At 52.2% G+C, this 262,025-nt stretch overlaps 91 protein-coding genes across 91 annotated transcripts in view, besides 108 other annotated features; 48 read left to right on the forward strand and 43 right to left on the reverse strand.

Moving 5' to 3' along the window:
• Positions 1-2,132, forward strand: part of gta1 (glutaminase GtaA) — a gene marked incomplete at both ends in the record, with an annotated part of 2,502 nt that extends 370 nt beyond the window's left edge. Inside the window, 7 exons of the mRNA XM_001270721.1 lie at positions 1-177; positions 230-672; positions 741-1,324; positions 1,379-1,581; positions 1,634-1,777; positions 1,871-2,006; positions 2,054-2,132. The exon at positions 1-177 is cut by the window's left edge and continues 116 nt beyond it. Coding sequence (XP_001270722.1) covers positions 1-177; positions 230-672; positions 741-1,324; positions 1,379-1,581; positions 1,634-1,777; positions 1,871-2,006; positions 2,054-2,132 — 1,766 coding nt within the window. The remainder of the gene's footprint in view (positions 178-229; positions 673-740; positions 1,325-1,378; positions 1,582-1,633; positions 1,778-1,870; positions 2,007-2,053) is intronic.
• A 383-nt stretch (positions 2,133-2,515) lies between these two features.
• cps1 (Gly-Xaa carboxypeptidase) lies at positions 2,516-4,323 on the reverse strand (the record flags this gene model as incomplete). Its single annotated transcript, XM_001270722.1, has 3 exons — positions 2,516-2,574; positions 2,625-3,928; positions 3,983-4,323. 3 exons carry the CDS (start codon positions 4,321-4,323, stop codon positions 2,516-2,518), a joined length of 1,704 nt encoding a protein of 567 aa, XP_001270723.1.
• Positions 4,324-5,766: 1,443 nt separating this feature from the next.
• ACLA_035010 (WSC domain-containing protein) lies at positions 5,767-6,507 on the forward strand (the record flags this gene model as incomplete). The annotated part of the gene is made up of 2 exons (XM_001270723.1): positions 5,767-6,058; positions 6,125-6,507. 2 exons carry the CDS (start codon positions 5,767-5,769, stop codon positions 6,505-6,507), a joined length of 675 nt encoding a protein of 224 aa, XP_001270724.1.
• A 534-nt stretch (positions 6,508-7,041) lies between these two features.
• Positions 7,042-10,141, reverse strand: ACLA_035020 (telomere repeat binding factor family protein; the record flags this gene model as incomplete). Its single annotated transcript, XM_001270724.1, has 4 exons — positions 7,042-7,174; positions 7,243-8,367; positions 8,421-9,660; positions 9,910-10,141. The coding sequence occupies 4 exons, from the start codon at positions 10,139-10,141 to the stop codon at positions 7,042-7,044; spliced, it is 2,730 nt and encodes a 909-aa protein (XP_001270725.1).
• Positions 10,142-10,795: 654 nt separating this feature from the next.
• Positions 10,796-10,821: a microsatellite.
• Positions 10,796-10,822: a microsatellite.
• Positions 10,823-11,017: 195 nt separating this feature from the next.
• Positions 11,018-11,053: a microsatellite.
• Positions 11,054-11,137: 84 nt separating this feature from the next.
• Positions 11,138-12,845, reverse strand: ACLA_035030 (UPF0016 domain protein; the record flags this gene model as incomplete). The annotated part of the gene is made up of 3 exons (XM_001270725.1): positions 11,138-11,208; positions 11,270-12,167; positions 12,234-12,845. 3 exons carry the CDS (start codon positions 12,843-12,845, stop codon positions 11,138-11,140), a joined length of 1,581 nt encoding a protein of 526 aa, XP_001270726.1.
• A 994-nt stretch (positions 12,846-13,839) lies between these two features.
• On the forward strand, positions 13,840-15,804 carry ACLA_035040 (uncharacterized protein; the record flags this gene model as incomplete). Its single annotated transcript, XM_001270726.1, has 1 exon — positions 13,840-15,804. One exon carries the CDS (start codon positions 13,840-13,842, stop codon positions 15,802-15,804), a length of 1,965 nt encoding a protein of 654 aa, XP_001270727.1.
• Positions 15,805-16,773: 969 nt separating this feature from the next.
• Positions 16,774-22,256, forward strand: ACLA_035050 (putative MFS transporter; the record flags this gene model as incomplete). Its single annotated transcript, XM_001270727.1, has 8 exons — positions 16,774-16,885; positions 16,939-16,989; positions 17,049-17,062; positions 17,115-17,242; positions 17,306-17,941; positions 19,874-20,106; positions 20,166-21,998; positions 22,069-22,256. The coding sequence occupies 8 exons, from the start codon at positions 16,774-16,776 to the stop codon at positions 22,254-22,256; spliced, it is 3,195 nt and encodes a 1,064-aa protein (XP_001270728.1).
• A 710-nt stretch (positions 22,257-22,966) lies between these two features.
• Positions 22,967-23,001: a microsatellite.
• Positions 23,002-23,622: 621 nt separating this feature from the next.
• Positions 23,623-23,650: a microsatellite.
• Positions 23,623-23,651: a microsatellite.
• A 122-nt stretch (positions 23,652-23,773) lies between these two features.
• Positions 23,774-23,871: a microsatellite.
• An 841-nt stretch (positions 23,872-24,712) lies between these two features.
• On the forward strand, positions 24,713-28,837 carry ACLA_035060 (putative sensor histidine kinase/response regulator; the record flags this gene model as incomplete). The annotated part of the gene is made up of 5 exons (XM_001270728.1): positions 24,713-25,083; positions 25,180-25,324; positions 25,407-26,704; positions 26,780-28,518; positions 28,587-28,837. The coding sequence occupies 5 exons, from the start codon at positions 24,713-24,715 to the stop codon at positions 28,835-28,837; spliced, it is 3,804 nt and encodes a 1,267-aa protein (XP_001270729.1).
• Positions 25,088-25,109: a microsatellite.
• A 272-nt stretch (positions 28,838-29,109) lies between the features above and the next one.
• Positions 29,110-29,151: a microsatellite.
• Positions 29,114-29,147: a microsatellite.
• Positions 29,152-29,265: 114 nt separating the features above from the next.
• Positions 29,266-29,303: a microsatellite.
• Positions 29,304-29,938: 635 nt separating this feature from the next.
• On the reverse strand, positions 29,939-31,518 carry ACLA_035070 (NAD-dependent succinate-semialdehyde dehydrogenase; the record flags this gene model as incomplete). Its single annotated transcript, XM_001270729.1, has 2 exons — positions 29,939-31,320; positions 31,404-31,518. 2 exons carry the CDS (start codon positions 31,516-31,518, stop codon positions 29,939-29,941), a joined length of 1,497 nt encoding a protein of 498 aa, XP_001270730.1.
• A 56-nt stretch (positions 31,519-31,574) lies between these two features.
• Positions 31,575-31,605: a microsatellite.
• A 161-nt stretch (positions 31,606-31,766) lies between these two features.
• Positions 31,767-31,790: a microsatellite.
• Positions 31,791-32,010: 220 nt separating this feature from the next.
• Positions 32,011-33,545, reverse strand: ACLA_035080 (uncharacterized protein; the record flags this gene model as incomplete). Its single annotated transcript, XM_001270730.1, has 4 exons — positions 32,011-32,518; positions 32,599-32,978; positions 33,050-33,123; positions 33,419-33,545. The coding sequence occupies 4 exons, from the start codon at positions 33,543-33,545 to the stop codon at positions 32,011-32,013; spliced, it is 1,089 nt and encodes a 362-aa protein (XP_001270731.1).
• A 35-nt stretch (positions 33,546-33,580) lies between these two features.
• Positions 33,581-33,606: a microsatellite.
• Positions 33,607-33,810: 204 nt separating this feature from the next.
• Positions 33,811-33,842: a microsatellite.
• Positions 33,843-34,530: 688 nt separating this feature from the next.
• Positions 34,531-36,550, forward strand: ACLA_035090 (FAD binding domain protein; the record flags this gene model as incomplete). Its single annotated transcript, XM_001270731.1, has 2 exons — positions 34,531-34,982; positions 35,065-36,550. The coding sequence occupies 2 exons, from the start codon at positions 34,531-34,533 to the stop codon at positions 36,548-36,550; spliced, it is 1,938 nt and encodes a 645-aa protein (XP_001270732.1).
• A 440-nt stretch (positions 36,551-36,990) lies between these two features.
• On the reverse strand, positions 36,991-38,511 carry ACLA_035100 (putative glycosyl hydrolase, family 18; the record flags this gene model as incomplete). Its single annotated transcript, XM_001270732.1, has 4 exons — positions 36,991-37,336; positions 37,420-38,026; positions 38,091-38,383; positions 38,435-38,511. The coding sequence occupies 4 exons, from the start codon at positions 38,509-38,511 to the stop codon at positions 36,991-36,993; spliced, it is 1,323 nt and encodes a 440-aa protein (XP_001270733.1).
• An 830-nt stretch (positions 38,512-39,341) lies between these two features.
• Positions 39,342-39,361: a microsatellite.
• Positions 39,362-39,399: 38 nt separating this feature from the next.
• Positions 39,400-41,009, reverse strand: pigc (phosphatidylinositol N-acetylglucosaminyltransferase; the record flags this gene model as incomplete). The annotated part of the gene is made up of 2 exons (XM_001270733.1): positions 39,400-40,595; positions 40,661-41,009. 2 exons carry the CDS (start codon positions 41,007-41,009, stop codon positions 39,400-39,402), a joined length of 1,545 nt encoding a protein of 514 aa, XP_001270734.1.
• A 383-nt stretch (positions 41,010-41,392) lies between these two features.
• On the reverse strand, positions 41,393-42,610 carry ACLA_035120 (uncharacterized protein; the record flags this gene model as incomplete). Its single annotated transcript, XM_001270734.1, has 2 exons — positions 41,393-42,539; positions 42,600-42,610. 2 exons carry the CDS (start codon positions 42,608-42,610, stop codon positions 41,393-41,395), a joined length of 1,158 nt encoding a protein of 385 aa, XP_001270735.1.
• Positions 41,777-41,804: a microsatellite.
• Positions 42,611-43,551: 941 nt separating the features above from the next.
• Positions 43,552-43,576: a microsatellite.
• Positions 43,577-43,646: 70 nt separating this feature from the next.
• Positions 43,647-45,337, reverse strand: ACLA_035130 (pantothenate kinase; the record flags this gene model as incomplete). Its single annotated transcript, XM_001270735.1, has 4 exons — positions 43,647-43,959; positions 44,015-44,519; positions 44,588-44,870; positions 45,074-45,337. 4 exons carry the CDS (start codon positions 45,335-45,337, stop codon positions 43,647-43,649), a joined length of 1,365 nt encoding a protein of 454 aa, XP_001270736.1.
• Positions 45,032-45,063: a microsatellite.
• Positions 45,035-45,058: a microsatellite.
• A 1,867-nt stretch (positions 45,338-47,204) lies between the features above and the next one.
• ACLA_035140 (DEAD/DEAH box helicase) lies at positions 47,205-49,379 on the forward strand (the record flags this gene model as incomplete). The annotated part of the gene is made up of 9 exons (XM_001270736.1): positions 47,205-47,536; positions 47,591-47,648; positions 47,705-47,840; positions 47,893-48,253; positions 48,303-48,376; positions 48,424-48,581; positions 48,632-48,825; positions 48,881-49,029; positions 49,087-49,379. The coding sequence occupies 9 exons, from the start codon at positions 47,205-47,207 to the stop codon at positions 49,377-49,379; spliced, it is 1,755 nt and encodes a 584-aa protein (XP_001270737.1).
• A 693-nt stretch (positions 49,380-50,072) lies between these two features.
• Positions 50,073-51,528, forward strand: ACLA_035150 (polysaccharide deacetylase family protein; the record flags this gene model as incomplete). Its single annotated transcript, XM_001270737.1, has 3 exons — positions 50,073-51,010; positions 51,062-51,147; positions 51,203-51,528. 3 exons carry the CDS (start codon positions 50,073-50,075, stop codon positions 51,526-51,528), a joined length of 1,350 nt encoding a protein of 449 aa, XP_001270738.1.
• A 392-nt stretch (positions 51,529-51,920) lies between these two features.
• On the reverse strand, positions 51,921-53,360 carry ACLA_035160 (glycosyltransferase family 31 protein; the record flags this gene model as incomplete). The annotated part of the gene is made up of 2 exons (XM_001270738.1): positions 51,921-52,238; positions 52,368-53,360. The coding sequence occupies 2 exons, from the start codon at positions 53,358-53,360 to the stop codon at positions 51,921-51,923; spliced, it is 1,311 nt and encodes a 436-aa protein (XP_001270739.1).
• A 658-nt stretch (positions 53,361-54,018) lies between these two features.
• On the reverse strand, positions 54,019-55,248 carry ACLA_035170 (phosphopantothenate--cysteine ligase CAB2; the record flags this gene model as incomplete). The annotated part of the gene is made up of 1 exon (XM_001270739.1): positions 54,019-55,248. One exon carries the CDS (start codon positions 55,246-55,248, stop codon positions 54,019-54,021), a length of 1,230 nt encoding a protein of 409 aa, XP_001270740.1.
• An 850-nt stretch (positions 55,249-56,098) lies between these two features.
• On the reverse strand, positions 56,099-57,566 carry ACLA_035180 (multidomain presynaptic cytomatrix related protein; the record flags this gene model as incomplete). Its single annotated transcript, XM_001270740.1, has 5 exons — positions 56,099-56,847; positions 56,910-56,966; positions 57,025-57,213; positions 57,338-57,422; positions 57,492-57,566. 5 exons carry the CDS (start codon positions 57,564-57,566, stop codon positions 56,099-56,101), a joined length of 1,155 nt encoding a protein of 384 aa, XP_001270741.1.
• A 719-nt stretch (positions 57,567-58,285) lies between these two features.
• On the forward strand, positions 58,286-59,170 carry ACLA_035190 (putative esterase/lipase; the record flags this gene model as incomplete). The annotated part of the gene is made up of 1 exon (XM_001270741.1): positions 58,286-59,170. One exon carries the CDS (start codon positions 58,286-58,288, stop codon positions 59,168-59,170), a length of 885 nt encoding a protein of 294 aa, XP_001270742.1.
• Positions 59,171-59,874: 704 nt separating this feature from the next.
• Positions 59,875-59,921: a microsatellite.
• A 406-nt stretch (positions 59,922-60,327) lies between these two features.
• On the forward strand, positions 60,328-61,939 carry ACLA_035200 (uncharacterized protein; the record flags this gene model as incomplete). The annotated part of the gene is made up of 2 exons (XM_001270742.1): positions 60,328-61,224; positions 61,283-61,939. The coding sequence occupies 2 exons, from the start codon at positions 60,328-60,330 to the stop codon at positions 61,937-61,939; spliced, it is 1,554 nt and encodes a 517-aa protein (XP_001270743.1).
• A 447-nt stretch (positions 61,940-62,386) lies between these two features.
• On the reverse strand, positions 62,387-63,409 carry ACLA_035210 (uncharacterized protein; the record flags this gene model as incomplete). Its single annotated transcript, XM_001270743.1, has 2 exons — positions 62,387-63,279; positions 63,340-63,409. 2 exons carry the CDS (start codon positions 63,407-63,409, stop codon positions 62,387-62,389), a joined length of 963 nt encoding a protein of 320 aa, XP_001270744.1.
• Positions 62,641-62,660: a microsatellite.
• A 793-nt stretch (positions 63,410-64,202) lies between the features above and the next one.
• Positions 64,203-66,017, forward strand: ACLA_035220 (SD08430p; the record flags this gene model as incomplete). The annotated part of the gene is made up of 2 exons (XM_001270744.1): positions 64,203-65,596; positions 65,678-66,017. The coding sequence occupies 2 exons, from the start codon at positions 64,203-64,205 to the stop codon at positions 66,015-66,017; spliced, it is 1,734 nt and encodes a 577-aa protein (XP_001270745.1).
• Positions 65,602-65,645: a repeat region.
• Positions 66,018-66,488: 471 nt separating the features above from the next.
• ACLA_035230 (uncharacterized protein) lies at positions 66,489-66,965 on the forward strand (the record flags this gene model as incomplete). The annotated part of the gene is made up of 2 exons (XM_001270745.1): positions 66,489-66,575; positions 66,660-66,965. 2 exons carry the CDS (start codon positions 66,489-66,491, stop codon positions 66,963-66,965), a joined length of 393 nt encoding a protein of 130 aa, XP_001270746.1.
• Positions 66,966-67,007: 42 nt separating this feature from the next.
• Positions 67,008-67,047: a microsatellite.
• Positions 67,008-67,048: a microsatellite.
• Positions 67,049-67,141: 93 nt separating this feature from the next.
• Positions 67,142-71,643, reverse strand: ACLA_035240 (putative ABC multidrug transporter; the record flags this gene model as incomplete). Its single annotated transcript, XM_001270746.1, has 2 exons — positions 67,142-68,576; positions 68,624-71,643. The coding sequence occupies 2 exons, from the start codon at positions 71,641-71,643 to the stop codon at positions 67,142-67,144; spliced, it is 4,455 nt and encodes a 1,484-aa protein (XP_001270747.1).
• A 546-nt stretch (positions 71,644-72,189) lies between these two features.
• ACLA_035250 (uncharacterized protein) lies at positions 72,190-72,651 on the forward strand (the record flags this gene model as incomplete). The annotated part of the gene is made up of 2 exons (XM_001270747.1): positions 72,190-72,513; positions 72,619-72,651. The coding sequence occupies 2 exons, from the start codon at positions 72,190-72,192 to the stop codon at positions 72,649-72,651; spliced, it is 357 nt and encodes a 118-aa protein (XP_001270748.1).
• A 1,172-nt stretch (positions 72,652-73,823) lies between these two features.
• Positions 73,824-74,504, forward strand: ACLA_035260 (Yae1 family protein; the record flags this gene model as incomplete). The annotated part of the gene is made up of 1 exon (XM_001270748.1): positions 73,824-74,504. The coding sequence occupies one exon, from the start codon at positions 73,824-73,826 to the stop codon at positions 74,502-74,504; it is 681 nt and encodes a 226-aa protein (XP_001270749.1).
• Positions 74,505-74,940: 436 nt separating this feature from the next.
• Positions 74,941-74,964: a microsatellite.
• A 1,429-nt stretch (positions 74,965-76,393) lies between these two features.
• ACLA_035270 (uncharacterized protein) lies at positions 76,394-78,130 on the reverse strand (the record flags this gene model as incomplete). Its single annotated transcript, XM_001270749.1, has 1 exon — positions 76,394-78,130. The coding sequence occupies one exon, from the start codon at positions 78,128-78,130 to the stop codon at positions 76,394-76,396; it is 1,737 nt and encodes a 578-aa protein (XP_001270750.1).
• Positions 78,131-81,094: 2,964 nt separating this feature from the next.
• Positions 81,095-82,048, forward strand: ACLA_035280 (radical SAM domain protein; the record flags this gene model as incomplete). The annotated part of the gene is made up of 1 exon (XM_001270750.1): positions 81,095-82,048. The coding sequence occupies one exon, from the start codon at positions 81,095-81,097 to the stop codon at positions 82,046-82,048; it is 954 nt and encodes a 317-aa protein (XP_001270751.1).
• A 534-nt stretch (positions 82,049-82,582) lies between these two features.
• ACLA_035290 (uncharacterized protein) lies at positions 82,583-83,188 on the forward strand (the record flags this gene model as incomplete). The annotated part of the gene is made up of 1 exon (XM_001270751.1): positions 82,583-83,188. The coding sequence occupies one exon, from the start codon at positions 82,583-82,585 to the stop codon at positions 83,186-83,188; it is 606 nt and encodes a 201-aa protein (XP_001270752.1).
• A 370-nt stretch (positions 83,189-83,558) lies between these two features.
• ACLA_035300 (ABC1 kinase family protein) lies at positions 83,559-85,602 on the forward strand (the record flags this gene model as incomplete). The annotated part of the gene is made up of 2 exons (XM_001270752.1): positions 83,559-84,331; positions 84,390-85,602. 2 exons carry the CDS (start codon positions 83,559-83,561, stop codon positions 85,600-85,602), a joined length of 1,986 nt encoding a protein of 661 aa, XP_001270753.1.
• A 361-nt stretch (positions 85,603-85,963) lies between these two features.
• ACLA_035310 (uncharacterized protein) lies at positions 85,964-87,996 on the reverse strand (the record flags this gene model as incomplete). Its single annotated transcript, XM_001270753.1, has 3 exons — positions 85,964-87,124; positions 87,177-87,697; positions 87,864-87,996. The coding sequence occupies 3 exons, from the start codon at positions 87,994-87,996 to the stop codon at positions 85,964-85,966; spliced, it is 1,815 nt and encodes a 604-aa protein (XP_001270754.1).
• Positions 86,156-86,188: a microsatellite.
• Positions 87,333-87,353: a microsatellite.
• Positions 87,997-88,019: 23 nt separating the features above from the next.
• Positions 88,020-88,078: a microsatellite.
• Positions 88,079-88,213: 135 nt separating this feature from the next.
• Positions 88,214-88,472, reverse strand: ACLA_035320 (uncharacterized protein; the record flags this gene model as incomplete). Its single annotated transcript, XM_001270754.1, has 2 exons — positions 88,214-88,397; positions 88,432-88,472. The coding sequence occupies 2 exons, from the start codon at positions 88,470-88,472 to the stop codon at positions 88,214-88,216; spliced, it is 225 nt and encodes a 74-aa protein (XP_001270755.1).
• Positions 88,229-88,251: a microsatellite.
• Positions 88,473-88,999: 527 nt separating the features above from the next.
• On the reverse strand, positions 89,000-91,550 carry ACLA_035330 (uncharacterized protein; the record flags this gene model as incomplete). Its single annotated transcript, XM_001270755.1, has 2 exons — positions 89,000-91,439; positions 91,504-91,550. The coding sequence occupies 2 exons, from the start codon at positions 91,548-91,550 to the stop codon at positions 89,000-89,002; spliced, it is 2,487 nt and encodes an 828-aa protein (XP_001270756.1).
• An 883-nt stretch (positions 91,551-92,433) lies between these two features.
• Positions 92,434-93,646, forward strand: ACLA_035340 (t-SNARE syntaxin; the record flags this gene model as incomplete). The annotated part of the gene is made up of 4 exons (XM_001270756.1): positions 92,434-92,689; positions 92,752-92,933; positions 92,989-93,558; positions 93,611-93,646. 4 exons carry the CDS (start codon positions 92,434-92,436, stop codon positions 93,644-93,646), a joined length of 1,044 nt encoding a protein of 347 aa, XP_001270757.1.
• A 360-nt stretch (positions 93,647-94,006) lies between these two features.
• ACLA_035350 (uncharacterized protein) lies at positions 94,007-95,126 on the reverse strand (the record flags this gene model as incomplete). Its single annotated transcript, XM_001270757.1, has 2 exons — positions 94,007-94,643; positions 94,711-95,126. 2 exons carry the CDS (start codon positions 95,124-95,126, stop codon positions 94,007-94,009), a joined length of 1,053 nt encoding a protein of 350 aa, XP_001270758.1.
• A 933-nt stretch (positions 95,127-96,059) lies between these two features.
• Positions 96,060-98,346, reverse strand: ACLA_035360 (Zn(II)2Cys6 transcription factor; the record flags this gene model as incomplete). Its single annotated transcript, XM_001270758.1, has 4 exons — positions 96,060-97,277; positions 97,333-97,794; positions 97,855-97,882; positions 97,931-98,346. 4 exons carry the CDS (start codon positions 98,344-98,346, stop codon positions 96,060-96,062), a joined length of 2,124 nt encoding a protein of 707 aa, XP_001270759.1.
• Positions 98,347-98,672: 326 nt separating this feature from the next.
• Positions 98,673-99,641, reverse strand: ACLA_035370 (uncharacterized protein; the record flags this gene model as incomplete). The annotated part of the gene is made up of 3 exons (XM_001270759.1): positions 98,673-98,871; positions 99,068-99,358; positions 99,421-99,641. The coding sequence occupies 3 exons, from the start codon at positions 99,639-99,641 to the stop codon at positions 98,673-98,675; spliced, it is 711 nt and encodes a 236-aa protein (XP_001270760.1).
• A 903-nt stretch (positions 99,642-100,544) lies between these two features.
• On the forward strand, positions 100,545-100,724 carry ACLA_035380 (uncharacterized protein; the record flags this gene model as incomplete). Its single annotated transcript, XM_001270760.1, has 1 exon — positions 100,545-100,724. The coding sequence occupies one exon, from the start codon at positions 100,545-100,547 to the stop codon at positions 100,722-100,724; it is 180 nt and encodes a 59-aa protein (XP_001270761.1).
• Positions 100,725-100,773: 49 nt separating this feature from the next.
• On the forward strand, positions 100,774-101,103 carry ACLA_035390 (uncharacterized protein; the record flags this gene model as incomplete). Its single annotated transcript, XM_001270761.1, has 2 exons — positions 100,774-100,863; positions 100,915-101,103. The coding sequence occupies 2 exons, from the start codon at positions 100,774-100,776 to the stop codon at positions 101,101-101,103; spliced, it is 279 nt and encodes a 92-aa protein (XP_001270762.1).
• A 412-nt stretch (positions 101,104-101,515) lies between these two features.
• Positions 101,516-102,476, reverse strand: ACLA_035400 (M50 family metallopeptidase; the record flags this gene model as incomplete). Its single annotated transcript, XM_001270762.1, has 4 exons — positions 101,516-101,725; positions 101,775-101,819; positions 101,879-102,241; positions 102,291-102,476. 4 exons carry the CDS (start codon positions 102,474-102,476, stop codon positions 101,516-101,518), a joined length of 804 nt encoding a protein of 267 aa, XP_001270763.1.
• A 610-nt stretch (positions 102,477-103,086) lies between these two features.
• ACLA_035410 (DUF1275 domain protein) lies at positions 103,087-105,879 on the reverse strand (the record flags this gene model as incomplete). The annotated part of the gene is made up of 4 exons (XM_001270763.1): positions 103,087-103,427; positions 104,286-104,642; positions 105,029-105,538; positions 105,600-105,879. The coding sequence occupies 4 exons, from the start codon at positions 105,877-105,879 to the stop codon at positions 103,087-103,089; spliced, it is 1,488 nt and encodes a 495-aa protein (XP_001270764.1).
• Positions 104,593-104,613: a microsatellite.
• Positions 105,880-107,389: 1,510 nt separating the features above from the next.
• On the reverse strand, positions 107,390-109,387 carry ACLA_035420 (potassium channel family protein; the record flags this gene model as incomplete). The annotated part of the gene is made up of 3 exons (XM_001270764.1): positions 107,390-109,058; positions 109,113-109,225; positions 109,277-109,387. 3 exons carry the CDS (start codon positions 109,385-109,387, stop codon positions 107,390-107,392), a joined length of 1,893 nt encoding a protein of 630 aa, XP_001270765.1.
• A 773-nt stretch (positions 109,388-110,160) lies between these two features.
• On the reverse strand, positions 110,161-112,300 carry ACLA_035430 (putative pH signal transduction protein PalI; the record flags this gene model as incomplete). The annotated part of the gene is made up of 3 exons (XM_001270765.1): positions 110,161-110,647; positions 110,707-112,051; positions 112,111-112,300. 3 exons carry the CDS (start codon positions 112,298-112,300, stop codon positions 110,161-110,163), a joined length of 2,022 nt encoding a protein of 673 aa, XP_001270766.1.
• Positions 112,301-113,444: 1,144 nt separating this feature from the next.
• Positions 113,445-113,470: a microsatellite.
• A 2,534-nt stretch (positions 113,471-116,004) lies between these two features.
• Positions 116,005-118,524, forward strand: ACLA_035440 (glycoside hydrolase family 55 protein; the record flags this gene model as incomplete). The annotated part of the gene is made up of 6 exons (XM_001270766.1): positions 116,005-116,110; positions 116,179-116,262; positions 116,322-116,743; positions 116,806-117,171; positions 117,226-117,702; positions 117,772-118,524. The coding sequence occupies 6 exons, from the start codon at positions 116,005-116,007 to the stop codon at positions 118,522-118,524; spliced, it is 2,208 nt and encodes a 735-aa protein (XP_001270767.1).
• Positions 118,525-119,016: 492 nt separating this feature from the next.
• Positions 119,017-120,920, forward strand: ACLA_035450 (putative DNA photolyase; the record flags this gene model as incomplete). Its single annotated transcript, XM_001270767.1, has 2 exons — positions 119,017-120,370; positions 120,433-120,920. 2 exons carry the CDS (start codon positions 119,017-119,019, stop codon positions 120,918-120,920), a joined length of 1,842 nt encoding a protein of 613 aa, XP_001270768.1.
• Positions 120,921-121,064: 144 nt separating this feature from the next.
• Positions 121,065-121,110: a microsatellite.
• Positions 121,111-121,537: 427 nt separating this feature from the next.
• ACLA_035460 (DUF3433 domain-containing protein) lies at positions 121,538-124,129 on the forward strand (the record flags this gene model as incomplete). Its single annotated transcript, XM_001270768.1, has 2 exons — positions 121,538-121,583; positions 121,737-124,129. 2 exons carry the CDS (start codon positions 121,538-121,540, stop codon positions 124,127-124,129), a joined length of 2,439 nt encoding a protein of 812 aa, XP_001270769.1.
• Positions 124,130-124,956: 827 nt separating this feature from the next.
• Positions 124,957-126,678, forward strand: ACLA_035470 (Zn(II)2Cys6 transcription factor domain-containing protein; the record flags this gene model as incomplete). Its single annotated transcript, XM_001270769.1, has 4 exons — positions 124,957-125,016; positions 125,072-125,662; positions 125,723-125,863; positions 125,923-126,678. The coding sequence occupies 4 exons, from the start codon at positions 124,957-124,959 to the stop codon at positions 126,676-126,678; spliced, it is 1,548 nt and encodes a 515-aa protein (XP_001270770.1).
• Positions 126,679-126,998: 320 nt separating this feature from the next.
• On the forward strand, positions 126,999-127,598 carry ACLA_035480 (uncharacterized protein; the record flags this gene model as incomplete). The annotated part of the gene is made up of 1 exon (XM_001270770.1): positions 126,999-127,598. One exon carries the CDS (start codon positions 126,999-127,001, stop codon positions 127,596-127,598), a length of 600 nt encoding a protein of 199 aa, XP_001270771.1.
• Positions 127,504-127,551: a microsatellite.
• Positions 127,504-127,552: a microsatellite.
• An 11-nt stretch (positions 127,599-127,609) lies between the features above and the next one.
• Positions 127,610-127,630: a microsatellite.
• A 142-nt stretch (positions 127,631-127,772) lies between these two features.
• ACLA_035490 (putative G-patch domain protein) lies at positions 127,773-130,403 on the reverse strand (the record flags this gene model as incomplete). The annotated part of the gene is made up of 7 exons (XM_001270771.1): positions 127,773-128,813; positions 128,868-129,214; positions 129,266-129,326; positions 129,382-129,584; positions 129,636-129,711; positions 129,852-130,174; positions 130,274-130,403. The coding sequence occupies 7 exons, from the start codon at positions 130,401-130,403 to the stop codon at positions 127,773-127,775; spliced, it is 2,181 nt and encodes a 726-aa protein (XP_001270772.1).
• Positions 130,404-132,172: 1,769 nt separating this feature from the next.
• Positions 132,173-132,200: a microsatellite.
• Positions 132,201-132,240: 40 nt separating this feature from the next.
• Positions 132,241-132,970, forward strand: ACLA_035500 (peptidylprolyl isomerase; the record flags this gene model as incomplete). Its single annotated transcript, XM_001270772.1, has 4 exons — positions 132,241-132,280; positions 132,372-132,541; positions 132,609-132,715; positions 132,796-132,970. The coding sequence occupies 4 exons, from the start codon at positions 132,241-132,243 to the stop codon at positions 132,968-132,970; spliced, it is 492 nt and encodes a 163-aa protein (XP_001270773.1).
• Positions 132,971-134,622: 1,652 nt separating this feature from the next.
• On the reverse strand, positions 134,623-136,017 carry ACLA_035510 (uncharacterized protein; the record flags this gene model as incomplete). Its single annotated transcript, XM_001270773.1, has 5 exons — positions 134,623-134,667; positions 134,736-135,079; positions 135,130-135,321; positions 135,385-135,471; positions 135,522-136,017. 5 exons carry the CDS (start codon positions 136,015-136,017, stop codon positions 134,623-134,625), a joined length of 1,164 nt encoding a protein of 387 aa, XP_001270774.1.
• A 1,948-nt stretch (positions 136,018-137,965) lies between these two features.
• ACLA_035520 (isoamyl alcohol oxidase) lies at positions 137,966-139,934 on the forward strand (the record flags this gene model as incomplete). The annotated part of the gene is made up of 3 exons (XM_001270774.1): positions 137,966-138,697; positions 138,752-139,687; positions 139,749-139,934. The coding sequence occupies 3 exons, from the start codon at positions 137,966-137,968 to the stop codon at positions 139,932-139,934; spliced, it is 1,854 nt and encodes a 617-aa protein (XP_001270775.1).
• A 1,025-nt stretch (positions 139,935-140,959) lies between these two features.
• Positions 140,960-141,876, reverse strand: ACLA_035530 (uncharacterized protein; the record flags this gene model as incomplete). The annotated part of the gene is made up of 2 exons (XM_001270775.1): positions 140,960-141,669; positions 141,798-141,876. The coding sequence occupies 2 exons, from the start codon at positions 141,874-141,876 to the stop codon at positions 140,960-140,962; spliced, it is 789 nt and encodes a 262-aa protein (XP_001270776.1).
• Positions 140,966-141,411: a microsatellite.
• Positions 140,966-141,439: a microsatellite.
• A 2,050-nt stretch (positions 141,877-143,926) lies between the features above and the next one.
• Positions 143,927-144,542, reverse strand: ACLA_035540 (uncharacterized protein; the record flags this gene model as incomplete). The annotated part of the gene is made up of 2 exons (XM_001270776.1): positions 143,927-144,389; positions 144,457-144,542. The coding sequence occupies 2 exons, from the start codon at positions 144,540-144,542 to the stop codon at positions 143,927-143,929; spliced, it is 549 nt and encodes a 182-aa protein (XP_001270777.1).
• Positions 144,543-146,783: 2,241 nt separating this feature from the next.
• Positions 146,784-148,661, forward strand: ACLA_035550 (glycoside hydrolase family 13 protein; the record flags this gene model as incomplete). Its single annotated transcript, XM_001270777.1, has 3 exons — positions 146,784-147,258; positions 147,311-148,070; positions 148,133-148,661. 3 exons carry the CDS (start codon positions 146,784-146,786, stop codon positions 148,659-148,661), a joined length of 1,764 nt encoding a protein of 587 aa, XP_001270778.1.
• A 293-nt stretch (positions 148,662-148,954) lies between these two features.
• Positions 148,955-149,551, forward strand: ACLA_035560 (molybdopterin synthase catalytic subunit; the record flags this gene model as incomplete). Its single annotated transcript, XM_001270778.1, has 1 exon — positions 148,955-149,551. One exon carries the CDS (start codon positions 148,955-148,957, stop codon positions 149,549-149,551), a length of 597 nt encoding a protein of 198 aa, XP_001270779.1.
• A 169-nt stretch (positions 149,552-149,720) lies between these two features.
• On the reverse strand, positions 149,721-150,782 carry ACLA_035570 (SCO family protein; the record flags this gene model as incomplete). Its single annotated transcript, XM_001270779.1, has 3 exons — positions 149,721-149,842; positions 149,899-150,223; positions 150,309-150,782. 3 exons carry the CDS (start codon positions 150,780-150,782, stop codon positions 149,721-149,723), a joined length of 921 nt encoding a protein of 306 aa, XP_001270780.1.
• Positions 150,783-151,166: 384 nt separating this feature from the next.
• Positions 151,167-151,193: a microsatellite.
• Positions 151,194-151,295: 102 nt separating this feature from the next.
• Positions 151,296-153,008, reverse strand: ACLA_035580 (uncharacterized protein; the record flags this gene model as incomplete). Its single annotated transcript, XM_001270780.1, has 1 exon — positions 151,296-153,008. The coding sequence occupies one exon, from the start codon at positions 153,006-153,008 to the stop codon at positions 151,296-151,298; it is 1,713 nt and encodes a 570-aa protein (XP_001270781.1).
• A 403-nt stretch (positions 153,009-153,411) lies between these two features.
• Positions 153,412-153,435: a microsatellite.
• A 3,172-nt stretch (positions 153,436-156,607) lies between these two features.
• On the forward strand, positions 156,608-157,801 carry ACLA_035590 (MBL fold metallo-hydrolase; the record flags this gene model as incomplete). The annotated part of the gene is made up of 3 exons (XM_001270781.1): positions 156,608-156,835; positions 156,892-157,039; positions 157,092-157,801. The coding sequence occupies 3 exons, from the start codon at positions 156,608-156,610 to the stop codon at positions 157,799-157,801; spliced, it is 1,086 nt and encodes a 361-aa protein (XP_001270782.1).
• Positions 157,802-159,127: 1,326 nt separating this feature from the next.
• Positions 159,128-159,150: a microsatellite.
• A 3,530-nt stretch (positions 159,151-162,680) lies between these two features.
• Positions 162,681-162,705: a microsatellite.
• A 1,717-nt stretch (positions 162,706-164,422) lies between these two features.
• Positions 164,423-164,459: a microsatellite.
• A 224-nt stretch (positions 164,460-164,683) lies between these two features.
• Positions 164,684-164,718: a microsatellite.
• A 2,590-nt stretch (positions 164,719-167,308) lies between these two features.
• Positions 167,309-167,335: a microsatellite.
• Positions 167,309-167,336: a microsatellite.
• Positions 167,337-171,031: 3,695 nt separating this feature from the next.
• Positions 171,032-171,064: a microsatellite.
• A 431-nt stretch (positions 171,065-171,495) lies between these two features.
• Positions 171,496-174,601, forward strand: ACLA_035600 (plasma-membrane proton-efflux P-type ATPase; the record flags this gene model as incomplete). Its single annotated transcript, XM_001270782.1, has 3 exons — positions 171,496-171,886; positions 171,965-172,188; positions 172,250-174,601. The coding sequence occupies 3 exons, from the start codon at positions 171,496-171,498 to the stop codon at positions 174,599-174,601; spliced, it is 2,967 nt and encodes a 988-aa protein (XP_001270783.1).
• Positions 174,602-176,686: 2,085 nt separating this feature from the next.
• Positions 176,687-177,880, forward strand: ACLA_035610 (putative pectin methylesterase; the record flags this gene model as incomplete). The annotated part of the gene is made up of 4 exons (XM_001270783.1): positions 176,687-176,983; positions 177,030-177,287; positions 177,340-177,479; positions 177,514-177,880. 4 exons carry the CDS (start codon positions 176,687-176,689, stop codon positions 177,878-177,880), a joined length of 1,062 nt encoding a protein of 353 aa, XP_001270784.1.
• Positions 177,881-178,008: 128 nt separating this feature from the next.
• Positions 178,009-178,638, reverse strand: ACLA_035620 (uncharacterized protein; the record flags this gene model as incomplete). The annotated part of the gene is made up of 1 exon (XM_001270784.1): positions 178,009-178,638. One exon carries the CDS (start codon positions 178,636-178,638, stop codon positions 178,009-178,011), a length of 630 nt encoding a protein of 209 aa, XP_001270785.1.
• A 536-nt stretch (positions 178,639-179,174) lies between these two features.
• On the reverse strand, positions 179,175-180,089 carry ACLA_035630 (transcription elongation factor DST1; the record flags this gene model as incomplete). The annotated part of the gene is made up of 1 exon (XM_001270785.1): positions 179,175-180,089. The coding sequence occupies one exon, from the start codon at positions 180,087-180,089 to the stop codon at positions 179,175-179,177; it is 915 nt and encodes a 304-aa protein (XP_001270786.1).
• A 1,299-nt stretch (positions 180,090-181,388) lies between these two features.
• On the reverse strand, positions 181,389-182,651 carry ACLA_035640 (GTPase-activating protein RNA1; the record flags this gene model as incomplete). Its single annotated transcript, XM_001270786.1, has 1 exon — positions 181,389-182,651. The coding sequence occupies one exon, from the start codon at positions 182,649-182,651 to the stop codon at positions 181,389-181,391; it is 1,263 nt and encodes a 420-aa protein (XP_001270787.1).
• A 462-nt stretch (positions 182,652-183,113) lies between these two features.
• On the forward strand, positions 183,114-183,529 carry ACLA_035650 (copper metallochaperone COX17; the record flags this gene model as incomplete). Its single annotated transcript, XM_001270787.1, has 3 exons — positions 183,114-183,141; positions 183,260-183,321; positions 183,389-183,529. The coding sequence occupies 3 exons, from the start codon at positions 183,114-183,116 to the stop codon at positions 183,527-183,529; spliced, it is 231 nt and encodes a 76-aa protein (XP_001270788.1).
• Positions 183,530-183,945: 416 nt separating this feature from the next.
• Positions 183,946-185,858, reverse strand: ACLA_035660 (dolichyl-P-Glc:Man(9)GlcNAc(2)-PP-dolichol alpha-1,3-glucosyltransferase ALG6; the record flags this gene model as incomplete). The annotated part of the gene is made up of 3 exons (XM_001270788.1): positions 183,946-185,329; positions 185,382-185,544; positions 185,618-185,858. 3 exons carry the CDS (start codon positions 185,856-185,858, stop codon positions 183,946-183,948), a joined length of 1,788 nt encoding a protein of 595 aa, XP_001270789.1.
• A 926-nt stretch (positions 185,859-186,784) lies between these two features.
• ACLA_035670 (putative nucleolin protein Nsr1) lies at positions 186,785-188,440 on the forward strand (the record flags this gene model as incomplete). Its single annotated transcript, XM_001270789.1, has 3 exons — positions 186,785-187,417; positions 187,473-187,744; positions 187,801-188,440. The coding sequence occupies 3 exons, from the start codon at positions 186,785-186,787 to the stop codon at positions 188,438-188,440; spliced, it is 1,545 nt and encodes a 514-aa protein (XP_001270790.1).
• Positions 186,809-187,423: a mobile genetic element.
• Positions 186,890-187,291: a mobile genetic element.
• Positions 187,487-187,515: a microsatellite.
• Positions 188,261-188,362: a microsatellite.
• Positions 188,267-188,300: a microsatellite.
• Positions 188,330-188,354: a microsatellite.
• A 1,007-nt stretch (positions 188,441-189,447) lies between the features above and the next one.
• ACLA_035680 (uncharacterized protein) lies at positions 189,448-190,947 on the forward strand (the record flags this gene model as incomplete). Its single annotated transcript, XM_001270790.1, has 2 exons — positions 189,448-189,595; positions 189,704-190,947. 2 exons carry the CDS (start codon positions 189,448-189,450, stop codon positions 190,945-190,947), a joined length of 1,392 nt encoding a protein of 463 aa, XP_001270791.1.
• Positions 190,948-191,554: 607 nt separating this feature from the next.
• Positions 191,555-191,587: a microsatellite.
• Positions 191,588-192,108: 521 nt separating this feature from the next.
• Positions 192,109-192,137: a microsatellite.
• Positions 192,109-192,142: a microsatellite.
• An 8-nt stretch (positions 192,143-192,150) lies between these two features.
• Positions 192,151-192,182: a microsatellite.
• Positions 192,183-192,526: 344 nt separating this feature from the next.
• Positions 192,527-192,554: a microsatellite.
• Positions 192,527-192,558: a microsatellite.
• A 212-nt stretch (positions 192,559-192,770) lies between these two features.
• Positions 192,771-192,799: a microsatellite.
• An 841-nt stretch (positions 192,800-193,640) lies between these two features.
• ACLA_035690 (uncharacterized protein) lies at positions 193,641-194,128 on the reverse strand (the record flags this gene model as incomplete). Its single annotated transcript, XM_001270791.1, has 3 exons — positions 193,641-193,723; positions 193,818-194,028; positions 194,099-194,128. 3 exons carry the CDS (start codon positions 194,126-194,128, stop codon positions 193,641-193,643), a joined length of 324 nt encoding a protein of 107 aa, XP_001270792.1.
• A 2,316-nt stretch (positions 194,129-196,444) lies between these two features.
• On the forward strand, positions 196,445-197,274 carry ACLA_035700 (uncharacterized protein; the record flags this gene model as incomplete). Its single annotated transcript, XM_001270792.1, has 2 exons — positions 196,445-196,529; positions 196,619-197,274. 2 exons carry the CDS (start codon positions 196,445-196,447, stop codon positions 197,272-197,274), a joined length of 741 nt encoding a protein of 246 aa, XP_001270793.1.
• Positions 197,275-198,299: 1,025 nt separating this feature from the next.
• ACLA_035710 (acetyltransferase, GNAT family) lies at positions 198,300-199,526 on the forward strand (the record flags this gene model as incomplete). Its single annotated transcript, XM_001270793.1, has 1 exon — positions 198,300-199,526. The coding sequence occupies one exon, from the start codon at positions 198,300-198,302 to the stop codon at positions 199,524-199,526; it is 1,227 nt and encodes a 408-aa protein (XP_001270794.1).
• Positions 199,527-199,552: a microsatellite.
• Positions 199,527-199,553: a microsatellite.
• Positions 199,554-201,735: 2,182 nt separating this feature from the next.
• Positions 201,736-203,256, forward strand: ACLA_035720 (argininosuccinate lyase ARG4; the record flags this gene model as incomplete). Its single annotated transcript, XM_001270794.1, has 3 exons — positions 201,736-201,790; positions 201,855-202,685; positions 202,748-203,256. The coding sequence occupies 3 exons, from the start codon at positions 201,736-201,738 to the stop codon at positions 203,254-203,256; spliced, it is 1,395 nt and encodes a 464-aa protein (XP_001270795.1).
• A 321-nt stretch (positions 203,257-203,577) lies between these two features.
• Positions 203,578-204,854, reverse strand: ACLA_035730 (uncharacterized protein; the record flags this gene model as incomplete). Its single annotated transcript, XM_001270795.1, has 2 exons — positions 203,578-204,227; positions 204,293-204,854. The coding sequence occupies 2 exons, from the start codon at positions 204,852-204,854 to the stop codon at positions 203,578-203,580; spliced, it is 1,212 nt and encodes a 403-aa protein (XP_001270796.1).
• A 1,259-nt stretch (positions 204,855-206,113) lies between these two features.
• ACLA_035740 (succinate dehydrogenase [ubiquinone] flavoprotein subunit) lies at positions 206,114-208,370 on the reverse strand (the record flags this gene model as incomplete). The annotated part of the gene is made up of 6 exons (XM_001270796.1): positions 206,114-206,333; positions 206,397-207,785; positions 207,848-208,011; positions 208,068-208,141; positions 208,203-208,257; positions 208,329-208,370. 6 exons carry the CDS (start codon positions 208,368-208,370, stop codon positions 206,114-206,116), a joined length of 1,944 nt encoding a protein of 647 aa, XP_001270797.1.
• Positions 208,371-209,159: 789 nt separating this feature from the next.
• rpt1 (proteasome regulatory particle base subunit RPT1) lies at positions 209,160-210,651 on the reverse strand (the record flags this gene model as incomplete). The annotated part of the gene is made up of 4 exons (XM_001270797.1): positions 209,160-210,039; positions 210,095-210,324; positions 210,376-210,490; positions 210,557-210,651. 4 exons carry the CDS (start codon positions 210,649-210,651, stop codon positions 209,160-209,162), a joined length of 1,320 nt encoding a protein of 439 aa, XP_001270798.1.
• Positions 210,652-211,015: 364 nt separating this feature from the next.
• ACLA_035760 (chaperonin-containing T-complex subunit CCT4) lies at positions 211,016-212,948 on the forward strand (the record flags this gene model as incomplete). The annotated part of the gene is made up of 6 exons (XM_001270798.1): positions 211,016-211,060; positions 211,120-211,171; positions 211,224-211,246; positions 211,303-211,362; positions 211,464-212,036; positions 212,094-212,948. 6 exons carry the CDS (start codon positions 211,016-211,018, stop codon positions 212,946-212,948), a joined length of 1,608 nt encoding a protein of 535 aa, XP_001270799.1.
• Positions 212,949-213,556: 608 nt separating this feature from the next.
• Positions 213,557-214,303, forward strand: ACLA_035770 (uncharacterized protein; the record flags this gene model as incomplete). Its single annotated transcript, XM_001270799.1, has 1 exon — positions 213,557-214,303. The coding sequence occupies one exon, from the start codon at positions 213,557-213,559 to the stop codon at positions 214,301-214,303; it is 747 nt and encodes a 248-aa protein (XP_001270800.1).
• Positions 214,304-215,054: 751 nt separating this feature from the next.
• On the forward strand, positions 215,055-217,949 carry dapB (dipeptidyl aminopeptidase dapB; the record flags this gene model as incomplete). The annotated part of the gene is made up of 3 exons (XM_001270800.1): positions 215,055-217,413; positions 217,488-217,757; positions 217,834-217,949. The coding sequence occupies 3 exons, from the start codon at positions 215,055-215,057 to the stop codon at positions 217,947-217,949; spliced, it is 2,745 nt and encodes a 914-aa protein (XP_001270801.1).
• Positions 217,950-218,219: 270 nt separating this feature from the next.
• Positions 218,220-218,250: a microsatellite.
• Positions 218,220-218,260: a microsatellite.
• Positions 218,261-218,460: 200 nt separating this feature from the next.
• Positions 218,461-218,496: a microsatellite.
• A 26-nt stretch (positions 218,497-218,522) lies between these two features.
• gtb3 (glycosyltransferase family 4 protein) lies at positions 218,523-227,296 on the reverse strand (the record flags this gene model as incomplete). Its single annotated transcript, XM_001270801.1, has 3 exons — positions 218,523-227,009; positions 227,070-227,159; positions 227,228-227,296. 3 exons carry the CDS (start codon positions 227,294-227,296, stop codon positions 218,523-218,525), a joined length of 8,646 nt encoding a protein of 2,881 aa, XP_001270802.1.
• Positions 227,297-227,340: 44 nt separating this feature from the next.
• Positions 227,341-227,379: a microsatellite.
• Positions 227,341-227,380: a microsatellite.
• Positions 227,381-227,608: 228 nt separating this feature from the next.
• Positions 227,609-227,675: a microsatellite.
• Positions 227,612-227,674: a microsatellite.
• A 194-nt stretch (positions 227,676-227,869) lies between the features above and the next one.
• Positions 227,870-227,912: a microsatellite.
• Positions 227,913-227,919: 7 nt separating this feature from the next.
• Positions 227,920-227,945: a microsatellite.
• A 736-nt stretch (positions 227,946-228,681) lies between these two features.
• Positions 228,682-228,710: a microsatellite.
• Positions 228,682-228,711: a microsatellite.
• Positions 228,712-229,228: 517 nt separating this feature from the next.
• Positions 229,229-229,256: a microsatellite.
• A 533-nt stretch (positions 229,257-229,789) lies between these two features.
• Positions 229,790-229,834: a microsatellite.
• Positions 229,810-229,833: a microsatellite.
• A 365-nt stretch (positions 229,835-230,199) lies between the features above and the next one.
• Positions 230,200-232,336, forward strand: agd3 (putative extracellular serine-rich protein; the record flags this gene model as incomplete). Its single annotated transcript, XM_001270802.1, has 2 exons — positions 230,200-232,002; positions 232,070-232,336. The coding sequence occupies 2 exons, from the start codon at positions 230,200-230,202 to the stop codon at positions 232,334-232,336; spliced, it is 2,070 nt and encodes a 689-aa protein (XP_001270803.1).
• A 938-nt stretch (positions 232,337-233,274) lies between these two features.
• Positions 233,275-233,304: a microsatellite.
• Positions 233,305-233,784: 480 nt separating this feature from the next.
• Positions 233,785-233,810: a microsatellite.
• A 79-nt stretch (positions 233,811-233,889) lies between these two features.
• Positions 233,890-233,916: a microsatellite.
• A 343-nt stretch (positions 233,917-234,259) lies between these two features.
• Positions 234,260-234,293: a microsatellite.
• An 8-nt stretch (positions 234,294-234,301) lies between these two features.
• Positions 234,302-234,327: a microsatellite.
• Positions 234,302-234,333: a microsatellite.
• Positions 234,334-235,141: 808 nt separating this feature from the next.
• ACLA_035810 (endo alpha-1,4 polygalactosaminidase) lies at positions 235,142-236,122 on the forward strand (the record flags this gene model as incomplete). The annotated part of the gene is made up of 1 exon (XM_001270803.1): positions 235,142-236,122. One exon carries the CDS (start codon positions 235,142-235,144, stop codon positions 236,120-236,122), a length of 981 nt encoding a protein of 326 aa, XP_001270804.1.
• Positions 235,315-235,342: a microsatellite.
• An 881-nt stretch (positions 236,123-237,003) lies between the features above and the next one.
• Positions 237,004-237,028: a microsatellite.
• A 502-nt stretch (positions 237,029-237,530) lies between these two features.
• Positions 237,531-237,581: a microsatellite.
• Positions 237,535-237,580: a microsatellite.
• A 508-nt stretch (positions 237,582-238,089) lies between the features above and the next one.
• Positions 238,090-238,116: a microsatellite.
• Positions 238,090-238,117: a microsatellite.
• Positions 238,118-238,165: 48 nt separating this feature from the next.
• Positions 238,166-238,189: a microsatellite.
• A 1,168-nt stretch (positions 238,190-239,357) lies between these two features.
• On the reverse strand, positions 239,358-240,546 carry ACLA_035820 (spherulation-specific family 4 protein; the record flags this gene model as incomplete). The annotated part of the gene is made up of 3 exons (XM_001270804.1): positions 239,358-239,678; positions 239,921-240,278; positions 240,470-240,546. The coding sequence occupies 3 exons, from the start codon at positions 240,544-240,546 to the stop codon at positions 239,358-239,360; spliced, it is 756 nt and encodes a 251-aa protein (XP_001270805.1).
• A 512-nt stretch (positions 240,547-241,058) lies between these two features.
• Positions 241,059-241,111: a microsatellite.
• Positions 241,067-241,111: a microsatellite.
• A 344-nt stretch (positions 241,112-241,455) lies between these two features.
• Positions 241,456-241,483: a microsatellite.
• Positions 241,456-241,484: a microsatellite.
• Positions 241,485-241,988: 504 nt separating this feature from the next.
• Positions 241,989-242,015: a microsatellite.
• Positions 242,016-242,042: 27 nt separating this feature from the next.
• ACLA_035830 (NAD-dependent epimerase/dehydratase family protein) lies at positions 242,043-243,329 on the forward strand (the record flags this gene model as incomplete). The annotated part of the gene is made up of 1 exon (XM_001270805.1): positions 242,043-243,329. One exon carries the CDS (start codon positions 242,043-242,045, stop codon positions 243,327-243,329), a length of 1,287 nt encoding a protein of 428 aa, XP_001270806.1.
• A 2,657-nt stretch (positions 243,330-245,986) lies between these two features.
• Positions 245,987-246,812, forward strand: ACLA_035840 (mitochondrial 54S ribosomal protein mL54; the record flags this gene model as incomplete). Its single annotated transcript, XM_001270806.1, has 2 exons — positions 245,987-246,461; positions 246,559-246,812. 2 exons carry the CDS (start codon positions 245,987-245,989, stop codon positions 246,810-246,812), a joined length of 729 nt encoding a protein of 242 aa, XP_001270807.1.
• A 352-nt stretch (positions 246,813-247,164) lies between these two features.
• ACLA_035850 (glutathione S-transferase family protein) lies at positions 247,165-248,053 on the reverse strand (the record flags this gene model as incomplete). Its single annotated transcript, XM_001270807.1, has 2 exons — positions 247,165-247,919; positions 248,002-248,053. 2 exons carry the CDS (start codon positions 248,051-248,053, stop codon positions 247,165-247,167), a joined length of 807 nt encoding a protein of 268 aa, XP_001270808.1.
• A 181-nt stretch (positions 248,054-248,234) lies between these two features.
• Positions 248,235-248,267: a microsatellite.
• Positions 248,268-248,783: 516 nt separating this feature from the next.
• On the forward strand, positions 248,784-251,044 carry ACLA_035860 (putative phosphoinositide-specific phospholipase C; the record flags this gene model as incomplete). Its single annotated transcript, XM_001270808.1, has 4 exons — positions 248,784-249,173; positions 249,329-250,118; positions 250,198-250,801; positions 250,879-251,044. 4 exons carry the CDS (start codon positions 248,784-248,786, stop codon positions 251,042-251,044), a joined length of 1,950 nt encoding a protein of 649 aa, XP_001270809.1.
• A 121-nt stretch (positions 251,045-251,165) lies between these two features.
• Positions 251,166-251,201: a microsatellite.
• A 153-nt stretch (positions 251,202-251,354) lies between these two features.
• Positions 251,355-251,379: a microsatellite.
• Positions 251,355-251,380: a microsatellite.
• Positions 251,381-251,587: 207 nt separating this feature from the next.
• Positions 251,588-251,636: a microsatellite.
• Positions 251,637-251,718: 82 nt separating this feature from the next.
• Positions 251,719-251,746: a microsatellite.
• A 154-nt stretch (positions 251,747-251,900) lies between these two features.
• Positions 251,901-251,924: a microsatellite.
• Positions 251,901-251,925: a microsatellite.
• A 208-nt stretch (positions 251,926-252,133) lies between these two features.
• Positions 252,134-252,163: a microsatellite.
• Positions 252,164-252,250: 87 nt separating this feature from the next.
• Positions 252,251-252,278: a microsatellite.
• Positions 252,279-254,225: 1,947 nt separating this feature from the next.
• Positions 254,226-254,245: a microsatellite.
• An 852-nt stretch (positions 254,246-255,097) lies between these two features.
• Positions 255,098-255,124: a microsatellite.
• Positions 255,125-255,908: 784 nt separating this feature from the next.
• Positions 255,909-255,930: a microsatellite.
• Positions 255,931-256,186: 256 nt separating this feature from the next.
• ACLA_035870 (uncharacterized protein) lies at positions 256,187-256,596 on the forward strand (the record flags this gene model as incomplete). The annotated part of the gene is made up of 2 exons (XM_001270809.1): positions 256,187-256,281; positions 256,377-256,596. 2 exons carry the CDS (start codon positions 256,187-256,189, stop codon positions 256,594-256,596), a joined length of 315 nt encoding a protein of 104 aa, XP_001270810.1.
• A 92-nt stretch (positions 256,597-256,688) lies between these two features.
• ACLA_035880 (putative transporter) lies at positions 256,689-258,654 on the reverse strand (the record flags this gene model as incomplete). The annotated part of the gene is made up of 6 exons (XM_001270810.1): positions 256,689-256,737; positions 256,820-256,903; positions 256,960-257,078; positions 257,127-257,967; positions 258,019-258,347; positions 258,406-258,654. 6 exons carry the CDS (start codon positions 258,652-258,654, stop codon positions 256,689-256,691), a joined length of 1,671 nt encoding a protein of 556 aa, XP_001270811.1.
• Positions 258,655-260,140: 1,486 nt separating this feature from the next.
• Positions 260,141-261,561, forward strand: ACLA_035890 (TauD/TfdA dioxygenase family protein; the record flags this gene model as incomplete). Its single annotated transcript, XM_001270811.1, has 6 exons — positions 260,141-260,340; positions 260,397-260,602; positions 260,659-261,113; positions 261,168-261,204; positions 261,258-261,391; positions 261,445-261,561. 6 exons carry the CDS (start codon positions 260,141-260,143, stop codon positions 261,559-261,561), a joined length of 1,149 nt encoding a protein of 382 aa, XP_001270812.1.
• Between the last annotated feature and the right edge of the window lie 464 nt (positions 261,562-262,025).

Genomic DNA, 262,025 nt, shown 5'->3' on the forward strand with positions numbered 1-262,025 from the left:
AGAGCATCTTCACTTTCAATGTTGGAGATGCAGTGGAAATGAAAGTGACATTTTTGTCTCCCATTACTCCCAATGATCTGCGCAGGCAGTCGCTGGTGTTCTCTTACCTCCATGTGGAGATTTCGTCAATCGATGGTGACTCCCACGACGTGCAATTGTATTCCGATATCGCGGCTGGTAAGCTCGTCCGTCCACTATACTTAAGCTCACTTGGCTGACTAGGTTGTAGAATGGGCGTCGGGAGACCGTGCTGCTGTCGCAGAATGGGATTACGGTGTCACCAACGATGGTATTGCATATCACAAGGTCCATCGTCAAAACCAGCTTCTGTTCTCCGAAGCCAAGGAACAGGCCGAATGGGGTAACTGGTACTGGGCAACCGAGGATAACGATAATCTGACATACCAGTCTGGCCCTGATGTCGATGTCCGAGGCGCATTCTCGGCCAATGGAGTCTTGAGCAACTCGCAAGATGCAAACTATCGAACTATTTCGAAGAATTGGCCAGTGTTCGGCTTTGCAGTGGACCTGGGTGACGTTGGCTCGTCTCCAGTGGATACACTTTTTACCATTGGCCTCGCCCAGACCGAAGCCATCCAATACAGCAGTCCCAAAGGCACTCAGGCAGTACCCTCCTTGTGGACAAGCTACTTTGATGACGATCTAGCGGCTGTGAGTACATTCCTGTCCTCATGTATATCGCCATCTCTATCCGGCTGTTCATTAACGCCCGTGATTAGCTCAATTTCTTCCATTACGACTATTCAGAGGCAAATGAAATATCCTCGGCTCTGGATCAGAAGATCGCGAGCGACTCCATCCGGGCAGCTGGCCAGGACTACTTGACGATTACGTCCCTTAGTGCTCGCCAGGCCTTTGCTGCAACACAGCTGGCTGGTACAAGTGAGAATCCATATCTCTTCATGAAGGAGATCTCATCCAATGGCAACATGAACACGGTGGACGTCATCTTCCCTGCTCACCCCGTCTTCCTGTATACCAACCCAGAGCTACTGCGACTCCTGATGAAGCCTCACTTCGAACTTCAAGAGTCCGGTCAGTACCCCAACGCATACGCCATGCACGATATTGGAACCCACTATCCAAATGCTACTGGCCATCCTCAGGGCAACGATGAACCAATGCCGTTGGAAGAGTGCGGCAACATGGTGATCATGGCTCTCGCGTACGCGCTCAAATCAAAGAACAAGAAATATCTTTCAGATCACTACTCCATGCTGGAGCAATGGGCGACATACCTTGTTGATGACGCTATCTACCCAGCAAACCAGATCTCGACGGATGACTTTGCTGGTCCCTTGGCGTAAGTGATGATCTCCAGCTTGACTTTATGATTTTCCGTAACGAAACATTGCAGGAACCAAACAAATCTGGCTCTGAAAGGAATGATTGGTATCGAGGCCATGGCAGCCATCAGCAATCTCACCGGTCATGCTGATGCGGCTGCTAATCGATCCGCCATTGCCCGCGATTATATCAATAGATGGCAATATTTAGGCGTTGCACACGATGCAAATCCTCCACATACAACATTGTCATATGGTTCAAATGAGTCTCATGGTCAGTCCGCTCTCGTCGCCCACCATTGAGAACAGTGACTGACTGGAAACAGGTCTTTTATACAACCTCTTTGCTGATCGTGAATTGGGCTTGAACCTGGTCCCTCAAAGTGTCTATGACATGCAGAGCGAGTTTTACCCAACTGTCAAGCAAAAGTATGGTGTTCCGCTAGATACACGACACCAATATACCAAAGGTAATTGCTGGAACACCTCGCACGCCCTACCTTTCTTGCTATGTTTATGACTCTCCTTCGCCCCTAATGGATGGCCCACTAACAAGCATGCAGGTGATTGGGAGCTGTTCGCAGCAGCCGTTGCCTCACCGAGTACACGAGACATGTTCATCCAGTTGCTTGCTAAATGGATCAATGAAACGCCTACAAACCGCGCCCTGACTGACCTTTATGATACAGTTAGCGGAGAGTAAGTTCCCACGAAATTCCCGAGAACAAACATCGCTAATTATCTAGCTATCCCGGGAATGTCTTCATCGCGCGACCCGTCATGGGGGGCGCTTTTGCCCTACTGCTGTTGGCGGAAGGTCTTTGATCAGGCTGATACTCCGTCGCCTACCATTCTGTCTGACTTGGAGATGGAGAGCTTATTCTTGTGTATGAATTTTGGATATGTCTATTTTTATGCCATTCTTAGACCCCGTCTATGTCGCCGCTGGCTGCCTCCTGACAGCGAGCCTTCCGGAAGATCATGGTGCACATATATAGCTGGACTTGCACCCCGCAAGGTTGCAAATATACCCCGTTTTACGTCTGCAAAATGAGATAAGGGTACGTAGATTTCGTAAGAGTCGAGGTTGCCATTAGATCTGGATATGGGCGCCGTTCTCCTGCCCATTTTGAGCTCATAACAGTCTGGATGCAGAGATACTCTTGTATTGGGATCGCGAAGATACAGGAGCACTAATGAGCTGTGATTTAGAGATCGGCAACAACCTCGGCGGAATGTTTCCAGCTATCGAAGGATCGAATAAGATCTATACCAGTCAGCTCGGGTTCTACCTCCCGAAGAGTTTCATCAACTTACTGTAATACAAAACCATCGCTTCGAGATGGGCATCAATCGACATGCGTTCGTCGACGGTGTGGATATTGACGCTTGCGTCCTTGCGCGCTGGGCTCCAGCGATAGATATTGCGCGACAGAGACCAGTAGAAGCGCGTGTCCGTGTTCCCACCCATGATATCTCCGCTGACCACGACAGTCTTGCCCTTCAGGCTAGGGACGGACTCGAAGGAGGTGCGCGCGACGCCGGCGAAGCGGGCCCAGACGGCGTCGGTGCTGACGTTGGTCGGGCTGGTGGGCGCGGGATCCAGGGGGGTGCTGAGGATGGATAGGGCGAGGTGGTTGTTCCTGGGGGCAGGTTCTTCGTTGGCGGTGGCGGGGTCTTCGAACGCGCTCCAGGTCAGGTTGTGTTTCTCGGCGATGGGGCGGATGATGTCGATGGCGCGCTGTTTGACGACTTCGGGGGTCTGGTGCAGGGCGACGCGGTAGTTGACGAGCGCGGAGATCTTCTCAGGCAGGGCGTTGGACTTGATCCCGCCGTGGAAGATGTCGGCGGCCTGGGAGGTCTGCAGGTTGAAGCGGAACATGTCGCCGCGGGCGACGGCCAGCTTCTCGGCGACGGCGGCGTGGTCTGAGGACCTGAGGGCGGACGCGAGCCACGGCTCAACGTAGTCTGGGGAGTAGCGTGCCTGGCACTCGAGCTTCCTGCGGGAAGGGTGCTCGTCGTTCAGAACGGGGACGAAGAGGTCCTGGCGCTCGAGCGTGTAGATGATCTCCGACATGATGCCGATGCCCGTGTGCGGGGGTGGAATGGAGCTGTGGCCGCCCGTGACATCCAAGGCGAAGACGATGTCTATGTATCCCTTTTCGCCGACTCCGGGGAGCGCGTAGATAATATCGTCGTTGTCGCCGAGGGTCTCGAGTCCCATCCCACCTTCGTCGAGGATGAATTCGAAGCTGTCACGGCCGTATCGCTGCTCTAGGGCGGCGGAGAGATGGCCGGCGCCGAGAAAGCCCTTGGATTCCTCGTCGAAACCAAACGCAAGCACAACTGTGCGGGCTGGTTGCCAGTCCTGGTGGAGCAGGTCCTCAATGACGGACAGCAAGCTAATCAGAACGTTCTTGCAGTCGCTGGCGCCACGACCCCAAATGAATTCACCGTCGAAGTGGCCAGCAAACGGCGGGTATGTCCAATCCGATGGATCATTGATTGGTACAACATCCTGGTGAGCCATGAACAACAATGGCTTGAGTGAGTCATCTGTGCCGTTGACAGTAAAGAGAAGGCCCAATCTGTTGACGTGATCTACGCGAGCACGCGAGTGGCTATTTTCGCCTTAGTATTTTATCGCATAAGTTGATCGGATATTATAAGCATACAGAAGTGGGAAAAGTGATTCGAGAAGTTCCTGGAACTCGACAAACGGGGCGAACCCCTCGTCGTATGGATCGGTCATGTAATCATTGACTGTGGTGGGAACCTGAATAGCTTTGGAGAGACGCTCGGCCTGTTGCGAGCGAACAGCTTCGTCTTGGACAAATCGAAGAGCAGAAAGCAGTCCATCCTCTGGAAAGCTGACCTTGGATGCCTGCGGACAGATTTCGTTGCCGGTACCTGAGAATGACTCGAGGATCTGCTGCGGAGAAGGGATGCTGAATGACATAGCCGATGGTATCCCAAACCCAACAAGGGCGGGGATGATGTGTGCAATTGAACGCATTTCTATTGTTCTCGAGGGTGAGGCCTGGAAGAATAACACAGTAGTGCACCGAGAAACGAAAATGAAAGACGAGCGCCGTCGGGGCAATCCGTCTTATCACTTGTGGGAGTTGCTGTTGACGACAAGATCGTCGCAGTCGTCTTCTCCGCACACAATTCCGTCCGTGCCTGTGCAGAGTTTCCGAGCCGATCTTTGATAGGTCAACACTCGGATAAAGCGGACTGGGCCGTTCGCCGATAACAGGTCCTTTTCGATATACGCTGCTGTTAGAAGCATCTTTGTTTGGATATCCGGCTCATTGGTCTCAGTCATGTTGCTTTGACTTTAGGAATCCCTGGTTGAGCGTTTTCTCAAACTCAAGCATAGTCGAGTTCCTTTCGAGAGGCATCACCAAATCAGGGATGTATAGATGCAAACCTTTCGATAGATTCTTGCTATGAAATTTTAGCAGAGTTCATCGAATTCTTGGTTCGGTTTAGAGCTGCATGGTGAGTTGTGCATCGTTCATTGATGGCAGGCTTAGATGCAGCCAGAATGAGTGAGTGGGTAATTGGTAAATAAAGCATCCAAGATAAGAAGAAAGAAGAAGAAGAAGAAGCAGAGAAAACAGGATGCGAAGAGATGAAGTTGTACTCGGTTTTCTCTTTGATCAGGTGCAGTCTCGTGACATCGACACCCTGCCATACCAAGAATCAACTGTTCATCCCATCTATCCTATTCCCATCTCACATGTCTCAGCATCATCCAATTCCATGATAAATGGAACCAGACAATAATGGATAATCAATAGTGATCATGTTGGTGGTCTCAGAAACCAATAGTGTGTCGATCCTGTACATCATCCACTGAGACCAGCCCACTAACGAAGGATTTAGTTCGGACTTGCAGGCCAAACGAGTCAAACGACGCTAAAAAAATGCCCCGAAACTCGACGGACGATCTTAAGCGACGGCGATTTGACACAAAGAGCAATGAGAATGCTATTTTGAGGTTGCAAGGGGATCGTTGGGACGCCCTGCCCGTCTGCCACAGTGCCACTTCCCAGAGGTTGAGGCTCGTCGATCAAATAACTGGCAACGAACTCTTGCGGAATCTGGAGAAAGGGAGCATCGGGATCATCATTCTGGTGGTGTTTCAGCATGCTGACATCTGCCTCAGAAACTGGAAGGATTATCTGATCGATGCCTCCATTCAAGGCGTTTGTTTAGCTCGCCCCCATATCTACAAACTGGGTCGTATTTAAATAAACCAATGGACCCTTTCCCTCTCGGATTTATCTTCAACAATATATTCTTCCTCGAACACCCACTCTTCCTTTCTTTTGCTGCTTATCTTCCGGCAGACTGTTTTGTCTTAACATTCGTTCGACCTACTACCTATTTCTCCGCATCCGGAAAACTATCTTGAAGAGCCTCCCTCTTTTGCAGAACCACATCGGCCAACATGTCCAAGAACCTTTTAAATCTCGCACTCATCTCCCTTGCGACTCTCTCGCCCCAGGTTCTCGCTTCGTATAACCAAACAGGATGCTTCTCTAGCCCCGGCGATCTAACACTGGCCGCTACCTTTGCATACATGTCCATCGGATACTGCGAACAACAATGCGGAGCGAAGAATTCCGTGGCCGCCGTCCAAGGCAGTGATTGCTACTGCGGGAAGAGCCTCCCCCCATCTGATACCCGGGTGTCCGACAAAGAATGCGATATGGCTTGCCCAGGCTATCCCGCTGACTTCTGTACGTTTACGAAAATTCCGCAACTCTCCCCCTCCGAAGATGAGTAAGAACTAATCTTCGCCCCAGGCGGCGGCTCCAAAACCTGGACTGTCATGGCGGATCGCACCCTCGTCTCCAACGACGGTAACTCCAAGGACACCACCTCCCTGACCGTCAACCCGACCGTCGTGCAAACAGCGACCGCTATCCTCCCCGGCCAGAATGGGAAGGGCATGGATTCCACCGCGACTATTCCCGCCGACATCCTGACCGCGCCGTCCGCCTCGTTCACGAAGCACCCAGGCGTCGCGGACGCCACACCTGCTGCGTCCTCGTCGACAGCTGCGTCCTCCAGCTCTGCCCCATCCAGTGCAGCATCGCCATCCGCTAGCTCTGGGGCCGCAGGGATCCTAGGCGCTGGCTCGGTTTTGGGGGCGGCTTTGGTCCCATTGGCTATGTCTTGGTTCTAAATCGATGCCTTGTTACCCACCCTGCGTGCGTAGCAGCGAATGAGAACCACCGAGACAAGTGTCTTGACCTGTGAATATGTGACTGTTCCGGGAATTCCATTACCTTTGCCTGCTCTAGATACTCGTCTGCAGGATCTGAAACCGTTGACCTCAATTCCCAGTGCGGAGTCCTCAGTATCCTATTTGTTTCTGGCGGGGTTTTTCGGTGTACATGATGTAAGATCTTAGACTACGAGAGTAGATACTGGATTTTCCTTGCTGCGTGCGAACTGGGAAATCGCTGGTCGATTTCAATCTGGTTGCTCATTTTTCTACAGATAACCATATCATGGCTAGATGATACCCTTTTGAAAACATTCCTTTAAATAAAGCCAATACCACGACAATTAAGAGTGGTGATCTATTAATGTATATGAAATTCAATGGCCAATAGTCTATCACTAGGAGGCAAGGGTATAGACCAAAACGGATCTAGGAGAAACGAAAGATATTAATACAAAACAAAGGTTCACTGGTAAGTCGGTCGACCCTTCTTCAAGACTCTGCGGATGGTTCTAGAGATTCTTGCCGAAGATTCGGGATTTTGATGCCTTTCTTCTCAAGCGCGGCATAGTCTTTATGGCCCATAGTCACATTCCAAAAGTGCGTGGGCAGTGGCAGTCCTTCCCTACCGCCGAGTGTTAGTAAAAGACAACACCAAGAGGAGGTCGAATTGCCAAGCAGGGAGAGACATACCTCAGGTAAGCAATTTTGATATTCCGTGCCCGATCCTTCAGCTGGACTTGTGTGCGGTCTACGAATTTGGCCTCTCCGTCCAGCGGGGGCTGACATTCATTTTGCCGCCCGATTACTGCCCATTTGCAACCGTATTCCTCAATCAACCGGATCAGCCGCGCGTCCTCGGCTGGCGTCCAGCGCGACCTGGGATTGTATCTCGAAGGTCGAAGTATCGTCCTCACACCATAATCACTGGTTCTGGACGGCTGTCCGGCAGGCGACGCTGCATCCGGGGAACGGGAATCATTCAGAGGAGCCGTGGAAGGCGGGCCTTGCGCTTCCTCACCTCGAGCAGTCTGCTCCAAGCCATGCTGCAATTGAGAAGCAGACTCGTCAGCGTCTTCTTCTTGTATTCTCTGGCGTTTGTGTCGCTGCAGCTCCGCCTTTTCTTCACGCTTGCGGCTGATGTCAATGGCCCGGCCGTAGCTTGAGAAATCATCGTCGCTGTCTGTTTCTTCGTCCTCAGATACTTCACGGGCCCTTTTCCTGGAGGGTGGTGGCTCACGCCGTCTTGAGGCACTCAGGAGGTCTCCTGCCTGACTGATTGGTGAGACGCGCTCCGCATTATCCTGACGGTCAATGAAGGCCGGGCGGATATGTGGATTCATGCGCTCGACTGGTTGGCTGGGAATAGGAGTTTCCTGAACTGCTTTCAATATATCCTGAGTGGAAGGAATAGTAGCCAGTCTACTAGGTGTATGTGTCCGCTGGCTGAAGATAGGCTCTCGGCTGACTCTGTTAACTGGAGGACTATGTGATCGCTCCAGTCCGGCACCGATGTGCTCGCTGATACTCAACTGGGAATCATCAACAGTGAGGTAATCCTGATCGTCGGGTAGCAGCGTTGGAGACCCTTCGGGGGACGCGGATATCTCACGAGGTTCAGCCTGCGCTTCCTGCCTAGGTTGCAAGACTGCAGGCAAAGTTTGTCGACGGTTTTGCGAGGTGAACGATGTGCTCTCATGATCCACAGCCGATGTGACAAAGTCTGACTGTCTCCGAATTTCTGGGGCCTCAAGCGAGAAGCGCAACCGCCGCTTTCTTTGCATAAGGCGCTGAAGCGATGTGGGGTTGAGGAAACTTCTAGAGCAGGGCTTAGCATATGAACTGCATAGAGAAGAAGGCTAGGCACTTACGGTTTTGACTTTCGTCGCTCCCGGTCTTCTGTAGTCGCCGTAGTAAGTCTATTTTCTGCTGCAGGAGCAACTGATTCGCGCTGCTCGACCCGTGGAGCAACGATTACTGGCGTTCTGTTTTTCGCGACAGGAGTGACACTGGGACGGGGAGTACCAGTGACACGCTCAAGAGGTTCTGGTTTCGCAAAAAATTCACTGCGCACAACCTCTGCGCTCTTCTGCACTTGCAAATCCGCTGCAATCTCTTGGATTCTCTTGCGCACCCATTGAGCAGCCCGTAGAACGAATTTTTGCCAACGATAACCGCTTCTCAGCTCATCAACAACGGCCATCCCGTCCTCCGCATCTAGCAAGTAAACCCGAATTTCGTTATACCGGTCACAGATCGCATCCCTATACTGCTCCGAAAGATGGCCATCCGAGTCTTCCCATTTAGCAAGGCCGAAGCCGCGCAGCGGGGCTATGCTGCTGTCAAATTCGTCTTCGTCATACACATCCATTTCGAAAAAGTGATCCGTCACTATAGCGTTAGGATCGAATTCTGGTTCATGTTGTTGTCTCTCCAGGTCCAATATCAAAGACTGTGTCCGAATCTCTAGAGCCAGATCGAACGTCTCCTTATTGAGAGAGCTCTCGCCAGCAGCCTTCTGCTCGTTGCTATCTGCAATGCCACTCATGAACGGCAATGGAAACATATCTTCCAAGTTCTTGATGGCTTGCTTGGGTGAATTCGTGCCAGCATTTGCCAGCAGGACCTCGAGCGCGAATCGCGCACAGTTAGCCTGATGAAGGACCAGATCTGGCTTCCAGCCCTCTCCGACCTGTGCATCCTTCTTCTCGAGAGCTGGCGCGAGCAGCTGGTTGACCAGCTTAACGTCGATGTATTTCTGGTGTCCAAAGTACGCGGCTTCACGAGCCAGATTCGGCACAGCGCGCTGGAGCCGTTTGCTTTGCGTGTTCTTCGGGTCCGCCAGCCTTTTAGCAGCATGGACGATACTGACGGGGTCTCCTGAGCTGGGGATCAGATAGTCCAAGACATTCTGAGCTGTCCGCTGAAGATCTGGCAGTGTCTCAATCATCATATCTGGATCTAGGTTGGTGTCTGGTTCAGACGGAAGGATAGTGGTCCCGGAGATGTTCACTGTATCCTCTTGGGATTCCCAAAACGATCGGTTCCCAAAGGCATGACCAGATTTCCGGGGTGACTGAACAGTCGGTTCTTCGACCACAACGCCTAGGCCTATTGAATTGAGAATACATAAGAATCAACGACGCAAGAGTATACAACAATATGACATGGCAAAAGTTGAGGAATGGTGGCATGACGAAGCTCATATGATCAACCATGGCAGCCATTTGCGCTTCAGAAGTCGAACTTGATCAAACAAATTCCCGAACAAAAATAAAATTCTTGCACAAAGAAGGAAGAAAAACATTGTAGGATAATAATGCATTCAACGAAAGACAACGGAAGCCGCTCCCGACTTACTCATTCTGCCTTTGTTTTGCCCCCACCGGCGACGGGAGCTATCCCCCGGCATTCCAGCAGAGCTGCCAGACTCACGCTGCTCCGTAGACTCAAGCTCACGACTTTGACTCCGAGTAATACGCATCCGCGGCGCACCAGAGATCAGCTCTTTCATCGGCCCAACTTCTTTCCTGCTCCCAACCGCCAGGGCATCCTGGGCGGCTGATGTAGAGCGTTGTCGTGGGCGCGCCATCCTTGGGTCCTGAGGCGGTCAGCGGGGCGGCAGCTCCAGGGGCGAGCTCGAGTGTCTTTTTGAGCGATATCGTTGTATAAACAGTCGATTTTTGGTCAATTTTGATGAGAAATGATGACTGGTGGATGGAAAGGCTGGAGATTTGCGTTAGGATTGTTTTGACTGAGGATGTTGAGGGAAAGAAGCCAGTTTGTGGGAATTAGGGTGCGGAAGGGTTTCGGTTGATTTAGGGTCATTATGTAATCAAACTCCGATGCTTGAGGCGATTTTATGCAGTATCTAAGCAATATTTATGCAAACCCTATTCTTAACCCTTACCCCTTACCCCCAAACCCTCAACCCTATACCTAACCTCAACCCTAGCAAACTGTCTTGGCGCCATTTTCGCCTATAATTCCGCAATAATTTTTTTTTAGCATGTATAGGTTAATTTCAGGTCAATAATGGTTTCTATACCTTGTTAAAGGACATTTTCGTCATATATATGGGTATACAAGGCTATCATGGAGAGTGGCTGCGAATGGACTGCTGGATGTCGATGGACAGTTCAAAGCTCCAGGCGGTCAGAATGAACGGACAAATGTTATTCCCATGGCCCCACAATGCGGAGAAATTTGCTATCTTATCTCTCTTCTTTCAATTTTCGGCCATGTCTTTTTTTTTTTTTTTTTTTTTTTTTTTGTCTTCAAGAATCCATAGTAATAGTAATAAGCATTGTTTTTACAAGGAGTCCGCCGTTATTCCTATGACAAATGGCCTGATTTCATACCCCGCAACAGTAAGAGATGGTATGAGGGAGAAATTATGATGGTATATTAAGTTCACTGCTCCCATAAAGAGAAAAGCTCTGTGGTTGTTGTACTTTTGTCAACGCAATCCCTACTATATTACAGCTCCCTACTACATTACAGCTATAGAAATAAACCAAAATCATCAATCGAATTCAACCGTTTAACTGGGCGTTTATCGTGAGATGATCATCTCATAGGATTCTCTCTAGTAGAAAAGAGCTTCGATCAAGTAAATGACTCCAAAGACCAAGAACGCCGCGGCACCACCAAGAGTTACTGCGGAAAATGTTAGTTCGAGTTCTATAAACAGTCACGAAAAAAATGATAGTGCACATACCGACTCGCATACTGACTTTGCCAGCAATAGCGGCACCTCCAATGACCGCTGCGGCGGTGCAGATACCGTGGCCGCTGATGGCGCCGACCGTCACCCACCAGTAGTCCTGTCCCGCGGCCATGGCGATAGTCGCGATCTGGCTTCGATCGCCCCATTCGCCGAGGAATGTCATCACGAAGGTCTGGACCCATGCGGGACTGAGAAGAAGGGAAAAGAGATTGTTCATTCCGTTCAGCGTGTCGCTCCAACGGCGACCAGCACTAGGGGAAGATGCCCGCGAAGAAGACGACGAAATGCTCTCGGGAGGCGACGGGAAGCGGTTGACGGATGAGCGAGACTTGCGACGGCCGCTGAGACGGCCGGATTCCAAAGAATGGGGAGTAATGGAGGAGCGGCGCCGGCTTTTGCGTAGCTGCTCCTGTTCTTTCTCCTCGAGTTCCATCTCAACCTCCTTCATTTCTTCACCAACACCCTCATCGGGCGACATTTCCCTGCCTTCCTTGAGCATCTTCAATCCGAAAACGAAGAAGAGTATAGCAGCCAGGAATTTGGTAAAATATTTGGGAATCAGCGTCGGTACTGCATGGCCGAGGATTGCTGAAAGCACAGTCATGGCAATAAGAGCAGAGTAGGCCGCAGAAAAGACAAGCAGGCGCGGATGCCGCATAGCCATGAGAGCAGCAACCAGGAACGTCTTATCACCAATTTCAGAGACGACAATCATTGTGAAGGAGAAAAGAAGAGAGTGGAAAGCCGAGCTTCCGATTTCGTCCTGTCCCGATTTACCGCCGGTCTTTGAGCTACCGTCGGCATTAAGGCCGAGAGGGTGATCATTCACAGCCGCTGGCGATTTAGGAAGGGGAATATCGTGAGGTTTCTCCGGCAAGTCATCTGGTTTCTATAGAGCGATGTTAGCGATTGTCAAAAATCGAGATCAAAGAGGATCAGCGGCGTGAGAATGTACCTCAAGAACTCCCAGATTCGCGCTACCAGTCGAGCCTTTCCCCTCTGTGCTCTGCTCGCTCTGATCCGACGTCGGAAGCTTCTGCTGCTCACTATGAGGCAGAGGAGGCGCTTCCTTAGGACCATCGGGGAGTTTTTCGCCGGAAGAGGTAGTACCCTTCACCTTCTCCGACACTCCGCCCTCCGTCCCCCGAGTCCCCTCCTTGGGACCTGTCCTGTGCCTATCATCCATGACACCGTCATTCGAGTGGGGGATGGGCTTGCCGTCGGGGCCCGTGTGTTGATGATCTGCCGAAGGAGTCGCAATCTCTAGTTTGTCTGCGCTGCTTGCTGTACCCGACTTCTTGCGATCCCTTTCGGCGTTGGTTTCGACCCACGGACCAGCGTGCGGCCGACCATCTTTCCCATCGAACGGAGCGTCCAGCGTCCCCTTGGGGGTAGCCTTGGGGGCGAGTCCATCTATGGCTGGAACGACCAAGTCGGGGGTTGTAGAGTCACGTTGAGCGAGAACCTGATCAGTCGCAGCTCCATTGGTCGGGAGAGAGTCGGCGACTGTCGTTGAAATGACAGGCAACAGTAAGAGGACAAGGGGCGATGAAAGAGAGAACCGCATCGTCGATGGGTGCGAACGCAATCGCTGATAATTATTTAGACGCTTCGCAAGGACAGTATGAGAGAATCAGGCTTCAATGCCCACGATGGGCTGGGAGAAGAGTCCCTGGTTGCAACGATATCGAGAAACAGGCGGGACTGGGAATGAACGACCAGAAGAGGAATTGATCACGATTATTATATGAGCGCAAAAGAGAATAGAAGCAAAGAAATGGATCCGAAAGCAAAAATTTCGAAGAGTACGAAGGGAAAAGAATAAAATATTAAAAAAGGATGGGGAACAATAAGGTATCTCGAAAATCATGGAGGTTTCTTCTGGAAAAAGACTGGTTGCCTTTTCTGGCCGCAAAGGGGGCGATACCCCTGTCACGTGCTCTTCAGGATAATCCTCCGCAAACGTCTCGACTACGGAGTACTATGGTAAGGAACTTCATGAGGGGCATGCCTCGAGACGCTTTTGAGGCTTGGAAGCCCCTACTATCGTTCTGTGTGGGAGTAGGGCATTCTCCCCCCATCTGATGTATCTCTATGCAGTTGCTGTCTTCTGTCCAGGAATCTTACTGGCAAGCCGAGACACGGCTGTCAAGTATCATCGTGATCAGTGATCCGCCTTGAATAAGCATGACACGTTCAGCCTTATGATCTAGCTGCCTTTGACATGCTTGACATTATGAGAATAATGGTTTCGAGCCTAACCTTTCGAGGGACCAATAAGCATCATGAGAGGAGTATCTTTTAGTTGCATCTGTGCATCCCCAATGCAAGTAAAGATAGTTACACTGAATGATATCAGTTATGAGTGTACTAAATAGGCTATAAAGAGAACTAAGTGAGGAATCAATAGAACAGCTTGTGACATAACTGCTACACTTAACAACCATGAACACCAGCAGCATTCACGAGGGACCTGCTTCCTCTCCATATCCCACAACGCTTCAATTTCTCTTTCAACCCCTCATCATCCTTTCTTTCTCCTCGATATTACAGCTCACGGAATGTATTTCTTCCCACATGCTAGCTCCCCCGCGTTCGAGCCTCAGAAGCTCTGGAAACGAAAGAGTCAAAGTCCCAGAAAAGACCTCTTCAGGACAGAAACTGGCTCTCTTATTAGTTGCAACAATTCTTCCACAGGCATCTCGATCCAAACAGTTGACCCCAAAGTCATACCCATTTGGCTCAGTGTATTCTTTGGAAACCCCAGCGTACCGTCTCCTCAGCTGGACCATGCACGGTTTAACGCTAAGGCATCAGAGCGCGTGTTTGAGCTCTCCCACACTCTCGCTGACAGCCCCTCCAAGGCGTCATTCAGAACGAGCGTGTCGAGTCGCCTCTCCCTGCCGCGTTCTGGCCTATCTGACAATGCCCCTGTGTTTCAAGCGATGACCTCCCTGTGCCGTGAATTTGAAGATGAGATACTCAGTTGTGTTACAGGATCCTGCACGGTCTGTGGACAAGCCCCAGCGCAGGCGTTGGTCCATCGTCCTCTGTGCGCCACGCGATATGGATATGTCGAACTATCAGATTTTGTGGAAGTGCATCAACTGGTTACGACGGTGGCGTCCCACACAGCGCATTTCACACGGCGAGATGAGGTCGATTGGAGTGTTGGGGGTGTGATGAGTGATCGACCATATATTTGCTTGGTGGCGGTGCCCATCTGTTCTTCGGGGGAAACATGTCACCAGTCTGCGACGCAGATGTTGCAAACATACGTTGAGAGGATCCGGGATGGAACGATCCGACCTAAGGAACTGGAAGAGGGTGACGAGGCCCTGAGAAAATCACACTCACAGACAAGTCTGAGCTTGATATCTGCACGCAGTCCGAAAAAGTATATCCCAAGGACCGAAGCTGGAAACGATAGAAATATCTACCTGAGAAGCCCGTCTATGGCAGCTGGGTCCCCTAGCACCAGCGTTCATACCATCGGTGCTACCGTATACATTGGGAGACCGAGCCTCCAACTTAGCGAGGCCCCGCGACGCGGTCAGCTTACTTGTTCGGTTTATGCTTCGACCTGGCCAGGGTCGGTCCTCCCCGGTGTTGCTATGAATGAGGCAGATGATGCGATCTTTTACTGTCGCATTGCGGGCTTCTATGAGCAATACATACTTGATTCCGCGGACTATCGCTGTGCCATATGCTCGGAAGTTGTCTCTGCAGAGAGCCTAGTGCACCGACCTCTGCTCTTTGTCCGAACGAACAAAACAGGCCTGATGAATGAATCTGAGCGAGGGTTAATAAAAACACTTTCGCAGTTTGTCCAAGGCCGGTGGTCGTATCCGCAGATGACCGCAGTCATGGGAGGCACAAGCGACGCTCATATCTTTGATTTTGTGGTACCGATCTGCAAAAGCAGAACACTTTGTGAGGAAGTCGCTCGGACTGCTGCCCGCGAGTTCATCAAACTAGTGCTGCCGCGAGATATCAAGCTGGTATTTCCCGGCTTGGAGCCTGACACTGATCTCTCCTTGATGGAGTCCGAGGCTGTAGGAGAACCTGCATACAAGCCGGAAACTGCAGAAATCCTGCTTCACAAGGTTGGATACGAATCGATAATGACGGACGGCAAAGAGCGAGACGAGGACCCCATGGACTGTTGCTTAACCATCACAAAGCTCCGACATTGGTATGAGCTTTCCTTTGAGGAAGAATGGGCGAAGCGCGACTACCTCAGGGAAATAAAGTACAAGCGAACTGGTGATTGCAGTGAATCAGAGAGCGACGACAGTGATATTGACGAAGACGTTGTATGGGTATATGCTCGGAGCGATCTAGAGGTGGCCTCTTCGCATCAAAGCAGCGCTCGACCCTCGAAGCGAGACACGTCGAAGCAAGAGGCTGCAATCAGAAAACTCGAAAGAATTTCCCTTTTCCAGCCCGTGTTTAATTTGGATTTCTGGCTCATATGTGAAGCGATGCAAAGGGTGGGCTCTAGTCATCAAAGAGAATCACATTAGTTAGCCTGATGGCTTTGGATGCAATAACATGAACAAAATCCTCTCCGTATCCTTAACACGAATTCAAAATTAGCAGAACACGATGTAATGATTGACCATGGACTAACATAGCCTCCAATAATGACTGAGGCCGGAGGTGAACAGGAGCAATGCGACGGGAGCTGGTGGCCTGAGCCACCCACCCTTTGAGGATATTTTGAGGAACGGGCCATGAACATCAGACTCTAGTCTAGAATCATGGGTAGTGTTGATCCTCCTGAGAACAAAGGGCTGAAACGAGTCATCCGTACCCGTGAGATCATGCCGGAGTGGTTAAAACTGAGGAAGAAAATAGGTACGAGACCCAATCTTTGTAGAAGGCTGACTAGATGTCCACGAGAAACAAGCGACAGGGCCCCATCTTGCACATGTGTAGTTGACCCGCATCGTTCTATAGGAGGCTCTGAACTTGTTTTCCCCTTGAATCGATTCTTCATGAGCAGTTCTCAGCCTCTTCGTTAAAACCCAATGGAACACTAAAACGGTCTTCGAGTTGGGGGCTGTTGGGAAGAACTGCCCCCAATGCTGACAACTAGGATGACTTGGGGGCCCGGCGATGGCGCGCAGGTTTCATGGATCCGCAATGTGTTACAGATTATGATTTCTGCATCAGATCGTATACTCTATCGACTAATGCAGGTGCATTTCCAGCCCGTAATGGCGTTCCTGGCCTCGTTGAGATCTTTTGACAATGAGGGTCGTTGCAGTCAAAGGACGAGGCGCAGCTCGGGTTTCGAGTATGCCGTGGGCGGACCTGAATAGATATCCAACAAAGATTCCGTTTCAGTGATACCGAGATACTCTATAAAGGTCTGTATTCCGACGTCTGTATTGTTTGCTTCAGGATTGTGGTGGACGCTTGGTGCACTCATACTCCACGCTGGCTTCTACGCTTCTGTAGTTGGAGAGTTCGTGGCAAGGTCCCCGAAGATGTTTTCTTATACAACCCTGTTGTGCTCATTAGTAGCCTTCGCTGCTCTGTTTCACGATGTATACTCTTTTTTGGATACCAGTTCATCATCCACTGTTGCTGTGTATTGGGGTATGGGCCTCTAATTGTGTCTTCTGAGACGAATGCTGACGCTTTCTGTCTAGGTCAAAACTCGGGGAATACAGGTCAACAGCGGTTAGGGTTCTATTGTGATAGTAAGATATACTGGAATGGGCTGAGTGGGCAGGAGCAAGTGCTAATGACTACTTCTTAGATCCGAACATTGATGTATGGCAGTCGAGTCCTATTCTGGTAATATAGAAATGCTAACAGCCAGCAGGTATTCCAAATATCATTCGTGACTCGGATATCTGGCGCTGGGGCTCTCCCCGAAGTCAACTTTGCCAACCAGGAAGCCGGATGCACGGTCTATCCTGGCACGAATTTGCTCAACTGTCCCCAAATTGGGTATGTCGCACTTCTAGGTTGTGAGTGCTATGCTGGTGCACTAACCAGACCAATCAAATCCAGGGAGGATATCAAGCAATGCCAACAGAAAGGCAAAACCATCCTTCTTTCTATCGGTGGAGCCACCACATCCGAGCGCGGCTTCGCATCAGATGCTGCTGCTATTGAAGCCGCGAACAAAATGTGGGAAGTCTTCGGACCCGTTCAGGCAGAGCGCGCCGCATACCGACCGTTCGGCGACGCCGTCATCGACGGGTTCGACTTCAATTTTGAGACCACAGTCACCAACATGGTCCCCTTTGCCAATCAGCTGCGCAGTCTAATGGACGGAGCCGGGGGCAAGAGATACTTCCTCACTGCAGCGCCACAGTGCGTCTTCCCCGACGTGGCCGACCAGGAAATGCTGAACGGCGCAGTCGCCTTTGATGCGATCTGGGTGCAATTTTACAACAACTTCTGCGGCGCGAATGCGTTTGCGTTTGGCAAGGCACCGCAGGGAGCCTTCAACTTCGACTTGTGGGATGGGTGGGCCAAGAGCCAGTCGAAGAATAAGCAGGTCAAGGTGTTCATTGGCCTGCCGGCGAGCGCGGGTTCAGCTAGATCTGGCTTCGTCGCTGCTGCGCAGCTCCACGAGGTTGTGCAGTGGAGTAAGGCATTCTCCAGCTTCGGAGGAGTGATGCTCTGGGATGCAAGCTCGATGTATGCGAACCAGGGGTACCTGGAGTCTGTGAAATCGACGCTTTAAGGGATGGTGACCATGATTGATTATGGTTTGGCGAATGCTGTACATAGAGGTCTTGTTTTTGTATATGTATAGAGCACAATGTATAGATGCCTCTTTCACAATGAATTTCGGTCTCGGTCACTATAAAAACTAGGGTCATTGAAATAACACTTTTCCCCTCACCCACAATGCAGAGAATCATGCATGCGTCCAAAACCAATGACCTTGTGACGACGATTGTATTGGATTTTTCCAGCGGCTCCGGCGTTGGTGAAGCAAAGATCTGAGACATCATCACTGACTTGACATCGGCTGATAAGCCAGTTTATACCTACCCCATGACAGAGATACTATTTCCCCAGTCTCTCCCACGGATCACTTGACACTCAATGAGCCTATATTTTACCTTCTTGAGCCCTCCGCGCGGAAACCCTCTGCAAGATGACGACAGTGTGCAGCATCGGCCGTCGAGTCAGATTAATAGACGTCGATGTGTGTGTATTGACTCGACACTCGACAGGCTTCTTGCATGTCGCTTATATGCTTCATACCGGAACTTGCAGGCCAAGCCGCCAAACAGAATAATGGGTTATGGGACAGCACAGGCGCGCATATAGCAACGTGTGTGCGGCATGTTCCTGCTGGCCCTGTCTATACTTGAGACAGTACTGCCACAGAATTGGTATGATGAGTGAAACCCGTCATCAACAGAAGGAATCAAATGCCTGAGAGGATCTTCTCAGCGTAGACTGTTGACATCTCATCCTACGTGCCAAGCGGTATGGCTTGATGCTTTGAGTTTTGGAGGACTGAAATAGCAGTGCCACCATCAGCCGAACATTTCTTGCATTATCATTGGGATTGGCTGAATGCATTGCCCCTCAATCGGTTCCAAGACCAGATTGGATGTTGACAACTTGACAGACGGAAAAAAAAAAAGGAGCCAAAACGTCTCGGAGGTTCTTTCGTGCTGTATATGTGGGAATGTCATGGAGGGCTGCTAGCCTGCTACATACATGCCGATCCCTGTCTATCCTCCCCTTCCATGGAGTCCGTGGCCTGGATGCCTTATTCACGTATCGCTCTGAGTGACATTAGGCGGTAAACTTTAAGTTGATCTAAGTGTTACGCCCAGAATACGCCAAGGTAAGGTATAGTCTCAATCATGTAACCTCTTTTCCCTCTCGAATTTCTGGTGGTCTGATTGTACCCCCGCGGTCCCCGACACTCACCGCCCGAAAGATATACTCGTACGATACAGAGCAACCAGGCTAACAGCGATCATGGCACTAGTCCACTCTGTCATCCGCCTCAGATTTGCTACTTGCAGAACGCCATCATCCACTCCTTCATCCGCGTGATGGTTCGGGCATGGAGCTCCGGCCGTCTTCTGTATTCGAGTTTTACTGACTCCCCAAGTCCGCCATTCTTTTTCATCTTTATCTCCGTCGCAGTCCATCTTACTTCGGTCTTCCTTTGTGCTTCTTACTCTTCTTTAAATCCCCCGACCTCTGCCTGCCGCTCCCGCTCCCTGAAAAAAAAGAAAAAAAAATGCCTGTCAGCAAGGTCGCGCAGGTGATTTCTCTGGTCTCGTCTGGCAGATCATGATCTAAACCCTAGCTTCAAAGGGGAAAGGGGGTCTTGCTTTTTCGCATTTTCGAGTCATTCAAAACGTGATTCTAGAGCTACCCATCGAGGCGGAAATTTAGATTGTTGCAGTGTGCAGCGGTTTCCTGCATTCTCGTGGCGCTTCTACATTGTCTAGATTTGGCTGCCACCAGAGAAATCCTTGCAGTGACAGGTGCTTATAATTTTGTGGGATTGTCCCCCTAGCTGTTTTTTGCGATTTTTTCATTTTTGAAAACCCAAGTAGATGAATCAGGATTAACCATGTGTTTTTGCTTCAGAATATTCAGATCCAAGCCCCAGGGGCGAAAAGAAGAAGCCTCCGCCGTCCATCCGGTGAAGATGGTCGAGGAGGAGACCGAGCCTGGCTCGCAGCGTGTGCAGGGGCAAGGCTGGTGGCGCCGATCGTGGAAAGGGAGACAAATGGAGGATCCCGAGTCTGTTCGTAATCAGAACTATCGTGCCAAGTCAACGTTGGGGATTCTCAGCGATAAGCACACCGATGAAGTACCAGGTATGCGCGCAGTTTCCGCTCGTATAAAGTGATGTGCCCGAATTCTAATCCGGCCCCAGGAACGGTACTTCTACTATCTTCAAACCGCAATGAACCGCTCGGGTTGAGACACCAGCCGCAACGAACATCGGCGTCGTCTCTGCCAAACTACCCATCGTCTCGGTCGTCCTCGCGTACGGTAGCCCCCGTACCGAAGAAGACTTCGGACGGACAGATCGTCCTGAATCCTCAGCCAGATGATTCGGTCAATGATCCGCTGAACTGGCCCGTATGGCGGCGGGACGCTGCACTGCTTTCTTTAGGCTTCTACTGCTTGATGGGAGGAGGAATGACGCCAGTACTGGCTGCTGGGTTTAACCAAGTCGCGGAGAGTTACGGTGTTTCCACCCAAAAGGTCGCCTATACTACCGGACTGTACATGTTGGGACTCGGGATTGGCTCCGTCATCATGTCCCCGACTGCGATTCTATGGGGAAAGCGACCGGTCTATCTACTCGGGGCCACGCTTTTTGTTCTGTCGGCAGTGTGGTGTGCTCTGTCGCCCAACTACCCAAGCTTGGTGGTTGCTCGAATTTTCCAAGGGATCGCTGTGAGCCCTGTGGAGTGTCTTCCCTCCGCCACGATTGCGGAGATTTACTTTTTGCATGAGCGTGCATACCGTATCGGTATCTACACACTTCTTCTACTGGGCGGCAAGAATTTGGTGCCGCTGGTCAGTGCTGCCATCATTGGCAGACTCGGTTGGGAGTGGGTGTTCTGGATTGTCGCCATTGTCGTTGGGTCTTGTCTTGTCTTGCTTTTCTTTTTCGTTCCCGAGACATTCTGGGATCGGACACCGCGTCCTCGTCGCCCGCATAAGCGGCCCCACGTGATACAGAGCGTCACGGAGTTGATGTCCCATGGTCTCCGTGGTCGGCCACCGCATCAGCGCTTGGCGGATGCTGTGGTCGAGGATGATGCAGTCTCGCCCGCGCCCAGGAAGTCTAGGAAACTGGCCCATGTCGGCTTCGTGGAAAATGAGGATGAGCACAAACATCAGTATGATGAGAAGGAAAGGAGATCTGAGGACCGTGACCAAATAGTAGCGTGCGAAGCGGCTGCAGTTGACGACCATCCCACGGACGTGGCTCCTCTGGCAGTGACCGAGGAGACTGATACGTCCCTTCCAGTCCCGGCACCGGCAGTCGTACGTGAGACGGCATCGCCGAGTGTTGATCTGGAACGTGGTCGGCAGGCCGGTCTGTCCCGGACCCGGAGTGAGTCGCTGGATCCCGTGGGACCGCTTCTCCCAGCGCAGCAGTATACCAACCGTCTCCGAGAGAAGCCTCAGGTCCCGTTCACGCACTACCTCCGACCGTGGAACGGACGCATTTCACATGATAAGTGGTGGCGAGTCGCGGTTCGACCTTTTATTCTATTTGCATATCCGGCAGTTCTCTGGTCGACCGTGGTGTATTCGCTGTCGGTTGGCTGGCTCATCGTGCTGTCCGAATCGGTGGCGCATCTCTACCAAGGCGAGGACGCCTACAACTTCACTCCGCTGCAAACGGGCTTGATCTATATCTCGCCATTCGTGGGTGGGCTCCTCGGGACGGCGGTGGCTGGCAAGGTCTCGGATATCATTGTGCGGTATATGACTCGGCGCAATGGCGGTGTCTACGAACCGGAGTTCCGACTGGTAATGGCCATCCCTATCGGGCTGTCGACGACGGCGGGGTTGATGGCGTTCGGCTGGAGCACGGAGGTGAAGGACTCGTGGATCGTGCCGACGATTTTCTTCGGGCTGATCTCGTTTGGATGCTGCCTGGGCAGCACGACGTCGATTACGTTCTGCGTGGACAGCTACCGGCAATACGCAGGGGAGGCGTTGGTGACGTTGAACTGGAGTAAGAGTGGGTGATCCATCTGTTCCTCAGGGTTGTTGACATTTGAACGGAATCTAACTGACTGGTTTGAATGCAGACGTGTTTCATGGGCTGGTGTTCTCCTTATTTATCGTCGACTGGCTGGACGCGAATGGCGCGCGGACGGTGTTTCTTGCGTTGGGAGGGATCCAGCTTGGCTGTTTGCTATTTTCGATACCGATGTACATCTACGGGAAGCGGGCTCGCATGTGGACGGTGCGCACGCGCCTGATGGAAAAATTTTGACGGCCATGGTATATACATTTCTACAGGAGATGACCTGGACATATTGCATTATATTTTATGATCGATTCTTTTATTTTATGTACCGAGGTCGCTGTTTATGCAGACGTCCTGACCATGGGGGTGTTTGCGTCAGCCTGACTGCCAGTAGGGAACTCGCCACAGCACACGCCCCCGATTAGTCATCGGAATTGTACCTCCAGTAGTCAACTACACAGTAGGTAGAATTGACTACGGAGTACTCCGTACGGAGTACAGAGTACAGAGGTGTGGACCGTGTGGTGCAAAAAGTTATCTGGCAGACCCACACACCTCCAGCCAATTATCATTCAGGAATTGTATGTACAATATCACGTGACTGTCGTATACTTTTACACCACACCTTCGTACTCCGTAGGAGATGAGATTTAGATAGTTCTCCACCAGCATATGGCATCTGTAGTACTCCGTAAGATTCTCAACTTTTTCTGATAAACTATTCCCTCGTCAGAAAGAAAAAAAAAAGGGCAAAATGACATGTCATTTTTGTCATTTTGACATTTTGATTACCACCCCTAGCTCTGGCTCATGTTCTAAACTACATGAAGCAGGGACTAGATAGACTCCTAATTATTCACTACTGTGTACAGAGTAGGTACCCAAATCACAAGGAGAGGCGTACAGTATCCGCAGTCCACATTGGGACGTGCTTCACAAATGGATCAGAAATTCCGCAGTGAGCCAGTAAGCCAGTAAGCCAGTAAGCCAGTGACACTGACGACCTGTCCGATGTTAGCGTGGCAGAGAGTGTCGATCATGACTAGCAGTAGTCTAGTTAGCAGCATTAGATCATCATGCATTGGGCTGTTGATATGTTACCATTGGAATAATCAATACCTAGGTATTCGCCTCCCCAAGAGTCAAGACTCAAGAGTCCCAGACTGGATAAGCTCCGAGCCCTTGATCCATTGTCCTGGAGAAGTGTCTTATGCACTTGCATGGACTTACTTTAGTGTCATTAATCATTATGAATCAAAGCTGCTGAGTCAGGACTCAGGGGCCAATCAAAATAGGGGAGAAGCCCCACAATCCACCCAATGCGTCGTTTGATTCGACGGGCGGCATCGTAGACCAATCAAAAGGCTAGGGAATTTTTCCGACGGGACGGGAGGAACCCCCTTGTTTACCCAAAAGGGAACTAGTCTGGGGAAGGAAAACAGGGAAATCGTGAAGTTGGGATTTGGGTCGGGTTGGGGCGGTTTGTGATTTGTGATAGACTGATAGGATTAGATTCATAGGAGAAAACTGGAGAGAGAAAAGGCAAGAGAGATGATTTAGATGGAATATTAATAATGATTAATGTCTCGAAATCTCTGTTATTACGACGGAGTACTACTACTACTACTACTACTACTACTAGGTACGATACTTCTACCTTACGGAGTACAAGGACTAGAAGTAGTACGAAGTAGTGACTTGTCGTCGTCTTTCCCTGTCTACTCGCAGTCACTGGATGGAATTTGGACCAGGCATTCGGCAGGTTATATCATATCAGATCATAAGGCATCATATCTCCCATACCTTACATAGTACAGTATCCTCTTAGGATACCGCATCGTATCATAGGATATCATATCATCATACGTACCTATCCTCCGTAGTACCGCCCCCCGTCCCCTCCGATTCTTAATCAGCTTCATTTCCCTTGCCCATTATTAACCGTCCAGTAGTAAGTACTCCGTAATGTCCTCAAGGAAGATCAACAGCCACGACCAAAACTTGAAAGCCTGGATGAGCCAGACGGAAAGAGACAACGGGTGGAGTTGCTACATTGCGTTGCGAATTCCCAGCCGAAAAAAAAAAGAATCTCCTAGAGAGAATCTCTCTCACTATTATCTGATACTCATCCTTACTCTCCTACTAACTAGGTAACTACTACACCGTCCTCATTACGAGTCCCGTCCAGTATTTGAATTCATAATAAAAAGTCGTCGTGTTCCTTTCTTTTTCAGAGTCGTCATATGCACGAAACCTCCTCTACACTATTACCACTTACTCTGCTTTGTGATCAAGAGAAAAGAGGGAGAAAAAAAACTCGCCTCTTCCTCCATCCCACCCGCATCTCGGCACATGCCACCTAACTAGGAGATTCAGCGTTGAGGACTCTGCTTTCGTGGACTCTGTTCCTACTACTATTCACACCTTTGCTCTTCTTCTCTCATCCTTTCTCATCAAAGTACTCTCCTTCGACTCTCCCACCATCGTCCTCATCCTCCTCCTGCAGTCCAAATCCTGTTGCCACACTTTATCGCCCTGACTAGACAATCCGAGCGACGCCAGCAGCCCCATCTCCCTCTCATTGGGCCAAAGGATGGAGCTTCACTCCCTATTGCTATCGATGGAATAACCTTTTCCCTCGCCTTTTTTATCCGATCTCTCCTATGATATCACGGGATCCCCGATCCTCATTCCACTGAGTGATGGAACGACCATCGACCTCTCGCGATGACCATAGCGCCGGTCGTAGAGCTCGTGAGCTCTATCGCTACTTTCAACCCGAACGATTAACTCCTCTAGAGGTGAACGATGCCCCTCTCGCCGACAATGTCCTCCCTCCAGCCGTCGCGCAAGCTCTCGATGCCTCCATCCATGCATCCTCCGCACCACCTCCACCGCCGCCCCCACCACAACTCTCACCACCGCTTGTCACAACAGATGTCCCCTCAGACCATTCCTCTCCCTCGTCGCCAGTTGTGCCGGAAACACTCGTTCTAGGCCAGAATAATGCCACCTTGACATCCTTCGCCCATCTGGCAGCTCTGCGTTTAAATGTGGAGCGCGTCATCATCAGGTACTTTTTTTTTTTTTTTTTTTTTTGGTGGCTTGAATCCGACAAGAGCTTAATGGCTGGTGGCTGACACATTTTACTTTATTCCTACCCCTGCAGTGTGTCAGATCGAGATTCACAATTTATTCTCGCACAGGCGAGTCAGTCCCCCATCGGCAGTTTCGCTCGTGAATATGAGGCAGGCGGAGATGGCGTATGGGACGGCTGTTCCACTTTACCAGCCAGCGCCTGGACAATGTGTGAGGTATGTTCTTCTTTGGTTCTGCCCCGTGAAAATCAACCCTACCTGTAACCACCGAACCTGTTCTGATGGGTATCGCTTCTAGTCTACCGTTGCGCTTCCGCCATCGTCGAGGGATCCCCGAGAATATAGTTTCTTAGTCGTCAACGATCTCCAGGACAGCCAACTCTACAAAAATACCTCTTTCGTCGCCGAAGGGCCTCAGTTTCGGTTCTACGCAGGTACACCGCTGACCACCGAGACGAATATCAACATTGGATGTTTCTTTGCCTTGGACACCAAACCCCGTGAGGATTTCTCCGACTTGGAGAAGGAGACGCTGGGGTCTCTGGGCATGCTGATCATGGAGTATCTGCAGGTGAGCCGGCAGGCCTCCGAGGGAAGACGTGCCGCGCGATTGTCTCGAGGTCTGAGTTATTTCGTCGAGGGCAGCTCGAGCTTTGTTGATCCGCCTCCCTCCTGCTCCGGTAGTGCGGCCACCACCTTCAGCACCCCCGCGTCCTCAAATGTGCGCACCAATCACCTTTCTGGCGACTCGTCCCAAAGCTTCGAACACCCCGGTAAACGATCCAACAGCGTCGATGCACGCTCCTTCAGCTCGGTCTCGGACTCGAAAGTCGACCAGGGCGATCAAAATGTGTCGTCCGGCCCGGACACACCGCTTCCGGATTGGTGGGCAGGCAGCCGGAAGAAAGGGTTGAATCTGGATGAATCACATGGCAACTCCTGGGCGTTCCGAAGGGCAGCCAACCTCCTCCGAGAGAGTCTCGAGCTGGATGGGGACGGCGGCGTTATGTTTCTCGAGGTCAACAACAGGCATATGCTCGATGTCGATACAGGAAGTGATTGCTCCGGGGACAACAATGGTCCACCCGCCCCGGTGCTCGCCATCTCCACCAAGGACGAGCCCTTTGCGCCGGGACCCGGCTCCGCGGTGCTCTATCCAGCGGCCAACTTTGACAGCGGATTCCTACACCAGCTGCTGCGTCGATACACCAAGGGCAAGCTCTGGTCATTCCACCGGGACGGCATCCTGTCCAGCTCGGACGATGAGAAAAAGCCCAGCCGGAACCGCTCACGGGGCACGAAACCGGCGGATGTGCCCAGGAACAGTGGCAGGCGTTGGAAACAGTCGGAGAATGCGATGCTCAATTTGTTCTTCCCGAATGCAACGCAAGTAATGTTTATTCCTTTGTGGAACGCCGCGAACTCTCAGTGGTTTGCCGGTTGTTTCTGCTGGAATACCATCGAGACACGAGTCTTCAGCCCCTCGGTCGAGCTGAGTTCGGTGCTGGGCTTCGGCTCGTCCATCATGGTTGAATGCAACCGAGTCCAATCGCTGATATCCGACCGCCAGAAGGGCGACTTCATCGGAAGTATATCGTAAGTATCTAGCGCCATGTCTCGCAACAGTTCTCCTCGCCAGATCATAATCATTGACGAAATCGATGTCTACAGGCATGAACTTCGTAGCCCCCTCCACGGCATTCTTGCTGCCGCCGAGTTTCTGCACGGCACGGAGCTCGATGAGTTTCAGCTATCACTCCTCGAAACCATCAACGCGTGTGGTCGGACCCTGTTGGACACCATGAACCAGGTTCTGGATTTCAGCAAGATTGTCTCCATCGAGCGGACCTGGCGCCAGCTCAAGCGAAACAAGGCCTCCGCATCGGAGTTCAGGGACATGGACAAAGCGGCGGCCCATCTGGACACGTACGTGGCCACCGATCTCGCCATTTTGGCGGAGGAGGTCGTGGAAGGCGTGTGCTTGGGCCACACCTACGGTCAGAAGTCTATGGCATCCTCGGATCAATCCGCGACGTTGCCCAAGTCGGCCGCCACGTGGTCGATTCCGCGGCAACAAACCAAGTCTGACAATGTGTTGGACGCCGAGGTAGAGGTGGTGATGGACATCGCTCAAAACGACTGGATGTATCGGACCCAGCCCGGTGCTTTGCGGCGTATCATCATGAATGTTTTTGGTAATGCGATGAAATACACCGACTCTGGCCGCGTCTCGGTGCACTTGGGGATGACGGAGGCATCCGAAGGTCGTTCGCGGCGACACGGTGTGGAAGAGCTTGTCACTCTGACCGTCTCCGACACGGGCAAAGGGATCTCGGAAGAGTTTTTGCGTGGGCGGCTGTTCACCCCATTCGCGCAGGAGGATACGCTGGCAGTGGGGACGGGCTTGGGCCTCTCCATCGTTCGGAGTCTCGTCAAGTCCTTGAATGGCACGATTAACATCCACAGTCAACCGGGAGAAGGAACGACTGTCAAGGTGTCTCTACCGCTGACACGGCCTGGACCGGAAGAATACGCCGAGGACGCACTCCTTTCACCATCGATTCCAGCGAGGGAGGATGGCGTGATGAACGAGGCCTTTTCTCTTCGTGATAGTCATGGCGGCCGACGCGTTGCGATCTTGGGGGTGGAGCCCGCTGAAGCCGCTAAGCATCGCTTCTGGTCCATCATCGTCCGGTATCTCACCGACTGGTACGGTCTGAAACTGGTTTCGTGGTCGTCCCAGGAGCCCATCGACGTGCTTCTTGCGGATGAAGCGTGTTTGGCCATGAATCCCAAGAAAGATATCAATGGTATGTTGCCGGCACTCCTGATTCTCTGCAACAAGTCGATAGACTACAGCACCATCCGCGGGGAGTGGTCTCCAATTGCCGCGTTTGTCGACATCATCCGCCGCCCATGTGGCCCGCACAAGCTCGCCCGGTGCATCAGGAAGTGTCTTGACAATGTGCAGCGGGGACATTTCGTACCCCGGCGCATCGAGCTTCCCAGCCGGCCTCGCCTGTATGATAGCAGTCTCTCCTCGGCCGTGCAGTCTCTGCCCGCCTCGGAATTCCCTACTTCTGAATCCATACTCGATACTTCGGACGCGGCAACGACGCCACCGGAAGGGTCAAGCGGGTCACAAAGCTCGCGTGACGGCGGCGGCGAAACCTCTTCCACCAGCATCTCCTCTGCCTCACCGCTGCCCACGCCACCCGAAATGGCGGAATCCAAGCTTGGCGAACGCAGAACGCGGATTCTCGTGGTGGATGACAACTCGATCAACCTGAATCTCATGCTGACGTTCATGAAGAAACGGGATCTGGCGGTGTTGGACTCTGCCGAGAATGGCAAGTTGGCCGTGGACGCGGTGGAGAAGATGCAGCAGGGCTATGACCTGATTTTCATGGGTATGTCATCCTTCCCCCGTTGTCCTGCCCCTCGGTTTTGGAGTCAAACAGACTAACGTGTTTTCAAGATATGTCCATGCCGGTCATGAACGGGTTCGAGGCGACACGGGCTATCCGCTCATTGGAGAAAGAGCGCGACGGCTGCGGACCGGCGACGATCATCGCGCTGACGGGTCTCAGCAGCTCGCGTGACGAAACGGAGGCGCTGACATCGGGCGTGGATCTCTTCCTGACCAAGCCGGTGTCTTTCAAAGAAGTCTCGCGACTACTTGATGAATGGAAGGAACGCAAGTCGTCGGTGGCGGCGTCTCCTTCCTGATCATGGACAACGACAACGACACGTGATCAGATCGGTATGTAAATGACACGGCACCGATGGCTGTTCCGGCCGGCTGCATATTACGACTTGGTTCGGTCACTCATCCAGTCCAAAGGACGGATTGACCACGATATTTTGCATTCTTTTGATTGTCTTGATATTGGGATTACTCCTCCGTATACGGTTTAGAGGTTTATACACGTTATACCCCATATTGTTAGTTTAGATGCATTAGTTTTACGGCCAAGATGGTGTTGCAGTTCCGCAGATCTTGAGATGACATGATATGATATGATATGATATGATATGATGTGGCTAAGTGTATGTGTATGTGTGCGTCCTGCGTCCCATTTCTGGCATTCCCATTTCCTGTGAGGTATTCGTAGGAGCTAGGCATTCTGTCCGGCCTCCTCCAAAGACGGGCTTCTGCCCAAGCCCAAGCCCAAGCCCAAGCCCAAGCCCAAGCCTATACAACCGATCCGAATTGTAGAAAAGGATATTTGCAACGGCCATCTTGGCCTGAACACCTAGACCCGAGAATGGGCATTCAGTACCGTCCCTAGTAGTCCGTACTCCTACTCCTACTCTCCTTCGGGCGGGGGGGGGAACAATAAAAAGGTAGGAAGGGGGAATACCTTCTCCAAAGCCCCAGGGTGAGTGAGGGTGAGGGCCTCGCGGACGAGCCCGTCGTTGAGGGGTTTGTCGGCGGTGGAGCGGTAGGAAGAGCCATGAATGATGGAGTAGGTCATAGAGTCAGACGTGGTCCGTGATTTGAAAAACAAAGAGGAGGAGGAGGAGTTGGAGGGAAGATGAGGATGAACAATTCAACAGAATGAATCCCTGTGAATGCTGAATGCAGCGGAGTCGAGTCGATGATGAGAGAGAGCACTTTCGGGACATCATGATCAGAACATAGAACATCTCAGGACAGAGCATTGAAAAAAGTGAATAGAAAACCCGATGTACTTCGACTAGGTACCTATGATAGCCAGACGAGGTAACGAGATTGATTTTCATGGCATTCAAATGGTCTCGTTTCCTACTACTCAGACCTTTCTATATCCACCCCCCCCCCAAGGTAGCCTTCACATCGCCTGCCGTTTAATACTGTCCCTCGATCGTGAATGTCCCCGTCTTGGTGATCAGATACTCATTCACGGCCACATCCTTGCCACTCTCCTTGCCATAGCCGGACTCCTTGATGCCGCCGAATGGGGACTCCGCCGCCGAGGAGTTGCCCGAGTTCATCCCGATCATGCCGGCCTCCAGGTTCTCCAGCATGCGCCACATGCGGTCGACGTTCTTGGTGAAGGCGTAGCTCGCCAGCCCCATGCTCGTGTCGTTGGCCAGGCGCACCGCCTCCTCCTCCGTCTCGAATCGGTACAGCGCCGCGATCGGGGCAAACGTCTCCTCGCGCGACACCAGCATCTCGGGCGTCATGCCTGTCAGGATGGTCGGCTGGAAGAAGTAGCCGCGCGTGCCGGGCACCTTCCCGCCGCCCAGGATCACGTCGGCGCCCCGCCGCCGGGCATCCTCCACGTGCGCCAGCGCCTTGTCCACGCCGCGCGGGGTCGTGACGGCGCCCATGGTCGTGCCCTCGCGCGCGCCGTGCCCGACGACCAGCGCCTGCGTGCGCTCCTTGAGCATCTGCGCGAACCGCTCGTACACGCCCGCCTGCACGTACACGCGGTTCGCGGTGATGCACGCCTGGCCGGCGTGGCGCCACTTGAGCGCCATCAGCTGGTCCAGCGCCTGGTCGAGGTTGGCGTCGTCGAAGACGAGGAAGGGGCAGTTGCCGCCCAGCTCGAGGGTGACCTTTTTCAGGCCCTCGGCGCAGTGGGCGGCGATGAGCTTGCCGACGCGCGTTGATCCCGTGAAGGTCACCTTCTTGACGAGCGGGTGCTTGCACAGCGCCTCGCTCAGCGACGGCGTGTTGTCGAGGTCGGTCGTGAGCACGTTGAACACGCCCGCGGGGATGCCCGCCTGGTGCGCCAGGTGGGCCAGGGCCAGGGCCGTGAGCGGCGTCTCCGGGCTCGGCTTGACGATCATCGTGCACCCGGCCGCCAGCGCGGCGCCGGCTTTGCGCAGCACCATCGCGATGGGGAAGTTCCAGGGCACCAGGGCGGCCGCCACACCGATGGGCTGTTTGATGGTGAAGACGCGGCGGTTCGGCGCGGCCGGCACGCTGACGGAGCCGTGGATGCGCTCCGCTTCCCCCGCGAACCACCAGGTGAAGCCCGTGGAGTAGTCGATCTCGCCATAGGACTCGGCCAGGGTCTTCCCGGTCTCGTGGGTGAGGATCTGGGCTAGATCCGAGCGGGCGGCACGGATGAGCGCGTCCCATTTCATGAGCCACTGCGCGCGTTGCCGCGGGTTGGTCTTCTTGTAGGATTCAAAGGCGGCATGGGCGGCCTCCACGGCCGGATTCACATCTTCGACGCGATTGGCAGGGCAGCTGGCCCAGGGGGTATCGGAGCCGGGGTCTATTTGACTGGATCTGAGCGCTCGTTCCCTTGGTCTATCGACTCGATCGTCTGGACGGAGGATAGGGCAGGGGAGAACGTACCAACGACCTCAAAGCGCTGCCCACTTTTGGCGGGAACCCATTGGTTTCCCACAAACGAGTCGAAATGCAGAAGACTGGGGTCTTCCAGCTGGAAGGGAAGGTTGTACTCTGGCATTTTTTTTTTCTTTCACACCACGGTGCTCCTCGTAGTTGATAGAAATCCAGAGGGATGAAGAAGAGAAGAAGAGAAGAAGAGAAGAAGAAGGAGAGGATGTTAGTTTGGTTGATCTTCTCCCTCACCCCCGCCTCACTCGGCATCTCGGCTGTACAACTGGCTTCTTCTTCTTCTGTCATCAGTCATCATCAAATCAACTGCAGATCCCACCAGCCGATCACATTTGTGGTGTAAGGGATCCATGGCGGCCACTGTGATTAACCACTGTGATTACGGCATACAGCACGGCCCATCGATCGTGGCACAATCCTCTCCAGGCTATCGTGACTACGAACGGAAGAGTCCAAAGACGAGAAGAGGCGGATACCAAGCTGGATGAGCTGATCGACTAGATTCTAGTGTAGTTGGTTGGTGAGCCGTCGCGGTAGATTTATCCTACTCCGTCCGTACACAGTCGACCTCGATCATGGAGTCCACGGGATCGGATCAACATCAAACGAGACGATCAATACTTCCCGTCTTTTGCTCCCCATCGCGGGTATACTGCACCGACACATCGATCGTCTGCACGATCCCCGCCAGACCATCTTCACTGCTCCAACTCAGACGGTCTCCCCGTCGCGGAACGGTCTGCAGATCCCGTTCCGCCGCCACCACACGCGTCTTGACCTGGACCGGATCCGCCAGTTCGATATCATCCTCGGCCTCCCGGTGGGACTTGGTCCGCGAATACCCGGCGTCGGATCGGAGCCGGTGGCTCGGATTCCAGCTGCCACTGGCGCCGTAGCGGGACCCCGAGACGCCCTTGGACGTCCCCAGGAGCCGCGGCAGGTACCTGGCGAGGAGGACCTTGGTGGACGGGGCGCAGGCGGCCATGACGGCGACATTGACCTCGATGGCGGAGCTGCAGAAGTTGATGTTGTAGGTCGGGTCCGGGTTGGGCGCTACGGAGAAGAACTGCGCCAGACTGATGATGCGCCAGACGCCGATGGCGGTGGCCCTGAGGGGGGTTTGGTTCGTTATCTTTTGTCCCGGTAGGATCGGGTGGGGAGGGGGGAAGAGGACAGAGAAGAAACGTACACGCCGCCAAAGCTGAGGATGATGCAGACGGCGACCTTCCGTCGCACCGGCATCTGCAGCGACCAGGTGATGAGGATGGGGATCACGAGCACCAGCAGGTCGGTGAAGAGGTTGGTCGCGGCGGTGGAAACGTAAAAGGCGGCCTGGTGGATGCAGGAGCCCCCCTCGATGGTGGGATCGAAGAGGTACGCGACGGGCGTGCATTGAAAGATATCAATGAAAAGGACGATGACGAACAACAGAACGGTGACGACGATGGAGGACCAGATGAGGAGGTTGACGACGGTGGACCTGGATTCGAGGCGACGGAGGAACAGCAGGATGGAGATTTTGATCATGGTCAGGCAGGGGTTGTAGACGAGCTGGTTGGCAAAGCTCCACTAAATAATATCCCACGAGCGTTGAGCCTCTCTCTCTCTCTCTCGGTCTCTCTCGGTCTCCAGGCACTTACGATCATGCCGGACTTGATATCGCGATCCTGGGGGACTTCCCAGATGTGAATCCCGACATAGTTGGCCTTGACGTCTGGGGGTTGAGAAAGGACGACCAGTCAATATAGAGATACGAAGATCGCGAGAAGATGGCAGAGACTCACAGTACCACGAAGTGATGGACTGGACGACGGCGAGAATCTAAAAGAAGACCAGACCAGACATCCCCCGGATCAGCCTCTGATCTCCCAATGAAGCCTCCACTCTCGCGGAGATCGATCGACATACATATCCTAGCGCGATGAACAGATCATCTTCCATCCAACGCCGATGTCAGTCTTTTTTCGTTTTTTTCTTCCTTTCTTTTCCGTCTATGCGATTCGACTCACCTGCCGCAAACGAGGTTTTGGACAGGAAGCGACTCCAGTATCGCAGAATCACGGCAATGCCTCCCAACACAGGGAAGGCCACAATCACCCCCAAGGCAGTCTTCTGGTGACTGTCATCGATGACCATTGTACCGTGACTTCATCGTCGGGTGTTGTTTGAGTGAAAGGAAGGGAAGGGAAGGGAAGGGCAATGGCATCTCGAGAGGAGAGTAGGAATTTCGATAGTTCGATCGTGGATGATTGAACCGCCCGTCGAATTTCCACCGGAAGGTTCGAAACTGGAACAGAATACGAAGAATAAAAATAATAATAATAATGCTGTCAGCCTGTCACTGTCAGTTAAGCATCAACATGTCTCTCCAGAGGGGGTCAGTGCCTCGAATTAGTCCCGGACTAAGTGCAACTAAGTGCAACTAACTGCAACTCCCTGCGAGCTAGAACCATTCGCTCAGTAGTTCGTATGGAGGAAAAAATCTCTCCCTTCCTGAACCGGACGATTGGGAATTGGGGATCCCTCAAGCGAAAAGCGAAAACCCACTGGCTGGTAGTCTTGAGCCTGTGCAGAACAGAACGGCCAATTAAGACCTGAAATGATGAAACTATTAGTGTCCCCCCCCAGTGGAGTAGAAAAAAAACAAAAAAAGGTGGGCTGGAGGCTTGACTATGGATTATGGAAAGAGATAGTCCATTTTTCACCAGCTGGCTAACACTCCGGAGCTCTCCAGTCCATCATACGATCCTCTTGCCTTGGTATCTACCATGGAGGCCAAAGAATGTCCTCGATGCTCGCGTATAGAGGCTCAACCACCATCCTCGACGGGACATCAAGACTGACGACCTGTCACGGATCAGAATGGGAATTGACTACACCTGATGATATGATGATATCCCGGCAATTGAACTGCCGGATTGGAAGACTCTGAGCACTACGCTTTTAGTATGCAGTAGGGCTGGAACTACTACTGCTACTACTGTTGCCTGGTGGACAATCCCCCCAACCCACCTCAATAAAGCAATACCGATCGATCTCGTATAAATATCATTAATCGCTCCTGCAGAGCATCTCCCTCTCCACCTTCGTCGGTAGACACGTACATAGTAGGACATCCAACATGGCGCCTGGTCGATCCGTCGTCCTCCTGGCCACGCTGGCCCTCACCACCCTGTGCAAGGCCGACACCACTGCGTCCAGAGTGGCAGCCGAGCCCGTCGACGCTGCATCCACCGCTGCAGATGCCTCGCTCTTCCCGGCAGAGACCCTGCAGTTGACCGACTCGCTGCTGGCCCATCTCGCCCCCGTGCTCGCCAACCAATCCGATCTCTTCGCATTCGGTGATACCGCCTCGTCCGCGAACCTCTCCGTCCGCGGCTTCAATGTCTGCAAGACCTTCCCCGGCGATTGGTTCTGGCCACCTCCCGTGGTCTGGAGCCTCGTGGACCGACTCCTGGGCGGGGCCCTGATCAAGACCGTTCCCCTGGCCGCCCCGTGCTACTCGTCGTGGCCCGAGTATAATCCGACCCAATGTGCCGCGGTCACCTCCAACTGGACCAACTCGGACATGCAGTGAGTGCGCCCCCCTCCTCCTCCTCCCTCCTCCCTCGCTCGCGGAGTGCGGCTTTCTGACGAAAGGGGGGGGGGGCGATAGTGCTGCGGATCCCGCCTCCGTCATGTGGCCGCTGTATGAAGGCCGGACCTGTATGCCGACCAGCGACCCGTCGGGCTCCTGCACCGTCGGCGGGTACAGCAGCTATGCCGTCAACGTGAGCACCGTCGCGCAGATCCAGCTGGCCGTCAACTTTGCCCGCAACATGGGCCTCCGCCTGGTCGTCAAGAATACCGGCCATGACTTCAGCGGCAAGTCCACCGGCGCGGGCGCGCTGGCCATCTGGACCCACCACCTCAAGGACCTCGCGTACCTCCCCAACTACCAGAGCGCCCGCTACACCGGGCCCGCCGTCAAGATGGGCGCCGGCGTCCAGGCCGAGCAGCTCTACGCCATGGCCCAGCAGCTCGGGTTCACCGCCGTCGGCGGAGAGGGGAAGACCGTCGGCGTGGCCGGGGGCTACGTCCTCGGCGGCGGCCATTCCCCCCTGTCGAGCCGCTACGGCCTGTCCGCGGACCAGGTGCTGGCGCTGGAGGTGGTGCTGGCCAACGGCCGGTTCGTCACCGTGACCGAGGAGACCGACCCCGATCTCTTCTGGGCGCTGCGCGGCGGCGGCGGCGGCACCTTTGGCGTGGTCACGTCGATCATCTCGCGCGTGTACCCCCCCGTCGGGGTGACGGTGTCGACCTTCGCCTTTGGCACCGGCCCGACCGTCTCCGCGGACACCTTCTGGGCCGGCGTGCGCGCGTACTTCGATCGCTTCGCCGCGCACGCCGATGCCGGCACGTACGCCTACTTCTGGGTCCTCCCCACGGGGCCGCGCGACTTCCGCTTCCTGATGAACCCGTTCTTCGCCGTCAACCACACCGTGGCGCAGTGCCACGCGCTGCTCCAGCCGTGGTTCGACGAGCTCGACGCCCTCGCCATCCCCTACACCCCCAACACCACCTACTACCCGACCTTCCACGCCGCCTGGCAGGCCGGCTTCCCGCTCGAGTCCGTCGCCCTGTCGACCATGATGACCGGCTCGCGGCTCTTCCCGCGCGCCAACTGGGAGGACCCGGCCCGCCTCAACCAGACCTTCGCCGCGCTCCAGGCCACCATCCGCGCCGGCCACCCGCTCCTCGCCTTCAACCTGAAGGCCGAGCTCGCCGCCGGCGCCGCCGCCAACGCCGCCAACCCGGCCTTCCGCTCCACCCTCCTGCACGCCATCACCTCCACCAGCTGGGCCGACGCCGCCTCGCCCCGCGACATCCTGCAGACCATGCAGACCTTCGCCACCGAGGTGCTGGACGGGTGGCGCCAGACCTGCCCGGACGCCGGCGCGTACATGTCCGAGGCCACCGTCCTGGAACCGAACTTCCAGCAGTCGTTCTATGGCAGCCACTATGCGCGCTTGTATGCGCTGAAGCAGCGGTATGATCCGTTCGGCCTGTTCTACGCGCCGACCGCGGTGGGGAGCGAGGACTGGGTCGTCCGGAGCGCGGACGGGCTGCCGGATCAGAACGGTCGTCTGTGTCGGGTTTAACGCTGTCGATCGTGTCAATGGCCCGGAGTCATTAGAGGTGAAGAAGGAAGAGGAGAGGTTGTTTCATGGCGGTAGTGGCAGTGGCAGTAGGACTGGTTGGAAGTTGAGACGTTTGCAATGCATGAATTCCGCGACCGAGGAAGCAGACAGAGCCCTCTCTGAATTTATGGCTGAGCGAGAAGGGAGCTGTCTGTTGTGATGGTTGCGCGGCTGATGGACGCCGGTCAAAATACCCCCGTGCTGTATGCCGCAACCGGATTGCTTTGGATCCGTTGATGGTTTGACGTATAGATTAGGAAGATACACAAACAACTAGGTAGTCAACGGTATGTACCGGGGGGTTTTTTTTAAAAAAAAAAAAAAAACAAAACTGATAAAGGCATGCGATTTATTCTCTGGCTTCTCTCTGTCTACAAAAGTACATACAAACGAAGACGATTTCAACGGCACTTAGGCCCCCCGACGCGAGCCCCGGTGTTGGCATCAACCCCCTTCTGCATCGCCTTCAGATGTCCCCAGTCCAGGCTATCTTCTCCCAAGCTCCAGGCCATCACGCCGCCCAGCTTCTCGGCGTCCACAATGTCCGTGAACTTGCGCTCGATCAGCGCCGGTGTGTCCCACGTCCAGAAGAGATGCGTCTCGCTGTCCCAGTAGTACTGCCCGCCGGCCTTCTCGTCCGTCTTGCCGTCCTTGAGCGCACGGCGCCAGGAGTCGATGACCGAGATGCCTTTGCATTCGCCGTAGTCGGAAAGGCATCCTGCCTGGCAGAAGTCATTGCCGGTACCGCTATCGATGATGATGAAGGGTTAGTGAATGGGACTTGTAACAACACCGGGGCAAAAAAAAAATGAAAATGAAAATGAAAATACCAGCTGCCATATTGACTACAGCACGACCCAGCCGGGCACTTGGTGCCCTTGGCAAAGCCGCAGGTTCCGTCCGTAGACACCTTCAGATCCGCCGGCGCCGGCGACATGGTGCTCTTCTCAAACGTCAGCGCGCCGGACGTGCCCGCGTCCGTTCCATCCGGGTTCTCCAGGGTCGCGACTGCACACCCGAGCGCGTGATCATTGCAGTCCGATCTGGGATCGGTGGTAAACCATTTGGCGTAGTACGCAAAGCCCAGATTGATCTTGGCTGGGTCGAGTCCGATCTCCTCATACGCCTTGACGGTATCGAGCGAGCCGGCGACGCTGGTGTGGTGGTTCGTCACGTTGTCCCGGCGGTTCATCAGATCATACGACATCACGTTGACCATATCCACGGACGGCCAGATCTTGGGACCTTGCTCCTTGGTGAAGGCGATCATATCCCCGCGTTTACCGGGGACCGCGATGGAGAGGAGCTTATCCTTGCCGATGGCCTGGCGGAGCGCCTGCAGGAAGAGCGGGAAGCTCTCAATCTCGCCGGTCTTCCCAGAGTTGGGGTTCTTCTTGTAGTCGTCGCCGTTGCCACCGGGGTATTCCCAGTCAATGTCTACTGGTTGTCAGTATCATAAATCAAACTTGCTTACTCCATGAAACTGAAGGGAAGAACGCACCGACTCCGTCAAACCCCAGGCTGTTAATCATCGCCGCAACGTTCTTCGCATACCGGCTGCGAGACGCTTCGTCCTTGGCTCCCTCGGAGAACCCAGCGGTGTCACCCCATCCTCCAATGGCAATCATAACCTTTGTATCGGGTCCGAAGCGCTTCCGCATGGTGTCAACGGGTTCGAAGGGCTTGAATTGGGCGGGAGAATCAGAGTTAAACAGAGTCGACTTGGCAAAGGCCATGATCGCGTGGGTGATACCCTGAGTCTGATCACTGCCTGGGAGATCAACGGTGTGATATCTAAGAGATCAGCATGTTGCTCGTTCTGATAGTATGGGGACCTTGACTAACTCGTCGATGTACATGGCGAATCTCATCGCCAGCACGGACTGGGCAGCCAAAAGGCTGAGAAACAGGAGTTTGAACATCTTGCGTTCTAAATCCAATAAAAAAAATCAAGGAAAGTGAGACGTAGGTCGTCAATAGTAATAGAAAAAAGACAGCAGCAACAGCGACAAGATATACCCGAACCGCAGCCCCGAAACTAGAGCGCAATTAGCTCTCTCTGTCTTTGGCCCTCTGAAATACAAATAGAGACTCAAGACACAAGAGGAACATTGCGCTTAAAAAGTAACACCCGGCAGGCATTCTGAACAATGGGGCCCCTTTCACAGTGGCAGTACTAGCCGCCCCGATCTGCCAACCGAGCAATAGCATCGTCAGCATTCATGACGGAGTCATCTTCATTCCCTACATGAAACAGTGGGGGGAAGCAGAATGCCTTGGCCCAGGCAGAGACGGGATACGGCCCCCAGTTACAGGGTCCTGAAGTATGCTGGATCGGACTAAATAAGATGGATGACAGAGGAGAGCAGCAGTCTGAAGCCCCAAACACAACCAACGAGAATCAGCAGGCGAGGCGCTTTCAGCCCCCAACTGCCGCAGGTTGAGTCGGCCCTGCTTGTTTGAAGTTGGGGGGGGGATAAAAAAGCTCTTTGCAGGGATCGTGAGGGCCGGCGTGTAGTAGCGACGGAATAGTGCTATTGTTGGCGAGGTGGAAACTACTCACGAATCCGCCTTGTGGCATGCTGGGTGAATGATGAATAGTGAATGGTGACAAAAAAGTCCCATACATTCCTGATTGCATTCCATGATCGATCACTCATGGGGACCAAACAGGCTTTGGGTTTTGGGTTTGGGTTTAGGGGAGTATTTGGGGGGTTGGGAGTAAAATTCATGACCGAACTGAAGAAGTTATAAAAAAAAAAAAAAAAAAAATGTATATCTCTACCCAAGTAACGCAACGCTTGGAGTGTCTAGTCCCATTGTCGTCGGATGATCGGCCGTGCTGGGTCCCAGGGGCCTGTCACCACATTCTTGTACTTCTGAAGACTGATCAACCACCAGCTGCATCCTCCCATCGCGAAGGCCGTCAAGATACTCCCCAAGATCGATCCGACCACGGCAGCGGTCCATCCTCCACGCAAAGTCATCCCGACCGCACCGCCGGCCACCATGACCAACGCCAGCGTCAAGAGCACATGTCCCGTCCAGGAGAAATGACGCAGCTGTCGGCGAAAAATGGGGAACAGTCCAAATACTTCGATGGAAAACAGCATCAGGCTGAAGACATGGGTCGTCGAGGGCAGGCGGGACGCGAGCACCGTCGACGCCATCACGGCCGCGTTGGTAGACAATGAAGCAGGAAACTTGGTGGCGCCGGCGCCCTCGCCGCTTCCGTAGTCAAATGAAAATATGTTCATGATCAACAACCAGCAACTCATGGCCCAGATCGAGTCGCTAGCCGTAGACTTGGTGAGGGATTTCAGGATCGGACTCAGCCCCAGCAGCGAAAAGTAGATCAGAAACGCCGACTTGACCGTCGAGAGTCGTTGGCGGTTGCGCGAGGAGAACACGGCCGTCTCATCATTCTCCTGCGCCAGGTACCCGGGATGCACACCACCACCGCCGGGAGCACCGTTGGCTTGACTCAATGATGCGCCGGGGTCAGCCAAGCCGTAGGTGTCTCCGCCGAACCCCGTGCTTCGTCGCCGAAGCAGCTCACCGGACTCATTGGGAGCCATGGTCAACCCTAGCCCGTGCACCTGGCCATGACCCTGACCCGGGCTAGGTCTCGGTCCGCTCAGCGGGCCAGGTCCAGACGAGGACGGATGCACCGAGCTGGAGACCGAGCTGGAGCTCGAGCCATCGTCTCCCTCCGTAGCGCGCTCCGCATTCCGCGATGTTTCCGCGTGGTGCTCTCTCCAGACCCAAGAGTCCCACAGAATCCAGCCCACCGCCGTCCCTACACTGCCCCAGCAGACGACCGAGACAGGGCTCACCCGTCCCTTGACGATGCCCACAAAGCAGCAGACAAAGATCGCCACCGAGCAGACATGCTGCACGATCACCGTCGAGTCCGCCACAAGAGGCCAGAAGTCATAGGGCCGCACGCGCGGGTTCCGCTGGAGATGGTCCAGGAAGGTTTCGGTGTCGGTGTAGTTGTCCGGATCTAAGAGATCTCGCATCAGTTGGACTGATTCAAGTTCACGGGGGTAGGGTTCCTGGTCCCCGTACATGACTGTTTCACCCAGAGAAGCTTCTTCCACGCGCCCTTTCGCCGTCTCCGTCGGCTCGCTCCTCTCCGTTTGCGCGCCTCCTTTCGGTCCGCGTCGGAGAAGGCGGGCGGCGGTCGCAACCCCGCGGCGTTGCTGCTCAGCGCTCGGAGCGAGTCATCGTAGCTTGCCGTCGCAGCTCGACCTCTTAGATGAGCCGATGACAGATATGCATCTTCCGGAGCCAGTCGAGTGGGATCTGGGAGGGTTCGGAGGTGTGACGGTGGCTTTAAGCTGCTTGTTCGGTTGGGGTGGGTTTCGACGGGGACCGGTGGAGGGATGGGGGGAGGTGAGTCGGGTGGAGGAGGCATCGAGCAGACGCAGAATTCATGCTTGGAGCATGGCTAAGCTATTTCCTGGTCGAAATTCTGTAGAGTCCCTCAGGGGAATACAAAGATCGCGACGACGCTCGAGTTGAATTGGCCGGAAGCGCCCAAGCCCACGTGGTGACTTAGTCATCTGGCCAGGGCTATAACTACAAAGAGATGGTACATTCGATAACTAGATGCAGCCTTTAAATTAACACAATATACATATTATTATTCAAGAATGCAGATATGTTACAATTACACTTAAGACAATGGTATCCATATATACCTTTCCCGCCGCTTTGCGCCTTGATCCCGGGGAGACTCCTCTGACTCCTGGGTATCCAATCACGCCTGATACGACAATAACCGAATTCCTCAAGCTCTCAGAGCCCTAGGACATGATTGACCTCGATGGTGACCAGCCCATCATCTGTGCTACTGATGCCCTTGGCACGCTCAACGAGGAGATCAAACTCGCCTTCGCTACCGTCGAAAAGATAATGTTGCATGCGCTCCGGCGAGATCTGACATGAGAGGATCTTCACTTCGACATCTCTGTCAAACAGCCGGAAGAATGTCTGCGCTTTGTGGAAAAGATCTTTCCCCGTTTTACATTCCTTAAGGGGAAAGGCGCGGATGGCGCCCGATTTGTACGAAACGAGTTTGACTGTCACTTTGGCCGAGTTGGTCGTCCTGGGAGACTTCACCGGGGCATTAGAAGACTGATGCTGAAGCTTGCGTTTCTTGGCAGTTGATGCAGCAACGATCTCCTCCTCCTCCTCCTCCTCCTCTTCCGAGGACGACGACGCAGTGTCTGAAAACTCGTCCGGTGACTCGAGACTATTCCCTGCATCTGCCCTGTTTCTCACAGCCCGCGAATTCCTGAGAGCCCTTTCCTTCATCTGTTCGCTCCTTTTCTTCTGTGCCTGCCCCCTCTCACGTTCTCGGCCCCGGTCCTGTGGCTGCGTCTGCGATATCGCCTTCGACAGCGACGTTTTCAGGCCTTGGCCCTCTGGATCCAGGTCCGGGAAGTTGTTATTCCAGACTTCTTGCGTGTAGACAATTTCCTTCGTGCTTGAAGCGAACATGCGAATGGCGCAGCATTGAGCTTCATATCCTTTGCTGAGGCCCAGCCATGCCACCAGATAAGTTCCATGCTTTGAACCGTGCGGCAGACGGCTTCTTACCAACATCTCGGGAGAGTCGGATGGGTGGAGGACAAGGACTGAATATGTACACGGACTGATGATGTCGTATTTAGAGAGTTGTATCTGTCTGCCTTGGCGGTCAAAGACCTTCCACTGCTGAACGGGGCGAGAACTATTGTAAGATCCGCATGGCGGTAATCCCTTCCTCTCCCGGTGCCACTCTTCGAGGATATCTGCGAGGTGATCTGGTATGGGCCGCTTGGGACCATATTCAGGTTCGGGGCTGATTTCTACTGTCCGCTGAGAAGGCTGCAGATCCTCATCGAGTGCGGACAGCGATGGTTTTCGGTCCTCCTCATAGCGGACACGAATCATAACATAACTGAGATCGTGTCCATGTTAGCGTGTGTCAGGACATGCATGCCATTTGATAGATACATACTTGTCACCCATGTCTGCGGCGCAGCTTAGCTCTGTGAGTTTAGATGCACAGAAGTGGGCTCTTTTTGATATAAAATAGAGAAGGGTAAAGGAGAGAAGAGTCCATTGAGAGCGAGAAATCAAATAAATCCTTGCAACAGGACAAACGCCGTGATTGCAATCGCCATATAGCGTCTTCAGTGGAAGGGAGGTGCATTGGCACAAAGAAAATAACATTATACGCGTCTCGATTGGCTGGAGGTTGATCTCGACGCGTTCAAGTGGGCTTATCGACTACCTAGGCTCATCAGCGTGGTCTAAGGTCTTGGGCATTTCGATTTTCGAGATCAGCGATATGAACTACCTAATTCTCTTGAGATGTTATAAATTACATTAAATCTCCAAGTTGTACAGAAACCCGTCTTCCTGGCTTCAGGCATGCCTCTCCGAGAGATACTGCTGTGTTGCCCTCTTTGGGACACAAAAAGCCGCTACTATGCTATCAGACATATCTAGGAACAGAAGAATGAGCACACTGTGGGAGGTGCTTTAAGAATATCAAGTATGGTCTATTATTACTTATCGATAGAGATACCGACTTTCTAATCGTAGTGTGAGAACGCCAGTTAACAATGGATGAGACAGAAGTAAATATCAAGACCGATAGGAATAGCAAAAGAAGGACCGGGGGCGCTTGTGATGCCTCGACGAGGAGTAAATGAAAATAGGTAGATATGAAAAGCATGTCGAGTCAAATTCTGGTGCAAGGTTCATGAAACCTCGGTGAGAAGACTCTGGACGTAGGGCAACCGATAATGTACAGAACGCTCAGGGATGATGGTCAACGAGGAGAAGAAGAAGCTCCTGTCGCTGCAATTGATCACTTCGAAGGGGGACAAATGAAATTCGAAGCCTCCAAAGCGAAAGGAATTGGTACGCAATATGCAAACGTCAACAAACGGGTATCAAGATCTAAAAAAGAAAAGAAAAAAAAAAAAACGATGAACCAGCGGATCATCGGATCAGACCAGCGTGACGGTACTAGTCGTGCTGGTTCCTCTTCCAGCCATCACGAGCTGGAGGGATCTTCCTTTTTGGTTTGAACAGCCTCTTTAGCCGCCTGGATCGCAGAAGGTGCATCATGGATGCTGTTTCTGCGGCCCCAGTTCTCGGGTTGTCTCCTGAGGAACGCACCGACAGCGCCGAGGTAGCCTTCATGTCGCAAAAAGTAACCCTGCTTCTCACCCTTGGACCAGAATCTAATGGCATATGATAGTGTATTCATCGTCTGGTGGTGGCCGCGGATGAATGAGCCGCCAAAATAAATGTGCTTGACTTGGTGCTTCTCTGATTGCAGGTATGCAATTTGCCCGATGTTGTTACTGTGGCATGTTAGGAGCGCTGTCATGTGTCTTTGGGGTCGACATGCAAACATACCTGATGGCATACAACAAGCTTCGTCCCATGTCCTCAGGGCTGAACTTGACTTCGCCGTTTGTTTGATCCGATTCATGAACCGAGAGGCCCACGCCATCCTCTGCGCGCCGCTCGGCAGTATTCATCATCCGGAAAACCTTGCCAAATGTGCTGGCAATGGCAGTGCTCTTGAGCCCGATCTTACCGTAATCCATGCCGTAGATGTCGCCCACCAGCATGTCCACCCCACTGTTGTCTCCTCGGTCGGCCATCGCCAGCATGTCGTCAAACGTCCGGGCACCCGTGAGCAAGGACATCAGACCCCAAAATGTGCCCCCGCCCAGGTGCGTACCACCTACACGCTCGAACTGCTTTGGGCCTGATACCTTAATCATCGATACGCCAGAGCCGATGTTCACTAGTAGGTAGGGATAAACATCCGGTCGGGCCTCGGCAAATTGCATCGGCTCGGCTTCGCTATATGTGAACACTTCGTTGGGGATCTCGGTAATGAAGAAGTCGAGACCTGTCGGAAGTTCATGGGTAAGTGAGTTTTATCCAACACGGACAGTTGAAGAAATTTTTGGCGCGTACCAGTAATAAGGCATTCCATTTCATCCTCCCGTATGATGTTCACGTTCAATGCCTCCTTCAACTTGTCGTAGTACTTGTATGCCCCGCCCCCTGTTGCAATAATGCACAACTCATCTTCAGAGGGACCATTGAGCCTCAGATGCTCCTCCTTCAGCTGTCGGATAAAGTCAATGCACAGTTCTATGCGGTGAGTTTCGAAGTTGATGAAATTGAGACGACCGCCATTATCCGGGGAGTCCAGTTCCCGGCTGAAGTAAACGAGTTTCGCGAGCGAGCCACCGATCTGAAGATAGTCGCCAAAGAAGGTCTAGTCAGTGATTTTTCTTTTACTGTAGCGTCATGTATGTGCGACAACTCCCCTCTCTGGTGGTGTTGTTTCTCTCTTCTTTTTTGATATTTCGTCGCGTGAGAATTGCGGGGTGAGGATTCTGCGGGGAACTGCGGAAGAAAAAAAAAAAAAAAAAAAAAAAAAGAAACAGGACTCACATCGACAGCGACATGGCTCACTAGGCCAGTATGATGAGGAAGACGAATATCTTGGCTCTCGTAGTATACGCCATCAGTAGAGGATGCAGGACTCTTCGATCGAGGTTCTTCATCGACAATGAAAGCCCCTTTGACGTTGATCTTGACGGCTCCGGGGTTGGTAATCGCTCGTTCTAGGCGACCCGTTCGCTCTGTGAAGGCACTGGTCGCACGCTTCGGAGGGACCGCATCTGCCCCGGTGGAATTGGATTCTGTGGAAGACATGATGAAGTCGCAACGACCGTAGAAAAGGGGTATGTTTGGAAGTTCAATCGCGCTCACCTCAGGAGCTCAGAAGATGCGCATTTCGGAGTAAAGGGACACCGTGATAACCCCTACTGCGTATATTTCCTTCTGCCCGCTTTTGCTGAGTAGTGGAACCAAAGCGTACCGAGATAGGGTGGTACCTTTGACGGGGTGGAGCATTCCCGATCCTTACTTCGGTGGAGAGAAAGTAGTTAATCAACCTCGGCGGTGGATAGCATCGGAAGAATATGGCTCATGGAGGAACTACATCGGCTTACCTAGCAGCGAGATCAATTCTGAAGATGAATATCAGTGTGCTCTCTGGTGATCTGAGGATCTCAACTCCGCCGCATGACGTCTATTGAGGCAGGCCTTGGATGCCTGAGGCATTCGTTTCATGTAAGCATGCTTCTATATGATATTGAGGATATTATTTGGACGGTGATAGAGCTTACCTTGATTGAGCAGGACCATGGTGTATTCAATGGCTTTTTTTTCTGTGAGACAGATCGTCTCAAAAGTCCCATCCTTCTTCCACTCACTATGAGCACATCATGATTGTATAGATATATTTTCACCTACTCAACTCAAAAAATCATCACCGCTCCAAAATGCCAACACTACTTTCAAGCAAAGTCGGGCCTTTCTTTATCATCTCTCAGGCATCTTCACTGCAGGGAGGGATATCCCTGATGGGACCAAGAGAATGGAGATGAAAACAGCCTATCGGACAAGCACCGCGGTTGGGCTTGCTCCCTGTTTGATCAAACGACAGTATGATCCCGATAAGACACCAATGGCAGTGGGAGATCAACCCTCTACTTTGAGCGGACATGAAGATGAACAGGCAGGTATACTAGAAGGAAGGAGAGTACTGTCATTCACTCATCAACAAGAGGAAGGCTGAATGCATATCAGCTGCAAATGGTGATTCGTTTATACCTGCTCAGGTGCAACTGCTCTTCGTTCACATCCGGGATAGAGCCCATAACTACCTGATCAACCAGACAGCAGTTTGCTCAGGAGAAGGTGACCATGAATGGTTCAGTATGTTATCAGCTGGCGGCTGCCTATGAATGCTGCTCCCATGCATGATGCCATGTTCAAGATATCCTGCGATAATGATTCCGCCCTTTGAAGGATTCTTCATTCAAGATTGAGAGGTTCAGGAGACAGCACACTCTTAATGCAACAAGACAATAGAAGCCTGGCTTGAGAGCATAGTTAGCTATCAACTATGAGGTTGCTCCTGACAGAACACTTACAACTTGGGTGACATACCTTTGCCTTGAAGAGCATTCTAAAGAACATCAGTTACCAATGAAGTATTATACCCAAGATCATTATTTCTTTCGACATAGAGCAAACACATCACTTTGGTAGACATAGGCTCTCAGAAGGAAGAAGGGACCGTGTCAGGTTGGGTGAAGAACTGCTTAGTCGTTGCCTGTATCCCTCTACGTTTCCGGCAGATTCTGTTGCTCCTCTCGTTTGTTTTGGCTCTACTTCTCTCTTCCTTTCTTTCTCTTCTTCTATTTCATCTCCTGTGCAGAGATAACTTGGGTGCTCTTCTCTTCCCATGTGGATCAGCATCACCCTCTTCATCACTGCACTCAACGGCTTTTACTGACTGGCATCTTTCTCTTCCAAGTATGTTCTTCCCATCCCATCTTCTTTCTTCTGTCACCAGTTTTCTACACTGTACTCAGTGTGATCCCTCTAATACTCTCCCGGTGTTAACCTTCTCCCATCTCAATTCCAACCAGACACTACATTTAGTTAACTCCATCCACTCCGAGTATATTAGACAGCTTTTCTTTCACGTCCAGGCCATTCGTCCTCCAAGATGGACAACTTCGATGTCACAGACATGAGCAATGCGCTCGAAGAAGTGACGGCTGACCAGACCAACAAGAATGCCGAAGCTGTCAATCTCGCTCGTGAGAAGGGATGGGCGCCTCCGGAGCAGTACAACTACGCCAAGTACAACACTGGCCCCTCCGAGAAGCCAGAGGAGTTTGCCGACCCTGAGCAGAGTGGACTTCCTGAGTGGGCTGCCAATGCTGCAAAGTATGAGTGGAGTGATGAGTTCGGTGACGTTGGCCCTGCCAATCCTGAGCTTGAGGAGATGTTGTTCCGTAACGAGTTCATCAACCGTACTGGCCTCAAGATTGCAAAGTGAGTAATGTCTCCTCTCCAGATCGTCAAAACTCTACCACTAACATTTCGAAGTTTGCAGAAGATTGATGTTGTCGCTGAAAGTAGAGAACGCCCTAGCCCCGTCAGAAACGTAAGCTGTCATTGTCTGGCATTACCGTGTTCGTCCCTGTCGCTGACAATTTCCAGTTTGATGATGCTGGCCTTCACCCCTTCATGCGTGAAAACATTCGTCTGTGTGGCTATGAGATCCCTACTCCAATCCAGGCCTATTCGATTCCCGCTGTCCTCACGGGTCATGATCTCATCGCGATCGCGCAAACTGGCAAGCACTGAACTTGAGGTTCAAAGGGCCGAACAGCTAATTGTCTGACTAGGTTCCGGCAAAACAGCTGCCTTTTTGATCCCAGCCCTTTCCCAGTTGATGGGAAAGGCCAAAAAATTGGCAGCCCCTCGTCCAAACTTGGCTAATGGCTTTAATCCGTCCGTCGATGCAGTTCGTGCCGAGCCTCTCGTCTTGATCGTTGCTCCTACCAGAGAACTTTCCACCCAAATCTTTGACGAAGCCCGTCGTCTGTGTTACCGCTCGATGTTGCGCCCTTGTGTTGTCTATGGTGGTGCTCCGAGCCGTGAACAACGTGAAGAGCTTCAGAAGGGGTGCGATATACTTATCGGCACCCCGGGACGACTGCTTGACTTTATGGACAAACCTCATGTCTTGTCTTTAAGCCGCGTCAAGTAAGCCATAGAATCCTTGCCTCATTTGCCCCCAGACTAATCCTCCAAGGTATACCATAATTGACGAAGCCGATGAGCTCCTTCTCTCCGACTGGGAATCCGATTTCACCAAGATCATGTCGGGTGGAGGTAAGCAAGTCCGTTGTCGCTTTCCGAAATGCGCTGACAAGTAGAAGATGTGAATGAAGATGCTGATCATCGTTATATGATGTTCTCGGCTACTTTCAACAAAGATTGTCGTCGCCTGGCCCGCAAGTTCCTTGCCGAAGACCATGTCCGTATTCGCATTGGCCGTCCCGGCAGCACTCATGTCAACGTGGATCAGAACGTAAGTCTCCGATGTCCATGGTCGCCAAAATTACTGACATGTCGGCTCAGATCATTTTTGCAGAAGATCACTTGAAGAAGCAGTGTCTCTACGACTTGCTGTTGGCCATGCCGCCTTCTCGTACTTTGATCTTCGTCAACACCAAGACCCAGGCAGATTTCTTGGATGATTTTCTGTACAATATGGGACTCCCCAGCACTTCCATCCACTCTGACCGTACTCAGCGTGAACGTGAAGATGCACTGTAAGTTGGATCTTCTTTCCTTGGAGGATGAGCGCCAGGACTTATTACTCTTCAGGCGTGCCTTTCGCACTGCTAGATGCCCTATCCTGGTGGCCACTGGCGTTTCTGCTCGCGGCCTGGATATCAAGAACGTCATGCACGTTATCAACTTTGACCTTCCAAGTGTCATGCATGGTGGTATTACTGAATACATCCATCGTATCGGTGAGACCCACAGCGACTTACTTACTACAGAGAAGACGCCTTGCTAACGGAGGACAGGGCGTACCGCACGCATTGGAAACGAAGGACTCGCAACCTCATTCTACAACGACAGGAATGCTGAGCTTGCCCCTGATCTCGTCAAGATCCTGATCGAAAGCGCCCAAAAGATTCCAGACTTTTTGGAGTCCTATAAGCCTGCCGATGACGTGGTCAAATTTGACGATGACACAGACGATGAGGGTGCTGAGAATGAAACTGTAAATGACAACAATGACACTGGAACGGTCTGGGCCGGCATCCCTATGGAGTCTTCCGATGAGCCCGCCCCTGCTGGCGACGGCTGGGAGTAATGGGATATGCTCGATCACCCTAGCTTGTCCGACAGTCAGCCGGTAGACGGTTGATGTCCTTCAGACCTTTTGACAGAGCAGGCTTCTCTGAGTGTCGCCAGGTACTTCCGCTGTCTCCCATCGCGGTATGCTAGTCCACCAGAGACGATGGATACAGGCAGGCTGTCTTTTGGGACCTTGGTCAGGCCAGAGAATTTAGTAGAGGGTCAACTGGATAAGTCGTCTTTCACCCTGGTCTTAGCAAGGATGATGAGGTCTAGGTCTTTCTCGGGATTCTCAAATGACTGAAGGTAGATGGCTAGCTAGTGTCTTATGTTGGTATGGACATATTTAATGCGTAAGGAGACTATCTGATTGATTCGAAACTTTTCTCTTTTTCTCCGAATAGCTTGGATGTTCAATTTTGTATGAGATGAAGAACGCTGGCAAAGGTCAGGATGCGCCTTCCACTTGGGAGTCATCGCTTCGCTTCCTCCCACGTACAACCGACTTCCTGTCACTCCCCCCCTCCCTTTAGCAGAGATGCACGCTGCTCCGAGCTCTGTCAGTCTTTCGTTGTATATCATCAGATTCATCAAGTTCAGTAGTATTCCCCTCTGAACTGTATAACATCCCTCAGATCCTCATTTGCATTCTTACCTTATTATAGATCCGCTTGTGTATCACTTCCGACACCTAAGTGTTCAATATACCATGGCAGCGATCGTGGCAGTGTATCGCCTTAGGTGGACCCGGCTCGTGGGTATACTCTCATTTCTCTGCCTCGTCGTCGCATTTCCATCCAACAGGACCACCCAGAATGGCACCTATATCCCTATACTTCCGTTTCACCAGCACTCCACGCCACCATCAGCCGGCACCACTCCAAATTGCACGAATATCTCGATCCCCAATGGCATGGACTTCCATCCAACCGTCATGATCGACACTTTCCACGACACATACCGCAATAATCTCGGGTTCTGGCACGGACCAGGCGAAGATCTTCCCGTGAAGTATGGCGGGAGCTATGTGCGTTTCTTCCCGTCGGACCCGGACCACAACTATCACACACAGCTAGCATCGGAAGGGTGCTTCAGTCTGCTTCCATACCAAGACCAGTACCTGCATGTGGAGTTCTCTGGAACGAACAAGTTCAGCATCTCTCTGAATCAGAATAACAGGGAGTGTGACGCGCGCCGCAAGCCGTACCCGGAGACGTGGGACTCAGTCGAGGCGGCCCGGTACGCGCTGGGCCATCATATATTCGTGCCCCTGGCGCATTTCCACATTGACCTGTCGAACGTCCTCTCCGTATCATTTAACGGATTCTACACTGGGGAGACGCTGACACTGCACAAAGTGGAGATCGTTTCAGAGCTCCCCATGAGACTTCGCTTACCAGACAAGTTGGAAAGCGGGAGCATGGTACTTAGATGCACGAGGCCCAACTCCTTTGCGTTCGGTATAGATGATGGGCTGCCGCAGTTTGCCCAACAGGTCATGGACATCTTGGAAAAGGAGGGGATTCTAGTGACCTTTTTCGTTGTTGGAGCGGGACTGAGGAGCGAGGATACCAATTTCACTCAAGTCTACCGGGAGATGTTGAGAAGAGGACATCAGATTGCCCTTCATTCGGACACTCATCGCAAGTATGTTTTCTTTGCTATGGGAGTACTTGAACGATACTGATAATGTGAAAGAATGGAGGGCCTTGAGACCATCGAAGACATCGACAATGAGATCATCAAGAACATACAGACGTTCCAGGGTTTGCTCGGAGTCGAGTGTACGTGGCTTCATGGTTTGTACTCATTCGGACACACCCAACTAACCCAGTGCAGCTCGCTATTTTCGGCCACCGTTTGGGACGGTTGGTGCAAGGCTACGTCAACGACTGGCGGCACATATCACGGATCCCCAGATTGTCAACTGGAGTGTGGACATCGAAGACTGGCTGTGGGCCGGTACCGAGACGCCGGAAAAACAGCTCGAGGCCTTTTATCGCGATGTGAGACAAGGGGGCAATCTCGCTGTGATGCACTACCTCAGTCCGAGCACGGTGCAGTATTTTCCCGAGGTGATCCGATTTGTCAAGGCGAGGAATGCCACGATCATGCGGATCGACCAGTGCCTTGAGGATCCTGCCAGTCCTCCATTGACGGGCTGAATTTTGTTCATGGCCGGCCTCGATTCACTGCAAAGGATGGGCCTGAATGTTCAGTTCAAATAGGGTAGTGCGGCATCTATGCCAATGGAAACAAGTTTGGACTGAAATCTTCCAGTGTGATGATCGAAGTTTGTATATTGTAAACCTCTTCTGATGCCCAATGCACAAACCCATAAAACGCCCACCCAATGTATATCCCGCAGCTCTGTCCATGAATAATAGCCAAGGGACAGCAGCAACCGCAGAGCAAAACCGACATCAGCATCTAAAAATACATGACATGCAGACCGGAAACCCCGGCGATGTGTCATCCCTCACGACCCGTTCTAAGATGACAGGTATAATAAATATGGTATTATTATGATTACTTTTCGCTTTCGGATCCCGGGAAATCAAACGCCAAAATCGGGCTTCGGACACGACGGCGCCCCGGCCAACATCCGCTCGACCCGCTTCATGACCCAGCCGGACCGCACCTGGGGCCGTCGCACGCCGAGCCGGGGAGACTTGCCGGTGAAGCAAGCGCCGTCGCGGAGGGCGAACTGGGTGCAGGACAGGTCGTTGAGGCAGAGGGATTGGCATTCGTGGAAGGAGGTGGCGGAGGGTTGTTCGTCGCTGGCGAGGTTGTCCCAGCCGTCGCGGACATTGGAGAGTTCGGGGTAGATGAGTTCTTTGAAGATGTCGGAGTGGAGGAGGAGGCGTTTGCGGGACTGGACAGGTGGGATTGCTGTTAGCTTTTCTTTTCCCTTTTTTCTTTTCCTTTCCTTTCCCTCTGTTCCAAGGCGTTTTTGTTTTGTGTGCTGGAAAGGGTTGATAAGGGAGGGGGAAAGGGATCTCACCTTCCATCGGCGCTGTTCAAATTGCCACAGGTTCCGGATGTCCTGCGGTAAAAGGTGGTGTAACGCGACAGCAGGGAAACACCAGGGCTGCCGGTAGAAGCCTTTGGTGAAGGGGTCAAGTTCGCCAACGTTGGAGTTCTGCAGAATGGGCCACGAAAATGTGAGCGGGACGCCGGCGTCCAGCAGGACCTTGCCGAGGACGCAGTCGCCCGCCCAGTGGCCGTCGGTAAACATGTCCAGCTCGACGGTGCGGCCGGCGTACTCGTCGGCGGCGAGCTGGAGCGCGGGCTGGGAGAGGACAAAGCCGGAGCCGCCGTGGGCGAAAATGACGTCCGCAATCTGGGTCTCGGTGCCGATGTAGAGCGCTTTGGACGGGTCGTAATGCGCCAGCCACTCAAGCAGTGTGGGCCAGGAGTAGTACGTATCCGCCTCCATGAAGACGTACCATTTGGCGTCGGGCTTGTAGCGCAACGTCTCCTGGATCATGGGTAGGAACTTCCACTTGTCCAGCTTCCAGCCCCGGTTGTTGGGCTTCCCGATGGCGGAGTTGGCCTCGTCGGCGAAATCCTGCGTTTCCAGGCCGGGCCGTCCGAGCTTCTGCAGCCGATTGTAGAGATCGAAGTCTGGCACCGTGCGCTTCACCTCACTGTCCATATTGCGCAGGGCGTCGTGCACGCGCACGCCCGCAATGTCCTCCTCGAAGTCAGAGAAGATCACGTAGTTGGGGACGCAGCGCAGAGTGGTCTCGAAGTGCACGGGGACTTTGTCGAGGGCTTCGGTCACGCCGGTTTTCATTACCACCAGGACGTCTTCGATCCCAGGAAGCGACGGACACTCCGGATTTTGTGATTGCTGCTGGCGCCCATTGCTGCGGATGGCGGAGAGCGGTCGTTGCAGGTCCGGTCGGATCGAGACGAAATGGTATAGGAGAAATAATCCGAGCAGCGCGAGGATAACGGTGATACGTCGACGATAACGAAGGGGAATAATCATCCTCGCGAGCGAAGTAGAAGCTGGACGTAGTTGTAAGGAGCGTCGATGCGGCGGAGAGGATGGGGAGGGCGGGGAGGGGCGAAACAGCGCGGTTAAAATGGATCCTCCAGCTTGACTGCAACGCTGTTGGGCATCGTCGTTAGGTTCTTAGAGGGATTCTTAGATATTCCTTGTCACAATTGCATATTATTGTCCACAGAAGTGATGGGTTTGAAGCTGGAGAAAGTCGTGGGAGGCGCGGAGGAGGAAGTAGAGGAAGGGAGAGAGAGGAAAGAAGCAGGGTGTGGAATTGGGGAGATCGACACAGGGATAAGCGGCGGCATGACAGCCTGCTCTGGGGGGCTCGATTTCCAGAAAGCAACTGGACCGAATTGAATTTCAGCGACGTAAGTGAGGACGATCTGGCCCACCGACAGAGACCGAGAGAGGATCTTATAGAGTACGCGCGTCTGGAGAGCTGTGTGTCTCTGGGTGGGTTCTCTGCCTCAATAATCATAACAGAGTGTCTGTGGGAAGACTGTCAACACAGGCCACCACGCCAAGCATTGCACAAGAAAATACTGATTGTTATTAGAGAGAAACGAGGGGATCTATGAGTATGAACGGATGAATTGCAGAATAGGAATATGCTTGATTCTTGTCGCGTTGGTTCTACATGCTACTGAATCACTGCTTGCTTGGTTTGGTGTTTGGCGATCATGTTCGAGTGCAGCTTCACCAACTCGGGAATGATCAGACTCTCGATCTCCACTCCGTCCTCGGGGCTACTGCTTCCTTGCCCCTGTACATCTTCCCCTCGGGTTTCCCCACGGGAACGGTTCGTCGAGTCATCGTTGAGTTGCTTCTTTGCCTCCGCCAATCCCACCTGATCTTCCGCTCCGGAAATACTCTTGCTACGCCTCGACTTGGGCACCCGGATCCAACGCTCATAGGGAGGCTCCGGGGTCACAAAGACAACCTCCCACTTTCGTGTCGAGAGGAGATTGCCGATCACCAGGTGGTGCGCATACCGCTTCAGCGCCGTCTGAGCCTTGTAGACCAACAGATTGGGATCCGTCTCCAGCTTGAACGAGACAATCATGCTTCCGTCAGGCGCCCAGCCATCGACCAGCTGGTGCAGGAACTTGGGGACAGGGTCCAGATCGATCACGAGTTTCTTACTGTGGGTGGGTGGTTGGGCCTCGATTCCGCCGGTGTAGATATCCGATCCCGCGACTGCATGGGAGCTATCCAGGGAAGCGGGGAGCTCGGATGACTGGATTTTATGCTCGGCCATCCGCTCGCGGGGGATGAAGAAATCGCTGACCGCAGCGGCAAGGTAAAACAGCGCATTGGGGCCCAGGGGTTTCATCAACTGTGCCAGCATCCGCAATTCGAACAAGTACTCGGAGACCGTGGTGAAAGGCAGGAGCAGCAGCAGGTTATTTCGTTTGGCATAGCGATATTTCCGCAACACATCCCGCATCTCGTCCTGATACTCACTGCGCACCACGATGCGGCCATGGTCGGTGTCCGGCGATTCCGCCTCATCCATAAAATCCAAGAAACAGTTGGTCGAGTGGCTGTAGTGTCGCGAATACGGCAGAAGACTGTATTGCCGATGCAGGAAGATCACGGCGTATCCTTCCTGGAGGAAATACTCGGCGGACGTCGCACCTCTCGTTCCGGCGGAGAAGTTATCGATGAATCGCACGGTCTGGTTTTCCAGAGGCACCGTTGTGCCGCCGGATGTCACAAGGACAACCCGTCTGTTCGCTTCGGTATGATATTCAATAAAGGCCCTCGCGAGGGCTTCGTGTTTTGGTAGGTTCTTGGGTGGAGGGTAGTTGCTGAAATAGACCGACTCTTGCTGCGCAGGCGTCATCTCCTCTGTCGTTGCCGCTGCCATTGTGAATAGCGCGGAGGCACCTGGCAGTAGGTGTGGGTAGGGGGGTTTTCTTTTTTGAAGGTATTCCAATCGCTTGAGGATCGACTTGTACTCGACCAATATGCGATGACTCGGAAACCAAGAGGACGAGCAAATAGATATGTTGTACAGTCGAGTGATCTAAAGATGGACAGGAAATATCGCCAGCAGGAACCTAGAAGCAATATCGTATTATATTATTAACCACTGCTGTTGGGATCTGCTTCTCAACCACCGAGGAAATCAGTTAGCCCATTCCGTACGGAGTTGCAGCCCCTCCTCCATTGAACCGACGTCAACCGATAAGAGCGAGAAGTACCTGGTGGGAAAGCCCTCCTCAACACAACAAAAAAACCGAATTGGCGGGCGTCCTTACAGGACAACGATTAGATACAGGGATAGGGATAGATGCTCATGATGGAACTTACTTGGAGTAATGCCGATGTTCAAAACAGCGATCGAGATACTTCATCGGCCTCTCTGCTGCTTTCGCCGAGGCTTCGGGGTTTGTTGGATATTGTTCACCGCCTTTGATAGGGGGCTGACGTCAAAAGCAACTGAGTATTCACGTGATAATTACATGGTGCGACAGCAGATCAGATGTGACTGAGAGAATCATAGTCTTCGGTATTGAAATGTCAAGACCAGCATCACATCGCAGCGTGCAGGAAGTAGCCCCACCAGTCCGATCCAGCCATTCTCATAGATACTTGCTACGTAGCGCCTGGCTGATAGTACTCATCCGACTCGCCATGCCACCGTGTTGCATGTTACTGAGCAGAGCTTCTTCGAGCGCCGATTGCGTCACACTAGCATCTGCTCGCACATGACATTAGTCATCTGGATGTGCATTCTGACGGACAATCTCCTTACCGTCTAAATCGCCGTAGCTGCTGCCCATGCTAGGCGTATCGCTCGCGTCGTTTCCAGACGCAACCGACTGCCGTGGGCTTGACCGCGCCAATTGTGCTGTTCGCCGGGGACTGAATGTCCCACTCGGCGGATGGGAACTCCAGCGGTCGTCTACTTGTCGGAGAGGGACAAGTGCCCCCGAACTGACAGAGCTCGTCGAAGATTCAGTTGTAATTGACCTTCGTATCATGGGTTCCTGCTGTATGGGGCGTCTTCGTTGCGCAGCCTGCTCGGCTTCTAACCGAAGCGTTGCATTGAGATCCTGCCGGGAGGAGTCACGTAGAATCGCGGCAGGCTCTCGAGTTAAGGGCAGAAAAGCAGGGGATTCGTCTTCGTCATCTTCGTCATCTCTCAAGCCAGGTCGATGGGTGGAGAACTTGCTGAAGCGCTTGAACCTAGGTCCCGTTCTGCTCATCATGATATCCTCGTCCGAATCAGACTCTTCTGATGAACCAGAGGAAGGATCTTCTTCCTCGAGCGTCGGGGATCTATGAAGCGGAGGCGGCAGAGCCTGTCTGCTCTTGTTGATAGAAGGCTGTCGGCCGTGGCCATTTCGTTTCGCGTCTCCAGTCTCAGCAGCCACCGTCTCGGGCTGGGGTGGCTTTTCTTGACTTCTTATCTGGTTGATAGTTGTTGTAGAGCTCGTACGGCGGGGTCCAGGGACTTCCACTTGTCAAGTTAGTAACAGATTTGGAATTTAGCCCCAATCATAGAGGGCAGAGACGACTTACTTCGCTGGGGCAATGCATCTTTCTGTTGCGACGTAAGGCGGGATGGAGCACGCGGGCCTTTGAGACAACTTAGCTTGAAAGCTTTGAACATACTCAACAAGAGGAAATAGAATACCAGCGCCAGGGATGCCTTTGATAGGTTGTCCACCAAGAGCTGTGCTCCCAGTCATTGAACCGGGAGCTGGAGATGGCGAGTTCGAGTGAGGCACCACTCTACGCATTTGGGCGCGAACTTGCGACAGTTGCCGGTCATATAGCCAGGCTGCTTGCTGCAGAAGGAACTGCAAGGTCACATCGAAGCTATCTGCGCTGAAGCGGTCAAGTCGTAAGCATGTTGATTTTGTGTCTTTGTGAGTCGCCCTGGAAACATACAGTGCCTTCCCTGCAAGAGAGTCAGTATCACGTTAGATTTGAAGAAGACTTTAGACAGTACATACAGTCTATATCGTCTCCTTTCGAAGGACGGGAAAGGATATCCCAGAGGGCTTGGTCCTTGGCGGCGTTCCACTCAACCTGTAGCTGTTAGTAAATGGAATAAGAGGAAGTTTAATCCGCATGGCCACTTGCAGGGGGCGGATCTACAAAGTCGCCTCTGGGAAATGGAAGGCGGATAAAGACTGTAAACCTAGTATCGCCGGCATGGTTATGGAAAGTCATTGTGCAAGTATGATTCTTCTAGTTCACTGATCCCAAGGGATGATGATCGAGGGTAAGGGTTGATTGTGAGTTCATACGACGACCATTCATCAAAAGTCCAGTCAGATATTAAGTTTCCTAAATGTTTGAAACTCTTGTAGACCAGTGATCAACAGAGATAGAACGACGTTGTGGACAAAGGCGTGATCAAGCAAAACAGTCGAAGTGATGGAAGTGTCGCCATTTCCATGTAGTCAAGGTGCGTTGCAGTGTCAAGCTTAGGGCGTGTGCTTATATCTCCAATGGGGATACTCTGGTCTTGGCGCTAAATTCAGCCCTATTTCCACAACCCATGATAACACAGGCAATAGTGATCTAATTCGAAGCTGTGCTACACCAAACACCATAGTAATCAGGAAGAGAGAATCCATGTAGATGTCCAGTGAAGCTTCGAATACTGGGCTATGCGTAGCTATTCAAGTTCAATAGGCAATGCTGTAGCCTCAGAGACTCCCTTGTCCTAGTGGAGGTTGGTCAGGGACTCAGTAATGAGGGTAATTGCACTGCAACATCAGACTATTTAAACATTAGATGAGCGCGAACTCGCTCTCCATGGTGCTGTTCCCATCAACAATCAACAACTAGTTGACACTCCTCGCATCCATCAAACCTTCTGGTCACTCTCTTCGCGAAGCTAGCTATGATCCACTACTTATCCATCTTAACACACAGTTGAAGTTATGTCTTCCTTGATTTACGTCTATCGGAAGATATTGGCCGTGTTGATTCGAGCAATCGCGACTCGTGGAAAGCGCATTCCTGCGACCCCGGATGGTCTCCTTCAGATAAAGTCGAGAGAAGCGGGCAGATCTATCAAAACACATGTCTATCAACCACCAGGAACTGCAGTATCATCTCCAGCCCCCGTCTTGGTCAATTTCCACGGCAGCGGGTTCCTAATACCGCTCCATGGGAGCGACGATGAGTTCTGCCGACAGATTAGTCGCGAAACAGGCTACACGGTGTTGGATGTTCAATATCGTCTGGCCCCAGAGCATCCGTTCCCGGCGGCGCTCCACGATGTAGAAGATGCGGTGAACTGGGTGCTCCAGCAGCCGGACAAATTCGACCTATCCCGAGTGGCGGTCTCGGGGTTCAGCGCTGGAGGCAATCTCGCTCTCGCGGCTTCCTGTGCATCATTTCCTAGAGAAACGTTCCGCTCCGTCCTCGCGTTCTACCCGCCGCTCGACTTGTACACAGACCCGGGGTCCAAAAGCCCACCGGATCCTGCAGGAAAACCCCTGCCAACGCTCGTGACTCGGTTTTTCAATAAGTGCTACATTCCTTCCCCCTTGGATGCCAGAGATCCCCGCATCTCCCCTTGCTTTGCGCACGCCGACCGCTTCCCCAACCGCGTCCTTATTGTGACAGCAGCAGGCGACAACCTTGCAGTCGAAGCAGAGAAGCTGGCAGCACAGATAGAGATGTTGCCTGACCGCCAAGTCGTATCTCAGAGGATGCAAGGATGCAACCACGCCTGGGATAAAAAAGCTCCACCAGAAACCATTCAAGGCGACGCAAAGGACAAGGCCTACGCCATGGCAGTTGCCATGTTATTGCGCTAGTGAAGAGTGGTTTTCACCACGTGGTAGATATGATCCACAGTGTCATTTGCCTCCCCCTGAAATCTGCGAGTGATAAGTTCCGGCACTTGGGTTTAAGCCAAAGACGTCGGAAAATTTGCGGGTTGGGCTCAGGCTCAGGCAATACGGAGTAGGCGATGCGAAGATGGCTGCAGAATGCAGACAGGCGAGTTGGCCCACGATCCTTCGAGAAAAATCCTTTTATTTCCCCCTGGAAATCCTCTTCAAGTGATGGAGTCCAATCATAGGGTTTGACTATTGCTACCTTGATCATCTGGAACGACGGCGATGGAAGACGACTGTCTGGTTTCAAGTTCGACTATTCTAATTCACCAGGAGAGTGGGCCATTGAACTATTCTGAAGCCGCGTTGTCTGATCCCAAGCTATGGTGAAGCAGCGTGGCTGAAACAGTAAAACAACGGGCCCTAAACCCTAAATGCCCAATCAGGTAGTGTCTACGGAGTACACCTCAGATGTCAGGCCGAGAAACCATAAGTCCATAACAGAGGTCGAGGAATAACGGGCGTATTAAGATTACCAGCATACTGGTTGACCCTGGGCAGACAACAGCTGATGTGCCTGTGCCGTGGTGTATCCATGGTGTATCCGTGCTGTAATCAACATGGCGCGTCCTTCAGTCAGGCGGGTCGCTGACTCTCTTCTCAGTCGTGGGTCGCCAGATACAAGCCTGAGAGCCTGAGAGCCTGAGAGCCTGAGAGCCTGAGAGTCTGAGGGGCCCCCGGATAATAAATCAGGTCATCCTATTGTGTTTCGCTCCGGTCGGAGTCGGTGTCGATTTGTCTCCATCACGGCCAGCCTGATAGATTTTAGTGCCTTTTTCCCGTCCTTCCTTTGGCTTTGGTTCCCTCCTGTAGACTATAAGTCCTGTTCTTGCTTGTTCCCGTGTGAAACCCACCCCGCAAGTCGGATGTTGCTCTTGAGCGCTCCTATCTCGTCCACCGTGCTTCTGGTACTGTGGACGAGTGTGTTACTATCTTACCCCGTGCGCCCTTGACCTCGGACAGGAGTACAAGGGAGAAAAAATAGTGTGGAAGGGAAAGGAGATTTCACGGGTCGGTTCCTGTGGGGGTTCTTTTTTTCACCCCCATATGTACCAGAGAACAACAGTGGCCGCACCATGGAGCCGATAAAGTCGGTCGGTCTCGACGAAGACCAATACCGCAATGAGGTTCTTCTTCTTCCAACAGAGGATTCAGAGACCTCTCGGGATCAACAGCTGGCCGATGAAGCGCATGAGCTGGGATTGAAAGTGCCGGAAATCGAAGTGACCGCATCGCTGGCCGCATCGATCGCTTCGGGAATGATCGATCTTTCTTCGCCTGTCCTATCGTCTGGCTCATCGACCGACCGCAACTCGATATGTGAGGTCGCACCACCCCACGACACTCCTGCACTCGACCAGGTCGCTTCGTCGCTGTCGGAACTCACTGTATCCTCCGATACCCCCAAATGCGGGAGTACCCGGTCCATCGCCTCGCTCTCCACGCGTCCCACGTCGTACAGCTCGAGTGAAGGAATAGTGGCTCACAGTCTGAATGGGATCTTCGCGCGTCCATCCAGCCACCGGAGCTCGTTGTTGAGCATCTCGTCGTCCGACAAGAAGGAGAAACGGAGATCAAGCCTGAAATCCGCTATCGGAAAGATCCACTTCAGAAAGAGGAGGACGCCGTCTACAGTTCTGCTGCCACCCGCGGCTGAGATCATTGTCGCGAAGGATGAAGGAGGGGTGGAGAGGGTATATGTGGAGGCCCAACCGAGCGAGTCACTTAATTCTAGCGCGGCCGAGGAAGAAGAAGCTCTGAAGCTCGAAATACCCTTTTACCACAAGGAATCGCTCGACAGGAGTCTGGAAAATACGGAGTTGGCCCAGTTACGTGATTCCCACACGTTAGAGAGAGACCGCCACCTTGCATTTCAAGACGCATTTTTGATCCGACTCCGCCGCAAGCAACAAGCTCTTGTTGTTGACAGACTATCGGAGAACAAGGCCGCGGAGGAGCAGAAACGGGAGAAGGTCAGGCTCCACGATTGTCTAAATGAGGGAGGAGCAAGTAAGCTAATGAAACCAACAGAACGCAGCAGATGCGGCGCGCATGGAGGAACGACAGCTTGCCGTGGAGATCGACCAACTGCGCGAGTTCGAAAAAGAGAAGCAAAATTCCCGCACACGAATCAAATACATGGAGGGCTACTTCAGCAATGCCCATCCTCCACCAACATCCGACTCCGAGTCGGTATCTGACACCGACAGAACCCCCCCTGCGCGCACATATACCAGTCAGCAAAAGGCCCAGCTCGTGCAGGAATATCATGACCACGAAGGCATGGACCGGCTTCACACGGCCAAAATCAAGGTCCTGCGGGACCGACAGGAGCTCAGACTCCAAGTAGCCGTCGCGCGCATGGAAAGGGAGCTTGACGCGTTGATTGACAAGCATGCGCTTGAATTTGCCGAGCTCCAAAGACAGCATCAGCAGGAGGAGTCGCTGGCACTGCATACCCTCGACGCAAAGAAGGCCAAATTGCGGCGTCGCTGGAACCTGGAGGAAGCGGTTCTGCGCACAAAACTCGAACTCCAGCACGGACAGCCTTACGGCCCCTTGCCTCCACTGTCCTTTTCCAATCCGACTTACGAGACGCGGGATTCTGCCATCTGCGTCTCAGAGACCACCGCCAGTATAGGCGGCGACGAACAGACGCATCCGAAGGAAAGTGGACTGGTGCATTGATTTATGACGTGACGTCTCACAGTGATACCCTTTCTTATCCCCGAATATTCCCTTGCACATACATTGCAGCCGCCCCCCCCCCTCCTTGATCCATTGCCATGGCGGAGATAATGTGTTTTATATCCCTCTCCCGCCATGGTCGATCCATATTTTCTTGTAATTATGTTGATGTCTTTTTTTCTTCTTGGTTTTACCCCAGACTTCTCTTCTCATTCTTGGACAGGCGGGCATTTTACATACAGCTGGCGGCATTGTGGACCTTGTGTATAATTTTTTTGGACATGACAGGGGTTGTTATACCCTTAATAGATATGTTAGCTTCGTAGAGCGCATTAATAGATCTTTGTTGTTGTTGTTATGTGATATATCCTTGTTTCAGTAGTGCGAAATGAACTTCAGTAGCTCACTCGCTACAAAGCACCGAGTATTGTCTCATGCATGCACGCATCATGGTTCGGACAGGACATGCCCCCGTAGCCTTTCAAGCAGCGTTTCCACTCTCCCATTCCCACCCGTAAACACGCCCTCCAGTTTCCTATCCCGCCCACCATCACCAATAACCACAGCACGCTCTACAATCCCCGAGCTGGACAGCTTGAACCGCCCAACCCGCCCATCGTCCCACTCCAACCGAACATACGTCGCCTCCCGCGCCGTAGGCGCCATCGACACAATGCCCAGATCGTTCGGCTCCAGCCGATCACCACCACCACCACCACCATCCAGCCCATCCACACCCCCCAGATCCTCCTTCAACATCTCCACCGCATCCAGCCTCAAATGCCACGCAACCAACTGGCGGCGCACCTCGCGCACCAGACCCCGCAGATCCTGCTTCCCCGCCCGGCGCTTCCACGGCTTCAACGCTGTCTCCGCTTCCGCTTCCGCGTCGCCGCCGCCGCCGACTTCGTCGACATCTGAGCTTGGCACAGGGAGGTAGACGCGCTCCAGCTTCTCGAGCGCGATGAACGCGGGGATCGTGTGCCGGTGCACGCGCAGCCGCTTTTCCGCGCCCGGTAGGCGGCGCAGGAGGATGTAGTACGGTTTCGCGAAGCGGCCGTCGCGGCGGCAGATGTCGATGCGCACGCCGAGGAGGTTGGGCTGGTCGGCGTGCGGGGAGGGGTCTTTGAAGGGGAAGGTGGTGGTGGAGAAGGCGACGCGGTGGTGGTTGGATTGTGTGTGCTTGGTCGCGGCTTGCACCAGGGGGGAGACGTCTTCGGTCAGGGAGGAGAGCGGGGTCGGTGTGGAGGCTGCTTGGTGGGCTTTGAGGCGTTTGTGGAGGTTCTCTGAGGAGAGGAGGCTGGATGTTAGGAGGCGACGGCGGCGTTGGAGGTTGCGGACTGTGCTGTTGGTTAGCCGGGTTGTGTTGTCGCAATGCGAGTAGCTGTATGAGGACTCACGTTCTCGGCGGATGGAGGATATCTCCGAGTCGAGTTGCTCTTCCACCTGGTGGCTGTCTGGGGAATCCATTGTGAGTGCAACGCTTGGAGGCTGTTGCGCAGGAGGAATCTTTGTTTATTGCGCGCGTGAGACGAGAGAACTGCGGAGTCACGTGGGGAGTTGGGCTTGAGGTGTTTGAAGTGACACGAGAGACTCGAGAAGACAGAGAAGAAAGCTCCAGAATCGGGGTGTATTTTGAATAATAAATCGAGTTAAATAGATCGAGAAGACTTGCAACTATCCCCGTCCAAGTCGTTAGTCGACCAGTTAACCCACTGCTAAGTGCTAATAAGATAAGCTTCGCCCCAAACTCTTTCCAGTCATTCTCTAACTAGCTCTCCCTCTCTCCCCTTAAGGCCAGCTTGCCTAATCCACTCTCAAGCTTCAGGACTCAGGACTCAGGACCCTGAGAAAAAACTACCTACCGAGTAGTGCTAATAATAATACCGTCTTCTTATTATTAGTATTCTTTTTCCTCCACTCTGCTGTCGCCACATGAGAGACCCTGAGTAGATGGATGCAGGATTCTCCCAGTCATCGTCCTGCCTCTCATTCCAGTCCTTTCCATCCTTCCTCCTCCCTTTCTTCTACCTTGCATCACCGCGACCAACACCTTCCTTTACCCACGCACACTCCCGGCGAGGTTGAACTTGAGCATCTAGCATGCAATAGCAGAGTTGAAAGCGATCGCGATAGACCTCATCCCCAGCAAATCTCCTTCTCTCCCCCTTCCAACCTCGACCACGACTCCGACTCCAACAGCGCAGACAACACGCCAGACACGCGACTTCTTGACGACCCTCGCGGACGACGTCGTATACAGATGAAGACCAAGGGCCGCACAGTCTCCAGACGTCGCTCCAAACCGAGCTTGACTGTGGCAACCGGCAAGCAGAACGGCAATGCTGGCGGCGAGATGCACTCCAACATCGAAATGCGCAAGAGGGACACCTCCCTCGAGTCCTCCGCCTCCCGGGCCTCCCGGTTGATGTCCCGACAGAGCTTCTCTCTGAATGATGACCCGCCGATCACCCCGCAGACGCCGGCCATGGTGAATACAAGCTTCGCCAACCTGCCGGCCTCCGATCGGCGGAACTTTTTGCTGCTGTGTGTGTTGTATTTTCTGCAGGGTGTACCGATGGGGTTGGCCACGGGGTCCGTCCCGTTCCTGCTCAAACCCTACCTGTCCTACGGCCAGATCGGTGTTTTCTCGCTGGCGTCCTATCCGTATTCGTTGAAGCTGCTGTGGAGTCCCATCGTCGACGCGGTCTGGAGCCGGAGGTTCGGTCGACGGAAGAGCTGGATCACTCCCGTGCAGGTCATTGCGGGCCTGGCGATGATCTACCTGGGCACCCAGATCGAGGATATGATGGTCCAAGCTGGCGCCAATGGCGGTGCGGGTGTCTGGAGCTTCACCTGCTGGTGGTTCCTGCTGGTGTTCTTCTGTGCCACACAGGATATTGCGGTGGATGGCTGGGCCATCACGTTGATGTCGCCGCCCAACATCTCCTATGCCTCGACGGCTCAGACTGTCGGATTGACGGCGGGACACTTTCTGTCCTACACGGTGTTTCTGGCGTTCAACTCCAAGGACTTTGCGAATCGCTGGTTCCGGGCAATTCCTGGGGAGAACGGTCTCCTGTCGTTGGGCACGTACCTGACCTTCTGGGGCTGGGCCTACCTGTTCGTGACTGTCTGTCTCGCTCTCCTGAAGAAGGAAGACAAGACGAGGGAACGGGACAGTATTATGGACGTGTACCGGAGCATGTGGAATATCCTGAAGCTCAAGAACATCCAGACGATCATTGTGATCCATCTCATCGCCAAGATTGGGTTCCAGGCCAATGACGCGGTCACCAGCTTGAAGCTGCTGGACAAGGGATTTGGCACGGACAACATGGCCCTGGTCGTTCTGATCGATTTCCCGTTCGAGATCGGCCTGGGATACTACGCTGGGAAGTGGTCGACGGAGTATACCCCCATGCGACTGTGGTGCTGGGCTTTTATCGGACGACTGGCCGCGGCGGTACTAGCTCAGGCAGCCGTCATGGTCTACCCCGCTGGCGACGCCGTTCCATTCTGGTACATCCTGGTGGTGATTGGGGAGCATGTGTTTTCGACGTTTATGAACACGGTCATGTTTGTTGCCGTGTCTGCGTTCCATGCGCGCATTGCGGATCCTGCCATTGGCGGCACCTACATGACCATGCTTGCTACGTAAGTTTTTTTTTTTTTTTTTTCTCTCTCCCTCTCTTTCTTTTCTCCTGTGATGGCTCCCAGGATACTAACCTCTTTCAGCGTCTCCAACCTGGGCGGCACATTCCCGCGCTATTTTATCCTGAAATTCGTCGACTTCTTCACCGTGGCTACTTGTATCCCTCCCGCCGTGGCGCCTGCAGCCGAGAAGCTCAAGGGTGACTTGGTCACGTCTGCGTTCTCGTGCGCCTTGGAGCCCGACAAGAACCGCTGTCTGAATGGCGGTGGCGTTTGCGAGACCAGCCGCGACGGCTACTACATCACCAACGCCCTCTGCGTGCTCCTTGGAACCGTCACCTTCGTCATGTTTATCAGGCCGGCGGTCCTGAAGCTCCAGAATCTGCCACTGAGGGCCTGGAGATTAAGCAACGGGAACCGATAGAAGACACCACTAGACACCAATAGCTTTCCATATAGAATTTACAGGGCTATGAAATCCCTTTTGCACTTCTGCAGGCGCTCGTATTCTGCCCTCCAGCCTCAATTTTGGGCGAAAGATGAAACAGCGTCGCACCAATAGTTCTCCACCGCGCTACTGCTCCCAAGCTGCAACATCCATGATCCATGACCCCTGAAAGGTGATCTGTCATTCGCCATGTTCCTGATCAGCTGCAAGACTTCCTTTCTGCACCTGTCGTCTCTCCATCTTGTCACTCCGCAGTCTGCAGCCATCGTCACTTTCGATCCTCTGTCTTAAGCAGCAGTATTAATACGCTCATCGTCTGGGCCTGAGCCCATTCCACCAGTCGCACTTCTTCTCCTTCTTCCACTCTCAACCCCTCCCTCCCATCCTTCGAACCACTCCCCCTAAATCTAAAAACCACAACAACCACAATCAAAAGCCAGAGCCAAAATGCACCTCCTCACCCTCTTCCTCCTCCTCCTCGGCACCGTAGCCGCCATCCAAGCCCCGACCCGCGACGCGCTCAAACCGCGCAACGTACGTCCATCCCATGACCCTTGCCCTCCGTCTTCGCAAACAGCGGAATACTAACGAACTCACCCATTTGCCGCCGACACACAGTGGGACCTCCGCCTCCTTGGCCCCGGCTGCGACCCCAACGACTCCAACATCGACATCTCGCTCTTCCACCGCTCGGGCTTCGTCGGCGCGTCCTGCGAGGCCGTCGACACCGGCGAGTTCAACACCACCTCCGTCAAGAGTATCTCGTGGAAGAGCCCCGGGGAGGACCGGTATGATCTGTGCATCTACGGGAATGCGGGCTGCAGGGGGGCGGCGGCGGATGTGCTGCGTAGCGGGTGGGAGGTTTGTTATCCGTTTTCGGGGTGGAAGGGGTGGAAGGTTGTTGCTGCGGATGTGGCGTGTTGAATGATGGGGAAGGGGGGAGGGAGGAGAGGTGAAGGTGTAAATTGTATGTATTTAGTGTATGTATGTATGTATGTATGTATGTAAGGCAAAGGAAAGGAAAGGGAGATATATTAGTCTATGGATATGGATATGGATATCACTATGGGCTATTGTCTTAAGTCTGGTGTTTCTATCATCTATTGCTTCTTGCTGCTCTCCTTCTTCTTGCCCTTGCCGAACGAGAAATCCCACTTCTTCACCCGGAAGCAGTAATACAGCAGCACCGCCGCGGCGATGTCGAATACGATATACACCCAGAAGATCCCGAAGTTGCGCCACCGCTCGTCCCAGTGGATGCTCACGCTCGACAGGTACTGGTCCGCCACCGAGACCGAGCAGTACTCGCACGACGACGTCGCATTCGGGTTGTTCAGGTAGCCCGGCGCCACGGACATGTATTTGGCCAAGTACTGCTCGCAGGTCTGGCCGGACGGCGGGTTGAAGACCGCCGTCTCCGCCGCGTTGCACTGGACGGCGCGGCCGTGCATCTGCGTCGCGACCACGCCGCCGACCCAGTATGTGAACGGCGAGGCGCGGTACATGAAGATCCAGAAGCCCGGGAGTGCTTCGGGTGTCTGCATCACACCGTTGAATGTCAGGGCCATGGAGAACAGCAGGGTCACGATGGCGCCGGCGGTTTCGGCGTCCGGGAGGGCGGCGATGACCATGTCGGCGAAGGTGCTGGCGTAGATGAAGAACTGCAAGCAGAACAACAGGATCAAGCCCTGTCGGTCCGACGATTGGATCCCGTCCACCGCATAGTAGTAGCAGCCGAACACGATGACGCCCATCACGATCTGGTACGGGATCTCAACGACGATGTTGGCAATCATGAACGCCTTCCACGAGTAGGTCTTGGACGGCCGCTCGCGCACTTCGTAGAGCGCCCGCTGAGTGATGAAGAGGGGGATGATCTGCTGCACGAGCGAGGAGAAGATGGCACACAGCATAAACACCGAGAAGATCGCATTCTGCATGCCCTGCAGCGAACTATCGGCGTTGAAGAAGGAGAAACCGATAAACAGCCCGGCGCACAGGCCAAGCATCATCTTGGCCACGATGTACATGGGCAGTCGCCAGTACTGCTGGAAAACCCGGGTGGTGACAATGGGGAGCTGCTGGAAGAACGGGATGGCAAACTCCTCGAGCTCGCGGTCATCGGGGTTGGCACTTTCGCTGCCTGCCCCCTGCCCGCGTTTCGCCTCGTGGATACGATCAATCTCGGCCTGCACCTCGGCGGCCTCCTTGCTTCCCTTCCACAAATCAAACCAGTTTTCGCCTTGCGGGTTGGTGCCCGCATTCACAACTTCAAGCATGTACTCGGCCGGGTTCTCCTGGTCGCCACAAGGGGGGGCGCCGTGGGACTCGAAGTAGTCAAGCAGCGTCCGGGAGTTTTCTCCAATGGGGCCGAAGTACACGGTCTTGCCGCCACGTGCCAAAAAGAGCAAACGATCGAATTGCTCGAACAGAATGGCGCTGGGTTGATGGATTGTGCACAGGATGGCTTGGCCTGAGTCAGCCAGCTTGCGGAGGAAATTGCAGATAGCCCAAGAACTCTGAGAATCGAGACCACTGCACAAATTAGCACTCGATCCATAATCGATCAAGAATCAGCTTACCTGGTAGGTTCATCCAAGAACAGCAACAGCTTTGGCTTGGCCGCCAGTTCCACTCCGATGGTGAGCAGCTTGCGCTGCTCGACATTCAGACCTTCGCCCGGAACACCGACCACGGCTTCCGCAAACTCCTCCATGTTGAGCATCTTGATAACCTCCTCCACATACGCATACTTCTCCTCCTTGGACACAGAGGCGGGCTGACGCAGCATCGCGCTGAAACGCAGACTCTCACGGACCGTAGCCGTCTCAAGATGCAGATCTTGCTGTTGAACGTAGCCCGTCTTGCGTTGAAAGCTCGAGTCCAGTGTGTGTCCGTTGACGAACATGTCGCCGGTGATGACTCCCATCGTGGTTCGATGTGCCAGAACGTCGAGCAGTGTAGTCTTACCCGCGCCACTGACACCCATCAATGCCGTCAACGTACCTGGCTTCACCCAGCCTGAAACGTGGTCAAGCAGTCGGCGAGGCTCGCCCTTGATTTCAATGTCGTAGACCACATCGCGCCAGGTGAAGATATCCTGTTGAGGGGGGATCGACGAGATCCCCTGGTCCTGCTTGTTTTCCTCACCAGCCGATGAGACGGTAGTTCTTTCGGAGCCTGCTTCTTCATCCGCGCTGGGCTCCTGTCCGTTCTTCAGAGAGGCGGGCTCATGGCCCCGGCGGAACACCAGGACCTCAGCCGTACTGGTGGTCGACGAATTGAGTTCGGTGGCCACAAAGTAGATTGTCATGAAACCGATGAGGAACGCCATGAGAATACCAAAGTTTCGCCAGACATGTGAGTAGCTGTAGTTGAAGGAAGCCTGGATATAGGCATCTCCGCTGACAGTCCGACGACCAGCGACAGCACCTCGCGCGGAACAGATGAAGGAGTCGCCCGTGAGGTCGGGATAAGCCGGGACAAACTCAGAACAAGTGAATTCCCGGCCGTGGAACTCGTTGGCCACTAGAATCTCAAAAGCGTAGAAGATGGGATTGAGATAATGAATCCACTTGAACCACGGCTTCATATATCCAACAGGCACGACAAACCCAGTATAGACCACCAGCGCGAGGATGAGAATACCGGCTAGTGTCATAGCTTGAGATACAGTCTTGGTAATCGCGGCCATGGTCCGGAAGACAGCACTCATGACGAACATGATGATAAACGTGATGAGGAAGTAGATGAAGAACTGGGACGCCTCGCGACGAAGGTTGCTGAGGAAGTACAGGATGATGTTGAACGCGACTGCCATAAGGAATTTGACCGGTATATCACTGACCACTCCTGCAATAGCTTCGGTGGCGGGATGGTAGAAGGCAAAGGAGGCATGTTTTTCGACGATGGGTCGCTGGGAGTACAGGCTGTTGATTTCGGTCATTGCGGTCAGGGCATTGAGCAGCACGGCATAGAACAATGTCGCACCCTTGGCGTAGAATCCCGCAGTGGCCGTGGGTGTACCGTAGAAGACAGAACCAACGATCAAGGCGAGGATACAGTTGCCGATGTATGTAGTGATAGTGGATGTACGTTCATTCCACACCCGTTGGTAGGCCCGTTTAGTATTGAGCTTGATCTGCATGGGGATACTGATGAGATATGGGGACTTGGCACGGGTATGGGAAGCCTGCTCCTCGCGCTTCTGCTGCTGGAACTCGAGGAGCTTTTCCTGGGATTGCGAGAACACTTCGCCTTGATAAACGGCCATCTCACGGTGAAGTGCTTTGTACTCATCGGACTGGTGCCAGTAGGCCTCGAATTCGGCCGCGGTACGGGGCACCTTTGACTCCATGCCTGGCCGGGCTTGTCGTTCCACAGGGTTCGTCACCGAGGTGAGGAAATCACCAGAAGTCTGGCGGGGAGGGCAGAACCATCCTTGGCGCTCGAAGAACGCCTTGGCCTTGCTGGCGGGGCCAAAGTAAATCTGACGTCCTTCGTACAGCACCACGGCCTTGTCGAACAGGTCATAGATAGCCTGACTGGCTTGATAGATGGCTACAGCGTGTGCAGAGCCGCCCAGGTCCGCAGCGAGTCGCAGGGACTCTACAAACTTCAAGGCAGTCGCCGAATCCAGACCACGAGTCGAGTTGTCCCAGGCAGCCAGAGGAGCACCGGCCAGGGCCATCTCTGCGATACTGACACGCTTGCGCTCACCACCCGACACACCTCGGACAGTGTCGTTTCCGACCTTGGTGTTGTAGGTGTGGCTGAGGCCGAAGACGGCCATAACCACTTTGGTCATCAGCTGGGCGTACTCGGCTCTGGACATCCCGTGCAGTCGTTTGGCTGGGGTGCGCACTGATGCAGCAAATTCCAACGTCTGGCCGACTGTCAGATGGGGGAAGTGCTTGTCGACTTCCTGGTTGTAGACGACTTCACCCTTGAACTCTTTGATCATAGTCTTCTGCGGGATGCCACTGTAGTGCAAGACTGTTTTCTCATCGACATGCAGGCCATTTAGCTCTCCCGAAAGAGTCTTCAAAAAGGTACTGCATCCGGAGCCGGGGCGACCCAGCACGATTAACAGCTCCCCACTGTGCAACACCCCATCAAAATTATGGAGAATGGTCTTGGGGGTCTTGCTTCCAAAGTTGAAGGTTTCCTTTGGTCGAAAAGGGGCAGTAAAGAGATCTGCCACCGTCTGCTGCAGCTGCAAGGCTGCCCCGGTTCCCGAAACACGGAGGTGCTGGAAGAAGATGCTGGCTTTTTTCCGAGGAACGCCCTCCTCGTTGAGGACATGTACCACTTTCCGCAACCATTTGTACAGGTCAAAGTCTTTGTTGTCAGGGTTCAAAGCCGGATCATCCAGTGAGATTTCCGCTAAGGTGTTGACTCGCGAGACTGCATTGTCACGACTGGCCAACTGAGTGAGATAACGGGCTTCGTCGGGGGCAACGGAAGCGCGTCGGGTCACTACCGGAGCCAGCTCGGTCAGGGTAGCATTCCGGCTATCGTCTCCAGTTTCTGTTGAGGAGCTGACAAGTGATGGGGATCGGCCATGTCGTTTCTCATGACCGTCCAATATGGCTTCCGCCATTACGCAATTCACGAATGGGACCGAGGTATATAGTGAACGAGAAGGATATGGTTGATTTATACAAGGTCTAAGAAAAGAAACGAGAGCGCTTAATCGCCATTCAGGACGAGGAGATTGAAAAGAAAAGGGAAAAGAGAGACAATATAAACGAAGGACAATCAGTTGAAGGTGACAGTTAAAAAATCCCGAACTGCTGTCCGACAGGGGAACCCAAATAAAGCCTGGAGTCAGCGTGCTGATGGATAAGGCGTACCAGATCTCGGACAGCCCGACAATCTTCGTTTGGAGCCTGTTATGCAATGCATTCTGGCGGTATAATGCCTCCTAGGGGAGTCCCAATAATAGCAAACACAAGCAGGAATAATGCAATAATGCCGAGAGTTGGGGTGTGGAACCGGAAGTAAATACGACGGAACCTGTCGGCGAGCAAACAAGCCGACTCCGTCGAGCCTAACCTCTGGGTATTATTGAGTCATTGACAACCAGATTCGTTTTCTCAGGCCCACTGATATTCCATTGGTTCCGCTGACAGAGTTCGGAGACCTTATGGACCGCCCGGATGATGTTGTGATCCAAAGGCCGACGTGGCGATGGCTGAATGTTCGGTTGGCGAATGAAGAGATCTATAAGGTCTACCCGGAAGTGCTGGACACTCGTATCAACAGCAGGAGAGTGGCACATCAGACACCAACGGTTAGCGGAATGATATTTCATCCGAAACAGCCTGCTATCAAGGTTATCAGCAGCTCCGAGATGGATCGGGGTGGATACCTTCAAAATCCCTGTTTCGGTAGTCGATGCGAATTAGCGCGTGAAAGAAAGGAGTCCAGCCTTGAGTCTCAGGGAGCAGCCAAGAGTTTGCGCGTGTGTGTGTGTTCGGGTATCTCTTTCGAGACTTCCTAGCCCTCTTCTTGCATCATCCGTATGGAGAAGCTAAACCGTGATTACAGATTGATGATTATTCTATCATTCCAGCCCGCTGCAAGTGCCAACGATGATGATGAGTGATCAACGCTGGCTCTCAGATCATCGGGTTAAGTTAAAATCTTGGCTCAAACAGCTCGACTCAGCGACAGCGGGAGGCTGAGCAAAAAGTGACAACACCAGCAATGCTGATGCTCATAGTCATGGGTCATGGCTCGTTAGTCGTCCGTCACTCGTCATGTTAGTCTGACCGCAAGATGTTGAGCTAGCTGACGTGTGTTGATGGGAAAAACCTCACATCATCTCTTTGGAGGCTTCTTCATTTCAGCCTCACAGCAGGGAGAAGAACTCCGGCCCGATGGTTCTTCCGGGTTAGGGCTGGCTGTTAGGGCAAATCACCCCGCCGCGCTTGAAGAGTCTCGTCCATTATTATTATTATTAGGATAGAGAGAGTATCGCTCTTGAGAGATACAGTCCCTTCAACTTCGACATAATGCAGCATGGGCTCCTCCTGATACCGCCTCAAACCTCGCAGTATCCGTCTTCACTTCCATGTGGGGTCAACGGTAGATAGGAGACAGCGCACTGATGGCCATATGGTACCAAACCAGGTAGCATCGCATCTACTGATTTTTCCCATACTTTGACAGCACTTTGAAGCTCTTTCACCATATTCATGCACCCTGATGGGACATCCGCCCGTTCCAGATGCGTCTCCTCGCTACCCATACGCTGTCAGTCAGTCATAGTACAGGTAGTGGACGCGGCGGAAGGTAGAGCAGTTAAGGAGGCTATGTCCAGGCCACCTCTTCGACGATACTGCCTAGATGTGTAGCTTTGTAGAGTCTTCTGAGATAAAAAAAAAAAAAAGAGGTCAGTATATTGAAGTGTATAATAGAGCATCTGTTACTATTCTCATGGTGATTTATGGTTGGACTCTGGCAGGATGTATGGATATATTGCTGCTCAGTATTGCATGAATAACCTGCAGTAATAATACCCACCAGACAATTCAAATAATTCAATCCGTATATACTAGCGAGCTGCATCATATACTCCCTCTCAGAATATAAATACCACGTTCTGTCGACCCTATACAGCACCTTCGATCTCTCCCCGCTGATCCCGAACCGCTCAATTTTTCTTCCCCCGCACATCATGATTAATCCGCCGCATAATCCTTCCATCTTCCACCAGAGCAATCAAGAATCAACATAATCCCACACAAAAGCCACAATTCATACAAAATCACAATCATGGCAACAAACACCCACAACTCCCTCGACGACATCTTCGGCTCCTCGCCTCCCCACGAGCACGAGCACGAACACCACCAACACCAAGACCTCCATCCCCAACCACCACCGACCCAAGCCCCCGAACCCTCCGACCTCCCCTCCCTCCGCCGCCAGCACGTCACCGCCGGTTACCGCGACGGCATCTCCGCTGCCAAGGGCGCACAGGTGCAGCGCGGCTTCGATGCGGGGTTCCCCGTCGGCGCACAGCTGGGGATGAGAGCGGGGACGGTGCTGGGGATCCTGGAGGGTCTGGTGCGCGGGTACGAGGGCCGCGGGGGCGTGAAGAAGCCGGCGCAGCTGCAGCGGGGGAAGACGGCGTCATCTGCGACGGAGGGCCAGGGGGAGGGGGACGCCGAGGCGGCGGAACGGAAGGCGAGACGAGAGGAGATTCTCCGGCTATATACCCGTGCCGTGAAGGAGTTAGATGTGCGGGCTGTGTTCTCGGGGGTGGATGGGGCATTTGCTACGGAGGGGGATGAGGAGGAGAAGCCAGAGATCCTGCTACGGCAGAAGGGCGATGGGGTGGTCTCGCGGTGGGAGGAGCGGGTGCGTGTGGCGCACTGGGAGGAGAACATGGATGCGCTGGAGCCGAGGGATAAGGAGGAGGAGGAGGAGAAGGCGCTGTCTGAGCAGAGCTGAAGATCTTCTTCTCATGCCCTTTTCCTTTTTTTTTTCTCAGCTCGATCGCCGGATCGCTTTTTTTTGCGCGTTGCAGCAGAAAAGCGGTCGAGTGCGTTTTCATTCGTGCCTCCCCTACTGCCTATACGGCGCCCTACTGCTGCTCTTCCTCTTTCTAGCAAATGCAAGACCATCCCGTCCCTGCAGAGGTGGGCGGATGCGTCCGTGGTCGCCTGTGTCCCTGGCAGACCTGAGACGCTGAGCGACCGGTCCGTGTCGGCAGCGCAAGGAGCTCACGAGCTGTGCAGCGGGATGCTGGATCCATGGGTGTGAGCACGGGATGCATCCTTTCTGCTTTCGTGGCAAGAAAAAAAAAAAAAACATGCAATCTCATCGGTCGCACTACAGGGAACGCTCTGGGCACAGTATGACTTGCGGGGACAATGATCCCTAATGATCCCAGTGACTGTTCCCAGTGACTGGGACACAGCAGAGCTTCGACAGATTATCAAATAAAGCTCTCTCAAGCAACGATGGACATTAACACCTACTGCTTAGACACACCTAGCTAGCCAAATGCAACAGTACCAACCAACAAGGGCGCCCAAACCTAGAGTCTCATGGTTCCATCAACCTGGATCCCTTACACCGTAATCACTGCACCTGTACCTGCACCTGCACGTCGATGCAGGACATAATGAAAATACATCCTAAAAAAAACAAAAAAGCCAAAGACATTGCACCGCACGCGCATATGCCGACGACCAAGGAACTGGCCACACGGGGAAGCAGCTTTCGAAAACCCGGGATCTAGACTACTGCATATTCGATTTCCTCAATCTTTGCTCTATTTAGGCATATGCATCGCATCTATTGAGGAGAACCTGGTCATTCGACCACATCCACACATCCTGTGGCGCAAAAAAAAAGGGACGAGATGCAACGATCTACGACGAGCGTATCTTGGTTGGATCTCCATTCCGAGAAACAAATCCATCTGGGATCTACGAACAAGGGATAGAATGGCGAGGACCAAGTGGCTGCGAAAGCGGCTGTTCCAGTCTTCCCTATATCAAGGGATGGACCGATGCACAAAGTACCCCAAAGGAGCTGTGTTCATTCCTGCATACGTGTGCATCAGCATATTGGCCTGGTTAATCCTGACATTCCGCCCCAGGCCGCTTCTTAATTCCTCTTGTTTTGTTTTGAATTATGTCTGTTGAGGGACCGCACGAGGGGAGGTAAGTTGGTTGATCATATTGGTTCGCTGAACTTGGTATAGAATGAGACTCGGAGCTGAGGAGACAAAACTCAAAAGATAGCTGAGAGTGAGATAGTGAGAGACAAGAAACGGTGATATGCGTATGCAGAAGGGAGAGATGAGGACATATGGCGGACAAGTAGGAAACATTTTGAATGAACGTAACGCAAAGCTGCAATCATGAGGCGCACAGAGAATGAAAAGAAATTCAGAGAATGGCGAGGTCAATGATATATAGACCGGAAAAAGGAGGGAGCATGGCTCAGCACTGGCAACCAACTCGATAACTTCATACGTTGCTCATTATTCATACAAAGGACGTATGGCCTTCGTGGGATATTGTAGTATTTTGTACCAAATAGCAGGCAAACAAGCGACAGTATGCACCTGCTCGTTAACTCATGGAAAATTCTTTCCCTCTCATCCTTTCACATATTCCATCGTGCATTGCATTCAGGCATTCATAGGCTCACATCTGAGGAACCGGCATGTCGGTATAGATATATCGTAAGACATCATTTCAAAGAAATTCACAAGTGTAACGCCCAACCTCATCAACGTGGACCACCTGAAATGAGGGGCTTCGAAACACCAACGCCTGACGCCCACGGCTGCTGTTGTACCAGAACCAAAAGAAAGGAGGAATCAATCAGATAGGCTTGCGCGGCAGTGACTTGGGAGGAGTGATATCAGCATGACAGCCCAGCAGGCGCAATGATTCCCACACTCTCTTGTATAAGGGTGGTCGACCAAGTGTCAGGCTGTGATGTATCGCCAGATCAGATCGCTCTTCCCTACAGAACGTGCATACTTTCTCCCTTTCGGTTGAGAGTAAAGTCGCCGGGGAGTCTGGCCGTTGCTTCCGTCTGGACTTGGCCTGCAGCGCGGCTGCAGCAGATCGATCAAAGTCATGATTTCGAGGCTCTCCCCTTTGCTGACAGTGCTGGCCACTGTTCTGACGAGATCCAGGAGTCCGAGGCCTGACAAGAGAAGTAGTGGATGGGGCGACGAGTCGGAGGGTTTGTTGGGCAGAGGGTCGAAAGACTTCGTGGCCTGACGACGTCGGGATCATGGCTTTCACGGGCTCCCCGAATGGTCCCTTTAAATGCGGTTCAGGCACCGTCGGAAACCTTTCTAACGAAGGGGCACTTGGTTGACTGGATGTGGAATTTTGGAGCTTCGGAGCAGACTTGGCGACACGGAGCTGTACGCGACTGCGTACTTTCTTGAGCGTGTCCATCGGCTTTTTGGACATGGACTTCGGGCCCAACGACTCGGAGTCAGAATCGGATTCCCATACTGACTGTTCACCGCGGACCGCCGAGGGGGAGGTCGATGGTCTGTTCTTGGTTGAGAGAGTCGGAGGGATGAGAACATTACTGATGGCGGTAGGAGAGGGCGGACCACGACTAGGGACAGGACTGGGACATTCATTGGCGGGGATAAACATGGCTTGGTCAAAATGCGTTGTATGTGGTTCCAAGGTCACTGGATTGATGAGGCATGGGGGTGAGATCATTGAGGGTTCGATCGAAGGCCGACGGCCGGAACTGGTACCTCGCTTGCTAGAGATCCCGCTACCATGTCGCGGGTTAATAGGAAGAGAGGGAAGCGGTTTTCCCCGACGGGATTGGAGGTCCTGTTCGTCTGCCCGTGGCATGATCAGGGTTTCCGTTGAATCTTTGAAGCCGATATCGCGCGCTGGCGTCGTTGGGCGGGTGGACAACGCCGAACGAGAACCACTCCCAGGGGTCGACCAAGTTGGTCGAGAGCGCTCAGAAGATCTGCACGAGGAGCTTACTTGGGGATATTCGGAAGTTTGGAGTCCACTGTCCGGGTAGATGGGGGAGGAGTAGTTTGATGAGAGGGAGCTGCTCGGAGTCAAATCCGGAGTTGTGTCGCTTTGCACAGAGCTGACTGAGCCCTGGGTTTGATGATGCGGGTATTTTTCCCAATGCGCAGTTGCAACTTGTGGGAAGACGTGTTGTTGATGTTCGAACTCGACGATAGACAGTGTTGAACGATTCAGGTGGTTGGGACGAGTTCTCACTGCATCACCTCGCGCTGGTTTGGAAAAGGTCGATTCCTTTTTGTTGTGATCCGTAGAGGATGGTATGAAATACTGATTAGCTTCTTCGCAAAACCGAACATCGCGAATGGCCCGTCTGCTACGCCCCCAGGTGCCAGACTCCCCCAATGATTGTTCGAGGTAGAACGGGTCGGGGCTGGCGTCTTGTGTAATCTCCGGGCAGTGGTCTGGGTAGAAGGGCGAGGAGCGTTTCTTCGCAGGTGAGAATGCAGGCAAGTGGGTTGTTGGATGAGCTCTGGTCCGGCAACTATACGAAGCGTTTAGGTCGCCGGGGTGGAAAGAATACGTGTCAGCCATGGGCTGTGGTTGCAAGAGCTAACTGGCTTGATACACTGTTCTCAGTGATTCACGGCGAGTGATGGTGACCATCTAGTCCTCAAGTTGACGATAGACAGAAGACCTGAGAAAGATGGCAATTGGCAAGAACCCGAAGGGGTGAAGGGGGTTATGTTTATACATATCTCCCCCAAAATAACTTTTCAGCACTTGTCTCCCCCTCCTTCAAGATCCAGTACCAACCCACCGGCGAATCGGTGGTGGCTAGGCCGGGGAAGACCACAAAGACGTAGGTGCATGCATGCCAGCGGGATATGGTATAAACAAAGCTCGATGATCGGAGTGCACGGACTTTAATGACCTATCAGGCCTTACATCGCCTGCCCCCCTTCCACAGGGATGGAAAGGCTCTGCAAGGCAAAACGGCCATCGAGCCTGGAGCAAGGGAGATCACCGGAAAGCGATCCGCAACTGGGCTGATGCGAAGCTATGAAAGTCAGATTTCACTCATGACTCTTAAATTGCCAGTGCCCGAAACAAATGATGTAGAGATGCAGTATCAACCTTACTGCACTGCATCTCTCGAGTCCGGCGTTCTAATAAGCTTTGAGGCGCTGGAGTGAGTCTTGCACCATGTTCAGAAAAAGACATCACATGGAGTAAAAGCCTTTTGTCTCTAATAAACCAAGCAAGTTTCCACACACAGGCTATGTAACTGCATGGCGGAAGCCTCAAAGTGGTGAACCCGTCAAGCAGCGGATGTGGGAGGTTCTTTTGATCTCTTGACATCATGCATAAGTTGCGTGCATCTCTCCGTAACAAGATACAGGGCTGGTAGCGAACAAGTATCAAAAGTATGGTGCAACGGGTCCAGATTCTATGAGAAGGCTGAAGCGTTTCGACATCCTCGGACTTTTTTGATTTGTGGTCGGAAAGACAGAGAATGTGAGATATCAGATGCAGGATTGGTAGCGCTGGGACATAGTTAAGCCCGCGGATGGCTTCCAGGATTCCCCGCTAAACCCTGGCCCGAGTTCTGATTGCAACGGTAGCTGATCATGTCGATCTCTGGCTAATATCCTTCAGGAAGTACGGAGTAAATAATTACGGTCCTCGTAGCTCCCGAGTTCGGGCGCCACCATTGTTCACAGAGGAGGTTCCGAAGGGGAAGTCAGACAGCGGCCCTGATCAAGTCAGCCACAAAGTCTCATCCACCCCCAGCATCTGACGTCGGACGTTCTGTTAGATGGTTGATACTATCACTGACCCTTCGACGAGACTAGTATTTTTTTATAGTTCAGCCTGTCCAGCCAGTCAATGCCATTCTTGCATTGTGCAGACCCGCATTCCGGGCTCCTCCCAGCTAGCTTGTTCCAGTTGTTGTGTAAATCAGGCAGTCTAAACACAACCAAGCAGTGTCGCCGATTTGACAGCTAATATCGTTCAGAATTGGGTACTTGCGCCAGCCTAGATCTGCAGGAACAGAAGAAGCAGGGAGTTAGTTTTTCTGAACACGCCACCTAACTCTGACGTGCACTGAACAGCCTGGCTGGTCAAGCTGATTTAAGTGACCAAGTCCCCTGTTCTTCTTCGAGGGCAGATTTTATCGGTTTAAGATGGATATGAAGACTAAGAACGGAAGGACCAAGCCGGGGGATTTGTCAAACCGGTCATCAAAGGAGTATCACTAGCAAGTAATTAGATTCTGGCCCCTATGACTGGTCCGAAGGAGGCCGGGCAAAAGTACTTTCCATGCTGTAGCAAGTGAGTGCAGGGGCCTCGCAGCAGCCACGTTGACGTCAAATCAATCATTGACGGACTGGTAACCTCTCCTGATGCTTCCGAATCTGGAGATGTGGCTCCATATATGTTACGAAGGGCGTGGGGATGAAACCCGGGTATATTTGCAAATCGGAGCGGAAGTAGGTCGATCTGATCTCCTACCGTGAAGAGAACGAGCACTTGTATCACATGGAAAGCAGAAGGTCGATCATTGACAGGATCACGAATTCACGATCTGATCTCATTTTCGGTATCCTCTGGTAGAAGTAAGGCATCCCATTGAAAGTCATCATATGTCTCACAATATCCAGATTTCCTTGCGATTGTTAGGCAATTACCGATTAGGTACATCGAAAGGCCCTTCTAGAAGCACATGGTTAGTATGACATAGTAAAACACCATCAAGGGGAATGGCGCGACTATGGACTTACAACGATCGAAAAGCATTGTCAACCATTTTGTCAATTTCTCATTTCGACGAGCCACAATTGTCTCCTCATCGGGTTGTCCAGTCACTGCCGTTATTGTGGGCTATTGTTCAATCCAGTTGACGGGACCCAGCAAAAGAGGTATTGACTGCAAGCCATCCATTCGAACCGAAGGGGGATAAAGGGGGGTTTCATATTGGACGAGCCCGTGGTCTTCGGAGATTGCTTCACATGATGCTCGAACGATGAGGATCCGGACTGAGCCAGTATCGCTCCACCTGGATGTTGAGTTGGAAAGCTGGAAGAATAAGATCGCCGGTCAGCAGCTTCCTTCAGTGACATAAAAGCAGCGATACAATGGGATCAGGAGGAGATGCCATTACACCTTTTCTTTAAGCTCTTGAGTGTCAAGAGAAAACATTTGACTTGATGCACGAGACTGACGAAGGTAAGTAATCCCGATGAGGTTGATGAAGCGACGAGTACGACTCGAGGAGGGAAGATTGTCTTCTCCTTGGTCACAGCACCGAGTTCTAGGAGGAAACGGCGACCAGCATTTGCTTTCCTGCTGGGTGTTCCGTGTTGCTTGGATACACGCGAAGGAAAGAAAGTGCAGAAGAAATCATGAGAGAATAAAGTGAACGAAGGTATATGTCGCTGGTCAAACAACGAGAATAATAACCCACCAGCAACATCTTCCATTTGCCTTCGCCTGTCTTCGAGCTATTCTACCCATTCAGACATACCTCATCCTACTATACCCTTCATTGCCGCTATGGTTGAGTATTTGATATCCTGCATTCACAGGACAAAAGAGTATCTGCTGGAACTGGTGACTACGCTGTGGTGGGCTATCATTGCCATCGCATTGTCCAGTCTCTATCGCGAGGCGATTAAAGACAAATTGTTCGGGCAGCTCATTCGGAAGAACACCACCATCATCCCGGTCTCGGTTAATCTATGCTTCATTCGAGAATGCAACTTCGAATGCGGATCTTTCCACACGCAAAAGACCTCCCACCTAAAATCTTATGAGCAAATCCAGCGCGGTCTGCGCTTGTTGCGGGACGCAGGGATGAAGAAGATTCAGTTTACCGGTGGCGAACCGTTGCTCTACCCGCAGCTTCTCAGTAAGATGGTCGAGTATTGCAAGGCGGATCTCAAGCTGGAATCGGTGTCTATCTTGACCGACGGCAGTAAGCTCACGAAGCGCTTCATGATCCGCTCTGCCAAGTATTTGGACTTTATTGCCGTGTCTTGCGATTCCTTTGATGAAGGGGCCAATGTCCACATTGGTCGCGGCACGAGGGCGCATGTGGCCGACGTTCAGGACGCAGCTCGACTGTGCTGCAAGTACGGGGTCAAACTCGAGATTAGGACGGAGATCAGTCGGTATAACTTCGAAGACGACATGGCCGTGCATATTATGGCATTGCAGCCGTCTCGATGGAGAGTCTTTCGAGTTCCCATTCGCGAAGGCAGGCATATCTTGAACAAGCCCGTCCATGACGCACGTCGTTTTCAGATCACCGTGTTGGAGTTCCAGCAGTTCTGCGCCCGTCATTCGCACTTAGATTGCTTCGTATCCGAAGCCCACGGGAACACAGACGCCCCATCGCTGCTCGTTGACGAGTATTTCCGTTTTCTGAACAGGGGCACTGGTGACTCGACCGAATCAATCTTAGACGTTGGCGTTGAACGAGCCTTGAAGACTGTCTACTGGGTATGAGGGCTTGCGTCCGTGCGAGTTTGAATATGGCTGCTCGACGCAGTCCATGCAGTAGATGTTTGGGTGAATAGAAAAGAGTTCTGGCGATTTGGAGCGTGTATGCATTTGGGACTGTTCTGATGACTGTAGCCGCACATCATGTCTCTTGAAGTCCCGAGAGAGTTGAACCACATGTGATCGTGGTATATCTGGCTCACGGAGGTCCTTGGAATAGTAGATAGAATGGATCAGCGTGGCTCTGTTTCCTTTGACATTAGTGTCTCAACCGATGAACAGATGACTTGACCTTGCTTCATCGTCATCTCCCGTCAGTAACTGTTCCCACCATCAATCACATCCTCACATCCACACCAATTGTGCGGGGGAAATGAAATGAACCTGACGATCATTTCTCGAGTAAGGAAGAAGTGGTTTAAATGATCTAGACTGACTCTACAGTCCAGCGACTCACCATTTCATCAACATCTCCAAGAGTCTCAGGGATTCTTTAGCAATTCTGCCATCTCCTATCCTTAAGAGACCTGCGTTCCTACAATGCGCTTCATTCTGCTTCCTGTGATCCTCGTGCTCCTCCTCGGCATCTCCGACACCACAACCGCCAAAGTCGGCCCAACATGCTTCAAAGTCGTCGCTGCGCTCGTCAGCCGACCAGGCGAGCTGTTCGATAAATTCCAGCAAGAAATCTGCGACCAGGGCTGCCAGCCGACCGTCTCCCACTGGGATCTCTGGACCCGCAACAACACCTTTCTCCCCGCCGTCCGCAGCGTGATGAAGCGGTTGAACGTGCCACAGCAGGAAGAAGCGATGGTAAAATTGGGAGACAACGCCGCGACGACCATCAAACGGCGTTGCGGCCCGATGCTTCGGGGGACACACATCTGCGCGGATCCCGAGATGTTGGCGGCGTTTGGGAACTGCTTCAAGAAGAACTTTGTGCGGTCGGCCGTTACGAATCTGCCGACGTTGTTGGGGATGGTGTCGGAGACGCTGTGCCAGGAGCAATATGCGTATCTCAAGGACGAGCAGTTGTGGGAGGAAACCATTCCTCAGAATATGAGGAACTACGCGGCGGTCTGCCAGAGACTGGGAGGTTTACCACAGCAGTTGGGGGAGGAGAGATATGACAATGATGAATTATGATCTATACTGCTCCTAGACTTCTTATCTAGATGTACTTCTCTGTCAGTAGCAAAGCAATAATAATTGATTCAAGAAGAATGGCACGGAGTTATCGCACCGGATGCTGGCCTCAGACTTCCCAATCTCCGACTCCGATGACGAAAAAAAATGCAGCCTCAGTCAGCAACGGTCAGCGGCCAGAAAAATCGTCGGTCGATCGGATCTTCCATCATTTCCCAGCTTTCCAATCATCATGGCATTGCTTCCATCTCATCGAGATCTTTGTTGAACCCCCCACCCCCCGGCATTATCGTCATCATCACTATGAGAAGAAACTGCTTGTCCTGATGTATGCAAGCCCCCGTCCTGCTGATCTCGATCTCCCATCCGAATGGCGTCGCCAGTGACGTCCGTTTCCCGCTTGATGCGGTCAGCTCCCCTCTGTGTCCATCATCGACGCCTTCCTGCGACCACTCTACGATTTCCTCCTCGTCGCTTGGTTCATCCAGGTCGATACGAGCCATTTGTGCCGCCGTCACCCAGTTCGCTCGGCAAACCCACTCCCGCAAAGACCTACACCCGGACCCGCAAATGGCTCCGACGGCTCGGATACCTTTCTCTGGCCACAGGCGTTGTCTATGCCATCGATAACCAGTTCTACGCATCGTCGCTCACACGAACAGCACGGACATTCTCAGTGGGTCTGCTTGTTGCGCTCGATTACAAAATCAATTTCGGCCCGAACCCGCCTTTCGCCAGCTCGATTGCGGCGTTACATGCCCGCAATGCGGAACGGCTTTTTGACCTGCTACGGCACAATGGCGGCCTGTATCTGAAGATCGGACAGGCGGTCGCCATGCAGTCCGCGATCCTGCCGCCGGAGTTCCAGAAGATGTTCGCGCGGATGTTTGACGATGCGCCGCAGAATGACTGGAAGGACGTGGAGCGGGTCATCCGCGAGGACTTTGGCAAGTCGGCGGAGGAAGTCTTTGGGGTTTCCTTCTCTGGGGATCAGAGCAAGGGAGTCTTGGAGCGCAAGGCCCGTGCGAGCGCGAGTGTAGCGCAGGTGCATTGGGCGAAACTGGCGGACGGGCGTGAAGTGGCCATCAAGATCCAAAAAAGGGAGATTGCGCAGCAGATCCAGTGGGATCTGTGGGCTTTTAAGTATGTTTTTGCTTGCATTTCATGGTTCTTTGCGAGGCCGATGCTAATAGTATTTCAGGGTCGTGACGGACGTTTATTCCCGCACGTTTGATATACCGTTTTCGAGCCTGGTGCCTTACATCACCGAACGCCTGTTCCTGGAGACGGATTTCGAGAACGAAGCGAACAACTCCGAGACGATGGCCGAACTGGTCGCCGGGGAGCCTCGCCTACGTGATCGTGTCTACATCCCCAAAATCTACCGAGAGCTCAGCTCGAAGCGCGTGATGACTGCCGAGTGGATCGAGGGTGTCCGGTTGTGGGATAAGGAATCCATCACCCGCCCCTGGCAGGGTGGCTGGCGTCAAGGTACCCCGGGATGCCATGGCACCCCGCTGGATACCCCTCAGATGGAAGATCCAGTGGCCAAGGCGGCCCGGAACCCCAACCTGACCCACACCAAGCCGGAGCGCGAGCAATGGCGCGGGTGGAACGGCAAAGGCGGCCTGGGCCTGTCAGTCAAGGACGTGATGACGACCATGGTCGACCTGTTCTCCGCGCAGATGTTTCTTTGGGGATGGTTGCACTGCGACCCTCACCCGGGCAACATCTTCATCCGCCGCAAGCCCTCGGGCCAGGCTGAGCTGGTGCTGATCGACCACGGCCTCTACATCCACATGAACCCGAACTTCCGGCACCAGTACGCGCGCTTCTGGGAAGCGCTTCTGACCTTCGACAACCGCGCCCTCGGGGAGATCGCCGCCAGCTGGGGCATCAAGAACTCGGACATGTTCGCCTCGTTCACGATGATGCGGCCCTACGGCGGCGGCGACCTCTCCACCCGCCGTCACTTCCAGGGTCTCAGCCGAACGGAGCGCGGCAAGCGTCACTACGAGGCGCAGCAGGCCGCGCGCAAGGCCATCCGTGAAATCCTCGCCGATGAGCACAAGTGGCCCCAGGAACTCATCTTCATCGGTCGCAACCTGCGCATCGTTCAGGGGAACAACCAGTTCCTCGGCTCGCCGGTCAACCGCATCAAGATCACGGGCATCTGGGCGTCGCGTGCGCTCGCCGAGTCGCCGGACCTGCCCTGGTCGGACAAGATCCATAATCTCGGCCGCTACCTCCTCTTCCGGGCGGTGTTGTTCAGCAGCGACGTGTTCTTCTACTTCACCAAGGTGCGGCAGCTCCTGCACCTGGGCGGTGGCATGGAGGACGACATTGAGAAGCAGATGAAGGTGATGGCCAAGGATATGGGTGTGGAGTTGAACCAGGGCGTTTTCGAGGGATAGATTTTTTTTTTTCTTTTTTTTTTCCCCCTTGTTTTCGGGCCGTGCAAGTGCAAATGAAGAGTGGTAGATTCTCTCCTCCATTGTATTATAGTCATAGGTATAGACGGACATAACACCATCTCGAAATTAGAAACCCCCCTATCTAAGATGAAAAAAAGAAATAGCACCCCGAAAAAGCCGAAAACAGTCACCAGAAGTGTTATATACGCCGTGTCCCATTCCGATCCCATCCCAAACACCCAACCCAAAACCAAAAAAAAAAAAAAAATCTCATCATCGTCATTATCATAAAATGTACCGTGCGAATGATTGATTATTCACACCTTCACAAACCAGCGACCAGCGACCAGCTGTTCAGAATTCAGAATTCCCACCCCGACAGCCCCAGCGGCCGCCACTCCTGCCCGGGATACGCCGTACTCGACATCCTGATCTCCTCGCCCGTGTCGTCGTCCCCACGCACAGGCAACTCCACTGGCGCTGCAGTCGCATTGATGGCCCGCGCCTTCTCGCCGCGGTGCGGATGATGCTGGTCCCCCGGCCCCAACGCCTGCCCCGACCCCGACCCCGACCCCGACCCCGGCCCCTGGGGCTGCTCATGCTCATGCTCTTGCTCATAATGGTCACGATCATGCGCTTGCCCCCGACCCCGACCTCGACCTCGACCCCGGCCTCGACGCTGCCGCACGTCCCCCATCTTCTCGCCGGCCACCACACCCGGATGCCGATGCACGACCTCATCTTCTGTATAAGTCGGCAGACGCGACGACTGCAGCATGCACTTCGTGGTACTCGCGAGCCAGGCGCTGCGGACCGTCACCGTCGCGGTGCCCTCCTCGTCCTCGTCGCTGGGCAGGGTGAGTTTCCAGGGCAGTTCCTGGTCACCGATGCGGCTGGTGCGCGGGTTCGAGCGGAAGGTGCCCAGGTTGTGGGCTGGGTCGGAGGTGTCGGTGCTCGGGTAGGAGGCTTCCTCGGGACGCGGGGGGAAGGCCTTGGGGCTGCGGGAGCGGAGGTGCAGGTCTTGCGCGTAGGCGCGGTCGATGGTGCGGCCGCGGGAAGGTGGGGTGCGGGGGGTGGGAGAGGAGGGGTTTGGGGAGAGTTGTTGGTCGGGGCTTAGGGGTGGTGGTGGTTGTTGTTGTTGTTGTTGATGATGATAGCGGTACTCGGTGTGCGTGAAGGAGCCTGTGGGCGAGGGGAGTCGGTCGGGTTCGTGATCTGGCGACGGTGGTGCCTCTGGGTGTTGTGGGTTTCTGGATCCGTCCGGGGGTTGTCTGAAGTGCGAGAAGGACTCGGGCGCGAAATAGCCTCCTGGCGGTGGTCGTTGGCCCTGGAACGACGGGTCGTTTTCCGCATTGGACCGGCATCGGCTGCCCTGGTCGTCCGAGTGATAGCGTGCGTGTCCTAGGGCTGGATGCGAAGAGGCGGGTCGAAGCCACTCGATGGTCTGCGCGACTGAGGACTGTGAAGTTACTTCGATCCCTGCAGCTTGACTCTGCTGATTCCGGGAACGACCAAACCATCCCTATATCGTTGTCAGATATGATTTTGCAAGATGAACACAGGGTCCAACTTACCCCCAGCCTATCAAAGGTTCCCCGGCGCGGCTGGCCCTCTTTGGGTACCGTCTCGTCCGACATCGACACTCCACGGCTGCGCTTGAAGATATTCAACTTCTCCATGGCCGATCTGCCCTTAGGAGATGGGATCGTGAGTTGCGGGGGGGACCGGCGAGCAGCAGCAGCAGCAGCAGCCACATCGGGGTCGAACAACTCATCCCGCGAAACGGCCGCGTTGGAGCGCGTCGGCGGGCTGTTAGAGTCACTGGAAACGCCAGGCGTCACTGGCCGACTTGGCGAGACAGAGGAGCGGCTGAGGCCTCTTGAACGAGGCCGCACGCTTTCAGCCTCATCGCCACTCGAGCGGCTCTGCGCCCGAGTCTGACGCGCATACCACCGCCTGGGCATCGCTGGATTGAGATTCGCAGCCGGACCGGGCGAGTCCGTTGCGGGATTAAGCATGTTGCCGGGGTCTGGAGGAGTCTGGCCAGTAGAATGCATGTCTGGCGAGCGAGAGACTGCAGAAGGCGATGTCCGTGCTGGGATAGTCCTGGTCAGCTCGTGTTCGTGAGTCGAGTAAGTAAGGCGTAGGAGCCCATTCATTCATCAATTGTCGAAAAACACAATGACTTTTGGAAACAAACAAAAACGAAGTCCAAGCAGATGAATAGATATAAGAAGAAGGAGGGGAAAAAAAGGACTCACCCAGTCCCGGCGCAGACCCCAGCTGCGGACGCGAATACGCCTCCTGTGCGCCCAGCGATGAGACAGGATGCGTGAGGTTGAAGATGCACACTCTCTGGTGGCGGTGCTTCTGCAGCTCGCATTCTGGCCTCATCGTCTACTGCATACTATCTGGACTAATACTAATAATTAATAATAACTAAAGTATAGTAGTAGTAATAATAATAATCATAATATTTGGAGCGTCGCTGAGTCGAGTTGTCATCGTTCATCGCGCCGTTCCCTGGTTTCCGTGGCTTAGCAGTTGCTTGTTCACCCTTTTGGCCCGCACGCTTCGCATTCGCCAACTTGGCTGGCTCTTTCACGGGCGCTCAGCGCTTAGCATCCGTCGTCGTCGTCGTCGTCGTCGCATGCCCTGGCTTGTCAGCATGGTTTGAGCCGGGCGCTGGTCGATGCTCCTGTTCCTGGAATGGTGCACAAGAGGCACGGTGGTCTCTGATTTCGATGCTTGGTTCGGACTGGGAGAGTGGCAGGAATAGAACAGTCTGCATCCACCTGTCGCCAGGCAAAAGGCTTGCGATTCACGCACCTCGCCAGCGGCAATCCCTCTGGATCATGCAGAGTGGGCATGTTCATTCCACCAGCGCTGATTCTACCCTCCCTGCTGGACGACCGGGGCTCTCGGTCGCGGTGGACGTGCGTCAGGCCCGGGAATCCGCCAATATTTAAGTTAGGAAGACTGCCAAAGTGGACGGTGTGCCGTTGGTTCATACGAGCGTCAGATTCAGGGTCATCTATAGCAGTTGGGATTTCAAAATCGGAGAGCTGGATCTCTCTGCGATAACCACGTACGCGATGGAAACCCTACACGGCATAACTCAATTAGAGCGACGAAGAAAACAGTAAATGACCAGTTCGGAGGTAGGAGAGCATTCATCATGTCCGGTTTTCACACTGGGACTGCCATTCGTTTACATCCATGGTATCAAAAACAAAAAGAAGAAGCAGAAGACGTAGAGCACAGGCACGCGCAAAGGCAAAGGCAAAGGCAAAAAAAGCAAACGAAGGAATGGAGAATGATATATAGACCATGAGCCTCGCTCGTATAAAATAGATGGCCTGCAAACTTAAGAAAAAAAAAAAAAAAAACCAAGAAATCAAGCATCTACCTTGTCTGATCCTCCCCCTTTCAGCTTATTCCTTCCCTTGGCGAATAGGCCCTTGGCTGCCTCGCCTGCGCGGCCGCCCAGGGCCCCCGCCGTATGCAACAGATCCTTGCCGCGTTGCTCGACCTGTTGCTTGTTCATGATAGAGCCCAGGGGAGCCGATGGACGCCTCACGTGGCCGGACCCGGATGGAGGGCCCTCCTGGTGCGAGACGAAGTGTCCGAGAGAAGACAACTTGGGGAATTTCCTGTTCGTCACCGCCGCTTTGGGACCACTGGAAGACGCCTTCGTGCTCTGTTCGACGACATCCATGTGCTCCGGATGTGCGCGAACCACGATCTGAAGCCAGTTCTGCAAACCAGTGTCGATCGTCGCAAATTGGTCGCGGGTCCGATCAAAAGCGCGTACACGCTCATCTGAGGACTTGATCCCGAGAATGTCCCGGAAGCCTAACAATGTCGGCTCGACGGAGGGCGAAACTTTGAGAATGGCCGCAGGGGACCGGGGCACCTCCGTGCTCTGGCGATCGGCGACCTCGGGAAGATGCCCGTCAAACGCGATGCTGCTGTCGTCCATGGCGGCAGGCGGCACTATCGTGAGCTTGGGCTTCTCAGGCGTCAGCTGATGGTCCACCGGCTGATCTCGATCCAATACGACCGCTTGTGCATCCGGAACAGTGGCTGAGGCTAACTCCGTTGTACTGTCGTGCGCCGGGGGGAACTGTCCAGGGACAGGCACGGCCGACGGGGATATAGACTGTAAATCTACGGCAGGTACTTCGTCACCCGAAGATGAGGTTTCCCATGAGAATCGTCGTTTCAGTTTTGGTTGGGAGTCGAGCTGGGCAGCTGGAGCCGGTGCTGGGGCGATCATAGGCGAACTGGCATACAGATCTTGGGACGTATTCTCTGCATGACTGTAACCAGGAACTGGTGGTCGTAACTCTTGAGGGCTTGATTCTGCTTGTTCGCTCCAGTACCTCTCATACTCGCTAGGAATCAAACTGTCCTGCTGGCTGATTTCCGTATCCTGGCGCGTAGCCTGGGGCCTGAATCCCTCGTCTTGCTGCTGCGGTTCTGCACCCGGTGTATTTTCCCGACTCAGTGAGCGAATAATCTCTTTCCGCAACCGGTCGCTCTCGGTGTCCTGGGGTGAGTTCTCGGTGCTGATTGAGGGAATGATGACGGGGACTCCCGGCTGTTGCGCAGAAGAATCCAGGGTCTGGGTGCTGCTTATGTTGAGAGGCGCAGGCAGAGCGGCAGCCGGAGGAAGTTGCACAGATGCCCTATGGGGCAGCGGCTGGTGAAACGACGAAGTTGAATCGGTCGGCGTCTCCGAGGACATCTCTCCCAGCATCGATGGGGCAGTGGTCTCCGGGGATGTAATGATAGGCTGCCTCGAAGGGCTGTTATTCGGGCTAGGAAGGCTCATGTCCCAACGATGACCGGGTTTGAAGACCAAGTTGGAATCGGGTGCGTCTCGCGGCGTCGAGACCTCACCCGGCTCTTCCACAATGGTCGGCGTCTGGTCTTCATTCGGGCCACGATTGCCGACAACCAGGCTTATTACCGATGTGCCATCACTATTCGAGCGAGCCACGCTGTCAACAGTGGAAATAGGAGTCTCTGGAACGTCAAAGGCCTGGTGTACGACTGAGCGGAATCCTAGCGAAGGATTGTGTTGCAAATTATGATCGTCTTGCGGGGTGGCTTCAGCATCCCGTCCGTGTGTATTGGGGTCAGAAGCCACGAAGTCAGCGTCAAACCCAGACAGGCGCTTGACGTTCGGAAGTTCGAGGGTGGGCGTATCATTCTCGGTTTTCGGAGGCACAGTAGATGCCACGAGTCGGTCGTCATTGGCATGTTCACTCCCATGCGGTCTGGCCTCTTGAGTTTCGGGCAGTCCCTGATCGTTACCAGGCGGTGGTGACTGGGAGATGGGCTCGGTTTGTGAGCGGGCGAAATGGTGAGAGCTGTCCTGGCGACGGCTCTCCTGCATGCGTTTGTATAGATCGGCCGGGCGCACGAAAGGGAGGGATTTGTCAGAGGCCGCGCTGTCCGCAGGCGCCTGGGCAGTGTTTCCTTCCACCGAACGACTACGACTTCCAGCAAGCCCTACTCCGAGTATCGCTACATGATCCATTGAGCGCGACCGATCCATACTAGGAAGCGGAGGCCTGGCTGAGTTCCGAGGAACTACTTTGGAAAGGTCATTGGTACTTTGGCTGAAGCTTGAAGCTGGGGGGACCGGCAGTGGCTCGTCGTCGTCATACTCCCCGTACTCGTCGTCACCCCAATCGTTGCCGTCATACGAGTATTTCTTTGCTTCAACCCAGCGCTTTGTCTTCGATCGATTAACGTTTGTTTTGAAGGACACAGGGGTTTCGCTGCGGGCAAAGGGTGCGCTTGGGCTATTGGTACGGGGGGAGGAGCTATAGATGACATGGCAAGTTCCATCAGCTTGGTGCATCATATTTCATTGCTAGGTGCACTCACAGCTTCTCAAACTCCGGCTCATAGGGGGTCTGGAAAGGGCGAGCCATTGCTACTGTACAGACACGGGGGTATGGGGGGCGATGTGGCTAACGTCAACAGATTGGGTACATAGGTCGCGCAAGCTCTCTGGATCAGAATGTCGACATCTCAAACTCGGCAAAAAAACAAAGAAAAAAAGACTCCCCGTTCGAAGATCGGTGTTATTCTCAGCGCAGAATAAAGAGATGATCAGGGGCGTAATGAAACCGAGGTGCCTAAAGTGGAAGTGCAGGAGGTTTCACTGGGATGACGTGGGGGGTGCCGAACGATTGCGACAAGCGGCTGATCCTCAGCCTGGTGGAATGCCAGGCAATCGAGACTCTCCAGCGATGACCAGAATATATAGGTGTTCGAAGCAGCTGCGGATCATGAGCTGTTCCCAATATGCCCCGATTGATTGTTGATCTCTTTTCCCCTAAATGGCAGACCCTGGTGTTTAGAACACACAGTAAGTTGCGGCCTGGGGAATCAAGTGTGGCTAGTAGTTCTGGTGTGGCTGTGACGGTGGCGGGCCCATCACGTGGGGGTGTCATCGCGCTTTCCCCCTTTCGGACGGACACGAATCCCGGACAGACAGAGCGACAAGACGCAGACGTCTTCGGCCAGATCTCTTGCTCTCTTGCTTCTTTGTCCATGTTGTCTCTTCAGACCGGTGATATGGCACTCTGTATATCTTCATAGCCCTTTGTCGACCCTGCATCCCAAATTGAACTCCAGCCCGCTGCCGAACCCACTTCCTTGACCGTAACCAACCTTCAACGCTTGCCTCCCCTTATCGATTAGCTCACACCCCCCCAGCATTCTACCTATAATTAACCGCTTCCAACGTGAGTCGTTCGAGGACCTAGGTACTACGTTTTTAAACGCCCTTATCTCACTCTTGCGATCCAAATGGCCGGTCCATCGATTCAGGATCGCACAGGCGAGTTCCACGCCATCCTCGGTCAAGCCCAGAAACGCCTCGCGACTTCCAAGGTCGGCTCACAACGCCAGGCGTTGCTCTCGGATTCGCAACGGAGACAGGCACATGGAGATCCAGATGGGCAGGCGCATGGCAAAAGATCCCGGTCGGAGTTTGCCAAAAGAGCAGCGGAGATTGGACGGGGAATCACAGCGACAACGGCCAAGTTACAACGATTGGCTGAGTGTAAGTGCTGTCGATCTGTTGAAGTTTGTCATCCGTTGAGACTGACGGGAAGGGGGGAATAGTGGCCAAGCGAAAGACACTCTTCGACGATAGACCCGTCGAAATCTCCGAGTTGACCTACGTCATCAAGCAGGACCTGGCGTCACTGAACCAGCAGATCGCTTCTCTGCAGGCGCTCACATTATCGCAACATCCAAAATCCAATCGCTCAAAGGCAGATCAGGAGGGGGAGCACAATGACAACGTAGGTTGACACATCGGAGATGAACTCATCGCGACAACCTCTAATGGGCGTATAGGTCGTGGTTTTACTGCAGGGAAAGTTGGCGGATGTCGGCGCGAATTTCAAGGAAGTCCTCGAGGTGCGGACGAAGAATATTCAAGCGTCGCGATCCCGGACAGAAAACTTCGTTTCATCGGTCTCGTCAAAGTCTCAAGCCTTAGAACCGCAACGGTCCGATTCTCCACTGTACAACCCCTCCGGGCGTCGGACACCCCAACCCGGCTTCCAGGGCGGATCTTCCGACCTCCTAACCCTTGATCCCGCAAATCCCTCACCCCTAGGGCGGCCATCTTTCCAAACAGATCAGCAGCTATTGGCCATGGAGGAGGCGCAGACAAACAACACGTATATCCAAGCCCGAGGCGAAGCGATCGACGCCATCGAGCGCACCATCAGCGAGCTCGGTGGGATCTTCGGCCAGCTCGCGCAGATGGTCAGCGAGCAGTCTGAGATGATCCAGCGCATCGATGCCAACACGGAAGATGTGGTAGATAATGTTGAGGGAGCGCAACGGGAATTAATGAAGTATTGGAGCCGCGTCTCGGGTAACCGATGGTTGATCGCCAAAATGTTTGGCGTCCTAATGGTGTGTGCTGATACCCTATCCTGCAAGAAGACACAAACTAACGTGACGATAGATTTTCTTCCTTCTTTGGGTGTTGATAGCAGGATAGATATACCCTTTTTTTCTTCTTCTTGTACTAATGTAACAATATCTGCTGGCTTCGCCGTTGTATGCGCACTGGACGAATTATGCATCCAATCTCCTTCAGCACGAAGACGTTCTTTCTTCTTCTACAGGCGATGTGACTAGATTTCATGATGCTGTGTATTTCTTTCTTCGAGTAGATGGGCTGTGCACATGCGATCTGGTATGTACGTGCACTGCTTTTCTGCTTTCTGTCATCCAGATCGTGTACACCCCTACCGAACGTCTCTCATGTTGAATGACACTTTTTTTTTCAGAAATGTCTATATCATGGCTTAATATCAAGGCCAAGTGGCTATCCCACAAAGACTATAGAAGGCACACGTCATTCATCATTGCAAAATTCACATCGTAACCTGACAGCTGAACCATGGAGGATGTGAACTGAATCCTCGCTTCGGTGGGGCATCACACCGCGCCGGTACATCTCCTTTTCGGCGGCCTCGAACCAGACCTGTCGCAGTCCAGGCGGTGCAATGCGATTATCCTCATAGCCAGGATGGGCTCCTTCTGCGGAAGCGAGGTATTCCTCCCAATCTGCTCGCATCTGCAGGAGAAAGTCTCGTCGTTTTGTCCAGCTGGAGGATACGGTCTTCTTATGCGTGTGCTGGGTATGTGGGTTAGGGGAAGCATGCGAGTTACGTGGTTGAGTAATTTGATCATGTGCGGCGGCGACAAAGAAGTCGAGGATGCGTTCGAGGGTCGATGTTGTCAGGAGAAGACTGACCCAGCTTCCGGCTGAGGAAGAGGGAATCTCGGGTACCATCATGTGACGAACTGAGGAGCAAAGGAGATGCATGCAGTGGTGGGTAGAAAGAAGAACCTCGGTGGTGGTGAACGGGGGCCTTTGGAGGATGGAGAGTTGGTCTTCTAGAGCGTGATGCAGGCGAGGTGGTTGTCCATGCTCCGTTGATGTGGCACGACCTGCAGCGTGGGTCTCGAGGAAGAAAGCAAGATATGCTCTACGACACGGCATTAGTACAATGCAACCTAGACCAGAGAATCCAAATCACTCCTCAGGAAACGTACATTGGATATAGTAGGCGGGACTGGAGCGTGCCCACGCCCTTACTGTAGACCACTTCCTTTTCAGTCTTGCAAGACGACCATAAAGGTTGAGCATCGGAGTCAGTCTGTAGGTGATGCCGAACTACGTAGTCGGCCAAATAGTATGACAGTCTGATGCAAGTTACCCAGCATCGGTTGAGATCCGCCAGATAGCCGAAGCAATACTCGGGTAGATCATCATGAGATCCGGTACCTGAGTACTGAGGGGGGAGCGGAGGGAACAAATCCGAGATGAATGTCAGATCGTCTCCCGGAGAGATGTCACTGCTCTCTTTCCAGTAGACAAGTGACCGTCGCCTGCGATGTTCCAAATATTCGCGACAAATGGTGTACTCCTCTCGGTGTATTCGGCGGTTCAGCGCGCGGCAGGACAGCATCAAGTGATAGATATCCGTCAGCGTGCAGTGTGCTAAGATACGAGTAAGAATATCAACAGGGATTCTCTCCCAGACAGTATGCTTCTGGCTCGTGGAGTTCCTGGCAAACGCATATCAGCTAGAGGCACTGGTTGTTGCTATTTGTAGACCTACACGGTCAATCTCCTGGGCGTGCCAGAACGCCTTCGTTTTGAGAAAGCATGCCGAAAACGATCTAGAACGGGATGGCTCATGATTGTCTCGCGCTGCCGAAAAGAGGGCTGGCTAACTACCAACACTTTCTCGTTCCTTCCTTGCTACTGGGAGAGTCCGATCCAGATATTGTCGTGGCTCGACCACCTGGTGCAGAAGGCATCAAAGACAACCGCGAATTCGCATGAGGAAATAATGAAATAATCGCACAGATCGTCAACAAACCGAACTAAATCAGGTTATGTCTTGGCTCAATCTTGTTCATGTGGTCCCAGTTCCACCTCCGGACTGTCAGATCATACCCAATTAGTCGATTTGAGTGGATCAACTATAATAAGGCTGGAACAGCCCATGTGGCCAATGTATCCACCTCGAACACTGGTTGAGCCGTTGAGGTACCTTGTTCCTGGACTGTTGGCGACGTGGGATCCCAGAGGATCATTTGAAATAAATGATGATAATCTCTTCCTCGCAACAAATATGCTAAAATAAGATGTCGATGCCTCAAAGATAGGTGAATTCGGAGGAGGCTTTGGCAGCCGTGAATCAGTGGTTTCTGATCTTAAGTGTCAGACAATGATGCCTGAAGCCTGGTGCCAATAACCATGAGGTTTTCCCGCGGGCTTCTGCAAACAGCGGTTCGTTTAAATCAAGCAGTGGGAACGAAGTCGGCTTATCGAATGGAAAAGAATTAGTCCGAAGTGGATGCAGTACATAGGCGTTTTATGGCAGCCGTGAAAGTTACCAGAAGACTTCATCATCCGTCATGCCTTGATCGAACTTTGCCAGCAAATCGTCCCAGGTACCCCAAGGCATGGCATTGAAGTCAAATGTGCCAAAGTCTATTTCAGAGTTCCCGAATGAAGCAACTGACGTATTGACCGTTTCCTGGAGATCACGCTGAGTATCTTCCGCCATCATATCAGGCTGAGAAGAGGATTCTGTGTTGGAACAATGAGATTCCGATGTTATTCTTCTCCCTTTTATAGTACTGACTGTTAAGGGGCATGGCAAAGTGGGAAGACCCCGGTGGGCGCGCTGCTGGCTATGTGTATCCCAAGTCTTAATCAGAAGGCTCTGCATTGCTAAATGCAGTGGGCTTCGAGCGCTCTTCCTCTGCCGTTGATATTGTCGGCTGAACAACTTGTCTATAACACACCAAGCTCTCTGGATCTGGTCGCCTGAGATGCGATGCTGTAATTCATACAACATGTAAATCACGGCGTCCCAAGGGATGTGGTTTTCTGCGTGCCATGAGTATCGGCGTGTGAGCTCCTCCGCTTGAACAGCTTCTCCATTCTCTGCTACTTGAAGACAGATAACGAACAGTCGGTCCCTTTCATTTTGGGGAATGCTAAGTGAACGCTCACTGTACTGACGAGGGTGATGCGCAATGAATTTCATGAGACTCACAATGCTGTGCCCCATGACCGTGGTCATAGAGTGCAGAGGGATTGACTTATCACAGTGTTGCAGGTACTTCGTCTTCATAGCAGTTTCCAATTCCTGAATTGCCGTGTCTTTGTCTTTCAATGACAGAGATGATGAGGTCAGGAACTTAGGGCTTGGGAATTCAGTTTGATTGTTATTGGTACGGGACCAGCGCCGGAGCCATTCGCCATATTCATTGCGGGTCAAGCAAAATATCATCTCTGTAGGGCCCGAATGTTCACGAGGGGCCTCCTTCATTCGTGGATCAAGATCGCTATCGTTCACGTTCAATGGAGTCTGAACATCAGTCGCTGCAAAGGGGATCTGCATGTTGATGCCAGAATGCCTTGCGACTGTGGCATCGAGAATTACCAATTGCAACCAGAGGCGACGCCGCATCTCTGTTTCGAAGACCGAGAGCCCCATTTGGCTACCATCTCGATGGAGACCAATACGCTGAGCGATGCGCATTGCTACCCCACACAAGGACCAGACCGAATGAGGATCAGACATTGCACGCATGGAGAGCTGATGTATCCGGACACGTCAATGATTGTCTTTCTCCAAAATGATCACCACATACCAAGAAGATAAAGAAGGCCTGGAGTACTATAAGATTTGATGTGCGCAGCAGGTCCGCATTGCTCAAAGCAAGTCGCGCACCTTGCCTATAGTTTGACAAAAGCGGTGCTTTGGGTTTTCCAAATGCTTTCTCCACATCCTCGGCGCTCATTGAAACCAAGGCGATACAATAGATTGAGAACATCAGTGCTTCTGTCTCTTTTGGTACCGAAGCTAGATCGCCCATGGCTTCGAGAATCCGCTGCTGTACAGTCGGTGCATGGAGTACCTTGACGAGTGGGTTGACGTTCTCAAGGAATGTCTGCCAAAGCCTAAAGATGTGGACCGTTGTAGGGTGTAGTCCAAGAAGACTCTTTCGAACTGAGGACCGTAATAGAAGAGATAACTCCTCATCTATATCCTTAGATGAGTGATCTGAGTCGTTGTCGGACATGTCGCATAAGGCCGCTTCAGCATCTGGGAGCTATTAAGACGGGGTCAGACGCGAATGGTTCGTAGTAAATGTATAATTACACGCTCATACCTCATCGCGCACGCTTGTCCATACGTTGCTATACCAGTCAGTAGGTATTCAGTGGACTCGGATGATTCAGACATACTCATCGACATAGACCGCATTGCTGCCGCTGGTGAGCAACATTCCCTGCTCTGGCTTAGAGGTCCTTTGATGCGAGGTATGATGAAGCCGAGGAGGTTCTTTATCATCCATGTAATTTAACATCCCATCCCTAGGGCTCCCGGCACGCCGACGAGAGACGACACGAATTTCGGGGCTACTCGCGACATTGCTGGCACGCCTCTTACCGCGGCGCGGAGGGAGTGGATTGCGGTACACACATTCGACTCCATGTTTTGAGCAGGACGAGCAGGGATTTTTTCTGTCGCATTTGACTTTTCTCCTGGAGCAGATAACGCATGAGGGTATTTTGGCCGTTTTCCCTCCAGCATTTGTTGGTGTCTGTTGGTCATGGTTGGGGAGGTCGGAAAGGTCCACCATGACTGGCGTTTCCGTCATGGTTAGAAGCTCTCTAACAAGATATAATAATATTCTAGTATCAAAGCAAATTGTATTGGAAGAATTGTGATGGATGATGCTCTTCTTGTGGATGAAAAGGGATGATATCGATGTTAGCGAGACTGGATTGATTTGGCGGAGAAGAATGAAGTTGCGGATTTTGGCGCTGCTCTTATTCTTCCTTCATCCACCTTCTTTACTCTTATCCGCAAACGTACAGATCGATGCAGGACAAATATATCTATTTTGCCAGACATCTATCTTTTCTAATGGTTCAAGTCTTCCGTCCGTTTCTCTCTCAACAGTCAAATCTGGTTTGGACCTGATCAGCATCCAGTCGGCTTCCAGTCGTAGTCGAAGAACTCGGCATCCTCTGGTTCCACGGTGATTGGGCCGTGCGTCTCTACAACTCTTCTTCTGACCTCCTCCATCACTTTGTCGATGCGGATGACTGCTCTTTGGTTATCCTTCAGGGGGTCATCGTACACCTCGGTCTCCTCAAAGACGTCAATGTCGGTTGCGTACCTGAACCCGCGTTAGTATATATTCGGCCATGTTCAGACTCACCAAGCATGACATACACTCGCTTCGTCTTTGGGTCAAATTTGAAGAAGGAGTCTACACCTCCATATTCAAGACCATGCTCGTTGAACAGTCTGCCGGCCAGAAGGGCCAATGTCAAATTATTTCATATCAGCCAGGTGCCTTGGAGAGGACTTACACCACCATATCACGCAGCTGCTTTTCGATGAATGGAAGGTTTGATTCGTACAGCCATTCATAGGCCTCCTCCAAGCCCACAAATGGATAGCGCCCCTGGGCAATCAGATGCAGGTATCCTCCAGGATACTCGAACGTGCTGTCCTGAACCAACTCCGCGGCGCCAAAGAAATCGGGGGTATGGCCTGAACCCGAGAGGGCTTCCCAGACGTCGCATTCGTATTGAAAGAGCTCAAGCGCACGGTGTTTCAACTCGTTCCTGGGGTCTGGCCCTTTCTGGAAGGGGTCTGACCTAAAATCCTCCTGTGATTAGCAAAAAAACTGGACCAAGGTGAGGCAGGCAGCGAGACTTACTGCACCCAAATCGTGACAAATACTGGCTTCTTCTCCCCGACAAGCTCGGCTTCGAACATGGCTTTACGTTGGGCGAAGCCATAGTCATAGTGTTCCAACACAATCTCTTGGAGGAGGACGGCATGGTCGCCAACGTCCCAAGTGGTGCCTTGGAGCTTCCGCAGGACGCTTCCACCAGGGAAATTCTTGTCATAGTAGCCACACTCGCACTCCCCTTCCATCTTGAGGTTGAGAGAGCAGGATGTAATGGATACGAAGAGTGGGAGGAAGGAAATCTATGTTTTGATATGTCTGTGGCTCACGTGCAGACTGAGGACGGTGAATGACAAGAAGTCGTGTTTCTCTAAGCGAGGAGTAAGTCAAAAATCCAGGAGAGAAAGCATTTTATCCAGCACAGAATCAGTTGACCAGGGAACTATGTGTATTATACAACAAGGAGAGCAAGATGCGCTTGTGAAGGCTTGAGTATTGCCCGTCTCTCCAACATCAACATGACTAGGGCTGCATGAGCATGGTATTAGATGGACAAACCTGAAAATAGATCACTATGCTGTGTTATGCTAAGTAGTCAAATCTTTAGGTGAGTGAGATTATATCCCTATAATATCATAGAAACCAGCATTAGATCTAAGCACCAGGTACACCACATTTAACGGATTCAACATTACATCCTGCCCAAGAAACATGCTTCATGATCACAGGCAGGAGTTCAAGATAACCCAATGATAATATCACCATCCAGCTGAGCTGAGCATCCAAATCCAATTTCACTTTTGCATGGAGGTTCAGGTGGATTTTGATATTGATGCTCTCCTTCTTCACTTCTTCTGTCTTTGTGGTCTCCTCGACGACTGGTTTCACAACCACGATGGTGCCTGCATTTGATTCGTTTGAATCTTTTAATTCACGTTCAATTTCCTTGGGAGTACTAGAATACCATCAGTGACTTTACATCAGGCCTCCACAGCAGCGTTTAGCTGGCAATTAATCATGGAATTGCTTCTACTTCCATTCTCTTGAGACCTCTCAAGGAAAATGTCACAGTCCGCTCAGATAATCGAAGAGCGAGACAATTGTTGACCTTACAACACCCTCAACAAACCCACTCCACAAGAGCCATCAACATGATTATAGACCTCGCCTTGATGGGCGTCATGGCCCCAGCCATGATGGGCACAAACCAAGATTCCAAGAGTGCTGAAGGTCGTCGACAACAAGCGAAGCGGCAACGAGAACAGCTCCATAATGCACAATTCTACCTCGAACAAGACGGGAAGGTATTTAACCAAGCACCTCCTAAGTAGGAAGTAGTTGACGAGCTAGGTATACATAACCAAGCACCACTCGCCAACCATGGCCCCCTTCGACGGGCATTTCTACACCCACCCCGACTTCCAGCCAAACAATACAGCCGGATTGATTGCAGTGACCGCGGAAACACCCGTACGAGCGCGATGGGTGTATCTGGATGCTCACACAAATGAAATGCGGTAGGGGGGTCAAGGCGAATCTCAAGATCATATACGCGGACTGTTCGATCTGACAAATGACACGGAACGATGTACCACACTGAAAGGACGGCAGCGCTGGCTGGCGGTAAAGCTCCCCGAGCAGCAGCAGAAAGAGAAGGAAGCAGCGGAGCTGGGGATTACAGTTGCAGAGGATGGAGTGCAAGGGTTGTGAGCTTTATATTTTGATCGGGATGAATATGATCTGCCGACGGGGACACAATGGGTCAAGCTTCGGTTGGAGCATGTCCCGAGGGTTGATAAAGGGTAGAAGAGAGCTGGTCTCGCAAGAGATTGAGTTGGAGTAGAGATTCCGTGCCTACTGCGCGAATCATGTCGATGAGAGGGGATGGAGTAGGTCCAATATTTGGTGGTTGCTTGCACTGTGTATAGATAATCTTATTTCTCAACAGCTATTTGATTCGGGCAGTATATAATAAGCAATAATCGTGGGTATCAACAAACTAGAAAAGTACAGCCCTCTCCTTCTTTCCCGTAAGTTACCATAAACTGAAACAACTCACCCGTACCTCAAAAAGCTAAGGGAATCAAACATAAGTCATCGCTCATCTTGAAGGCTCATCGTCTCATCTAGTCGGAATAAAATGCTTGGATTGCTCCTGCTGCTCGCTAAATGACTTGGGAAACGCGGCAATGCCGGCGACTATCCCCACGGCCATAAAAAGCAGCGAGATAATGGACCAAATGACACCCCAGCATCGGGAAGAACCGCCATATCTCTGCGCAAAGACACTTGCATCAGAAGTGTTCACTTTCCTAATGATGAGATCGTCGCACTATGCACTGTTAGTCGAGTCAAACAAAATGGGAAGAGTGAAAGCTTACAATATCCCAGACACTGTAAAGCGCAGACATGACGCCAATAAAGAGCTAATAGGGCTAGTCGGCTATGTGCACATTATATCAAGTCGAGAAGGGGAAGCACTCACCACAACCCATCGCAACGCCTCTCCATGCGCAATAAACCAACACGCCACCAGCAAGCCCACGGCCAGCAAGACCGTCAGAATGGTCAACCAGTCCCTGCGCGCCCACCACAGAGTAAGCAAGAAGCACACCCCCAGAACAATACTGGCAACTTTGCTCGCGACGATGTCGAATCCAGCGAAGATGAGCAGGGCGCCGATGATGGATGAGCCCAAGTATCCTGCAGGCAGGGTGACGGCACTGATGCCGCCTTGCATATGTGTGACGCCTCCCTCGTGAGGATCCAGCGAGATGGACTTGACTCTGCCGCCTGTGCAGCATGCAGTTATGGCATGGCCGAATTCATGGAAGGCGATGACCAGCATCTGGTTTGTTAGTCGGATTGCAGATTATGATGGATAGATTTCCACGCACCTTGAAGGGCCAGAGTGACCAGCGAACGTATGGTAAGTTCCAAAGTAATGCAATGATCACGACGTAGGCGCCCATTACACCCAACGTGACAGCCTGGGTGTGGTTGACGGTGAGGTCGCGCTTGAATACATGGGGCTGTGTCGCCTCGAGGGCGCTTCTTGTGAGAAGGGCAGTGTACGGTGCCATGTTGATTATGCTTTGTCGGACGAAGGAGCTGAGAAGTTGAAAGGTTTACAATGTATAGTACGGAGTAGGTAGAGTAATTATTATTCGGCTGAGAGAAATGTCTGTTCTATCATCTCTGTACGGAGTATGTCAGTGGCTTGTGATCGCTGCCTACGTGTTGCCCAGTAAATACCTTGCTTAATACGGCTAGCGTGTGGCTGGGATAGATTATTTTTAGCGTGGTCTTGTGGATACCAGATTCGAACCAATCAGAATAAACACCCGCCCTCCTCAAAAATGGCGTCCAGGTAATTGTAATCTGATTGGCTGGATGGAAGTATGGATGCCTCAGTCACTCCCAAATACTATTGAAAACTTCCATCACATCTTCAGACGTCTTTTTCTCCCTGAAGAACTCGACCATCATCCTCGATGGCTCACTCTAACCGCCCATCTGAGACTCAAAAGCCTCTTCAAACGTAGGGATTCCTGCGGCAGTCCCCTCGTCCAATCCCAGCTGCTCCCACTGGCGCTTCAAAAGTTTCTGGTTTCGCACAGCAAGCGGGCCGTTCTTCTCCAGCTCCCGGATCCATGCCTCCACCGCCGCGTCCAACGTTATCAAGCGGCCAAGCTATGGTCGAGTTCCACAACCTTTTCGACTAGTCCCCATCGCAAACCTTCTTGGGCGGAGACACTGTCGACCAGAATCAACAGCCGACGCGTACAGGCTACAGACCCATCCGATGAGTCCAACTAACAGCGCCGCCTCGACAACACTAACACTGGGAATCCCAACGCGTACCTCGGGCATGCTGAATACAGCTTTGGCGCTGGTGACGCAGAAGCCGCATGATGCAGCCCCCGTGAGACTCGCGCCTAGTGCGTAGCCCTTGATGCGGCCGATGACCGGTACGGGACAGTTGCGGATGTTGGCGCAGGCGCAGTGGACGCGCGTGATGAACTCGCGTGCGGCTCAGGGAGAGTCTAGCGCGGCGATCTCGGCGAGGCTGATGCCACCGATGAATGATTTGGAGCTCTCGCTGGCGAAGATAACAGTGAGGAGGTTTGGGTGCGTTTTTTCGAAGACTTTGGAGGGTTTGCGGGGAGTTGTGTGAGGAGGTGCGAGTTGAGACTGTTGAGCTTCGTGGATTGGGAGATGGTCACTGTTGCGACGGTGCCGCTGAGACGTCGGACGAGGTTTGTGGTGATGTCTAGTGTCCCCTCTGCTTGAACTGTTTGACACGGACATCGACACTTCCACAATGCTACTGAGCTTTACATCGGTCGACTTCCCCTGCTCGATGAACTGAGGTGAGCTAAACTACTGGTATTGGGAATTGCACTTGATTAGATTTTCATAGCTTCGTGAAAGTGAGTCAACAGGCAATCGATCCTACAGCTTCGACTGTTTGAAGTGTCCATGCCTCCCCTCACAACCGCTAAACCTCGCTGCCTCCCTCACACTCTCCACATCCAGCACTCGCGCCCCATGTGCAAACTCCCTTCTCAACGCATCCTGCATCGAGCTCGCCCCATACGCACTATAATAGCGGCTCGCCCGATCCACATTCATACAGCCCTGCAGAAACGCCAGCAACTACCTCGCAAGCTCTATCGCCAACGCCTCCGCCGCACCCACCGGCTGCCCCGTGAGAATCATATCCAGCGCGCGTCCCAACCCCACAATCGCCTGCAGCCGCACTGTCCCGCCGTCAACGAGCTGCATACCCCGCCGCCGGCAGAACACAGTACACACCGAAGACAGCGTCCTCGTCGACGACGCGCAGGTCGCACAGCAGACTCAGCTCCAGACTGCCCGCAACAGCATACCCTGCGACCGCAGCGACAAGCGGCTTGGAGGCCTGTAGTCGCCACGGGCCCATCGCGCCCCGGCCATGTGTAAGATCCGCAGACGCCGTCTTCGTCTTCGCCTCCGCCTCTGGTATGGGCTGGAGATTTTCCTGCGGGCCCGTGGCAGTCCCCACCGCCATGGCGTGGAGGTCCGCGCCGGCGAGAACGTCTCGCCTATTCCTGTGAGGATGCGGATCTTCTGGGCCGGGTCGGCTTCGAAGGCGAGGATGTGTGCGTAGAGGGCTTTGGCGGTGGGCGGGTCGACGGCGTTGCGGCGGTGGGGGCGGGTGATGGTGATGGTGATGGTTGTGATGCCATCTTCGGTGGCGGAGAGGACTGTTTCCGGGGTCATTTTGTTGAGTTTGGCATATACCTTATGTAGGGAATGTGGGATTTGGAGTGCCGTTGGTCGTTTCATGGAGGGATATGGACCGAGGTAGCGTAGGCTTGGTCCCGAGGTGATCGCCATCGTAGTGAGGGGGGAGTCTACGAAGTACGGCTAGAGAGGGTTCAGATTGGCAATGGGTTCAATATATATCATTCTTGAACTTGATATAAGTCATCATAAGGCATAAAAGATACGATAGAATCCAGGACAACCAAGTAGAACCATTACACCTCCCCCTTCCTCCCCCTCCTCCTTCCCTCAGCCCTCCAAACAAACCAAGCAATCGCAATACTCAACTTCAACCCCATCGCCAACCACAGACTTGCCGCCATACCCGTCACCTTGCTCAACCCGCCCGCCGTCATCGCCCCCAGGAACAGCGCCACGAATGCTCCGGCACGCCGATTCCGCTTGGGGTTTGACTTCCAGCCCCGCGCCCACAGCTCGCGGTCAACAAGCAGATCACACAGCAGTGTCGTTAGCACCACTGTTGGGATCTCGTCGAAGGCGAGGATACGCGAGGTCACAATCTGGCCGGCGGCCTGAAACGAGAGTAGAGAGATGGGGAGGATCTGGATCCATTGGATTGGGGCGCGGGGGTCCTCTGGTTTGCGGCTGACGGTGCCGGTCTGCACGAGAAGCGCCGCGGCGAGGAGGGCGAGGGTTTGCGTGCTGAAGGAGAAGATGAGGGTGGAGCGACGGCGGGGCGAGAGTAGGCGGTAGAAGTGGATGAAGAGGAGGTTGGAAAGGATGAAAACGGTCACGGCAACGAGGGATTTGGCCCACAGGTAGGCTGGGTATGCGGGTTGCCCGCTTGCGCCGAGGGCGATGAAGACGGTGTTTCCTGGTAAGGAGATGTCAGTAACAGGATCTGATTAGGTGCTAGACGGAAGGTTTGGACTAACCAGTTTGCATGCTTGCAAAACTGCCCCATGCATTGAAAGAGAGGCCGTCGACGAGACCGCTGACGAATCCGCAAAGGACGAGGATGAGGTCGGTGTGTGTAGTGTCGACATCCGCGGCGAAGTGACGCTTGAGCGTGGAGAGAAGGGTATTCGAATCTGAGTCTTCCGGGTCTGGTTGGAGGGAAACGGTGGTGCTTTGCGCCGTGGACCAAAGACCAGGCTGGTCATTCGGGTCGTCCGAGTGGGGAGGTATAGTAAACACAATGTTCTGAGGATTCATCATGATATTCCTGAGGGTGTCATAGATGTTTCCAAGGCTGTCGATGTGGAAACTGATTGTTTCGCCATACCGGAAAGTATGATTATCCTATTTATACATCTATCAGATTGGTAGACATGCCCAGCTGGACTTTGACGGATCCAAACGCCAAGACTGCGAGGAGATGTGCTGAATCCTCGCGGCCAGGATGATCCCTCTCGTAACCGCCCTGCGAGTATATCATCACTGGCTCATCCCACGCGGTCCTCGTGGTTCGGAAGCACACAAGAGCATTGAATGAACAGAAGATGGCGCAGGGTTACACCGCTGAATGCCAGAGGACGGCCAAGCCGACATCTAGATCGCACTCTTCGATACGGTCATAACGCCTCTTCTGTGTCAGATCCAGCATCCTCTGCAACTGAACACGTCCATATGAGCAGTCTCGTTTGTGTACAGCCTCCGTGCCAACCACTCTGGGAGAGATAGCGAGCATCTCGTCTTGGCGCCGCTTGGCACGAGAATACCGCAAAGTTGAATTTTCGTTGTGCTCGATCTTCATCTTCGACCAAGAAATCAGGCAGGCAGTGCTTTTGGGCGCCCATCATTGGGAATGCCAAGGGCTCAGTTCAGGCATCCTCGTTCTCTGTTTCTGAAAACAGAGACTGGTTGATCATCTAGAGACGTGATGCTGATGCTGTTCGTCTTGGCTTGGGTTGAATTGCGAGCGATCAGAATTCACGGGCGGTGGCATTGAATCTAGATCAGAGACCTAACATTCCATCTAGAGCCAAAATCTGATGGAGTGCCGGCCTAGATAGTGGGTGAGTAGTACGGAGTATGCTGCTAACCTCCGCGTTCTAGACAACAAGTTGACTGCCAAGGAATGATCGCCATAAGATGGACCGCTAGCATAGATAGTCGTGTTAGCGAGTCTTGTCGCAATCTCAAAGAGTATCATATGCACACAATGCAATCTTTGAAGCACAGCCTCAGCCATGTGCTTTTTCTGAATCCGGTCACAGTGATCAGCCTGAAAGATAAGAATGTATCAGCCTATCCTGCAGCCAAGAGTCATGTGGCCAGAATGAGTGCAGGTTTTTGCCCGCATTTGCTGCTTTGGATGACTGCTTGCTGTGACTGGGGAAAGGGGCCCTCTGATCCGACTGGACAAGGCTCGTCTTATCTCTGCTGCTTCGTACCAAGGCCAATTATAAATAACCTTAAGGCACTGACAGTAGGGGATGAGCCAGTCCGTCAGCCACCCGATCCGATAGTCAGGACCTCAGAATCCAGGTGCTGATTGGGCAGAAACGACGACATCACTGCCCTTGGTTTCTGATTGCCGATGACATTCCCGAAATATCGATCAAGCTGTCAATACGAATGAGAGTAACCATTCCGTCAGGCCTCCAGTTTCAGATGTGCAGGGTGTGCCTTGCTCGTTGAACTATGACACAACCAGATAGGTGTGATGCTCGAGCGATAGACCAGTCGAGACCATGGGATATGCCGGCGTGGGGGTTCTCGCTCATTGTTCAGAGTCACTCGGTTCAGGCGAATGGTATCCCCGGCTCGCCTTCCTCAACTCTCTCTCCAGTGCCTCGGTCAGCGCCTCCAGTAACCACTGGACCTCAGTCTTCTGTCCTAGCAAGGGGCTCTTGTAACTCGTCCAGTTCAAATTCGGATCCTTGCTCTGCCCATCCGATACATCTTCGTCATTCCCAATGAGCTTCAGAAAATACTCCCACTCGTGGTAATCAAATTCCTTGTGGAGATTGCGTGTGGCATAGTCTATCATCCTGCGTACTTCACGAAACAAGAGGTAGTGGTGGTGGTGAGTCTCCTCAGCCGCGACGTCGCCCCGCGCCCGAGCCGACTCCTCCTTCTTGTGCTCATCGGCCTCGATCGCATTGCGAGCTTCTTGTTCATCTCCATCAGCTGCGGTATCGGCTTCGGCTGCTTCGGCTGTCGCAGCGGAATCTTCTACGTTGTCCTCGTCTGGTTTTCTGTCCTCGACGGACTCGGCGAGAAATTTCTCCTTCCAGGACACCCGGAACAGATCCTTGAACAGCTCTCGAACCGGTTTGTCACCAGGCAGAATGGTCAGCTCGCCAAGATAGATGGTAATATCGCGGATCGTCCGCACTATCGTGTCGCCGACGTTGGCAATGAGCAGCGTCACTGTCGGAACAGCGAGCAACGTCCAGAAGACAAAGAACGATCGCTCCCAGTCTGATGTTGCATGGAAGTCTCCGAAGCCAATTGTGAAAAGTGTCGTGTAGGCGAAATACAACGCCTCAAAGTACGTCAACTTTTCGTTCTGGCCGGGAAGCCAGAAGGCGATTGCTCCCAATAACCACAACATCATCCATACTATTAGCGAGGTGACAAGCGAGATCCACTTGCGCTGAAGCGTGGAAATCTGCCGTACGCGTCGCATGAATTGGAACTCGCGTCGCCGTCTCTCACGGTCGCTTTCCTGAGACGTTTCCGGGCGCAAGCTTGGGCTCACATCTCGCAAAGAACCCTGGCCTAAGGCTGTCCCACGAATCAAGAATCTACGGGTTCGCTCCGTCACAGCCTCGGCCATTTTCTGGCGCCCCTTCTCGAGCATCTGCGCGCGAATCGAGCTAATAATCAGACCCAGAATCAAAATCCCGCCGACTGCATACGGGAACAATAGTCCTCTGCCTAAGTGCGTTTTGGGAGCGAAATCCCCAATTCCGATAGTCAGAAGCGTAAAATCTGCCCAATATACTGCCTCGAGATACTGCCACTTCTCAATTCTGGCATAAACCGCCGCTCCACCAAGAAGATAGACGAGGAAGAGGATCGTTTGGAGCATCAGGCTCCGCTGGTTGGCCGTGAGTCGATATTCGCGGCTGTAGTGACCCCGATAGGCCCCATAGACGGTTATCGACAGAAGCGAGGATATCAGAAAGTAAAGCCCGGCAGCAAAGATCCCAAAATAGTAGGCTCCGGTGAGCCATCGGCCAGTCCCAGTGCGCGATCCAGAACCATTTCTGGAAGCAGAGAATATTCCGAGCAAACAAATGAGTAGGATGGATGAGATGTACCACCCGATAATGATAATGGGTTGCGCAACCACGAACGAGATCCTCCGTGCCATGCTCCACAGCAGCACGAGGTTTGATACAATCGCACAGGCCAACGATACCGCATTAACCTCGATTACCCTACAAATTAGTCTCAACACGACGTCTTCGCAATGAGGTCTCTGTTAGCCATACCAATCTGGATCCGGGATCGACTTAATCCGACCGTTGGCAGTATCAAACTCCCTGCTCCATGTCTCGGATAACGAGCAAATATTGAAGGCGCTCGCCATTGGCCCGAGTGTGCCCTATGGTTTCCGTGTCAGTATCAATTTCCGGCCTTTGTTTGGGCTACGTACTGCTAAAAGAGGGTACGCAGTGCTCGAAAGCCACCACCAAGGGGGGAGAGCATGGTGGGGGATTTCCTCGATAATATTCCGTGCATCGTCATGGGGGCCTCGGTCGGTCATGCTGCTAATGCCAGAAGACCTGCGCTTTACCCCTAGCCTCCGCTGGTTGGCTCGTAATCATAGTAGTCCTTGAGGAGCAGACGTCCACGTTCAACGACACAAACTGGAACATGGTTTCGTGAGCCGATTATTATAAGACAAATAATGAAACATGCTGCAGCAGGCTGCTACGCGAAGTATCTCCGTCATTCGGAAGTCAACACCGGGAATTCCTGGGATGCGTAGGTCACGTGGTGGCCACTTTCAGCCAAGTATTTGCCCAGGCATGCGTCAACGAGGTCAAAAAGAAAGACTTGAGTGATTCCAAGATTTTTTAATTCGTGTATACACACTCACTCGAAGTACCATGAAAAGTACCATAAAGGAACAGATCCAGCGACTATCGTGGAGAAAACAAGAGAAAGGAGAAAAAAGCCGATGAAACGGTGAGCAGGACAGTTAGACATACAGGCCTCATGATGTCGCAAAACTCATGAATGATCCGACATGACACTCAGGTCATCTCAAAATTGTGCACGACCCCACGTATCCCAATGCGATGATGGTGTCGAAACAATATGGATTATATGCAGTGGCACATGTGTGGAGGACAGTGTGAAGAAAGGTACCTAGAAAGGAGGGGAAAAAGAGAGAGAAAAGAAACGTAGAGGAGGCAAGGTGGACCAAGGAAAAACTCCAAAACTCCATCAACTGCAAATACCTTGTGCAGGGCCGTAATCGTATGGCCAGAGTATAATGAAATCGAATCATTGCAAAACACTTATCAAGGACGTTCATGGTAGAGGGTATCTTGTAGGTTCTCGAGGAGCCGACAATGGCGGCATGCGTCCTCCCACGCCAGCTGCACCGGCTCGTAGATCAAAATCGGGGTTGTTCTCCAGCAACACATTTTGTCTGTGCTGAGCAGGAGGAGCAGGAGGTGGAGGCGGACGCCAACGTGGGTTGATGGGCCGCTCAGAAATGGAGGTGAAATGGCTTATCTCGCTAGTAGTAGGTGAGCCAGGGGCCTCGGGTGTATCAGCCATCGGTTTGGGTGGCTCACCAGCACCCGGTGTCAAAGCAGACGGTATTGCACGGTTTCCTACCGGCGGTAATTGAGGTTCAGCGAAACGAGGGTCTACGTCTTCGTAGTAATCATCACCAGTCTTGGGGCGAGCATTGGGTGAGGCGTGAGTAGCTCCATGGGCGTGGACTGGAGATGGCGAGGGTCCAGCGCGGAGGTCCGCTGGGGTCCAACCAGCACGCGGTGGCACATAGGACCTGGAACGTGTATGATCAGCATGGAAAGGTAAGAGAAAGGAGAAGAGTGGAAGCCTTACGGCGTTCGACTGTAGAGACTCGCGGGGCTGACGGGTTCCGGATATCCATCGTTCGAAACCGCATGTGGCTCATGTGCGTCCGATACAGCAAGCGGTTCCGATTCAACAGCACCGTTGTGTCTGGGTTGCGGCATCATTTCGATGGCCTGACCGATAGGCCCTGCATCCGGAGATGACACGGCCATTCCGATAGGGCCAGGTGAAGGCTGTCGCGCGGCCGAAACGGGCGAAGGACCGCGATAATCATAGCCATCTTCAGCGGGGCGAGGCGATAACCGTGGGCCGGGACCGTAACCATACGCATCGTAGCCGTGGCTGGGACCACCAGAGCCGGGACCATAACCGGCAGGCGATGGTCCCCGTTGTCCTCGTCCCATCATCATTGCTGACGGTGCCCCGCGCATTGGACCCATTGGGGCCATTGGGCCGCCCCTGCCATTTGGAGGGGATGCTCGGGGTCCTCCGTAAGGCCCTCCGCGACCATAACCTCCGCGAGGCGGGTACCCACCCCGTCCACGCGGCGCAAAACCTGGAGGAGGAGGTCCCCGACGCGAACCCATACTATTATCCGAATATTGAGGGCGCAAGCGGGGATCACAGGGATCAGGGTTTGGTCGGGATCCCGGGCCGTAGGCTCCAGCATATGGTAAGTTTGCAAGTTCGTCTCGAGACCCATTGGGAGGCATTCCATCGGCACGTCCTGACAGAGACCGCTGGACATCTGGCAAAGAAACGTCGCTGGGGGTTACATGGGAGTTCAGGGGCGCTCGATCATCGTCGCTTTCGTGTGTGGTAGAGCGCAGGCTAGTGAACATAGGAGCCGAGTCCGAATTAGGCGAGGTGGTGATGAGAGCCTCTTTCGCGTCGCCGTTCAAAGCTTCGGCCCTTGGGCTGGTGAACCCGTTGACCGCACCCGCCGCGACGGCATTCTGGCGGTTATAGTAATTTTCCCCACTCATCTCAGCATTTTCCGCGATGCGCCTCTTCCTCGCCTTGCGACTGACCAGAGTCCGGCGCATCGCACAGGTAACCACACCGCTGATGACCAGCAGGATGGTGGCACCCAGCACAATCCAACCGCCCCATCCCAGACGCGGAACGAACAGTAGAATATCCACCAAAAAAGCGAGGAGTGAGACGAGGAGCGTCGGGAGCAGGAGAATCAATAATGCCAGAAGATATCGGGGCGAATGCGACGGAGCGTGCAGATGAGCGGCGGCGGCGAGGCAAAGGCAGATGAGCGTGAGAAAGGCGGCGACCGGATGAACAATCAAAATAGACGAAAGCGATCTTCGCGTGCTCGACGGGAGGTTAAACTCATTGTTATCGGTACTGGATATGTCGTCTAAGAGCTGTCAGCTGTTGCGGTCCACCACTCTGCCCCATGCACAAGAAGCTACGCACCGGTCGTGTATCCAATGTGAATATTAGTGCATTGACCAGACTTGCAGTACCCGAAGACTCCATAGTCGACATCATTAAAAGTCGCCAGAGGTATACCCTGGATAATCGGGGTCGAAAGAACGGAAAGAAGTAAGAGGACAAAGGCGGCCAGGAGAAGGATAGTGAGGGGCGTCGCGGGCTTAAGCAACATGGCGCGAGGGGCCGGCGACGTTCGCCGTTAAAACAGGAAAAGACTGTGAGATCAATGCAAAGCGATCAGGAAGAAAAAAAAAAGATGGTCCAATTCGAAGAAGATAGGAATCAAGATGACAGCCAGCGACACATGTGATCCAAAGACGAACTGGACAAGTTCACAACGTTGACCGTGACATTGCTTTGCTTTGCCTGGTTTGTCTGCTCTTCTCCTGAAACTCGAGACGGGAGATACAGTGAGTGGAGTGGATACGATACGATGATGACTAGAAGAGATTAGGTAGGAGAGTCTGTTCGCAATCGAACCTCACTAGATACTGACTCTTCTTTTGAGAAGGAAAATTAGTATTAGTATCAACTTGAAATGAGAAAAGAAGTTGGAAAGTCTCAAGTGCGGTTGAGGGAGTGGAAAGATCTGAGTCTGACAGACTGTTGTTGAGTGAGTCTGCTGGGTTTTTAGTTCCAATTGCAATAATAATAATAATGCGGGGAGGCGTTTTATTTCCTCTCTCTCTCTTCTTCTTCTATTTCTTCTGCCTTTTTCTCTCTCTCTTGCTTTCTTTTCTTTCTTTTCGTTTGGATGCCTTCGAAGCGAGCGGGTGGCTGCCTTAGGTGTCGACCCCATCGCCACCTTCTCCTGTCAAAAGTCATCCAAAGCCAATGCTGTCACACTCTGTCTCATCTGTTGACTGTCGCCATCGACTTCAGTTTCAGTTTCCAATCCAATAATAATTCTAATCTACCTTACATCGGAGGCTCCTAAACTATTGCCTCCGTGTCAGTATACCGGTCTTGCCTGGATACCAATCACCAACCCAGTTGCCTAAATTAACTAGACTAAGTGTTCCCTCCCTGACTCTGGTCCTGGTTGTGGCTGAGTCGTCATGCTAATGGGAATCTCTCGCTCCTGCAATAATTTACCTAGGTAGCATATCCTTGTTTCTAGGCAAGGCTCCCTGTTCTTATTCGCTCTACCGCTGACACCATTCTGGTGGATAAAGCTCCACGCACCGAGTGAACTTAGCCGGTCCGCGAAATTACATCGAAGGTCACACAACTCACAAGGAATGCGACTTTGGTCTCGGTAGTGTTGGAAGTTGGAACTCGGTCCTTCCAAGCTTTGGAGTTGGGAAACTCCTCCGCTATCTATCTATCTTCCTATCTATCTTGATGGTCCTGCAAGCGCTGTTTTGCAGAGAGGTCATACCTTCCAGATTACTATTGACTCTCGCATTCGCCTTTAGGGCTAGAAATTCCCGTCCTATGGCAGACTCTCGACTTGCGGATAGACCAGACCAATGCCTACCTGAAGGTTACTTGATGGTCAGCATCATGGCATAGATAATCGATGAACAGATTCGCTGTTGTTCAAGTATCCAGCTAATTGTTCGACCGGCCCTTCTAGTTCTAAGCTCTTTTTCCTTGGTATAAGAGCAAAAAGCTTTCGCGATTAATCATAGCCTGGCCCATCCTTCCCTGGCGCTCTTGACTGGACTGATAGATTTGAGACCACATATTTACGAATGGCGAGTATAAGCAAAGACCTGGAATATTAGAGTGATCTCCTCATTCCTTTGGATGTTTTTAAACTTGTATACTTTTGGCAGAGTCCAGAGCCCAGACTCACAGCATGAAGCTCCACCAAAGGAGTCCTAGTGGAGTTGGACTCCGTACTCCGTCTTCATTATTGGATTAACGGGTCATTTGATGGTGGATCTTCTCCAGACTCCAAAGAATGGGGTCATTCATATCCAGTTGACTCTGACACTACTCGAGAGATGGGTTGCGATCACAGTGTGAAAGAGAAGAGGTCAACTGATCATATATTTCAAAGGATCTTGTGAGGTTTAATCAAATCCCCTGGAAAGAGGCTGTCTAAGAGACTGCGCCGCGGTGCAATATATCTGGCGTCAGTCTTTCATACTACGCAAACATATACAGAACCATCAAAGTGTAATCACTAGCCAGCACTCAGTCAATCTCGTCTTTAGCGCAGCTGGTGTGAACGTAATGATCAATCCCGTCGCATTCCTGTAGGAGCTGTAGGAGTTGGGGGGTGTCCCATCATTATTGACTCGAGACAGAAGCACATGTACAGAATACACTAAGTATGAGGGGTAGACAGACTACCCATGTGACTGTAGAACAAGCACTGACAACTTCATCCTCCGACTAGCATTTGAGCAAATCATAAGGGTGTTACAGCCCGCATCCAAGGCTCGGTTCATTCGAAAGGTACACCAACTGTGTGCATCGACACATCGACACGTCGGACAGCATAGATATATATCCCCGCTGATTTGCCTATTCCTGTCACGTTGACTCCTTTCACGGAAGATAATTATCACCACTCGACCATCTCAGCTTGGCTACACAGACTCGTTCTGAAAAAAGCAAGCAAACTAGATTGAGACTATTACTTTCAAGAGCGAATACCAATTGCCTGCACGCTCTCGACATGCTTGGCTTGTGGAAGGCGTCGTCTTGGCTTCGATCCAGACACGCCTTGGAAGAAGACCAACATCTACTCCTCCCGAAAGAGCGAGATTACAACCTACAGCTGAAGTCAGATAGTTCTTCGGACAGACATGGACGTGCAGCAGAGAGTTTTCAACGACAACGTTACGTGCACTTTGGCATTGGTGGTGCTGGGAACACCCAGAAGTCAGGCATACCTTTTTGACTTCTTTCTTTCCGTTCTGTACCATCGCTATCAATTCTATTGTCTTTGTGCCTCAGCGGATGGATAACATGCATTCTGAACTATACTAATCCCGCGAAATGCAGAGTCTCCCGGCTCGATGTCTGATGAACACGGTCCGACTTGCTTCGCAGCCGAAGGGTCGACGGTTAGCGCAATGCAAGGGGTGCATTCGGGGGCCAGCAAGAGAGACGCACGGTTCAAGGACTGTGTCGAACTTGCTCGCTGACAAACATGAGAGATCAGCTGGCGAAATGAGTTGGAGAGGGAGAATGTCGATTGGAATCGGGGGAAATTGCCGTTTCGTCGATAAGGTAAACATATCAATCGAGAACCTACAGCCGATGGTGTTGTCTGCCCAGGTCAGATCTTGATCGTTGTTTCACAACATCCCATTTCGCAAGCCCAGCTATTCGCCAAAGATTCCACGACCCTGTGCTTGCCTGGTCAGCGTTCTAGATCTACGGATTCCAAATCGAAATTCCAGGTGAATATGGCTGTCGCGATAGCGGAATCCAAACGGCACGTTGGACCCGCATTCAAATATGTTCGACCAGCCTGCATGGTTGGAAGAAACAAACAAGTAAATTGACATTTAATGACGAATCTGCAATAAAGCATCTTCATGGCCATGTTCATTTTGAAGGGTTTCGTTCTAGGAGCTCCATACCCCGACAATTCTTCTTCGTTTCTCTTTATTTTTCTTGTAGTGCTGGTTTGGGGGTGTTTTCCTATGCGGCATGGAAAATAGTAACGAGACTTGCGTGTATCTGTGGTCATCTGTTTGAAGATAAGGCTGCTTGAATATGGCTGTGTTACTCTGTATAGTTGCACTATCAATTCTCTCTAGACATGTTTCGGCAACCACGGGGGGCACAAACTCCAAGGACTTCTTCTTCCCCTCATTATCATATGTCCCTCAACTGCTGTAAGTCTCCTGCGGTCTTGTTAATCTCGCCATCCGACTGACTTCAGCAGAGGGCTTCCATTTCCCGCCCAGGATGACACTCCGCAACCATGGCACAATCCACATACAGCCGTCACTCATCAGCCGGTCCAACAGAGTATCTCCTGTGCAGCTGCAGGAAGCGGATCCTCGGGCTTTTGGTACGAGAAGATAGAGCACAACGGCCAGTCCTCCTTTTTGGGCGTCGATATGAAGAAAAACTATCGAGTATTCCGCAACGTGGTAACGGACTTCCACGCAGATAACACTGGCAAGGATGATTCGGCTGGTGCGATTCAAAATGCGATCGAAGGTATTCCAGTATCCAGGGCAATAATACCGTCAGAACGAACCATGCTGAAAACTAAACAGCAGGAGCATCGAACGGCCCCAAGCGGAATTCTCGAAGCATGGGCACAACAGGCCAACCGGCCATCATTTATCTTCCAGGCGGTACCTATCTGATGCGGAGCAGTCTACAGTTCTACGTGGGGACAGTTTTAGTTGGTAATCCAAAGAACCCACCTGTCTTGAAAGCTGCGCCGGGGTTCTCCAATGATCATATCATCTATGCGAAAGACCCAAATGTGGAGGGTACCAATAACTTCTATATTGGCATCAAGAACATCATCATTGATTCGACCGCGCTGGATCCAGCGCAGAATATCGCCCTTCTTGATTGGACTGTCAGTCAGGCAACACAGTTGGCCAATGTTGTGTTCAACATGCCGACTGGTTCCACTGCCCATATTGGACTGACCACGCAATATGACTATAACAGCAATATCATCTTTGTATGACCGCCTCTGTTTAGATTTCGAATCTTGGGACTAGCCGACTTGCTGACTGGCTGCAGAATGACCTCCGCTTCAATGGCGGTGCTATCGGTATGAAGTTGAGTGGGCAGCAATGGGTATTCAAGAACCTTACCTTCAGTGGAACATCCACTGGCGTGGTGGCCGGAGGAACCAATATTGTCTTTCTGGGATGCCGCTTTGAAAATGGCAATGTTGGTATCGATGCCAGTGGGACATCTGGATCGCTGACCGTTATCGACTCGATTGGTTTTGGTCTGAATGCATTCGTTGTATCCGGCGACTCAGGTAGCGCTGGAAACGCGATTATCTTAGAGAACATTAAGAATAGTGGCGCGACTGTCCGAATGGGCAACAATACAGTGCTCAACGGAGACATGTTGCAGACTTGGGTACACGGTGATATGGTAAGGACTATCCATATTGATGCACTGGGTGGGTGTGAGCTAACAGGATCCGAGTATTCACCTGGAAACGCAAACAAACAACGAGCAGAAGGACAAAGCGTGTCAACGCGAAGAACAGCTGAGCTGTTGATGGGCGGGCAGGATTATTTCACCATGGCACCTCCGACATACAGTGAATACACTGTGGAGCAAGTCCTCAATATCAAGAGTGTTCCAGACAAACCCGTCTACGGCGATGGTGTGACCGATGATACTCAACACATCAATGAAATCCTGGCACAGGCTCGTGACTGCAAAGTTATCTACTTCCCAGCCGGTACATACATCGTTACAGACACCATTCTCGTGCCTGCTGGTCTCCGCGTTGTCGGAGACGCTTTTGCGTCCACCATCAGCGCATCCGGCGCCAAGTTTGCCGATGCCAACGCAGTACGGGTTATGGTTCGCTTTGGTTATCCAGGAGATGTCGGTATTCTCCATGTTAGTGACCTGATGTTCACAGTAGCCGATGTGCTGCCGGGTTGCCAATTAGTGAGTCTGCCGACGAGAAACGGTGCATATCACTGAAGGCTGGGGACATCCTGCTGACTAGTATACTAGGTGGAAGTGAATATTGCAGGCAATAGTCGGGGAGACGTGGGATTCTGGAATACTCATTTCCGCATTGGGGGTGCTGCTGGCAGCCTCGTGGAGACCAAATGTCAAGGCGGACCGGCGGAATGCAAGGCCGCCTGGGGCCTGCTCCGTCTCACCAGTACGTCCTCAGCATACATTGAAAACATGTGGGGATGGACAGCAGACCACGACCTGGACGGCAACCGCAACCAGACCATCGCTACTGGCCGCGGTCTGCTGGTCGAGGCCACCAAAGGCACCTGGCTGGTGGGCACGGGCTTCGAGCACAACACTCTCTACCAATACAACTTCCAACGCGCACGCAACGTCTTCTCTGCCCTGCAGCAGAGCGAGTCGCCCTACTGGCAAGGACCAGGCAACATGCTTGCTCCTGCGCCCTGGGACCAGAGTCTAGTCGCAAGCGACCCGGATTACTCGCATTGCGCCGCGGACGATGCGACCTGTCGCATGGCCCTGTTTGAGCTGATCCAAAACTCGTCCGATCTCTTTCTGTATGGGGGTTGCAACTGGGTCTTCTTCAACAACAAGCAGAATTGCCAGGGCGCGTGTCAGCAGAATGCCATCCGCACGCTAGATTCATCGTCGCTTTTTCTGTACGGGACAAACACGAAGAGTATGGCCAATATGGTTATTAATGGAAACACACCCATTGCCCGGGAGAGTGATAATGCCGGTGGCTGGGGAGGAGTGATTGCGGCTTATTTGTATAGTTCGTGAAAGAGGGGATGTATGCATAATAAGTATGGTATGAGATCGAATCGGAAGATGGCTGGGGAATAAACCGAGTTCTGGTCTGTTAGCTCACCGATACATAATATCACGCCCCTTGACGGAAGTTAGATAGGTAGAGCTGTTAGTTCCTTTCCGTTGTGCTATTTAATGATGCAGCGAAGCCAGAGAGGCAGAACAAAAATCACCGATCACCATCACGATCAGAACATGCATGGACTGCAAAAAGTCTACATCTGGATTTCTTATGGCTCCAACAATGCCTCGACTTTAGAACAAACGCCCTGTTCCTTCATCCCAAACCGAAACAGGTGGTGATGTCATTTAAGCACAGATCGTGGATCAAACTTCATCTCCAGATCGCGATCTCGATCGATACGACCCATCAAAGATCAATAAAAGGAAGCACTTTCAAACCAAAATGTCGCGACAGTTTCACGACAGACTCCCCGAGCCGAACTCCCGACTCCATCCCGCACAATGAAGCCTGTAGTCCTGTACTGGCATCGCACCGACCTCCGACTCCACGACTCGCCCGCCCTCCACGCAGCTCTAGCCCTCAACCCATCCATCTTCATCCCCATCTGGACCTGGGACCCGCACTACGTCTACCGGACCCGCGTTGGGCCCAACCGCTGGAAATTCCTCTTAGAATGCCAATCCGACCTCTCCGCCGCCTACACCACCCTGAACCCCAAGCAGCGACTGTGGGTCGTGCGCGAGGCCCCGCAGTCCGTGCTCCCAAAGCTCTGGAAGAAATGGCAGATAACGCATCTCGTGTTTGAGCAGGACACGGATGCGTACGCGCGGGATCGCGACGAAGCCGTGCTACGGATGGCGCGCGACGCCGGCGTCGAGGTGATTGTCCAGATGGGCCGGACGCTCTTCGACCCGGACGAGCTGGTGCGGAAGAATGGCGGGAAGCCGACGATGAGTATCGCGCAGGTGCAGAAGGCGGCGGAGAAGATCGGGGATGGGACTCCTGCGCAGCCGCTAGAGGCGCCGCAGAGCGTTCCCGATCCCTGGAAGTGGGAGAAGATGGGTTTGGATGGGTTGGGCCAGGATGTGGTTGATGCGCGCCCGGATTTGAATGCGCCGTACCGGACGAGCTCGGATGTGCAGTATAGCGCGCTCATGGGCCCCGGGCGGGACTTTGCTGTTCCTACGATGGAGGAGATTGGGATTGATGGCTCACTGGCACGCTCGCCGCATCGCGGCGGGGAGACGGCGGCGCTGCGCGTGCTGGCGGGTTACATTCAGGACGGGGAGTATGTGGGGACGTTTGAGAAGCCGAAGACGTCGCCGGCCGCATTTGAACCGCAGGCGACAACGCTGCTGTCGCCGCATTTGCATTTCGGGTCGTTGTCTGTGCGGAAGTTCTGGTGGGATGTGCAGGGTGTGTTGCAGCAGCGCAGGAAGCAGAAGAAGGCCAATGCGTCTATTCCGACGAACTTGCCTGGTCAGCTACTGTTTCGTGATATGTACTTCGCGGCGCAGGCGGCAATTGGCCATGCATTTGGCCAGACGCTGGGGAATAAGTACGTGAGGTTCATTGATTGGCATTTGCCGACAAACTACATCACCACCGAGGAGGGCAAGTATCAACCCGACGGGACTTATACCGTCGATTCTTCGGAGGCAGAGAATTGGTTTCGGCGGTGGAAGGAAGGACGCACGGGGTTCCCATGGATCGATGCCCTGATGCGCCAGCTGAAACTGGAGGGCTGGATCCATCATCTGGGGAGACATAGCGTGGCGTGTTTTCTGACTCGGGGCGGCTGTTACGTGAGTTGGGAACGGGGGGCGGAAGTGTTCGAGGACTGGCTGGTTGACCGTAAGTTCTGCTATTCTGTTTTTTTTTTTGCGACAGAGGAAGCTCTTGCTGAGCAGCCATAGATGAAACAGCGTGCAACGTGGGTAACTGGCAATGGCTCTCATGCACCGCATTCTACTCCCAATACTACCACTGCTACTCACCCATCGCGTTCGGCAAGAAATGGGATCCCGAGGGTGAATTTGTTCGGCGATATTGTCCAGAGCTCGCCAATTTCGACAAGAAATACATCTACGAGCCGTGGAAGGCACCTCTGCCTGATCAGAAGAAATGGGGGTGCCGGGTCACAGGAGACGGCAGTGGGAGCGATGATTCGAAGCACGAGGGACTAGCAGTATACCCAAAACCGATGTTCGATTTCGACGAAAGAAGACGGATATGTCTGGACGGTATGAAACATGCGTATAGTATCGGCCTGCATGGAGACGATCCAGAGGTGAGGGATGGGGCATGGAAGGAGATGTTTGGAGTAGAAGGTGGCTCTGGAGATATCAAGGATATCATGGGAGGTGGCAAGCTGAGAAAGAGACAGAAACTAGATGCCGACTGAGCTGTGCAAATATGAACTAACTATATTACTCGATATCTACCTTGAACTGTTCTCCTTTGTGATCTTGTCCATCATCCATGCTGGCTCAGGCCGCAATCCATCTTGGGCGGAGACTGCAGTGTTCGGCTTGAATAATCCCCAACTCAACCTCAACCACAACAACAACAACAACACCACCACCACTAACAGCCGACCTTTTTGAACTAAACCATCATGCAAGTTCATCATCCAACCGGATCCAACCATAAAATTCCAAGATCCCAATCATCTTCAGCCATGTCAGACTCGAATCAGTTGTTCCTGATCGACTGTTTCCCGAGGTCAAGTCACACCGTCCAGGTGGCTGGGATGAGGAGGCTGGGGAGTCTTTCTTTGTTGACTCCGAAAGTCCAACCACCCAAGCCGATACCCAATATCCACAGTACAGACATGACAGCCTCCTTGCCCCATGGCAATCTTTGATTAATTGTTCTCCTCCCTCGCGTGGGTGTTATTCTTTGCCGTTGTCAAGGTCGAGTCCCTGCGTCGTTGGACCGCCCCAGGGTGTCTCACTGCCTGCGAGTGCCAGTTCACCGCATATATACCTTGACTTGGTTGTCCAGACGGGTACAGGCATCATGAATTTTCCGGGCTCTGGGAATGTGAGTCTCAGAACCGTCAGTTGTAAGTAGATAAAAACCGAGAGGCAAGTGAGATGTATCATATCTCATGTTTCACAACCTTGTCTTCTCTTCCTCACCAACCCTCTCATTATCTCATATTTCCAATCGGTCAAGTAGGATAAAGAGGCTGCGGAATACTGACGGTTCCTCACAGCAAGCAGACCACAATTGTTTCGGACCGAGTCTCAACAGTCTATTGCTGCATCGGACGATTACTATTCCTTCTCGGATCGCACGACATCCTCCAGTTCCAGATCTCCAAGTGCGGGTAGTCGGCTTACCGTTCAGCGGTATGCCACACCGAATTCACACCCTGTCTCGAATTCATCGTCTCCCGCGGTCTCTCGAACGCATCTAGGCCCCAATATGGCTGGTTCTCGATCGCAGCATTCCATTCTGGGCCCATCTCGGGGTAAGAATGTGCCCTCCACCACTGATATGCCAGCTGGGTCAACTCGACACCTGCCAAACGACAGTTATGCCGGTCGCTCCCCAACACCTGGAATGGACGACTCGCCTTACATCCGTTTCGCTATCAACCAACTCTCGCGAGATGATGAGCCGAGGCCTGACTCAAGGCAGAGTTCCATCACCAGTGTTGATTATCCAGCACAGCCGCTCATGTGGGATGAAGGCTTGGGCCAATTCACTCGGTCGCCCAAGCCAAAAAAGAGCTCCCTACGGCCGTCAGAGGAGCATTTACGTCCCGACAGATTTCCTTTGAATTCAGTCGATCCAGAAGCATTTGTTGCGGTCGATTCTCCAGATGATAGCCTGCTATACCCGTCCCTAACCTACATGCCAGTTGTATTACGGCCGTGGGCGCTAGCTCTGATCATTCTTTGTTCCCTGCTCATGATTGCTGGTGTTGTCTTTTGCAATGTCTGGTCCCAGCGACATCAAGGGCTCTGGGATTACAATGGACAGGGAGGCCCCCGGTATTTCGTCGTGCAATTCCTCCCGCAGATACTGGCAGCTCTTATTACGATTTGGACCTTTGTGATCCAGGCGGCTGTGTATCGTGTGATGCCTTTTCTGATCATGGCCGCTGAGAAACAACAAGATCGCGTGATACAACGGCTTCCAGTCCTGTCGCGGAATTTCCTGCTTCCGGACCTGTCCTATTTCAGCCACGGGGAGCCCTTGGTTGGGATTTCTCTGTTTGCAATCTGGCTGTCCAATCTGATCACGTTACCACTGCTAGGCTCTTTCTTTCAAGCAAAGTGGTATCGGATTGATGGGGAGGGACAGTGGCGGTGGAATGCAGTCATTGCTGTGGGGTGGACACTCGTTGCTCTGTACGGGGTGCTAGTTATCGGCCTGATGGCGCTCCTGGTCCGCTTTGTGCGGACATGGTCGGGGTTGATGTGGGATCCTGTCAGCCTGGCTGATTTGATCCCTATCATCCAACGATCGAATGTTCTACACGACTTTGAACATTCCGAAACGGTGACGGATGTTGGCGAGACTCTTCCCCTTAGAGTACTCAGGCTAGGATACTGGCGAGTCTCGAACCACACTGAAGCGTTCTATGGGATTGGCGAGGTCGACGCTCCAATCCGGAATCCATCCCTGCATCACACGGAGAAGACCCGTGAGAAACAGCCGCATGGGCTTTCAACCGTTGCCGTTGATGTCGAGAGACAGAACTTGCATGCGGGCGATAACCCCGAACATCAGTTATATTCTCAGGCCGTCCGTCATCGTTGGACACCTTGGTTTTTGAAGGACACCTGTGTGGTGGCGTGGACAGTCATCATTGGCGCGCTCTTCATTGCCTTTGTGCTCGTCAGCTTTATCCATGATGCCATTCAAGGTGGATTCCCTCCACGCTTGCCAACGCTACCATCGACAGGCGCCTTCTCGTCCTCCAATTTCCTGTACAGTTTGGTTCCTGCATTTATCGGAAACATTCTCTTCCTCGCCTGGCAACCTGTCGATGTCTACTTCCGAGCATTGCAACCATTCGCTGCTCTCTCCTCTCCAGATGGTGCGCGTGCAGAGCAGAGTCTGCTCCTCGGATACCCTGCCTCCTTCCCTCTCCTGGTAACTGTGCAGGCCGTCCTCAACAAACATTACAAGGTGGCTTGGATCTCTTTGATGGGTATCGTCTCGGCTGCCCTTCCAATCTTGGCCGGGGGCGTCTTCATCGCTCTTTGGTATCCTTCTCACGACGAAGTGAGGATTGCCGCGTTGATGCCGGCTTTCTATGCGCTGGTTGCCTTTTGCGCTTTATACACCGTCTCTTTTCTGTGTATTTGGCCTCGACGACGCCGCCATCTCCCCCACGATATCAGTACTTTGGCCGACCAGATGAGCTTTGTCTACCAAAGTCCCCTGCTCGCGGATAGCTTACTTCGAGAACCTAGGAGCAAGGCGGACCTTGTTACTCGATTGGTCACAGCGGCCCCAGGAGATCGCGAATATCCATTATACGGCTTTGGGATCTACGTTGGCCGCGATGGAAAAGAGCATCTTGGAATTGATCGATTTCGACGACCAGGTCGATCCGATATGCTCATTACAACAGGGACAGTGAAACACTGATCTCATGTTTCCGTCTCAAATCGCCCCCACCCCTTGGCCTCGAATTGCCTGATCAAGATCTTCTCCCACCCATGTACTCTTCTAGCGACATTTTTGTGCAACAAATCTTCTCTTCTTCCGACGGTGTTATGGCTTCTCTATGATACTACGACTGACATCTGATGTATGGAATGTTCCTTACGAAAACGACTGGATGCACTGATGATAGTGACGATATATGTTTTGATATGGTTATTTGCTCTTTGCTTTCTCCTATTAGCGATGTTCTGGTGTTTCTCTATCTGTATACAGTCTACTCCAACTTTTACCCCTGTCCTTTGATGAAGCACGACCCCGGGATTGTCATTATGATAATGTTTTCAATATGGGATTATTGATCAGCAATGGGCTGTCAAGTGCCATCGAATAAATAGATTTGGTCAAATGATATCATGTGATTGTATCTTATCTTGATAAGATCTGGACACGTGCTCAACCACCACGATTAGGATGTTTTAGGATTAGTCGACAATTGACTCCAAGGCTCCCAGGGTCAACTTATCCAGAGTCCATCGGTTTACTCGTATAGCGGCTAGAAGCTTTCAATATGACCTTTCATGTCCTAGCTATTCTGTAACAGTACTGCATATCTGGGAGACTGTCAGAAGCCTAGAAATGGATCCTCTTACTTGCTACACGGACTTGAGCTTGGCTACCTTTACACCTATCAACCAGACTTAACCTTGATTCGCCGACGGCTTGCTCACTCTATTCACGTAATCGGCATCTGTTAGCTGGAAATCCTGCCCATAGACGCCCGGTAACCCCTTATACTGCGACCAGCAACTATGGTATATGGCGGGAAACCAAGCACAGGCTGCCAGAACTGTCGACAACGACACATCAAGGTATGCATCATGCCATGCTATCCTTGTGCAAACCAGAATCAGCTAACTGCTGTAGTGTGATGAAACGCGCCCAGCATGCAAAGCTTGCCTCCGGACAGGCCGGACTTGTCCGGGATACAAGCACCCGTTCGATGTCGTGCTGCGAGAGCGCACGGCCTTCCAGCGCAAGAAGAACAATGCCGCTGCAGGGAAATCCTCCGATAGAGCCGGGGACAACGCAGCGGTGCCAGCCCCATCGCCGTCCTCATCAGCCCCAACCGGGGCATTACTACCTGCGGCTCCAATCTCGCCTGTCAGGCTCAATCCTGGGATTCCGCGCCGGGTGAACCCGCAGCTGGAAGCTACGGTGACTTCGCTATTCTTCGGCTCGTACATGTATCTGCCCAAGGATCCGCAATTAAAGATCGGCTTCATGGAACTGGTGCCGCTGTTCTACTCGACGACGAACTTCGGATCGCATTTGCACCTTGCCTCGTTGGCTGTCGCGTTCCGCTCGGTTGCTGCGTGGACGGGCCATCGGCCTTTGCTGCACTATTCCGAGCAGTTCTTCGTGAGAGCGCTGGCGAGAACTCGTGTTGCTCTGCAAGGAGTAGAGGAGAATCCAGATGCGATGTTGATGACGGTGCTGTTGCTTTCAACGTTTGAGGTGAGTACGAACGCTGTATCTTTGGATGGTCGTAAATGTGGTCTAATAAAGAAATTTCAGCAACTCGCTGCCTTGAAAGAACGGAGGACACCAACAAAGGCTCACCTGGCTGGAGCCATTGCCTTGCTGAATACCCAGGGGGCTCAGCGGAAAGAATCTCCTTTCTATGCGGTTTTGTCGCATGCTGTTCAAACTCAGGTTGTAAGTTCTTGGGTTTGAGGTCTGGTTGCGTTGTTTCTATAAAGCTGACTGGATCGTAGGTCAGATCAGCCATGGGGCTGGGGCACCCGATGATCCAAGTCCCGGAGCGATGGCCTCGGTTATCCTCTACGGATCAAACTGGCCCATGGAAATTGACCGTCGCGGCATCGGAGATTGTTGGTCTCAAAGTGGCCTGGGAGGGACTTGCATCATCCCCGAAAGCGCACGACCACGATGAAATCCGCAAGGTCCTGTCTCTAGCCATTAGAGTGGACTCCCAACTGGCTGCTTGGCCCGACTCGGTTCCCCCACGCTGGACTCCAGTCCCAGCATCTTACATCCCGCAATCCGTGCGCGAGGCAGGCATCTTCCAAGATCGATGTGACTGCTACCTAGATATCTGGGTCGCCTCTACCTGGAATCTCTACCGCGACTCGCGAATCGTGGTGCATAATACCATCCTTGACTGTCTCCGCTTACTTGTCGGAGATGAAGCCGACGAGACCCAGGCCGCACTCGCAACGATCCAATCGCTCGCTACGGACATTTGCGCATCAATCCCGTTCTTCCTGGGCAACCAGACGAAAGCCGTCGTGATGGATCCCCTCAGAGTCGAGTTTCCCGGGGTGGATGGAAAACCTGCATCGTTATCGCACCGAAAAGGCGCTCCCCTGCTGGGCGGATGGTTTGCCATGTCGTATCTGTATAATCTCTGCTCACCGAGACTTGGGTTGCACGGTGACCAGTTGGCGTGGATTAAAGGGCAGATGCAGCGGGTTATGCGGATATACACTCATGACGGGCGTCTTTTCTAGTTAGTCATAGCAAATAATAATAGACACCGTACTCCGGTACCAAACTAGACGATATCATTGCTTAGAAATCATCTCGACGCTCAAGCGCCCCAGCACTGACACGAAAAGTCACATGACTCGGAGCAAATGTCTAACTCCGAGATATCTCCAACCAAGAAGCCCCAGAATCAACAGAGCCTGAATCACATCAACATCTCAATCTCATCCTTCTATAATCTATCCACTCTTTTGTCCACACGTGCAGCAGACCATCCTCACAGTCCCCCTTCAAGACCCAATCAAAACACCAAAACCCAACATCCTACCAAACAAACCTCCCAATGCTCCTCTCCTCCCTCTTCAACCGGGCCGCAAGCCCCAGCGCCGACCCCAGCGACACTCAAAACCCACCTTCCTCCTCACCAACAAGCACAACCACAACCAACCCACCCCCGAACCTCCCACGGCACTACACGAACCTCAAACTGCTCTTCGGCGGGGTAACGTTCTTCGCGCTCTCTGTGCTCGTGACGCGGCGGGCGTTCACGAAGCGCGTGCTCGCGTGCCGCCCGCCGTACTACACGGCGTCCGTGTACCACCAGCCGCCGGCGAACGGGGCGGGGGATGCATTTGAGGCGCTGAGCCTGGCGACGCTGAATGTGTGTTCGTTTGCGATGATGGCGACGGGGGGCGTGCTGTATGCGCTGGACGTGGCGAGTTTGGAGGATATGCGGCGGTATGTGAAGAAGGAGATGGGGGAGGGGACGGTGCGGGATGAGGCGGTGGAGAAGGAGGTGGAGCAGTGGGTTGAGAAGGTGCTGGGGGAGAAGTTTGGGGTGGAGTTGAAGAAGGAGAAGGAGAAGGAGAAGGAGAAGGAAAGGGCGAGGGAGAAGGATGTGGTTGTGAGTGAGAGTGAGGGTGGAGGGAACGGGGAGAAGTAGATAGTTTTATGGGCATGGCATGGCATGGCATGTCTGTGTATAAAACCCGTGCATGTTGAATTCGTATCCTCTACTCCTGTATTATAGTCATCTCATGAGTCATGAATTACCACTTCTCATATCATTTGTTCCGTTCAAGGCTATGGTACATGAGACAGTACTCCCGAGTTCGCCCTACTTGTCCAGTTGCTCGTAGCGTTGTCGCGCCGTCTGTCTCGTCTTCTCTAAGAATTCGTCGTACCGATTGCGTGTGTTGCGTCCTGCTTCCTCGACTGCATCGCCCAGCTTACTTCCCTGCGCCCCCAGTCCGACTCCCTGGGCGTAGATCTCGGTGGCAATGGGAGCAGTCACGCCAGTACCCTGCGCACCCAGTCCGGAGCCTGCAGACCAGCCCATCTTACTAAGGAGCGAGGCGCCCTTCGATGTCGTCTCCACCGCCGGTTCATCTTCCTCCTTCGGGGCCGCGGCCGGCTTGCTCTTCGCCGTCGTCCGAGACCTGCCAAAGGCCTGTCGCCGTTCCTTCGCACGGTCTCTATACTCTGGAGTAGGCTGGACAATGCCATGTTTGATGAGCTTGCCCATTGCTTTGGTCTTCAAGTCCTCATTCTGGAGGTTCTCCCGATGCAACTGGCTGAGTCGTTCGTGTCTGTTGACATCTGCAGAGCTCTTGAATTGCCGCATGCACAGATAACAGCAGTTCCTATTCAGATCCGCGTATGACTGTGCTGGGGGTGCAGTTGATTCAGCAGGCGATCCATTGTTTTCCAATGCGGTTTCGCCCCCTTTCTCATCGCCCTCTTTGCGCTGGATACCATGCAGCTCAGCATGGCGATTGCTCCAGAACTGTAGGTGTGACGGTACTGCAAGTTTCTTAGGCGCTGCACTCGCTGGAATCTCCGCCTTTCGCTTCTTGGCCTTGTCCGCATCCTTTGCGCTCTTTGCATCCCTTTCAGCTTGACCTTGGCCAGACGAACTCTGGTTGCCATCTAAATCTTTGGTTGACACTGTTAACTCCGACACATATGCTTCTTCGTCCCAGTACATAAGCTTCAAGGATGGGTTGCTGAGAGGACTAAAAGTGAACTGGTCTGTGCTCGCCGAGGGATTGATAACGGGCACAAATACACCAGCGTGAATGTAGCTTACAAGCACAGGCTTAGACGAGATCGTAAACTTCTCAAACGAATGAAGTCGCGCAACGGCTGCTTGGGCGTCCTAGGTGACTGTCAGTATGCTTTAGCAATTGAGGTGAAAGACAGGTTCAAGTACCTGAACAGTAGCGAATTCGGCAAATCCATAGCGCCAGCTCTCGTTGCTTCGACGGTCTCTGACCAGCAGCACACGGCGGATAGAACCATCTCTAGCCCCCAGGTTCGCGTCGCCGGTTGTAGATGCCACCTTAGCCCCTTTCTTATGAGTCCCTGAAGAGCCATCTGCATTGGGAGAAGGCCTGTATAGCTTAGCAACGCCCTTGGCTAGAAGCTCTTCTGTGACCGAGGGCTCAAGTCCTCGGAATAGAAGAAATTGTGATGGCTGATTGTCCGCAGCTGCGTCATTGTCGCCATTGTTCTCAACCTTCGGCGCAGCAATTCCTGGGGGGCCCGCGGGACCAGCCTCTACTGCTTGTCAGAAAGACAGCATCGATTGGGTTGACAAGGAAGACCTACCGGGTCGAGGTGCTTGGCAGCGAAAACACTTATAGCGAGTCGAGTAGTTGACAATAGTGCACTGCAACCACCCACATTAGCTCAGTCCGCTGGGCGTTACCCTGTCTGCTACTTACCATCTTGCATGTCCAATCACCCTCAGCCCTGGCACGAGTGCGATCTTCCCGCTCACGGCTATATGCAATGCGAACTTTTGTGCCTCGGTCATTCTGAGTAGCATCCGGTCCGTGTAGATAAATGGAAGGAAAATTGCGTTCTAGGAAGTCGCGCGAAAAGTCGAGATTCCGGAATCTGAGGAAGCCGAGTTGGCGAGATTTTTCTAGAAATGTCAGAAAACTTATCGAACCAGAACTCAAGGACGCGAACCTACTGGTCTGCCGATCACGAATCACTCGAACTTCTTCCAGCCCTTCGACATAATAAAAGTCTCTCAACTCATTCGATATCTGTTCAACACGTCGACCGGAGGACACCCGGTGACATGCATATCTCAGCCTCTTGCCATCAAGAACGAATTTATAGGATGAAGCGCAGCGCGAAAACTCCAGATGGAAGAATGCTTCAAGAGGGGAGGGAGTTGTCCAACGTCTTCTTCCACCATATCCACCGGCAATCCGTCCATCATGACCTCTCTGCTTTCTTGACCGTAGTATGGCTGGTGACTGCGCCGAGGGCTGCGACTGCGGCTGCGACTGTAGCTTCGACTTGGGCTGTACCCCGGCGAACGGTACCCTTCCCGATCGCGATCTCGGTAGCCTGGCCTGCCTCGCCGAGGGGGGGATCTTGACGATCGCCGACGATACTCATCGCGGTCGCCCCTTCGATAATGAGATCTAGAATCTAGTTGATCTCTGGAATGGTCGCCTCTTCGATCCCCGGCCGGGCCTCGCGGAGGAGAATACTGGTGTTCTATTGTCCCCAAGCCATGTCAGCCACATATTCTTCTATCGAAGATCTCGGTCGAAGAAGAATCCAGTCTGTTATCCGTGCGGGGGAAGAGAGCGTTACCACCAGGCGAACGAGATCGGGAAGGCGTACGGTCATCGTACATCCGGCCGTCCCGATCATCACGGCGGGGATAAGGCCGGTGTGGCGCTCCAGGGGGAAATCTGTTCTCGTCCGGATTAAGATGAGACATGATGACGCGAGCTAGGAATTATGATGGTGGTTTGGAGTCGGATTGATGAGATGCGGACAATTGATACAAGCAATCGGCAGAATAATAGACCGCCTTCTGTCTTTGAAAATCGTTCGAATTACATGATCGGGGCTGGTTCGTATAGAACTCCCATTTGAGTGACGAGCTCTTTTCCCTAGTCTATGTATGACATTGGAATCCCGACTTGATCGTGTAGACGATTGCTAACGTCCTCTGTTGCAGAGCGGGCTTATCTTTGCACCCAAACTACCTTGATGATTACAGGATTGCCATTTCTTGAGAAAAGCATGTGCCCTGCGGATTGACTGTGTGGAAGATGTCCAATCCTATCCTAGTATACCTTGCGCGACAAATTTGCCTGCGGCTACTGAGTTGCTCACATCTAGCGAGAGGGTGATTCAACCCATATATCAGTGGTATTGGAAGCTTGGAAGACGATGGGCAATGAAGCCGGCGCGGGTTGTTTCTTGTACAACCAGAAATGAAGTGAAGTACAGATTCAGTGAGTCACTCCCCACACATGGACAAAGATCATATCAATCAATGAGTTGGGAGGTCGGGCAGAGAAGCGCCAAACTGAGAAAGCCTTGTCTGCCTTTTTCTAAAATGGTTAGACATTGAGAGAACTGTAGGGGAACCGGCTTTTATCTTGATCACTGATACGAACATTCAGCTAAGCAGAAGACAGTCAATAATTTGATAGGCTTAGTTTAGCGATACGATAGATCGCGTTGGTTTCCACATCAATCCCAGCTGTCTACAACAGAGCGCCCGAGAAAATGGGTATGTGACCAAGAGTAGGGATTGCCCGAGCGATTGTTTCCTACAGAATTTGAGTCGGGAGAGAATGAGCGAGCAAGTCAGATGGAAGATTGTAGTCGAACTGCCACCAGGCGAACACTCGCGGCACGGCTGGGTTCTCTGGAGGAACCTGATTCTTGACAACGTTGACTTAGTGTTGACAGTGGCTTGGTGGCTTAGCTCTGCGTATCAAGCTGATGGGTACCTGACAGTCAGGCACATGATTGTGGATCGACGTTGGGGATTCATTGCTTTTTCTTCTGCATGCCATTAGGCACATCAGGTACGGCCGTACGAGTATTGGGCTAGAGCTGCTAGCAGCTCATGGTTGATCAGGAACCAAGCTCGACCACCTTGGTTTGCAGGGATTATGGTAGGTCCAAAAAATACCGCGGAGAAAATCAATTGAATAAGCACCAATCTACATGCTGCAATGACAGAGAATGGAGGTTGTTGTTAGTGTGCTGAGAAAGCCGTTTGAACCACGATCTAGACACAAGTGGAGGTGGAATGATGGGAGCTTCGGAGAGCTTCCAAGAGCTCGCCAGCTGATTTCCTAGTCGGGAATCGTAAGCGAGATCACGTGCAGCTGGTCTTACGTTACGCGGCATCAAGGCAGCAACGGCCGACCACATCAAGTCGATATCAAACTGATTCCACTGTAGATCCAAGTTAATTCAATTGATAACCAACGCCTGATAGACGATCTCTCTATCCCCGGCCCTAAGTGACTGTTTGTAAATACAGTGTCAACTGCTGCAGATGAGGTGAATGCGGAGAGCTATGACGTAGCGGACTGGCGGCGGGCGGAAGTGGGAGAAGAAGAGACGGGAGGGGAGGGGTGGCTTGGAGATCTCTAGCCTCGACGCTAAACTAAAGTCATACGTCGGACTCTCAAAACTGCCCCTCCTTCACATTTTTCCTCCTCAATCTTCTTTCTCATCCTCATCTATCTATCTATCTACCTATCTATCTCTCACCTTTCCTCCATTCACTCTCCACCACATTAGCAACCATGGGTGTCAAGACTTTCTTCGATATTGCCATTGATGGCGGTATGTAGTACTACTTCCTGTCTCTGTCTGTCCTGATGGAGGGGCACTGTCTAGTTGAAATGCTGATTGCTGATGACCTCTATCCTCACAGCCCCCGCTGGCCGCATCACCTTCAACCTCTTCGATGATGTTGTCCCCAAGACCGCCGAGAACTTCCGCGCTCTCTGCACCGGCGAGAAGGGCTTCGGCTACAAGGGCTCTGCCTTCCACCGTGTCATCCCCCAGTTCATGCTCCAGGGTGGTGACTTCACCCGTGGCAACGTGAGTTCCTCTTAAGCTTCCTCCGCAATCGATAGATAGATAGCAGAAAACTAATATATGGAAACAGGGCACTGGTGGCAAGTCCATCTACGGCGAGAAGTTCGCCGATGAGAACTTCACCCTGAAGCACAACAAGCCCGGTCTGCTCTCCATGGCCAACGCTGGCAAGAACACGTACGTCACGGGCCCCTTCCCCGCTTCTACAAAACCAGATTGAGAGTCGGGACAAAGCTAACACAAATCTCTTCCAACAGCAACGGCTCCCAGTTCTTCATCACCACCGTCGTTACATCGTGGCTCGATGGCGCTCACGTCGTCTTCGGCGAGGTTGAGGACGGCATGGACCTCGTCAAGAAGATCGAGGGTCTTGGCACCTCGTCTGGCACTACCAAGAAGAAGATCGTCATTGAGAACTGCGGCCAGCTGTAAATGAGCTTTCGTGTCTGCAGGGCTGCTTCGGATTAAGTTACACGTGTGGTGCTCCATAAAGATAGCTGGATAGCTTAACGAGTGCTAGTAACTGGTCTTGAAAACTTGGTGTTCCTGTAGACCTGTAGATCCCGTTGCTGAAGGGACTTCGAATCCTACCCATGGCCGATGGGAGTCTTCAAAAAGACTCTTAACGAACGGCAGAATCTCTGTTCTATCGCCAAATCTACATCAAAAATCAAAGGGCAAGAAAGATCAGATAAGATAGGGATGCGGTCCCCTTCACATGTTACACAGCATTCACCGTACCACCTTCCAAGACAGTAAGACTAAGAATAGAGTGAAAATTCTCTACGCTTTTCACACTAGATACAATAATGGCCGTCTCAGCCCAGTGAGTACACAGAACTGACTAACTTGAATACTCCCTTCCCTCTCCTACGCCATCTTCCTTCTTCAACCAACACCTCCTCCTCATCGTCAGCCATGCTCTACACCAGGTATAGATGGTGTCGAAACGGTATGAGCAAGACACCAGTGCCATTGTTGACGATTTTGATGACCTAAAGCAGAACCCAACAAGCGATCGAGCAAATTTGGGGAATCCTCAGGTTTCGGTATAGATGGAGGAGCAGCGTGTAGGGGCCGCTGGCGAGCTAGTCAAGCCATGACTTGGTACTAGCAGCCAAAGATCTCATACCAGATGAACATTGTTCTGTAAGGTGTGACGGAGCTTGAAAATATCTTGCGCGAGTGGTGGCGGCCACCTGCCGGATGGAAAGTCTTCAGGCTCGTCATTCCAGGGCAACGCCAAGGCTGTATTGAGATGGTCAATTCAGCACTGTCCTTCGCAATATGTTTTGAGCTTTCTCGACAATGCGAGACAGAATGGACAGCTTGTAAGCAGACCACGCCCACTAGCAGCTTCATGCGCCAGCATCGGCTGTCACCTAAGACATACTCATTCATCCGCACGAGGGGGTTCATGAGCACAGTGCGACCAGCGGTGGTAGTGCCTCGACGCTAAGTGTCACCCACCAGTGTTTCATTATACAATCATCCGCTCTGGTCCTCGATCTTGGCTTCTGGGTATAATTTTGACTGGATGCAATGAGTGCTTCTGTTGAGCCATGTGAGGCTGTAAGTTGTCCAACGAAATACGGGTGCATAGAGGAACATAGTACGACTCAAAGCTTTGAGTTGCGATATTCCTCTAAGACCTCATACCCGTCTGTTTCAGTATTTCTGACGTGGAGAGGGCGAAGCGGGATCGTGGTATGGCTCTCTGTTTCAACTAGAGAGCAGAAAGGGAAAAGAGTCATGTGTAAAGACTTATTGTCCATGTGCGAGGCGACAGACGTTTGCTTGTAGCAGATAAAGCATAGTATATGAGTGATATCTTGGACAAGTAAAAAATTGAGACTATTACCCTTAGTGAAAAAGTTGTGAGGAGAGGATAGCTGCTAGTGCACAAGCTGTCGAGAAGATAATAGGCGAAGAATCTACATCACTCAGGTAAGATGACATATATATGCCAGATTTCCTTTGCTCATTCGCAGCAACCGATATTTAGATTAGATAGTGACTGCTAGATTCTATATGAGAGCCTTAGATCGTTTCTATTACACCCATTATTGCCATCTCTAAAACATTCACAGACTGACATTCAAAACATGCTTTATTTTGAGGTTACCACACTCTGTGTGAATAGGTCAGTCAGTCTTCTACTCATTTCGATCCAATTCAGAAAGAGAAAAGCACTTACAAACTCCTTGACCATTCTAATTTCATTATGTCCAGACCCATCCTCCGATATGCTCAATCGAGAGTGGTCTGAAGGTGAGACACCTCCCGTGACGATATGCACATCATTCTTTCTTTGTGCCCCATATTCCAGGTTCTGGTATGTATTCCGGCTTCTTTCCTGCAGGGGTATAGGCAATTCACTCCAGCTGCCCGTGGTGACAGAGCGTCTCTTGATTCGGGCGGAGGAGCGATCGTAGTTGTTCCCAGCAAGCCTTGACGAGTTATAGTTGTAGTTGTAGTTCGCGCTGCTGTTATTTCCAGAAACGAAGGTCTTGAAGGGGGGGAGGCATCCAACGATCATTGCTATGCTGGTTAGCTCCTTGTTTACTCCGTCAAAGCGACGGTATACGTACAGATGGAAGATTCGGCGATACTCCAGACGGACAGAGCGGCCTGATCCGAGTATGACTTGCCGGTGATAGCGACGGCGCGAACAATGGACGCAGCGATGATGATAAAAGCGAGACAGAAGACGGTGGCCAGACCGAGTTTCTGGCGGAGGTTCATCTTGGTTTTCCACAGGATGCGCAGAGGGAAGTACATGACTATTGCAAACGGTCAATATTCTGACAAAAATCTCGCTGGACTCTCAGCTTGCATGGACATACTCATCAAATCAGTGCTGATATCAACAGCCGTGCTATAACAGATTGAGATCAACGAAGCCTGGATATCGATTGGCTTGGTGCATTTTCCTAGAACTTCCATCAACTGACAAACCTCACCCGTGATGCGATAGCCATACCAAGTTTGAAATAATTCGAGGGAGGATGACAGTTCAGCACCGAGCCCAGCCAACAACCGATGTACGTCAACACCGTAAAGATCGAGATCCCCCACCACGCGCACCGATACTGCGGCAGTCCATCCGAGATTATCCAGAACAGCGCCAGGAATGAGCCCTTGATACACCACAAGACCGACCAGAAGATACCGATAATCACAAACTCGTAGCGTATGTACAAAGTGGCGTGGTAGCGCATATCAGGACCTCCTTTGTTCAACAGCATGTAGTAGAGATGCGGCGCCTGTACCGTCTGGAGAGCTGCGTTGGTGATGAGGAAGGCGAGAGCCGCAAGGACAAAGTAATCGTCGGCGAGGAGGCGTTTCATCCGTCTGAGGCGAATTCCTATGCGGACACTGGCGAAGACGACGCCCAAGACAGCACCAACCCAAGTCACTGCTATCAATCCATTCTCAGAAAGTCTCTTCGCAACGCCCTGAGGGGCTAAGGTGCTCATGATGAAAGACGGAGGCGCATGGACTGAAGGTGGAGAAGAAACCACTCAAGTATCTAGGAACAAGGATCCGCAAGACACCCCAGACGATAGTTAGAATATATCTCGACAGGGTATGTATCTAGTTGTAATATGAACGTGACCATAACAGGAGTACGAACTGATGCTACTACCAGCCTACCTTAGTATGGGGAGCGAAGGTCAAGGATTCGAGACTGTCAGACTCAGGCGAACTATCTCCCACAAACTAGTAACAGGCTCCTTCTTATGCATAGTACCGATTTGGCTTTTTGTTTGGTGATCTGGACGGAACAATTGACCAACAGCAAGGAGAGAATGCAAATGAAGAAATATTCTGCTTCCAAGGGTATCCAGAAGGCGAAACCCACTGCGTCTCCATTCCCCATTTCTTTTACACCGTTGCATGATACTGGCCATGGAGCAGTTTCAGCACCCCCGTCGGTGCGTTCTAGTCACTGGTTGAGTGGTTGGCTTCAATCCCCAGCATCCATCGATAACTAATAAGAATATATTAACACTCAGCTGGCTAACCGTCAGCAGGGGTGGACATTGACTAACTACATAGCAAGGATTTAGTTGAAACTAGACAGGGTCACTCTGCTGCTTCGGGCCCAAATATGAACCCCAATACCACATGGACGGGGCGAGGTTGATGAAGACCAGAAGAACAAAAGACCGGTGTTTCCATCCCCTTCCCAATATCTCATCTCTTGCAATGTATGAAGTCAATCTCTGACGGGATCTATACTCATTAGATCGAATAATACTCCATATAGCGATCATGATATCGATGATATCGACGATCACGCTGATCAACAAGATCATCGCACGCTCAAAGACCGACGCATCGACCGCGGAGGCACGGACGCATGTGGACTTGTGTCTTGTGGAGTGTCCAGCCCCAAGTCTAATGCCGCACTACAGTCTAAGCGAGGTAACGGAAATGAAGTAACTCCCGAGGAGGAAATGAGAAGGAGTAATACAGACACTAACACCTGGAGTGGGATCACTTCGATGCTGCTCGTATCATATCAACGCTCTCATCGTCCTGGGGCTGTCGTTTCGTGCCGCTGTCCATTCAGATGGCATCTCTAAATGAACTTGCCTCTAGCTTCAACTAGGATTGTTGGCTATCATACTAGTATCTCCGTCCTCTCCTCGGTTAAGTCTCGTCGGGTCGCCTCTGGATCCACTACGCCAAATAAGTGGACTGTGGAAGTGTGGATTTGTTGGCAGTCTGGCAGGTATGGATCCTCGGTCCACTCCATAGATAGACTACTATCTTCCTCCCTGGGTCTTTGAGTTTTGAGACTTTGACCAACTCCCAAGTGACACTGTGGTTCTCATAGTACCAAAAAAGCTCGGATCTAGATCCCATACTCTGTTCCATCGTCCTAACCGGGTTGAACAACACCCATCACTTCACACAAACGGTCCATTTAAGCCATCCCGCTGAGGACCATCCGGATTGTCCTCCCCGTTCACTAGGCACCGTCGCAAAGAAAAAATAAAACTAAGCAGCTAGGGGATGTTACCTATTTGCGACTAAAACGCGGCATTTCAGGACTGGGATGGAACCGACAAACCGAGTGGTCGCCACGACGGAAATAAAAAATGCCATTACTTTCAACAAGAGTCGTGCACTTGGTCAGGGCTTTCAAGCATGACATTTAACATGCATAACTCTATCAGATCATTGTGCCATGCGGGTTGTGAAAATGCCCCCCAGATTGGCAATACTACTTAAACATGGGCCTTCGACGTTCTCCTCGCGGGGTTGATGCTCCTTCTTCTTCATCGTCTGTCACTCACTCATTTCCTTGCTTCGTTCTTTGACCTTCTTTTACTATTTAATCTGTAATTCCGCCCACTCCTGTATTCCAGATGGGCTCCACGCTCCTTTCGTTGCTGGCCCTATCGGGGCTCAGCTATGCTACCTTTTTTGTTCCCTCGTGCAAATGCGCAAGTGTCCCCTTTGCTCTGGAATGGCTCTTATATCGTACTTGCTAATCTCTTCCAGGTACCAGGTGATTCCTGCTGGCCTTCGATCGATTCATGGAACTCCCTGAACACTACGGTCTCAGGAAAGCTCATTCTCGACACGCCACCTGCCATTTCCTGCTATCCTGGCCCCTACGAGGATGCGGAGCAATGCGCCTATGTTCTCTCTCAGTGGCGCAATTCCACTTTCCAGTCACTCTCACCCGTTGGCTACGTCTACCCCACGGTCGACTCATGTCTTCCCGTAGCGGCAGGCCAGACGCCTGGAAACTGCACCCTGGGACAAGCGCCGCTGTATACCGTCAACGCAACGGAGGTTAAGGAAGTGGCAGCGGGTATTTCTTTTGCAAAGAAGAATAATCTGCGCCTGGTTGTGAGAAACACAGGACATGATATTCTGGGCAAGTATGTGCTTTCATGCTCCCCCGCTAGATATACAAGTGCTGACGGAACTAGGTCGGAAGGATACGGTGCCCTTCAAGTCTGGATGAAGTATCTCAAGAAGGGTATCACATACCACGAGACCTACCAGCCCTCCGATGGCTGTGCCAACACCAAGTGGAGTGGAGCTGCCTTCACCGTGGCCGGTGGCTATGTTTGGGGAGAAGTGTACGCTGAAGTTTTCAAGCGCAACATGACCATTGTTGGTGGTGGGGACCCGGTATGCTTATTCTCATAGGCGTTCTCCAGCAGTACAGTGCCTAACAAGAACCAGACTGTTGGCGCCATTGGTGGCTATCCTCAGGGTGGCGGTCATTCCCCTGCCAGCCGCGACTATGGTCTCGGAGCCGACCAAATCCTCGAAGCTCAAGTCGTCCTGGCGGATGGCAGCATTGCCATTGCCAACGCTTGCCAGAACTCTGACCTCTATTACGCCATCCGTGGTGGCGGTGGTGGTACCTACGGTGTGGTCACCTCCATGACCTTCAAGGCCTATCCCACTCTGCCAGTCGTCGTCCAATCGCTCACCATTGCCCCCATCAATGGCGATCTCGATGCTCTCCTTGAAGCCGTCACCGATATCTACGGCCAGTACCCCGCTCTCTCTGACGCTGGCTACTCTGGATACGGTACCTGGGCTGTCAATGCCCCCATGACCATCTTCGGCAACCAGAACGTTGGTTATGTGCACGCCATCGCGACCATGGGCAAGTCCCTGAGCGCCTCCCAAGCCGCCTTCGCCCCCCTGATGTCCAAGCTGCAGCAATACAACGGTACCTCTCTGTCCGTCAACGTCGATTACTTCCAGTTCCCTACTTATGCGGCTTACTACACCGCCATGTCTGGCGTGCACCAACCCGCCGGAACGGCCAACTCTGCCCTGACCTCCCGCATGTTCAGCAAGCTTTCTCTCACTGCCGACCGCGCCAGTCTCCGCAAGATGATCGGCGTCATCGCCGGCTCTCCCCAGGAGTACACCATCAATAGCATGGAGATGGTTGGCGGTGGCAAGGTCCTCACCGACGGCTCCGACCCTTTTTCCAGCGTCAATCCCGCCTGGCGTTCTACCTACATCGTGCAGGTTGTCGCTCGCGGCTGGGCTGCGACCTCCAGCGCCGCCGTCGCTCAGTCCGTCAAGGACGACATCACCTACGTCAAGGGAGGAGCCATGAGATCCCTTACCCCCTTCCTAGGAAGCTACATGAACGAGGTACGATGCTAACCGCCCTTGTCTTCATTAATCTGACGAATTCATAACTAATATTGACCAGGCTGACCGCAACGATCCCCTCTGGGCCAGCGACTTCTTCGGCATCAACTACATGCGTCTTGCGCTGATCAAGAAGAAGTACGATCCCCAGGGAGTCTTCTACTGCCCTAAGTGTGTGGGCAGCATGTTCTACTACCAGAAGAACCTGGATGGACTGGACTACGGCCCGTTGTGCTCTCTCCTGTAGAGCGTTGTGTGACCCTTGATCACCCAACGCCTATTGTATATATACCTGTCATTATATCTCCTAGATAATAATAGATGCTTACGATACCGTGTTGAAGAGCCTACTCTCGTCCCGGCACCGCTGCGTTGTCATTCCTCGTATTCTTGGCTTATCCTTCGTTGATTCCTTCGTCACACTCCTTGTAGCCCAGCTACTGCTTCAATACAAACACGCATGTATAGACAGAGTTATGTGTAGCGTTAAGCCAAAAAAAAAAAAAAAAGGGGATATCCTACAAGACGGCCCCTCTCATCATCACAAAGGCTAAACCAGAGAGCATCGGAAAAGAATATACGTATAATCTTATGAACTCTCTGTTCGACCAGCTGTCGCATCCGAGGTGTAAGCAAGCATAGATCGGATGGTTTCTGCGGTTGCCTTCTTATGATATACCCCGGTGGGAAAGTGAAGCTATTGGAAGAGAGCTGGAATTTGGATGAGAGAGGAAGTTGATTCCCACATTGCAAGTTCCTGTTTGATCTATGAGCGAGTTACTTAGACGAATTGTCTGTCGACAGTACCAACTACGACTACGACTAAACTGGTATAGCCATAGTCAAAACAACGTCGAAGTCTATCTGAACCAGCTACGACCAATACTCTCAACTTAACGAAGTCGACCGCAAAGCAAGATGAAGAAGACAAGATAGAAATCAAATACTTTCATTAATCTACTCAGATGACTGAAGTAGAAAGTAAACTAATTGCAAAGCCAGAAATTCGTTAATCATCATCCCCCAAATTCAACAGCCCAAAGAACATCAAGCCACCAAGACGATCCAGATCATCCACCGAGCCACGTTCACCATGAGCCAAGAAAAAGGAGAAGCAGTGTGTCAACATCGAAGGGCGAGAGTGACAAAAGAGCGTTTAGTGCTGCTGTAACCACATCGTTAGCAAAAAAAAAAAAAAAAAACCATGTCAATGAGAATGAGAAAAGACTCACCAACAACATCCAGTTGTGCTCAGCCAGCTCGAAGAACCCTTTACTGGGGAGGATCAGCAACGCAGATACCGCGATCGCAGTAGCCAACACCACAGTCAGAATGTTTGCGACAGACAGGGTCGGCATTGATATCACGGGCAAGCTTGGGAGGATCAGCGACACAGATACCGCGGTCACAGTAGCCAACACCGCAATCAGAATGTTTGCGACAGACAGGGTCAGCGTTGATGTCGCGGGCGAGCTTGGGAGGATCAGCGACGCAGATACCACGATCGCAGTAACCAACACCACAATCGGAATGTTTGCGACAGACGGGGTCGGCGTTGATGTCGCGGGCGAGCTTGGGAGGATCAGCGACACAGATACCGCGGTCACAGTAACCAACACCGCAATCAGAATGTTTGCGACAGACGGGGTCGGCATCGATGCCACGAGCGAGCTTGGGAGGATCAGCGACGCAGATACCACGATCGCAGTAACCAACACCACAATCGGAGTGCTTGTGGCAGACTGGGTCGGCGCGTTCAACCTTCTGATTAACCTTCGAAACATCGGTGGAGGGACCCTCTCCAATACCAAAATGGCAGATACCATCAACGCAAAGACCATTGAAGCAATCCTTGTTATTGCCGCAAGGAACGTTAGAAGCATCATCGCGAGCCAGCTTGGGGGGGGTCAGCAACGCAGATGCCGCGATCGCAGTATCCGACGCCGCAGTCAGAATGCTTGTGACAAACGGGATCAGCAGAGCTGACAGGAGCTATTGATGCAATTGGTATGTGTCAGTTGCATGAACTCGAAGGTTTAAAACATGACAGACAAAAGAAAGAGCACCCTGAGCTGACCCAAGCCACACAGAAGGAAAGGAAGGAGCATACCTTGACCGTTATCAGAAGGGATAGCAGCAGAAGCCACCATAGTGGCGAAGATGCCAAGGGCAAGAGTGGAAAGCTTCATTGTGATTGAAGACTTGACTTTGTAATCACAAAGAAGAGGCGTGCTTGTATGTGGAGATGTTGTTGATCGAATGGAGAATAGTAACTAGGAGGTAGCAAGAGAGAATCGATGGGAGCAAGGTGAGGAGAGAAAGGAAGAAGAAGAGCTGAGGCAGAGTGAGCCAGGTAGCTTTATACCTGGGCAATATGACGCTAGAGATAGCCTCAGAATCAGACATCTCGCTTAGTTGTCGATGGAGTGAATGTCAAGTGCAGAGAATTCTGCTGTCGTCACTGCTGGAGGTGGATATGATGGGGATATGACTCTTTTGGGGCCTATCAAGCGCGCTAACAGCATAGCAAACAAGGAAATCAGGGATATTCTCTCTTCTAGCGCCTTCAAGAGGGTGTCAACAGTGAATAGCTTCACAGAATCTGCCTTTGTCCACATTAGACTAGCCTATTGAGTGGCCTCTAGTGGCAGCCTGCGTCATTTCTGGATTCGGAACAGAGACTTCCAGATAGGACGATACATGATACAGTGAATGAAGCTGTCGTCATAGAGAAAATTGGACCGTCGCCAAAGGACGGACAATGGAAGAGGGTGGGTGAAGAGACTTAAGGTGATTGTGCATTCAATGTTGTACAGATTGATGCCCATGGGTTAACTTCTTTCATTGTTAGGCTTCATATGCTGTGCATAAAGACATGGTTGGATAAGATAGTTCATTATACTAGGAAATAAAGGCTCATTGTACAGTTCTACAGGCCAGATAATGGCAGCAGAAGAAGGCGGGTGTGTTTGAAGCAAAAGAGGCTTGTTCAGCGAGGTAGATCTGTTCTATCAAAGCATGCCAACTCGAGTCAAAGAGCATTTCGTGGTCTCTTCCGTACGTTGACCTCAGTACAAGGGCGATCAGAAGAAACATAGCCAAAGCTTACCCTCCCTCTGCGAGCTCCAAACCACACAGGGTGTCGAGCATAATCTGGAGCCGCGAATATTCCAGTATACTGGTTCTTTTTACGACGTATTCCTCTTCTCTATCCTGAATCTGCTCTGGTCGTTGTCGTTCCTTCAAAGCCTCTGTTAAAAATTGCCATCCAGCAGAACCACGACTATTCTAGCTATCGCAGACATTCTGTATCTGAATATCTTCCCCAATATTCCTCCAGGCGCGGACAAAAAGTACAGTGCGGGATGACCTGTGTGCAGAGGTATGTTCACACAGCTCCCCAAGCGTGCATCCCTCGATAGTTGAAGATAAGGTCAATTCCTACACTAATTCGGACGATAGTCGAAAGCATCAAGGTATTCCTTTTGCCTTCCTCTGAAGAAATAGTCCATTTCCACACGATTGTATTAGACCAATACCTCCTCAAGAAGCGCGATCCTTCTACACTCTGAAATCGCAACGCAGGTGTGCAGAGTGAGAATTCCCTCATGCACTCTCACTAGATCTGCTCATGGTCAGCCTCGGTCTAGGCATGGGGAGCAAGGATACGTCGTCGAGTATATGTGTACTCCCATAGCTACAGTGACTAATCGCTTGCTGTTGATAAACAGAAAACCGATCTTGCCGGACACGAAAGAACCTTGATATGAACTCTGAGACACAGAATTTCAATACAGCACATCATTCTGCCCACGGTCCTTCGCCGTCAGGTCGATCTCAATACAAAGCTTTGGACATTGGAAGCATCGTTCTCTGTGACTCTCAATAGCTTGGTTTCATATCCGCTTTGGCACCCAACTTGTATGCGAGTCTGCTCTGGGAACTGGCTTGTGGCCAAAGCTTCTTGATAGAACAAAGTTTTCGCATTTCCGTGGTTCCTGCAGAAGTTCCCTAATAATGGCTAGAGATCGGGACAGGGACGGGAGCTTAAATCGAAATCGGGCCATTGTTTCGCATCCAAGATAAAGCCAAAAAAAAGGGGGGAAGCGCGAAATCCTAAACCCTTACGCATGGCCTCTCTCGTTGTCTCCACATCTTGCAGTGAACAAGTAGCCAGTATTTTCATATGAGTAAATCCCTTGTAGAATTCGGCAATATACATTCAGTGGAACCACACAGTCATAGGATTTCCTTCCCAATCAACCAAATATACAACATCACACAGTCCCTAGCAGTAGAAAACGCCGACTGGAAATTCTCAGGATCAGACACCAGAGCCGGAAAGACGATCTCCAAGATCTTCCCCCAGTCCTCAATTGGCAGAGTGCATACGCCACTCTTCACATAGCACCCAGCATGGGTGCCTAGAGCGTACTCTTCCAGCTCACCACAGCTCGAGCTCTCGGACCCGTTAGCGAACGGCACCAGCTGCTCTTGCAAGCACAGCATCGTCTCTGTAATCCATTTCTGACCTGAAGGGCTCATCTTTGGCTTCCAGATGAGGGACTTTGCACAGAACCTCTGTCCAAACCCGATTGGGTAGCCGGATGATCCGCAGTGGTACTTGGACTCGAGACATTGTGCGTAGAAATTGCAGCTGTTGGGATGTGGATGGATGCATTCTTCGAGATTGGCGGTTTTTCTGTTCCATGTTGGTTCTATATCTCTGATGCTGTAGAGTAGATGGGAAAGGGACAAAGTGCTCGTACCTTTGAAGCTGTGCATCTGCATCTGCACGTACAACGGCCAAGAGAAGGAGAACCCAAGCACCAAACATGAGTTTTACCCTTAGCATGGCATAAAAGTGATATATCAGGATAGGGGAACTCCTCAAGCAGTCTATTTCGATACCGTAAGTGGTAGAGCATGTAGTCCGAGTAGAATGAAGAAGACAGGCACGTGCGCTAATCTGGATCATCATCCTTGCACTGGCCAATGCTTGATTTTGGAAAACAAAGTAAAGTTACTTTGCTGGATTAGGCTTAGTGGCTGCCATTGAACTGTAGCAAATGTTTGATAGAAGAAGATTGTGTGGTGCTTAAGAGAAAGGAGATACACAGTAGATGGTAGAATTTAATTAATGGGCAGTGATGCTGCATCACCGCAATATATATCCACATCAGTATAGATATCAATGCAGTTAACTACCAGCCATCACTCATTGGACATCCAGGTATTTATCACTTTATGTCAATTACTGGACATGATTTTAAAAAATCACACAATCCCCACCCGTCAAAAGAAGCAATCCACGCGGTACTAGCAATCAAGACGGATACCAGAAGGTGGTCTTTTTCTCGCCAAAGTCATCTTAGGGGAGGCCTGAAAATAAGGTGAGCTTGCTTCCCTATGCCTACTCTATGTGTATATCGATTTTCCTCTGCCTTCTCTGCACTTCATATTGGAGCTTTCTGTCTACTCGCAAATTTCATACCTTCGTTACTTCTGCTCTTTCTAACCTTCTGTTCTCTTAGATCTACACAGTATACTTTATCGCTTGTCCGCGAGCTTGATTACAGACAAACTCTGGAAGAATTCTCCTGGAAAAAGGTGTTCTGGTCAAATGATTCAGAGTAGTAGGTACACATGCTGAAAGCCAGAAGAAGGGTGTTGATGTTGGCGAAAGTCTACTCTGATAATTTCTCGAGGGACAACCCTGAGATAGCTGGATTCGATGGTATGCTGTCGGTATGGGAGGGGAGATGTGGTCTGGCTTCAGTACGTGCAGAGTGCAACGAGGTCGAATGTCATCTAAGCAATTGAAGGAATGCATCTAAGCAAAGAGATACACTGAGCAGAAGTAGAGCAACCACTTCTTGGGTGCAACATATCCTCTCATGCCTAGATTCTCAAGTTCTCGTATGTGAGTGCAACTTGTCTTCAACACTTTTGACATCTGATTGCTTCTACTCTTCTACACTCCATCCTCAATCTCCTAACCATATTCAATAGAGACGTGAGAAGCGCAAAGATCTCAGCTTGACTTGACCAAGACGACCTGCAATTCATTTTCCCGGTACCATCTGACGAGACAGGATCGTCTGGTAGACATGGAAGCTTCCTCCAAAAAGAAGAATTCAGTTGGATCAATGAAGAATAAATCCCGGACGCATTTCATTGGCACGTATGTCTTCCCTTAAATGTCTCCTCGAAGAAGCCTACTGCTTCACATTGAGCATAAATAGTCCTAACCAGGGTATAGGGCTGTCGTTCCACTGCATGCTTCTTCGATCAAAGGACTGAGCCTCCACACAGCCTTCAACAAACCTCTGCTATCCCATTTTCATCTTCAGCTTCGAGGGGCTTTCTCTATGAACGAACATTAGGGAGCTGCAGCGTCATCTACCACTCAGGTTTCTCGAGTTAGTATATCTACTTGTTCCTTACTTACAAACGGTAGTCACAGTCAACTAACTCAAACCAGGACAGATAGGGTTCAAATGAATTCGCTAGCGATACCTTTGAGCGTTGAACTGGTTACGCCCATGTCTCGCTCATCGCTCAAGCGTTTATAACGACTACAATGCAAACTTTGGACATAAGCAGGGAAGGAGATGATTTGGTCATGTACACCATTTGAAACAGAAGATAGCTCAAATTCGGACGATCTTTTCAAACTGTCTCACTTTGGGGTTCTCTTCGAGGGTCGATCCAGGGTTCCCCGGTTTCTATACATTCGGAGCGCTCTAGTGGGCCACAGCTTGCCCGCAAGCCAAAGAGAATCATCTTCAACGCAACTAACCTTCGGATCAAGTCTCCGCGCCTCATCATTATTCGATCAGCGTGTCCGACCCATAATTTCTTCTTTCTGTGATCCTATAGTTGTTCAGTTGCGCATGATGGACCCGTTGGTGGCTTGGGACAGCAACATAATCCACCGAGAATTTCTCCGCAGGAGATGATCGCTGGCTGCCCCGCGGTGCAGGTCACCGAACTATAAGAATGCGCAGTTTCCTTCTACTTGAGACAAGCTGAGCACAATCTCATTCATTTCTTTCTCTATTAAAATCCATTTGGCTCACTGCGGCTCTGCACGATGACCCGATCCGACACTACCCAGATCCATCGCGCCTGGTGGAAGGAATGCTCCGTGTACCAGATCTGGCCGGCTTCCTACAAGGACTCCAACGATGATGGCATCGGAGACATTCCCGGCATCGTCTCGAAGCTTGACTACATCAAGAACCTCGGCGTCGATATTGTATGGCTGTGCCCGTCCTACAAGTCGCCTCAGGTCGACATGGGCTATGACATTTCCGATTACTATAGCATCGCGGACGAGTACGGCACGGTCGCGGATGTAGAGAACTTGATCCAGGGCTGCCATCAGCGAGGAATGAAGCTCCTGATGGATCTGGTGGTGAACCATACCAGTGACCAGCACGAGTGGTTCAAGCAGTCTCGCAGTTCCAAGGACAATGAATATCGGAACTGGTACATCTGGAAGCCTGCCAAATACGACGAGCAGGGGAACCGCCATCCCCCGAATAACTGGGTCTCGCATTTCCAAGGTATGTCCGGTATACCCGTACAGTCTGTACGCAAGTTCTAATATGGAAACAGGAAGCGCCTGGCAGTACGATGAGCTCACAGACGAATACTACCTTCATCTGTATGCCACAGAGCAGCCTGACCTGAACTGGGAGCACCCGCCGGTGCGCAAGGCCGTACATGACATCATGCGCTTCTGGCTGGACAAGGGCGCCGACGGATTCAGAATGGACGTGATCAACTTCATCAGCAAGGACCAGGCCTTCCCCGACGCGCCTGTTCAAGATCCCCGCAGCATCTGGCAGTGGGCCGACAAATACTACGCCAACGGACCTCGCCTACATGAGTATCTGCAGGGCCTGGGAGAGATCCTCAAAGAATATGACGCGTTCAGCGTGGGCGAGATGCCTTTCGTGAAAGACACACAAGAAGTCCTTAAAGCCGTGCGCTACGGTCGGAACGAGCTCAACATGATCTTCAACTTTGAGCATGTGGATATCGACCATGGCAAATACGACAAGTTCGAGCCCGGCGAATGGAAGCTCACTGATCTCAAGGATTTCTTTGAGAGATGGGAGAAGTTCATGTACGAGAATGACGGCTGGAATGCCCTGTACTGGGAGAACCACGATCAACCCCGGTCGATTGACCGGTACACCAATGCGAAGGAAGAGCATCGTCTGGTTGCCTCCAAGCTTCTGGCTACCCTTCTAACCCTGCAGGCCGGTACGCCGTTCATCTACCAAGGCCAGGAGCTGGGTATGAGCAATGTCCCGATTGAATGGGGCATTGAGGAATACAAGGACATCGATTGTCTCAACCACTGGCACGGGTATGTACAACCCGATTACCCACACTGAAGCATTGGATAAAGCTAACAACAACGATCAACAGGCTGATCAAACACAAGCACTTCGACACCAAGGCCCAAGAGATTGCCAAACGAGAGTACCAGAAGAAATCTCGAGACAACGCACGCACTCCCGTGCAATGGAGCTCCGCTCCGAACGCAGGATTCACCGGCCCCAACGTCAAGCCCTGGATGTCGGTCAACCCCAACTACGTCCGCATCAACGCCGAGGCGGAGGTCGAGGATCCAAACTCAACCTACCACTACTGGGCGGCGGTGCTGGGACTGCGCAAGAAATACCTGGATCTGTTCGTGTACGGCAACTACGATATGGTTGACCGTGACAGCCAGGAGATCTTTGCGTATACGCGGCAGTATGAGAACCAGAAGGCGCTGGTTGTGGGTAACTTCACCGACAAGACCCTGGACTGGAGCTTTGCTGCGCGGGGTATCAAGGGCGTCAAAGAGGTGTTGCTGAATACCTATGAAGGAGTAGAGAAAGCATCACAGCGGTTTTCAGGAGAGAGCTGGTCTCTGCGGCCTTATGAAGCGGTTGTGGTGCTCGTGCAGTAGATGGAGTCCACGTTTGTTTGTGACACGATGATACGAATAATTGCAACAGAGTGATATTAGAATAGACGTGCAACGTCAATCTCATCTTATCTTAAGAACTATGACTTTCGTGACACTATGCCCTCCCTATATATAAACCACAAGGGGAGACACACAAATCTTCCCCGCACCGATAAAGCGATAAGAGCAAGTCATCTCCACAATCACCGGTGACTTGACTCCCTTTAACCTCATCCCATCCCACCCCCCACCAAGCCAACATACGGCCTTCAATCAAAAACACATCCCTCACAATGGCATCCCAACCGCCCCAAGAACCAACACCTACAGCAACATCAACACCCTCCACCTCCGCCTTGGCGTCACTCCCCCCACACCTCGATCCAACCACATACCCACGCACCCTCACCTCGCCCACGCACAACATCCACCTCGAACTGACCTACTCCCCCCTAAACCCGTCGCAGGCGCTCACACACACCTCCTCCCCAGCCGCGGGCGCCAACGTCCTCTTCCTCGGCACAACACGCGACACCTTCGAGGGCCGCGCCGTCTCGCAGCTCAGCTACACGTGCTACCCGCCGCTGGCGCTGAAGACGCTACTGGACATCGCGACGAAGGCGGCGGAGAAGTTCCGTCTAGAGGGTGTGTATATTGCGCATCGGTTGGGGGTGGTTCCGATCCAGGAATCGTCGATTGTCGTGGCGGTTAGTGCGGGCCATCGGGGGATGGCGTGGCGGGCTGGCGAGGAGGTGCTGGAGGAAGTCAAGGCACGGTTGGAGGTTTGGAAGCGGGAGGAGTTTGTGGATGGGGGGATGGAGTGGAGGGAGAATCGGGAGAGGGATGCGGAGGGGAAGGTGGTGGCTGAGAAGCAGGAGGAGAGGGAGTAGAGGAGAAGAGGGGAGAGAAGTGGAGACGGGGCTGGTGAGTGGTGAGTGGTGATTTTCCTTTTGGAGTGGGAAGTGAGGTCCGGTCTAATTAATATACACGGGCTTTTCAAGTCTAGTATGCAGGTGCTTTTTTATACAGTGACAAGCAACAGCGACAAATCACGCAAATTTAATCCTTCTTCAACGGCTTTCCTTCCCTCTTCCAGTCGTTGATATGCTCCAGGATGACCTTGGATGCCGACTCGGGAGTGTCTTGACGGCCAATGCACTCGACGAAATCGTTCTCGGGATCTGCAGACTGGATCAGCACGGCCCATCCACTTTCAGCAAGGATATAAGACACTTACCCATCAGATAGAAGTATATACTGTGATCCACCAGATAATCCTCGCCAGGCTTCACGTCCTTGGGCGTGCTGAAATACACCCGATACTGCTTGCACACATTCTTGACCTGGTCATACGTCCCCGTCAACCCGATGATATCGGGATGGAACTCCTGCAGATACGCGCGTAGCACCTCAGGCGTATCCCGCACAGGATCACATGTAATAAACACCGGCAGGAAGATATTCTCGCCCTTGGTCGCCTCCTTGACCTTATCAATGATCTCGGCCATCTTATCCAGCTCATCGGGGCAGATATCCGGGCAGTGCGTGAACCCGAAATACACCTACGCCAAACCCGTCAGCAAAACCATACCATCCAGTCCTTCCTTGCCCCCCGGCAAGAAAACTGATAAGAGCAGGCACACATACAAAACTATACTTCCCCTTCAAATCCTCCGCCGTAAACTCCTTCCCATCCAGATCCTTCAGCGTAAACGGCCCGCCCACCTTCGGCCGGCCCACCCCCTTACTCATCTCCGCAATCCGCTTCCGCTCCAACCGCTCCTTCTCCACCCGGAAATACACAATCATGCCCGCACCCGTCAGCACGAACAGCAGCGCCGCCTTCCACGAGAACGGGCCCGTCGCGTTGCGCGCCCGCAGCTGGCCCATCGTCTTGGCGCGGAGGCGCACGCTGGATGTCGAGAAGGGGCGCCCGGTGTGGATGTGTGCGTTCAGCTTCTGGGCTGTCGCGGATGGTCGCTGGCTGTGCAGGCGAGACTGAGTGAGGACGGTTGGGGTGGTACGGATGGGGAGGCGGGTGGTGCTGGCTTCGAGGGTTGAGGGTGTTGTGCGGCCGAGGCGGCCGAGGACCCGGGAAATCGGTCGCATTGATGAGGCCATGGTGATGATGTGTGCGAGTGGTGTGGAAGTTGGAGAGGATAGAGCTTTGACAGATGCTCTTCGGCTGACGCGATGGAGTTGAGGATCTGCGGGTCCTCCGGGATGGCTTAGGTTGGCTGCCTCAGGCTGCAGATCACATGATGGGGTTCACAGATACTGGCGATGGAGCCAGAGCTACACAAGCATGAGGAATTCGCCTTTGAACTTCATTTCGTCATTTTAGAATTACAATAATTGCCCTATGTAACCTTTCTAAGTAAACAGTGGAAAGGCGAAACTAGTGAAACACAATAAAAAAGTCAAGAATGAAGCAGCGTTAACCGAAGCAGGTATTCATATCCGAGTGGAAAGCAGCAGAACGCAGTAACCAAAAGATGGAAAGGGAAAAAAAAAAAAAAAAAAAAAGGAAAACACAATTTTGCTTCAACCGGTGGACCTGCAATTATGTACGTGCGAGGTTGAAAAAGAAAAGCGTCAAATTCGTGGAAGGTTCAGAATTCAGTGGCATCACTGTCACTGTACGCTCCGGCTGGCCTGGCTGGCACGACTGGCCCGACTGGCCCGACTAGGTGTGGTCCTCGGCTCGTCCTCTTCGAGGACATCGCTGAGGCGCGTGGGGTGACGGTGCCGGGGGGTCATAGAGTCCCAACCTGAGCCAACGCCCCAACCCGAACCGCTGTAATCCACGCTGGTCGGCGTGTACAACGCGCCCGACGACGGTGGCATGGAACTGGATCCATAGCCCTCCTCCAGAGGTTCATGCTCATAGTCATCGCTCTCTTCTGACATCGCAGGGGGATACTCAATTGGACGGCCCTGACCGCGGCTGTAGTCGCCATACTCCTCATCTCTTGGCTCACTACTGGCTACGCTAGGGTCGTACGACCGATCATCATTCGCGGATGCAGATCGACCAGCTTGCATGTTGCTGCCCTGCTGCGGGTAGTAGTGGCTGGCATGTTGACCCTGAGACTCGGCTGTTGTGGTAGCAGGCTGATGTGCAAAGTCCTTTCCTTCAGTGAATGGGTCCGTTTCAATGGGAGACACAGGAGTCTCGTCGTAGTACTGACCCTCTGGGTGTTTCCCAGCAACTTCGCTGCCAGAGTATGGACTCTCCCGCGGCGGGGATCGACTCGTGGCCGACGGCCGATGAGAAAGACCCGGGACCATAGGCACAACTTGGACACCCCCGACAAGCGTAGGTTCGCCGTTCCGCAGAGAGCTGGTGCGGTCACGTTCTTCCTGTTCGCGGCGGCCCAGCTCTTCCCACGCGCGACGTGCCTCTTCTTTTGAGATCTGCAGCTCACGCCGCATCTCTTTCAACAGCTCCTCGGCGCGAGTCTTGTCACCCTCGGTCTTCTGCAAGGAAGCGAACGCTTCAGTACGGGCCTGGCGCTCGCTCAGGAGCTGCTTCTCGAGTTGGGCTAGATGCTCCTTGGCTTTCTCCTGTTCCGCGCGAGTGTCGAAGAACCAGCGCTGGAACTTCCGCTCCGACGATGCTCGCAGGCGCTGTAGCTCCACGACCGCATGGAAAAGATTCGCACCAGCAGCGGAGAGATCCGTCACCTGACGAGCCATCTGCTGACTGAGAGGGTCTCGTTCCATTGCCTCGTTGTTTTCCTCTAGTTTGCGAATCCAGTAACTCGTCAAGCCTTCCCAGTGCGAAGACAAGGTTTCCCAACGCTCAAAGGCGTGGGGGAACCCGACACGGCGCGGTTGCTGCTGGGATTGAGAAGAATCCGATTGGTTTGTTGCAGGAGCTTGTCCCGGTGCTGGCTTGGCGAATGAACCGGGCGCAGCAGCACCTTTCGCCGGGGCGGCCTGAGGTTGTGTGCTAGATAGAGGTTGCCGGGTCATTTGGGGATGATTTGGGGGTTCAGCGCGGCGAGTCGTCCCAGGAGCATTGGTCGGGGCTTCCGACGCTGTATTTGGTCTAGGGGCTACTCGCCGCTGCGCAGTCTTTTCCCCGGCAACGCCAGCAGCATATGGCTGAGCCTGTTGAGTCTGCCTGACTTGTTCCTCCTCCTGCTCTCGCGCCCTCGCCTCTTGTTCTGCCTTCTTCCGAGCTTCTCGATCCCGACGCTGTCTCATAATATCAGTTGGCGTCCTAACACCGCTCGCAGGGTGCGGGTTCAACGGCACAGGTCCCTGCGCTGCGCGTGTCGCGCCATTCTGTGTCCGGCCGCTACCGGCAGAGGTGACTGGGAGACCCGCAAGATCCGACATGGAGGCGTTCGCTTCCTCCCAGTCTGGGGTGAATGGGAAAGGTTTTCGGATTGCCTCTTCGAGAGTCCAAAGGATCGCAGAAGCCGTCCGTGGAGAGACACGGGCCGATCGATGAGGCCAGAAAGACTCCCCGGCTTGTCTCGCCCGTTCCTCGTGGGCCTCGGAATCGTACTCTCCCGCGTCGTCTGTTTGTGCTTCCGAAAGGGCCGGACGGATAGCGGGATTGCGATTGCGTCGAACAGTCGCGGATTCCACCAAGACTGGTATCGATTGCTCTATCTGGTTGTATCGTCCCGACACATCTACCGAAGCAGCTCGTTGATGGGTCAGACGAGGCGTTCGGCGTAACGAACGGGGACTTCCCAACGCACTCGAGGGTCGATCTGCCGGATTATTAAGGGAGGGATTAGAGGCAGGATTAGAGGCAGCCTGCTGCTGACGTTGCCGTGGAAAGGTCGTAAGGGTTGATGGGTCGTGAACTTCGTAGATCTCGTTAATTGAGCCGTGGCCGTGGTGAGACACCGCTGAGGATTGCTGGCGACGATGTGGGAATAGAGACGATGACAACGTGAAGAATGGGCAGATTGGATTGTTCCCTCAATCTTCAGCTGCGATTGAGGGCTTTGCCGACGTCAGAGAGATCCTCTCAAGCAGCTCGGTGGAGATCCCGAAATGACGGAGGCCCTCTGGTCCAGCACTCTGAGAAGATGGTGAGCAACTGCAATTCGGACGAGGAATGTGGGTAAAAGATGGAGACAGGAATAAGCATCGGGGCCAGATGGGATCACAACATGTGCAGAAAGAATTGAGCGACCAGGAGGAAGGGGGTCCGAACAACTGTGGCTGGTCGAATAACGGGGTGGGAAGTTAAGGCGTGGGAGGGCGAAAATGAGATGGCTGGGAGGAGAGAGCGAGAGAACAAGGAAATCCAACGCACAACAGAAACCGAATGAACGTACCTTCAGCCCTGGTCAGCTCAGTACCAGACCGCCACGAGCATTTGAAAAAAGGCTCGTAGCCGTCATGGAGTTGAGTGACGGGGCTCAATGGCTGGTGAACTGGACAAGTCAATATGCTATGACTGGGGAAGAAGAGGAAAGAGGTGATCGAGGGAAGTCGGAAATTGCCTAAGCACGCAAGGCTTGGGGACTGTGTCTGTGTGTCGGGTGCCAAACTGCCAACACTCAGGAAAACTCCAGCCAAGTCAGTGTTTCGAGTATTCGGATATTATTATTCTCATATGTATGGATATCCGACAGCGTAATCTAGACGCTTGGGGTTATGACGCCGTTCTTGAATTCTCTCATGTATCCTGCTGACATTAGCGAGCTGCGACCAGCTTCGCTACCAAGTATAGCATACGATCAGTCCACTGCAACGATCAACAGTTTCAAGTTTCAACACGCAGTTCGGTGGTACCGTTGAGATTCGAGTACCTCGACTTTGGAACCTAAGGGTGACTATTCTCCATGGTTGCTGGACGAACCAGTTTCCGCTTCGGCCCTGATGCGTTGGCACTGGGAGCCACTGGAGTGACAATCAAGCGTCAGATCTGCCGCTTGTTCAAGCGCTGTTTGAGTATAATAATATTGAAACTGTCGTGTGGCCAATTTCCCCTTTGTCTCAGTTTGTCTCGATCAGCATCATACTCAAATTAGCATGAGATTGAGAAAGGACACAGCAAGAGGTTCACCCTGGAGTTTGGTCAACAATGGCTATGGCTTCCATGGTAGCCCAAATCCCAACTTTTTTAGTTGCTGGATCTTCCCCACCGTGGGTTCAAGATGCCGAGATCTGGAACGATCTTAACCAAGCACAGACATATTTGGAAGTTGGCGATGAAGGCCTGGGGGTTTGGGGGTTGATGATATTCATGGCATTGTTAATATTTCCATGGTTTTTATCCCATTGTCTCAGGACTGTGTTTGGCGATAATCGGAACTCGTCAAAACGATTTATGGCTAACCATTGCATCTGAATAGTCACGGCTCTATCTGAGATCTTGGGTATGCATCGAGATGCTCTAAAGCCTCAGTGGTCATCAGGGATGACAGGAATGGTGTGAGTCGCTCGGAACGGGGTTCTGCGACCATGGAATCTTCGCTAAGACGACATACGCGACGGAAAATCTCAGAAGTCAACCTCTAGAACTCGCGTCGATCCGCTTTGGAAACCTCTTGGTATATATGCCTTGCAGAGACATACTCGATAAAGGGATATGATATGTGCATGCGCCCCAGGTCTCATTCGTCGGTTTGGACGATACTGTCTTCAATAGGGTGAACGTCTCCCATGTTCGAAGAAGTTGCTTTGTGATCCTTAACTACCGTGCATTGGTGCATTCGCAGCAGTGTAATCCACAGTGAAGCTGATTTTCGGAGAAGGACCAGGGCGATGATGCTCAGAACCATCGAGACGTGCCATGTCTGGTGAAAAGGACTGTACCTGGACGCAAGACAGTACATGTTCCTACTTCATCTAAAAAGACAGAAGCGTTGTGTGGGCGAATCCGTCCCTCTTGGGTGGTACCAGATTATGGTCAACAAGAAACAATTTAATTAAGCACATGTCCATGATCCTCACAGGAGATAATGCATGCTGGGGTGTATGACTACAAGACATGCTCCAAAACCTCATCGTTTGTCCATTCCTTTTCCTATTGACAAAGAACCTTCGAAGCCTTCCGTCCACAATGCTATGTGGAATCCGTGAGCAGATACATGTTGAATACTCGGATGAGCTCGAGAGTAGGAATTACCAAGACAAATCAGTCCAGGACTTTCGATCAAGAGGCTTAGGAGAGTTGGAGGTAGCTGTCTCTATATCTCGGTACTCGTGCGTGGGACTGTAAGCGTCATGGGGGCTTCCCCTACGCCGTCATACTAACTGCATATTACCACAAGCATTAACATGCTGCTATACTCGCTCCTGCGAGTAGATATTTGAACATCCATCTGAGGCCATATGCTCATCCAACTCTGCTCTAGGCTGACTGCCCTCCAGGGTCAAGTCTCACACCGCACAACAGAATCCAACCGTATAAAACGGCGTGGCGAGAGATCAAATAGATCCAAATCCAAGCTGCGAAAGCAAGTTCATCTCGACTTTCTCTGTGATATGATCGAGGCCTATCTAGGGTGACATCTCTTCTGAAGTGACATGGTGTACGTTGGAAGCGCAAACAACTCAATTAGTCCTTCTTTACGAGGTCTTCAGAGCTACATCCCATGCCGAGACAAGCACTGAGCCAACAACTGAATCGAGTTGACTGACAATGACTTCTTCGATGGAGTATGCGGGAGTGGGCCGGGACGCGACCTCAGTATATGGTAATGTGCAGATGAAGTGTAGAGTCTGACCATTCGAGACTCATTAGTGTACAGTCTCAGGCATAATTCGAATATAGCGATCCTAAAATCAGATTCTAAAAAACAAATAGTTTCATCGATGATTGACGAGGATTCTGACTATCTGTCCTGCCCAGCCACGTCACCTGCCCGCAATTCCGAGTTTCGCTGACACTCAACCACACAACAACATTGAGCTTTCTCACAATCAACCATCTTCATAACATATAGATCCCTGTCACCGGGATAAAAATGCCCAGCTCAAGACTCGTAGAGATTGACTCCCTCGAAGCCCTCGTCATCATCGACAATGAGCTCGACCCCTTATCACCCGTCGCACCGGACACCGTCCAGGTCTCGGGTCTGATGGGCAGTCTCGCGACAGGCTCGCCCCACGAGCTCCAGGATAGAGTGGATGCGCATAAAGAACTAAGGATGGACGATATCTGCTGCTCGGCACATGGGCTGTCGATTCTTGTGGTATTTCCGCAGGCGGGTGAAAGTTGAGTAACGCCATATTTTAACATATTCCCTAGACTGCTACCAAAGGCGCCGTGAAACATTCGGTGCTCTTCGACGTAGGCCCGGAGGAGGACGCCTGGGAGAGAAATGCGAGGCGGTTACAAGCTGATCTCGCGTCGGTGGAGGTGATCCAGTTATCGCATTGGCATCGGGATCACTCTGGTTTGTTTATGCGCATTATTTGCGGAGGATTCCTTAGCTGACGGTGATACAGGCGGGCTTCTGCGGGCCATTCGCATGATTAACGAAGCCAAGCGAGTCAAGGGTGTGGAGGCGCGTCTGTCTGTTGACCTTCACCCCTCTCGTCCAGATTATCGGGGGATGACCATCGGCCAGAAGATCATCTCGCTGCAGGCGGACCCGTCGTTCGAGGAGATCGAGGCGGCTGGTGGAACAGTCGATAAGCATGACGAGATGCATACCATTCTCGACGACTTCTTTCTGATTTCTGGGGAGATTCCCCGGCGAACGAGCTACGAGAATGGCTTAAAGGGCGGGATGCGGTTTAGCCGCGAGGACGACGACTGGTTCTCAGACGAACGTATCGCCGACGAGCGGTTCCTCATGTGTAATTTGAAAGGTTGGTGTATTGCACCTTCTCCGGTGTCCAGTCGCATGCTGACGGCACTAGACAAAGGAATTGTCATGTTCACGGGCTGCAGCCACGCCGGGGTCGTCAACGCGGCCATACACGCGGTTGAATCTCTAGGCGGCACTGTACCCCTGCATGCTGTGGTTGGGGGTTTTCATCTGGCCACGAGCGAGGAGCAGCAGATGGAGAGCACGGTGAAGGATTTGAGGAAGCTGGACCCTGCCGTGCTCTTGCCGGGCCATTGCACGGGCTGGCGGGCGAAGTTTGCCATTGAGCGGCTTATGCCTGGGACGCTGGTGCCGTGCACGGTAGGCATCAAGATCGCATTCTGACCTTGGGGCGGACGAGATATTGAGCCAGAGGCACAACGAACTGATTTCGTCGGATCTCTAATAGCCTCGGAGACAGATTGAGTGAACGTCGAGGCATGTCGATCGTGGTATATGAGCGTTCGCAACACCAGCATACAACGAGTGTTACCGTTGGCTGGCATACAGCAAATGATGGAATGATATTCATGATATCTAGACGTCCCAGCTAAGCATGTCCTGAGATCGCACCAACCTCAGGGCCAGACAGTCATCATTGTGAATGACACTCAGCACCTTTCGATGTAGGCGATTACAGGTCTAAGTCACCACGACCTACTAAATATTGGCCTGATATCTAGCAAACTGAACTTGAACGGCACAAGTTCGACCATACCCATGTGTGGCTGTCTCTGCCGAATGGCCCTACTTTTGATTGTGCATGTAGAATGAACTTGTTTAGCTAGATATATATTCTCTTGACAGTGGCACATGGTTGACATTTACTACGGACAACCATTATATATTGTTAAGTGTAGTCCAACGTATATCTAGCGTTGACATATCTCAATCACAATATATTTTGAACCATCCCTAACTGCCAATCAAACGATAAATACATAGCAAACAATAGTATATTCCCATCAAGAAACATTCCTTAATCAACTTTGCCAACCTACCATAGACCTTAACTAAAAGCAACAACTCCGGCACTCCGTAACCTCATCTCATCTTTAATCTCGCCATAAGTGACTGCATGCACAACACACCCACACCCACAAGCCACTGACTTATTTTTGCGTCAAGCGGCACAAAGACACTCATTTCCACCACCCATCAACTATAATTCCACCTTGCATACCGCGTCCTGCGCCAAGATCCCTTCCTTCAGAAGACTAAAGTCTAAAGACTATATCCACGTCGCCATGGAAGAGTCTAGATAGTTTCAACTCTACGTACTCTTATGCAGAACCCCATACTTGTTTACACCAGAGCGCTCTCTCGTCCCGTGTAACGGAGCTTGAAAAAAGCCCTTCGCCGTTCAGTATTCCCCGGGTCGCCATCACGTACGGGAGTCCTTCCTCCCCCTTCCCCCCAGGCGCCCCAGTAGTCCTGCGTCTGATAGAGTGTGTGCTGTAACTGTTACTCTTACTGGGCAACTTGTGTCTGTCCGCCACGCCAAGACGCCGTGTCCTACCTCACACCTCTGCCACGTCGATCATATGGATCTCTCAATCTTCTCTCTCTCTCCCCCTTTTCCTCTCCTTATCCCTTCGCTTGGCTCATGCGCCGGGGCGACGGGGACGGGCTGGGCTGAGCTGAGCTGGGGTGGTACGAAGATCCGGGACGGTGAAGTGAAGTGAAGTGAGGTGTCCGTGACGCGCTCTTCTCTTTCCCTCTAGGGGTAAATGGACAGGCTGCGCCAAGGCGATAACGAAGGGAGGGAATGTACAGGACAGGACAGGACGGCAGGGCTTGGCGCGGGGGGGTTAAGATGGGATGGAAGGGCGATGGTTGGTTGGGAAGGAGAGAGTTTAGGCTGTTGGGTCACGGTGTGATTCGGGATTCTTGTGTAGGATCCTGTTGAGCAAGCGATGCTGCCAAGAGGGCGAGGTGTGTTACCCTGGGTGGTACTGGTAGGACTGTATGTAATGGGAATGGATACAGGGTGTATGTAGATATGTCGATACTTGTGTATGGATGTGCTCTGCTCTGTATGCTTGGCTATGCAGGTGGATGGCCATGACCAGGGAATCGAGAATGAGACAAGGAGTAGTAACTAGTAAGCTTTGCGATAGAGGCTTATTCAGCTGATGCTGAGATTTATCTCTGGAATAATGAAATATGGATATCCAGTGCTATTGCATATTAATGAAGATAGACTGATATGCCAAGGATGTTCCTTGCTGACGCTGCAGCATCAGGGGAATGAGGTATGCTTGGCGCTGGAACTATTGGCTTGGGGATTGTTAATTCGATTTGACTCTCTTCAAAGTGAGATATGGGGTGGTGGTGAAACCTGTCAGGTCTGACCTGGATCATCACGATGTGATATGACAATGATCATAATGATAGTCTCTCAACCCTCAAGCTCAAGGTCATAATCAATGATGAATTGCCCCGGCAATGCCGATATTTTTAGACCAGCCATTCGATATCTATACAGTAAATTGATACAAGTAGCTATCTACTCCACACGGGAAAGAAGAAACGACCCAAGGAAGAGCCTTACCTGACATCATATTGCAAGCACGACTCTCTTGAAACGAGGCTGACATTGATTCTTGGGCTCTGAGCTCAGTGATCTGCATCTGGGATCATTCTTGATTCGGATTCGGATCGAATACGAAGCAGATTTTGATAGATTCTCCGGATTTCAATTCAGGGGCTGCTTGGCCTTCATGCTTTCAACTGACGATGCAGGCACAGCCTCATGCACTGTCAATCCGCCAAGTCCACCCATTTTTTTTTTTAATTTGAATTGGGAGAACTGTAACTCTTCCTGACTGGAAACCGTGATGATCCCGCAAGTCACAGGCTGTCCTGTGAGCCAGCCACCGTCAATAGTCTCCTGGAGAAAGGGTCTTTTCGTGGGGGGTGCCGCCAAAACTAAGCCTCGAAGCATAGACACAGGATAGAGTTATGCTGATGCTCATGATTACTCCATACTCTTACATCATATCAGGATGATAAGACTGCAGGAAGTACGGAGTACGGAGTATGTAGATAGTTATGCAGAGTGCAATCGGACAATTCTCCATCATCAAGGGATATTGTTTCATGATTCATCTTGCAAGAGATAGTGATCAACGCCGTAAAAGCAATAGTCTCCGGACGAACATGTCGATCAGCCTGTTTGGGAAGTATGCTTCGCACAGCATGGACTTGGCAGTTGGCTAAGTAGTGGTTTTCTCCATGCGGTACTCCGGAGATGGCCATGATCAAAGTATGTATGGAGAGCACCTCGTTTAGCGATATAGACATGAATGAACTGTGTGTCTGATGATTATGTTGTCATCGGATGGAGCTGCGCAGTAAGTAGTTGAGGATGCGGATTTAACTTGAATGTTTCAACATACGAGGTACCTGGTCATTCTACCCTTTCCATGATGAGAACGGGTCTTATTCTGCAGCTCGAGATCAATGCGATGCGACGTACTCCGTACGCAAGGAGAATGATAGTGAGATGTGCACCTGATCCGTTTCAACTGGTCTCGGACACTGATGTGATGACTGATGACTGCAATTATCCTGGCATAAAATCGGTAGACACAGAATATGCAAGCAAGTCAACGTGACCTGTTTACTCCATCCTCTCCAACGTTGCTCCAGTCTACCTACCTAAGCATAAATATCCAAATAATGATGAATATGAATGAATGAATGGAACCAAGTCAATCTCTGTCTTTAACTCTCTCCAGACAGGCAAATAATCCCTCATACACGTTCTCTGCAGGCGTCTATCATCCAATCATCCTCTTCTCAAAGGACCGAAACCAACCGAGCAAAGGTTCGCCTCACCCATGGAAACCATTCGCATCATCTTAATACCACCCAGAAGACATTGACCAATGAACAAGTGCATGAGTATTTTGCAGGGGAGTCCATTTCCAATCGACGTGCCGATTGCCGCGTGCCGTCCAGGCCGATTCCCACCACCGATTTTTATCCTTGAGCGTTCGTGCCTCCCGATGGTGGTGACTGGTGGCACTTTGCCCATCCCGATAGGATTGTCGCCAACCAGCCATACCATATAGGTCTGATGAATGACATTTCGGGATAAGATGGCGATGGTGAATTTTGCTCTTCTGGGTTGTCTGTGTCCATGGCAAACATCAACGGAGATATAACCGCAGTGGTTTACGAGTTACGAGGTGGTTTTAGCTTAGTTGTCCAGACCGGTCGTCTGTTTAAGTCTAATGCGATGGAGCATGTCTCTAGCGACTGTTCTCCATACTCTATCTACCTACTTCGGCTCCTCCATCCATGTGGTGTACATTTTTCCACCTGCAGAAGTCTGAGAGTCTGAGACTGCTTAGTCTTACTCGTATAACTCGTATAACTCGAGCTATCTCCGTAGTCAAGGTTTGTTACCCCGAGGGGATATCTCCAGAGCTCAGAAAATCCCGACTCGGAGTCGGGGCAGTCGGAAACTAGATAGTAGATAGTAGATAAGACAGCGGGCGAGCGGAGTGTATGTCTGTCTGTGTCACTTCGCCGTTGTATTTTGATCGTCCCTGCGACTTCTCATTATTACTTGACGTTGTGGCATGCAGCGGGACGTGGCACCATAGGACGAACAATTAGGATTGTCGTCGTTGGCTAGGAAGAGTACGAATTTTTCTTTTTTTTTCTCTCCCGCGTGCGGGATTTCCTTTCAAGCACGATATTGCCAGGGGGGAACGGAGGACAGATCCCAACGGTAGATAATTGCCTAATCGGGCGAGATTGAAGCCTGTCAGTTACACACTTCTCGTGTACTCCGCAATCTGTACAGTAGTAGTAGCGCTGTCGCAGCAGTGGAAGTGACAGTAGTCACGTTGCAGTGATGATTATTCCATTCATTTTCTCCGACGAAACACTATTCGCACCGCGGATTTGTCAGGGAGCGGGATGACGGAGGATTAGCAAGATGTCTTGTCGCTCCGGTCAATGATTCCAGCGAGCTTAAGCAGAGTTACACCCGAGTGCAATTCGCGGAGCTCATGAAGGCATCCAATCCCACGAAGATAATTGACGCCAGGAATCAGCTTGCTCCTAGTCTCTATCTACTCGGTACTGTACTCCGGACAGACTACGGTCTCTGGGATGCCAGGTCATCCTGCTCATGCCATTGCTGGCTAGCTAGCTAGCTGCTAGAGCCTATCTCGGTATCTAGCTGCTGCTTGTCATCCCGCGAGAGAAAAGAAAAAAAAAAAAAAAAAAAAGCTCGGGGGATGAGAGCAGGGATCCCATCGACGCAGAAAACCCCTCACCAGGATCCTCGATGAGACAGCTTGGCAAGCAGTAACTAGACGGTCGATCGTCCCAGTGGAGCTCACCCACGCTAAAAGGCCAACTACTCCGGAGTTACTAGGCAGTCTAGCAGAGTCGCAAGTCCCAGTCGCTAGCGCGCCATCCGTGGTGACCTGGATATTCCGACGGGCGACGGCAAGTCAGCAATCGGTGAGTGGGAGATGCCCACTTGCCTAGACGGTGATAGCATGCTTCCTCAGCAATCTCACTATGGAGTATGAACGGAACTAGTGGACAAAACACAGGAGACTACTGTAGGTACGAGGGCGCGAGAGCGAAGCCAAGAATGGGAATTAATGACTTTGAGGGTTCGATGGTTCATCTCATTCATTATTATCCTGGGTCAGCGAGCCAGTAGGGAACGGACATGCTGCTCCACTGCAAGGAATATGAGGCTAATCTCGCGGACATTGCTCCATGATTACTGTATTAATGTGCATTACTGGCTTACTTACTCATTTAGGTATTCTGCTTAGTACGGGCAGAGGGGAATGATAGTTGAAGTTCTTACTACGTACTCCATCGGTTTGAATAAAGTTCATTAATCCCAATCTCATTTGCTATCTTCTTCTTCATCTTTCCCTCCTTCTACCTCGGCATCTTAAGGTACTTAGGAGACTGAAGATAAGCTTGGCGGAGTATCTCATATTAGATCTCGACTACTATCTACGGTACCTGACTGAACCGGCAAAATACCGTGTTTTCACTGCTAACGTAGGCAAGGTACACGTACCGAATCTAGCCGAATCGGGCATCCCGTTCCTCGCTCCCCATTAGACAACTGCAGGCTAGTAATCAGGCTCTGTCACTGGCAGGAGTGCTAGGCTTAGCCGCACAATCAGCTTTGCAGTCTTACTTAAGGTAGGTGGTAGGTAAGGGTAAGGTAATAGTTGGTATATTCTGACGAATGGTGTTTCGGTTTTACGGTCGCTCACTTGAGCAGCCAGCAGTGCATCACTGAATCAGCACGTAAACTCCCCTATCTTTCATCGAAAATGACGTAGGAGGTTGTATCTATCGTGCAGTCGTGCGAAAAGAGAGAAAAAGAAGAAAAAAAAGAAAAATCCCACCGTCCTCTCACAGCGTTGCCGATCAACCGAGCAAGGGTATCATCTGTCAAGTTCCGCTGTCAAGGATTCCAAGTCGTCCGTTTGATAATCATTATTAGTATTCCCATATCCAAAAACATACTTACGCTACGGGGCGAACTCCTGCCTCCAAGAAAAGCGTCTTATAAAAGAAAAGATAATAGAAAAATGCAACGATGAACAATCCGCTTTCCATGCAGCTCAAAAACAAAGACATCCAATGATATCCCCTGGGTATCTCGGTGTTGTCGAAACGTAACCATGGCACCAACCGCCCACAGAAGGTTTCTAGAAAACGTCGAGAAGAAGGGCCGTCTGCGGGCGAGCGGATTCGCCGCTTGCTGCATCCACATCCCAATGCAGTCAGAATCGAATTCCTCCGCTTTGGGGGAGGAGGGTTGGATCATATTCATGGATGCTTTTTGCTAGTCCTGTGGGCTTTTCTTGTCTGTATGCATGTCTGGTTGCAGTTGGGAGTGGGCGTGGGAGTGGCGAGATGTCAGTTGACACTCGATAGACGGATATCTAGTGTGGGAGTCTCTTTTGTTTTTTTTTTTTTTTTTTTTCGTTTTTTTTTTGGATCATATCATCCATGCAGGTGGGTGCCTTGGCAGCAATGAGTTGGCTGTTGTGCGATTATTGGAAGTCTTGGAAAGATGGCTGCTTCTTGAGGTGGTCTTGTATGGATGGTATGGTGCTGGTCGCTAACTGGAAAAGGTCAAGGGCGAGGCATTTTCATCGATACGAATACGGCCACCCCGTATGGAGGATTTGGTGGGTTCTCTCGACATCAACACTAGAGGATAGATAGATAGATACTACGTAGATAGATAGATACAAAAAGTATGCATAATTGACTCAATCTGAATGCATTGAGGCTTAACTTCAGGGCAAACCGTAGATTCAAGATTGTAGATGTCTATCGAGGTACAGTTATTCCTAGATTCCTAGATGCGACCGAGCGGTATCGGAGTCACTGTTGATCTGTTGTACCTAGGTACTATCTTCTTTGTACCAGATTCATTTGAACATATCAATGAAAGGGTTAGTGTGCTTTAGCTGGGCAGATTACAGATTGCAGTTTGCAGTTTGTACTTAAGATACTTTGGTACGCTGTACAGAAGGCTAGAAATCAAAGAATTGTATCTCATATGCGGTCGCAATTGATTCGACGATATTGAAGATATATCTCTACTGCTATGTTGAGGGATGGCACTCATAAGATCATAACTCACGAGTCATAAGAGCTCCATACCAACCCCGTAGTAACAGATAATCACTCAATAGTGCCAGGTACTCAGGTCTAGTACCATCCAGTCGGAGATTGACATCCGTTGGATATCAAATATCAAACGGCAATTCCATGGCTCGCTGTGGAGAGTCATCTTTTCGAGACGCTTCGGTGCTGTTGCGTTTCCATGGTTCCCTCCACTTCGGCTAGAGTCTCTTGCCATACAATTCAATTAACCGCCAAGATCGATGCATCAGCCCCGTCTTCTTCCATAATCCAGACCATTACTAACAAGTCCAAGTATCAGTCAGCCTTGACTCTCTACAGTAGCAGCTCACATGTCCCAGTTGTCTCACGGAGGGCAACGGAAGGACTACAGACGACCGCGCTTCGTATAGATTTCATCATTATTTCCCAGGATCAAGTTGAAAACAAACAAAAAAAAAGAGATGGCTGGGGGGCTGACAAGAAACCCACATAACAATGACAATCAATCATGGCATGTTCTCCGTGATCGACCGGCCATTTCCTCTTGGCTGACGTGGGTGCATGTCTTTCCTCTTCCTCTGCTTGGGTAAAACATTTAGCAGAGACCGGGAAATGGCCAGATGAGCGAATCCCCCGGAAAATGAAATTCGATCCGTATCGCAGTTTTGAGTTACCTTGCAGGTTACCGGGGCGTACCTAGATTAGTATGTGATTTGCTGTATTGATGGACTGCTGCGCACGGGGCTGCATGGGGATGGAGCGCCAACACTGTCTTTTTCTTTTTTCTTTGTTCAATCCCTCTGGCTGGCTGGGGGAGTGATTGATTGTTTTGATGGTATGGAGTAGAAATGTTCAATTGAGGATTACTACTACTCGGGATGAACCGGTAAATGGTTGAATCACTTACAGTAGGGACAAGACCAAGAGGTTGATCTTTGTTGTAAACGTATGGAGTAATATCGTCTCATGCAGGACCCTCCGATAACTAATAATAATCTCATCAATTAATATCGCTCACGGACTAACCGAGTTCTTCATAGCGTATGAAGCTCATAGCTAGTATGTAGTAGGTAGCATCTGGGTCCCGGTAAGTGGTAACTCTTTTGAGTCTAGGTAGGAAGATGGTAGTAGTGCAACAGTGCAAGGCGTTCTGACGAGTCCGAGCTCCTCCGCGATGATTATTCCCGCCGCCCTGCCAGCTCCTGAACTGTCAATCTCAAAGAGTCTCTCAAGTCTCGATTCTGACCTGCCAGCCGCGGAAAGCGCCCGCCAAACCGAACCCGGTAAGACGTTTCAACATCCCCCCGTAGGCACGCTCATCTAATTAACCCCCATGATTACTCCGTTCTTCGATGAGGTCTTCCTTGTCAGTTGTCGCTTGTCGCTGTCGAATACAATTGCCTCTTTGAGGTGATATCGGGATTCACCACAGTAGCTGTTTCTTGCCTCCCCCGTTACTCCATAGTCCATACCTACATATCCGTATTTAGTACCATCCCAAGTAGGCTCACCGTGATTTAGCACGGGAAACATTCGCGATAATTCCCCCCACGGCAACTGACTCTGGATAAGGGGAAGGGGACGAAATGGGATATCAACACACGCACAATAACCTGCATACGGAGCTGCACAATAGGACTGCAGGGCAAAAAAAAAAAGAAAAGAGAAAGGGAATGATACTCAAAGACAAATGATACCGTGCCAGCACAATTCCCTTCTCCATGTCGATACTCGATAGTCTGCAATTGACAGGGAAGATCCGGGGATCAAGGCAGACCACAGAGAGCAGGTCTTTATCCATCGTGCTCGATATTGCTTTTTTTTTTTTTCGAACTGCACCCGAGTGTCTGCAGACAAGAGAAAAACAAAAAGAAACACCAAAAAGAGGCGTCGAGCCCTATCCCTCTATTCCTCCATCAGGCATTATGATAGCTGAGGTCTAAGTAAGAAACAATTTTATTTAAAGAACATTAAAAAAAGGTTATTTCTCCTACTCCATATCTAACCCATCCACAACGTAGACTGGAGTAGCTGTAGGGCAGTATCTGGGCAATAGCATTAGGCATCTCGATTTTTTCCCATTCTCCAGTCTCCAGCTTTTCTCCAGATTTCCTGAACCCTGGACTCTGGAGACTGACGGTGAGTGGCCGTGCAGCCCATCCTAGAATTTTCTGGGGATACTTGGCGATGGACCGGAGCCGTCTTTAATTTTTTTTTTTTTTTTTTTTTTTTTTTTGTGAAAGGCAACGGCAACGACCTAACCACCCCAACCACTGAGACAAGCCTTATGTGCGATGAAGCTTGATGGAGATTTACGGTGAACTACAATCATGGACGTTCCCTTTTGATACTCGCCTACAGCGGTAACTGGGGAGAAGATAATGGAGAGAGACGAGATTCGACGATCAACCTCCACAGTGAAGGCAGACAGTGAACAGGGGAAGAACAAAAAGAAAATGAAAAGAGAGAAGAAGGAAAAAAAAAAAAAAACTCTCCGAATTATTGCAAGGAATAAGGCCCGGGATTCCAATGCAACCACCATGTCAGCCGATTCCGCTCATGGTGATAGGAGATGGGATGCCATAAAATCCCGCTGGTCCAAAGACTTCGTGGGCATGGACATGAGCATGGCTGCCATGGCATATATGCATGGATGTCTACTATAGACGCTGGGAGGCAACTGGGAAGCCTCGTGCAGACCTGGAATGGGATATCCGCCCAGATCCCACTCTTATGCGATACTGGATGGAGAATTGTAAACACTGCATAGATACTACTACTGTAGATACTCTGTAGATAGATAGTTCGAAGCAAATAATCTTCAGACCCGATGATCCTCAAGAATCGTGATGATGACCGACGCCTCTCGGGAGACCCGGTAGCTTAGACTGGGATCCTGTTGCTTCGAGGTCGAGATGTCCGCCACCACCTCCATCACCATCATCGAAAAATCAAAAAGCCCGATCTGGTAGCGAAGGGGAACTTTAGGAACCTCATCCCTGGACATCCGTCGCTCGGGGCCCCGACCGGACAGAAGTACCACATGTGTAGTTTTGACTGTTGACAGATGATGACTTGAACATTATCCTACATCCTTTACATACTTACAGTCACATACCTGATGCAGTGTCAGCGGCAATCAGATGGGACTTTCTCGGGCGTCGGCATCGTAGGCGAGATAGGTGACCTATAGTACTCCGTAGAACTCGTCGCTTAAACAGGAAGGCCTCACGGCCGATTATGCCTTTGCCCAAGGTCGAATTGCCGAGAGACAGCAAGTCGTAGTATCTAGTAGATAGTACTACAGAGTACAGAGTAGTGCTTCGTCCTCTTCATCCTCTTCATCCGTGGAGATAGATGGATGATGAAAGACGGTCAACCTACGATCTCCGCCCATGAAAACATTTGTCTCAAGTAAAAGCAACCACGCTGATTTGCTCGAATTCAGCCTTTTTTGTAACTATTGAAATCACTCTGGGCCTTGGCCGCCGTCCAGCCCGTCGGTGCATTTTTCGCTTTCACATTCCCAAAGGACAACTTCTACGGTGTATGAATGACAGTTCGATGCACCCCCCATCTTCCCTAAAGTAAAGAAACGGTCCTTTTCGGTCCTACATCAACGGAGTACCTAGGTATGTATCTACAGGGAAGAAATTGAGCCTAGAGGGGAGCCTCGCTCCATCCATGTTGAAATGTATCATATCAAGAGTACACAGTACCGATTAGCTAACTATAACAGACCGGGCCTGACCCCCGCTCGCCGACTCGCCCACCATTCAGGATATTAGTAACTTAAATGACGCTCGTGGATGTGGGCAAAGAAAGAAGAACATAACATGCTCCCTCCACGAGACAGAGTGGCACGAAACTCAATCAGGATTAGACGGGGAAGAGCGATTGGCGCAAGCAAAGGGCCAAAAAAAATAAATACTAAGGAAGGGTGGAGGGGGACAGGGTCAGGGCGACCAGTCGCTGCATGCGCAGAAAGCGATCGACCCTGGGTTAGTTTTAGTCTAGTGTAGTTCCACGGAGAAGAGAGAGCGAGAGGGCAAAAAAAAAAATTAAATTAAAATTGGGAATTGAATTTTCCATTAAGATTGTGTGGTAGGTTCGGGGTGTTGCGGTGAGTGGTGACAGGAGGAGTGCGTGGATGTAACGGGGCTGGGGGTGCTATATCCAAGAGATAACAGTCGCTGATAACAAATAATAATAAGAACGAATAATGGCAACGCCGATGACATCATGTAATCTATCTCGGACTTTACACTTTGTGGTGTATTGCGACGGTAATGAATTATGACTGGAATATTACTCGCGACATCTCCCGAGGGCCTTTTTTTTGGTCCTTATGGTGTGATAGCATCCAAGAGAAGTCATATTCTGTAGCAATGATAGAAATCAGTCCTTAGCGAAGTGCAATTGCCATGGATTCAGTTGCAGATTCATATCCAAAATGCTAGATCTATGATGTACAGAGACTCGTCTAGATATCCCTCTGGCATGACAATCGACATCATCGACCAAGAACCAAGTTGTTTGTTTTGACCATGCCAGATGCCTGGCCGGAATTGGTAGTCGAAAAGGTCCCAGGGCCTGACTTTCTTCTCCCTTGCGTTCCCATCTTAGTTGCTGAACTCGTGGTTCCAAGATCGGGTAGGACGGCCCTGCGTTCTGCGGTACTGGTAACCGCAGGTATTTTGGTATGGTAAACTGGTGGTGCCCTGTCATCGGATCATAACACTGGAAGAAGAAATATGCTGGTGGGTGGGATTTGCCTTGTTTGTTTTCATGGTTTCCCGCCGTACTGAACATTTTTCCCCCTGCAAGGGAAAAATGTCAGTGTCGTTGCATACTCTATTTATGACTATTAGGTAGATAGCCTATCTAGATAGATACGATGGGCAAAACACAAAATATTGAATCACATCTAGCTCGCCAATACTCTGCTTTTTGATAGTCTCGTCTTGTCCTTGTCTTGGTCTTTCTGCGGTGCTCTTCTTGTGTGGTGCAATTCCAATTTCCATTGCCAAATGGTCATGGTTTTAGATTTCTAGGCATGAATTGATGGTACTTGAGGCGCGTCTCAGATCTCGCTCACTGTTTTTTATCGAAGAAAATCGCGCATAGTTAAGATGAGTGGTTGATGATGATGGACGGGCAAAATTTAACGAGCGCCAGCCGCACACGGTAGACTAGATAGATGGGAGAGGGAGAGGATGAGGACTCCGGCCTGGTACACCCAGTAACAAAGTGTGTTACCGTATCTTTTTGGTCCTCCGAGATAGGCTGACCGAGCTCAGCTCTGTGGCCGATGTCCCGGCTTGGTATCTTACAGCAACTTTACGGAATACTATCATGCTACTGACATACTACTGTGTATGTCTAAGCCTAGACGGACTTCCCTCCCCAGATGTTCTTCTGCGTCTAATCTCTATGGAGTCGGCCGTGCCGTAAAGTTGTCTGGAGCAGCGGAGTTGATGTTCTGGAGGGGGCGAAAAGTCGGCAGTCGGCACCGATCCGCCGTGTCGAGACTTGAGAAAGAGAGTGGTGTGTGAGAAAGGGAGACACGGTACAGACAGTCCGTAGAACCAGAGTGCAGAGAGACTGTGCATACTGCAAATTTGAGTCCTCTACCAGTACCGAGACAGCAGCACACACACGAAGTACGGAGTAAGTCAGTAGAGTAGTCAGCGAAAGGAAGCTGTATGGCGCGGTATGATACCATATCACCATGGTCTTTTAGGGAAGAGTCAGAGTTTTTCCGGCATTCTGGGCCTAAACTGCTTTCAGCAAAGAATCCACTTTTGCCCAGTTGGAGAAGAAGACTGTAGAGGGAGACAGAAGAAACTGGGCGTCCCGTTAAGCAGAAGACTGTGTGTGCGGTTTCTGATCATGAGAGAGCGAGAAAAATTCAAAATTCAAAAACTCAAAAAATAAATAAATAAATAAATAAACAAAAAAATAGAGAAAAAAGAAAAACAGTCCGAGGGAAGAGGCAAAGAGCCATATTCACTCTAAACCTTCGAAGAAGATGTGGGCGACCCAGACTAAACTATTCCCGGCCATACCCACTCCAGAACAAGGATTTGGGGTTATTTTATTTTTTATTTCTCAAGAAAAAAAATAGGAAACCAAAAAAAAAAAGAAAGGAAAAAGTGGGCTTACGCACAGGGAAGGTCGCCCGTTAGAGCTTGAGAGACGTGTTTGTGCTGGTCCCGTGCAAATCACCCCGAATATTAAAGGATACATTCTCCCTTCCCCCTCGCCTTTGTTCCCCTCCTTCTTTCTCTTCTTTCTTCTCTATAGGAATATTCCGACTCTTGCCATCCTCGTCATTTCTTGTTTGCATCTGCTCATATCGTTGGGTTCCGAAGGCTGTGTGAGCCGAAGCAACAATGGCGGAGCGGAGGATCTCCTATGCTCCCGACGTCGAGAATGGCGACCATTCTCGTCACGCTGAGAACGATGGCAACCTTGATGAGTACTCTGCCCTGAACCGTTACATCTCGACTGCTCGTGATGGCCGCCGCGGCTCGACCTCCAGTGCCGGCGCACGCAGCGTCCAGGAGAAGAAGAAGTCTGGTTTCGCTTTCTGGAAGAAGAACACTGAGGAGGACGGCGCCTTTGTCTGCCCTGATGAGTGGCTCGACACCGACATGCGCACTGGTCTCGCCTCCAGCGAGATTGAGCACCGTCGTAAGAAGGGTGGCTGGAACGAGCTGACGACCGAGAAGACCAACTTCTTCGTTCAGTTCATTGGATATTTCCGTGGTCCTATTCTCTATGGTATGTTGGCATGATCCCAGGAATGCAGGAATTTTCAATTTGCAAGAATACAATACTGACGAGCTTCGTTTCTTCCAGTTATGGAATTGGCTGTTCTGCTTGCTGCTGGTCTGCGTGACTGGATTGATCTCGGTGTCATCATTGGTATTCTTATGCTCAACGCTGTTGTCGGTTGGTATCAGGAGAAGCAGGCTGCCGATGTCGTCGCTTCCCTGAAGGGTGATATCGCTATGAAGGCTATTGTTATCCGTGATGGTCAGGAGCAGGAAATCCTTGCTCGTGAGCTCGTCACTGGTGACATTGTAAGTGGACTGTATCTCGTATCGGAATTTTTGCAATTGCTAATCGTTGTCTGCTATTCAGATCGTTATCGAAGAAGGTACCGTCGTCCCCGCTGATATTCGCCTGATCTGCGACTATGACAAGCCGGAGATGTTCGAGACCTACAAGGAGTACCTCGCTACCGCCAACGATGACACCCTCAAGGAGAAGGATGATGAGGACGATGAAGATGGCGGCATTGAGGCCCGTGTCGGTGTCTCCCTCGTTGCCGTTGATCAGTCCGCCATCACTGGTGAATCTCTCGCTGTCGACAAGTACATGGCCGACACTTGCTACTACACCACCGGTTGCAAGCGTGGCAAGGCCTACGCCGTTGTCACTGCTACCGCTCGTCAGTCTTTCGTCGGTAAGACCGCTGCTCTTGTCCAGGGTGCCAAGGATCAGGGTCACTTCAAGGCTGTCATGGACAACATTGGTACTACTCTGCTGGTTCTCGTCATGTTCTGGATTCTCGCTGCCTGGATTGGTGGTTTCTACCGTCATCTGAAGATCGCTACCCCCGAGGACGAGGACAACAACCTGCTCCACTACACTCTGATCCTGCTCATCATCGGTGTCCCCGTCGGTCTGCCCGTTGTCACCACCACCACTCTCGCTGTCGGTGCTGCCTACCTCGCCGAGCAGAAGGCTATCGTCCAGAAGCTCACTGCCATCGAGTCCCTGGCTGGTGTTGACATTCTCTGCTCTGACAAGACTGGTACTCTCACTGCCAACCAGCTGAGCATCCGTGAGCCCTACGTCAACGAGGGTGTTGATATCAACTGGATGATGGCTGTTGCTGCCATTGCCTCCAACCACAACGTCAAGAACCTCGACCCCATTGACAAGGTTACCATTCTCACCCTCCGCCGTTACCCCAAGGCCCGTGAGATTCTCTCCCGCAACTGGGTTACCGAGAAGTACACTCCCTTCGACCCCGTCTCCAAGCGTATCACCACTATCTGCACTTGCGACGGCGTTCGCTACGTCTGCGCCAAGGGTGCTCCTAAGGCTATCCTCAACATGTCCCAGTGCTCCGAGGAGGAGGCTGCCAAGTTCCGTGAGAAGGCTGCTGAGTTCGCTCGCCGTGGTTTCCGTTCGCTCGGTGTTGCCGTCCAGAAGGAGGGCGAGCCCTGGCAGCTGTTGGGCATGTACCCCATGTTCGACCCCCCTCGTGAGGATACTGCCCACACCATCGCCGAGGCTCAGGTTCTCGGTCTGTCGGTTAAGATGTTGACTGGTGATGCCCTCGCTATCGCCAAGGAGACTTGCAAGATGCTTGCCCTTAGCACCAAGGTTTACGATTCTGAGCGTCTGATCCACGGTGGTCTTGCCGGCTCTGCCCAGCACGACCTCGTTGAGAAGGCTGATGGTTTCGCTGAAGTTTTCCCCGAGCACAAGTACCAGGTCGTCGAGATGTTGCAGCAGCGTGGTCACTTGACTGCCATGACTGGTGACGGTGTCAACGATGCTCCCTCTCTCAAGAAGGCTGACTGCGGTATTGCCGTCGAGGGTTCTACCGAAGCTGCCCAGGCTGCTGCTGATATCGTTTTCCTTGCCCCTGGTCTTTCCACCATTGTCGATGCCATCAAGCTTGCCCGTCAGATCTTCCAGCGTATGAAGGCCTACATCCAGTACCGTATTGCCTTGTGTCTCCATCTCGAGATCTACCTTGTCACCTCTATGATCATCATCGATGAGACGATCAACGCTGATCTGATTGTGTTCATTGCCCTCTTCGCTGATTTGGCCACCATTGCCGTCGCCTACGACAATGCTCACTACGAAATGCGCCCCGTCGAGTGGCAGCTGCCTAAGATCTGGGTCATCTCCGTTGTCCTCGGTATCTTGCTTGCTGGCGCCACCTGGATCATCCGTGCTTCTCTCTTCCTGGACAACGGTGGTATCATTCAGAACTTCGGTTCTCCCCAGGAAATCCTCTTCCTCGAAGTCGCTCTTACTGAGAACTGGCTCATCTTCGTCACCCGTGGTGGTAAGACCTGGCCCTCGTGGCAACTGGTTGGTGCCATCTTTGTCGTCGATGTGCTCGCTACCCTCTTCTGTGTCTTCGGATGGCTTGCTGGTCCTTACCGCCAGACCAGCCCTCCCAGCCACGCTGAGTTCTCCCCCAACGGTCATGTCGACATTGTCACCGTTGTTGTCATCTGGGCTTACTCCATTGGTGTCACCATCATCATTGCGGTTGTATACTACATCCTGACCATCATCCCAGCCCTTGACAACCTCGGCCGCAAGACCCGCTCCAAGGCCGACACCAAGATCGAGAACCTCATTGGTCACCTTTCCAAGCTCGCCGTCGAGCACGAGAAGGATTCCAGTGGCAAGTCCTACTACACCCTCGGTGCCCGCGCCGAAGTGGAGGAGGATGAGTAAACGCTTGATTACTCTACTAATATCTCATCTGGATATCACTTGCGCATACATGCATAGGGCTGGGCTACGGCTGGTTACCTTTTTTTAACCGTATTATAGACCTTTTTTTCTTTTATTATTTTGTCTCTTCATAGAGTCAATTTCTTTTCTTTACATGTATGTATGTCATTAATAGTGGTAAATTTACTCAATCAAGCCATTTCAAGAAGCTACTTCTCTGCTCCATTCTCATAAGTCATCACTTAACCAACTATCGAAGTCTTTCCTCTACTAAGCACAGCTCGCATGACTTGGGTAATCCCAGCAGACTTTCAGCTTGGTGACGCCGGTTGGGCGATTGTCTGGCATCCCAGCTCTCATCTCCCCAGCTCCGAGCTTACCCCTTTTTTATTTTCTTTTTAAATCAGATAGTCCGTCGTATCTGCCTTGGCCCACTCTCATGCCGATAGTAGTTCCAGTTCTCCAGTAGCCCACAGGCTCAGTCCAGGAACAAGTGGGCGCTTACCGGGCTAAAACTGAGACGATCCCACTTGGTGTCCGGAGTTTGCCCGAAAGAGCGTCTGCCGAGGTAGCGTTCCAGTTTCCCAGCGGCTGGTCTGATCGAGCTGCAGCGCCCGATCGTCATTTGCGGCAGTAGTGCTCTGCTAGTCGGTGTCTAGCTTGAGAGCTCTCAAGTAGCTCCAGTGGACCAGCTCGCTGTGTTCGTTGGCGCATTCCGACTTCAGAGTTTCTGTGCCTGAGTTGCAAAAATAGTGAGCATGACGCTTGGGTTTTGTGATTCGCCGGTTGAACATGGGTAGATAGCTCTCTGCTTGGGGGCTTGAGCTTTTTCTCCATTTTAGATTGCGTTTTGCTCTTTACCCCCACCTGGTGGTTGCGTGACTATTGGACTTGGTCGTAAATGAGGTGGACAGGTGCAATTTGCCTATACTGTGTACGTATGACTATGGAGGGAGTCGTTATTGGCTAACCTGTGGATAGGAACCAGGAAATGGCCAGTGAGGAAATCTTGAAAGTCATTGATTGCGACTTCTCGAGCCGACTGAGCCGTGTGCCCGCGTCGGTCAATTTGGGATTGATTTGACTGTCGATAATGCCAGGAAGCAAGATAAGCGTAGTTGTGTGGTGCGGATGTCTCAAGTACAAAGTGTTGCACGACTTGATTTGGTAACCGGGGTCATGTGTCGATGCACTCTGCCTGAGGCAGCCAGGCAGAGCCGCACAAGAGAGGAGATCGATCTGTTTCCCGTCAACAGTCAATTCATCTCCAGGTTCAGCTTTACAATGACAATCATCTCTGTCATCCAGAACCATCGTTACCTGAATTCGCTGGACAGTATGCATTGACTCAAGACTTACTAGATTTGCCCTTCGAATTCGGAATGAAGGGTCTGAGCCCTGATCTTAAGCAACCATGGCTCAATCAATGCTTTGAGCTTGACAGTGGCTCTTCTGAGATTCTCCAATGAATTCTGTGCTTCTAACGCAATCGTCTTATTCTAACGAGACAGGAATGCCTCACTCCAAGGGCAATTCCCACCCATATGGTCATCATCTCCGATATGCCAACATCTAGACACAACTCAGTGTGATCAGCCTATGCTTGGACTAACCTGCGAAGTACAACGCATGAAACTTCCTGACAAGGACGGAAGATGACTTGCTACATGTCGTTTTGTGAGCGTTGTTGTCTACCGACACCGCTGCAATTGATCTCCGTGCTCACAGCCTGAAGCGACAAGGGCAGCAGAGAGGCTTTTCACCCCCGGGACGAGGAGTCTACATGCTATTGGACAAATGGCCCTTTTAACCTCTACCCCAAAGCCTTGAGAATGCTTGTAACACTGCCGAAGAGTCGTCAGCGTACGCCTCGAGATATTATGAGTTGGGGCCTCTTCCCGACCTGCTCAACCCCATTCTGTGCCCCCGCAATTTCTCCAGAGCTTCATTCAAGCGCATTGATGAATAGCCGCGTATATCGGGGTATATAAGGGAAGAGATGGTGATTCGATTGATTAGCAGGCTCAAGCTGGAAATGCCAACATCGGACTCGGACTCTGGTGAGGTCTGCATTGTCGAGGCAAGATGAAGTTCTATCTCTTTTTACTTCCGGTGGTTCTGCATGCTCTTCTTATCCATACGGCTGCTTTGCCGCCCTTGTCGCGTCGTGTTTGCCAGTCTTCCTTGAGAGATTGCCCCGAGGGAATTATTATTGTCTCCAAATCCCATCCTAGAGCCCACTTCTCTACCGCTCTGGCCGCAATTGAGTCTCTGCCCAATGATGAGAGCAAGCAGATCATCCTTATTCAGGCAGGTAGTTACACGGAGCAGTTGAATGTCACTCGCACCGGTCCCATCACTCTACTTGGCCAGACGGACAGCGTCACCGATGCTACCAAAAAAAAATGTGACCATAACCTGGGCACAGGCTAATCATGACAACACCGGGAAGAGTGTGGACAACGTCTTCTCGAGTGTGCTTGTGGTTGCACCCACGCTCGTGGCCAGCTATACGGGCTCGGGTCCGACGGGATATCCGGTGCCGGAGGATACGCCGTTCGGCAATGTCGACTTCAGGGTCTATAATATTGACTTTAGAAACACATGGGCAGATTACTCTGATGGGCCTGCGCATGCTTCCAGCCTCAGCCGAGCTAACGGTGGCTTCTATTCCTACCAGGATACTGTAAGTTTCGTTTAACCACTAGACTACCGAAACAAGATCTAACCGCGCACAGGTGTACGTCGGCAAGCTAGGAAACGCCTATTTCTATAAGAACATCATCGCAGGACAGACTGACTTCTTGTATGGGTTTGTTACCGCCTGGGTCCAATCGTCGGACGTCCTTCTACGCAACTGCGGTGGAGGTATCACGGCGTGGAAGGGCAACAACACCACCTTTCAAAACCAGTACGGCGTGTACATCGTACTCGACCGTCAATGCGGCAAATGCCTCCATTGCCCCAACCATCGCCGGCAAGTGTGCGCTTGGCCGGCCATGGAATAGCCTGCATCGGTCTATCTTTGCCAACGGCTACGAAGACGGCAGCATCCAGCCTAGCGGATACATTGACTGGGTTGTCTCGGGCGTAAGCCGGTTCAGCAATGACACGGTCATGGCTGAATACAAGGCCTTTGGCCCCCGGAGTCAACGCCACGGGCCGCAAAGAAGGCGGCGTTGCGATCGTGCTCGATACGAAGAAGTACAAGCGCTACAGCTCACCCAAGAGGGTATTCCAGACGCCAGATGGCAAGCCCGGAAACATAGACTGGATTGACTGGCACGCGGATCGCGCTTAGTTTCAATTAGAGGCGCGCACGAGACTAGTCCTAGGCCATCCAGTCTATACATTTCTCACTCGCCAAATGGCAATTTCTTTCTCTCTCCCTTCCCCTCCATACACCCTCAACCCCTCCCCTCATAAGCCCTTAGCCCCTCCCCAATCATATTCCCATGCCCTGACCTCCTCCTCTCCATCGACGACCTCGTCTCCTTGCCGCCATACTCCCTCTGCACCTCCCCCAACCGATTCATTCGCGCTAGATACGCCGCCCCCGTATCCGCCCAGACGCGGTACTCCTGCACCTTCAGCCCTTTCGCACCCCCACCCCGGCTCCCATGGTTATTGTTATTGTTATTCAGCCCCAGCTCCTCCGCCAACCCAATCCGATAACAGAACGTTTCATCCCAGCCCTGCCCGGTCTCCTTCCAGGTGAAGCGCGCCCGCCCACGCAGGCATACCGCCATCGCCACCGCATCCACAATCCACTCCTCCTCGCCGTCGAAACTCATGTTCTCGAACGAGAGCAGGTCCGAAATCAGCTCGAAGTACCGGCCCACCCCGTCGGTGCCGGTGAATGTGCGGCCCAGGAACGGCGCGAGGATCGGCAGTCCGTGCTCCTGTACCATCGGCAGCGGGTTGGTGGTGAAGTGGCTCAGGAGGACGGGGACGGGGGCGGCGGAGGCGAAGGCGTCGCAGAGGGCGGCGACGGGTTGGATGAGGGCGCTGCGGGAGTAGGTTTTGGGAATGTTCATTTTGGGGAGTTGAATTGGGGAGGTGAAGGTTGGTGAAGTGTAGGTTGATGATGATGGTGCTGTGTTGTGGTGATGGGGGAAGTTGGAAATCTGACATAAGTATGACGTCGGGTGTATACTTTTGTAGAGTTGTTGTTTGAATAGAGACACAGAGCCCGTGTTATTGCAAAGCAGGATATCGCAATAGTAAATCGTCTGAATCAGATCAAATCAACTCATTGGAGTTGGTTTACACAATTCAAGCCATGGCAGCGCAATCGCAGTAGGATTCATATCCTCTATCTACTCAATTAGCTAGCCCAAGAGAGGAAGGATCTTTAAGAAAGTAAAAAGATAACACCAAATGAAACATTCATCATGGGACTTTAGCCCTCCCACGCCCATGATGGAACCAAAGCAAGATTCCGTCTTTTTATAAATCCACTCAAATAACTCCGTGCCTGCCGGCAAAAAGACCACAACCACCTCGCAAATCAATCGAGGCAAACGGAAAACGAGACGCAAAACACCGGTCAGAAGACCGGGTAAGCAGGCAATTACTGCCGCCATGATTTTCCACAGTTCATACACGTACAGAACAAGGTCATCGGTTCGTCTGCACTGCGCGTTTGCGCCTCGGTGTAGGTGACCTTGCGCTGTCCGCACTTGCCGCACTGCAGACTGGTACTGATGCTGCGCTCGGCCTGCGCGACCATGGCCTTGTCCATGTTCTCCTTCTGGATCTTGCGGTCCTGCTCCCGCTGCTCGGCCGACTTGAGCTCGTCGTACGTCATCTTTACGAATTGTTCGGGGGTTACGTCGTTCGCGAGGACGCGTGTGCGTAGCGTCGGGTTGGACTTGTTCTTGAGATTCTGGTACAGACTGCGGATCTTTGTGCGGTATTGCTCCTTGGTTTCTGGGCCCAGGGCGCTGAACGCCGCCGCTTCCACCGCGCAGGCCTTGGACAGAACTGCGCGTGGGGACTCGGTGGAGTTCAGGCAGAGCCCGTCGTACATGAGCCCGATGCAGCTGTCGCGGATCTTGTTGGAGGTCTGGTTGACATCCACGCCGTCCGCTTTCCAGGTCCGCTTGTCCGGGGGAACAGACAGCTTCGACATCTTATCCGATGGCGTTGTCCCGGCGGGCGACGCGGCGCCATTCGGGGCGGGACGCGGCGATCCGCTCGATCGCTGGCTGACTGATGGCGACCCGCTGACCTTTTGTTTGTTGACCTCGTTCCGCCATTTCGAGACGATCTCGCTAGATAGACGGGCGACTTCGGGCGACTTGTGCTGTTTAAACTTGTTCACGATGATGCCGACGCGAGTTGACCGCAGGAGATCCTCCGTTGCCTTCACGCCTGACTGTAGTTCCTTCAGCAGTGATACGATGGTAGCCGCTGGCTCATTTTGCGTGGCGGCCTTTGTCAGAGCTTTAGCCTTAAGCTCAATTTCCTTCGCTTCGAGCGCCATGGTCGAGAGCACGGATGTCGTTGAGAGATGAAAGGGAGGGGAACTCGGCGGCGGAACTGCACCTGCACCATATTTAGCATGGCCATTCAAGGAAACCTCCATCGCGCATCATCGAAAATAAGGAAAACAGAAATCAAAAAAGCACTATCGCGTAAACAACAATGAAAACCATAGATACATGCGTGCCATCTCAATGAATTTCCCCGCGACAAATGTACTCTTCACTTTCACGGCACATCCAGCAGCACATGCCCTCACCTGTGCGTCACTGAGTACAATGGCATGCCCCAAAAAGAGATGCGCCTTCGATATTCCAAGTACAGCGCACAAATGGAGTGACAGAAGCGCACGAAAATAGCTCGATGAAATACCAGAAGAAAAAGGGATTGCGGGACCGACTCACCTTCAGTGACCTAAATGGCAGCCGAGAGTGGGCGGGCTTCCAGCAGAGAGAAGGGCTGGAGTAATCGCGACTAGGTAATCTGACAGATTTATAACTGACAGGCCAGCGGGAAGGACAATGTTGAAGGATATGAGAAGCCGGCGGACAGCGGACAAGTAGTTGAAGATGAAGCAATTGGCGAATCTCCGCGCCAAGACCGGCGTTGCTCTTTTCGGCATTTCCCACGTGCCCAGTTGTCATGTTGAGGCGGTGGCATCACAGACAACCCCGATCAGCAACGAGCCATGTACGCATCAGATCGTCGGATGAGGCTCAGTGTCTCACTTTTATGCTTCTAGGAGACGTAAATACTCGGTAGATATTGTTTTTGTTTCGGCTCCTCAGTTACTCGAATAGAGAATACTGTTTCAGGCTTCGAGAGTGGATGATTCCATCTCCAATGGCCGTTGCACATCTATTCATTCGCTTTTCACCATTATATACATAAGTAAGGGTAGTAACATGAGGCGTGGGATGGTCAAAAATGTCAATGGGCATAATTCTATCCACCTATCTGTGCAGAATCAACACGGTGTGAACGCTATGGGTAGGGCTTCAACGCAAGGAATGCGACCCGAATGTGGTCGCATACAGTGATGACTCGCAAGCGGGAAGACGTCAAATGGAGCTTGCAGTGAAGGGATTCAGCTGTCTTGGCTCCAAAGATGTCCCCGACTCGAGGTCGGTCTGAATATCATCGGTCAAAGTGATGCAGGCCTTTTCAGACCATGTCATCGGCCATAATCAGAGATGAACGACCTTCAGGAAGCGAGCCACCAAACTATTGCAGAGTCGGGGAATAAGGGGGAGGGTAAATTTCAGGGTCGTAGACAACGAGTGCAGGGCAAGCTGTACTTTTAAAGAGCAGTCTTTCCCAGAGCTTCCGCGAGCTCGTCGACATCCTTGTCCTGTCTTTGAGCGACCTTCTCATCTTCGGCCCGCACGTTCTCCTTAAGGAACTTGTCGGCCTTGTGCTCCTCCTCCTCCTCTTCGGCCTCTGCCTCAATGTCTTCGTCCTCCTCTTCACTATCCTCTTCGAGCTCATCCAGCTCATCAACGCCCCACATGTCCTCCGGATCATCGTCGGTGCCGTGCTCTTCCTTGCGAGCCTCCAAGATCTCTTGCAACTCGGTCACGTTCGGATCGTCTTCGAGAAACTTGTTGCCATTGAGCTCGATACGGCGCAGAGAAGGCAGGGCGGTCTTGGTGGCGTGCAGGAACTGCTTGACACCCTCAGCAGTGATGTCGTTGTATTGCAGACGCAGGGTCTGGATCTTCTCGTTCTTGCCTTCGGCCAGCGCCTGTGCGACCTTGACACCTCCTCGAGCGGAGAGCAGACAGTCGCCAACACCGAGCTCGCGCAACGAAGGCCATCCAGCGACGACACCCGCAAGAGCTGTCGATCCCATGACGGTGAAGGTGTTATCCTGCAAGTCCAGAACCTCCAAGACGCCAGCGTGGCGAAGACCCTCCTTCAGCAGCAACGAGATGCCCTCCTGGCGGATGCCGTTCTGAGTCATCTTGACGGAGCGAATGCCTGCAGCATGTACCTTGTATGCACGTGCCCATGCCTCCATACTGCCATTCTCCAGTCGGTTCCGTCCGCAGACGATGCTCTCCAGAAGAGGGACCTCCTTGCCAGCCTTGCGGGCCTCTTCCTTGCGCTCTGCGAGCTTTGTGAGCGCATCGGCAATCAGTGTTCCGGCAGCGGGACCCAGACCGTTGTTGTTCAGGATCAGATGGCGGAGAGGCACGTGGCGCGAGAGAAAGTCGACGAGGGGTGCCTGGGTGTTCAGACCGAAGGCATTGTCGGAAAGGTTGACGGTGTGAAGAGTAGATATCTCGAGGAGCGCATTGAGGAGCGCGGCAAGGGCTTGAGGGATCTCGGAGAGCAAACGTGAGGTGAAGATATCGGCAAGGTCAGCGACTTCGAGGTTTTTTTGCGCAACAAGGACGGAGGCCAGACGCTCGGAGGCCGGTACACCGAGAGTGTTACCACCAAGGCGGATCTCAGTAAAATCAGTGCTATCGAGCAGTGGCTTGATATGGGTCTCGATATCCTCGGCGGTATCCAACTTGAGGCCTTTGCCCTCAAGCGAAAAGACCTTTGGAGGGGCCATGGTGGGGTAGAATCAGGAGAAGACGGGGGATTGACTGAATGAGATGCAATCCAAGAAAAAAAACACTGAATGATCGCTAATGTGTATACACGTGGAGCAGCTCTATTCCAAGTCACTGACAAGAGAAAAACAGGTTGAGTGGGAGAGACAACTCTGCAACTTGACGGAGGGGCAAGAGAAAGAAAATCCCACTTGACTCCACGATCTCTATTATTATTCTTTTCGCCGCCTCAAAGAAAAGGCAAAAACAAAGAAAAATCCCCGGTCGGGCTCTCCGGCTGCCCATCCACACCAACTGCGCTGTTTCCGAGGCATTGCGGCCATTAATCAGCAGTCCAGCATTTGCTTCCTGTCATCATTTATTGCCTTGCAAGCGTGCTACATACCTGCTGAACACTCCTTGATTCATTCATTCCCTTCATATTTCTTTTTCTGACCAGACTTCATCTCCAATCTGTAAAAATGTCGTGGCTCTTCGGCTCCTCCAGCGGTAAGTGCTCTCAGATCTTTCTCCGCATGTATCACCCAGAACTATATCCCATCACCACATCCACCGATTTCGTCCATACGCTGTCGGAACGACACAATTAACCCAAAATCCCCTTTAGGCACCGCCGAGAAGGCTTCCGCGCCGGCAGCTACCGAATCAACACCAGCCGAGAAACCCAAGGTGAGCAGCGCACTATCCATCCCACCATCTACGTCTGAGCATCCCATCTGACCACTGTTCCTCACAGCCCTGCTGCGTCTGCAAGGCCGAGAAGACGGCCCGTGACGACTGCATGCTGTTCTCGAAGACCGACGATCCGACGCAAGAGTGCAAACCGCTTATTGAGCAATACAAGGCTTGCATGGCTGGATACGGCTTCAAGGTTTAACCGATTGATACCTCTAGAACGGACTAGGTCAAAAGTGGTGAATGTTGGCCGTGATACCAGCATTGGTCGTGCATGATCTGTATCTGAACAGCGAGTCTGCGCCGGAGCTTTTCAAGCGACGGTCGAATGGATATATGCGGCTATACTATGCCTCGGGTGTTATTTATGGCTTTAGTTTTATATTGTATATTAGCATCTTGTTTGGAGTTATTGTCGATGCGCATGTCGGATTATGTACACTAAGGTATAGGCTAGAGACGCTGTGTCTGCTGGGCATGTGAATAGATCATCTCCCCTATGTAATCCAGAAGAACCGAAGATTTGAAAGGACAATAAATTTGCATTTGGTAATTGTAAATAAGGGGGTATCTTTGAAGAATCCTCTAAGAGTCCGAGCAACCGAGCCTCCGTAGCAATCACTGTTTCTTCTTGCGGCTCTCCTCTTCAGCGACCCTGCGCTCCATCTGCCAACACCGTGTGATGAGTCTGCACATACACCAGAGATAAGCAATCCCAAAGCCACCGGCACCAATGAGAACATTTAAAACAACCCATAGATCGGGCTTGCCAGGCGGCGGAGGTACAAAGGCCTCCAAAGCATGCCAGGTGATCATAGCGAGATAAAAACAGGAATGTAGGAGTTTCGTGAAGATATGAGGTTCGGAGACATGTCCCGATTCATCCGAGGAAGCTCGACTGCGGTATATCTCGAATGAGGTTGGGGGAAGACCGAGAAGGTAAGCCCATAAACCCGTCATGACGAAGTATGGGACTCGGAGCTCGTCGCGTTTGAGGAGGGGATACATCGTCCAGCAGCCAAGGACATTGGCCCATCCAACCCACGCGCGTGTATCCTTGGCCAGACCACCATCGCTGGCAAGGAGAAGTGTCATTGGGAGTAATGGCAATAATACGCTCTTCTCATGGACCTGGAAGGAGAACAAAAAGAAGCCCCACGCGACACTTGCCAACGCCGGAAGCAGCAGTGACGCTCGAGGATGGCGGAAAACAATAGCGCAGGGAACTAGAATAGAGGCGAGTGTGGCGCCCAGCGACACTTGTTGAAGAAGCCCAGCCTCAAACCGGTGAAGCTTGTAGAATGTGTGGATTGCGCACCATGCGTTGGCAACCTTGTCTTCAAACAACCCACGGGCAAAAGGGAACACACGATGGATTACCTGCGCCAGTTGGAAAACGGGCGCATAGAGCACCGAGTCTTTATCCAGCTTGATCGGGAAAGCTTGAAGCAGAGGTGGCTGCGGAGCAGCACTTAGATAATCTCGGGTTCCAGTACTAGTCACCGCTACAAGCATTGGAGCGAACAATAATGCGAACGCAAGAAGTGTGATGATGGCTATGCTCAGAAGACGAAGAATCCGGATTCGGGGGAAGGTGCAGATGCCGAGCAGAAAGGCGAACATAACCGGGGCGTAATAGAGCGCCATCTGCTTGAAACCCAGAGCACCGACGAAGAAGAGACATGCCCAGAGCATGCGTCCAGCTAGTATAGCGTCCAGGCTCGCGACAACAAGACCCAGCATCACAGTGTTGTACTGGAAATGGCCATGATCGATAAGCATGGTAGCTGGTTGCATGAGGATCGCAACCAGGGCAATCGAGGTGGACCAGACCGGTACGCCATGCATCCGAGTATAACGGCGAAGGAAGTTCACGACAGCCGGAATGTAGACAAGATATTCGGAAGCAACGACAGTTCCTCGCATGAACACCTTCAAGCGGGGATCTTCGAAGCCACGCGACGCATCCAAGGCGAACCATGAGGGATCAATTATGCTTCCACTGCTGACAGTCAGAAACAAGCACCACAGGTATGCACAGAGCGATCACGTACATCTTTCCAAGCAGCCAGCTGTGATATGCGGTCAAGGGGGGATAATCAAGTCCCCAATATTGCAAATCGTAGAGGTACCATTTCGACATCGGGAGGTGAATGGTAAGCTCCATCCAGTGTCTCTGCGCTTCGAAATCACCATGCATCGGAGGTACTTGAAAGCCTATAGCAAGATATCAAAGGATATCATTAGCACGATGGTCTATTGTGTCTTGAGCACGGAGCATCGCACGAACCGGAGTAACCCCATAGACTGACAGCCCAACGAAACAGGCCCACTGCCATCAGGATCAAAGGCAGAACAAGCCATTGAGATACCCCAGCGCGAGCAGCCCATAGAAACGAGACCAGAGGAAATGCAGGAGTTGATTTCCCGCTCTCATCCTCAAGGATGAGGTTATTATTCGACCCTGTGGGAGAAGAGAGGAACTTTCTCTTCTTTCGCGGACGATGGGAAGATGGTGTCGGGGGAGCCATAATGTCGAAGGGCAGCAGGACAGAATGTTATATCACCTGCCTCCCATCGATTCGATATGATGGTTGAGAGGTATGGAATTGTGGAATGAACAATTGCTTGGAATACGGAGCTCAAGCGGACAGATTGGAGTAAGTAGTTACTGCTTAGAGAGCTTGTAGTAGTGGTGGAGCACGGTGGTACCGGCGAGTGACACTCCGGTTCAGCGAGCGGCATTAGTATTATTGCATAAATCGAGTACCTGCCAGGTACCCACTTTTTCCTGCGCACGGGACTGCTTCAAGTAGGCGGTGTATGGAAATCTCTGCCAACCTCCAATTTTTTTTTTTTTCCCGTTTTGCTGAAATCTTATCGAAGCTCATAAGAAGATATCTTTCCCTTCCTCCCCCATTCTCACATTTTTTCTTCTCTCTTCAACCATACCTTACACCTTGTTTTCCTTTGGCTTGATTCACCAAGCCAACCTTCTTGATATTATCTCTCAAGGTTATATAGTTATACCTGACGCAGCAACGTGGGCCGTACTTGCAAAGTACACTTCAACAGACATCCTGTGGGCTTGATACACCGAGGGCTTTAGGCTTGTGGGCATATTCTCTTGTGGGCTTGAACACTGTCGTTGTGGGTTACTTGTGGGTATTTTTGCTAAATCTCTAACATATCGTTGAGATTTACGTCCAGCTGTGATCAGATACTCACTCCTGGAGATTTGAAATCAGGGGGTTAACTCAAGTAAAGCTTCTGCATTACTTGTTATTCTTCCAAATCGGGTGATTGAGGGATTGTTGGCTTTGCCGCACGATTAAGACTTTATCACATCTTTTACTTCGTCAAGAAAGACAATTCTGTGCGTATAACAGCATTGCTTCTGATTCTTACCGCCTGTTTTGTTCTCTGAGCTAACACACTCTCTCTCCCTAGATCCAAAATGTCTAAGACCAAGTCCGTTACTAAGAAGGGTGGCGACAAGCCTGTTGACAAGGCCTTGAGCAAGGTCAAGGACGCTGGCGTCTCCAAGTCGTCTCAGTCTCCTAAGGCCAAGAGCAAGCAGATTGCTCGTGAGCTCGCTTCTAAGGAGAAGTCCAAGCGCAAGAAGAAGGAGCCTACTCCTAGCAGCAGCTCCGAGTCTGAGAGCGATGAGGAGATGGAGTCTTCCAGCTCCAGCAGCGAGAGCGAGGAGGAGAAGCCCGCCAAGAAGGAGGTGAAGAAGGCTAAGAAGGAGGCTGAGTCCTCTTCCGAGTCGGAATCTGACAGTGATGAGGAGATGAACGATGCTTCCAGCAGCGAGAGTGAGAGCGAGGACGAGAAGCCTGCCAAGAAGGTTGCTAAGAAGGCCGAGTCTTCCTCCGAGTCCGAAGACTCTGAGTCTGAGGAGGAGGAGAAGGTCACCAAGAAGGAGGTCAAGGCTAAGGCCGAGTCTTCTGACTCGGATTCCGACTCTTCTGACTCTGAGGAGGAGGCCCCCAAGAAGGCCACCAAGGAGTCGAGCGATAGCTCTGATTCTGAGTCTGACTCTGACAGCGAGGATGAGGCTCCTGCCAAGGCTAAGAAGGCTGAGAAGGTATGTACACTCGATTTTCTTTCTTCCTAGGAATGTTGAACTGACCTTCTTCCAGGAATCTTCTGAGGATTCCGATGACTCTTCCGATGACTCTTCCGACTCTGAGGAGGAGAAGCCCTCCAAGAAGCGCAAGGCCGAGGAGGAGTCTGCTTCCACCCCGAAGAAGTCTAAGCAGGCTGAGGAGGAGACTGGCGCCTCTGCCAACCTTTTCATTGGCAACCTGTCCTGGAACGTTGATGAGGATTGGCTCCGCCAGGAGTTCGAGACCTTCGGAGAGCTCTCGGGCGTCCGTATCGTCACTGACCGCGACTCCGGTCGCTCCCGTGGGTAAGTTTAGTCTGTCGCATCTTGATCTTCACCATTTGCTAATCATTGTCATCCAGTTTCGGTTATGTCGAGTATGTCAGCGCTGCTGATGCCGCCAAGGCCTACAAGGCCAAGAAGGACACCGAACTCGACGGTCGCAAGATCAACCTTGACTACGCCACCGGTCGTCCTGCCAACAACCAGCAGGGCGGCGGTTTCCAGGACCGCGCTCAGGCTCGTGCCCGTTCTTTCGGTGACCAGTCAAGCCCCGAGAGCGACACTCTGTTCGTTGGCAACCTCCCATTCAGCGCCAACGAGGACTCCGTTCAGGAGCTCTTCGGCGAGAAGGGCTCCATTGTTGGCATCCGTCTGCCCACCGACCCCGACTCGGGTCGCCCTAAGGGTTTCGGCTATGTCCAGTTCGCCTCCGTCGATGAGGCTCGTGAAGCCTTCAACAGCCTCAACGGTGCCGAGCTTGACGGTCGTCCCGTCCGTCTGGACTTCAGCACTCCCCGTCCCAGCAACGGTGGTGCCCCTGGTGGCGGCCGTGGCGGTGGCCGTGGTGGTGGCCGTGGCGGCTTCGGTCGCGGTGGTCCTCGCGGCGGCGGTGGCCGTGGTGGCCGTGGTGGCCGCGGCGGCTTCGGTGGTCGCGATGGTGCTCCTAACAAGGCTCGCGGTGGTATCCCTGAGTACAAGGGCACCAAGGTTACTTTCTAAGTGCACAGCAGTCTGGTGTCTCCATTAAGGCGTTTTGATTGGGTTTCTTAAAAATTTCTGGGATATGTATGGGTTGTTTCGGTTGACGATTTTAATTACCCCAAAAGTCATTTGAGTCGTGATGTCTGTACTACTACTCCTACTGCTACTCTTACCTCCATAGATCCTCATCCCTTCCCATCTAGGTAATATGAATGATCCGTTATTCTTACATCTGCATTGATCTACTGAGATGTGGTTGTAGTGATAGGTTGTCCTCTGGTGCATTGGTATGTCTGCCATGGACATGGTTGGTGCCCCGCGTTTGTGGCTTCACTCTTAGTGGTCTTTCTTTGACAGGGACTCGTCCACGTCTTTTGACTATCTCGCTTATCATGTTGTTCAATCAGCCTTCAGATTAGGCTGCATTTCTTTCTACAGCTCTATCTCTTCTACTATATTGCCAGTGTAGGTTTCTTTGTCGTGTTTATTTATCCCTTCGGTGGTCTCTTGCGTCAGTCGTGTGCGCCCTCCACTCCGTCACCTGCGCGCAGTCCGGTGATCCTCTGACGTCCACTCGAGACAGTCAATCCTCCTCAGCCTCTCTCGCTCCAATCTTCCCCATCAACCTCCTTGACAGGAGTGCGAAAAAGGCGTCAAGGGTTTTCTTCATCCATCTTTCTGGGTTTGATCCTTCCACTTTGGTTGATGAAGTTGATGATTTATGCCTCTGGCTGCTCCTGACTCGACGCTGATAAGATAATATCTGTCTATCTATATTAATTACTACGAAGTTGATGATCTTGTGGCTCCATTCCCCACGCACCCCACCGGCTGTCCATCAACATTCTTCCTTTGCTGGCTGTCAGTCTGCTTGACCGCTTTGTCTGCACTCTCCTGCGTGGTCTGATTTAACGATCACCACATCCCCTCTTCATCCTTTGAAGTCTTCTTTGGCGGGGACTTCATCTATCCTTCTTTCTCCCAGTCTCTCGTCCGCCGATCCCTTCTTGTAGAGAATAACAAAGATGCAGCCAAATCACTATGACCTCTTGAGTCAGGTACCGGATGATTCTCAACCTGCTAGCCGAATGACGAGAGAGGCTCGTCAGCCGCTTCGTGAGAACATCCTTCAGTCACGGTCTCCGTCGGGTGCTGCGCTCACGAGATCTGAAGGTCAGTCTGGTTGATATACCCTCCATCTCCTTTAGATCTGCACACATCGATAGGCATGTATCAGCGTCAAACACAGTCACACCATGTACTCACTTCGATATTATATAGATTCGTGGATTGAGGTCGCGTCGCAGCCGTCCTCTTCATCTCTCTCTTCCGTTGCGACCAGCGACGACATCATCACCACCGGCCTGCGTGTCGAGCTTCACGAGACCAGAGCTTACCATCATCGTAGCCGGCGCCGTCGCTTACAGCATCTTGCCGCCGTGACCGCGGCGCATGTCGATTATGCACCCCGGGAAGCCAGCAGTAGCCAGGATGAATATGAAGAGAGTGAAAGTGAATCGGACCGGGTTCTCGGCAGTTCAAACGAAGACATAGCTCACGCACCTGTCGAGATGCCTCTTCTGCCGCGAACTGGTCCTTCTTCACCCACATTGGACGCAGTCCCGTCGAGTGATGAGGACGATGCGTCGACAGCGCTGGGGATGCGGATCAGTGATTCGCCTTTTGTGCCACAGCCCAACGTGTTTTCACACCCACCTGCGTCCCAGGATTCTACCTGGCCTCGAGCAACGAGCACCCATCGGTCTCAGCCTAGCACCGTGTCCAACTCCAGTCGTCAAACCGCAATCCGCAGGAATTCGCCGGCCAGCGCACGGTCCAATCGTCAGCATCAGCACAGTCCCTACAACATGATATCGCCTTCATACCATGTCGATCACGATGCAGCTCTCCGTGCGAGTCTTTCCACGCTGCTGTCTTGTGCTGCTGCGGCTCGGGGGTTGCCAAAGACAGGTACACAGCCGGCGCCGGCTGGGCCTTCCAGGGCGCATCCGTCTTCGTTCCGTCTGGTGTCTGAACCAGTAGTGCTGGGCGATGAAGAAGATAATGATAAGGATCAATCGGCCGCCGAGACCGCGTCAAGTAGATCACGCCGGTCCGGAAGACATATGAAAGCTGACCAGCCGTTGACGCCGTCTCATAAGACTAAGCGCCGATCCAGTCCTTCCAAGGATCGCGGAGCAGGCCATCCATCCGCGGCCAAGAAGAGTCGTCGAGGAGGAATGGCCGATTCTGCGTCGACGGGCAGTCCCACCATCATGACCTGGGTGATCAGTGCAGGGGTGGTAGTGCTCTTCTCAGCCATCAGTTTCTCCGCCGGATATGTGCTGGGCCGGGAAGTTGGCCGGCTGGAATCCAGTACGGGGGTGGGAATGGCACTGGTGGATGGAGGGGCTGGTGGATTAGGGGGCAAGGCATCGGCAGGGTGCGGGCAGGAGGCCGTTAGGGGCGGGTTGAAGCGGTTACGCTGGGGGACGGGGGTTGGTGCGTCTGGCATCATTGCATAAACTATTGGATTTCGGTGTTTGAAAAAACAAAAAAACAAAAGCAGATGATCGACTGATGACAATTTGCTTGGCGATCGTGAGAACGAGAATGGGGATGAGGATGGATGAGGGAAATGGCGTTTGGGAAATCTTGAATTGATTTGAGTTTGTTTACCTACAATCGTTTGATACTGATTGATGTGTCTGCACGACACCGCGTCTATCCGAGCTGGACTCCGATCTGTGATCTCCTCGGTGGGAGACTCTGGGGTACGCGAGGGAGATTTCTTTTCTTTTTTTTTTGGGGAGGGGGGGGGGTCTTGCTTCTGATGGCGTATGGAGTTCTGGGAGAGGAGATCTGTCAGTTTGTCAAATCTATACCCACTATGACTTCAGGAAATCAGGACGGATAGGATGGCCATCACTCAATGCAGCCGTAATAATATACTCCTAACGAATGTCTCCTAACTTTCCCTCCCGTACTGTCCTCCGTAGGCCCGGTCCTCGTCTGATACCGCGCTTTCGCTGCGGCCCGTTCCTCATCCGGGGCCATGGACAGCGACGCTCGACCTTTGAGGCATTTTTCCTCCATCGAAACCGCCGAAAATGACACCGCAGATGCACAAGGCACACAGTCACACACAGCACACACGGCACACACACGCGCCGCGCCAGAAGCGGTCGAATATCAAATCAACCACCCAACCATCCAACCCTCATAGCGTTTTTTTCCCAGAAAGCAGGATTCTGCAAACCGGCCCGGGAACGGAAAGGAATGCTGTTTCGATGTTTCTGATGCATCATACGGTTCAAGCCTTGAGCGGTTGAGCCTGGAGCCTTTAGCCCCCCCCCCCTTCTCCTAGATCAGAAAAAGAATCGACGAGCGTGTAGCATAGCGTAACATAGGTAGTAAGATGAGGGCGGTCAGGCCGGATCATACTACGCGACAGGGACTCCCTTGTCTTGGAGAGGGAAAAGGTTGTTGGTTGGATACCAGGTGGTCGGGAACTGCGCTGCACACTAGTTACTTTCACTGTAGTGTGCTGTATCTACTTTCCCTAGTGCTCAGTGCTCAGTGTCCAGGCTAGTGCTATCTAAGAGGAGGGGGGCTAAGGCAAGGTGGATCGACGCTTACGCCGACGATCTATGTACTGTTGTCTGTAGAGAGTTACTGCGTTGCTTTTTGCTTTGCTTTGCTTTGCTTTGCTTTGCCTTGGCTATTCTATTGCATTGCATTGCATTGCATGCCATTGTATGCAGGAGATCATAGCACTCTATCCTCCGTAACCCTCGCACTTACTTATTATTTACGGACTTACTGTAGTCTGTAAGATAGGCAGTCCCGGTGTAGCAGCTATCATGGAAGGTGGAAAATGAGGGATGGGATGTTGTTGTTGTGTACCTATTTCCCCCCCATCGAGCCCCAATCCCAAATCCACATCCCACTGTCACCCCCAGAGTGAGGGAAGCAGAAAGCAGGATGAAGAAGCAGGAAATAGGAACCTGGAGACCGAGGGGAGGAGAGACACATGACCCCATTCCTCGTGTAGAGATGCGATGCAAGTGCGTACTGATACTTACTTACTCACTTACATACTGACTATCTATCTATCTATCTATCTATCTATCCATGGGCCGCAGCGAATCGATCATCCATCTTGCCCAGTCTACTAGCTTGTGTGCTTGTTGCAGGAGTGGAGGCCTTCGCGGCTGGAGATGGATGCTGGATAGAATGTAGATCGGCCTTCCATGGGACTCATCGAGTATCGACGCCGGAGAAGAGGGAATGGCCACATCTATCTCACATTCCAGCGCAGTGCAGTAGTGCGGTGCCGCACGCGGGACAGCTCCAGCTCCAGCTCCAGCTCCAGCTCGGTTGGAAAATTTCTACGTGGAAGACGGAGGTATTAAGCTTCGAGCCGAGGGAGATGCAGGTACGGCTTTTTTTTTGTTTTCTTTCTCTGCCGTGGACTGGGATGTGATACGTGTACTACTGGGGGGATATGATGCGTCAAGTTCGGCAGAAAACTTGCTTGATGTGAGTCCGATTAGTGGACACTGGGGATACTGTATGTGGTTTTTTTTACTGTAGTCTGTAAGTAGTTACAGCTTACAGCTGGGTTGTATGGAAGTTGCTACGGAGAGTTTTATGGATTGAGAACGTGTGGATGCAGCTTTATTGAGTGAGGAACACAGAACTGCTGTCTGTATGTGTTTCTGGATTTCATTGCGTGATAAGATAGATGCCATGATCCTAAATTTTGGCCATTCCATGCCGATGTTGCTGATGCTGATGTTGATCTTGATGCGCCACGCTTTCTCCGTGCTATATGCCCATAAACTCCGTCGCTAACCATAACCATGAAACCCATGCACGTGTATATGCAGAAAAGACCCCGAGACGGATACATAGAAGACGGTGGTGGTCAAGTGGTGCTGGACGATGAGATTGACAAAAGAAACAAAAAAAACAAAAAAAAAGAAGAAAAAGAAGATAGGGTATTCGCTGTGTATAGATCCGAAGCTCATGCGATGCAGTAGTAGATAGCAGTCGCCGAACTCAACCCGAGTTCGGCAGGGAAAGAAGTCGAAAAGGTAATTGGCGAAAAAAAGAAAAGAAAAGAAAAAATTCGTCGTCGAATTCGAAAGACGGTGAAGAAGAAGAAGAAGAAAGCGAATGTATCGAATTCGAAACGAATGACCGGGGCTACAGCTCAAGCAGCACGCTGTCGTTTCCTCAAGTCATCGCGGCTGAGGAATCGACGGATTCTCGAAACAAATCGGCAGGCTGTGGAGTCTTTAGAAGGTTAGCGTCTGTGTGACGGATCAAATATGATGGATCCTTTTTTTTGTTTTTTTTTTTTTGGCTTCTCAGCAAAGGATGGACTTACCACTGTTCCTGCGTGGTTTGGAGTAATCCTCTGTCGAGTAAGCATCGGCCCAGTAGCTGGTATCCTGGTATCCAGAGAAGTTTTTGGCGCGGGACCATGGATTGTCGTCAGATTGAAGTTGGAGGGCGACGACGTGAGGGTATAGAGTACCCAATGGGTTGAGGATCTCTTCTACTGAACGATCTCGTTGCATGTCGAGACTTTGGCTTGTCTGGAGAATGATGTTAGCGATGGTCATGGTACATGTTAGGGTTGGGTGAAAGGCAAAACAAACAACATACATAAGGTTCGTAGTTGGACTTGTAGCACATGGTGTCGGATTGAACGTGTGGTAAGGTTTGGGGAGATCTGTTTGAGATTTGACTCGAAAGAACCGACTGTGATAAATAGACGGATAATAAAGTGAATGGGGAGGATCTCAGGGAAGATGGAGACTGGAGTTATATATCCAACGCACAAGCAAGCATTGATTGAGGTGAGATGGTTGGGAAGGTGGAGGTCGGTCAGGCAGTGCGCCACTTGATTTGCACTCGAATACTGTTTATCTAGTATCTCTCGGTCCAACTACGGTAGTATCTACTGTATGTAGTTCCAAGTGTCTAATCATGCACTGTGTGGGACTGGAGGGGGGATGTTACTGGGTGCAAGTCATGAATCCGAGGATCTTGCGATTGGTGGACCTGGGTGGACTCGACTGGTGTCAATCAATTCAGATCCAAAATGATTAGACGTGCATGATCTCATTGCCTCATCAGACACCCAGCGCAGATGATGTGTGTGTGTAGTGCCTTATGGAGGTTCATTGGTTCTGGCAGAGCACACTAACTGCCACTAGAGAAGGGCAACACTAAACGGACATACTCCGTACACAAGGAACCAACAGCCTCACAAGAGGACATGGAAGAATAATTGAATGACAAGAACTTGTTTTATTATTGATCGATCGATCGAGGCTACCTAGTATGGAGTCTCCACTGCCCTTTTTGCTGTTCAGTAACCAGCTATGACTTCTTTGTAAAGGGCCAAGGAGACATCATCATCCTAGAGTTGAGATGAAAATCATGAATAATTCCCCAGCTAGGAACTCCCCGATAATCGATCCTATTGTCCCTGACTCCTGACTTCTGACAAATGTCAGAGTGACGGGATTCCGGTCAAGTCCAGTCAGACTGTAAGGATGAACTCCCATTCTATCTATCCACAGCAGTCTCCTACAACCAGCCAGCCGAGGCGCCCGATGAGGATCTGCATCTACTACGGCGGATGCCCCTTGCATTATTCAGTAGACAGTATCAAGTCTTATCTACATATCAAACCTCAGACACTGTCGATATCAGGCTTGAGCACGTTATCCGTTGTACGTTGTCTGTTGCACAATGATCACACCCTGCATGATGAGCCCTCCATGAGGACACCTTCCTCTCGTCCGCTTCCACTAGCAGACCGACCATGTGCCTGGTCCTGGCAGGATAACAAGAGTGAGGGATCAGACCAAATTCGCTCAGGATGATCCTCTCCTGATGAAGGAAAAAAAAAAGAAGGAAAAACAGAGCTGTCACATTTTGTCCAGAGGGCCAATTCGGCCGGACTTCGCGCTACTGGGAGGGTGTTAGTTTTAGTCTTGAGAATCTATCTAGCAATGCTTCCTTCTGTTTAGGAATACGAAACTGGCGTAGCTGAGCCGATGATTTAGAACCAAATTGACTCTCGCAAACTCGATAATAATGGAGGTCTTTAAGACTCCCGACTCCAGTGAGCCAGGGGCATCAGGATCGTCTACCAGGCCAGATAGAGCCTGAGGTTTTCCAATTTCTAAATCTTTTCCCTCTAGCGTCTCTGCTCATCCAGGTACTCGGGATTCACCAGGATGACAGGGGGGAGTGGTCAGTGTCTGATCTAGTGAACGCGATGGCGTCTGACTGTGACGACCTACAAGGCTACAAGGCTATAAGGCTACAGACTTACTGCAAACCGCAAACGAGGGATGAAAGAACGAATCGTTGAGGGCGTCTTGAGTGTTCCGCATGTTCATGACTTCTTGGTGTTTGAACCTCAGGCATGGACTAGTCCCAATCAGGATAGACGTATGACAAAGCAGCAGCACAGCCACGCTTGACCGACTGAGTATTATTCAGTACAGAGTCTACGGAGTACGGACTACGGAGTAAGCGTCAAGCCCCACTGCTCTATGGCTCAGCAAGTGGCTCTCCATACGTGGCTGGTGCAGATGTGGCTGCTCCATCGATCAATAGTTTTTCTCGAAAAGCATCATCTTTGTTCTCGTCGCTTTGCTCTTCCCCCTGTCGTCTCCACTCTGGAGCTTCCGTGCACGAACTATTCTGCCGGAATTTCTTTTTTTTATTAAATCTTTTCTCTTTTCGTTTTGGAGCTTCATCATTTTGGGCATGTACACCGTCTCGACTAGACTTCGGGATGGCCGTCTCGCTTCTGTTGCGCCGAGATGGGAGTGCGTCCACATCGACATTCATAAGGACTGCCCTTCCCCCTTCTGAGATGTAGTTCATCAGACTATTTCTTCAAGGCTTCAGAGCTAAAGGAAAAAAAAAACATACTTAAATTTGTTTCTTCTTTTACCCCACAATAAGGATACATGTCCCATGTCAACAATGACGCTGCACCTCCAAGCTTCCGGCGGCGAGTACTGGCCACCTTCTCCCGGTCTGGACGGGCAAGATCCTTCATCTCTCGCAAGTAAGGCGTCCTCCTGTCTCTCCCTCGACCTCCACCTAAAATTCCTTCCTCCCCTATTCCCTGGTATTCCGTGAAATGGCCATTCTGAGACTGTATCCTAGAGTCTATGGATCTGGAGACTGAACGTACTACCGGTAGCCGTGGAAGCATCAACTTTGTCTCTGCACCCGAGTTCTCCTCGGATCCTGTGACGCCTGCGGAGGACATACCCGCCGCGTTCCCAGAGAGTGAGGTTTCTCATGTGGACCTGCACGACTGGTATTCCCGGCACCAGGCCTGCTTGCGCTTCTTCCTGGACCAGAGTCAGCACACGATCCCGGTACAGTCAGTAGCGGCGTTCGTCAACATTCGACTTCCGTGCCAGCGAGTACCAAATCCGGTCATGAACGTCGGAACCCCCGCAAGTCCTTCAGCTGCAGCTACAGTCTCGTCCAGGTCCTACATCCGACGGCTCATCGTGACCGGCCAGGATACGCCAGCGATTTTGCGGATGTTTTTCGGCGATGACTGGCTGGCGGGGGTGGGATGCGTGTGGAGGCAGGAAAGACTGAACTATTTGTTTGCTGCCAAGAGCGACGGCTGGGCATCAACTAAGACGGCGTATGACATCCTTCCGGACGAACATACCCCATTTCTACGACCGCTGCGCGAAGCAACGGAGGAGGAGCTGGATATGGCCGAGACTCGGTGGAGTGAGTGGTTGGCGATGGAGGATTGGATGCTGGGATCGCGAAGTCCATGGTGAGGTGATGAGAGGCGGCGATGATGGATGATGAGTTTACGATTCATGATACTCTTTTTTCTTTTGGTCACCCTTGTCATTCACTACTATAATTTTCTTTTTTTTTTTGGGTTCTGAGTGGACGGATTCATGATTGAATTTCCATCGAGTTGCGCCAGGGGCAGCAACACCTAGCAACCAATTTGTCCGAGTCGACCTAGTTTAGCTCCTCATCAATATATTTTCAATTTATTACGAGTCTTGGTCGAAGACAATAGTCCGAGGATACCTAGTCTAGGATCGATGCAATACGATAGAGATACGGTGTCGCGACTCGCGAGTCTCGCGACGCACGTGAACACCTGAGACAATCGGAAAATAAATTCGAATAAATCCACCTCCTTTTGTCTCACACTCTGAGTCTAAGTCTATCTCTCTACACTCTACAGTCGTCACTATTAAATGAGCATTAACACGCTAACGACCATTCGTGCAACAGACTATTGACATTAACTACCCGACCATGTGGGTTTGAGGCGAGCCTAAAAAAAGACCACTGAACGATGGACTCTGCTGACGTCGATGGCAGAAATAATCCGCAGAATCTCCATCAGCAACAGCCGCACCGCCACAGTCTCGGACGCTCCGAGATGCAGCCCAGCATGTCCCGTTCTAAGAACTTCTGACAAATTCCTGCCCGACTAGCGACTAGCGACTTTAGTTCCCAAGCCAAGCTTCGCGACAGCGCTAAGTGTCGCACTCGCCATAGTTCAAGTTGGCATGGATGATCCATTGATCGCCCAGGGGTATCTGACTATCTGTCCAATGATCCAATCTTTTAAACTATTTAGTACTCCCAACCTGAGGATTTGGATGACTCAAATACCCCCAATCGATCGATTCTGCGGCCGTGTCTGAAATCCTTAAACGAAAAACGAAGCCCCTCCACTCCTTTCACTCCTTTGAGTCCCTTAACCCTTCCCAATCCCACAAGTGTCTATCGACTCGTATTAAAAACAAGGAAACAAAAAATCTCCGTTGCTGGGACCATGGAACCCAGGCTTTGTTCGGACTTTAATCTCTGCATCACGGTCCAGGATGATCCACAGAAGCTAGTACCACTCCTCCAAGCCCAGCTACCTCATTCGATCCCGCTCCTCCGGCGCCTGCAGCATAATCTGGCATTCCCCTCGTCCACTGCGCGACTGCTGACTACGTTCTCAGGGGTCGACCCCCCTGCCTCCTCGCCATGGCTGGCTGCTTATGTGGATCTCGCACGTGGCCGCGAGACGCAGATGACAATCTACTCCAGTGTGGAACGAGCGTCGTCTGCTGCCAATGCTGACACTGTTGCTGACGGCACGGGGATCAACATCTCCACTGTCCGCGCACCGCCAGAGACTCTAGCTCACGTACGCGCCCAACTATTGGCACTACTCTCGTTTACTAAGACAGCCTTGCTGTCTGAGTACCTTGCCTCGCTTGAAACAGACAAGGTCGCAGGCACAGGCACTGCGAGAGTCCTACCCAACACACCGGGTCACATCCCGCCTCCACCGCCGCAGGCCTTTCTAATTGGAAACCTGCACACGGGCCTCCTGGCCCTTCTCAAGGCCTCGGGGAATTACACAGACCCGCAGCCAGTCCCAGGCGTCCGGATCCATCGTTACGATAACAACCCGTACATCAAGTACCTCTTCCGGGGGGCATTTGTCACCGACGTAGCCACAAACACAAAAGCAGACCCGAATGCTATAAACAGCCAGAACAAAGTACTACCCCCAGGCTATCGCTTCCATGACAGATACGGCCGCATTGGTGTCCTCCCGCACCACTATGACCTGATCCGCGCCCGCACACACCTGCCCCGCTCCAACGAGACCTTATCCCGGATCCCGGGATTAGCTGTCTACGTCGATCAGGGCCAGCCCCGTCAGCCTCAGCTGGAGTCTCGACCAGATGTAGCCGAGGACGAAGACGGGAGGGGAAACGACACACCCATCGCCTGGGCCTTCCTCGGTCTTGACGGGAGTCTGGCCACCCTGTTCGTTGAGCCGGAGCATCGGGGTAAGGGTCTTGCGGAGCTGCTGTCGCGAGAGGTGATGCGGCGCGGGATGGCGGAGGGGGGGATCTGGAGGAAGAAGGACGAGGGAGGGGACGAGGCCGTATGGGTTCATGCGAACGTGCTTGCGACGAATGGGGCTAGTCGGCGGGTTCTGGGGAAGTTGGGCGGGGAGGTTGGGTGGACGGTTACGTGGACGGTGGTGGAGGTGTAGTTTTTTTTTTTTTTTTTTTTTTTTTTTCGCCGGAGTTGTTGATGTAGATGGCCGGTATCCATCGACGTTAAAAGAGCTTTGAGGATATCGACACACACACGAAGATACATAATCTTCATCTATCTAAACGTAGCCAAGCTGCATCTCCAACAAACCATGAAGACCCGCAGACCGCAATAATACCAACCCAGACCACCTGCTCCTTCTCCACCATTTTTACCATTATCCCGGACAACAGACAGCCTCTACAGGCTAGCATAGAAGTCCCCCAGAGGAACAAACACCGCCCATATTCCATTCCCTGAAAGCAATGACCCAGTGCTGACGTTGCTTCTTCGTCTCACACCCCATTCCCATCCAAAGGAATACCAACCTGTTGCGCAGCGCATTCTCCTGGCCTATATTCCGCCGACCTGCTCACGCATTCTCGATCATTCCACATCATCCCCCCCCCCCCCCGGCGAGTTAAGAGCAGGCGTTATCCCCGAAAATGGATTATTTGGCTTCTCGGCTGGTGAAAGGTATGCAGATACGGATCTGGAAAGGAAAGCTGATATATATATACGTTTTCGCTGAGATGCGACGGGGGGTCCGGCGCGAGGAGATGGCTCGGTGGTATGGCATGGCATGCTGCGGATAGCATGGATGGGAAAGGATATGATGCTGGGGAGGAAGGATGCGGTGGGATTGATGGCTGGTTGAATTTTTCTTTTTCGTTTGTGGAGGGGAGAGGAGAGGTTGGTGATGTATATACAATAGGATATATATAGAGTTGTGGTGTGTGATGGGTGAGGAAGAAGGCGGCTACTATTTAGGGGTTTATATATCCATGGAGTTCATGGGGGTTTTTCGGTGGGCTTCAAACCACAAGACAACTATCACAGTAGAATGGAGCTTCCAGTAAAGATCAAAGAAGTCATGTCATGCAGGTTGGACCAGGGTGGTGTTTGCAGTGTGTAGACATGCAGATAGTGTCAAGGAGTAATAACCACCATAGATAAGTCTGCCAGCTAGCAAACGGCTTGCCAACTTGCTTTGCTCTAAGGTTGGCATTTTATGTTTGAACGATGCAAGTATGCGCGAATACAACTCAACAAAGCACTGTAAGCAACCAAGCTAGCAACCAACCCCTACCTCTCCATCCAGTCTGTGCGCTCGTCCTCAAACTCCCCTCCCCCAATGGCGTGCGCGCATCGCCGGGAGATGAGCTGTAACTTGGCCAGTACCTGGTCAATCCGACACTCTCTGACGCATCGGTAGAAGGTCTCTTTTATCTAGTGGTCGCCGTCTTCTATCTAGTGAGTTATGCAAGTGGACCAACACCTTCACCAGGTCGATGACCGTGCCATGGATCTTGTTCACCCCCGAATTTGATTCCTCGGATATCAGAGTCGAGCGATGGTTCAACCCCATGGACCTAGGTGATGACCTCCTGCTTCCGTGTCTGGGAGATTTGCAACTTCGCGACCTGTCACTGGGGAGTGGACCTATCCTGAATTATTAGACGCTGCTGCATCGGACACAACCTGCTTTACATACCGAATAAATGTAGTCAAGACCAGATTAATGGCATCGGTATGCGATGGGATTAGATCCGGCTATCTTGCCTGTTTGTCAAGTATTCACGTCATGTCTCAGATTTGACACAGCATTCTATACTTGTGGCCCGTGGGTCAGGGCGTGCCAGAGTCAGTTTGAAGCTGAGCATCAGTCAGGCTGTGATTGAAGAACCAATCATTCTTTCTTTCAGCTCTCGAAATTCAACACGATGACCATTCTTCTAGCAATATTTCAACCGAAGAAGATTTATCCTGCTGTATTAATGCTCATTTGACTCAGCGGAACCGCGGGAGGACCTGCTAGTAATTAGTATGTAGTCGCATCTCATTTGTACCCTGGGAGAGTGACGCTGGCTGCGCTTAAAGTAGATTCATCTGGAATAGGGATATATGCAGCATGAGGAGAGCAAGTAACTACTGAAACTTGAGAGTCGAACTGAGAGGGAAGTGAAGCTGATGAATAAATACTGCTCATATTGAAGGAATTGAGGAAACTATTGGGAGCACAACGTCCCCATTCGGTTAGTGCCGATATCGCTCCCCGCGTGAATCATCGAGAATCATAATTTGGAGTCTGAACTGCTCCCATCCTCTTCTTCAACACATCCTCTCTTGCAATTTCCCTCATTTCTTCACACACAGCTGCCAAAATGAGTGCTTCCAAGGCTGTTGCTGAGAACATGCTCTGGGGTGGTCGATTTACCCGTTAGTATTTCACATTCTCACGCTCAATGACTGCGATTAGCGACTGACCCGACCTGACTCATAGAGGGCCTCGACCCCCTGATGGTCCAGTACAACCAGTCCCTCCCCTACGACCGTATCTTCTGGAAGCAGGATATTGCCGGGTCTATTGCCTTTGCCCGTGCAAACGCCAAGACCGGTATCCTGACCCAGCAGGAGTTCACCGAGATCGAGCGCGGCTTCAAGCAGATCGCGGACGAATGGAGCACCAACACTTTCGTGGTCAAGGAGAACGACGAGGACATCCACACCGCCAACGAGCGCCGACTGTCTGAGATTATCGGCAAGGAAATCGGCGGCAAGCTGCACACCGGCCGGTCCCGTAACGAGCAGATCGCCACAGATATGCGCCTGTGGCTGCGCGACGAGCTGCGCAAGCTGGACGCCGTCCTGTGCGATCTCGTCAAGGTCTCGATCGCGCGCGCGGAGAGCGAGCTCGACTTCATCATGCCGGGATACACCCATCTGCAGAAGGCCCAGCCCGTCCGCTGGAGCCACTGGCTGCTGTCGCACGCGACTGCGTTCGCCAGTGAGCTGCAGCGTCTGCGGGAGGTCACCAAGCGGGTCAACCGCAGCCCTCTGGGCACCGGTGCTCTGGCCGGTAACCCTTTCCAGATCGACCGGGAGGCGATGGCCCAGGAGCTGGGCTTCGAGGGTCTGCTGTACAACTCGATGAACGCGGTGGCCGACCGTGACTTCGCCATGGAGACCATGCAGTGGGGCAGCTCGTTCATGCTCAAGATTTCTCGCTGGGCCGAGGATCTTATCATCTACAGCAGCTTGGAGTTTGGCTTCGTCCGGTTGTCCGATGCTTACTCGACCGGATCGTCGTTGATGCCTCAGAAGAAGAACGCAGGTAAGTCCTCCGTCCCAGAAAAGATTTCTCTTCTTCTTGCGGACTATTCTAACCGGCAACAGACAGCCTGGAGCTTCTGCGCGGAAAGGCCGGCCGCGCCTTCGGCCACATGGCCGGTCTGATGGTCACCATCAAGGGTCTGCCCACCACCTACAACAAGGATCTGCAGGAGAGCGTCGAGCCCCTGCTGGACCACATCAAGACCGTCAGCGACAGCATCCAGATCGCCACCGGCGTTCTCTCCACCCTCACCGTCCTCCCCGAGAAGATGACTGCCGCCCTGGCGCCCGAGATGCTGGCCACCGAGATCGCCGACTACCTCGTCCGCAAGGGCGTTCCCTTCCGCGAGGGCCACCATATCTCCGGCCGCGTTGTCGCCCTGGCCGAGAAGAACAACGTGCCCATGGACACGCTGTCGCTGGAGCAGCTCAAGACCGTCGACGCTCGCTTCGACGAGGATGTCCAGGCCTGTCTGGACTACGAGCGTGCCGTTGAGCTGAAGGATGCCATCGGTGGTACCAGCCGCCGGGCGGTGCTGGAGCAGACCGCTGTCCTCAAGAAGTTGCTGTAAGATCATAAGGGATAGAAAAATATTGGTTGAGAGGGTTTATTCGGGATATGACATTTAGTCGGTATATAGAATTCTTACATTTCGGGTTTCTATCGTTTTCAACCATTGTCAGCCTCTACACGAATGCATAGGCTCTGGAAACCGCGCCACTCAACCAGATCAAAACGAACCACACGAAAGAAAATCGCAGAAACCTCAACAACCCCTAACCAAAACCCCGTAAAAAGAATCCCTACACCACCCCATTTATGTAGATCAACCAACACCCGCCACAACCGCCAGCAGCCATGGTCTCCGCCTCACCTCCCCAAAGACCCCAACTCAAACCCCCTTCCCACTCTCATAACTCTTCCTCCACTCCTCCCGATACGCCGGCAGAATTGAATCCCTCGACGGATAATTCACAAAGCTCAGCACCTGCCCGTCGCCGGCCCCGCGGTCGCGCGGATACGGATCATCCCTCGGAAGCCGGCGGTCGAAGTTCGCGCACAGGACCACGCCGTCGGGCGTGATGATCGACGGCCGGGCGGGCTGGTGCGCCTGCGTGCCATTGCCATCACCGTCGCCGGCGTCCTGATCCTGATCCTGATCCTGGTCCGGGCGGGGTGGCATCCGGCGTCGTTCCGGGGGGACGTTGATCAGCTCGCTTTGCGAGTAGGCGGCTAGCTCTGCGCGTTGGCGGTAGAAGCCCGTGTCGGAGAGCTCGGGGGTGATGTCGGCGCGGTGCGGGTTCAGCGGGGCTGGGCGGAGGCTGCTTACGCTGGGGATTGAGGGGGTCGAGTAGCCGGGGGAGGGGGGGGTGGATGGGTGTGTTGTCAGGGAGGATCGGACGGAGGGGATGCGTAGGTTATAGGGGTTGGGTGCGCGGGATGGTGGTCGGTTGCTCGGGGGTGTGGAGCTCGAGATGGGCCCCGGCAGCAGTAGTTGGGGGATATATGCTGGACGTGATGAGGTGGGTTTGGACTTGGGGACTGAGAGGGGGGGGGATGTCAGTTGCTGAATTGGATGGAACTGGGAGGTAGGTAGTTGGACTAACCGTCAAGCGATATGTCCCTGGGAGCGGGTCCTATGTCTCTGCCTGTGGTCGAGGCACCTTTCCCAATTTTCTCTGCAGAAGGCCCCCAGCGCAGCAAGGTGAACTGTTTGCCACGCTTCCTGCGAGACCGATAGACCATGAGCAGTATGAGCGCGATCAGCAGCAGCAGCGCCAGAATCCCACCCACGACGCCCCCGATCAATGCGCCATGATTATCCCCAGAACCTGCCGCCGGAGTATCGGTCGATGATACAATAGTCTGAGCAGTACTGCGCGACGCTATACTGCTTGTGATACTTCCCTGGGAGCTCGTTGGCGGGAGCGTCGTGATACCTGCAATCGGCGAGGTCGCACCCGTAGCCGGGGCTCTATCCGACGGGACTGTCGCTTTCGCTGTTGACAGCGTCGACAATGTCGTTTGAACTGTGTTGTCACTATCCGGACAGATGCCGCTACTACACGGGTCCACGGAGCAGCAGCCACGGAAGTTGTTCTTGCTGCAGGTATACCACTGCTTCTTGCCGGGGCATTCCGCAGCCACGCGGGGGAGAAGGAGAGTCATCTGGGATGGGTCAGGGACGACAGCTTTTGCAGACTACGGATCACTTGCAATCTTGCAAGAAATGAGACAGTCCTGCACCTGAGATCAGAGTGAAGACATCGGCAGTCAAGCAGCACGGGGAAACGAGATCTTCAATACTAGGACAGTCAATCCCATGCAAGAGGTGCTGTGCCCCTCATTGCGAAAAGTCTCAACAACGGAGTAGTGTAGAGGCCATAGCGTTTATTTCTTTTTAGCAAAGCACATGGCTATGCAAACTGCTCTGAAACATCTCTTGTCCGGATTCAAAGGCAACGAGGCATACGGGGCGGCAACGACTCGGGTTCTTTGTTGTCGCCAGTGCTGATTCTAGACGACGCCCAAAGCATCAATTAGGGCCCTGGGTCATCAGGTCCGCTGAAAAAAGTGCAATGGCACGAGTCTATGACTCATGGAGCTTCACAAGGCGATGAGACCATTGGCAATCCTTCATGCTTGTTAGTTTCGAGGGAAGGTCACTGAAACTATTGCTTGTTAACACTGCGACTTTTCTGGACTCATTAATCATCGCTATACATGAGCATTCATTGTCAGATTCAGACTGCAGGATCTATTCAATCTAGATTGGCTTGCAAGACAAGAATCATCACCCTGGTGATGGCAAACCATCATCATCTGCAGCAGTACCTATCCCGAATGTCGAGAGTATAAGGGCGTTTCTTTGTCCCACGACCGCTCAGAGGGACAAAGAAACAAAATCTTCCTGGCAGTTCAGTAGCCGGATTAGATTAATTCCTCTTGGAGAAAAGCAAAAGAACGCCTGTATCACGTACCAGAAGAGAAGAAGCTATGCATGATATAAATGCCATTCCCATTGTGGTTAAAGTTGGTGTCGCCATAGACAAGAAAAGCATCATGCTGAAGATACTCTAATTCTGGGCGAAGAACTCGAGAGCTATGCTCTAGGTGCAAAAAGAAAACTCCAATTGTATATGAAACTGCTATGAAAACAAACAACATGAGTACACCTAACTCATCGCCCGAAAAGGGAAAACATGGATATACAGATATAACACAGGGAAATGCAGTGAATTTTCATGACGCTCCTTTCTATCGCCCCAACTTCCACCACGATCCAGCAAGTCAATTAGAGACCACATGGGACGGGGGCCCCCGTGGTCTGGCCTTTTTGAGGTTGACCCGTGGCCAATCCAGCCTCATGAGCGGTGTAAATGCTGAATCTTCTCCTTCAGATCTCCGTCAAACGAAGAGTACTGCGTTTAGTAGACACGCTTGAAAGGAGGCACGCTCTTGCACTCGTTCTCATCAAGAGTGTTGTGCTCAACGGCGCGGTAGCTTAGGTCGACCTTGCCGTGGGGGTTCTTCTGCCAGGTGAGGGTGTGCTTCATCCAGTTCTCGTCATCACGGTCAGGGTAATCCTCACGGGCGTGAGCACCACGGGACTCCTTGCGGTTAGCGGCGGCAACGGCGGTTTGGGAACTAAAATCGCAGGTAGTTAGCATCTTTTTTTCCCCTTTGCATCGTATGCGAGCGGATACTTACGCGCAGGTCAGCAGGTTACGAAGCTCAAGAGTCTCAACAAGGTCCGAGTTCCAGATCATGCTGCGGTCCTTGGTACCGACTTGGTCGAACAGCTGGTCAATGGCGGTGATCTTCTCGACACCCTCGTCCAAACTCTCCTGGGTACGGAAGACGCTGACGTCAGTCTGCATGGTCTTCTGCATGGCGTTACGGATGTCGAAGGTCGACTTGGGACCCTCGGCGTTGCGGACAAAGTCGAGATCCTTGATGGACTGGGCACCGGCGTCGGCGCTCAGCTCACGGTGAGGCTGGCCGGGGGTAGCAATGTCGCGGACACGGTGGGAGACGGCACGACCGAAGACAACGAGATCGAGCAGAGAGTTGGCACCCAGACGGTTGGCACCGTGGACGGAGACACAGGCGGCCTCACCACAGGCGTACAGACCAGGAACAACCTTGTCCTTGCCCTGCTCGTCAACGGTCAGGACCTCACCGGTGTACTTAGTGGGGATACCACCCATGTTGTAGTGGACGGTGGGGAGGACGGGAATGGGCTGCTTGGTAACATCAACACCGGCGAAAATGGAGGCGGTCTCCGAGATACCGGGGAGACGCTCGTGCAGCAGCTCAGCGGGCAGATGGCTCAGCTGCAGGTAGATGTGATCCTTCTCGGGACCAACACCACGGCCCTCACGGATTTCCATGGTCATGGAACGAGAGACAACGTCACGGGAGGCGAGATCCTTGGCGGTAGGAGCATAACGCTCCATGAAACGCTCACCCTCGGAGTTGAGCAGGTAACCACCCTCACCACGAGAACCCTCGGTGATCAGGCAACCAGCACCGTAGATACCAGTGGGGTGGAACTGGACGAACTCAAGATCCTGGTTAGGAAGACCAGCACGGGCGACCATAGCCATACCGTCACCGGTGCAAGTGTGGGCAGAAGTGCAGCTGAAGTAGGCACGTCCGTAACCACCGGTGGCCAGGACAGTGTGGTGGGCCTTGAAGCGGTGCAGGGTGCCGTCCTCCTGGTTGTAGGCGATGATACCGCGGCACTCACCATCCTCCATCAGCAGATCCAGGGCGAAGTATTCGATGAAGTAGTTGGTGTTGTGGCGCAGAGACTGTCCGTAGAGAGTGTGCAGAAGAGCGTGACCGGTACGATCAGCGACGGCGCAGCAACGGTAGGCCTGACCGCCCTTGCCGAACTCCTTCGACTGACCACCAAAGGCACGCTGGTAGATCAGACCATCCTCGGTACGGGAGAAGGGGCATCCATAACCCTCAAGCTCACGGACAGAAGCGGGAGCCTCTCTGGTCATGTAGTGAATGGCATCTTGATCACCAAGCCAATCGGAGCCCTTCACTGTGTCGTACATGTGCCATCTCCAGTCATCGGGGTGCATGCTGTAGCCATATATTAGCCCCAATTCGTCCGGAATGAATCTTTCAAATGCGCATTGACGTACTTTCCGAGAGCAGCATTGATACCACCCTGAGCGGCAACAGTGTGACTTCTAGTAGGGAACAGTTTGGAGACACAGGCAGTTTTGAAACCAGCTTCCGCCAGACCGAAGGCGGCACGCAGACCGGCACCACCAGCACCGACGACGACGGCATCGTATTCGTGGTCCTGGTGTCAATTAGAACCGGAATGGCATCCCCATGCTAAAACGACAAGTTACTTACAATGACGGGATACTTCTCGGCGATGAAACCAGTGGCCTCCTTAGCGCGCAGTGGCCGGTTGGCGAAGATGCGGGCTGGCGGACGAACGAGTTAGTGGGCAAAGGTAGGTGTGTCTTCGCGATGTCCAGTGCGTACCTGCAGGGCGTGTCGAGGAGAAAAGACGTCTCTGATCCCGAAGAGCACGGGAAATCTGCGCAAACAAAGATATCAGTATCGCGACGAAGGACCATAGCATCACCAAAAAGGCCTCGGGTAACTGACCTTGGAGGCGGGAGCTAGGCTCCGCAAGCTCAGGGAGCTCATTGTGGGCGGATCAAAAGAAAAGAAACACTTTTCTCAATGGGTCCGTAGGGGAAGAGATTGGAGATGAGGGACAAACAGCACACAGGCGGTCGTTGGAGGAGAAGCAGGAGGAGGAGGGGAGAGTAGATAGAACGAGGTCAAGACCGGTTGGTTCTCACAAGCTGCACTTTTGGATCGTCGGTTCTTCTGAAGGGCAGAAAGGGCCGGCTGACATAAGCTTCCCTCAGTTGCCGACGGGGATCACCGGGGCCGAGACAGCCAATGAGGGAGTCCGCAGTAGTAATCACCTCGGGCAGCCGGGAACTTCTGATTGGCTGGACGGCGCAAAGCACGTGTCCGGTGTTCTTTTAACCCGGCAGCAGCGAAGAATTCCGGCGCGAAAGGGCCGAAGTGCAATGGTTAGAGATGGTTTATAAGGCGAGATCTTCGCTGGCTCTTGGGAGCGGAACGATCTGTCTACTGTGAGGGTACCTACTATTGTTACTGAGCGACAGCAGTAACGGAGCGTCAATGGCGATCTGAGCATGGAGACGAACAATTCAAGCCGGAGATGACGGGACAAGTATCACGTGACTCCAGATCGATCTCAGCACATTGATCAAACCGCTGGAAAGCGTTGGTAGGAGGATGAGCATGTGTATTGCTGGACTAACTCGGAATTTCGTTGAAGAAAGGTTTCATATTACAAGGTCATCCGAGGATCTGCATCGATGACTGAGCTAAATCGGATAAAAACCCCCCATCCAGCCATGCAATGGATCCCCCAATACGCAACACAAAGACACCCATTTAATTGTACTGCATGTATGTCGCTGTGGAGTTGAACTTGAGATTGCCCTTGATCACCTTGTCCACAGCGGCCAGGAAATCCTTCTCCGTCGCGACCTTCCGGCGCGCCCGGATGGCAAACATACCCGCCTCCGTCGCAACACTTCGTAGTTCAGCACCAGTAGCGTTCGGGCACAGACGAGAGATCAGCTCCCATCGGATGTCTCTCTCTACCGACATACTCTTGGCGTGAATGCGGAGGATATTAGCACGGCCTTCGACGTCAGGCAGCGAGAACTCGATCTTGCGATCAATACGTCCCGGACGCATCAGAGCAGGGTCGAGGGTCGAGGGCCGGTTGGTCGCGAACATGACCTTGATGTTACCACGGGCGTCAAACCCGTCCAGCTGCGTAATCAATTCCAGCATAGTACGCTGTACTTCGTTGTCACCGCCGGCTCCGTCATCGAAACGGGCACCACCAACGGCATCGATTTCGTCGAAGAAGATGATGCATGCCTTCTTTGTCCGTGCCATCTCGAACAGCTCTCGGACCATCCGGGCACCTTCACCAACGTATTTCTGAACCAGCTCGCTGCCGATAACACGAATAAACGTGGCGTCAGTTCGGTTGGCAACCGCTCGAGCACAGAGCGTCTTGCCGGTACCAGGGGGACCATATAACAGCGCACCCTTGGGCGGGTCGATACCCAGGTTGACAAAACGTTCGGGAGACAGCAAGGGCATCTCGACAACTTCTCTCAGCTTCTCAATCTGCTCTTTGCATCCACCGACGTCGCCGTACGTTACATCGGGCTTATCTTCGACCGTCATCATCGTCACGCTGGGGTCGATCTTCGGAGGGAGAGGTAACATGATCTGGTACTTATTCCGGTCGACGCTGTAGAGCGTTAGATCTTCCGAAAACGATAGTAAATCCACCATAAAACACATACCCAACTCTCATGCCTTCTTCGATATCTGTAGGGCTGACTCTCTCCCCTAGATTCACGACGAACTTGGCGATCTGCTTCACGTTGATGACATATTTGCTCTTATCGGGGTCTTTCTCGTCTTGAATAATCTTTGTACAACGGGCAACCTGCAACGGTTGCTCCTCCGCCATGCGTTGCCGATCCGCAGCAACATCCCAAAGGTGTGGAGGTGCAAGACCAGTGTCGGATTCCTAGACAGAGTCAGCATGAACCAAGCAGTAGAAACGGCGGGGATCAAATACCTTCACACCGATCTTCTCGTTTACGCTCGCTTGTTTGTCCTTGATCTGCTTCTCCAGCTTCTTTAACGCGTTTGCGTAGGGAGCGGCGCCGTATGTCTTAAGTACTGCGATATCACTGTCGCATCATCAGCCGACCCGTTCAATATGTTTCCCATCATAGATAGCTGGTAACCAAGCATACTCGTCTGTGAGAGGTGTGATCTTCTTCTCCGGCTCTTCATCGTCAGCGAAGTTCTTCTTGTACTTCTCCCAGTTCGCTCCCGTGGCGCTAGGCATGGTGAAACGGGACCGTGCAACGGTATAACAAGGGGGGCAAAAGAAGTATTTATCGCAGATGAGTTATTGAAGACGGAGGGTTCGATGGAAGACGTAAAGGAGAATACTGGAAAGTGATGGGATGGATGGAGAGAAGCTTGATTGGGGAAGTCAGTGATGTGATCGAGCTCTCCAGCTTGAGTGCTGTCACCAGTCGGTTCCAGCTGTTCGACGCTAGTGGCCGCCAAGCATCACGACCGCCAAAGCAACCTCAAGAAATTCCCAGAGCCGCCTCCAGAGTCTGGATCTGCCCGCTCTTACAACGTCCGTCGTTATCTCTTCTTTTCATTAATTTTCGTGTGCTATAGTCAGAGACAACTCCAAGATGGCGGCAGCAGTCTCCCAAGGGGGCGCTAACACTACCTTCAAGGTGGGTGGATTTTACGGAGTCAGGAAACTGCTTGTGGGCCATATTCTGATAAGTCGCAGGACAAGGAGAAGCCTATGGCCGTGCGGACAGCCAACATTCTGGCTGCTAGAGGTATTTATTACTGCTTCATGAGTTGCCTTGCATGGTGCTAATCTAACTATAGCTGTTGCGGATGCCATCAGAACAGTATGCACCTCCGAAAGTCATGATCAGTGCAGGTGAGGGGCTAACATGTTGAACAGTCTCTGGGACCCAGGGGAATGGATAAGATGGTATGTTTGTCCCCCAGAGACATCTCAGCCGTCGATACTAACTTCTTTAGATCCAAACACCCAAGGGAAACACGATTATCGTACGAATTCCAGCGCCCGAAGCTTTGCACCAACTGCTAACCCCTCCATAGACCAACGATGGAAACACAATGTTGAAGGATATGAGCGTGATGCACCCCGCGGCCCGCATGCTTGTCGACCTGAGTGCTGCTCAAGATGTTGAAGCCGGTGATGGAACAACTTCCGTGGTCGTTATCGCTGGCAGCTTGCTGGGTGCCGCCGAGCGCCTGCTGAGCAAGGGTATTCACCCCACCATCATTTCCGAATCCTTCCAGAGAGCCGCTGCCGCAGCGGTCGAGATTCTTCAGAATATGTCCCGTCCGATCAATCTGATGGACCGTGCTACCCTCCTCCAAGCCGCCTCGACCTCGCTCTCCTCCAAGATCGTGTCACAGCACTCCGGCCTTCTTGGCCCCATGGCCGTCGACTCGGTTCTCCGCGTCATCGACCCTAAGACAGCAGACAATGTCGACCTCAGAAATATCCGGATTGTGAAGAAGGTCGGCGGTACAATTGAGGATAGTGAGATGGTGGACGGTCTTGTGTTGAACCAGCCCGTTATCAAGAGCAGCGGTGGCCCCACAAGAATCGAGAAGGCTCGGATAGGCTTGATTCAGTTCCAGCTTAGCCCCCCCAAGCCTGATGTACGTCCGTTGTGAAGAAGCTTACAAGTTTCTCTGTTACTGACACATGGATCGCAGATGGAGAACCAGATTGTTGTCAACGACTACCGCCAGATGGACAAGATCCTCAAGGAGGAACGTCAGTATCTTCTCACCATGGTCAAGAAGATCCAGAAAACGAAGTGCAACGTTCTTTTGATCCAGAAATCCATCCTCCGCGACGCCGTCAATGAGCTTTCTCTCCACTTCCTCTCACGACTCAAGATTCTTGTTGTTAAGGATATCGAGCGGGATGAGATTGAATTCCTGTGCAAGAGTCTTGGCTGCAAGCCCGTCGCCAACATCGATTCCTTCACCGAGGACAAATTGGGCACTGCGGACCTCGTCGAGGAGGTTGACGCTTCTGGTGCCCGGTACGTGAAGATCACCGGCATCAAATCACCAGCTGCGGCCAACAAGCAGACCGTGTCGATCGTTGCTCGAGGCGCCAATAATCTGATTCTGGACGAGGCCGAACGGTCCCTGCACGACGCCTTGTGCGTCATCCGTTGCTTGGTCAAGAGACGCGCCCTCATTGCCGGTGGTGGTGCCCCTGAAGTTGAAGTCGCTTACGCTCTTGCCAAGCGCGCTCGTGAGCTTGCAGGCACCGAGGCCATCTGCTGGAAGGCATTTGCAGAAGCCATGGAAGTCATCCCCACCACACTGGCAGAGAACGCCGGATTGAACTCGATCAAGGTGGTCACAGAGTTGCGACACCGCCACGCCGAAGGCCAGCACAATGCCGGTGTCAGCATCCGCAGCGGCGGCGTACGGGATGATATCACGGAAGAAAACATCCTGCAGCCCCTCTTGGTGAGCACCAGCGCGATTGAACTGGCGGCTGAGACGGTCAAGATGATTATGAGAATTGATGATATTGCCCTATCGAGATAATTTGGAGGCAGATAGGAAGCAGGATACTGTGGTGTATCATGATAAGTAATTTTACCCAAAAAAATTCATATGATTCAAGGATATAGATGATTGAATTCGGTATCTACACCAGTTGATTGCCCACACACATGCCTTTTTCCCAATCAGTAGTCAGCGCGATTCCCTTACATGATATTGGACTCGTTTACATTCATAGTTCAACCGAACGCAGCCCCTCCTCTACTTGCACCTCTGCTCTCCCACATATTGAGCAGTTGGTCGTTTTGACATGACGCGCTGAAAGCCAGGCATCCGCCTCATTGCACATCTACCTTGGTTCAGATAACTTGGTCGGCAGCAGCCTAGCGGTCAAGTGCTATTTTTGATGATGCTGCCCATCTTCTTTATGCTAAAAACATCACAAGCAGGTGTCATACTGACATCCTATAGTCCAGGGGACGGTTGCCTGTCGCAGAGGCATACAATCCGCTCGTTCAACCGACTCGATTCCTCCCTCTTTCGACTCTCCTAAACCACTCACTTCCCTCTTCACAAGCCCCGTATACTCTCAATTTCTTGACACTCAAAGCCTGATAAACACTCCTTATCACATTCAAACCAACACCATGATGGGTCCAATCAAAAATGCCTTCATCAAGGGGATGAATATCATCCTGCCCAAGTTGGAGAACCCTCCACGCGAGTCCTGGTCCAAGCAGTTAACTAAGGGAACCCCTGAGGAGGCCATGATCTCTTCCACCCCAGACATTGAGCTGGTGGACATGGAGAAAGAATTTCTACGGGTATGCTCCAGACAGGCAACCAAGGGAAGCTCCGATGATGCTATGCCGCCTTTTACCTCAGATATTGAGCCGGTGGAGATGGAAGCAGAACCTCCCTGCGCATGCTATGATCTGGGCATTGAGTGTCTGGAGGTTGCCTACCTCAACACCCCGTCCTTCGAGTCTCTCCAAACCAAAGAGTCTGGCCTGGATTACATCAGGTACTCGGTCAGTCTCTTGGAGCAGATGAGCACCTGCGAGAAGTGCGCAGAGGAGACCACCGCGCAGGAGTTCCTCTTTTTGTTCTGCCGCGCAATCTTGCAACAGTGCCGGGCCTTCTACGACATGGTGGCCCAGACCCGCGACGACGAGGACCAGCAACCTCTTCTGCTGCCTGGTCACATGTGGGTGACGGATAGGGTGAGCGCCGTGTTCGTCCTTGGTATGCTCACTGAAGGCCAGATGAAGCGCTTCCATACCTGTGTGGGCCGCATTATTGAGACGCTCAGAGATCACCCGGTTTTCGATGAGGATGCCTGGATGCTGATGGAGGCACAGGCCTACAGACTGGTTGTGGACTCGGCCATGTGTTAGTCCACTCTAGCCCGTTTTAGGACGGAGGATATGGAGAGACTGTGCCTCTATTGTATTTCATGTCTTGTGGTGGTGATACCCATGTACGAGGAGTTTTGGAGTTTGGGATATATTTTGCTCTTCGTCTGATCATTATGAAGTCACAGATGATTTAATCTGTTCTTGTATATGTTGGCCTTGCTCAATGTCTTTCCTGTCTTGATGTTATCACTGATCCTGTTGCCTTGTTGTTACTGTACCTGTTGAAGTCTTATATTGTGTCTCGTCAATGCACAATACTTCCCATCAATTATGCCTCGTCCTCTCTGTAGACTGTATTACTAGCTCCATCACCCACCCAAATTGCCCTCGTGTCACTGATCTAATTTCTGCAAAAAGAATCCCTAGCAATTGAATAGAACTAAAATGGGGATCAATAGACTGCTGAATAGAATCGAGTCTGCCGCCAAGACGCCAAACAAGAACATCTCCAACTCCCTCAGATTCATCGTCGAGCCATCTCCCATGGAGAATGAAGATCTATTTTGTCTGGTATCCCTATGATTGAGTGGGAGCTGGCTAATCCTGAACTATTATCAATGAGCTGTATACATCCCAGCTTGCACCATCCCCTCCACAAGTTATCCTGATTCTTCCATCTCTATCTCCAGCTCCAACTCCGACCCCGTCTTATCTCCTCCGCCATTCCCATCCCCCATTACATGGGATACTTGAGGACAACAGCAGGTTCGTCCCACCCAGAACCGCGGCTATGGCGACTTTCAGCGACCATGAGACCTCCGAGTTCCTCCCCATGACCCGTCCCCGATCAACCTCCTCCGCATCTCAGACCTCCTCCGACTCGGGCCTATCCTCCGAACCCGCCTTCCAAGAGGACCAGAAACAACCATTCTCCGCACCGAACGGGACGACAGGCATGGACAACGGCGACCGATATCGCGATCTCGAGGACGGTGAGGCCGAAGCAAACGAGCCGTTCCTCGCCTCGTCCAAGAAAGCAGCTACCGGCGGTCGCGCGCGGCGGATATTCTGGCTCCTTGTCCTGCTCTGTTTTGGCGGCTGGCTGCTGGCGTTCGTGCTGTTTCTGACGGGCGGGAGGGCGAATTACCAGAGTGCCTCCGACGCGTTGCAGGCGCAGGAGCCCGAGTCTGCGTCGGGTAGCACGAGCTCCGGGAAGCCGGTGACGCTGGAGCAGGTGCTCACGGGTCAATGGTCGCCGCGATACCATGCGATTACGTGGGTTGCCGGGCCGAATGACGAGGATGGCCTGCTGGTTGAGAAGGGTGGCGGTGAACAGGAGGGGTATCTCCGGGTGGATGATATTCAGAGTCGGAAGAACAAGGACGGGAAGGGAGGCCGGGTGCTGATGCGCAAGCCAATCGTTCATGTGGATGGGAAGCTGGTTGTTCCGGGCAATGCCTGGCCTAGTCCGGACTTGAAGAAGGTGCTGTTGATCTCAGACCAGGAGAAGAATTGGAGACATTCGTTTACAGGGAAGTACTGGGTGCTTGACGTGGAATCGCAGACAGCCCAGCCGTTGGATCCCAGCTTACCGGACGGCCGTGTGCAGCTTGCGCTGTGGTCTCCGAAGTCCGACGCAGTCATCTTTGTGCGCGAGAACGATGTCTATCTGCGGAAACTGTCGTCGGACCGCGTTGTCACGGTCACCAAGGACGGCGGCGAGAATCTCTTCTACGGTGTCCCGGATTGGGTGTACGAAGAGGAGGTGATCTCTGGGAGGAGCGTTACATGGTGGTCCAACGATGCCAAATACGTCGCCTTCTTCCGTACGAATGAATCGGCTGTGTCTGATTTCCCTGTGGATTATTTCCTTTCCCGGCCGTCTGGCAAGAAGCCCGATCCGGGGCTGGAGAATTACCCCGAGGTGAGACAGATCAAGTATCCGAAGGCTGGAGCATCCAACCCGGTCGTCGATCTGCAGTTCTACGATGTTGAGAAGAACGAAGTCTTCTCTGTTGACGTGGCCGATGACTTTGACAACGATGACCGGATCATCATCGAAGTCGTGTGGGCATCCGAGGGCAAAGTCCTGGTACGATCAACTAACCGCGAGAGCGACATTCTCAAGGTTTTTCTGATCGACACCAAGTCCAGAACGGGTAGAGTGGTCCGAACAGAAGATGTTGCCAGCTTGGACGGCGGCTGGGTCGAACCGTCCCAATCCACACGCTTTATCCCGGCGGATCCCAGCAACGGACGGCCAGATGATGGATACATCGATACCGTGCCCTACAAGGGGTACGACCACCTAGCCTACTTCAGCCCGCTGGACAGCCCGAAAGGCGTAATGCTCACGTCGGGAGACTGGGAAGTGGTAGATGCCCCAGCTGCTGTGGACCTGCAACGCGGTCTGGTCTACTTCGTTGCCGCAAAGGAAGCACCTACCGAGCGCCACATCTACCGCGTGCAACTGGATGGGTCCAATATGACTGCCATCACCGACACATCCAAACCCGGCTACTTCGGCGTCTCCTTCTCGCACGGCGCTGGCTACGCGCTGCTCACCTACAACGGGCCCTCGGTGCCATGGCAGGCCATCATCAACACACATGGTGACGAAATCACCTTCGAGGAGCGCATTGAAGAAAACCCTCAGCTCACCTCCATGATCGAAGCATACGCGCTACCAACAGAAATCTACCAGAATGTCACCGTCGACGGGTTCACACTGCAAGTCGTCGAGCGGCGCCCTCCACACTTCAACCCGGCCAAGAAATACCCCGTCCTGTTTTACCTGTACGGCGGCCCCGGCTCGCAGACGGTCGACCGTAAATTCTCCATCGATTTCCAGTCCTACGTCGCCTCCAGCCTGGGATACATCGTCGTCACCGTCGACGGCCGCGGTACGGGCCACATCGGCCGCAAAGCCCGGTGCATAGTCCGCGGGAACCTGGGCTTCTACGAGGCCCGCGACCAGATCGCCACGGCCAAGATATGGGCTGCGAAAAGCTACGTCGATGAGTCGCGCATGGCCATCTGGGGCTGGAGCTTTGGCGGGTTCATGACCCTCAAAACCCTCGAGCTGGACGCGGGTGAAACCTTCCAGTACGGGATGGCGGTGGCGCCGGTCACGGACTGGCGATTCTACGGTATACATACCCCCTTCCCCTTCCCTCCCCCCCATCCACCACCTGGGAACCATCACATATTAACGCAGAACCAGACTCGATCTACTCCGAACGCTACATGCACACCCCGCAGCACAACCCCAGCGGCTACGCCAACTCCACCATCACCGACATGGCGGCGCTCACGCACCCGGTGCGCTTCCTCGTCATGCACGGCACCGCCGACGACAACGTCCACCTGCAGAACACGCTCGTCCTCACCGACAAGCTCGACCTCTCCAACGTCAAGAACTACGATCTGCACTTCTTCCCTGACTCCGACCACAGTATCTTCTTCCACAATGCACACGCCATGGTTTATGACCGTATGTTCCCTGTTTCCCCCCTGTGTCGCCCCGGTGGTAAGCGAGGGGTGAGGGTTGCTGATGGCTTTCTCTCTAGGTCTGTCGAGCTGGCTCGTCAATGCGTTTAACGGTGAGTGGCATCGGATCGCGCACCCGGTACCTGGCGAGTCGATGTGGACGCGCTTCAAGCGGTCTTTGCCTGTGTTGGTATAGTTGGTGTTCGGTTTTCGTGTTTGGGAGTTTTCTGTGCTCGGGGAGAGGAAGGGGGGGGGGGGTAATATACATCTAGCGTTGCAGAATATATTCTTTATTTGGATTTGTTTCGATTTACATGGTAGGGACTGATGCTGGTGGTGTTGAGTCAGATAAGATGCAATGCCATGTATTTGCCAATCGCTATGCAGAACAAGAACAAGGCCGTAGAACGCTTTTGATGCCTTTTTTTTTTCTCTTTTTCAACATGAACCAGAACAACACAGAAGAAAAACAAAACAAAACAAAACAAAACAAAACAATACAGAACATAGACACAACCACAACCATGGAATCAGGAATCAGGCGCTTTATACATTTATGTTAGGCCTCGCCTCTGGGACAAATATATAAGAAAGAGAGGTGGTATATACAGTTCCCATCATAACATGTACCGGATCCGTAATATCTAAAGAGTATTTGCAATGCGGACAGAGAAGAAAAGGGGGTATAGCCATGTGAAGAAAAGGGGAAGAAACAACAAACAAGAAAAAAAAAAAAAAAAAAAGGGAGGGAGGGGATGATGGAAGAGGATTATTTGCCCGTCTCCAGGTTCTTAAAGGACGACGACTGCAGGAACTCCTCGCGCATGACGAGCGAGACGTCCGAGTTGCGGTAGGGATGGTGGGCGTCGCGCTGGAGGCCGCGCAGCTGCTCGCGGGCGGCGGTGGAGATGGAGCGGGTGTTCGAGTGGCGGCGGCTGCGGGTGAAGGCCGGGGAGCGGCGGCCGGTTGGGGTGAGGGTGCCGGAGGCGGCGTCGAAGGAGAGGGTCTGGCGCGGGGCGAAGATGGGGAGCGAGGCGCTGGCGGGGAGCGGAAGGAAGGAGTCGTTGTTGATGTTGTTGTCTGTGGCGCCGGAGAGGTTGCTGAGGCTGGAGAGGATGGAGGCGGGGCGGGTGGCGGGCCCGCTGAGCGGGAGCATGGGGTAGCCGGAGGTGGAGCCGTAGAGGGTGGAGATGCCGGAGGCGGCGGAGGAGCGCCACGAGTGCACGGCGCTCTGCGGGATGGTGATGACTTCCTCCTCGATGGGCTCGGTCTGCTCCAGGGCGGTGGCGATGTCGAGGGGCTCGGCCATGGGGCTCAGGTAGCGGTTGGCCATGACCTTGGCGGATTTGCCGATCCAGAGCATCTGCTCGTGCTCGCGCAGGTAGCGGTCGCCGCTGAACGACTTCTGCACGATGTTGCGCGTCATCATGCCCAGCTTGCGCCGGTGCTCGCTCTTCTCGTACATGCGGCGCGTGATGCGCGCCACGTCCTCGGCCGTCGGCGACGAGGTCAGCACCGGCGCCGGCGCCCCCGTGTCCTCCGCGTACTGGCTCCATTCGCCCAACATGCCGAGCATGGTGATCTGCGCGCGCGCGAGCGCGAGCGCGTCGTTGGGCGCCACCACGGCGCTGAAGCGGGAGAAGTCGTCGGGATCGCTCAGCACGCGGAGCGACGCACCGACGTCCGTGCAGACCACGGGCGCCCCGGTCAGCGCCGCTTCACCCAGAGCCAGCGGCAGACCCTCGGACAGGGACGAGTTCAGGAAGAGCCAGGTGTTCTCGAGCACCTTCATCGGGTCGGCGGAACCGCGCAGGGTGACCCGGCCACGAAGGCCCTTCGATGCAATGATCTCCTGGCACTCGGTGGAATAGGTGGGTGCCTTGTCGATGGCACCGTAGATATCAAGGTGGTACTCATCGAACTTCCACTGGTTGATGATGATGTCCGCGGCAAGTAACGCGGTCTTGATATCCTTGGCGTACCACACGTGCGACAACATGGTCACCGTCGGACGCTCCGACTTAATCTCCTTGACGGGGGCGAACTTTTGCATGTCTGTAATGCCGTTGACGACGGGGTCGACCTTGCGACGGAAGATGTTGCGGTGCTCGATCGTGCCCTGGCACGTCCCGATCTCCACTTCCCATCCGGGGTTGAAGAAGTCGGCGCACGGGGAGATGATATCGGCGTGGTGCAGCGTAATGACGGAGGTGATGCGCATCAAACCGAGCAGCGCATTCCGAACGAAAGGAGACAGCTTGCACAAAGCAGACGAAAGGCAGAGGTTGGTCTCACGCCAACTGATGGCATGGTCCCAGATCTGCAGGGTGCAGTTCCTCTTGATCTTGCAGACCACGCCATACGACGCACTCACACTGTGATGTGAGGCCTGGAAAACACTCGGGATCTTCTCGGGAATCGGAATTGAGAAGATAAACAGGTAGCGGTACCAGAGCTCCAGCGCCACGTCCAGGCTTCCCAGCGTAGGGAGCTCAGTCTTGAACCACTCCGACGAAGGGATGGCGTTGGACATCTCCTGCGTGAGCCAGAGCTCGCGCCAGCTCTCCTTGACAAGATCACTGTTCCAGACCTGGGTCCAGTGGCGCGACTCCTGGAAGTAGGTGTTGAGGTTGACCAGCGCGCGGGTGGCCTGGTGGATATCGGCCTTGGACAGCTCCACGGCACGGGCACCCTTGACCAGTGCAGTCAGAATGGGGATGAAGTTCATCTTGATATCCATATCGTTGGCCGAGGTGACATTCTCCACCTCCGAGTCGAGTTTGTTCCGGAAGAGGCCGTGCGTGGGCGTAAGGAAATCCATACCCCAGAGAGGAATCATCTTCAACGACAGGATGTTCTGTTCCGTTTGATGCTTGGGGATACCAAAGTCGTTGGCCGACTCGCAGATCATATGCCACTTGATTGTCCGAAGGGAGTTGATCATATCACGACGACAGGCGGACACACCACCTCCCTCGTTGGGCCAGGTGCCAGTATCAGCAGCCATAACGTGAAGCGACTTGTCCGTGTCGGAGCCAAAGTCCTTGGACCGGGTGTTGACAACCGCGTCACCGCCAGGACCAAAGGTCAAGAGATCGCTGACTTTGATCGCCATGGGAGTCCAGCTGGAGATGTTGTCGTCCAGATCCGCGCTGGCCATGACCGTGTCCGCGCGCAGATCCAGATACTTCTTCGCCGAGGCGAGATCGCCGCGGTCGCGGCAGCGCCAGTACAGCGTAAGCGTTTTGTCTCTCCGAAGCAGTCGTTCATCCATCCAGCGGACAATGATACCGTCGAAATCGACACGATCCTTCCATGCCTTCCACACCAGAGAGCGGGCCCGCGAGGTTGATACTGGGAATCTCTTGGTGGACAGCCCGAGGAATCGGGTGATGGTGTTGGAGCTGAGGCTGTCGCAGTAGAAGAGGGGATTGTCATGCACGAAGCTGGTGTACTTGGGCTTGGCCAGAACCCCCAGGAAGTCGTGTTCGATCATGGGAGGCGTCTGGATCTTCTGTCCGTTGAGCGTGGTGAAGATGGTCGGGTGGAACTTGTGGTCATACAGCCAGCGAGCTTCATAGACATCGGCGCCCTGGACGAAAGTCGCCTCAGTCACCTTGGAGTGCGGGATCCATCTATCAACCTTCTCAGGATGCCGGATCGGAGGCGCACACCAAGACACGGTGCAAGTGATATGCGAGAGGACGAACTCGGCGCGCAGGAGCTCGTCACCGAAGCGAGGGTTCTTGCGGTAGTGATATTTGAAGCGGATCAAGTTTCCATCCTTCATGTATGAACCGGCCTCGATGAGACCCTTGCGGTTGTACTGAACGCTCTGCAGGTGGTTGTCGCCACGGATGCACCGGCGGCCCATGGGGGCCCTATAATCAGATCCTCGGGATAGCTTGAAGTTCTTCTTGGATGGGGCACGGTAATCGTAGTGGTATTCATTGCCCGGTTTGCCGTCTTTGAACTCCTGCCGAATGTGCAGAAGCATCTCTTTGGAGTATGTGCTGACGTACTTGAGCGTCTTGGTACCCTCTGGTTCAGTCTTGTGCTCGCCAGCGTAGTAGTAGACTTTGAAACCGCCATCATCCTCTTGGTGCTTGAACGCAGTGAATGTGCCATCAAGACCCTGGACCATGAACCGGCTCTTCTTGATGCTGATAGTCATCCCCTTGGTCTCATCCCAGAGGCGCTTGACGTTGTCTCGTCCATAGAACAGGAAGAACGACAGACCGAAATCCTGCACCATCTTCGAATACGACCAGAGCATGTTGAGCAGGAACACACAGGGAACCCGAATAATGGCAGGCCGGTACTTCATCACATGGTCGAACTCCCTCTGGAACTCTGTCTCTGCGACCAAAGCAATGATGATGAATTTGATGGCAGCCGCTAGCGAGTACCAAAAGTTGTGGAGGGGATATCTGATGAAGGACAGTGCTGCAGGTAGCTTGTTCGAGATATACGGAATGAACAGAGGGGTCTCAGAGTCCTTGGACATAGCAGCTTCGCCTGTGCCATAGTGCGCGTAATCCAGAATGCTGACTGCAGTCGCCGCTCCCAGGTTACAGCGGGCGACATGGACATCCAGATCGGTCGTGTCAAAACGGCACAGGTGCTCCTGCAGCCATTGCCTGTCGCTCTGGGAGAAGTGCGACGGCTTTCCGAGACAACGATCCAGCAGGGCGTTCCGGATGGTCTTGGGCAGTTTTTCCCAGTGAGTGTCGCACTCAAAACCAAGGCATAGCTGACGCAGGAGCTCCTTCTTCGCCCACCGTACGACCAGTGGTGTGTTCGCCTCTTCGCGGAGCTGCCGAGCCATGGTCTCGGTGACTCCAGCCGAGACGAGTGACTCCGAGAGGACGGCGTACTCGTGCGGCATCCGCAACATGGACTCAGACACGGCGTGGAGGAGGGTTTCGGCGATGATCTGGCAGTTCCCACTGACGTCGATGCGCTGGTCCAAGCCCCGTCCAACAGCGATAGCGAGTTTCAACTGGTCCGATGCACTGCAGCTCAGAGCGTGGATGCTCGGGCCGAGTGCACCAGTGGGGACAAGTTCAATCGAGATCTCGCCCCGCTCCCATGCTTCCAGAGCCATATTGATAAGGTCGTGCGAATGCGGGAATGCCTCTTCGATTCTCGGCTCCTCCCTACGCGAAAGCAGGAGTGCCTTGACTTCGAGGCCAGGGTGGACATGCGGCTGTAATTTGAGCCGCGAGTCCGAAGGAACAAAGGAGATCCTCTCGAAGAAGGTTTGCAGCTCTTGCTGAGACCAGTCCGGATCCGCCCACGGGGTGGTATAGGCATGGAAAGTCTTGCCCAGATCCACTGGCGAATCGACCTTCTTCGGCATCCCAATCTTCGCGGTGAGAAGAGTGAGAATCGCCACTGTCCAGGTCGCTGCTCCCAGACCGATCACCTGCGAGTACACAAAGTCTTGGGGCATGCACGACCGCAAGGCGATGCCGATGGGCAGCCCAAGGACGACACCCGCGAGCAGCGGCTTGAGCGCCTGAGGGCCCGAGAAGATCTTGGTGTATTGGTACCACAATAGGCCGGTGTAGGCGAGCACGTAGGCGCAGAACAAGATCATAGCTTCCAGGGACGATCTGAATGCCCAGAGCAGCGCGGTCGACAGGGCAAGACTCCATACCTGCCACATGAGATATCGGAAGAGAGTCCGCCAATATACCTTTCTCTTGAACCGAACGTCACGTTTCTGCGACGGACGGATCTCCTTCGATGTGCCAACGGGCAAAGTAGTCTGGCCGCCGATGAGATCATGGAGCTCCTGGGCTTTGGTGTCGATGAGGACAGCGCCTATCAGATAATATGCTAGGCCAAAACCAATCGCGAAGCGGTTGTCACTACTGGCGTTCTGAATGAGACTGGTGAGAGGACCGCCGGTGAGCAACTCCACCCATTTGTCGAGGAGCGCCAGCACAAAGTACAGGACTCCACAGCCGATCTCGCGGCTCGACTGGCGCCAATGGATAAACGCATTGTGCAATCGCTGGCCCTTTTGCGAGTTGCGGAGCACATCGAGACCAACCTTGGTCTGGATATTCCAGCCGGAACTGAACGGGATCGGGCGAGGAACATCGGCGTACCGGCAGTACCAGTTCAGAAGAAAGTTGGTCGACTCCCAGTCCCTCGCCAGTTCCAGGACGAGCTGATCCTTGGTGCTCCGAGTAAAGAGGCCGCGGGAGACCTCCGCGAGGACATCGTGCAGCAGAGCTTCGCGAGAGAGTTTCAACACGGCGGGATCGCTCAGACTGCCGAAGCACTTCTCGTCGTTGTTGCCATATGTGGAAACGTACCACTTGCGGATCTCGGTGTCGTCCGTTCGCCGGATCTTATGGTACCAGGTGACCCATTTGGAGGCAGTAGACCGCAGGCGAAGCAGGAGGCAACCGATGAAGATGTAGAGCACGACGAGATAGATGACCGCATCGTGTCCACTCCAAGTAGTGATAAGAGGCGACAAGAAGAGGATCGGGACACATCCAAAGATCGATTTGCGTCCCGACAAGAACTTGGAGCCCGGATAGCTGAAGCAGGAAAGACAGGCAAAGGCCGTAAAGTAGATCGTCAGTGCTATCAGATAGAGGTAGAAGATGATTCCCGGTACTGGACCCTTGACGGCAGAGATGACGACGAAACCGATCAGACCAGCGGCGATCGTGAAGGCAATGCCGGCGACCAGTCTGATAAAGACGAACATGTTCGTCGCAGCAAAAGCCATGGAGATGAGGTAGTAAGATCCACCGCAAGCGATCCAGGTGCCGACCGCACCGGATAGCAGGAGGGATATCATTAGTGCGATGGAAGCGCTCTGCATCTGATCTTTTGGCATCAGGCCGGAGAGGTACAAGCCGCGGCCGTACAAGGTGAGGAGAAGAATATCAATCAGAGCAGGGACCGCAAAGACACTGAGGAAAGTGAGCCGTTGGTACCCCGGCATGGGTTTGACCTTGTCGTCCGGGTTTACATCGATCTGTGCACCGGCGTAAGAAGTGGCCATTTGCGGAGCGCCATTAACCCAGTCCGGCAGTTCTCGATCCTTGTAGTACTTTCTGAATCGATCAGATAGTAACTTGCCGAATGCGCTGGGCTGAACATCGAAGTAGGCTTCGCAGCGGGATCCGAGAGCGAATGATTCGGCAAACGCAGCGGCTTGGTCGGACTGGTTGTTGAACAGGGGGTTACGATCAGTCACCTCCATGTAGATCTCGTCAAAGGCACCTTTCCTGGCCGCAGAAAAGAGGGAGAGCGTCATGATATCGGCGTAAGCGTCAATCTGGTTCTTCTGGACGAGCTGGCAGAGAGCCTGGGTGATTTCGGCCAGATCACTCTCGCGGCGGTCTCGGAGAATATGGGTAAAAGCCTCGTCGGCTTCCAAGAAAAGAGCGAGACATGTCGATGGTGCTGGATACCGACATCCCTGGTCGCGATACCAGCCTACACGGCTGCTGATCAAGGCTTCCGGCGTCAGGGATCCCTCAAGGTAGGCAACCGTGTTGAGCTCCTTAAGCTGAGCGAGGGATGGGGCGTCCACGAGCTGCCTGCGGATATAGCTACAGATGACTTCGGAGAGCTCGTTCTTCGCATCCGTCAGCGATAGGTGCTGCAACAGTAGCAAACGCTCCTCGGGACTCAAAGCGTCAATGTCCTGCACCAGACGGCGCGGGAGCCCAATGTCTTCATTCACATCCTTGGACCACTGGGCCAAGGCTGCCTCGACCTCAAAGCAAAGATGACGGGGAAATCCTCTTGCCGATAGGAAGGTGTGCAGCACGGTACCTGCCAAGCCCTGGGCGTTCTTGGAGGCGAAGACTTCAAATCCCTCGGGGTCGATTTGATAGACGGCCCAGAAACGGACGTCAGCACTCTTGCGCAGCCCTGAGTCCAGCCCGAGATGGATCCGAAGCGAATCGTGAGAAGCAAAGTTGGCGAGTTCCTTGATCGTAGCGGCGAGATTGGGCGTGTTCGACCAGTGGGCGGCAGCGTACCGGTCGTGGAACTTTCGCAGCAGAGCGCCCAAATTCCGAATTCTCTCCGAGGGGACTGGGTGAAGCAAGCCGAGTGATTTAAGCCGTTGCTGGGACCGCAGAATCTCGGCGAAAGCGAAGGTGGTCGCTTCCGACCCCAGGGGGAAGCAGCCAAACTCCTTGTATTCGACGCCGGCCATAGAGATCGAGAGAGGGCTTCCTTGGGACTTGACCTGCGCCACCCATTCGGGGGGATCTCGGACGGAGGTCGTCGAGGCGTCCTTGTGCGGTGGCTTGCTCTCAGACGATGCGAGCACGTCTTCTAGCGACGGGAAAAATTGTAGCAGGGTGTTCCACGCATCGCCATCCACCGGGTCACGCTCAAGATTCAGATTGGCACGCCAGACATCATGGACCTTCATGATCTCAGCCTCTTTCAACCAGCTGAAGGCGGAAAGCGGCTCGGGCATCTTGACGTTGAGAGATGCATCATGCAGGGCGGCCTGCCGGCCAATCCAGGTGATTGCGCTGTAAAAGTTGCACCATTGGAGCGAGCGCTGGACGACAGCGTTTGACAACGGGGCCTGATCGTCGACGGTTTCCCAGGCCATGACCACAAAGTCCCGCATGCAGGCTTCCGAGACGAACGCCTTGATGGTTGGTTGCATCTTGATCATTTGGAAATAATCCCGCTTGTCCCCGTCGGGCATGATGGAGGCATTTCGTACGACGAGACCAGCAATGGCATCGGTCTGGAGGATCTTGCGATCGACGAGAAAGTCCGGAGGGGCGGTTTCCAGAAACACAGACAGACCCGTGGCATGGACAGCCTCGACCAGGTGTTTGACGACCGTTGGGTTGAGTCTCTCCTCGGTGTTGGCGAGGAGGATGCCGCTGAAGGAGGCGCCATTGAATTTGCTCGTGAGTGTATTCTCGATCTTCTCGATGACAGCCACGGTCGAGTCGGAAGACGAACACAAGGACGCCAGATCAACTCTTCCCAGAACCTGCTTGCGCTCAGCCCCGGAGATGGCTTCGGCGACTCCCGATTGCAACGGGTCCACAATGAGCAGGTCCCATTGACTGAGGACTCTACGCTCGTCGAGGGTTGGGGGTGCCTGGAAGGCTCCCAGATAGACGCCAAACGACAAAGGCTTTCTTGTCAATTGGACATTAGACAAGGATAGATGCTGGTTTGCCAGTCTGTCCAGCCGTTGGGAGACATCTTTGGGCACCACATCTGCGTGTTCTCGGGACTAGATGGACGTCAACCACGCGCGATCGACGACGCTCTGCAAGGAGTCTCTGTTTCTCACCTTGTAATATCTGATCAGTTTGGTGATGCCTGAATAGAGGAGGTATGAACATCCAATGACTACACTGCCAAGCAGCAAGCCAATCAAGACCTACAACCCCATGATTAGCACGATCGAGATCCCTGCCAGGAAGAAAGAAAGAAAAGGTAGATACGTACAAATTGCCACCAGTGATCTGTCATATGCCCCCACCCTACCGGTAAGGGAGCAAAGTACTTTTGCACCATTGTAATTAAGGATTAGTGGTAGAAGTCGCGGCGGACATTGGAACGAGAGAGAGAGAGAGAGAGAGAGAGAGAGAGAGAGAGAGACGAAGTCCGAAAGAAAGCAAAGCGAGGGACAAAGCCAAAGACTTCTTAGAGTCTAAGACTGCAGACAACAAGCAACCGACAGCAGTTTCTAAATGACCATGACGATGACCGTGAGCACTGGTGTTATCGCGCTGTCCGAGTCGAAGTCAGCGGCGAATAAGCAACGGCGAATATGCCGTGATGGCTTTCCAGCGCCAACGAGTGTATGGGCTGAGTAGACAGAATCAAAAGGAAAGAAAGCAAGAAAGCAAGAAAGAAAGAAAGAACGAAAGAAAAGAAAAGAAACGAACGAAAGGGCGAAGTACCCAACACCAGGCTTGAGAGTTGCTCTCTTCGATGGATCAGCCCTGCATGTATCCAAGACCTGGCTCTCACAAGCGACGCTGTTTCTACTGTACTTCGTCGTTTGGGTGGCGGATTGGTGATGAAGAGGGATGATGATCGATTGATCATAAGGTATCTAGTTCCTTTCTTTTCCATAGGAGGGAAAAAATAAAGAAAAAAAAATAAAATAAAATAAAATAGAATAGAAATTCAAGAGACCGTTTTAGACCGTTTTAGACCGTCAATGAGGTAAGTTCGACTACTGCACTCTAGATACTAGCAAGTAGTTAGTCGTTACTCCCGAAGCTAGAGAACTCGTTAGTTGGTTAGTTGAATAATCGCTGACGAACCGAGAGTCGGTCTGGATGGGCGTACTCGGGGGAAGCAGACAAAAATAGCCTAAGTCGGAGGACTTCTTGACTACATAGTACATACGAGAGAGATACAGGATCAACAGCTTCGTCGTGTTGGATCCCAGACGGCGTTACGCCTCGATTCTCTGGCCCTGAGGAGGTGAAACAGGAGAACAAGACGGATCTGGCAGTGAAAATCGGATCGAATCCACTTGGACCCTCTGTACACTTAGGTAACTATCTACGTAGTAATTGATTCTCAATTGAGTCTTGTTGGACTGGGAAGTTTGGGCATGGCAGCCCCGGCCAGGTTCCTTTTCTACTAAAGCTCATTCACTCCGGGAAGTCAGTCAGCCATACTCATACCTAAACCATGAGTTGTATATTAAAGAGTCTAAGCCTCGGAGGAGACGTTTTTTTTTTTTTTCGTTTCTCTATCTTTTACACCCCCTGTTGGCGTTCCCTTTTCCTGGCCAAAGCGACGAGTCTTCCAGTGTTCGTCCTGGTGGCTCCACGATATCAACCGCAGGTAAGGTACCTAGGGTAGGTACGTAATAGGTATCGTACCTATTATCCCCGAGTATTGGCAAGACGGGAAGATCCCATTGGATCGATCTCTTGGAGTTTTTTTTTTTTTTTTTTTCTTTTTTTTTTCCCTCTTATATATGGTGGATGTTGGATGGGTATGGATACAGGTATTGTGTATTCAGTCATGCGTATGAGGGATGTGTGACAGAACGGTAATACCAGTCTGGATAGTTTTGCAATACACCGTACCACAAGAGGATGCCGTGTACTCTGTACAAAAAGACCTTTCCCTCGCAGAACTCTCTGGTAGTGACTACTCCGTAGTTGATGAATTGATGGTCTACACTCTGATTGACTTGGCTTGTCTCAGGCTATTAATAATTGCGCCCCCATCAATTGATCAGGTTCAGATTCTTCTGTTCTTCTCAGCCTGCCGGATTCGCTTAACAGAAACTCTCCAGTCTCGCAGAGTCCCAGAGTCCAGGTCCCAAAGTTAAGCCCCGGTATGATCGATCCCATCAAGGCTCTCTCGCAAAAGAATTCTTGGAGGTGGAGACTCCTGACAATCGAGATCCTTGAATTGTTGAGGTCAGTATCGACTAATTTCCACCAGTGCAACGGACTGCATGACACCATCGCCATCACAGCAACAGCAACAGCAACAGCAACAGCTATCGACAAGGCTGGCCGTGCCCTTCATGGATCTTCGGTTCTCTTAACTGCTTTCGGGGGGGGGGTCCACGTCCACCACATGGTTGATGGAGATTTGATCTCGTCCAGAGAGTGGAGCAGGTACATCGACTGGTTGAAGCTACGGAGAATGGAGTCCTGTAGACTGTAGTTATTTGATAGACGGGATCAGCAACTCGGAGCGATTGGCGCAAGGCCATTGGCGAAGGAAAAAAGAAACGAGAAAAGGAGGTGTCTTAGACTCAGCAGGTTGTGATTGACTCTCGCAGGCTGCATGCGTTGCTGTACTTAAACCCTCCGTGATCATCCATGGTTCTTACTACTGCTGGATACCCTCGATAGATGACTTGATCCTCATCCTCGTCACTCGTTCACAACAATCTCATTCGTTTTTTTTTTTTTTTTCCTTCTGTTGTCTCCATTGTCTGATCCTCTTTTTTTGTTTTCTTTTTTTTTTCCTTGGTTCCTGTCATCACCTTGCCCTGACCCCTTGCAGCACAGTCATACATATCCCCCACTACTACTACCACTACTACCACCACCACCACCACCACCACCAACCGTCTCTCCCCACCCCCCCGGCCTCCCCTTGGGCCGTTTTCCAAGATGGCCTTCTCGTGGATCATTCAGACCGGCTGCTTCTTGGGATTTATAACATGCAGCACTCCCCCGGGTGTCTGGCCTGAGAAGCCCACAGTGATCTCTCCTGTGCCTCCATCGCGGACCACATCGACCAGTAGGGTAGCATCTACTGTTGGGGTGATCACCTCGTCGTCTGCTGTACTCTCGTTTACTTCTTCTTCTTCTGCTACTTCTGCTACTACTACTGTGGCAACCTCTGCCACCACTACACTCGTTACTTCTCCTTCGCTTTCGCTTTCGGTTTCGGCTTCGGCTTCGGCTTCAGCCTCAATTTCCTCCACCATGTCGTTCAGTGTCAGTGCTAGCTCGAGCATGATCCCGTCGGCCACTCCCTCGGCTATTCCCATGAACCAGGGCAGTGTTTCGTCCAACATCTTGGTCATTGCCCGGGACGCTACGGCTGCCAGTGTGGCCTCCTCCGGCCTCAATGGCTATGGAATTCCGTTCACGACTCTGCTGGTCCCCCAGTCCGGTGTGCCTGCTCTGCCCGCGCTCAACTCCACCGGCGGCGGCAACTTTGGCGGTATCGTCGTTGCCGCCGAAGTGAGTTACGACTATGGGGGCACGACTGGCTACCAGAGTGCTCTGACCACCGACCAGTGGAACCAGCTGTACGCCTACCAGCTCGAGTACGGTGTGCGCATGGTCCAGTGGGACGTCTACCCCGGCCCCAACTACGGCTCCAGTGCCGTCAATGGCGGGTGCTGCAACACGGGCGTGGAGCAGTTGATCTCTTTCTCCGATATCAGTGACTTTCCCACCTCGGGGATCAGGACCGGCGCCGGTGTCAGCACCGAGGGTCTTTGGCACTACCCGGCCACCGTCAGCGACCCCGCCACCACCAAGGAGATTGCTCAGTTCGCCGCGAACTCGGTGACTTCGGGTACCACGACGGCGGCTGTCATCAACAACTTTGCTGGCCGGGAGCAGATGGCCTTCTTCGTCTCGTTTGCCACCGACTGGAGCCCGACCTCCAACTTCATGCAGCACGCATGGATCACTTGGCTCACCCGGGGTCTCTATGCGGGACACCGCCGCGTCAACCTGAACACCCAGATCGACGACATGATGCTCGAGAGTGACATCTACCATCCGGCTGGCACCACGTTCCGCATCACGGTCCCGGACATGGAGGGCATCTCGGCCTGGGTCCCCACCATCAACGCCAAGATGAACCCGGGTAGCTCCTACTTCGTCGAGGTCGGCCACAACGGCAACGGAAACATCGAGGCTTCCTCCTCCACGGATGCCGGATACACCGCCTGCAATGGCGGCGGGATCGAGTACAACTCGCCTCCGGATACCCCGCTGGAGTTCAAGAAGCCTCTGGGCACGGGAACCAACCTCTGGCCCAAGACGCCGACCACGTATAACTGGACGGCCGCCTGCACCAAGCTGGACCCCCTTCTGGTCTGGTGGGCCAACCCGGCCAACCGCGATACGTACGGTCACATCTCGCACACCTTCACCCACGAGGAGCAGAACAACTCGACCTACTCCGACATCTTCAAGGAGATCTCATTCAACCAGGCGTGGCTGAAGCAGGTCGGCATCGACCAGGCCAAGTGGTTCACCGGCAACGGTATCATCCCCCCGGCCATTACCGGTCTGCACAATGGCGATGCGCTCCAGGCGTGGTGGGACAATGGCATCCGCAACTGCGTGGGTGACAACACGCGGCCGGTGCTGCTGAACCCGCAGAACAGCATGTGGCCCTATTTCACCAATGTGGCGTCGGACGGCTTCGCCGGCATGCAGGTGAACCCTCGCTGGGCCACCCGCATCTACTACAACTGCGACACCCCGGCCTGCACTCTGCAGGAGTGGATCAATACCTCGGCCGGCAGCGGAACCTTCCAGGATCTGCTCAACGTGGAGAAGGCCGATACCATGCGCCATCTGTTTGGCTTGCACCGGGAGGCTTACATGTTCCACCAGGCCAACCTGCGCAACGCGGATGTGGACCCCGTCACCATCAATGGCGTGTCGGCTAAATACTCCATCATGCAGGCGTGGGTTGAGACCCAGGTGCAGGAGTTTGTGCGTCTGGTGAACTGGCCCCTGGTCACCCTCCCCCAGCATCAGGTACGCTTTTTTTTTTATCCTGTGGGTCTTTGTGATGACCGTGTCTGATTCTAACTCTGTCTCCTAGGTGTCCGACTCCTTCCTCGCTCGTTATGAACGTGACCAGTGTGGCTACGCCCTCAGCTACGCAGTCGCCAACAAGAAGATCACGGCGGTGACACTGACGGCCAATGGCAACACCTGCAGCCGGCCTATTCCTGTCACCTTCCCTGTGGCTCCCACCAGCACTCAGGGCTTCGCTACTGAGCAGCTGGGCAGCGACCCACTGACTGTGTGGGTGCAGCTGTCGGGATCCCCTGTGACCTTTACCCTGTCTACTCCTCTCGCTTTGTAGATAGCCCTTTTTCTTTTTTGTTGTTCTTTTCATGGTCTGTCTTACTCCGTAGGAGTAGGACAGTCCCGAACATACTTTGAGAGAAAGCCTTGTGCAGATATTCTGCTCACATGTCTAATAATGATACATCCATACATCCATCCATAGCTTGGAGTTCCACCTTACATAGCCAATATCAATTATGACTCCGTGCTTGGTCCGTGGTAACACACCAAATATGTTTGGTCCCAAGTCCAAGTCCGAGTTCGAGTCCAAGTCCGAGTCTGCTCCGTCGGAGAATCGTTTGAACCACGGTCCATGGGTCCGTCTACCCAGACGCAGATACATATCTTGGTATTCGTTCTATCATCTACCCAGCCACAAAACTCACCAATCTCTCAAAACCAGCCATGCTCCACTGCCCTGGCCCCCTATCCTAGTCGCATAGGTTTAAATCGATATACAGGAGTATTGCCAAGTTACCAGTCCACCGCAGTTCCGGTCTGACAGGGACAGGGACAATGACAATGACACATCACCAGTGATCAATCAAACCAAAAAAAAAAAAAAACAAGCAACTAGTCCAGTACAGAGTGACTGTCTAGTCAGTCATCCCCGTCTCTTAGTATTCGTCTTACTCTATTGAGACTTGGGAAGCAAAGCACGTCTGAGTAGTGAGTAGTGACTCGCTGTCTGCATCGTTAGCTGCATAGACGGCGTTCTCCGAGGGATATGTGGCTCTGCTTGGGGGGGGGCTATGATTCCTTAGCAGGCGTCTGCTATATCAGCATTCCATGCTTGATCGTACTGGATGGGTAGGTATAAGCGTTCCACCCTGAAACTCAAATCAGTCAGCCAATTAACTCTAGGTACTCTACTACAGAGTCTACGGTATTAAACTTCGTTCCCCTGGCCGTGGTGGTTCTCGTATTCGGAGTTTTTCATCAGATGGTTTTCTTTCAGGTCAGGTCAGGTCAGGCCAGGCCAGGCTAGCTAGCATGATACTTCAACCGTTGGAAAAGAAAAGGGAAAGAAAAGAAAGTTGTCGTTAGCTACCAAGATTTCTATCCTTTACTCCATGTGTACAGTGTAAGTAGGTTAGATGAATATCCTCCGAGAGTATGTCGACGGGCACAGCGGTCAATAGTAGGTGGGCCTTGTTGAGTTGCTTGCATTGATACCTTGCACTGTTTGTTCTCGGGGAGTATAGTATAGTATCTAAGTAGGTAGGTAAGATACATGGTACGTGCTGTCTCAGATGTATGTTCTGTATTTTTGCGAAAATTGCAATACCCCATTGGCGCTGGCCCCAAAATTGAGCGATGGGCGATGGTGATACACGTACATCACACTAGTTTAGCACCCGGCGCTAAAAACCGATCTCCACCGCCAGTACCTGGTTTGCTAAAAATTGATTGGCGAAGTTCCAGATTTGACGGGGAAAGTTTGTGTTGCAGTGCAGATTTAGGTTGTCATTATTATTATTATTATTATTTTGGGGACTCTGCTCTGCCAGCTGGCACACACTGCAGACTGGAGCCTATCGTTGTTTGCTTTCTCCGTCAGAGGCTGAGTTTTTTTTTTTTCTTTTTTTTTTTCTTGTCTTGCCCTTTGGTTTTGTGACACAGTGGGAGATTTATTTAGATACTATATTTGGCTTCACTTCCCTTGTAAGGAGTCATCAGTCAGGAAAGGGTTGTTTCTCTTTGTCTGAGTTTAACAGTAGATCAAATCCTTAACGGCTTAACCTTTACCCCTCTGGAAGGAATCGGAAACTAGGCTTAAGCTTCAATGTTGAATCGATACCTAGGAATCCTATTTCGCAGATCATATGGAGTCCCAACGCCCCCATACTAACAACCGACACTAATGGATGAGTCTAGTTGACTCTGAGACAAACAAACCTAATTCCATCTTCAAGAGTTCAATCATAATTCTAATTATTTATTATTATTTTTATTATTATTATCATCATTATCCTGTGGATCTCTCTCTCTCTCTCTCTCTCTCTCTTTTTCCTTGTTCGGGATTGAATGAAAATTTATCAGCCACAGCTTAGCCTCGAACAATAGCCTGTCTCTTCATTGGCCCCAATGGGTCTAGTCCAACAGGCTTCCATAGGATCTTTCTTACCTAGGTTGTAAGGTTCTTAGGTACTGTACCGTTCGTTGTACGGAGTATGGTCCAGGATTTTGGCCTCCGTAGGCTCCCGCATTCACTCTTCACTATTCACTAATCTGTGGCTTCTCCATCCATTGCTTTTCTCCTGGGCTTTGATTTCCTAGAGATTTCTGCACAGTCCACATTATTAATCTTACACTTGCATTCAGTACATTGCCTGATTCATTATTATTACACTCATTTTGAACTTTGACCCTGGAGAAGATTAGATACGGATTCTAGGAGTTGGGAGACAGGGTGCCTTGCACATCGTCTCTCTTTGTCTAGACTCTAGACTCCTGACTCCAGACTCCTCCAGCCGTCTCTTTCACCCTCGTGTTTCTCCGTGTCACCGATAAGCTTCCTTTTTGTCGAGGATCTGCGCAGGCTCAGCGCCAGCCTCCCTCCCAGTGCCAGCGCCAAAAACACCAGAAACCAGCCCCTACAAGTCCAGGGACAGGCGATCGCTGTCCAGACTTCCAGGCACCCATCTATTTCATTTTCTTTTCTTTTTCTTTGCACTTTATCTAATCCACTCTCCGGACTTGGGCCTTCTTTTCCTCTTTTCCTCCGTTGGTTACTGGGAATTTTGATCTACCCACACGCCTACGCACGCACGCACACAGACACACACCAGTCCCCACGCGCCCATTCCTCTACGCTGTCATGACGCAGTCCTTTGATAAAGGCCAGTCGGCCAGCGGCTGGAAATCCTGGTCCACTAAGAAGAAGATCTTTGTCCTCGCGCTCGTCCTCCTGGTCGTCGTCGCTCTCGCCGTCGGTCTCGGAGTAGGTTTAGGTGTCGGCCTGAATCACGGCGGGGGTGACAATGAAGGATCCGGCAGCGGCGGCGGCGGCGGCGGCGGCAACACCACCACCACCCCGCCCGAGAGCAACTCCACGACGGCCAAATGGCAGCCCGCGGTGGGCACGACCTGGCAGATCGAGCTGCTGTATCCGCTCAACGACACCTCGGTGAACGTCGACGTCTACGATATTGACCTGTTCAACAACGACAAGTCGACAATCAAGGCGCTGCAGGATGCCGGCCGCAAGGTCATCTGCTACTTCTCGGCGGGCAGCTACGAGAACTGGCGGCCGGACAAGGGCCGCTTCAAGCCGGCCGATCTGGGCAAGGATCTGGACGGCTGGGAGGGCGAGAAATGGCTGAACCTCAGCTCGGCGAACGTGCGGCAGATCATGCTGGACCGGCTGGACATGGCGCGCGACAAGGGCTGTGATGGCGTGGACCCGGACAACGTGGACGGCTACGACAACGAGAACGGGCTGGATCTGACCGAGGCGGACTCGATCGACTTTGTAAACTTCCTGGCCAACGCGGCGCACGCGCGCAACATGTCAGTCGGGCTGAAGAACGCGGGCGCGATCATCAAGTCCGTCATCACGAACATGCAGTGGAGCGTCAACGAGCAGTGCGCCCAGTACAGCGAGTGTGACACATACGCCGTGTTCCCGGAGAACGGCAAGCCTGTGTTCCACATCGAGTATCCCAAGGGTGCGGACACGAACAATGGCCTCTCGGTGACGACGAAGCAGAAGGATGCGGCCTGTCAGTTTGCCGACTCGGGCAACTTTTCGACCGTGATCAAGAACATGGACCTGGACAATTGGATCCAGATGTGTTAGTTCAGGGACCCCCCCCCCCACTTTCTTGAAGAATCTTGCCGTGTGTTGTTGTAGTTGTTGGCCTGGAGTTGGTTGGACATTGGGTTTTATCTTAGTTTTCCTTCACATTGTATCTATTATCTATTATTCAGCATAAGCATATTCTTCTTTTGAGCATTATGCGTCCTTTTATCTGCACAAAATCCTGTTCTTAGCTACAAGCACAAACCCTCAAACCTTCATTTTTTTTTTTTTCTTCTTTGTTGTTTGTTTGTTTTCTGTTTCTCGCCCGGCGTCAGAAAATGTCTCAGTAGGCTCTAAGCAGTTCCATTAAGCGAGCGCAGATCCTCGTAGAGTTCGTCGTCGACTGTTTCGACTTTCGACTCCGATGATCGGCTTCCGGCTTCTCCATATGTACTACTCTGTACTAGACCAAGTCATACCATCCGCATGAACGAGCGGAGATATATCTATACTGCTAGACACTAATAACTAGAGCTGTGGAGACTGAAGAGTTTGAGTGTCCACTGTACTCTAGCCTCTAGGTGTTGTAGCTTACACAGTAGTCCGTCGAAGGAGATCGGAGATGAAGATGCTTCCGTGCCGATTTTCCCAGAAGTGACTAAACTAGCTTAAGAACGACTGGACAGTGTACTACACGTAACACAGTACCCACTACTCTGTAGACTGGAGAGCATCGACGGAGACGGAGTATCCAAACGATCTAGTGCTAGTCATGAGAACCATATGGGTCTGTTTCACCTCGTCCGTGTTCGGGGGGTCTAGAGAGTAGAGACTGACTGCTTCTACGGAGTAAGAAATGAAAAGAAATTCTTCACATGGGAAAGCTTTTCAAGCTTCAAGAGTTTAGAGTTTCAGACCGGACAAGAGAAAACCCAGACTCTGGATCTGGATCTGGATCTGGATCAGAATCAGGTACGAGAACCAGAACCGCGCGTTGCCGCCCGGCGGTACGGACTACGGAGTTAGTTTAGTTCCTCCGTAGCCCGAAGATCCATCTAGAACTACAAAGTACGGACTAAGTTCGATCCTGAGTGTCGATCATGTGCACTGAGTGATGAGTCTGAGTCAACTGCGCTCGCAAGATCGATCTGATCTGGCAATGACCATCGGGTATATCACGGACTGTCTCGGTCTATCGATGTCTACTATGTAGGTTACGGGAACATAGGTGCTACCCCTTTGCTAGTTAGTTAGTTAGTCATCTCTACAGAGTAGATGAGAGAGTACGGAGTCGGGAGATCGGAAGAAAAGAAAACACTGACGACCTGCTTTGTTGAGTATTGAGTATCTAGTATCTACTCGGTAGTCTGTCCAAACGGGCCTTGGTCTCAGACTGATGTCGAGGAGTATCTCCGTACTCCGTACCTACCTCCAAACAAAAACGAAAAAAACACAGTTTTGCCATAACCAAACAAAACCAAACAAAACAAAACAAAACAAAACAAAACAAAACAAAGTGTATAGACAGTAGACAGTAGACACCAACCTAGGAGCTAACACCACCCCAGAAATATAGCTCCCTCCCCCTTCCTCACACAGCAATGATCAACTGCTTCTGAATTGACCAACAGAGATACATCAAGGGTGTTATGTCTGACTACCTGTCAATGTATGTCTCACTCCCTTCCCCTCCCCAAAACACCTGATTTCTATCTACTCCTCCTCCAACAAGAGTCAGTTGCTTCCTCGCCAAGACCCCGCCTCACGTCCAGCTGTCCCTCCCCCATTGTCTAGGTTTTACTTTTCTGCTCCCTACCAGGGCATAAGAGAGAGAAAAAAAAAGTACCAGCATGACTCAGTTGTCAAAGTAGGTGAGTAGGCGACGATGGTCCTAGTCCTACCCATGCATTGTATGCAGTAGTCTCATTTCAACTAGGTACCTACGTAGTAATATACTTACTACGTACTTCATCATAAGATACATCCTGTACATTTAAAATCCTTTCTTACAGTAGCGTACAGCTTACCTACCTACCTACCTACCTACCTACCCGATATCCCACAAGGCATAAGGTTCGCCCATCCCACGGTCCGCCCCCAAACCAACCAACCAACCAACCAACCCAACACAGCATAGACGACGAGTCGACAGCAGAATCCCAAATAAAAATAAAAAAAAGCCAATCTCACATTACCACACCCAACAAGCGCCCCCATCAGACCTCAGAAAGATGTCATGGTTGTGTGCTATACGCGAGTGGGAAGCCTCTACAGTGACAAGGAAAACTTGACTTTTTTTTTTGGGCCGGGGGGGGGGCGGGGGGAAATTTACTAGATACGATTACCCTTATTTTCATGTTCACGAATGATTCTCGGGGGAATGGGTAGCATAATCCCCAACCAACCCACCGGGATGGAGATATGTACCTGGTACTGGTAGTCTGGTACTGGCAGGGGGGGAGTACCTAGTACCTACTACCTAGGCCTGAGAACTGGGTTATGGTATGAGTGACGTGAGGACAACCCTGGAACTCTGGCCTCTGGGGACTGGGAGTTACTACTGTGTACTTACTACTTACTACTCCGTAGGTAGGTGGGCGTGGGTATGGCTGTGGGCTTTTTTGGTTTGTTGGTACTTGGTCCGCCATGTGGTTACATACATATCCAAGGTACTCCAGATACGAGTTGGGTTGGAGGCGTAGAGTGTTTCCGTGGGTTGAGGGTGAAGGTGAGTGTACAAAGTACGTAGTATATGTGTATATGTATGTGTGTGTGTATTTTATATGATGGGGAAATGTATTTTTGCAAGTGACAATTTCATCGACATTAAATACCAATACACAGGCCACGTAACCATGAGGTAGCCTCACTGTCAGCCAAGGGAAATCATGGAGGAACAACCCGCTCACTGACCGGTTCTTTTCCCTCCATACTGCCCGTGTACAAATGATTAAATATTGATGGTGCACCTCCTCGTCCACTGCAAGAGAATCTCCGGACGCCCTTGGCGCATCCCAAGTCATGCCCCACGGGAGAAGGGTAAGGAGGATGCATCTGAAGAATCAATCTGGAATTCCTACCGAGTCATGTAACCCAGTCGGTAGGTACTACGGACTACGGAGTACTCCGTAGGGAATCGAACAACGAAGCAGTCCAGAACGTCAATCTATTTCCCTTTCATTGAGTCATGCAAGTCATGCAGGTGAGACAAGTCCCAACTCCCAAGCCCCAACTGGCGAGCCATACTACCAGGGCAGTAGTCTGTAGCACTGCACCGTAACAGACAGACACACTAACTAGCCATCAGATCCACAAACTCGCTCCATTGTCCCCCAAAGCCTGCATAATAGTCCGTCTCCAGATGGGTAATGAATATCTCGTCTGCAACTTGGCGAACCTGCTTGACCAGCCCACGTAGATCCGATCCCTCCACGCTGGTAGGCACCGAGTGGATCACTGCGCACAGTTGGTCGCGATGGCTGTCAGGGATCGTGTCGAACAACTCGGCCCCATGGCGTTCTTGAAACGTTGCATAGGTTGCCTCGAAGACCACCGTCGAATCCGCGGTCGACAGGTAGCGCGAGTCTGGAATCGCCCCGGGGTTGTGAACAACCTAGGATGTATATTAGCGGCACTGCCTGTAGGATTCTGGGAGAGGAGGAGAACGAATAGTCGAAAGCCAAGACGCTGATCAATATGATCCTGACAAATCCAAAATGCATAGTGCAGAGCGTGAAAGGACGGAAAAGTACAATACAATACCATATCCCATCATATGATATGATACGGTACTGTATAGTATCATAGTTTTTTTTTTTTGGGAAAACAGAAAAGAGAAAGAAAAACAAAACTTACGTAGTGATCCGGCCCAAGACCGGATGTCCCCTTCACCACATCTGTGAGCTCTCGCAGATATGCCAAGATATCCGCATCATATTGTTGAGGTGTTTCATCGAAAAATATCCCCCGAACAGCCAGATTCGCATTCGAGCTCTGGGTGGGCCACGCCGCATACGTCTCAATGTCCCGCCGTACCTCCGAGATGTTGCGCTTCGCATAGGTCGTTGCCACATAACCTAAAAGCCGCACATTCTCATATGAGGCCAGCTTAGGGATCTCGCGGGTGTAATTGCCATCAGGCAGCGCCTCGGGTCCCGGCCCGCTGCCAGGATTAATCACCACGGTGAAGTTCACGTCGGGGTGTTTGGAGATCCTGTGGCGTCTTAGCTGCGTCTGCGCTGCGATCGAGAGCTAGCCACCTCGAACGACGCCATTGAAATCCAGACCGCCGAACCACGACTGGTCGATGGTTCAATGGCGTCAGTTCCGGGCTGAATTGAGAAGGCGATGGGGGTTTAAGGGGCGGGTACTTGTAAGAAACGTGGGGACAACGAAAGGACATACACATCTTCTAGCGGATCCCACGCCCCAGGAGCAGGATATACGTAGAGAGGGACAAAAACCTTGGATTTGGGGCCCATATTGTTTTTCTTGTGCAAGGTTACCACAACCGCCGGTGGTATCACGACTGCGAGAATAGCAATGAATACTAAGACCCCGAGAATGATTCGAGAGCGGCGGCTTTGAAGACAGCGCCTGTGGTTCACGTGGTTTTCCAGCCCCATGTCCAAAAATGTTGATTGCAAGCGCAGAAGGTCAACAGACAGACTAGTGTCAGCGCGGGCGTCAGAGTGCAACTAGAAGAAACGCATCAAGTGGAATAATTCCGCTTTCTTTTCGGGCTTCAAACCTCCATTAAAAGTATGCCAAAGTATGCCAGATTCTGCCAGGCTTTCAAAACATTAACACCGGAAGGCTAAGAAATAAGTAGCTAAACAGGACGAGAGAAGACAGACATCCTTTGGTAAGTCAGCGGAGAGATTCGTCGGTTCGATGTATTGTTTTTTTTTTTTTCAAAAAAACACAGGACCACCAAAGGGAGGAGGAGGGGAGAAAAATAGAATGAAATGATAAATAAAATAGGACCAAAAGGAGAAAAGAAAAATGAAAATGAAAATGAAAATGAAAAAGAAAAAGAAAAAGAAAAAGAGAAAAAAATAAATACCCAAGACCATATTCATCGCGCCCAAAGTAGCGAGCGGGGCGGATCTCGACCATGCCATGCAGTAGACAGACCCTCTGGGTAGGCTAAAGCTCGTACTGTAGAACAAAAGTGGTTTCTCCTGGTTCCCAAAGTATTGCTGACCATTGCCCAAACTCATAGGCCAACAAAGTCTATTGGAAACCATGCTGTGGATGCGCTCAGAGCTCGACCCAATGTTGATTCTGTCATTGTTCCTGTCGTCCTTGTTGCTCTTGTTCCAGAGACGAGGACAATGATGGGGGTCACCCTTTCAAGCTTCCAGGTTAGCAACGTCCAGGCCACCACCCTCTCTCTCTCTCTCTCTCTCTCTCTCTCAAGGATAGGGCTGCCCGTCGGATCTCCCTTTTTCTGATATATTCCCCGGTCAATATTTCCTCCTTCCTCCAAGGCTGAATTCCTCAGTACTACTTTAATTTTCTGGTCCCTTTTTTTTTGCATTTTCGATTTCCATTCCGCCATTTTTGCTTTTTCTGCCCCTGCTCTGACGAGATCGGGTCGGTCCCATCTGGTTCTGCATCCAATCGCTTCTGTAGGTATCCTTCGGCGGGAATCGAGCAGGTCATCGTATCCTCTCTCTTCGGCCTCATCAAGCTGAGTAGAGCGGCTCGCCGGCTATACTCTTGGGTACCGCCGCTAATATCCGGTGCTTGGTTGGTCCTGGAGGTATAAAACTCTGCGCTCGCTTCTTGAGATCACATCTCTCCAGCCTCATCCGTTCGTTCGGAAATCTGCCAAACAAGGTCCCTCGTTTTCTTCATTCAGCCTTCCTTCCTGTTTTCTGTCCGGAAGAGATCTCGTTTGCTCAGCACCTCGTTCCTCTTCTTCTTTTTTTTTTTTTTTTTTTTTCTCGGCGCCAACTGCCACCCCTTGTCAATGGAAAGCCACCAGCAATCCGACGCAAGCACTCCTGTGGAGCCCTGCTCCCCGGTCTGCGTGGACACACCAGCAACGCAATCCTCCGTGTTATTTGACACTCATCTGGATGATCTTCTGCGCCATTTCCCCCTTGATCAATATATCCTGGTCACCGGGGGGCTCGGCTTCATTGGGAGTCACACAACATTGGAGCTTCTCAAGGCCAACTATAACGTGATCGTGATCGACAACCTGAGCAACTCCTTCCAAAACGTCTTCGACCGCATCAGCCTCTTGGCGTCCAAGTACCATGAGCAGCAGGGCACGAAGATGCCCTCGCTGCAGCTGCATGCGCATGATTATCGGGACACCACTGCTCTGCGAGACCTTCTAGAACAATACCAAACCGAGACTCGTTGGGGTACCTCCAAGTCCAAGATTTCTGGTGTCATCCACTTTGCCGCTTACAAGGCTGTTGAGGAGAGCATCCGAAACCCATTGAAGTACTATGCGAACAATGTCAGCGGTCTCATTGACTTCGCCACCACTCTGGGTGACTATGGCATCAAAACCTTCATCTTCTCCTCGTCTGCCACCGTGTATGGCACATTGGCTACCTCGGGCCTTCCGCTGAAGGAGGAGCTCTGCACCCACAAGGAGGAGATCTACGTGGACCATGAGGGTGTTCCACAGCCTGTGCAATCCGGATGCACAGGTATCACAAACCCATATGGACGAACCAAATGGATCTGCGAGGCGATTCTGGCCGATCTCGCCGCATCGGATCCGGAGTGGACGATTGTGGCTCTGCGTTACTTCAACCCTATCGGGTGTGACGAATCTGGCCTTCTTGGCGAAGATCCCCGGCAGACCCCTACCAACCTTCTTCCTGTCGTCGTCAAAGTCATGACGGGTGAGTACAAGGAACTGCAGATGTTTGGAACCGACTGGGACACCGAAGATGGCACAGCGGTCCGTGACTTCATCCACGTCACCGATCTTGCTCGCGGACACATCGCGGCCCTCGGTGCCGCCAACGAGGGCAAGTTGATGGAGAACTTCCGCACGTTCAACTTGGGAACAGGGCGCGGACACTCTGTCAAAGAGGTGGTGGAAACCATGGAAGGAGTGTCCTCGAAGCACATCCCCAGAAGAGCAGCCGATCGCCGCGCCGGCGATGTCGGCTCCTGTGTCGCTGTGGCCGCAAGGTCACAGGAAGAGCTCAACTGGCAGACAGAGAAGTCGCTCGAGGATGCGTGCGTGAACCTTTGTAACTTCCTGGAGGTCAGTGGCTTGTCTTCGTGACTTGTGATCCGCTCCGACTCGATGTGAATCTCTTTGTATGGCGTTGGGGGATTTTCCTATATGCTTGTTCCATTCCCATGCTGTCTGTTATCTTCAATTCAGCATTTTGGCGATTTCAGTTCTTTTGGTTTTTCTTGGACATTCAGCATGACTTTGCATGATATAAAAGCATTCGATCAGGCCATAATACTGAGCGCGGCCTGCAACACCATATGTAGCATACTCATCTCTGATGTTGCTTGGATTTCGGTTCCTTGATCATGTCACATTAATGAAAGCGATTAGTCTGATAATCATTCCTCTGTTTCCTCTTTTCATGATGGGTAGATAAGTTTTTAGAGGGTGTAAGTAATGCCTCGGGGTGAGTAAATCTGAGCTGACTCTGTCTTTTAAACTCTGCGATCGACGAGGCCCTGATCGGCTTCAGGAAATGATCAGCATTCGAGTCAGCCGCAGTGGAATAATTGTTTGAGGCCAAGCAGCATGGCTTCACTCACCATTCTGGGATCACGTCGAAAGGGGAGGGGTTGAGATGTGGTGCAGATCAGGTGATCTTCAGCTTAGTCAATCTCCATTATCTGTCAGACACAACGGTCGACAATCGGTTTGTAAAAGACCCTCTCTCATTCAGCACTCAGAGAGATAGATTCACTTGAACAAAAATTTGCAGACCTCTGAGTGAATATATCTCCCCTAGTACGCCGGATCTCATTCATAACACGACCAGTAAGCTTGCTCTGGGTTGAAGCCATACTACATCAGCGTGTCCCTGGCGCAGCGGACGAACACATCAGCGGTTGAACGCCCGAATCTGCCCTCAGATGCGTTATTGTCAATGTGACCTCTCTACAAACTACAAAAAGGCAAGCCGTTTGTGATCTCAGCAAGTCATCCTTGCCCAGCACAGTCCTGACTTGCCCGGAAGTGAGCAGGATTCGGGCTTGGCGCCAGTGACGCTGGGAACGGCCATGTGAGCCGACAAGGCCTAGGATCCTTAGTGGAAGCCCCGGGAACAAAAATATTCATATGTTTGTTGACCAAGTTAACGAAGGATTTACGGCGAGCAACAATCCGCATGTGCTGGTTAGTGCTGTATTAGTATGACTGCATTTTCTCCTTATCGGATGAGGACCCTGCGTCGCCCTCAACTTTCTGGCCTGAGGAAGCATTGTCTAACGACTTGACTCCTTTGAACTCCTAAAATGAATCACGCTCAGGATGGCAGAAACTGAAACGGGGTGCTGTATGTGATGGAGGGCAGAGCTAACGTCTGGACATAATCTAGCAAGGGATCTAGGCAAAGCCGTTGGCTGGTCACCGCGGTTTGTGATATGGAGCACGAGCAAGTACCCCGTATACTTGCACGATATCCCTGACGCCACACTAGTCATCACAGCAATTTCGGAGGGCCCTTGAACAGAGTATTGCAGGGTAATGAGAACAACAGGCTGCGGTCCGAGCGTCGCATACAACACCGCCACCTGGGGTTGCTATAGCTTTGCCGTTCTATATGATCTTACTACCATGGGTTTCGTGGAAGTCACTAGCTTCATCTACCGCCGAATGGATCCTTGGCCCGGACGTCGGCGAAAAGGATCAGACGACGACAGCCACATGTCTGCAGTAACTGGGGCGTCAGACGACTCAAGAGCTTCTGGCTGACAATGTATCTCATATCAAGATGCATGGGATACGAAGCAGCTGCATTGCCTGAAGGATCAGGATGCAAATGGATGCGTGGGCATAGTTCACCTGTTAGGTATACACTCGCTGGGGCTCGAAGGCATCTCTGGGAGAAGTAGTTCAATCTGATTGTTGTCACAAGAAGCTATGAACACTTTCAAAGGTCTGGGCATATGCCTATTTCTATGTCTACTGTACACGGCGGGCGCAGAGAAGGCTGGCCAATTCTGAAGACTCGAAAAAGGGACCCCGGGGATCTAGATAGAAATTTCATCATCTCAGGGGAGGATGTGCAGCGAATTTGCTCCTTAGACCTAGCTTATTTGTTACGGAGACGCGTAACATAGCTAAAGTTGCTCCTGATGCCAACATTCATGACTGAGTATATATATGTATTGGTACAAAAGGGACAACTCAGGAGGTGGAGACATCGTGTGGCTATTTTCCCGCTCTTATACTCGTAGACACAATTCACTGCAAAGTTCAATAACGAGCAGGTAGCGTTTAGTCTAACCATCAACCAGGATTGACTAAAGTCATTTCTAGTACTCCGTATACCTTCGAGATCCGTCTTCTCTATATGGTCACGTGATACTTATATATATATGTTCGCTTGGATGGAGAGGATGATAGACTATTCTTCACTTCCACACGGTTCCTATAAGCGTCTGCTCAATATATCTTTGACTTTTAGAGAGACCACCAGAGACATCAAAAAAAAAGCCTTGATCTTAATTGAACATATTGTAGTTGCTGATAATCGCGTAGAACACAGCACGTGACCACTACCTCCGGCTTGGCATCAAATTCATTCCGCAGTTTTGTGATTAGCTTCAAATCGTGGGATCCTCTCCATTCAATTCCACCCCAGCATTAGAAGCCACCCGCAGCGTCTCGTGTTGGACCGAGCACATCAATCTACTCATACCCGGGCCTGTGCTCTAGATCAAAGTACACCCAACAAATCCGCCAAGATGATCTGCCGACGCTGCCGGACCAGCATCCTCTCCCAGCTCCAGCCGCAATCCTCAGTTTCGTGGACCGCGTCGTCATGCACCCGCACGCTGCCCATCCAGCGGGTCCAATTCCGGACCTACAGTGACGGCAAGCCCTCAGTATCGGCCGCCCCTCCTCCCCCGGCCCCGCGCCAGCCCATCGGCGGCGACATCTCGATCCCCTCGGCCATCTCGTCCGCTACCCCCGGCGTGTCGCAGCCCTTGAGTACCCCCGAGGGCGTGCAAGCGCCCGTCAACCCGGAGAAGCCCACGAAGCCGGCGGTCGAGCGGCCGGCTAGTATTGCCCCGGCGGGAACAAAGTTGAACGGACTCAACTACTTCAAGAACAAGCCGGATGTTTTTGCCCTGGAGGACGCGGAGTATCCCGAGTGGCTGTGGTCGTTGCTGGAGGAGGGTTCGAAATCGAAGAAGGAGGGCGGGGTCGACCCGAGCAGTATGTCTTCTTTTCTTTCGTTATGGTCTCGAGGTTTTTGTGGCTTTCGGCGAAATTTGGGTTAGCTAACGTCTTGTTTTTTTGTTTTATCAAACAGCCTTGAATAAGAAGCAGCGCAAACGGTATGAGAAGAAGATGGCTGCCCGCGCGGCGACCCTGCCGCCCCAGATCCCGGTCCATCAACATGCTACCGATATCACACCGGCGCCTTATAACCGCGGCGAGGCGGCCGTGGAAGATCTCCTGGTCGAGGCGACGGAGAGTATCGAGAAGCGCACGGAGATCACACGCAGTGCGAGAGATGCTCGGAGGAAGGCCATCCGGGAAGCCAACTTCCTGCGTGGTCTGTGATTTTTTCGTTTCGCTTGCATCTTGGTCTGCCGAGGGCCCGCGCCGGCTTTCCTTTTGCATGGTGTTTTGAAGAGGGACACCCCAACTCACCCCGTGTACAAATGCGTTGCTGCGGAGGGATGTCGAGAGTTCCTAGCGATTCTTTCGTGTACTATTAACTCGTTTTTTTTTGTTTTTTTTTTTCTCCCTCCTGTGTGATAAATATGAACTAGGCGCGAAATGGGACAATTGCTAATTTTCAGATCTTTTCATTATGGCCTTTTCTTTCCCCTATCTACCTACGCCAACCTTGAAGAAAGCAGACTACTCTTTAACTGTGCCGAGGCCCACACTAACCAACTCCGCTAGATACTCACACCTGAGGAATGGGCCACTCCTTCTCCTCCCCCTGCCCATTCACCCACGGCAGACACGCCTCCCACAGCCTCTCCAGTTCCCCCTCGCCCAGACCCAAGATGGCTCTCCAAAGCTCCTGATCAGCGCGCTCCGCCCACGCCAGAAACGCCACGACAATGAAATCCGCATACCCGGCGGTCTCGCCCTCGAAAAAGGGCCCGTTGCTTTTCTTCCCCTCCCACCCGCGGAGCATCTGCACCACGATCTCCAGATCCTTCAGCGTGTCGGCGGTGAGCGCGCGCACGCGCTCCGGGTCCCGCGGGCGCACGTCGGCCAGCGGCTGGCCGAAGGCGGCGGAGCGGGTGCGGACGAAGTACTCCTGGGCGCGCGGGTCGAGGAAGTCGGCGACGGGGGGGAGAATGAGCGGGCGGGCGGTGCTGAAGGCGATGCTGATGAGCTTGTGGACGGCGAGGGCGAGGGCGTAGCTTGCGTCGCCGGAGGGGAAGAGCGGGGGCGTGGGGAAGGTGGCTTCGAGATGGTGGGCGATGGCGAGCGAGTCCATCAGCGTGCCGGTGGGGTTGGAGGTCACGGAGTCATGGGTGATGGCGGGGAGGGTGTAGGCGGTTTGGGTGGGGGATTTGGGGACGGCGAGGCTGGAGAGGAGAGGGGCAATGTCTGGGTAGGAGACCCAGCTTTGGGTGTAGGGGATGCGTTTGTAGTTCAGGGCGATCCGGGTCTTGAGGGTGTTTGGGGACCATGATTTGGAGGGACCTGGAGGGGTTAGAAGAGGGGAGGGGCAGAGATCAGGGGATGGGAATGGGTTGGTTGGTTTGTTTGTTTGTATGTCTCATACCTGGGAGGGTTGAGTTGATGTCGAAGAAATGGAGGGGAGTGTCGCTGGCCATTGTTGCTTAGATATTTGGTTCTCTCTCTCTCTCTCTGTGTGTGTGTGTATGTGTGTGAAGCTGGTTGATGATTCCCTTTCTATATGAGGATATTCGCTGGCGGGACGTTGATTTATCAGCTGTCGGTCTGTCGGGATCGGAGATGACTCAATGCGACCGAGGACGAGGCTATCAGTCTACACTATTCATCTATCTATCGATCTATCGATCTATCCCCTGGAAGAAGCTCATCAAGGGTCAGTGGCCTCTTCTATCACTTCTTTCGCGATCTTTCGTCCTGGAGATTGTGTTGTATATTGTACTATTAGAGACTTGAGACATCCCACTAACAAAGTACTCACTACTCACTACTCGCTGAAGCCAAGTCCACGCCGAGTGGAGCAAGCTGGCAATGATGAGACCGACCAACTCAGCCTCTTCTTCCCGTTTCTTTTCTTTTATTTTTTTTTGTTGTTGCTACTCTTTGAGATCTATCGAGAATTCGATCTTTGTTTTCTTGACTTCTTCCCGATTGTAAAGCATGCCCTTGATGTGAAATGTCATCATCGTCTGCTCGCTGAGCCCATTGCGACCCAACGTCCTGCTGGCCGTATCACATTCAGATCAACGTGCATTGATCACTAGACAGTCTGACCAACACCTCCAAGGCTCGGGAGCAAGGATCATAAGCTCCCTCTGAACCCCTCCTCAAGCTCCTTGCTCAAGCCCCAAAGGACTTACACACCCAAGGATGGAAACAGTAACGAAGCTTGTCAGCCGGACGGGGAACATTTCTCTCGAGTCGCCGAAGCTCGCGGACTCAAAATCCAATCAACCTTTGTCGGGTCCGTTGTCGTCCTACCTGGACACAATCTATGGATCCCTGACGGAATCATCAAAGGCCACTTTCTGGCGGGACGTGCAACATGAAGAGCGTACCACCGGCGAGGCGAAGGATCCCCTCGCGTCACTGGCTGCCTTCCGTACATATATGTCGGGTCCTGCTTCGGATGCATTGCGTCCAGCTCAACCGCAAGACCTGTCCGCACCGATAACGGATTACTTCATCTCGTCAAGTCATAATACCTATTTGACGGGGAACCAATTGTACAGTGATGCTGCGGCGACGGCATATACCAATGTAAGTCCCTCCAAAAAGGCCTCATACTAAACTATTCGAAATCACTGGCCCCTGGGGTGGCACGGATCGAGAACGGGCACTTACATCGCTTCCTGCGGGGGGAGCATGTAACGGTTCCAATCCAAGCTTGTGCAGCACTTACTGACGTCTGGCAGGCCTTGCTGAATGGCTGTCGATGCGTCGAAATCGATGTCTGGGATGGAAATGCAGACAGTAAGAGTCTTCTTGGCCAGGATACAAGCCGCAGCAGCAGTAGTGATTTGAGCTCGGAAGAGGGAGGCCAGATTTCGCACCATAAGAAGAAGTCAGTCGAGCTGAAGTCAGACGGTACTACACTCTCTGCTCCCCCAAGCTCGGGGCACCGCGGCCTGAAATCCAAGCTGGGGAGTCTGTTGAAACGCAGTCCATCACGCCGGAAAAGAGCCTCCAGCAGAGCAGATCCCGCCGCCGCGATTGATCCTGCCGTTCAAATCCCGCCTCGTCCAGAACCTCGCGTATTGCATGGTCACACTCTCACCAAGGGAACCACGTTCCGCGATGTCTGCTACGCAATCCGCGACAGTGCGTTTGTCACCAGCGATTTGCCGGTCATTGTCAGCCTGGAGGTGCACGCCTGCATCGAGCAGCAGGCGACCATGGTGGAAATTATGGAGGAGGCGTGGAAGGAGATGCTGATTGAAGTCACTCCAGAACTGGAAGCCGCTCAAGCCCCGCCTCCCCTAGAGAAGCTGCGGCGAAAGATCCTCATCAAAGTGAAATGGGTCCCGCTATCCACTGGTTCTTCCAAGGATGGACCAAGCAATGATAGCACGGACCAGCTTGATACATTGAACTCGGCTGATGGCCAGTCTCCACCCCCGAAGAAGCCACCCAAGATACTCCATTCCCTCAGCCGATTAGCCATTTTCACCAAGGGCTTCCACTTCAGCCAATTCTCCCAGCCAGGTAAGTCTACCCTCCCACCGGCCGCTACCGTCGCAACCCCCTCCCCTCCAAGCCACTGACTCGCACCATCAAAACGCAGAGGCCAAAGTCCCAGGCCACGTCTTCTCCCTCTCTGAACACGCCGCGCGCGAAGCCTACGCCAAGGACGCGCACGCCCTCCTGGAGCACAACCGCCGCTTCTTCATGCGTGTCTACCCGTACGGCCTGCGCATCAACTCCTCCAACCTCGACCCCACCTTCTTCTGGCGCTGCGGCACCCAGATCGTCGCCCTGAACTGGCAGAACGTCGACAAGGGCATGATGCTCAACCGCGGCATGTTCGCCGACGAACCAGGGTGGGTCCTCAAACCCCAGGGCTACCGCAGCGCCGACACCCCAGCCACCCCGATCCTCCGCCGCCAGCTCGACCTCACCATCGAGGTCCTCGCCGGCCACAACATCCCCTTACCACCCGGCGACACCAGGGAATCAGGCTTCCACCCCTACGTCAGCTGCTACGTGCACGTCGAGCAACCAGACGAGGCGAACGGGTCGCCCCCCGGCGGCGATAATACCACCGACTCGGAGAAAACCAGCTACAAGCGCCGCACCAAGAGCGCGACCGGCACGAACCCGGATTTCGGCTCCCAGAGCATCCAGTTCCCCACCCTGACGGGAGTGATTGACGAGTTGACCTTTGTTCGGTACGTACTGAACCTCCTCCCTCCCTCCCCTATCCTCTCCAAGCATCGCATACTAAACCCACCCGAACCACCAACAGCTTCAAAATCAAAGACGACGAGCTCGGCCCCGACTCCCTCGCCGCCTGGACATGTATCAAACTCAACCGCCTGCAGCAGGGTTACCGTCTGATCCATCTCCACAATTGCGCCGGCGCGGGATCCGGCGGTGTCCTGTTGGTGAAGATCACCAAGGTCCTCTTGTGAAGGGTGACACTCTACCGGCCCTGGATCGGGATCCTCTGAGAGAATGATCAAGGAGTGGGGGGGGGGGAAGGAAAGGAAAAGGGAAAAAAGAAAAAAAAAAAAAAAAATTGCGGACGCGAGTCATGCATACATGCATGCATGAATATATGTATGTATGACAGGCGCTGAATGCTCTTACATTTAGCCGTGCATCTATACTCTACTTTATATACCCCCCTGTGATGGTGAAAAGGATTCCAACTTATTCGAAGAATTATTTTTTTTATCCATGTACATATCTACACAGTAGTTACTTGATGGCGCTGACTTGCTCTCTCTCTCTCTCTCTCTCTCTCTGCGGCTTTAACCTACAGGAGGCGACGCATATCGTCAAGGGAAAGAATCAAAGAGATAAAAAAGACCCAGATGCAGAGGAACACAACAACCACATTCCTTTTGCACTCTATCTACATCGATGGAATAAAATCTATCACACACACAACAGTACAGCTTCATGCAGGGTCCGCGCCTTGCTCTACAACTTATCCCAGACCCAGAGTCGAGAAGAAAAATAAAAAAAAAAGAAAAAAAAGAAAAAAAAGAAAGAAAGAAAGATTCATAGTTTCCTTCCCTCTTTTCATCACGAGTTTGGATCCATCAGCCCGAAATGTCCCAGGTAGAGTCCATACAGTCCATACAGTACATGTACATGTACATGTACATGCATGTGCAATCGAATTTCCCATGCTTGGACGGTTGGACCACACTGCCTTACCTAGGTACCATACCATACCATGTCCATACCATCTATCTATCTATCAATCGTTCTGAACCCAACTGGGTCGAGTTCCCAATCCCGGTCTGACTGCAGATTCTTTATCTATCTATCTATCTATCTATCTTTTTTTTGGCTTCTGTTTCTGTTGGCGCTATCATCCCAATCATCATTATCAATATCCCCGCTCTTTTGGGGTCTGGAAGTGGAAGTCGGCAGCATCTCATCTCGTGACTGGTTGACTGGTACATCACTACAGAAGTGTTTAATCCGCTGGATGTGTCCAGAAAGTCAGCAAGAAGCCGCATTCTATTCTGTGTTAGATGTATACTCCGTATGTATATGGATATGTATATGTATAGGTAGATAGGAGTAGGAGTAGGACACTGAGATAAGATGACTCCCGTATTGGAAATTGGGCGCCGTAATGATCAGCGAGAATTCCCCCCCTCTTTTTTTTTTTTTTTTTTTTTTTCTTTTCTGGCGACACAAGTTACAACACAGTGCCTGGTTTGCTCAAACCTGCGAATGATCCATCAGAACTCCAATGTCGCGCGCGCACTTTCATGAGCGAACGGAGAGTACTAGGTACCTAGACTGGCGGTGTGTGAGAGAGAGAGAGTCTCGTTGGCCCCCCCATCAACATCAACCTAATCTGCGGTCTGCACCCCGTCATCCTTACAGAAGAAGAGCCGGTCAATCCCTCAATTCGCGACAGCCTCAGTAACCCCTTGAGTCTTGAGTCTTGACCCTTCGGAGGAGGGGCAGGGGAAGAAGGTGGGGAGTCGCAAAGAGTGGAGTAGAAAGGAAAATTGACATGGTCGATACTGCTGCATCTTTAAAAACTGACAGGAGGCGAGGATTTGACCTGTCAAAAAACTGTCGCACCGGTTGGCCAGGGAGGCAATGCTAGTGTGAGGGCACTATGGAGTATGGAGTAGTAGCGCCGAAACTAAGGATTCGTGGCCCTCTTGGAATTCTGGGAATCAGGACTTGGGGGGAGGACTTTCTTTCACTGCGCTGATTGATTGCTTGGAGTCGCAGAAAGAACCCAAATGGTATATCATACAGATTGAGAATGCTACCATCTATGTCAACGTTGTCGTGACTTGCAAATTGCAAGTCTCGAGCCCCCAAAGGGTGTCCCCTCGTCCTTGAGACAAAGGAGCTTACAGGCCCAAAATGTGAGGGGGATGAATTAGACTGATCAACTGCAGCTGTGGGGCATCCGGCAGCAAAAGTGATCGGTAAATCCCCAGACCTGGATAAGGTTCAGCAGCAAAGCCCAAAACGGCCAGGGACATCAACAGCCGCGAAATGGGTATACTTAATTAGTTGTAACTTGGATGGCACAACTACAAGCGAGAGCATTGGTCCCAGACAAGGAGTATCCAGGGGGTCCTCGCAGATACCGTACCAGAGAGGAATTACCCAGGGAACCAGGGTCTTCAGTCTTCAGAGTTCAGTCGTTTGAAGGACAGCTGATCAGTTGCAATCGGTCACTATTTGTTAGCAAGTTGTTGTTGTCGGAATCGGACTGATTCAAATCTCAGAGTCGCCAAAGCTTCAGGGTAGTCTACCTTTGAATTGGCCCGGGAAATACCAAGAGCGTTCAATAGATAGTGTTGGCACTTGGCAGGAAACTATTCCGTAAAGGAGAAGGAGGCGCTACCAGCATACCCATGTATGTATGGCCCACAAGCTCATCTGTCAGTTTCGGGTCAATATTAGCTAGTATCATTATTAGCTGGGCCACCATTTGTAAATCCAATTGTTGACAAACAAAAAAAAAATTTGTTTTTGATACTTTCCAAGGCGAAGGTATCCCATCGGCCATCGAGTAAATTATCAGATGCGCTCGACAGTCATAATGCAACATACCAGATGCCATCCAAAGCGTACCCTTGTAGATCGGCAGTATCAGAACTGAGTTTCTCGCTTGCAGTGGTAACCAATGAGATTCACACCAACCAGACAAAGTCCTTGGTGGATGGTCCCCGACAAGAACCACATCCACTTTGAGCTAATTCAAGATCGGGTCGTGGCCAAAGGGCCTTGAATGTGATAGTTCCTTCTTGCACGGACTCCAAGCTGGAGGATGACCTAGATCAAGTGTCGCGTGCACTAAGAGCTTGCACTCGGATAGAAGGGGTCGTGATCGTGATGGCCCTGATTCCTCGGTAGAACAGTGGACGGCCTTCTCCAAGCAACGTCATTTGCAACCAGTCACATCCAGTGCTTTGAAATTTCACTCACGATGTGCAGTGAGGTGACAGTCTTGATAAACAACAATTGATGTATTAAGGGCTACCAATGTGCAGTCCAACATTAGCTGCATAGCAGAGCTTGTGACCCATTGCATGGATATTCAGTTGATTTCCCGCCGTCCCCTTTAGCGCTTCCACAGGTCTGGTCAGCTCCTGAATCTTTTTTTTTTTTTTTTTTTTCCAAAGTCTGACTCTGCACACGTATCTCTCAGGCAGCATGTGGAAAGTAGAAAGACTGGACGCTAAGGTACAATCCTCTTTTATTAGCTGAAACTGAAATGCAAGACGCCTGTCATAGACGGGATCATCCGAGCTGTCCAATGCATATGCTTGATTTTCAACAAGAGGTGGTGTTTGCGTCTTTGCAAGGATCATTCTCCTCTTTGGATGCATTGATTTCAACTGTTCCTAGTGTTTGATCGATCCAATCTGGACTGGAGATCTCCCGATGGGGATCTGGGAACCCTCAAGCTTTGAGCAAGGATCGTAGGTCGGTTGTTCACTCCTCGAATTATATAAAGGTCGACCTAGTTTATTTTTTTCTTTTTTTTATGACCATTAACTCGACAATTGAAAGGTTCGCTCAAGCCTGGACGACTTTGTATCTATTTTTTGTCGGAAAAAATTCGTGGAGCACATCCTTCTTAAGGTCATATCTATTGCAATCGGCTCGTCCTCTGTTAGCACAATCCGCACCAAAGTCAGCCACAATGCCAGTAAGACACCGATTTATTCCCTTTCTCATTGTTACAGGACGTAGCTAACGTCAAAATGAGAAGATGCCTGGTGTCCGGTGCCCGTCCTGCCAAGGCCAAGGAAAGGAGGTCTGGGTCATACCAGGAAAGAACTGCCATGTCTGCGGCACCCCATGCTGAGTGACTTTCGGAAAGGCAACGATATTTGGTATGAGTATGGCAACGGGAGTTCAACAAATTCTCAGTTATGCTCGAGAATAATCAACCGAAACTCCTAGTCGCCTTTTGAGGCCTTATGGAGAAAGGGGTACACGTTACTCTTTTTTTTGGAACCAGGAAAAAAGAAAAAGAAAAGAAAAAAAAAGCCTAGGAGAGCTTCACCCACTATCACGGTTTCTCCCAGGAGAGGAGAATGGCAAAAAGTCGACCAAGCAAAGCAAGCGGAAGAAAAAGGCCAAGGGTCGATTCGAGACAGAACGGCAACAGGGAATGCTTCGGCGGGGCTTCAGTGTACGATATCATGAGGAATCAAGATGCTGAGAGAGATGAAAAACACACGGGGCGACTCATTGTACGATAGATCATGGATGTTGGAGGCGAAGGAGCTTCGAATGATTGAACGAGAAAGAGATAGAGCAAAAGAAGTCATGAAAGTCACCTGCTGTGTTTGGATTGTCGTTGCTTGTTGCCTTGAAAACCAGGCATTCTCTTTTCCCCTTGTTGATTCTCTTCACCTTTCCCTACGCGATTTCTCATTGTCCTTGTTCAAGGTCCGACTTCCCCTGGAGACTCTTCTGACCTCGGACGGTGATACTTGTTCTCCCAAACAACAGCCATTCTTTGAAACATGCCTACGTGGAGAGCGGAGTGATTCAGAGAGACTGATTCAAAGAGCTCTTGAACACGTTCCAGGGCGAAGAGCTGGATGATGAAAACTCCGTAGTTGCCAAGCTCTGATATATACTCATCCAGCAATGAATCAAGTAATAGGTCCTTCTGTGCAGTTGATCCTTAATGGAATGGCTCTGTTGCTCCCAATGCGCGACTAGAGTATACTATACATATACACCTGCCGGAGCTGTAGCCTGTGTCAGGCAGCTACAACATCGAGGCATGTCACCCTTTGAAGTGGAGGAAATATGATCAAGATATATATATATATATATATATCCATATTTTTACCGAGAACCAACAACATAAAGAACTACTTGATACTCCACGTGACCTATATAGTAGACGAAGTGATTCATTGCCCATAAAAGAGATTCAGAGGATTCTCGAGTTTTCGCCCAGTCTCCCCTCCAGCGACGTCATACAACATCCCATCCACAACGCGTGTATCAGATCCAACACGGCGATAAAGAACTGAACTTCCACCAAATGATTTTACCCTCTACTTCATTCATCTCCCCCGCCAATCTATATCATGACCCAAACATACCCGATCAAAACCCGCAGCGAAGATGAACGTCTCGTTCGAGACTGGGGCTTCAAACACGTCTTCACATGGACGGATGGAAGGTTAGCTTATGCTCACCCAATTCTTGGGTTATTTTGATTTGGAATTCCCGAGGGAAAAAAAAACCTAGGTGAAGAGGATGTGTTGACTTGAACAGCAACGCTTACTATCCCCCGCATACACATCGAGGGCTGACGACGCATCTTATCCGCCGGGGGAGTCTCACCATCACGTATCCCGAGGACAACGCCGGCGTCAACAATGGCGAGGTTAAGAAGGAGACGTTTGGAGTCGGCGCGAGGATTGATGTGCCGACTGGGAAGTTGCACGAGGTGTGGATTGGGGATGAGGGCTGTGAGTACGTTATTGGGGAGTAATTTCTAGTGTGATGACGGTGATCATTATCTCGTGGCTGCAGTGGAAGACTTTGTACAGCTATGTAGATGACTGGAGTCTATCCCATGTCTAATCATGAATCATGATCCAAAACCAGCTGGATCTGCCCCTTTTTGAACTTCCTAATACACGAATCTGAAATCGAGTCTGCGGATCATTAGCCCGAGTTGGAAGCAATACCAGAGCGAGCATAGCGAGACTGACCTTTTATTACCCAAATCCTGGTTGGCGGCGAGATACTCCTCCCTTTCTGCACTGGACATGGCATCCCACTTCTGTGCTTTTTGTCTGTACACCGATACCATTAGCATTGCACAGACATGCGGATTGATTGTGGCACATACTTGTTCCGCCATTCATAGTAGAACCGGGCCACGATAAAGAGGAACATGCTGTATACCGCCAGCGCAATAAGGACCTTATTGCCCGTCCGGTAGTAGGGCTTGTCGTTCTCGCGGTAGATCTGCGGAATGTTAGCACTTGCATACAGCTTCGGAGAATGTGTACGTACGTTATTGGCAATGATATTCGAAGTCTGCACCATCATGTTGTACAGTGCTGAGGCTATTGTTCTCGTTCGCACGGTACCTGCATTCCTGGAAGTCATGGCCACGATGATGGCGTGGATATACGGCGAACCGATGAGGAGGATCAGGATGACCCAGCGCGCCCAAGGGCTCGCATCAGCCGGTAGGACCTCAAGCGCAATCAAGAGGATCAAGGACCAGGCCTCAGCCACGACACCCAGCAAGAAGCGGATATTGAAGCGCTCCGAAATCCAGGTCCAGAAGAGCAGATTCGAAATGAAGATGACATACGCAGGGATGGTCAGCAAATTTGTTTGGAAGGTCTTGAAGCCGAGCGACTTGAGCTGTAGTGTAACGTAGCTGGCTGCGGGTGTGTTGGGGATCATCCATGAGAGACCGAGCAGGTAGGTAATCCACATGTCGTAATCGCCCAACGCCTTCCAGAGCATCTTGGGGGTGATGGCCTGACGATTATGCATGCCACCTTTGCTGGGGTCATCGCGTAGCACGCGGTTGACCAGGATCTTCTCCTCGTGCTCGTTGAACCAGCCTTCTTTTCCGCGGAAGCCACCCTTGGTCTGGGTCGGAGACGCGGGCATCCAGAACGCGGCGATGATGCCGATGAGACCGGTGATGAGACCTTCGAAGGCAAACATGTAACGCCAACCGCCTCCGCCTTCGTCATTGCGAATGTGAAGGAAGCCGAAAGCAAGGAACGCACCGACGATGGCCGTCGCTTGGTACGAAACCCAAAAGTAGCTCAATCGGATGGGCAGTTCCTTTGATTTGTACCAGAAGGAAAGGAAAAGGATTGTATCAGGGATGCTGCAAAGTATTAGCGTCGATGAAACCAATAGCCCTGAGAATATGGCATACAATCCACCCTCAAACAAGCCCAAAAGCGCACGACAGGCGAAATAACCGCCCTTATTCTTAATGAAGGCCTGAAACGCGGCAATCAAACTCCAGCAGACCATCTGGATAGGAATCCAGCGGTCTGGACCCAGAGCCTTTGAAATGAGCTGCGAGGGAAGCTCTGCGAAGAGAAAACAGCAATAGAAGATTGTCTGTCCGGTATTGTAATCATTCGTGTTCATGCCCAGATCGCCCAGCATGTTATCTGACAATGCCTGGATGATATTGCCGCGATCCAGCTGGAGTGCAAAGAATGTTACACAAGCGAATGTGCACACTCGGAGATCAATCTATATGCATCAGTATGCAGTCGTAAGTTTAATGGGCAGGATGTATATGTCGTCACACTTTTCTGATCAGCCTCTTCTCCTCTTCTTCCGTCCATTCAAAATCCGGGTCCCAGCGATGAATACCCTCATAGGTGGGAATCGGCTTGTAATACCGAGGATCTTCGGAGGTATCGAAAGCTGCGTCGGAATTCTTGTATCGCCTTGGTTCATCACTCGATAGCGACGAGGTTGAGGCCCCTGTTCCGAGCGCCTGCTTGGTATCGTAGCCTTCGACGGTGGGCACTCTTTTCACGTCGTCCGCGGCCATGTTTCTCTGCAAGCTTGTCTGTAAGCTTATCCCTCGTTGGACAAGTCAGATTCCCTGCGTGTCATTTTATTTGGTGGTAGACAGGTAGGAGCATTATAAGGAAGAATCCTGCTTGGACAGATAGTACGGAGTAGATAGCAATTCATGCTTCTAGCACGCAATATCAGGCTTCGAATAGGTCAGCATGGTAGACAGCAGTGTACTCTTTACCCCACAGAAGATAGGTAGTCCCAGGCCAATTGAATCTGTACATGATAACCGACGTCTTCCTATCTTGGCTTTTGTGATGGAGTCCCGGCGTCGCAAGTGGATTCATAGGAACAAGCAAGTACAAGCGCCCTGTCCTCCGAGAGGTCTATCTGGAAAAAGCTCCATGCGGGCCTTGATAGAGTTAAACGAGAGCGCTGGATACTTTCCATCATCAGCTGGACCTGATATGGATCACGCAAAGTCTGCAAGATTGACGTTACAAGGGACGAGTTAGAAGGCTTTTGCCGAGGAGCAGGGACCGTTGAGTAGTCTCGATTATGCAGCTCTTCATGGACTTATGACATCGGAGATATTCCACAGGCTGCATCGACATTATTCATGGCAGTCGAATCAGCCAATAAAGCTGATGTTGCATGAATAGAGTTGATTCGTAATCACAATGAGCGATGGTGCTATATTTCGCCATTTGATCATCATCTCGGGGTCTTGTCTGACGATCATCGTTTCAGTCTACAGCCTCTGTGCTTTGCATGTTGAATCCTAGCTTATCTGTCAAGATTTTGGATTGTTTTCGATGATGTTCAGGATAAGCTGGCGACGGGCAGCTCGAAATTTCCCTGGGCCACATCTTAACCATGGAGTGGAGGACCAGCAGAAGCGACTGATTCTTCTCAAGACCCAAAGGCCTCTCACAACGATTAGACTATCGAAGCCAAACTCCTTTGAGCGATCTAACGGAGAAGTCTGCCTATTTTCGTTTTCAACGCGTGGATGGTTGTCTTGAGTGTTGTTGCGCGACTCGACAGCGTGATCACGTCATGCTTGGCCACGCGCAACAACTATAGCGGAGGCACGGCGTCGCTTAGAGCGTCGAGGCACAACATGACAGCTTATCAGAGAGGCATCTTCAAATAATCAAGAGGATCAGCAGGAGGGGCTAATGTCGAAACTACTCTTTAGATCCTTTTGAGCCAATCCGGGCAGGGACAGCTCTTCTATCACGCCATCTCCAATCCCAGTACGACCACCAGTGTGTCAGAAAACGACCGGGACATTCTCTATACACCATGTCTTGGGTAACCCCGCGTCGGTTAGAGATGTCCTTGGGATTTATGACGGGATTCGATGCATGAGAGCATCCTCCGCAGTGATTACGCGAGCTTGAGCCGGGTGAGTAATCGGGACGTGGATGGTGGATATATCTGTCCAGGTTCCCTCTATGAGTTTGGAAATGTCAACGCTTCAAGTTTCGTCTCTCAAATAAGGAATCCCGATAATGGCCCCCTCCCTCGTTGATAATGTCGCCCTCCGCGCGGCGCCGGTGGCCAAGTTGAAGACCGACGCCGGGTTCAACAAGGAGAACGTGATTGGATACGGTGAGACATATGAGCATGAGAACGAGATCAAGGGCACGGCGAAGCAGCCTCCCGCCGCCTTCCCTAATTACCTTCCTGTCTGGGATAACGAGACTGAAAGGTACCCCACCCATGACCTGCATTCACCCTTTGAATCATGCTAACTGACGACATTAGATATCCTCCATTGACCCCCTTCGAGCACTACGATCACGGCAAGGACGCGGACCCATCCTTCCCCGATCTGCTGCCCAAGGACAAGGCGCAAGTGGATCACCTCACCCCAACGATTGGCAGTGAAATCCGCGGTGTGCAATTGAGTCAGTTGACGAAGGAAGGCAAAGATCAGCTGGCACTATATGTAGCCCAGAGGAAGGTCGTAGGTGGGTGACAATATGCCTTCCACGCCTACAATTCTCAATACTCACAAGCCCTCCAGCCTTCCGCGACCAGGACTTCGCACACCTCCCCATCGACCAAGCCCTGGACTTCGGCAGCTACTTCGGCCGCCACCACATTCATCAAACCTCTGGCGCCCCCAAGGGCTACCCGGAGATCCATCTGGTGCACCGCGGCGCCGACGACACAAGCGGCGCGGATTTCCTCGCCACGCGGACAAATACCATAACATGGCATTCGGATGTTACCTTCGAGAAGCAGCCTCCCGGCACAACCTTCCTGTATCTGCTGGATGGGCCGACGACTGGAGGAGATACGCTGTTCGCCGACATGGCGCAGGCATACAAGCGGTTGTCGCCGGAGTTCCGTAAGCGGCTGCATGGGCTCAAGGCCGCTCACTCTGGCATCGAGCAGATCAACAACAGCTTGAACAGAGGGGGTATTGCCCGTCGCGAGGGGATCACATCAGAGCATCCGATTGTTCGAACTCATCCGGTAGGTCTCCCGCACCTGGGAGCAAAGACAGGACAAGCTAACAGTGACTACTAGGTAACCGGAGAAAAAGCCCTCTTTGTTAACCCGCAATGTGAGTAGTCTCAGACGTTTCCTTTTTTGAAGATCATTGTCTGACGTTGATAGTCACCCGCTACATCGTGGGATACAAGAAAGAGGAGTCAGACATGCTCCTCAAGTTCCTGTACGACCACATTGCCCTTTCGCAGGATCTGCAGGCGCGTGTCCGATGGCTTCCTGGAACGGTCGTTGTTTGGGATGTAAGTACTCTGCAATATGGAATTGATAAACCCAATCAATACTAACAGGTCAGAACCGTGTTGTCGCGCACTCTGCTCTCTTCGACTGGATCGACGGACAGAGACGGCACTTGGCAAGAATCACTCCCCAGGCCGAGGCGCCATATGAGACGCCTTTCGATAATGAATGAATGACAAGGTATCCAACGGGGCTGCATTGAGTGTGTTGGAGGTCATGTTCTCAGTCCAACGTGATAGCACTTAACGGTATGAAAAATCGCAGATATGTGTTCGTTCCAAGTACTTTTCTTCAACAGTCCAACCGGGTAGATCGTCCATCCAATCTCTTTTTGCTCATACCAGCGGAGCGGTAGCCACTGCACTGCACTCGTATTGCCGTCATCACCTTCCATAGCTCCAGCATAGATGCGAGACTCTTGCTCAGTAGCACATCCCGCCTCAGAGCACACTCTGGGACTCTCCCTCTTCTTGGGCGACTTGTCCAGCTTTGATATGGCAGATACATCCTCGGCCTGTTCCCAAGTTACAACCTCGTTGTATTCAACGCCTGCACCTCCCCGAGGGTACTGAGCCGCGGTAGCCATGAGGATTTATTTCGCCGGAATGGAGGCGCTTCAGCCTCCAAGCCCCCGAG

The sequence above is a fragment of the Aspergillus clavatus genome, genomic scaffold, assembly GCF_000002715.2.
Source record: "Aspergillus clavatus NRRL 1 1099423829802 genomic scaffold, whole genome shotgun sequence".
Lineage (NCBI taxonomy): Eukaryota > Fungi > Ascomycota > Eurotiomycetes > Eurotiales > Aspergillaceae > Aspergillus > Aspergillus clavatus.